General features: G+C 43.1%; 15 protein-coding genes, 1 long non-coding RNA gene, 3 other non-coding genes and 3 pseudogenes across 31 annotated transcripts; 11 read left to right on the forward strand and 11 right to left on the reverse strand.

Annotated features, from left to right (window-relative positions):
• Positions 1-4493, reverse strand: part of LOC133895205 (phytochrome a-like) — a 5686-nt pseudogene extending 1193 nt beyond the window's left edge.
• A 54007-nt stretch (positions 4494-58500) lies between these two features.
• On the forward strand, positions 58501-58574 carry TRNAV-AAC (transfer RNA valine (anticodon AAC)). Its single transcript has one exon. It is a non-coding gene; the product is annotated as a tRNA-Val (tRNA).
• Positions 58575-60465: 1891 nt separating this feature from the next.
• On the forward strand, positions 60466-60539 carry TRNAV-AAC (transfer RNA valine (anticodon AAC)). The gene has a single exon. It is a non-coding gene; the product is annotated as a tRNA-Val (tRNA).
• An 8833-nt stretch (positions 60540-69372) lies between these two features.
• Positions 69373-71401, reverse strand: LOC133895823 (basic helix-loop-helix protein 80-like). 2 transcript variants are annotated; one of them, XM_062336341.1, is made up of 8 exons: positions 71026-71401; positions 70760-70909; positions 70578-70643; positions 70421-70489; positions 70243-70326; positions 70011-70154; positions 69775-69911; positions 69373-69625 (listed from the first exon to the last, which is right to left on the reverse strand). In XM_062336341.1, exons 1-7 carry the CDS (start codon positions 71311-71313, stop codon positions 69819-69821), a joined length of 894 nt encoding a protein of 297 aa, XP_062192325.1. In that variant the 5' UTR covers positions 71314-71401; the 3' UTR covers positions 69373-69625; positions 69775-69818. The 2 variants fall into 2 exon arrangements, with proteins under 2 accessions (XP_062192325.1, XP_062192324.1); XM_062336340.1 differs by having other exon boundaries at positions 69377-69625; positions 70011-70157.
• Positions 71402-87668: 16267 nt separating this feature from the next.
• Positions 87669-88607, reverse strand: LOC133896292 (protein VACUOLELESS GAMETOPHYTES-like). Its single transcript, XM_062336867.1, has one exon. It carries the CDS (start codon positions 88528-88530, stop codon positions 87796-87798), a length of 735 nt encoding a protein of 244 aa, XP_062192851.1. The 5' UTR covers positions 88531-88607; the 3' UTR covers positions 87669-87795.
• A 12926-nt stretch (positions 88608-101533) lies between these two features.
• LOC133895206 (uncharacterized) lies at positions 101534-102283 on the reverse strand. Its single transcript, XM_062335367.1, has one exon. It carries the CDS (start codon positions 102281-102283, stop codon positions 101534-101536), a length of 750 nt encoding a protein of 249 aa, XP_062191351.1.
• A 7061-nt stretch (positions 102284-109344) lies between these two features.
• Positions 109345-110082, reverse strand: LOC133895207 (uncharacterized). The gene has a single exon (XM_062335368.1). It carries the CDS (start codon positions 110080-110082, stop codon positions 109345-109347), a length of 738 nt encoding a protein of 245 aa, XP_062191352.1.
• Positions 110083-117514: 7432 nt separating this feature from the next.
• Positions 117515-139308, reverse strand: LOC133894882 (ADP-ribosylation factor GTPase-activating protein AGD3-like). Of its 2 annotated transcripts, none has more exons than XM_062335067.1 (19): positions 139169-139308; positions 132886-132962; positions 130967-131067; positions 130568-130638; positions 128708-128770; positions 128572-128616; positions 128141-128206; positions 128013-128060; positions 127826-127921; positions 127702-127743; positions 126615-126830; positions 126401-126532; positions 126058-126279; positions 125878-125964; positions 125478-125801; positions 124133-124275; positions 123941-124034; positions 121576-122072; positions 117515-118062 (listed from the first exon to the last, which is right to left on the reverse strand). In XM_062335067.1, exons 4-19 carry the CDS (start codon positions 130628-130630, stop codon positions 117948-117950), a joined length of 2253 nt encoding a protein of 750 aa, XP_062191051.1. In that variant the 5' UTR covers positions 130631-130638; positions 130967-131067; positions 132886-132962; positions 139169-139308; the 3' UTR covers positions 117515-117947. The 2 variants fall into 2 exon arrangements, with proteins under 2 accessions (XP_062191051.1, XP_062191050.1); XM_062335066.1 differs by lacking the exon at positions 139169-139308 and adding an exon at positions 133894-134256.
• Positions 139309-143025: 3717 nt separating this feature from the next.
• On the forward strand, positions 143026-151229 carry LOC133895476 (O-fucosyltransferase 13-like; annotated as a pseudogene).
• Positions 149885-153966, forward strand: LOC133895477 (ethylene-responsive transcription factor ERF113-like). The gene is made up of 2 exons (XM_062335809.1): positions 149885-150288; positions 152825-153966. Exon 2 carries the CDS (start codon positions 152827-152829, stop codon positions 153403-153405), a length of 579 nt encoding a protein of 192 aa, XP_062191793.1. The 5' UTR covers positions 149885-150288; positions 152825-152826; the 3' UTR covers positions 153406-153966.
• On the forward strand, positions 153927-162283 carry LOC133895208 (glycine--tRNA ligase, mitochondrial 1-like; annotated as a pseudogene).
• Positions 162284-166645: 4362 nt separating this feature from the next.
• On the forward strand, positions 166646-173371 carry LOC133894943 (chitin elicitor receptor kinase 1-like). Of its 2 annotated transcripts, none has more exons than XM_062335143.1 (11): positions 166646-167622; positions 168349-168381; positions 168624-168779; positions 169803-170002; positions 170372-170461; positions 171409-171502; positions 171584-171735; positions 171807-171901; positions 171987-172125; positions 172728-172826; positions 172933-173371. In XM_062335143.1, the coding sequence occupies exons 1-11, from the start codon at positions 166974-166976 to the stop codon at positions 173095-173097; spliced, it is 1872 nt and encodes a 623-aa protein (XP_062191127.1). In that variant the 5' UTR covers positions 166646-166973; the 3' UTR covers positions 173098-173371. The 2 variants fall into 2 exon arrangements, with proteins under 2 accessions (XP_062191127.1, XP_062191128.1); XM_062335144.1 differs by lacking the exon at positions 169803-170002 and adding an exon at positions 169273-169463 and having other exon boundaries at positions 166647-167622.
• Positions 173372-174033: 662 nt separating this feature from the next.
• On the forward strand, positions 174034-174114 carry TRNAL-AAG (transfer RNA leucine (anticodon AAG)). Its single transcript has one exon. It is a non-coding gene; the product is annotated as a tRNA-Leu (tRNA).
• Positions 174115-177361: 3247 nt separating this feature from the next.
• LOC133895312 (uncharacterized) lies at positions 177362-180452 on the forward strand. 3 transcript variants are annotated; one of them, XM_062335537.1, is made up of 5 exons: positions 177362-177500; positions 178322-179155; positions 179291-179449; positions 179637-179892; positions 180009-180452. In XM_062335537.1, the coding sequence occupies exons 2-5, from the start codon at positions 178340-178342 to the stop codon at positions 180041-180043; spliced, it is 1266 nt and encodes a 421-aa protein (XP_062191521.1). In that variant the 5' UTR covers positions 177362-177500; positions 178322-178339; the 3' UTR covers positions 180044-180452. The 3 variants fall into 3 exon arrangements, with proteins under 3 accessions (XP_062191521.1, XP_062191520.1, XP_062191522.1); XM_062335536.1 differs by lacking the exon at positions 177362-177500 and adding an exon at positions 177725-177769; XM_062335538.1 differs by lacking the exon at positions 177362-177500 and adding an exon at positions 177819-178131.
• A 3028-nt stretch (positions 180453-183480) lies between these two features.
• On the forward strand, positions 183481-185835 carry LOC133895892 (uncharacterized). 2 transcript variants are annotated; one of them, XM_062336415.1, is made up of 5 exons: positions 183481-183582; positions 183844-184683; positions 184806-184964; positions 185152-185407; positions 185524-185835. In XM_062336415.1, the coding sequence occupies exons 2-5, from the start codon at positions 183868-183870 to the stop codon at positions 185556-185558; spliced, it is 1266 nt and encodes a 421-aa protein (XP_062192399.1). In that variant the 5' UTR covers positions 183481-183582; positions 183844-183867; the 3' UTR covers positions 185559-185835. The 2 variants fall into 2 exon arrangements, with proteins under 2 accessions (XP_062192399.1, XP_062192400.1); XM_062336416.1 differs by having other exon boundaries at positions 183582-183713.
• A 3367-nt stretch (positions 185836-189202) lies between these two features.
• LOC133895703 (retinoblastoma-related protein 3) lies at positions 189203-195742 on the reverse strand. 2 transcript variants are annotated; one of them, XM_062336190.1, is made up of 18 exons: positions 195453-195742; positions 194571-194675; positions 194329-194456; positions 194146-194242; positions 193980-194026; positions 192983-193178; positions 192795-192861; positions 192503-192685; positions 192203-192393; positions 191243-192119; positions 190983-191118; positions 190822-190894; positions 190565-190741; positions 190353-190472; positions 190114-190249; positions 189912-190024; positions 189683-189798; positions 189203-189591 (listed from the first exon to the last, which is right to left on the reverse strand). In XM_062336190.1, exons 1-18 carry the CDS (start codon positions 195555-195557, stop codon positions 189441-189443), a joined length of 3018 nt encoding a protein of 1005 aa, XP_062192174.1. In that variant the 5' UTR covers positions 195558-195742; the 3' UTR covers positions 189203-189440. The 2 variants fall into 2 exon arrangements, with proteins under 2 accessions (XP_062192174.1, XP_062192173.1); XM_062336189.1 differs by having other exon boundaries at positions 192203-192396.
• Positions 195743-196593: 851 nt separating this feature from the next.
• On the reverse strand, positions 196594-202610 carry LOC133895840 (DNA polymerase zeta processivity subunit-like). 5 transcript variants are annotated; one of them, XM_062336362.1, is made up of 6 exons: positions 199769-199837; positions 198782-198843; positions 198599-198679; positions 198398-198510; positions 197697-197886; positions 196594-197575 (listed from the first exon to the last, which is right to left on the reverse strand). In XM_062336362.1, the coding sequence occupies exons 2-6, from the start codon at positions 198807-198809 to the stop codon at positions 197364-197366; spliced, it is 624 nt and encodes a 207-aa protein (XP_062192346.1). In that variant the 5' UTR covers positions 198810-198843; positions 199769-199837; the 3' UTR covers positions 196594-197363. The 5 variants fall into 5 exon arrangements, with proteins under 5 accessions (XP_062192346.1, XP_062192347.1, XP_062192345.1 ...); XM_062336363.1 differs by lacking the exon at positions 199769-199837 and adding an exon at positions 199495-199743; XM_062336361.1 differs by lacking the exon at positions 199769-199837 and adding an exon at positions 202345-202605 and having other exon boundaries at positions 196595-197575.
• A 1008-nt stretch (positions 202611-203618) lies between these two features.
• LOC133895841 (uncharacterized) lies at positions 203619-204164 on the reverse strand. Its single transcript, XR_009905662.1, has 2 exons — positions 204065-204164; positions 203619-203915 (listed from the first exon to the last, which is right to left on the reverse strand). It is a non-coding gene; the product is annotated as an uncharacterized LOC133895841 (long non-coding RNA).
• A 1426-nt stretch (positions 204165-205590) lies between these two features.
• LOC133895209 (pentatricopeptide repeat-containing protein At2g20540-like) lies at positions 205591-206415 on the reverse strand. The gene has a single exon (XM_062335369.1). The coding sequence runs from the start codon at positions 206413-206415 to the stop codon at positions 205591-205593; it is 825 nt and encodes a 274-aa protein (XP_062191353.1).
• Positions 206416-214617: 8202 nt separating this feature from the next.
• LOC133895591 (purple acid phosphatase 23-like) lies at positions 214618-218051 on the forward strand. 2 transcript variants are annotated; one of them, XM_062336021.1, is made up of 7 exons: positions 214618-215572; positions 215723-215946; positions 216108-216298; positions 217032-217313; positions 217514-217656; positions 217760-217803; positions 217912-218051. In XM_062336021.1, exons 1-7 carry the CDS (start codon positions 214698-214700, stop codon positions 217929-217931), a joined length of 1779 nt encoding a protein of 592 aa, XP_062192005.1. In that variant the 5' UTR covers positions 214618-214697; the 3' UTR covers positions 217932-218051. The 2 variants fall into 2 exon arrangements, with proteins under 2 accessions (XP_062192005.1, XP_062192004.1); XM_062336020.1 differs by having other exon boundaries at positions 217760-218051.
• Positions 218052-219066: 1015 nt separating this feature from the next.
• Positions 219067-222477, reverse strand: LOC133895592 (probable protein S-acyltransferase 7). The gene is made up of 5 exons (XM_062336022.1): positions 221970-222477; positions 221182-221364; positions 220561-220866; positions 219997-220230; positions 219067-219904 (listed from the first exon to the last, which is right to left on the reverse strand). The coding sequence occupies exons 1-5, from the start codon at positions 222075-222077 to the stop codon at positions 219461-219463; spliced, it is 1275 nt and encodes a 424-aa protein (XP_062192006.1). The 5' UTR covers positions 222078-222477; the 3' UTR covers positions 219067-219460.
• A 3600-nt stretch (positions 222478-226077) lies between these two features.
• On the forward strand, positions 226078-226922 carry LOC133896278 (uncharacterized). Its single transcript, XM_062336852.1, has one exon. It carries the CDS (start codon positions 226159-226161, stop codon positions 226699-226701), a length of 543 nt encoding a protein of 180 aa, XP_062192836.1. The 5' UTR covers positions 226078-226158; the 3' UTR covers positions 226702-226922.
• Positions 226923-230681: the final 3759 nt, after the last annotated feature.

Raw genomic sequence — 230681 nt, forward strand, 5'->3', positions numbered from 1 at the left:
GACAATATCTCTGCTGGGACTCATATGCCCCTGGTGCTTGATCCTGAAAACCCATGAACACAAGAGTGACTTTAGTTTAAGCATTCATACTCTATGACTTCCTTGTCAAAAACAAGCACATGCATGCAAATATGTATGGCTAGGGTATCTAAGTTCCATGTCGATGAGATGAAGGTTTCCCCCAATGCTCTTAGTTTTGAAGAGATCTCAACAGAACCTCCAACAGGAGAGAACTTAACTGAAATGAACAGGAAGTTAGAATTTGCTGTAGTCGAATACCGCCCCCATAAAATTTTTTTGCTTCATAAATCTCTCCGGCAGGTTGTAAGAGACTCTGGTCCCTTTTCCTTGGCAAACTATCAGTCCGTGACTCGCAGCAGCCATCACCGCGTCTTGCAACAGAAATTCAACCATCCCCAAATCCAAGCAACTTGACCTGTGGACACAATGATAGATAATTATTAAGTTGATAGCAACTCATAAATGTAAGCTTGAGTAATAAGTGAAATTGAAACACAGAGCAACATAATCGACCTACTATGTCTGAGAACTGTCAAATGACAAAGCTAGATGTAAGTAAATGCAAGAAACTAATAGAACAACTTAGAAGATTTGGTAAGAATAAGACTTCTCGGTAATGTTATCTTGATCTAAGTCGGCAAGTATCTTGTTTAGCTGGTGATGACAATTGTCTGCGACACGGACCTGCCTCATCTGCTCTTCATCCAAACCTGTGTTCTTCAGTGCGTCCATAGAGTAAATCATACCAGAGAGAGGTTTGTTGATGGCATGTCGCATGTAGGAGAAAGCCTTCAACTTTTTTAGCGTTGTCTGCTCCGAGGCTTGCTGCACATGTAGTGCATGCTGCAGCTCATCACTAGGAACATGAATGAAACTGAATATGCCAGCGACGACACCATCTACATTTACTTTTCTGTTCACTGACAGAAGACACTCGATGCACTTCCCATTTCGGTCCAAGAAGCCAAATGGGGCCTTTCCTGCTTCTTCACTGGCTAACGCATTGTTGATAATGCAAAGATGTACAAATGCATCTTTATTCTTCAAAAGGCAGGAAGCATTGCTACTGTCAAAAACTTCAGCAAGGAGCATCTTATCGATCACCTCATCTCTGTGCCACCCAGTAAGCTTGGCCATGGCTGCATTCCACTCAGTGACTCAGCCAAATACAGGAGGAATGAGTGGGTTTGGGTTGCGAGGCATTCACAACCAAGATAACAGGACCATTATCCCTTTTGGGACCATGAGTTTTCACCTAAAACCGAACTTCTCTTCTCTGCCTGCTCAATTGATGAATTTATATCTAGAAAGCAATGCACAATACTGCCAAATTATTGACTTTTTGTTTGTGAGGGGTTGAGTATTAATTGTAAGCATGAGGATCAAATGTAGCAGATAACAAGCCAGGTGCTAAACACGGTTTTTGTGGAAAATAATGATAGATAGCGATATTGAATAAGCATAGACTAACAAACACTAGGAAAATAGACTAAGGCAGCTAGAACGAATCCACACACCCTGCAGAGCTAAGTATAGCATCCTCTGGACAATTGATACAGAAGATTCTTCCACAAGCATAAGTATGTGTCTTCCTATAGCCTCATCAACCCTCAACCCTGTCAATTCTGCTGTCTTTTGGTTCCATCCATTGACCAATCCATTGCCATCTACTGCCAATATCGGAACAGTTGCTGTTTCCATCAGGCGGGCCATTTCACTTGTCACCACCTGCAATTCAGCAAGCCCATCGAGTTTGAGATCACCAATCTGGTTATCCAAACCAGATGCCTTGGCCGGCTTGATGGCATCATTCAGAGTACCCCCTCAGGATAAGTTGCAGCGAGTGAATAGCATCCATCTCGTAGTCATTCCAGGGCAAACTCTTCAGCTTGACAACCTCAAGGAATGCCTTGAAGGACAACCTAGGGTTCATCCTCCTGTTGTCATCCTTATCAGATGGATCATGCTTCGCACCTCCCCATTTTATTTCAGCAGCTGTGTGTGATCTGAACCACAAAAGAATATCCTTGGAAGTGATCTTAGCCACTGCCATTCCACAAATCATGTCTCCAAGGGAAGCAGCTTCTGGATATCCAGCATCATGGAGGCTATCAGTACTCAAGCCAGTGGAATCCCTATGAACTTCTGAAAGCCACATGGCGATTTCACGTATCTGAGACTCCGTTGGAGCAGTACTCAGCCGCCATACTTTGTCTCCATACATCAGAGCAGCACCATCACGCCTAACTAGGTCCATGATATTTGGACTCCCAGATATAATACTCAGAGGAGACGCCTCCCTAAACAGCATGTCAGAGAGCATAGTTTGCATAGGCAGAATGCTTTTCTCTTGTATCTGCTTTTCCAATTCAAACTCCTTGTTTACGTTGACAGCAAACACTTGCGCTAAAAATTCACAGGCTTACCGCAGTGGAAAGGGGACATATCTGGGGCTCTAATGGTGGCAAACAATGAGACCCCACAGTTTCTTCTTCTGCTTCATCATCCTCTTCATTTTCATTAACCACAACAGCCATGACAAGGGATGCAATCGAGTTCATGTTCTCCATATACTGAAGGTGACAACTATGTGGTGCTCTAAGAGTTGAACCACACAAGCTGAGATCAATGGAGAGTGCCTCATCTTCAATAATCTTCACGGATTTCGCATGACAATCACAGATCATTCGGACTTTGTTCTTCATGAAAAGAAACCTGGCAGCTTGAGGGATATCAGTGGCCGGATAGTGCAGGACAAGATAAGGGAGGCTCAATACCAAGTTTCGTGATCTCAGCAAAGACCTCTCCATGCTCATCTTCATGGAACTTGTAAAGCCATAACCCTGTAGTAACCTGTAAGGTCGAAGACTTCCTTAACCACGGTATTGCATAAGACCTCCATGCTTCCACCTGGCAGTGACTGGATCTTGGATATTGCCTTGGCGCTTTGGCGGCAAGCTTGTAAGACTGCAAAGCCCCAGCAGCAGTGGCAGGAAATTCTGTAGGCTTCACAGGTTCAAAATCTACCACCAGACAACCAGTTGCCCTATGAACAATGGCATAGAATGGCTTGCCTGAGGTCTTGCATTGAACCAGGACAGGATTCAGCAAAGAAACATCAGCAAATCTTACTGCCGTCTGCAGTGCTGTGGCACCAGGGTCAGTGAAAAGGGAGCTCACATTGGTGCCAATTCCTAGCTTTGGAGGATCATCAACATTCGGCACTGCATGGTTGACCGTTATAAGCATTTCTGGTGCATTCTCACTGAATGCAATGTCCTTGAAGCTCTTCTCATCAAGAGCCAACAAGCAACCGAAGGTTTGTATTAGCTTTCCTCTCTGAATATGCTGCAAATAGGCTATGACCTTCTCCGAACGGCCTTGTTGCTCAGGTGGAGTGGCCCGCTGCGCTTCAACCAACTTGGAGTAATCAAAGGAATCACCAGATTCTTCATACTCTGCATTGAGATCAGCATCAAGGATTGTTTGCGTTAATATCCTTGCCTGGGAGCTCTGTCGAGTCCCGCTCTGTTTTTGTGGTTCACTCTCCTAGCTTCCTCTCGGATTAGGCCCCACTTGTAACACAGCAATTGGATTCGATCATTTGGAGGTCCCACAAAATTCATGCATTCTAAACGGACTGTACATATCTACCTATTGTAAATAATTCACGAAAACATCGATATTGTAGGTTCATTATGGCCCAACAAGTTGAAAACTCGAACCACTTCTCGAATTGCCTTTTTTCTGCCAAAGAGAGAAACAAAAGGAATCAAAGATGATTTGCTATTAATTACTGATAGATTTCACGAGCAAATTGATACTATGTTAAGGTACCATACTAATTGCCTAATTAAACTCTCATGTTCATCTCGACCGAAACGCATGAGCAGTAATTCGGAAAATTCAGACCAAGTGCACTGATGAAAGCGGCGGTCGACTGACTGGAGGCAGCGTGCCGCTAGTCCGGTAAGATGCATAGGTGCTTCTTTGACCCACATAGAGTGATCAAGACCAAACATATCAAAATAGCTCTCGCATATGCTCTTCCACAATTTAGGATTATCCCCATCAAATTTCGAAAAATTAAGCTTCGACAACTTGGTGAAATGGTGAAACGAACTAGCTGATCGAGGTGTGAATTCAGAACTTGGAATGTAAGGGAAGGGTTGGGCTGGATGTGGATCACTGGTATCTTTGACCTAGAGATGCGAAAGGGTAGTCACCAACCCAAACACATTCTCCCAGTGGTCTTGTCGCACGCGGTGACCATGAGGGTTGTTGGTTGGTTCTTCGGCAGGTGGCCGCGCGACAACCATCTCCGGGTGAAGGAAGATGCCCAGTGACGCATGCACCGAATCGAGCACCATCCAATCCATGTGCTTGCGGAGGATGCTGATCTCAAGTCGCAGATTCTCCACGACGGTGTCGATCTGGGGCTTCCACACATCAAATCGTGGTGGAGATGTCATCGATCTTCCACAGCTTGTCGCCCAACAAAGTCTCGACGCCGTTGAACCGTTGTTCGACGGCCTTGAATCGATCGTGAAGTGCATCGAGGATGCGCTTTGTCTGCCGATCCATGGCGCCGAGCAATTTCTGGTAGCAGTGAAATGGTGGTGGGAATCTAAAGTGGCGAAGACGAGGTCTCTGATACCTGGTTGTTAAGGTACCATACTGATAGCATAGAGGATAATTGGAGGTAGTTTGGAGGAGGAAGAATTGATCAAGAAGAACAGTTCAGAGGTTCAGGATTTAGCAGTTTAGAGAGAGGAACAGAAGCACATCCATCTACAAACTTGCCTCTCCTCTCTGTCTTGCCCTCTCATATACGCCACAAGCCGAATTGGGCCTCAACTAGCCCAGCTAGGATCCGAAACATTGGGATTGGGCCTGGGCTGTCTGTTGGACCTTCTGGGCCCAACCACGGTTGTCTTCTTCCTTTTGCTGGCGTCGTCTAGTCAGCATCGCTAACATACTACGCCGAGACCATCACGCCCGCCGCTCCTCCTCCGGTCATCTCCTATTCCGCACGCGACCATCCTCTCCGGGCTAGCCTCCCATTCCATCCCCGCGAGCGCCGCATGCATGAATATGATAGCCCATGGCACCGGTCGCTACACCTTCCCGCTCGCCCTCAAGGACAAGGCCCAGGCCGAGCCCCCCGCGTCCAGGTTGCGGCTGCAGCTCAACGCGGCCGCCGCCAAGCGCGACCTTGCGCGCCACCCCTTCACCGAGAGCGCGCTGATCAGCGGCTACGCGAAGAGCGGTGACCTGGGCGCCACTCGCAGGGTGTTTGACGAAAACCGCACCTGGGCCTCGGTTCGCAGCATGCCGGCCATAGATTTCTACTGCTCGATCAGTTGACAAGGTTCAAGGCGGTGATGGAAAAGATCGTGTGATGATCACGTTTGATGGGAAATCTGAACATATGATGTCAGGGCCTTTTCACACCTGCAGAAATCTCAACATATGGAGCCACCGTGTAGCAATGTATTGTCTTATACTCCTTCAACCGTTCAGAAATAGTAAGCGATTTTTTCTGAAAAAATCAAATATTCTATACTTTGACTAATATTTAATAAATTATAACAATATCTAGTATATAACATTATATAACTAGATTCAAAATTTAAAATAATTTCACACTATAGATTTTATAATTATAAATGATATATTTTATGAGAAAATTTTAATTAATATCTAACTAAAAGAAATAGATTACTATTTGTGAGGGGAGTACATTTTTGGGCTTGGAAAAGGACCTAGCATGCCTTTTCCTAGTCCGAATAACTGTATTGGCCGCTAAAAGCTGGTTCCACCCTTTCTAGCTTTACAGGGTAGATCGACAATAAACACATGATTGTTGGACTGTATTTGATAGTGGTGGAATAATAAATAATAAAAAGGTAGTTTGCTTATTGTGTCCTCCAATTGTACGGAAACCTGGTAACCTTTCGACATGTAACTAGAAAATAGCGCGCCGTACCACGGTCGCCGAGGCAGCAATGTGCAATAATTCTATAATATTTTGAATAAAATATTTTATATTGGAATTGTTTGATAAAGATACTCCATGATGTATATTCTCTAAATTGATATTTGCTGTAGATTATGATTAAATCCGTACCATTAGTCACAATCAGACCATAGAAATGTGACCTCTAGATTGGCTTCCAGGTTTTCAGCAAACCGAATAAGCACTGTGCTTTAAATCATGTACAGTGTGTATTGTAAATCGTGCACATCAGAGCTTGCATACTTCTAATATGATTCAGGAACAACATTAGGGACAGTGCCTTGTGGAGAAAAACTGGAAACACAACAAGCATAGCAATATATTTAACACTGTCATGACACAGCTAAATATTATACAGAAAACCAAGAAAAAGACCAGTGAAAGATAATAATTAACAATATAGCAAAATGTACAGTTTTTATCGCTAGGAAAGCAAAAGGTACATAACTACTTGTGTTGATTGCTCGATCAAGAAAAAAGGAACCACATGTGCTTGAAAACGGCAAAGTTGAAAAAGAATCTTATTTTGAATTGAAAGAAGCATGGTATAAAATAACTACATGCTCTTGGCGGCTTAGCACGCCTCGTGGCCCTTTCTTTTCGAGATTGTACCTTTCTTTTGGAGACTGTGTACCAGGGAGTTCAAAAAATGTTATCAGATTTCAGCTATCCCGTTGTACACAAATCTTTTGGTGCATGTGTTTTGCACCAAGGACAGATGCACATGCTGCTGATCTGATATGGAGAAAACATAATTTGTTTCAATACATGAGTAAGCATAATGTATAACTATGTTTCGTATTCAACACAAACCTCCTGCTGCTAATTTGTTTGCACAATTGTCTAAAAGCTTAATACTGTTTTTCTTCTTCATTATTTAACGGGGAGAGCTTCAAGTCATCCTTAGTGGCGCCACTCTGTCAGAAGGCTGACCTGTAAAATGCCCTCACTGAGTTATAAATAGAAAAGCTCTGGCAATGAGAAATAGGGAAAACAGGAACCGAATAGATAAATCCATATTTAGTAATATTAAGGTCAATTGTTAACCTATGTGATCGAAGTGGTTTGCAACTATAACCAAACTAACAATGTCAAATATGACATTCAGATAGTTACATTAGTAGGATGTTACTTGACAAAACTGCTTCGGTATCAATAAATTTTGCCCATTATAAAAGAAGATAAAGCAAAACATTGGGTGTATCATTACTGTAATTCTTTCCACATTCTCAATGATTGATTATCATTGGAAGGATGGGTTTATAGGATTAATACCATACCGTTTCAAGATGCTGATCAATATTCAGAAGATCTGATACAGGTATAGAACAAGCTTCTGTGCTTTTTGAAGCTTCCCCAAAATAATCATGGTCATTGCCCAGGTCAATCAGCATAGCCTGTTTATGGAAAGTAGAAGATGAATATACATGTCAGATGTATATATGCCTCTTGATGGTGGGAAGTCTCATGAGACCCTGATGTATTCTCAACAGGTGCTTCAAAAAACTACATGCTCATTGGACACATGTCATCAGGAGAGAATTCGCTTAGCAATTGGCTTCTTACATTATGCAAGTCCGCCTGCAAAAATAGAGAAATCTTCAGCAGCTGCATGGAACTCGGTTCAAAAATCGAATATAAAAGACAATTGAGAAGGTGTTCATTGCATCCAGCAAATTTGTAATGATGTTCATGATTGTGGAGACTATGCATTCTCGCAATTGACTTTCTGATAGTTCTATTTTTGAAAGGGACTTCAGTGCATTAGCATTGCTCTCTGGTGATCCATATATTTTTGATGGTTCATCTGAGGAATCTTGAACAGCCTAAAGTTTGCTCTCATCCACCAAATGAAGGAACGGGTCAGCCTGAGTAAAGTAGCAAAGAAATGTTAATTGTAAGGTTAACACGACACATGAAAAGTGCATATGGGTCAAAATGCAACAAAAGTGCTTCCAATACAGATACCCAAATCTGCATATATGGAATCGAGAAAAATATGCATAGATAACCTAAGATGTGCATTCACATCATTGAAAAGTGCAAGGAAAAAATAAACAGGTAGGTTTTTGAAATGGTAAACGGCAAGTTCAAAGACATAACAAGTTTGTGTCATGAAACATTACACTGATGAAATTCTTCCCCAAAGTTTCTGAAACAAATGGCATTACTTTTATGCAACTCTTGATGTAATCCTTAGAGCTACAGAAAATGCCTGCTACAACTTTACAACAACGGACAAACTATAGATAGGTATATACTGTCCCCTCCATCCAAACTATAGTTGGTTTATGCAACAGCAATAGGAAACAGGAAACCCAGAACATAAATCCAACTAAAACAACACACTTTTGACTTGCAATTGGGAATTGCTTGGTAATTTAATTTTAGTCAAGGGAAAACCCAGCAACCCCAAGCCTGCTCGGTGGTCACAGAGGCATTTCCGCAAACAACTGATGACAACAGCGATCAGCACGCGCAGGAACCAATTAAGACTGGCGTCACCAGACATTTCAGAAAGAGTGGCACTGCAGCTAGCAGTGAAAGGAGAATTAAAGGCTAAAGCATTAATCTTTGCAATGAGAAGGCGTGGGGGTGAGGAGACAGGTAAGCCACTCTGAAACCATAGTCTAATCCTCCACACAATCTCTAAAAATCCTAGTTGCGCGTATGGTGCTAGCATATTGGCGCACGGCGATCCTATCTAGTACGCGTGGATATTGTAGAGGCGTTGCAACTATTGCGATGTTCATCTCCTCGGCGTGAAGATCGTGACGTTGCTGCTCGGCTGGTCAATGACTTGTTCGGCTGGTCGACATACCTGCTCGGAACTAGTCGAGGAACACGATGCGACCACTCAGAATTGGTCGAGGAACACGATGCGACCATTTAGTACTGGTCGAGAACTTGACACACCTACTCAGAGCTAGTCGAGGAGCAAAACCATCTGCGCGGAGCTGGTTGTGGAGCTAATCAAGGAGCTGGTCGAGCAGCATGACGCGCACGGCGTTGGATCGATCTACTCTAACTTTTTTCGCTACGCTGTGCATCTAGTGGTAACGATCTAGGATCTCCTACTAATATGGTTTCCTGGGTGAATGTGGTAGATATTTTTTGTTTTAGGCTAGCATAGCCTACGCATTCCCTAACGCCACACATGCAACACACGTCCGCGTGAAGCCACCTGTCCCCATGGCCCACGCGTCGACCCCACACATGACCATGCCTGTGCCCGCTCGCACCGCCCACACACCATGTGTCCCTGCACCCGTGCCTGCTCGCTCGCGCGCGCGTCACGCATCCATGCGCACCCTGCTCATCTAATAGTTTAGTAGTCTATTAGCGTTCAGTAGTTCAGTAGCAGCCTTGTAATGCTTAGTAGTCCAGTAGTTTAGTAGTCCAGTGGTTCTCATTAGCGAATTTTACTATGATTCGGATGCTTTTTTAGTACCTGTTAGTAGTTTTGTTTAGTAGTTATATCAATAACTGTTCACTAGTTTCAAGTCATAGAAAAAATGTTCAGTAGTGTCAGTAGTCATCAGTAGTTCAATATTCAGTAGTTCTAAGTTATAGTAATTTTGTTCAGTAGTTTATGTCAATAGAGTTAGTAGTTATCAGTAGTTACTAGTAGTTTATTCAGTAGTGTCAGTACTATGAATTTAGAACTACTGAACACTAAACTACTATAAATACTGGAACAATAAGGTGCAGAATAGCTTTGTAGTGCTCAGTATTATTCAATAGTTCAGTAGTGCTTAGTAGTGTTTAGTAGTTTGTTCAGTAGTGTCAGTAGTATTAAAAATTACCGATACTTACTGGGCGGACGGGCGCGCTGCATGTCACACGTAGGCACGCCACGTGGTGCACGATAGCGTGGCGTGGCTACGGGGACACATGGCACGCTCTGATGCGCACGGGCGTGCTGGGCTGGTGGACTGCTGTGGCGCTGGTGGGCTGGGCTAGGTGGGGTGCAGAATAGTACTACCATGTGTGTATATGTGTATATATATACATGTATATACATATATATACATACATATATAATTCACTATGTTTTGACTGCGCATGGGCCTGTGCTTGGGCTTTGGCTTGTTTAGAACACGGGCCACACTTTCGGCAGGAAGCTGATGGCTCGTGTGTAGTGGAGTTTTTTTTATATTTTTTTATTAAAAATTTAAATAAATAGATTCCCGGCAGAAGAATTTGCAAAACTAGACGCCTGCAGTCCTTTGAGAGGGCGGTTAGGGGTCCTAACCGCCCCCTGAGAGGGTGGTAGGCCTAACCGCCCCCTTAGAGGGCGGGTACGACCCGCCCGCCCGACCCGAGTTCTTACCGCCCCCTGAGGGGGCGGGTAGAGGTCCTTATCGTCCTCTCAGGGGGCGGTAAAGGGACCTCCCCGCCCGCCGCACCGTGGGGCCCACCCGGCCGCCCTCTCCTATAAAAAAGGCCGAAAAATGGCCAAAAATTCATAAAAATCCGAAAAAAGGAAAAGTTGAGAAGAGAGAGGAGAAGAGAGGAGAGGAGAGGGGAGGAAGAGAGGTTGGCGAAGCCCTGCTGCATTTGGACCGCGGATTTGAAGGGAAATTTTGGGTAAGTCTTTTTTTCCTTTTTATTGTTGTTAATTAGTGCAGTAGTAGTATATGACATAGGTTTTAGACATTTATGACCTAGGGTTTATAAAATTGTCAAATTTATTTAGAAAATGGTACGATAGCAGTGCAATGTAGAATATTATTTTTAGTATATTATTTGTACCTGTGGACGTAGGAGGTAACAGTAGATGATAATTTACGAACCTAGGATAGCATTTAGAAATTATTTTATCCGATAATTAGAAATATAGTTTGTTGTCTTAACATGGGTTATGTTTGCGGGTGTTTTCAGGGATGACAGATAAATTAATTTTTCAGATATATTATGGTGAGGGTGAAATTAGGTACTGTCCTAACGGTGTAGATTTGTCTTAATTTCGTCATGTCATGAAGGGGCTTAGTAAAGCTAATGAGAGGACCATTGTGGGTGTGTGCAAAAAGCTCATGCGGTTTTTCCAACTGGATCCGCAGCAATATGAGCTGAAGTTGAAAGCTGTCCTGAGCCGTGCTAGTCATGGATACTTTGGTGAGCTTGTTCCCATCGAAGCCACATCAACTTGGAGGCAGTATGTGTGAACGTGGCGTGCCGCTTGTTTTGTTAGCTGAGGCGTACCTGAAAGATCAAAATGAGGTGAACTCTGCGGAAGCAGTAGCAGGACCAAGTGAGGCAGTGGAAGATGAATCAGAGGCGGCTAATGTAGGGTCCAGGGAGGAAGTTGGTGATGTTCCAGAGCTGCAACCGATGGGTGTAGCTGATGAAGGGGAGCACATCCCTAGCATCATTGAAGATATGGATTTGGAGGATGAAGAGTTGGAGGAAGGCCTTGCCGATGGGGATTCGTCTGATGAGGAGGGTAATGCTCCAGTTCCTGCAGAGTGGCGGGATTATGAATTTTCGAAGTTGGTGGTTAGCGAGGCTGACCGGACACCATGGCAGTACCATGAGAATGAGGTGTCACAGGGTGCTATATACCCTACAAAAGAGGCAGTTGTTGATGCAGTGAAATTCTGGTCGTTGTCTCTTCGTAGGTAATTCAAGGTTGTTAAATCAAGTAAAAGAGAGTACGATGTGAAGTGCTTGGTGCCTCAGTGCCCTTGGCGGGTGCACGCATTCAGAGGGAAATGGGTAGACTACTGGCAATGCTTAATAGTTAAGGAACATAATTGTCACATTGAGGAAATAGAGTTCGCCCACCGGAACCTGTCTTCTGCTTTCATTGCAAATGTTATGTACGAAGAGATTGTGGACAACCTAAGGTATGAGCCACGATCAATAATCCGTGCTATTGAGCAAAGGTTCCAGTACACAATAAACCATGCGAAGGCATGGAGGGTGAAACAAAAGGCTATTGAGATGAGGTTCGGTACATATGAAGATTCATATCACAATCTACCTCATCAATTAGCCACAATTTGTGCAAGAAATCTAGGCAGCTACTATGATATCAAGCATTACCCCTCTACTGATGTGGAGTACAGCGGAAAAAGAGTGTTGCAACGTGCTTTCTTTGCATTCGCTGCAACTATCAAAGCATTTAGATATTGCCGACCCATCATATGCCTAGATGGAACATTCCTGACTGGGAAGTACAAAGGGCAGATTTTGTCTGCAATTGGGGTCGACGGTAACAACCAAGTCCTGCTACTAGGGTTTGCTTTCGTGGAGAGTGAGAACGGGGACAGCTGGTATTGGTTCCTAGAGCGGGTTAAACATGCAAGAACGGGGACAGCTGGTATTGGTTCCTAGAGCGGGTTAAACATGCAATTGTTCTTGACCGACCAGATGTGTGTCTCATTCATGATAGACATGCATAATTGTTGCAGGCTTTGCTGGATATGCAACATGGTAGCGTGCGACGGGGTGTAGCAGCACAGTGGCTCGATCTCAAAAGCAGGTGGTGCATGCACCTTATGGGTGCGAACTTCTACAGATAGTTTAAAAACAAAGAGTTAATAAAGCTCTTCAAGAAGTTGTGCAGTCAGAAACAGCAACGTAAGTTCAATGCATTATGGGCATGACTTGATGAACTGACTCTAAAACAAACTATGGAGGCTGCACCTAACGGTGATGAACCAATAGCTCTCGGTCCTCTCCCAACCGATACTCCGCAGATTGTAAGGAGATCAGGCTCATCTATTAGGAGCTTCTCACAGTGGATACGCAATGAGCCAAATGAAAAATGGGCTCTGTTGTACGACAGTGGTGGTGCAAGATATGGAGTAATGACTACAAATCTTGCAGAGGTTTATAACTAGGTCATGCGAGGAATGAGGTCCCTACCACTAGTTGGAATTGTAGAAGGCATTTTTCATGGGACCTGTAAGTACTTTATTGATCGGTATGCAGCTGCTAAGGTTGTAATGGAGGACAATCGTATGCTTTACGGATGGATGCTATGTAAGTATATGGAGAAGGCTAATAAGAAGGCCCACATGCATCATGCAAATCAAGAGGGCACTGCAGAGCACAGGTTCAGTGTCTTGTATCGGGATAAGGGTCGGAGGGGGGTAGACGTGAGCGGCATGTTCAAGAGTGTGTGCTAAGGAGTGGGACATGCATATGTAGTTGTCAGAAGCCACAATTACTCTACAAACCTTGTACACACGTCATAGCTGCGTGTGCAGAGCACCATATGCTTCTCAGGCAATATGTGTCAAAGTATTTTATGAAAGATCAAATACTCAACACCTGTAACCAGGAGCTGTATGGTTACGGTATTGTTGACACTTTTACAAGTAATTCAGGGCCTGCAAGAATATATGTGCCTGATTTGGGAAAGATGAAGAACGCACCGAGCCAAAGACAAACTCGTCGGATTCGCAACGATATGGATGAATCCGAGGCTGGCCCTAGGATGAAGCGATACAGTCAGTGCAATAAAGTAGGTCACACTTACAAATATTGTCCCAAAAATGCACCCAGTGATGCACCTGTTGTCTAGGTGAGTTTTTATGTGCGTTGTGCTCGTTTTGTACCAATTTAATATTCGTTAATTTTGCATATAGTGATATAGTTAATTTGCATTGAAAGTTTATTGTTACTGTATTTATTTAAAAATGTATTAATATACATGTCTTTCAAATGCAGATATGGCTGACTCTGCGACCCCCGAGCTTTTAGACCCTGCCGTGGACAAGAAGCATCGCAGCTTCTTATCCGCCGAGCACCAGACGGAGCTAGGAGTGTTTTGACCACGGGGCCCTGGAGAGCTGCTGACGATAGACGAGCGATGGATGCACAAGTACTTCAAAAATTTGATACGAAATTGCCATATCACTGCTGTTGTTCCATATTATTGATATACTGCAACACTTATAGGTTGGCAGCGGCCGGACTCCTACCGCTTTGCCGGTTGGTCGAGGCCCGATCGACGGAGAACCCCGAGGTTGCGGCCCGTCGTTTCTACTTTGATCGGTCGCTAATAGCAGCACTGGTCGACCGTTGGAGGCCGGAGACACATACGTTCCATCTCCCGTGTGGTGAGATGACCCCGACCCTACAGGACGTAGCCTACCTCTTAGGCCTTCCTTGCGCGGGAGCTGCGGTTGGGGTCATCGATATGCAGGCTGACTGGATGAACGACATGCATCAACGCTTTGGCCCGGTGGAGCGAAAGGCGGACGCACCCCCCTACGTGCCTGAGTTCTTGTCTGATGCACGAGGGCTAACGAAGAAGTGGATCCTACAGTTCCAGGTACGGTAACATACAACCTATCGAATACTAATATAGTATGTCGTAATGATCATTTCTGACACCAGTCATATGTGCAGTCGGTGTACATACACCCACACGCCAACGCATACGCGGTCTCGAGGCATTTGGAGGCCTTCTTGTTTTGGTTGTTTGGGTGTGTAATGTTCACTAGTGGCCAAGGCCACCTGGTTACCAGGACGCTTGTGCCGTACGCCCGGTCGATAGCGGACGCTGATGCGGAGGACGTACCACAGTTCAGCTGGGCATCCGCTGTTCTTGCTGCGACGTATCGAGCGCTCTACGACGCATGCACGAAGAAGGAGCCACTAGCCACTTTCGCCGGGTGTCCACTTCTTCTGCAGCTGTGGTCGTACGAGCATTTCTCCATAGGCAAGCCGGTGATGGACCGCTCCCCGTACCCAAAGGAATGGTACGGCGAGCCGGACGAGGACGCGCCTACTATGGCCTCGATGTGGTGTCGTCGTCGGGTACATATTTTACATTAACATTTTCCTTCGTATTCTTTTTGTCTCTAAATATTTGTATTGATGTTTATCACGCAGCCACACTGGACGCACGAGCAGCCTCGCAGCACGTACGAGCATTTTCGTACCTAGTTTGACAGGCTACGTCCTGACGACGTGGTATGGGAGCCATACAGCATCTTGGTCGTGCAGGGTTGAGTTTGTCACCCTTTGCACCTGCGACGAGTACTGGCTCATGAAGGAGCCCCTTGTCTTTGACATCTACGTCGAAGAGTACTCACCGCACCGCGTCATACGGCAGTTTGGCCGTCACCAGGCATTCCCGCTCGTCCACATCCGTAGCGTCCCTGTGTAAGTCCACAGGTACATATGCAAAATTATAGTTTTAGCAACATTCGTTTCACTGTGACTTACATTTACCGTGGTTCGAATGCAGGTACACGTGGAAAGGCCAGCCAGCTGGCAACCTCTGGGCAGAGCGCTTGGCCCCTTACGTGGCAACATGGGCCCAAGCGCTACAGGACGTCATGGAGGAGGCTCGTCCCCACAGCGAGTGGAACTTCAGGGAGTACCTACGGTGGTATGTTCCACGTACGCGGACCCGTGTCACCTACACCCCTGAGGGTGTTCGGCCCCACATCGGGTCGACAACGGAGGCATACCCGGTGCATTGGGACGAGGACGCTGCATTAGCAGTAAGTTACTTTTTGAAGTTCGTAGTCCATATTGAACGAACATAATCGTATACTGTAATTGTTTACTTCTGTTCGTATCCGCAGGCAGATATCATTTATGATGTACATAGGGATGCAGCTGCTGCCATGGACCGCGTCCGGCAAGGGCACCACCTAAGTGCGTCGGATGTTGCGAGCTTTATTAAACGGGTTTTCGACAAGACGGCGCGCGCCTTGAAGCTTACCTCCTGCCGATCTACCACAGATGTAGCAGGGGCGCCTCCCAGGTCCAGTGGTGTCCACGCCGACTCGTCTCAGCCCTCAGACGTGCACCGATGTTCTTCCGTGTTGGCACCCACACGACCCCTTCTACCACGTCATGGAGGCTCAGAGCAACTTGGTACGAATTATACTTTTGAATAATATTGAACAATATCCTTTACTTATTATTATTAAACATTCATTAGGTCCGCCTGCACAAGTCTCGACGCAGCCTCGCAGATCGAGCCCTGTGCGTCCACCCTCAGGTACTGCCGGCACCCTTCATCCTAGTTTGTAATACTTTCTGCAAAATAAGTTAATATTGTGCTCAGGTTACTTCGGTGATGAGGCCGGTCCATCTTCGGCGGCCCCACGCCCGACCCCGCCCGCCACGTACGAGCCATACTACGGCACGTCAGCGTAGCCTTCTTCTGCTGCACCGTCGTAACACGCAGGTACAATTATACAATTTTTACTACTACTTTCAATACCATATTGTTCGTATCTAACGTGATTATTTGTTCGTAGGCCCCTCCAGCCAGTACACATGGATGCTTGCGGAGCCTTCACAGTCCTCTTACCCTAGTCAGGAGGATGAGGCTGGCCCCGACGCCGCATACGACATCGTCCGTGACTTCTTCGGGGGCACACCTGACTACGACGTCCTCCAGCGGTCCCAGGTTTCCAGTGCTCCCCTTTGGACACAGCCCACGCAGGACGAGCCCTCGACATCGGTGGTCCCTACTAGGCCTACCAGACACGTCAGTCCACCCGACCCCCTCACCTACTCCAGGGGTCACGTGAGGGTTAACCAGCGGCATCGGGACCACGATGGGGCGCACGGGCGACGGCAACGAGGGAGGCAGCAGTAGCATTTTACATTTTATGTAACTTACATATGCATATTCGCTTCGTGATGTACTCCTATGTATTAAGACACGTTTACTTTATATGGTCGACTTAGCATTTCGTAAATGCATTTCGTATTCAGACACGTTCATTGAAGAAGTGACCACACCACTAAACTTTAACGATGACTTGACAACACATGCCTCCTGGCGCAGGCTTTAAACAAGATGTGACAACACTACCCAGCTTTTTCCAAACAATAAATGACAACACGGGTACCAATAAATGTGGAATCTCTGACCATGAGCAATGACACAACTTTCCCATTCTTCAAGATGGAATCCGATGCTCCTGCCACCAGCTACGCCCCTGCCCTCACTCCTTTTTTTTCACAAGCGAATCCAATGCTCCTGCCTCCCCCAACTATAAATAGCCGAACCTCCTTACGTTGAAGCATCGCTCATTTCTCATATCTCTGAAGTGCAATGTCTTCCTCAGCTCCATCAAACCCACCAAAAAAAACATTGGGGGACTACCATGCCTGAAGGTCTCGAACCACCAATGTGCTTCTGTGGTGACCTTTGTAAGCTCCGCGAGTCGCAGGACATCTCATACACCTATGGGCTGCGCTTCTTCATGTGTGCCAACTACGAGTATGACAAGCCTCGACATGCAACAACTGGTTATCGACCGGTACGGTAACAGATATCTGCCTCATCTCTTCCGATTTTGCACCCTCTTTTACTAACCGCTCATCTTATTCCATTTGTTCAGTCCCCTCCACCGCTCTGTGATTTTATTCAGTGGCTCGACAATGAGCAAAATGACTCACAGAAGCAGTGGGTCGACATGAACATGAGGTGGAGAAGAGAAGCGTACGCACGCCGGGAGTACGAGCAATAGCAAGAGGAACTTCGCCTCAAGCGGGAGGAAGAAGAGCGCATGAGGAAGGCGGCGCACGACCGTACCGTGGCTCAGGCTCGGGAGGCTGAGAGGGAAAGGAAGCGGGAGAGAGCCCGCCGTGCTAAGGCGGCAGGTCCCGATGCCCTCCGAAAGGGAAAGTATCCTAGATGCACTCAGTAGAGAATACCTAATATAACCCGACATACTTTCCCTCCCTAAAGCATGTTATGATTAGGATCGGCGCACTAATAAGTAGGTCTTAGTGCGAACCGTACATGCCACATTTGTGTTCTCATCGTGTCGTCGCGGTTACAGTGTATTGTAATGTTTTCACCATATGTTTAATACTATGTTTGTCCTCGTTCGCACTCCATACCCACGTAAAATGCTGCGACTACTAATTACTGATTTTTTATTCTCCAACTATTACATAACCTACTTCAAATTTAAATTCTTAACTTCCTTACACCCCTTCCTTTTTATTTCTTTAATTACATAAAAAATTACATTTTTAGAGGAAAAAATGGCCCTAACCGTCCCCTCAGGGGGCGGCAAGAGGGGCTAACCGCCCTCTCAGGGGGTGCTAACCGCCTTCTCAGAGGGCTGCAGGCGTCTAGTTTTACAAATTCTTCTACAAGGAATCTATTTATTTAAATTTTTAATTAAAAAATAAAAAAATAAAAAAAAACTCTGTGTAGTGTACTAGAAAGCCCATTAATCTGGGGCCCAACAAGGAATAAAATTTCCGGAGAGAGAGAGATCTATAGAGAGAGAGAGAGAGCTAGAGAGAGAACCCTTTTGCGCTTTATTGTTGGGTTGACATTATCTGGAATATATTCTCTCCAAAAAGGATTGCGATGAAAGATTCCATATGGATACATGCATAAAGAAATTAAAGAGATGAGCCCTCCTGCTTACAAGCTGGCTATAAATAGCTCTGGAAGCAAGCACTGCATGCCACACCGAACAACGCAACGAGCTAAGCTAGCCATGCCCACATAAAATTAGAGAAGAAGAAGACGACGACGATCGAGAAGAGAGCAAGGTTTACATGGCGATAAGGGTGCTGTGGCTCTGGTAGCCAAGGATGACTTGCCTGTGTCCGTCCTCACCTTAAGGATCATCAGCACGATGAGCCTTATTTGTGTGGTCTCATGGGCAGTCTCCTTGGCTAGCCTGACTCGCTCTTATCGCTCATGCTAGTCTTGCATCTCTTGATTTCACACCATCTGCATGCATCCATGCATGCAGCGTGTCTGCTTGCTAGCGAGGTTAGACACTTGACATATTTTGAGAAAACTAGCAAGGTTGGATACCGCACAAGCTGCTCGCTCTTCATATATATTCGATCTGCTGCCTGCGCCCTAGCTGTGCCAGATATTCTGTGCTACTGAATACTTGATGCTTCAGTACGGCAATGGCGAGGAGATCTACTAGCAAGCTTCCTCGTTGATCTCTATATATTGTTCAGGCGTAAAATTACGTATACGCCAAAGCTGAATCATCAATCAATTCTATGTATTTAACTGGAGTGTGTGTGCAGGAATGCATCTTGTTATCAGAATAAGCACGCGCGGGCGTGATCAATGATCCATCTAATGTCGCAGTGCTGTTGTTTAATTTATTCCTCACGCAGTTATATGCTGGACAGTTCTCTGGGGGATATGATCTTGCAGAAAAGAAGGGCAATATGCACTGCATGAGCAGTGAAGGCGCGTGAGGTTACTCCGTGCGGCAGGTAGCCAGCGACGCCTTTGATCCAGAGAAAGAATATAATGAGCTCCGGCTAATCGATCTCTTTGATCCAAAGATGGAATTTCCTGCTTCGTTGTGTTTTGCCATTGTCCGAGAGAGGTCGAGGCTCTTTTATAGAGTACTGTACTTTTGATTTTTTTTTTTTGGTTTCTGTATGAGAAATCAGCAGCAGCAGGGATCACCCTCCTGATTAATCAATTTTATTTTGAGAGGAATAACCTATTGATTAGTACTTGACGTCTCGTAGATGTAGACGTTGAGGCGGACGTGGCTAATTTATGGACGCGTGTTGGGAAGCCAACTAATAACTTTTCTCTGTTGGAAAATCCTCTCCTTGTGCAATTTTTCGTTTTTTTAAAGTTATCTAAAAAAATTTTAAGCAAAAGTTATCGCGATAAGTTATCGGAAAAAGTTATAAAAAAATGTTAGTGAGAAAAGTTATAAGGAAAAATTAGCGAGAAAAAGGTTTCAGCATAAACTTTAAGTCATTCGCGCCTGATCGCGAGGCTCTTTTATAGAGTACTGTACTTTTATATTATTAAAAAAATTAGTTCTACATAAACAATTTGGGATGTGCTTTCCTTCAACTCTAATTAATTTAATAATGAAGCGTACTAATATACTTATATGAATCACCACAAGAGGCTGTCCTCGATTGTGTTTCTTGCATGATGCATGCAGCAGCTGACCAGCTTCCAGGCTGATATATATATATATATATATATATATATATATATATATATAGGAGGATTCTGTCCGGTGAATACTTATAATCTTAAGAGAAGTTTGTTTAGTTATCTGTATGTATTATTTCAGTCTGATTTGATAGATGTAAATGTACGTCCGCAGTCTGATCTAACAAATGTAGGCTCCTATATCTGCTCATACAAGCGGGTTCAGTTGTTAGTGTCACAAAATCACCTTCGTGCAACCAACCAATCATAATCTCAACTCTTGCATCCGCTTATATAGTCTCAGATTCGGTCAATTAAACAAAAACTCAGTTCAGTCAATTTAGACAAATACAAACAAGTAAACACTATTCTTTTTAACAAATATGAGACTCCGTTCGGTCTACTTTCCCTCATCTTACATATATAATCCTTACAAATAAGACCCTATCCGGACAATCAATCACACCCCTAAGGCAGAGAATTGCAAGTTCACATGCCTTTGTGCACACCTACATAATCTCATCCGTTCATTCCTTCTACCTAATATTCATCCATCTATTGATTTTCTCACATACATATGATTTTGTTCATCTACGTACCTCTCCAGTACAAATCTCGTTAAAGATCTTGATAAGCTATATGTGCGCAAGCACTAAGTAGAAATTTCCTGCTCACCTAGGGAATGTGATTTCTGTCTGAAACACCGTATGTGATGCATGGACGTACATGCATGCTCATGGTACTGTTTCTTCACAAGAAAAAATGGAAATGGAAGAAGTACTACTATTGACATGCATGCAAGCATGTCTTGTGCACATATATATAATGTAACTTATATACTAAACGTCCGCGAGCTCTTAGGCCTCTTGCTCCTGTAGTTTCCTGTAGCTCCTCTATGACAGGCGAGCTCCGGTCGGCGCCAGCTCCTGCCTCGCATAAAGCCCAGAAAAATCCAACGCTTGCCTTCGTGAACTCCAGACGCCGGTCCAAAAATCCTCACGCTCTCTTTTTTTTTTTCACGTTTCGCATGTCAACAGCTCTCACCTTCGTCTCCTCACGCGTCGCTGCCACCCGAATCGATGCTGCCACCACCATATCCGAGCCACCACCACTCGGATCCACCTCCTCCGCCGCAAGCCGCCGCTGCCAGAGCCATGTCCCACCGGATTCAAGCCATTGCCGCCCAAATCAACGCTGACCTGAGCCAACATCAACATCGTCTCCTCCCCGCTGCTCGAGAAGGAGGCTACCGCTGGTGAGAAGATGCGCTTTGGTGGCGTCGGCCCCAAGCTTAGAGGTGGTGCCGCAGCAAATCGCCCTCCCCCCGTGTGTCTGCCGCTCTGTGCCGTCTCTCCCTTCCCCGACAGCCGTGAAAGAAGGAGGAGCCCAGGAGAATCGCCGGATCCACCATGGGTTCCTCTTCTCTGTCCTGGTTGGATTGGATCCGCTAGGCTAGAGCTAGGAATAATCTCACCATCGCAAAATCCATCGCCGCCGGCCACTTTCGCCCCTGCAGATCAGGCGTCCTCAGGCAAAAGCGAAGCCTCCCCCTCTCTCTTTGATGTGGTAGAGCAGTAGATTTAGATTGAAATCTTCCCTCTGTTTCGTCTTTTTTTTTGCAACACCTGCCTCCGCTGTGATAGGTCTCCCCTTGCCGAGTCGTCGCATAGTGCCCACCTTGCTACGTTGCGTGGCGCACTGTGACGATGATTCATCAGTTGCTGCCGTCGTCGGAGGTGCGCATGAGCTGGTCGTTTGAGACGTGGTTCTAGATGACAGCTTGGTCGGTACCGCGCTGGTCAGGCTTACGCGGGTTCAGGCGATTGGGGAACGCGCAACAAGTGTTCGACAAAGTGGGTGTGTGCTACATCATCGTCTGGTGCCTCATGCTTCACATGTAACACGTTGTGACTTTTCTATAAGAACAACGTGCAGATTGAATGTAGTGATTGACTTTTCTGTAAGAACAACATGCAGATTGAATGTAGTGATTGTGCAGGGGACTCCATGCGCATAATTGTTATGCTTCTTGTTGATTCTTCAATGAATAGATGGTTGAAATGCTAGTATCCATGAGCTTTCTATTTCCAGAAATATATAGCTCAAGACGCTTGATTAACTCATATCTTTTAATACATTTGCATATGTTCAAGAAAGTACACAATTAAAATTATTTAGGGGCAACAAGTTCAGATACTATCATTTAAAAATTAGATTGGCCTTGACTGCTGATTTTATGGTCATTTTGTTAGTCTCCTACAGTTTGGAAGTTCCATGCAAATGTTGCACAAAAGATTTCTAATATAGTCTTTTGGCAATGATTTACTGTTCCCTCATATTGTAATGGTGTTCCTAGAATTAATCCTATCTTTATCCCAGTACAAATATGCTGTTGTATTTTGCGCTTGGTTGCTAGAATTTAGTCAAGTACTACTATGGTTTAAAAGGACACCGTTGGCAAAATGGTTAGTATATATATTTTTCAATAATGCAAAATCAAAGTTCACAAATTAATTGAAATATTTCCAAAACAGACAATTGACAACACTAAAAGATAGCAAACACCATTTTCTACAGGGAGATTTTTCTGACGGCAGTAAAATTTCAAGGTTACTGCATTTTGTCAAATTCAATTAAATATTGCTTACTTTCATTATTACCTCAGCCTTTGATCTTTTATGATAGTTTTCTGCCTTCCTTAAAAAAAAGGATAAAACGTTCTTAGCATCAATGTAGTTTCTCGAAGGAAAAAACATTTTGTTACACATTAGTGAACTTTCCACTAGACAGTTTGAATATAGAGTACATGCTTTTCAGATTATACCTAATGCACAGTGATTAAGAAAGGTATATCTATATCTGTATATATGGCATTTGTATTCTATCTTCTTTAGCATATTCATGCATTAATTTTTCATGCTTACAATACTGAATATAGGTGCTTTTTTTCATTAAAAAATAAGACTCTAGAGTAGTTTAGTCTTAATCACTATCATGTTACCTTCTTTTATTCAAATGTTTAGTCTAATATATGGATGCCAAAAACTGAAACCAACATCATCTCTTGAAAATAATATCTGCCATTAAGCTCCCGCATGATCACATTATGTAATTTCTAAACCCGAGACTAATATCTAGTCTGCATGTTCAACTACTCTACATTTGCAATTTCTTTTTTTACTTAGAATAAGCTGTTAATTTGCAAGGTATTGGTTCCCCCTTTCTCCTAAACAGCAAAGCCCTAGCGTCATTACCATGTGCGGTTGGGGATAGAGAGATTCTACCCTTCAGATCGCTCTCATTTAATTTGATTCACAATTTCCTTGATCCTACTCTCCACAAATCAAATCTACACAACAATAAAAAGGTGTTGATCTACTTTCTCCACCTATATTATGCTTCTCTTCTTATACAAACTACTCTCTAATGTTTTTTTCCTCGATCATGCAGATCTCCATCACCACCTGTAGATACTCGACTACTTGAGCATTTGAGTTCTTGATCTTCACAACCAGTACAAGGTAAGTGCCACTCTGCTGCAATGTTCATTACTCATTCGCACTTAGCTTTGTAGTTTCTTCTATTTTCAACAATAGTTAGCCATGCAACATTCTGATCTTGGTGCCGTGCTGTGCTTAATAGCATCAGACCATGAATCATGCATATATAATGGGCATTTTATATGTAGAGAAAAGATACTATGAGACTCCTGTCAAATTTTATCTTACATTTAACGAGTCTGGGATCGGTGGCCTCTTAGACCCCTGCTATTATTTCAGCATTGCATTTGTTCGAGGTGGGCGCAGCAAAGCGCATCATTCTGTCTAGTTATTCCAACGGAGATATGAAAAAGTAGCAGGGGAACAATATATATCCAGAGAAGATAAGTATTCCATTGCCATGAAAAGCTTGAGAACATGCGTGAACATGAGCCGCAAAGCAGTAGATAAAGATAATCTGTATTTCTTCCCGGGATGATAAAGGGTAGCTAGCTAGATATATAGATTATATTCCCCTTCTTTATTCTGTGTGTATTGTAGGCGCCGGTGCATGCTGCTGTACATCCAACGGATATCAACACGGCCCTTGCGATCCTAGGGCTATATATATACACGTTGTAAACTCTCTTCTTTGTTAATGAAATAGGCATTGCCTGTTCGTTAAAAAAACGGATATAAAACTAAGAGCCGCACCCTTTTTGCCAAGTCTCTTTTTACATTCACATCATGAATGATAATCCTAGCTAATAATGCGGCGATCGAAATGAAGAAAAAGGTCATGCATGCATGTTAGCTGCCCATAACTTTCAGTGTGTTTCAGACTTTGGATCAGCAGATGCATGCATGTACTTGTGTGCAATGTAACCAGCTCTTGCAGAAGCTAGTAGCTTAGTTTAGGCTTGCTGTTGGGTACAGAACTGGCATCTTAGTTGCTGATTCACACAGCAGATCATGCATAATCAACAGCAGGCTGTACAAGACTTGAAGATCAGGCCAACTTGACATGACATGCAGTTCTTAAAATGAAGGTTAAAATAACAGCTAAACTAAAGAATAAGTTATTTTAATAATAATTAAAAAATTAGAATAAGTTATATATTATTAATTATAAATGTATTTTTAATAATAGTTGCTATAACAAATATATTTATGAGGCACATAAGTGGTGGTGGAAGTGGTGGTTCTTCATTGGTGATGGTGAGACCTACGAAATCATTGTTTTCATCATCACTTGAGTCTTTGATTGAGCTTTCGCCGGAGACCCATTCACTAACAATATATGTCTTGCGGCCTTCATCCTTCTGGTTGAAGAACTTCTTCTTTGTGTGCTTGCCTTGGCACTTCTTCTTGTGCTCGTCATCATTCTCATTTGCTTTAATCTTCTCGTCTTTGTTCTTTCTCTTCTTGTTGGGATGAGGGCAATTAGATGTTATGTTACCAAGTTCACCATAATTGTAGCACATCTTCTTCTCTCCGCTACTGAACTTGTCAAATTTCTTTGGAAGAAATTTATTTTTCTTTAGGTTATAGTCGTAGCCCTTCTTGTTGAATTTGGAGATCATTCTTCAAGTTCTTCTCATGAGAAGAGCAAGCTCGATGTCGGAGTCGGAATCATCATCTTCATCACTTTCACTTGATAATAAAAGCTTGATCTTCTTCTTCTTGTTGTCACTCTTTGCCTTGAGAGCTAGGTTCTTTTTGGTTGAGGATTCTTCTTGATCACCAAATAAAAACATCTCATGGACTCTTATCTTCCCAACGACATGTGACGATTATGTCATTGTTTTCCCGCTCGTGAAGAAGAGAGATGACAATATTGTATTGTGACTTAGGAATCACTATCAATATCCTGTGAATAATATCTCCTTAAGACAATTGAGTTAGTTCAAGAGAATTGATTTCTTTCACAAGTATATTCATGCGAGAGAACATATCATTGAATAGCCCATTAAGAAGCATTTTGAATTGATTGAGAGTATTCATTAGCACATGATATCTCCCCTCCCGGATTTTCTTAGACCCTTCATGAATTTAAGTCCGATCTAAATATCATGAGCTTCTTACTCCTCACTCTTGAAAAGACATCTTCACTAATTTTCTCAAATATGATATTTTTAGCTTTTGCATTTCACCTAACTTGTTGCTCGAAAAATGGTTGATGAAACCCAATAGAGGTGGCAAGCCAAACTTCGAGGAAAATCGCCTTAAGATAGCTTGTCATGTGAACCTTCCGATAGGCAAAGTTCTTTCCCTCGAATTTTGACATGCTACAGCCATTCCCTGGGGTCATTGCTCTAGGATTTTAAGTCTATCAAGAGCACGAGTCTCTGATACCAATTGAAAGGATCTAATGACCTTAGAGGAGGGTGAATAGAGCTCTAATCAAATTTTAACTTCTATTGATTTCTAGAATAAATAGCAACCTTAACCTAGATGAAGGAAAAACAACTACTCGAGTAAGCAAGCTAAAACAAATCAAACAAACATGCAAGCAAAGAACTCAAAAGTAAATGCAGAATTTAAACTTGCATAAAAGTAAATGCTTGAAGTAAATTGCGGGAAAGTGAGTAGGGAAGGAGGACACCGATTTTTTCCTGAGGTATCGAAGAGTTGGTACTCTCCCCTAATACTCATTAGAGCATCCACACAAGGATATCGCTCCCTCTTGAGTCACTAAGACTCAAGTGATCACTAGCGATTACCACTTCTCCATCTCCGGATTGACGGGCATCAAACCAAGTACAAGCTCTTCTGGGGGCTCCCACAAGAACTCCAAGATCTCACCGAAAACATATCCAATCACCAAGACCGGCTAGGTGTTGCTAACCACCAAGAGTAACAAGCTAATTGCTTCACTTGATCCCTATCAAGCCTAGATAACAGCTAAATGCACACTCGCTACTCTGAAAGCACTAATGACATCCTTAATCTTGCATTAAAGAACTTGAAAATTAACTCAAGTGCTTTCCCTTGCTTCTAGATGACACACACAATGTATGAACTCCTCTGGGTTGCAAGAGAGACGAATGGAACCGAGTAAGGGGGTATATATAGGCTAGAGGTCCAAATCTAGCTGTTGCCTAACCACCCAAACTTTCTGTAAAAACCGGATGGTCCAATGCACACAATTTTGTACACACTAGACAATCCGATGTGTTACCTTTTGCAAAAGCTGGCTCTGCCAGCTGTTAGTAGACGTTGCCTAAATTGTTCCGGTGATCTTCAAATCACTACACCGGATCATCCGGTGAGTTTATATCTTCATGCACCGAGATACCTAGTCAGAATAATGATCCGGTGTGTCAAAGTCCTCAACACAGGACCATCTGGTGCCTCGAACCTCTTCTTCTCTGAAAAATCCAATGTTATGTTAAATGCACTGGAGTTTTTTTCCTCTATCATCGGACCATCCGGTGAGGTCTACTCATTTCTTTATAGAACATTAAATTGCTCCAGTGTGTATAATCTGTCCAACATCGGACCATCTGATGAGAACAATTTTTCTGAGTCTCATCCAATTCAATCAAGTTTGAGCTCTAACTTCTTGACTTCTCACCCATGGGCTTCTTTGAGCTACCTAGTGGTAGAATTTCACAAGTATGCATCTAACTAAGTCTAGACTCAACTAAGTTAAGCTACAACACTTAGCCCCATTTATAGTACGATCAAAAAACTAAAAAAGAAACCTTTAACTACTCTAAGTATCATTTATAACATTATGATACTTAGAACTAGAAGATCATTAATCTTGATACAAATGTCCTTTGATCGTCCAATACTATTCCGCAAGGGACCAAGAATACCCATATGATCATTGTGAACTTAGTTTTTTATTCCCTTCAAAACATACACGTTAGTCACAATGATATAATTATCATTTATCACCGAAAGACCACTTACCTAGGGGCCTAGATGCTACAGCAGGACCTGGAGCTGGAAACAGGTATCCTCATACCGTAGAGAATTAACGCAATTCAGGAACAACTCTGTGGGTTCATCAATGACCAAGTCATTTCAGAGTTCAGGTGGTACCATGTTATCAAATGGTGTTGTTTGGATACTGTCTCTTCACCTAGACCATGGAGTTTGTTACCTGATTCTTCAAAAGGCAAAAGGCGTAGTTCAGGGTCTTCGATCAACAAGAAAAATTGAATGACATCTCTTCTTACCCTCTTGCATACTTTTGTTACTTATGAACTTTTGGTGCAAACTTGTATTAGTTATGATCTCTAGTAAATGACGTGTCAAAATAGCATGCTTACGTAACCATGAATGAGATGAGATGTGAATGAAATGTGTATGTGTGTGATATTATATGTGCATGTGAAACTTGAATGTATATTTGTCTTGTTGTATGTGTTGTATATCTTATTTGTACTGTTGTCGGCAATGACTAGATTCCGTATAGGGGAGGGGCCATCAGTGCCGGTTCATGACAAAAAACTGCACTGATACGGAGACTAAGTGCCGACTTGTACCAAAAACTGGCACTGATAGTTAAGTATCAGTGTCGGTTGCTTGTTATGAACCGGTACTGATAGTCTCCGTATCAGTACTGGCTTTTTTTTTCATGAGCCGGCACTGATACTCATTATCAGTGCTGGTTCAATAACTGGTACTGATAATCTGTGACTATCAGTGACAAGTAATCAATGCTGGTTCAAAAACCGTTATTGATGGTGTTTTTGAACCGATATGGATGATCATTTCTTGGGCAGTGACTGCTAGTACTTTGGTTTTGAGGGTTTCCTAACTTGATTTCTAAGGTGGGTAGTTCCATTGTGACTATATGATTTTTGTCAGTTAGAAGAAAGATGCGTTAGGTGAAAATTAGATAAGTCCATCCAAACTCCTATTCAGTATTCACCTCCCGGCCTCCATCTAGCCATTTTTTTCAGTCCTTCACGTTCTAACTAATATCACCAACAAATTACAATTAGCCATCCCTTTAGAGTAGATATTCCAGCATAAAATCTTCATTTTCAAGTAAACGCATGCACGTCCGCATTTCTAAAGATGGAAGGTGGGCGCCGCCCATCCAGTGCCACAGCTTTTCATGGATGCCATGGATGCGTGTATATATTACATTGCCTTGATTTCATGGTATATATATATCCTAGTGTTGTTTATCTTTACAGCTGTGGAGATATTGTATTATCCTGCAGCGTGTGCTACTAGCAACACATATGCTGTGCATGGTGCTGAAATTGGCAAGCTAGAGAGAATATATTCTTCATGGGAAGAAATATAGTGAAAGATATTCTTGATAGGCATATGACCACAGAGAATATCGGACCCCTTACTTTTGCTTGCTATAAATAAGAGTAAGGGAAGGAAGCACAGAACAAATAAAGAAGAAGAGATAGAGAGATAGCAAGCCTTACACGGTGACAAGAGTTTAGCTTTGGTGCCGGTACGTAGCCAAGGATGACTTGCCTATGTCCTCCCTGAAGGATCAGCAAATAATGAGGCTTTGAGTAATCTCATTGGCAGTAGTCTCCTTGGCTAGCCTGAGTGACTCTTACTGTTCATGCTAGACTCGCATCTTTTGTATGTAACTTCTGAAAAATACTGCTTGAGCTAGCTGACTGGGGGTACATATATATAGATAAACGAAGTACATAAAACCTGTTCATTTGTAGATTCTAATTATACATGCATGTATTGTAGATGTCCGAGTTATATGAGCAGTGTACATGCAGTACAACAGGAATCAACTCTTCTTCTTTATTTAGTTAGCTATATATATGTTGCATGTATGTGTGTGACGCCTTTATCATGAGTTAATCACTAATGCAGAAATTTTTATACAGACGGTTCGAAAACTTCGTGCGAAATCTTTTTTAACCGTTTGTAGCAAAGTATCTGTACAAATTTGTACAGACGGTTCTATATCGTCTGTACATGTTTAAATAGTACAAACACTTCTAGTATGTGAACGTCTATACTGATTATTTCTATAGTATATACAAATAATCAGTACAAACCGTCTGTACATGTTCAAATAGTACAAACAGTTCTAGTATGTGAATATCTATACTGATTATTTCTACAGTATAGAACAATGCATGTACATTCTGATTTTGCCATATTTCATATGATTCCATTCCAAGATGCCATTCTAATTTGGAAAAGACATAAAGATGCATAAGTTCGCATAAGTTCACAATGGTAACACACAAACTGCAGCATCACGAAAGCATTTAGCATTGTTCAGTGAACAGCATTACAGGACAGCCAACATAGTTCTCTTCTTTTGGCCTCACACAAGTCCATCTAGATCCTACTACCAAAAGGACAACAAAATGCAGAAGTATACCACTGCCGTATTATTTCTGGCACCATCGTTGCTGCTGATGTTTGCGCCATCCATGTCAGCACCATCCATGAGAAGGAATTTCGAAAAGTTCCACTATTCGATGAACTTATACCTACATGTATGATTAATGTTCAGACGGTCTCTCAGATTCAAACTTTCCAGCTTTCACAATCACCTGCATATAATGCAGAAACACAGTATGTAGTGAACATGTCCTTAAAAAGATTATAGAGGAACATCTTAGGACATGTTTATGATTTTAGTGATTAATGATAATATAGTTAATATGACTGATATGTTTGTCGAGTATATTCTTTAGTGGGGTTCATGGATGCAACAAAAGAGAAGTTACCAAAGTCGGAACAAAGAGAGGAATAAATTAGATTTGTTCTATAAATTTTGATGTGACCAAATAGGATGGATTTCTATATAATAATGTAGAGCTCTTCACAAGCTTTCCATAGAGTCCAAGATTATCAAAATTGGAGTTCGGAGCGAAAAGTTATGCTTAAAATACACAACGTTGTTTTGCTAAAAATTGTCTGACCGGATAATCTGGTGCTCATATCAAATTTAGTCTGGTGTTACACTAGATAATCTGGTGAGAAAAAAATGAAAAACAGTTCGGTGTTCACAGAAAGTTTAAAGCGGAGTCTTTTGCCTCACCGGATGATCCGGTGTTCACAAAATGAACACACCGGACTAATTTTTGCAAAGAGCTCCAAAATGAACATATGCACATAGGATAATTTGATGTATTTGTCCGGTGTTCAGTGAGTCATCACATGATAATCTGGTGCTCACAAATGAGTTTGAGTGGGTTTCAACGGCTATTTTTTTCTATTATACTCACCGGATGATCCAGTGATAACAGTAGTACAAGCACCGGCTAATTGGCGGGTTGAGACAACGGCTAATTGGTGGGTTTGAGGCTATAAATATCTCTCCACTCAGTCATGTGAATGTGTGATTGTCCAAAGAATCTCATAGACACTTAAGAAGATATTCAAGCCACCATAGTGCTTAAAGTGATCATCTAATGCAATTAAGCACAAGATTAGAGAGTGATTAATGCTTATAGGCCTAAAGAGAGTTGTAGCTAGGTGTTGCGGTTTTGAGAGAGGATCAAGGAGTGATCCTAGCTGTGTACCGAGAGATACGCCGGCGCCTTAGAGTCTTGGTGACTCGTCGACACCTTGTTGACTCTCCGACTTTGTGTGGAGCGGTGACAAGACACGTGTACGAGGACGTGGAGACCCTTACTTTGGTGGCTCAAGCTCCGAAGTGATCATGACGGCAAGCGACTAGAAGATAGGTTTGTGGTGAGACCTTACTTTGGTGACTTGGTGACTCATCCGGCTTGATGCCTTAATGGCTCAAGGGCCGTGACCGGATGCCGACCTCCAACATGGACTAAGGGTGACATTAATGCCATCGATACCACTTGATAAAAATCTCTTTGCCGAGTTTTCTCTCTCTACCCGCTTTCGCATTTACATTCTTGCAATATACCTTCCCAGATAGGTTACGATCTCTTGTGAACAGTAGAGTAGACACACTAGATAAATCTATAGCACATTTAGAAAGAAATTGATATAGATTTATCTTGTGTAGTTTTTAGAGACAGTTTAGTTTTAAAGTGTCATAATTCATCTCGTATTAGAACGTAACCGATCCTTATACAGTAAAAATAAGGACCATATACTTTAAGCACTGGAACAATGTGATTAAAGGAATATACAATAAATTCATTGTATACTGATTACTGAAATATAGAGAAAAAAGTGCATATGTACCAGCTTAGCAAAAGTTTGATCAGCTAAGCACAAACGAATTCGTTATGACGGCATATCCTTCGAGAGCAAGTAACTTATGCGATATGCATACAACATGAATTGTACTTCTGACATTCTATTTCTTTAGTAAACTATGGTTAACCAAACACACATCCATGTAATTTTTTTTCATTTCTCTATCTCTAAAATAAATGCGTTAGAGCATATACCAGTAGCTCAAAACCAGTTAGGACAACCACTCTCTTTATAACTGAGGAGACCCATAGATGGACATCACCCTGAAACAGAGGTTTGATCAACTTGTATCCACGTTCATGGCATAAGTCATGTCAAATTATCAGTTTGCTACTTGCATTGCTATAAAGTAAAGAAATTTAGAAATGCTCTGAAGAACATACATCTTGCTCAATTCGGTCCAACTAGTTGCATTGTTCGCACTTTCTAAACTGAAGCTTTACTCGTGTCTTCTTATTCTTGCTCCTGCTATCATCACTCGGAGTCATGTTTCCATCCCCAGAATAGGCAGTGGAAGACCCAAAAAAAAATCTTCTCATCTTTTAGGGGCGTGTGTAGTACTGAAATTGGCAACTATATATAGAGAGAGAGGATGAACAGGCATCTCACTAAATTCTTTTGAATCGGATGACATTCTTCTTTGTTTTACCCAACGTACGTTAAAACTCAAACGGAAACAAATAGAGAGAAACACAGAAAAAACCAATAATATGTGACTCCATAGATGAGATATGAACATAAGATTCTATTTAAAATTATTTTATGACCCTCGTTATAAAAAGCTCGTAACTTAGAAAGAAACTCAAGAAGATAGTCACTGGGTGAAGAAAATCTCTAAATTGATGATTTAGAGGCAAGAGAATATGAAACCCAAATTTGTAATATTGTACGTTCATTTCATACCCCTTGCAACAAAGAAATCAACTTCACAAGGGTGTAAAACTGCAACTCAAAAAGGAAAACAAAAATAATACCCCTTGCAACAAAGAAATCAACTTCACAAGGGTGTAAAACTGCAACTCAAAAAGGAAAACAAAAATAACAACCGAAGAGAAAAAACTTGAAAAAAAGCAAGGGAACAAAAAGGAGACTAGAAGGATATGAACACAAACTCATACGAGAAAATTAATTTCATTAAGCACAGAGGTTAGCCCTATTTTAGATAGATTATAAAGTATTTTTCGCTCACAAAAGCTCTAACATATTACAAAGGCTAAGCCTATCATTTTCTCTCCTCCAAAACCTATCACTAGGCTCTCAAATAGCTAGCTCAAGGGGCTCAAGTGGCTAGTTCAATCTCTTCCATAGCCCCACCCCTCTATTTATATGCCTAAGTTCTTTGACTTCTATATTTTCTAGCTTTTTCCTAAAATACCTCCTCTTATAGTACACTCTTACCTACTACCGAGGGTATTTTAGTCCATTTTCTCCTCCATTCATCGGACGGCCATGACGTCTTTAGGACCTAGATTCGCTTTGACGCAAGCTTCGTGATAATGCCATGTGTATTCCACTCTTACACAGTTTTGAGGTTAAACCGCGAAACCGCCTCACATGCTTCTCAAAGCGTGACTCATTACTGCTTGTATAGATCCCAAGCAAGCATCCCGATGTTGACACGTGTACTCCATCTTGCGATCTTAACCGCTGGCAAGTCTCTCCCGCTCCTGTTCCCTCGGGCTACCATGTCACTTGCACCGGTATCCCCTTCACTTGATTTGTCAACACACCGTCTTCATCCTTCCTTTCAAGCTTTGCTTGAATTCCATGTGCACAGCTAGGACCACCCTTGACTCTGCCCGTCCTCCTCGATCTTCTGGTACCAAGCACCCCACTTGGCCCCAAACATCCTACCGTCGGTCGCTAAGTTGCATCCATCACTTTCATAACTTTAAACAAGCAAACACATATCTCCAATTCCATTATAGATTAGTTCATAATCAAAATCCTTAGTTAAATTACATCTTAGAGAAATCGTGAATGCCGGATGGTCCGATGCTCATAAAGTGTTGCCAAACCATCTGACATGTGCAAACCATCGAGCTAGCAACTTCTGCAACCTCTATGTACTAAATGTTTCAGTGTATTCTCCGGCGTGCCCACTTCCAATCGTTGGACCATCCGACATATGTAAATCCTTCGGATCAGCTATCTTTCAAGCTCTCTGCAAAAATTACTCTGATGAAGCATCTAGCATTCAATACTTCTATAGTTGGATCATCCGGTGTTCAAAGCTTGATTTCCTTCAAAAATTTCTTCTCTGCTAGAATTAGTCCAGCATTAAAAAGGGTATATCGTCGGACCATCCGGTGTACTGATATTCTGAGCTCCACCTCCTAGAACAATCCAACGTGTTTAATGCCTCGTCGCCGGACCATCCGACATGCATAACCTTTTCGTACGGGACCTTCCGGCGTGTGTAAATTTCCTGGGATAGAGACAAAACTTCAACTCCATTTATTTCCAACTTTGGATAATCAAGCAGTTCAAAAATCACCGAACTAAATTCCCACAAACTTATCAATCACTCATCACATATAAACCAAGACACAATTGCACTTGGTTTCTCAGCGTGGAACATCCATAGATTCCCCACAAATGAGTACCTGTATGGATCAGATCTTGCTTACACAAGAATTAACCATGAAATAAATCAGTTAGCAAGTTGTATTGCTGAAAAAGACTACTTGACCCACAAGTAAAATCTTGAATAAGACAAATAACACACCAAACTGGGAATAACTCAACACGAGAATTGGGGAACAAAGATAAAAAGGAAAATCTACACAAAATTTCCAAGCAATTCCATGCATCTTCCGCAAGAAATTCTACCACTTCCTATCTCCTGAACTGACATACAAGCAAAGGGTAGAAAAGAGGAAGGTATACCAGATCCGACAGAGAGGACGAGGTCATTAATGCTACGCTTCTCCATGAGCTTGGCAAAGAGCCCGGGCCAGAACAACTTGAGGTCGTGGAGGATGAGGGCGGCGTGCGACTTCCTCTCACCGAACAGATCTGTGGTCTTTGCAAAGAACAATGCGAGCACGAAGTCAGTCTCCGACGCGGCGGCGAGCGATAAAGGGAGTGAATCAAACGAGGAGGCACGCATAGCAGAGGGAGAGAGAGGAGGCAACGAAGGGTGGAGGCACGGGAGACAGGGGGATTTCGAGGGTGTTGCGTGCTAGGGTTTCGCTCGCGGTAAGAGTTTGGGCTGAACCGGGCCAGACATCGACTTTAGCGATATTAACTATGATGACCAGTGCGTCTGTATGAGGGAAGTTTACTCCCATAGCATCGTCGTGGGAGAAGGTTACAGGGGCTTCGATCCATCTAGGGACTTGGTGGTGAATGCTGGTGGCTTTGATGTGGTTGACTCCACATGCATAGTCTCGTCGCTGCCACTTCGAGGAGCCACCGAAGGGTCCTCCCCCTGTTATGGTCGTGGCCCATTGCTGGCCCTGTCTCCTGTTGCACGTGCTACCTGCGTCTCAAGGTACTCCTCTTGAAATGTGACGAGCGTCTGATAATCTTAGGTGTTGTGGGAACATATTGTCCCATGCAACATGCACCAGTATCCTTCATCTGACTACCGGCTTAGGGTGTGCTGCTGCTCATGGAAGGCTCCGGAGTGCCCCCAACCACGCCCCCTAGAGCGGAGTGAGCTCGGAGTGCCTCGTGTATGAGCAATGTTTTGCACATCGCACTGTTTTTTTTGTCGGACCTGGCACCTCGATGTCCTCAACCTCCTTGGAGCCCTTTTTGTTGATGGAAGTGGTAGGACGTACGAGGACCCCACTTGGGAGGTAGGGTTCGCAGGCTCATAGCAGGATGTCGTGGTGACAGGCATGATCTCCTGATGGAGCCGCTCCTCCTTTGCACGTGCGTACTCCTCGGACCTGCACATGAGGGTGCTCACTAAGCGCATCGGGCGTTGATGTAGTCGATCGAAGAGAGGCACAAAGGCCAGACCTTAGGTGGTGGCATCGATGATCGATGACTTTGAAATGCCCTTCACCTAGGCCTTGGTTTGGGTGAACCTCCGGAAGTACTACCGGAGGGTCTGTTTGGGTTGTTGCTTAATGGCATATAACCTCTCGAAGGTTACTAGCTCAATGAATGTACCCTGTTAGTTGTTGTAGAAGGTGTCCCTGAGTTGTGCCCATGCATAGATATTCCTGGGCTCCAGCACCCAAAACCATCGGAGGGCCCTCCAGAGCGAGAGGAAAGTACTTGGCCATGGTGGTTCACCCGCCTCCATTGGCTTCGATGGCGAGGGCGTATTCGTGACTGAACTCCTCTGGGTTCGAATCGCCTTTGGATTTAGGCAGCTTGGGGTCCGGAATCCATCCGAGAAGGGCATGGCATATAGGTCCGCCTGAAGGGGGAGTCAGAGTTGACGAGTGGGGCCTCGCGCTATAGCGAAAATGACCCTATTAGGCCATGGTTGTGATTTTGGTGATTGATGATAACATAGCCAATGAGACTAATATGTTTATCAAGAATATATATTAGTAGGTCTCATAGATGCAATACATCAAGAAGCCATCGCAGCCAGGACAAAGTTTGATGAATTGGAAAAGTCCCAGGAAGATTTGCCCCACCGGAAGGTCCGGTGCAGAGGAGTTTGCACTCAGTGGAGCATTGTGTCCAGAGGCTGACAGCCTCATCGGATAGTCTAGTGAATAGAACATGAGACCAACAGAGTGTTTTCGATAAAGGTGGAGAAGGCTGAGGACCTCACCAGATAGTCTGTGATTTGCACTAGGTGACACCAGAGTATTTCTTGCAAAGAAGAATGCAAGTGCAGAAGACAAAAGATCAACCCACCGGATGGTCCAATGTTTGGTTTGTGCACATCGGATTATAGCTAGAGCATTTCTTGCAGAGGCGACTGCAAGTGTTGAAGAATGAAGAACAACCCACCGGAAGGTCCGGTGCTCTGAAGATGAATGCACAGTAGCATTTTACACAGAGAGACTGTAAAGGCTCGGATGGCTCAAGATAACTCACCGAAAGGTCCGGTTGATGTATTTGAAGATACATCAGAGTGTCCGGTGTTCACAGAGGCATTGAGTGAAGTCCCAACGGCTACTTTCTGAAGTTGTACTCACCGGATGATCCAGTGTTAGTACTACTGTTCTCACCGGATTATTCGATGTTAACAGTTTTTCTGAGCCGTTTGGAAAACAGCTAGTTGGTGGGTTTGAGTCTATAAATACCACTTTCACTCAGTCATTTGAAGGTGTGGCATGCGGCCGGAGTCTAGGGAATCTCGTAGTCACTTGAGAAGACATCCAAGCCACCAAAGTGCTTAAAGTGATCATCTAAGGAGATTAAGCACTAGATTAGAGAGTGTTTAGTACTTATAGGCCTAAAGTGAGTTGTAGCTAGGTGCTGCAGCTTGAAGAAGGGACCAAGGAGTGATCCTACCTTGTACCAAGTGGTACACCGGTGTCTTGGGACTTAGTGGCTCAAGTTTGTTGACCCTCTAATTTGTTGTGGAGCGACAACAAGACATGTGTACGGGGACCTAGAGACCCTTGTCTTGGTGACTCAAGCTCCGAAGTGATCACAGCGGTAAGTAATAGGAAGAGAATCTAGTGATGAGACATTGCCTTGGTGGCTCAATCATCCGGCTTGAGGCCTTGTCTTGGTGGTTTAGTGGCTCAAGTGTTATGATCGGGTGCTGACCGGGAGTATATCCTTGGTGGATCTCCAATGTGGACTAGAGGTGGCATTCATACCATCGATGTCACGAGATAAAAATTCCTTGTGCCGAGTTTGTCTCTTTACCTTATTTACCTTGCTAGAGTTGGTTGTCCACATGAGCGGTAGAGTAGACACACTAGATAAACCTAGAGCATATTTAGATAGAAATTAAGATAGGTTTATCTTATGAAGTTTTTTGAGTTATTAATTTTTAAGTGTCCTAATTCACCCCCCTTCTTAGGACGTCACTGATCCTCACAGTTAGTATCAGAGTCTCGTGCTCTTGATAGGCTTAACATTCTAGAGTTGTGATGTCCGGGGTTGGGATGGATACTCATAGAGCTCTACATTTCGACGTCACTAATTTTCCCCGATGAAAACTTCTAATGACTTGTTATTTGTAAGCTAAAGGTTTAGATATTTGGAGAGTCACCGAAGAGGGAATGAGACATCGTCTCACAACAAAGAAGAGGCAATCCGAGGCCTTGGCGAAGAGTATCTTTTTATCATCTTTAAATGTTGATGCATTTAATTTGTTTATTCTCTCACCAATGCACATAACATTTGGAATAGTCTAATTGAAATATATGAAGACACAAAGGATATGCGCAGTGAGAAATATCATGTACTTGTTACTAAGCTTAATAGCATCAAACAATTTACCCATGAAAGTGCTAATGACATGTACTCATATTTAAATATTTTTGTCAATGAGATCAATGGGTTAGGTTTGATGCAAATTGATAATGATCAAGTGGTGAGAAGAATATATCAAGCTCTTCTTCTGAAGTACAAGTTGATAGTCTCAAGCATCTACGACAACAACGACATCACAAAGATGACTCCAAGTCAAGTGCTCGACAAGATCATCGTCAATAAGATGACCATAAACATGGGGGTTGAAGCTTCTATCTCATCCAACGCTAAGAACCTTGCCCTCACAAGCAAGCAAGCTCAATGCCCACACATGAAGGTGAAGATGAGGATGCAGGAGCAAGAGTCAAGCTCAAGAGAAGATAATGGAGATGAAGATGAAAATTAAGAGAGCAATGAAAATGATGAGCAAATCATATAAAGTGATGAAGAAATAGACCCTAAAGTCATCAAGATCATCTCTCAAGTGGAGAAAAACATCAAAAAGATCAATTCCAATATTGATCATGGAATCCCCATGAAAGATTTGGTCAAAATTATTGATCACATCAAGAAAGAGAAAAAGACCAAGAGTAAGAGGGAGATAAAGGAAAGAGCTAAGGTATTTGTAAGCATGGGTAGATGGGTGAGTGAAGATAAAGATTCAAGCTCAAATGATAAGAGCTTCGTCACTCACTCCTCCAAAAGAAACTCTTCCTCAAAATCATCATCACACAAGTCATCATCGTACAAGTTATCATATAAGTGCTTTATGGTCAAAGGTATGGATAGCGATGTAAGTGATGATGAATCTGATGAGGATTCTACCTCCTATAATGAACTCCTTCATTTGATCAATGAGTAATAAATGGCTCTTAAAAAAATCTAAGAAACTTAAGGAATTAAATATCGTCAATGACATTCATGCTACCTTTGTTTCTAATTATGAGCAATTATTGAGCAAATTCAATTTGCTAAACAAGGTGCATGAAGAGCTTAAGGTAAAATTTGAGTGCATTGAATATCAATCTAAGACCCCTTTAGAGCAATCTACCTCTCTATTTAATTTCAATCATGAGATAGATGTTTGCATTTCTTGTGATGATTTAATTGATCTATCTAGCTCATCCCTTTGCGAAGAGATATGTGTTAAGAATGTTGTTGTAGAAACATGTGATGGTATCATTACACTAGAAAATGATGAGCTCAAGCAAGAAGTGAAAAATCTCAAGAAGGACTTGACAAGATTAAAGGGCAAGAACCATATCCAACCTCCTCAAGATAACCATGCTACTATGGTGAAGAAGCTTGCGGAAGGGTTCACCGTGAAATGCTTCAAATGTTATAAAAAATGTCACAAGTCCTTTCAATGCAAGCAAGTCAAGAAGTAGATCAAGGAGAATAAGAAGAAGAAGAAGATCATGCACCTCTCCAACAAGACATCCAACTTCTACACCAAGCCCAGCTACAAGATCAAGACTAAAAGCAACCACTACAAGCTCAAGAAGAAGAACAATGGTAAGGTGATTGTACACATGATTGGGAGAAATAATTGGGGGTGGAACCAACCCATTTGGATACCCAAGGAAGTCATTATCAACATGAAGGGGCCCCAATCGGTTTGGGTTCCAAAGAAGACTTGAAGCCTCGATGCGGCTATGGGGATTTGGAGACTTGGGTCAAAAGATGAAGTGAAGATTTAATCAAAGAAGCCAAGTACATAAGATTGGGTGTATTGATAAAGATCATGATCATCATATACCCAAATCTCTATTCAAAGGTAAAAAATGTAATAGAGTTAGATGCAAAATATTTCAATTGTTGTAGCTCATTTGCCTCGTCTACGATTACATGTGCATATTTCAATTTATTGTAATGCCCAGTGTAGGTTTTTATATAGTAGGTTGCTTGTGTTTCTCTGTTTCTTATGAGAAACCTACATGATTTATTAGTTAAAAGTTTTTTTCGTGGCACTAGTTTCATAATTGGTATCTTTTATGTGCCACGAACCAATCTATAGGGTATCCTTTTCATTGTTATTAATAACAAGTGCATATGTCTCACAAGTATTCAATACTTATATGCACATATTTAGAAGTAATATATCCTATAAGTTGTGATTTTGAGACTAACATGTGTTTCTAGATGTATATTTTATAGTCTCATGAAGAAATCAACACTTCCCTAGAGGTATGTAATGCTTAAAGACTTCAATTGATATCATTATCAATTCATTTCTACATTTAAGCTACCTCCATGCATAATATAACTTAAATCTCCTACCTCTACTTATTGTCTAGATGTGCATATATTACTACATTCCTACAAGTAGTATTTACAAGTAGGTATCATTATATGTATGCACACATAAAGGAGGAGTTTAGATTATATAATGTGAGTTTCATGAATTATGATCCTTTTTTGTTTTTTTCAATTGATATCAATACCTCATATCCTTACAATTGGTATATCTTTTCAATTAGTATTATTTTATTGGATCATGATTTATGAAGCTCTCTCTCATGTGCTCTAACACTTATCCTCGAGCTCAACTTGTGTTTGTATCCCTTTTTGAGATTGTTGATAAAGGAGAAGAAATTTAATAACTAAAGCAAGAAGTAAGATACAAGATGTCTAGAAATACCAAAGTTAACAAAGGGGGAGAAGAAGAAGAAGATACAAGAAGCAACATGAGGCACCTAGGTTGACAAAGGGGAGAAGTTCTTGTATGGGTCGATCAAGGGAGATAGCGGCAATGGAGAAAGGGGGAGTCACAACAAAGGGGACTAAATGGTAAGAACATGCATCCAGGTAATGGTAAGACTTTGTGCTCTTTACCATTGGTATCATTTTTTATTTGCCACTTGCTTTAGTTGTGTTGTCATCGATCACCAAAAAGGGGGAGATTATAGCGAAAATGGTCCTATTAAGCTATGATTGTTATTTTGGTGATTGATGGCAACATAGTCATTAGGATTAATATGTTTATCAAGAATATATATTAGTAGGTCTCATGGATGAAATACATCAAGAAGCCACCGTAGCCGGGACAAAGTTTGACTGAATTGAAAAAGTCACAGGAAGATTTGCCCACTGAAAGGTCAGGTGTAGAGGAATTAGCACTCATCGGAGCATTGTGTCTAGAGGCTGATAGCCTCACCGGATAGTCCGGTGAATAGGACAGGAGACCACCGGAGTGTTTCTGATAAAGGGGGGAAAGGCTGAGGACCTCACCGGATAGTCTGGTGATCTGCACTGGGCAACACCTGAGTATTTCCTGCAGAGAAGAATACAAGTGCAGAAGACCGAAGATCAACCCACCGGACGGTCCGGTGCTTGGTTTGTGCACACCGGAGCATTTCTTGCAAAGACGACTGTAAGTATTGAAGAATGAAGAACAACCCACCGGAAGGTTTGCTTCTCTAAAGATGAATGCACCAGAGCATTTTACACAGAGAGACTGTAAAGGCTCGGATGGCTCAAGATAATTCACTGAAAGGTCCGATGATGGATTCGAAGGTACATCAGAGTGTCTGGTGTTCATAGAGGCATTGAATGGAGTTTCAATGGCTAGTTTCTAAGGTTGTACTCACCAGATGATTCGGTGTTAGTACTAGTATTCTCATCAGATCATCTGGTGTTAATAGCTTTTCTGAGCTATTAGGAAAATGGCTAGTTGGTGAGTTTGAGGCTATAAATACTTCTATACTCAGTCACTTGAAGGTGTGGCATGCTGCTAGAGTCTAAGCAATCTCATAGACACTTAAGAAGACATAAAAGCCACCAAAGTGCTTAAAGTGATCATCTAAGGCGATTAACCAAAAGATTAGAGAGTGTTTAGTGCTTATAGGCCTAGAGTGAGTTGTAGTTAGGTGTTGCATCTTGAAGAAGGGATCAAAGAGTGATCCTAGCTTGTACCAAGTGGTATGCTGGCGTCTTGGAGTCTTGGTGACTCGCCGGCATCTTAGGCCTTGATGGCTCAAGCTTGTTGACCCTCCGACTTAGTGTGGAGCGGCGGCGAGACACATATATAGGGACACAGAGACCCTTGCCTTAGTGGCTTAAACTCTGAAGTGATCATGGCGGCAAGTGATCGAAAGAGAGGTTAGTGATGAGACCTTGCCTTGGTGGCTCATCCGACTTGAGTCCTTGCCTCGGTGGCTCAAGAGTCATGATCGGGTGCTGACCGGGAGCATATTCTTGGTGGAGCTCCAACGTGGACTAGGGGTGGTATTCGTACTATCGATATCACGGGATAAAAATCACTTGTGTCGAGTTTGTCTCTCTACCTTTTTTATATTTCCGTATTTACATTCTTACAATTTGAGTAGGTTGCAATTCTCTTGAGCGGTAGAGTAGATACACTAGATAAACCTAGAGTACATTTAGATAGAAATTGAGATGAGTTTATTTTGTGAAGTTTTTGGAGCTATTAGTTTTTAAATGTCCTAATTCAACCCCTCTTAGGACATCACTGATCCTCACACGCGCCGATGGGCCCGAGGCTCCGCCGCTAGTTGGTCAGCCGCAGATGGCGCGCGGTGATGATATGTCGTGATGATGAAGCCCTCGCTGGCCCCCGACGCCTGGGCCAGCACAACATTGCCTGTTACAGTCGCTACCACAGTCATGTTGGTAGGTGGCTGTGCGGCCCGCAGGGCCGCTTGCAGCTTCTCTAGCTGAGTCTGGAGGGCCACCACATGCACCTGCTGGTTGACCATGGCAGCCTGTGTGGCTGTGGCCTCAGCTGCAACCCCTTGGGATGCAGCGAGGTTCACACCTTGCTATTGTTGAAGGGCCCCCAGAATGGCGGTGCCCCTAACACCAGCCCCTAATATGGTCGTGGCTGGATCGCTGGTGGCCGCGAGGCCGTCATTTCAGCCGGCTGAAGGGCTGGCGTCGGCGTAGCATGAGCTTGGTCACAACGGTCATGTGGACTTTCGCATTGGTGTGGCCAGGGAGTCAGCCGCCAGGGCCGTCGCCCTGGCAGTTTTCTTCTTTAGCGGCATCCCATCTCTCCCAGTGCTTCTACACTTATTCTCTCCTTATGGATGGCGCGAGTTGTTGGTGAAAGAAAATGTCTTCCACGAACAAAGTGCGGTGAGAACCAACTTATTTGAGTGGGTCAAGCTTGGAGGAGAAGTAGAAAGGGTAAGAGTGCCTAGAGTTCTTAGGAAAAATCCATCCCCTTGGTTGGGTGGCCAAGGGTCAGTATTTATACTGATATTCTGAGTGAATGTACAAACGTGACTATATGAGGCTAGTAGACATGAAAGTTCCTTTCTTGTATAACATGCCATAGGGACAACCCTGTAAATCATCGCTACGGTTAGTGAGGCAGTTGTCCCAGCGGCTGGTCATTTATCCTAGTGTCACACTGCACCAGCGTGTCAGACGTCCACCACTTGATGGGTATTAAATGTCGGTCACTTCACTGCAAGTGGGGGGCATGCGGGCCCCCTCTTGGTTGATCTTTCTGAAGGTTTGGTGGCCTCAGGAGTTATTAGGCCTTGGAGGGATCCGAAGCCATTGGGCCTCGGAGGGATCCTCATCCTGATGGTCCTCGGGCTTAGACCGATGGAGCCCAAAAGCGTCGGGTATCCTTGATGGCGACCCTCCTATAGTAAAAGTGTAATAGAAGTCTTATTTCAACGTCTTGAACTGACTGCAAATCAAGTTGCCCATGGGTTGTGGTTGTAAAACCGGTTGTTCTGAGCATTTGATTTCCTTCTTAATGTGAAAATGTGCTCTCCCGCGTCTTCTCCATAAAAAAAATGTTGCGCATCGGGTTTTGAAAGTCATCCAACAAAAGAGGCTTGCTTATGTTGAAGCTGAGAAAGGGGGCTAGCAGTGTGTTTTGCCAGATTAGCTACAGTGCATTTCAGTCTATTAGTAAGTACTTCACAGCACTTACGTTATTCTGTAGAACTCTGTAAGATCAAACTTATGTAAGTTTCTTATCTACTTTAAAGCACCAGAGGAGCTTCTACTTTCCCGTTAAAAGAGGACAAAAACACATGAAGGTTCTACTACCTCAAACAACTCCGAATTCTTGTATCAATGTTCTTCAGTCCCCTTACACGTAATAACAGAGCGATGAGGCTTTGCAGCAGGAAGCGTGGAACGATTTATACTATTAACATTTCTGCTTCAGATTTGCATCAATTCGATCTACAAGATTAGACACAAAAAATTTCTGTCAAACGCAAAGAAAAGGTTAACCGATGTTCAGACAAATTAAGTAGCATCCAGAAATGACAGCATTTAACTTAGCTCCTTGAACAACCCTACTGTCAATGGTTACATCATAGATCCAGTTTAAACAATCCTGTGTGTACAGAACCTTTTCTTTCCAGTATATAATTGAAGTGCAGCGCACCTGCCATTTTTCAAAGGTCAGCGTTGCCACCTTTTGGCAAGATAAGAAGGAACTATTCTCATTTCCAAAACTAGCACGCATATCCAGCCTACAGGATATACTCACCCCATTCAAAAATAATAGATTTATTTCTTTTGAGTTTGATCTTCAAAGTTAGATTTTGATTAAGATTTTCTCACAAAATATATTAGTTATAGCTATAAAATCTATATAGTGCGAAATTATTTTAAATTATGAAGCTATTGTATATTTTTTATACATTAAATATTCTTATAATTTGATTCAATGTTACTCAAAGTATACGAAGTTTGATTTTTTCAAAATAAAATATGTCTATTATTTTTGAACGAAGAGAGTATTTGGTAGGACTGCGAAATCATATCTGATAACCAGATTCTCTCTATTTGATTTCAGGCCAATGAACTATCAATAAAACATTACTTGACAGTTGACAATAACATGTACTCCATGCATATTCATCCATCAATTGATCAAGATATAAAAAAAAAATTCGGTAAGTATATCTACTAAGTAACTGAGTCTAGCTTAGGTGGTTGAGAGTGTAGATATATGTCTAGACTGCTCCGATTTGAGTCATTTGGACGTGAATTTTAGTACCTATCTAAAAACAATGAGTGCACATAACTTGGAGATCTTATTGGTACAGAGATCAAAAGTATATTTCTATTATTAAAAAAGTATATATGCTATACATGTGTCAATCTGTTGATCAAATACATGTAGCTAGGTTCTGTGGCCAAGGTCAAAGTACGTGTCGTCGTTGCACTCCCTATGATAAGTATAAAAAATATTCCCAGGTAGCTACCACAAATGGCGGCGAAAAGGTGGGCCATGAGTGATCCCAATCACTTACAGGAACATATCCTGTGTGTATATATTTTTCTGACATATATAGCGGTGTCAACTGTGAAAGTGAAACAAAAATCTAGCTTTTGCTTTCTTCTTGTCCACTGCAGATGGCATCAGGCTATAAATAAGCATGCAGTGTCATGCACAGCCGTAGCAGAACAAAAGCTTGAGCTAGCAAGCCAAGTGCCTTTATAGATAGAGGTTTAGATCTCAAGCCAAGATAGAGGAAGAAGAGGAGAAGGCCTTGCATGGTGATAAGAGTCGATCCTGATAGCCAAGGATGACTTGCCTGTGGCCTCGCTCGCCTCGCTTGCAGTTTGTCAGGCAGGCAGGTGATTCATCATAGGCAGTCTCCTTGGCTAGCCCGGGTGGCTCTTCTCCTTCATGCTAGGCGTTTCCCTCTACCTTGGATCCTTGGATCATCTTGTAGCACACATGATTTGGAGCTCGACTCAATCTCCATGTTCAGAGTCGCGCATACTCACATTTCTGAGAGGCAGTTTTAGTTTGCTGGACCACGTACATCGTCAATTAATTAACTTATTTAGCTTGCTTCTCTCAGAGGCAAAAATATGAAAATGGAAGAAATTATGAGTATTTTAAATTCTGTTTGCTAATTGAACTTGTGCATAATTTTTGTTCGAGTGTTGCATACATATCATTTGTCCATTTGACAGCGGTACTGTTCTTGATGTGGGGTCGTCGTTTTCTTCAGGGGTAATGCGCACCTCACAACATATGCCCATCTTGCATTGCTTTAAGGAGAGAAAAAAAATTCGGCGTCCATCATCTGACGTGTGCTTGCAGGCTTGCAGCTGATTCTTGTCAGTCGCTCAAAAGCGATCCCCGTCCGAATAAAGCAAATTCTATAGGATTTGGTCCTATAAGATTCTATTTTCTGTGATAATACGTGTTTATTTCTTCTCTCTTCTCTTTAGTTCAACTATTAAATCATGAGATAAATAATATAGATAATATTATAGTATAGATAATATTTTATAAAAATCTATCTAAACAGGTCCTATAACATTTACTTCTCCGTCCAAACGACACAACCTCTTTACCTCCTCTGCAAATAAGGGGAAGCTACCAGTGCTCAGTGCTGCCAGCAGCTGTCGACCTCTGTTTCCTCTGTCAGTTCAAGCAGGTGGCGTCCTGATTGGAGGCTCCAGGAGGGAGGGGAGGGAAGCGGATCCGCCTCCGGAACGCGGCGGCGCGTCAGCGAACCACGGCGTGCAGCGGAGGGTGGTCGGTATTGTATATCACGGCCGTTCGATCCAACCCCTACGGCCCAGATCGGACGTGGGTTGCACTCGGGGCTCGTCGTCCTTGACAGGCAGACAAGGGAGCTGGACGACGCCACGGCGGAGGCCCGAGGCCCAGGTCGGCTGGACCGCGGGAGCGTGATGCGGCGGAGCACGGGGCTCGGCGGTGAGCCCGCCGGTCGAGGGCGCGGGAAACCCCGTCGCCGCTTCCTTCAAGAACAGGGCGCTCTGGTCTGGGCAAAGCGTCCGTTGGGAGACGCGCGGGGGCGTCGACTCGTACCTCGCAGCCCTCTTCGTCGTCGGCACCGCCGGCGTTGCCTGTATCCTGATGCAAGTTTGCAACGCAGGATTGAAGTGGACGATGGGTCAGAGAGCACGACAACAGCAACAGCCGAGTATTTCGCAGGTTCAGACTCGTCATGGATGAAGCATCAGGTAGTGAGCCAGACACTTATCTACATTGAGCAATTCATAGCATACAATGGTGTATGTGCTAACGTAGTAACGTTAAGGCATCGAGAAGTGATTTTTCCATTTATTGAAATCAAGTAATGTTGTACTGAACTTCTGCCTGTCCAGGTTGGCTGCTGATGATGCTAACGGTGAGGTCTCATTTTAGCTGGATCGATGGTGAATCGTCAGGCAGGCTCTCGCATCCGCGGTCTTTCCCGCGGCTTCCCTCTACCTTGGATCCTTGGATCATCTTGTAGCACACATGGTTTCGAGCTCGACTTCTTCTCCATGTTTAGAGTCGCATATTCACATTTCTGAGAGGCTTTGCTGGACCACGTAGATCTTCAATTAACTTGCTTCTCAGAGGCAAAATATGAAAATGGAAGAAATTATGAATATTTTAAATTCTGTTTGCTAATTGAACTTGTGCATAATTTTTGTTCGAGTGTTTCATACATAACATTTGTCCATTTGACAGCGGTACTGTTCAGTCTGTTCTTGCTGTTGGGTCGTCGTTTTCTCCGAGGGTAACGTGCAGGGTTTCAAAATGCGTCGGCCGCTCGATATTTATGGTTACCGACTAATTCGCTGCGGTTTGCATTCAGAAATCGATCAGTTTTCGGTTAAATTCAAATTCAAAATTTTTTAAAAAAATTACGAAATTAGATCGATTTCTACTGAATTTTATCGAATTATTGTCGAAAACCGCGAATATCGAATAAACCGTCAGGGCTTTGAAACCTTGGTAACGCGCACATGCACATCACAACATATGCCCACTTGCATTGCTTGAAGGAGAATTTTTTTTTTTGCCGTTCATCATCTGATGTGTGCTTGCACGAGAAAAAAAATTACCGCCCATCATCTGATGTGCCCTTGCGGGCTTGCAGCTGATTCTAGCCAGTCACTCAAAGGTGAGGCCCGTCCGAACGGCACAACAAATCCATCCGCACAGGTGGTGCCTAATTAAGGACGCTTGGTGATAGTAGTTTTTTAAGAAGCACCAATACAACACGTAGACCTATATACTCACATCACTTCACATATCTATTCACATAGCGTAAGATCTCATTCTTGAGATTTCTTATGTCTCATATATTAATTTCTAGATCAAATAGCTAATACACATAATACACTAAGCGTGATATCATAGTCATATATTATATATAAAAGTCTTAAGGTTTACAACAATACAAAGGTCTTTAAACTATATAGTATATTACAAATCTGACTTACCAGCCATCAAAAACACAACGGAACAACTACTCAAAGTCATAGACAGTTAGGGTGCGAACGTGATCGCTAATCTGCTCCTCATCTGCGCATTCGTCTCCAGCAAAGTTGGCATCCATTTTCTCATCTAAATGATAGCAAGAGTGAATATGCAAGGTACTTAGCAAGCTCTATACTATTTAAAGGTGTTGATAGATGCATAAAGGACAGCTCAAGGATAATGCTTTATGATTTAGTTTTAAGCGTAAAGCAGTTTCATGCAGATATTCAGTTGTAATCTCTACTGTTAACTTTGAAACAATTTAAACAATGTAACAAGATAGATCTAGGGGTTTCGGTTAGGATTATACCTCACACCGTAGTCTCTATCATTGTATCTGGTGTACCTCAATTACCACACAGCTCCTGGCACATCAAGCCACCAACCTCATATGAACATCTAGTCAACACACTCACTCATCAAGATACACACACTCCCTGAGTCTTACCAAGTGAGGTCATTGCTTTGCATGTCTATGACAGTGAACTTGACTATTCGAATACATTTATATTATATAGATATTGTATACTGTACCTACATGATATGCTCAGCCTGCGTTACAAGTGGAGGAGCGAGTCATACCAAGACACTTCATTCACCTTTCTTTGCCGGATAACTACTTCGAGGCCCACCAAGTACCAGAGCCCTTGAACCCGATACTAGATCCCTTTAGGCTTTATCGGTCCTGCAACACCCAAGTAGAGAGCCAGAGAATTACTTCCGTCCTCGTTGCTCACTGCCCTCCTAGTAGGATGTCCAGCTCGGTTGGGAGAAATAACAGTCAAGTCCTACTCATACAGGAGCATGGTTGCACTGGGGTGGCTTAGCATGACAGTGTAATGATTCGGTATTTATACAGGTGGGGCAGACATTTTCAACTAGCAATGAATATCATAGATGTAGCTCAAGCCCCCAAGAGCATCCTCTATGAAGGACTACTGTACTTGCCCCCGTCAAAACGGTTTTTACCCATTTTACACACCACTCATCATATCCCAAACGACATCAAGGATTCCACAATCATCAAAGATTTATGACATATGAGTTGAATTGATTACTCACTGAAGCGATATCTCTGAAGAGATGTATTTCACTAGCGATATCTCCAAAGAGGTGTATTCCATCCTAAGCATGCTAGATATCAGGGCGTCATAGAATGTTAATATAGTTCACGACAAGTAAATACTAGGGTGATATGTATTCTGGATAATGATATTTAAGGCATGACAACTAAAGAACTTGTTGAAGAATAGGGAATGCTTTGAGTAGACTAATCGTAAGGTGAACACACATGGGTTTTTAGACAGATTCAAACCTTCTTGAGGATAATAACTCTATATTATGTTTGCTTGTATTGATCATAGCCTTTTACAAGGGGGTGTGGCTAGCATAGATGGATCTAAAGCTAGTTGCCGACTTCTTCCTTTGCTTTTGTTGGTTTGTATGGGCTTCTATGAGGATAGTTTCTTTTTTTTCAGGGATCCCCTTCCTAAAGATAAAGGTATGCTTCGAGAATTACGGGACACCCTGGGTACCTGGATTCATCATCAAGCCCCCCCCCCCTCCCCATCAGCATGTGAAGTGAGGCTTCGATGGCTCAAGTATATAGTCAGCAAAGATAAGATTTTTGTCTGATCATATAATCAATTAGACTCGGATTTTCGATTAGGATGAAACATCTAACAAGGTTTCCTAGATTCTATGATCACCTACTTGGGAAAAAGCCTCCGAGTTCTCAAGAGAGTGTTGGATTCTTTGTGACATCCAGGTAGGTTTTCTAATCAGCCTAAAAATTATCCTATCCTTGCCAAATACAAGGGAGATAAGGCTCGTTGTTGGTTAGGTTTGGAAGTTGAACCGTGGCAACAGAATGTTTACATGGTGGTGAAAAAGGTTCTTCGTCATGAATGCGAAGGAATCGCTGCTCCATCCTTTCGACTGCTCCTATGCCCTGGAAAAACCCAACAGGTAAATAACTGCACCGAAGTTCGCCTCTTTGTCCACGTTGGTTAGCTGAAATGATGTAGCTTTGATGATCGAGTGTCGCATGGGTGCCCGTGACTCATAATGTAGTAGCGTCCGGAATTAAAGCTCGATAGGTGAGGCGTCTCGTCTCCTGACCCGTTGGTTTATATAAACTTTCGGGCCTTGGATCATAGTTGCACTAAACTCAAGTCTGATCATTGATTATCCTCCTTCTCCTAAGTACACGCCCTCTTCTCCAGACTACTCACCTTCTTACCCCAAGTACACACCCCTCACCCCTCCATCGTCTCCCACATAATCTGGTTCAGTTGTGAAGGTCATCAACGTCTCCTCCGATGAGAAGGTTGAAGAAAGGACTATGACTCACGGCATCCTAGTTAAAGATGGCAAGCCCCCAACATCCTATGTCCAAGATGAGGTGGACTGGAATATTTTGGAGGCGGAAATAGAGGAGGAAGAACCAGCGGTTGAGGCAGAGAAGAAGGAGGTGTCCGATGGCGTCTCCATTAAAGACAGAAAGACACTTGTCACTTCATCCTCTCCGTCCTCGTGTTATTCCGGTGAGGGTGGTTGAAAGGAGTAGCCAAGGCGGTGAATCCGGCGGTGATGGTTGGGAGCCAATCTCTCCCTGAACTGTTGTTGTAGAGCAGCAACCGGTGGTGGAGAGTCCAAATCGTCGTCGCCGGAGATGTCGATGATATCAGGCTACGACACCATCGAGTTTAGCTGGGAGTTGGGGCACTACTGACCTTGACCTCTCATTGGACAAGAGAGCCAGGGTAGTCTCTCCTTCCTCTTCGTCGGGTAGCTCTTTTACGACTTTTTTAATCATCTCTCCATTCCCTTACGTATAAAAGAGCTAAAAAATCTTGTTAAATAGAAGATATTACTTCTACTATAATACCTGTGTATGACTATAATCCTTCTTTTGAATACAAGAAAGTTTTAACAAGTATCCATCATCTCATTCAGATAGTTTTGAGGTTTGCAAAATTTCTTATCGGGACATTTGTCGCGATGACCCTAAGCTCGACTCCAAGCGTAAAATGTCTGAGTTTTCCAGCATTCAGGGATCCGATAAGGTCCTTCACAATTCCTAAAAGAAAATTTCTTCCATTCTTAATAGAAAGAGATATGCACGAAAAGTTTTGTACTCCTAATGTACACGAAACCCCCGACTGGCTATCGGGGAAGGAGTTTTGGATGGGCAGTCAAAAAACCGATTGTGCATGTAAGTATAAGTTTCAAATTGTGGCTTATGTTAGTTTTTTAAAGGTATTCGTTAGAGGATAGGCGAAAAGATGTATACTAATATTATGATAATGAACATTACAAAATATACGCTAAGTACTTACACATAGAACGTATGAAGTTGGTCGATATTTTAAGAATTTTTAAGGACTAATCATCTTCCATAGCTATCATGTAAGCCGTAATTACATAATTAAGGCTAATCATGCTTCATAAGCATTAGGTGTAATTTTGTTTTGTTTCGGAGCATTAGAGCACTTGGTTTTAAGTCAATTGGAAGAGAGAAACAAATTTGGGAGAGAAGAAATGATTCACAATTGAAACGAGCTTCTTTCTCTACATGTGGAGCCCAAAGGGTGGCTAACCACCACATCTCCTCTTGGGGTAGTAGCCCCCACCAAGTCCCTCTCTCTCCCTCACTCCCTCCCGTTTCCAACCGGCCAAGGAGGAAGCAGCCCCCTCCCTCTCAATCCCTCTCTCTTTCTCCCTTGATTCCTCCCTTTAGAAGCTAAATCGAGGTATGCATGTGGTACGCGATCACTACCTCCTAAGATCCTCATCTATCCAATTCATTTTCGTTTTCTCGAAAGATTCGAGCCGTTCTTGGTGTTCTTGCTTGAAGCACAAGGAACCGCAGTTGGACTCCTCTTCGCAGGCGATTTCTTCGTTTCCTTCATCACCCGATAGTCACCAACCTCCACAAGCACCGTGGGTAAGTCCCTTAGGCTTCCCTCAGCAAGAATTCATGAATTGGTGGGTCGATTTCGAGTTTGGAGCTAAGTTTGCAGAGTTCTTGATTCTTGAGTTTTGGAGCAAAAAGAGAGGTTTCGGATGAGATTTGTGTTAGGAATCGTGTTTCTAGGTTGGTGAGTGAGTTCTAGACTCTATGAATTATCTCAAACATGATTCCCTTTGGTTTGGAGAGGCTCACAAATCAAATCGGCCGAGTTTCCCCTTGAAAGCAGCCTCTCTGGACAACCCGGATAGTCCGAGTAGAACAGTGAAAACCATGATGATTTGTGCTCTAAAATTGTTAGGGTTTAGGGTGCAAGTTGAGTCTAAAACACTTTGTATAATGTATATATATGTTCCTGTAGGATAGATTTAACATGCGAGTCGAATCGGCTGAGGAAGATCATCGAGAAGTACATGTTTGTCTAACTTGGATAGTTCAGGTTAAACCCAGAGGGTCCAGGTAATTCGCGGTGCTTTTAACCCAGCACCCTTGCTCGGAGCCTCACCCAGATAATCCGTCCAACCTGGAGGGTCCGGGTTAATTCAATTTAGATTTAGCAGAGAATCCTCGCTCGAAGCCTCACCCGGACATTCCAGCCTAACCCAGAGGTTCCGGACTCAGCCCGGACCTTCTGAGTTAATTCATAAATGGCTAACCGAGAACCCCCGTCCGGAGTACAATCCGGAGGTTCCGGAACTCGGAAGTTCCGAGTTCGACCTAGAGTCTCCGGCCCCATGTTATCTTTCCGAAGTAGTTTAGATCGCAAAGTTTACCATTATTTTGCATGTCTTTCACTTTTAGCTTGTTGTTATGCATATTGTAGCATACATTATTGCACCTCATTCATGCTCATTATTGCATGCATTTTTCTTTAGTGATCGAGGATCTGGAGCATGAAGCGGGTGTGGTTGAAGGTGATACCGAGCCACACGGGTTTATTGAATTCTGTGTGGGTAGCATCAGATAGCTGCCTAAGTATCAAGACAAGCATCTAAGTATGATTCTCCTATTAATTTGGATCATATGTGTCTAATGTGATAAAATATGCTTTATGTACATTATGCATGTTGTTGAGTCAACATCAGGTCTTGTATGGGTAGAACCTATGTTGATGCATTAGACCCAGTCTTGAGTTATTGGTGATCCATCTCCTTGTAACCGCGGTTTAACTTGATGATGGTCTAGTTTAAAAGTTAACCAAAATGCTTAGTGCATAGATTCTTTGATAGAAGTCGAGTGGTGGTTCAACCCCATTCACGAGCTATAGGCTTTAATTACTGTCATATTGATAACAGTGTTGGGTTGATGTTGTTGGTTGGTTGAGTAGTGAGGATGAAGCGAGATGTGAGTAGTGTTAGGGGTGTTTCTCCTGCTCTGATGTGGAGTTCCCTGAGGTAGGTCAGGAGGGAAACCTGGACACCGTAGATCGCTTGTGTCGCTTAAGCATCGATCATTGTTGCAGTTAGCTCTAGCACTTACCGTACTTACCACATGTCTATCTAATGGTAAGATAAGCTGAATACCTCTGTAGATGTAATCATTTGAGCTTGTACATTGATGGTGTGAGTAGGCGGGCTTGTAAGTGACACTTGAGGTTGCTCCGGGAGCTAACCTAAGTGGGCTCCGCACTGAGCGATGCCTGATTCAAATGGTTGGGACTTATTAGGAAAGGTTGACATGAGTACGCCTTGGGTGGACCTGTGTGGTCACTCAAGCCTATGGTCCTCGAGTCTTGTAGGTAAAGTTATACCCCCCTGCAGGGTGTAAAAATATCTTGAAATACCACGCTTTAGGTCATGAGCATGATTTTGTCCATTTGCAACAATCGTAGAGTTACGAGTTTGGTTTGAAGTGGTTGTTGGGTTGAGATGGTTCTTTACAGATATTATTACTATAGTTCCTTTTACATATATATTCAGTTGATGGTTATGTGTTAGATAATTGTGTGGGTTAAGTCTAGATGCTCACACATGCTTTTGTTAAATTTTACTTTTGCATATAAATTTATTTAACCATGTGGCCGTATTCTTGCTAACATCCCAATTCATAATCCTTGGAGTTGGGTTATCTATAAGTATTCAATATAGATTAAGTCTTACGAGTACTTTTGTACCATGCTGCTCTTTCAGGTGCTACCAGCCAGGAGGAGCTGGTCTTTGGCTACTTCACGCCCGCTGAGGGTTGTGGCGGGCATGAATAGGCAACTATACGGAGGTTGTGCTTTTGTGATGGAGCCTAAGGGTATAAGGCTCCATTATCCTTTTTTTTATATATTTTTAGCTTCCGCTACATAGCTCTCTTTTATCTAGGAGTTGATTAGTTTCAGTCTCCTCCTGACTCTCTTTTGCTGTAAATTGTAAGAAATTGTAGATGTTTGAGAACTTATAATATAATTAAATTACTCGCTCTTTGTTAAGCTTTGTTGTGATGTGATATGTTAGAAAGGCATGTGTTCCGGGCAGAAAACATGTGCCGGGACTACCGAAGCGATATTCTGATTAATCATTGAAGTCATGATTAAATAAATGATCAATTTAATGATTAACTAAAATACTGTTTGGACGGCTCCTTACAATAGCTAACCTACATGACCCGGTTGATTGGATTCGATCACCTTATAATGGCCTTCCTACTTCGCAGATAGTTTGTAGCTTTTTTTTTTTTTTTTGCTTTGCATGAGTCGTAGAACAAGATCTCCAGGTTCAAAACTTCTTTCACGAATGTTCTGGTCATGTTAGTGTAGGAGAGCTTGCTGGTACCGTGTTGATCTTATCAACACTTTTGTCCTTTTCTCCTCAAGAATATTGGGGTCATCATGTATTCTCGGGATTTCATCCCTATCGGCGTTTAGTTCGATTCAAGGAGATTTGATATTTAGTTCACAATGCAGCATTTCTTTGGCCCATAAACTAAGAAGAAAGACATTTCACCCATTGCCCCGTTGGATATCGTTCGAAGTGCCCAGAGTACATTCGAAGTGCCCAGATTTTTGCTCCAATTCGGTCGGTTTTCGTTAAAATCGAACGGTTTTTGATGTCATCGAATTTCAACAAATTCGATCGCCTACTAAAGAAATCGGGCAATTAATGGGTGAAATCAGCCGGTTACTAAATCCACAATTCGGTTGCTTTTTGCCGTGGTCAAACCATTTTGACCGAGTGAATTTTGCTAAATTATTATCGAATTTTGACCGATTTTTACGAATACCGGGAAATCGGTCACCTCCGCATTTCATGGTTCAAACGCATTTTTAACCTTGCTTGTCAGTTGATTCCTCGTTCATGCATTATGAAAAATCTACATCATGTACACACATTAATGCATTAGTGTGGAGGATATGAACAAAGGTTGATGCATGCTAAGCTTCTCCCCTATGCCTATTTATTTCCACCAAAAAGAAATACGAAGCGGAAGATCAGAGCCAAACATTTTCGTCATTAGCATCCAGCAAGATATCCTCATCATCAGAATGATTGGTATCCCAATTTGTCAACCATGCATGAAAGCTACTAGCGTAGCCAATAATCAAAAGGAAATCGAACTTTTTGTTGTTCTATGCCGATCAGGCTAGCTTTAGGCATATTTCAGCATCAGAAAATCTATTTCAGAGGGTCAAAATTAACGTGCTTAGGCATATTTCAGCATCAGAAAATCTCTTTCAGAGGATCAAAATTAAAGTTCTTAGGCATATTTCAGCATCAGAAATCTCTTTCAGAGGGTCAAAATTAATGTTTTTAGGCATATTTCAGCATCAGAAAATCTCTTTCGTAGGGTCAAAATTAATGTGCTCATCTCACAAGATCCAAGAAAGTCTTTGTTTCTTCTATATGTAGATAAAAGCTGAATCTCCATTTCGAAAAAGTAAATAAAAACTGAATGGATGGTGGTCAGGTCAGGATGTGCACACTGTCTTTGACATCTACTCGCGTCTCCAGCAAAGCCAGATAAGCTTGGCATATATGGCAAAGCTCGAATATATTCTGGTCGAGACGGCACCATCCAAAGATCAAATTTGCTATTCTCTACGAGGAATATATACAAATATATGTTGAAAGGAAGAAGCAATACTTCAAGTTTGTATGTCAGATCTGCACATCACCATCTCATATGTAGCTGCGTTTCAGTGGGTACAATAGCTCCATTGACAATATGGAATGGCATTTGCTTTTTATAGAACAGTCAGTATAAAATCCTCTGACCTTATTCCTCAACATACGATCGATCAATTCTCATTTAGCAGCAGTGCAATACAACAATGGGAACAACTGCAATTGTGCTCAGAAATCATCACGCACATTTGCCACTGGATCTCCTAACCTTGCAACAATTTGCATCCGTTTTTATCAATCGTTATCCTTTTGTTCTCGGTGCAAGCTTTATATATTTTGGGATTCAAGCGACCATGTCCTATGAAAACTACTAATTAAGGCCTCAGGCCTCTAAAAGACAGCAAATTAAAGGTAATCCAACGATCAAAGCTTAGAGCCAGAATTTACATTATATATATTTACATTAGAAAAGAGATTCCTCCACTGTAAGTCTATAATACTACATAACACTTAAACCGCGACTGGTTGTTACTATTGATTTCACAATAAAGTATCACTATCAGTTCCTAACTTCCAACAACCCATCAATCTTTGAGTCCTATGAACCGGATTGATACCCCATATCATTACCGGTTCATGACATAAACTAGTAGTGATATCCTCCTTATCACTGTATATTTCTATTACAAACCGATAGTAAGAGTTACTGCTGGTTTATAATATGAACCGACAGTGATAATACCTTATTACTAACAGTTTTTGTCCCAGACTAGCAATGATGAAGTATTATCACTGGCAATTTTTGTCTCAAACTACAATATATATTGGTCGATCTCTCCTGCCTCAAGCTCGAGCAAAATAGAGATGAGTTCTGGTTTTGCTTGGTGTCAGCCATTTGTGGCAACTTGGTGCTTGGAGGCTTCAAAATTTAGAGGAATTTACATGTCTTAGGTGCTTTAAGGTTAGTACCTTGATCTATATTTTATTTGTAGTTAGCTTTATTTGCTAGATTTTTCTAGGTTTTGAAAATAAATTATTGTTTCGTGGTGATAAATTTTTAAGGAGTTAAAGCTCCAATTGAGCTCTAATTTAGAAAATATATTGCAATTACCTCATTGTAAATATATGGAGATTACTTAGATCAAGATATAGCTCCAATTTAAGTTCAATTATAGTTTATGGCAGATGATCTCATATCGGGGATTGGTTTTTTTAGTTTAGATTGTTCATATTGTTAATAATAGAGTTAGGTTAATAGCTATCTACATAGATGAGTTACCCAGATCGTTATACTAATTTACATTAGCTTGGTATGAGCGAATTTTAATTCTAATAAAGTAGCATTACATAATTAATTATCACTAATCAATTTAGTGGATTTAAGATCACTTACAAAACATTGTGTGATTAAGTATTAATTATTACACTTAGTTCTTTAATTGTGAATGTTCTTATGAAATTTAGATAGATTAGTTACATTGATCTTTTAAATGCATTTACCCCTTAGTATATTAATTTTAATTATTTAGTATTATGTTCTTATTTGATGTTTATTAATTTAATGGATTTTTAAATAATGAACAAAGCATTATGTGATTGTTTATTCGGAGAGATTTATTCATTGCCTCAAATGAGATTTGTGAATAAAGTGATGTAGATAGGACAGAGGACAGTCAATGACAGCTTGTGTGCAGTGCCACCTTAGCTTTGGCCGGAGAAGGTGTCGCCTCCTCACTCTTGTACTGCTAAAACCGTCGCCATTCCTCTCCACCGCAACTGGCCGTAGCCGCCAAATGATTCCACGAGCAGGGCCGCCCAGGGAACGACGCGAGGAAGGATGAGGCTTCGCGCGGCCGCCGGCGACGATAACGAAATCCATGAATAAGGGCTGGGCCGGTGAGCCTGCAGAGGAGGAGGAGAGGGAAGGGGGTGTGCGGGGCAGGACGGCCTCCGGCGGCGAGCCGGGAGGAAAATGGATCCATTTCAAGTAATATGCGGAGCAAGGATAATGACAACGGGATTAGTGCAGCACAAAATTCCTCTGTTCTGGCTTCTGTTCTTTCTTCTCAAGTTTATCCAGTTGTGTTTGTGTGCAGGGAGCAAAGCTAACATATATGCTTGATCAAAATATAAAGTTTTTCTGCCCTAAAAAAGGAAGAAAATAATGGGGTTTTGTTATGCATGCTTTGAAGTTTGAACTAACATCTCGGCTTCATTTTATCTGGAGTAGCACCGGATCAGAGAACGCTTGCCGTGCTCCTTAACATGCCTGGTCTCTGTTGTCGGTGCGTCTGTATCAGTATAAGAGTTGAATACAGAGCACCGCATTCAGAAGGGTTTCGTGGTGTAGTTGGTTATCACGTCAGTCTAACACACTGAAGGTCCCCGGTTCGAGCCCGGGCGAAACCATTCGTTTTTTTTTAGTCTTCCGATTTGGACCGCGGCCAGGGGTTGGCAGGCCGCAACTAACGGTGAGTCGGTGACAAGGTCCGTCCCAGGCCCGACCATCGGTCCGGCGATCACTACCCTACCCGGTGGAAGTGGTCGTCTGCAGCAACGGCCGGCCGCCGGTCCGGCTCTGGCACCGCCTTCCTGCGGGCATAGATTCTGTGATCTGCATTTGTTTTAAAGGACTGCAGAAGAGCTGTCGAATATATTAGACTATCCTCAACTATATTAGGGAATCGCGAAGGGAACAGAGCCGCGAACGGAGAGAGAATCCTGTCCTGAAGGGAATGATCATGAAAATCCCGTCGTGAAGGGAATCGTGAAGGAAAACTGTTGGAGCGCTGAAGGGAACGGGAATCCCTTCACGACAGGAATCTCCCCCGCAAAAGGAATCCATTGGGTTTCAGTCTTATAGAGTAGAAGAAAAGAAAAATTAAAGAGTTCAATTGGTCTTATATAGACAAGAAATTAGACGTAGCAATCGTACCACAATGGAAAAGGAAAAACGCCTAAATCAGGTGTTATACATGATTTCTTTGGTAAATATCCTCTTTTATTTTCGAAGTAACTAAGACGCCATCCAAACTTTAGCTGAAAAACACGATGATTCCTCTCTTTCCAAATATTTCACAAAAATACATAACTCCACCATTAAAATCCCTTCGATCCTCCTTGTTTATTTTGTTTCAAGCTTTCGCCACCATGATTGAATATTGGAGTATTCCTGTGATCTGCATCTTGGTGTTGCATGTGTTGATTTCGTGCAAAATTGTGTGGATCTGGTTGGCGGCTCTTTTAACAGAGTCGATTGATTAGGTGGTGTGATGTGTTAATCCTACTGGAGTATATCTTAACGAAAGCTCCTGTGATTTGCCCTAAAAAATACTTTTAATTATTGTGTTTCAGGCCAGTGCATATTAGGGTTTTTAGTTATTCGTTTACTTCAGCAGAATTACATTGTCTTAGATTGCACCTGTAAACGCATTGATCCAACTTAATCATCCTACGTATGCCGGCTTAATTATAAAGTCCATATCGTGTTACATCTGTCTGAATGTGAAAGACAAATTAATCAATACCGTGTTACATACCGTATTCCAGTTGGCTGGGAGATTTGGATGGTGTTCACCATTTTACATAGGATTAAGGAGGAGGCAGATCTCTGGACTCTTGCGGGTGTGTGGCATTTAGGCCGCCTCTTTCGTGGAGAGTAGGCTTGCTTCTTTGGTCTAGTCGCCTCGTGAGTCGTTCACCATTTTACATAGTATTGTTTTGAACACCTCTTTTTATCAATGTAACAGTCAACTCTCCTGCCAGTTAGTTTCTTTTTTATTATTTTGTATATCCTCCATACAGTTATGTGGTACGGTGGTAGCAACTTTTTGATGTGAATTGCACAATACAGAGATATATACTGTTGTGTAAAGCTAAAACAGCCATTGATTCAACGATTTGGTACTTCTTCGTAATTTTTTGGCCATTCCTTTTGCTCATTTGTGTAGCTTATGATCAATCTGTAGATTCTATTGTACTTCAAATTCTACCTGTAAATGTCACTTGGTCTTTTGTTTAGGGGTAGCTTAAGTAATCCAGGTGGAGGATGCAAAGGTTTTTCATATTTTATACAAGCTTCAGGCGCCGGATAATTGGAAGAACACCATGATTATTTCCTTTTGTCTTGAGGAGTACCTATAAGAGAACACTTTTTCATGATCGTTAGTCAGCTTATTATGCCTTTTTACCCGTGACTGTTAGCTTCTGTTGTCTCAGTATTTTCGCATCAGTTATGACATGTGTGCAGGTCCTTGTAATATAATGTTAAGTAAAAGCATCGAGCGTCAACCCTCAACAAGGTTTCGTGGTGTAGTTGGTTATCACGTCAGTCTAACACACTGAAGGTCTCCGGTTCGAACCCGGGCGAAGCCATTACCTTATTTTGCTTTTGTTTTGTTTTGTACTTTTATGTTCACATGTCGTTAGATGCTGTTCTCTGCAGTTTTTGTTTTCTCAAGCCTTGATTAATATTAAGTAGAGATCATACTATTAGTTTAGCTGTCATCAGGGAAAAATTGTTTAAATTTATCGGTATTTGTTTGAATTTTGTTTAAATTTTATTTGAATTTAATTTGATATATCTGATATATCATGTTTACTAGTGATCTTCGATAAATTTTGTTTACCGGTAAACAAAACCCTAATTGTCATATTGATTAGTTGAACATCATGAAAATCATGTGTGGGAGAGCTCGCCCGTTAACCACCCCAACGGGCAAGCACGGCATGCCGCCGATTTGCCATCCTTGGCCGTGGGTTTGCCAAGGCCCAACGGTGGCTAGCCTCCGAACCTAGACTAGATCACACGTCCCTTGGAACTGCCCCTTCCCATCGACGAGTTTGCACACCCACAACGCTAACAACCCCCTCCAGCGCGCCACCATTGCACAGACCAAATGTTCCAAGCATGAATATCAAGTATCCAAGCATAAAGTTCATTTGTTCCAGGCACAAAATTGGATTGTTCCAGGCCCAGAGCCGGATTATTGTTCCAGGAAGCACAGAGCCTCGGAGGCGGCGGCGCATAGCCAAGAGCACAAGGAGCAATGGAGACAGGGAGTGGGAAGGAACAACGCAAGGGCATCGGGAAGCTTAATGTCACCACAGTTAAGCATTTTAGAGGTGTGTTTGGTTGGTCGGATTGGGCGAGAAACTAAGTGGAAATGTGTTTTGGTTAATATGTGATGAATGATTGACAAGTTTATATGAATTTGGTTCGATGATTTTTAGATTGCTTGATCATATATATGTATTGCAATGATAATCATTACTAATCAAAGTTCGAAAGAAATAGAGTTAGGAGTTTTTTCTCTGTCTCAGAAAAATTACATATGCCGAAAGGTCCGGTGCAGAAAAGGGTATGCACGCCGGATGGTCCGACGGTGAGGCATTAAGCACGCTGGATTATTCTAGGAGGTGGAGCTCATCACCGGATGGTCCTGCGATGTAACTTTGTGAAAGCCGGACTAATTCTTGTAGAGAAGAAGTTTTCGAAGGAAATCAAGCTTTGAACAACAGATGATTCGACGATGAAAGTATTGAACGTCGGAGCAATTCTTGCAGAGAGGTTGCAAGATTACTGGTCTGGAGGAGTTACATAAGTCGGATGGTCTAGCGATTGGAAGTGTGCATGTCGGAGAATACACCAGAGCATTTAGTACAGAGAGGTTGTAGAAGTTGCTGGCTTGATGGTTTGCACACGCCGGATGGTCTGGCGCTCATGAGGTATACACGTCGGACCATCCAGCTTTCACGTTTTCTCTGGACTGTGCTTTTAACTGAGGATCTTGATTATGGACTAATATATAATGGAATTGGAGATATGTGTTTGCTTGTATAAGGTTATGCAGGTGATGGATGCAACTTGACGACCGACGGTGGGATGATCAGGGCCAAGCAAGGTGCTTTGTGCTAGACAATCGAGGAGGTCGGACGGAGTCAAGGGTGGTCCTAGCTGTGCACATGGAAGTCAAGCAAAGCTTGGAAGAAAGGATGAAGACGACGTGTTGATAAAGTTAAGTAAAAGAGATGCAGGTACAAGTGACAAGGCAGCTCGAGGGATGAGAGCGGGAGAGACTTGCCGACAGTCAAGATCGTAAGACGCAGTACACGTGTCGACATCGGGATGCTTGCTTAGATTCAAAGTAACCAGCAGTGGGTCACTCTTTGAGAAGTGTGCAAGATAGTTTCGCGGTTTGGCCTCAAAACCGTGGAAGGGTGGAGTGCACGCGGCATCGCCATGAAGCTTGCGTCGAGACGAAGTTAAGTTATGAAGGCACCACAACCGTCTGATGGATGAAGGAGAAAATAGACCAAAATATACTCGGTGGTTGTAGAAGTGTACTACAAAATAGGGATATTTTAGGAAAAAGTTAAATACCTAGGAGTGAAAGAACTCATGCCTATAAATAGAGGGGTTGGGCTATGAGAGAGGTTGAACCAGCCACTTGTGACCCTTGAGCTATCCATATAAAAATCTCATGTTAGTGTTTTAGAGGAGATGAAGAGAAGTATTTAGCCTAAGTATTATGTGAGAGATTTGTGAGGAAAAGTCTTTGTAATCTATCTAAAATAGGGTTGACCTTTAGAAGTAGTGGATTTTTATTTTTCTTCTCATGCTTTTATCACATCATTCTAGTTTCTCTCTATTGGTTCTCTTACAAGTTTGCAAGTTTTTCGGTTTTCAATTGTGATTTTCGTTTTTGCGCTTATACTGAAATTTTCCATCTAGTTTGAGTCGTTCTTCTCGTTGCTAGAGACATAAAATTCATGTACTAAGGTACAAAATTGGGTTTGAATTATCTTGCCTCTAAATCATCAACTTAGAGAGTTTCTTCTCCCGATATCTATCCTTTTATATCAAAGTGTTTCTTTCTTCAAGTTGTAATCTTTTGTGGCTATGACTCGTGAAATTAATTTCAATGGAACCTAGGGTTATATACAACCATCAGAGCCATGATTTCATTTACATTCTTGCTCTTTTGTGACTATGACTCATGAAATTAATTTCAATGGAACCTAGAGTTATATACAACCATCAGAGCCATGATTTTATTTACATTCTTGATTGCTACTTGATTCTTTTTAGATTTTGCTTCCGCTTAGAGTTTTGACATGTGTTAGGTGAAACAAAGGAGAAGGTCATCCGATTCGAAAGAATCTGATAAGACGTATATTCACCCCCCTCTAGTCATCATTCTTGGTACTACAATTGGTATCAGAGCCGATTTGATCACTTGTTGGTCTTAACCGGCTTTATGATCCATATGCGACAATGAAGAGACATGAGAAGATTCCTCTTTTTGATGGCAGAGATTTCTCGTACTGGAAGGTGCATATGGAACCTTATCTTCTAAACTAAGGAAATGTAATATGGTCTTCTAAGCTAAGGAAGTGTAATATGGGAGATTGTGAACTCTTGTTATAAGATTCTTATCGCTCGCACCACTCAGACTCAAATTGAACAATACGAAGCCAACAATAAAATTAGAAACATCCTGTTCATAAGCCTAAGTTGCAATGAATTTGACAGAGTTCAATACATTCGTATTCTCTATAAAATTTAGACTACTCTAATTGTTTTTTATAAAGATACTAATCAAATCAAGACAACGTCAAAACATATATAAATCAAGGCATAGTCTTGTATCTATCACTCTAGCCCTACACTCCTGGTGCTGCTGGCTAGGAGCTGAGTGGCATCTCTTTTCTCCCATTGAATTGCCACATCTGAGTATCTGACTCAACCCCTCTGTCTCTCTGGACTACTCTAGTCTCTGATCTCGAGGTGAGATGGCGATTACAGCTTTGCATAAATGCCACTCGATCCATTCAGTTTACTGTGCTACTGCAGGCCAAAGCCATGCAACTTCAGTACGAGTGTTCAAAAGCAGCAGGCCAAGCCATGCCAAGCCTTGGTTCTTGAAGCTGTCAGTGAATGAGCATGGCTGCATGGTATGGGAGTAGATTTGTAAGTTGAACAGCGTTTTCGCTGGTGACCTTGGGAAGAATGCAGGTGGCCAAAGGATGAGGCTCTGCAGGAAAAACAAGAGCTGGTCTCGTCTGGATGAAAATGATTGATGGAGAGGGCGTGCATTTGCCAGAAAGATGAGACTTGGCCTTATTTAAAGACATGCATACACAAGGAGCAGTGGCCAATGCATGCGAAAAGATGGTATCAGACATGACCTCCTAGCTACCTGCAATATGGTATAGACTTCAGATTAGTTGAAAAGTTGCCATAATTTCTGGTCATTACACCAAAAGGGAAGTGTTAAAAACAAGTTACAGCAGATGGTTGAACTAATGAAGACACATAAAACCAGCTAGTAATACAAAATCATAAATAGATGCTCTAAAATAGTGAAATGTATTCAGCCCCTAGCTTGACGCTGAATGTTTTTTACGGTCCTTAGAAAGGTACAGAGATATTCTAAGGACACAGAGATACCGAAATTAGTATTGATGTACCAAATTTTGATACCTCCCAAGTTATAATTAGTGGTACAAGCGGTACCTCTCCGAGGATGGTAAAAGGCTCTTAGACTATTACAACAAAAACTAACTAAGCATGGTCCCCTTGTCGACCTTGCTCTAAAGTCCGGGCAATTCATTCATGAGGGAGAGGGTCCAAGAGAACTAAACACCATATTTAATTTATTGTATATTTCACTGTGAAATAACTAAACCATATTCTCATCGATCCATATCTGTCCACCCATTCAGTCGTTCAATCATTCACGAGCAGGGAGGCCATGCTGCAGCAACAAGGCAAGACACCAGCAGCTACACACATGTGGGCAACACATGACCAGGCTCAGAGAGAGAGAGAGAGAGCTTGTTTTTAGGTAAGAGAGAGAGAGAGCTGATGGAGATTGGAGGAAGATGGAGAGAGAGCGAGCAATTAAAGGCAGCATCCACTTACCACTGTTCCAGTGATCCATTGGACAGCGTTAAACACAAAACACTGACACCATTTGCTCAATTGCCGAGCCTGCAGCCCCACTGTTGTTAAGGCCCCTTTCCTTGTGTCGTCAACCCCATGCAGCCCATGCCCCTCCGCCGCCGGGCCCGGCTCCGGCGCTTGGTCGGCCGGCCGGCCGGCCCTAAACCACCCGAATGCCGCCATCCACGTCATTCACGGTCAACCACCGTCCAATGGCAACCTAGACAGTACATGACAGGGAGCGCTACGCGTACAACCTATCTTCAGTTACTGTAGGGATGTAAACGAGAGTATAGAAATCGAATAGTCATTTTTTATATTGTTATCTATATTTTAATGTAAATATAAATACAAATTTGAATGATCTCGAATGCAAATGCAAATACGAATCGAATTATTCTAATATGAATCTACATTCGAATACGTGCTAGATTCAATTGCGTGTGAATATTCTATAGCTTTAACGATAAATTATAATATAATAAATTTATTTGACACAAGCATGATTACATTTTAACATAAAGAACTTCATTTTTAGTAAACTTTAGATGATTTTAAACCATTGGATAAGAGATAAATGGATTATATTTATCGCTATAGTATATATGGTATAGTACTAACTAATAAAATAATAAGTAGGATCAAAAGAATTAAGTAAAAGAATAAACTTTATATTAACTCGAATTTATATTTTATAGACGTATTTCTAGATATTCGGATACGGATATTATCCATATCCATATTTATTTCTAGAAAAATATATTCATATTCATATCTGGAAAAAGAATTCAGATATGTTCATATTTATATCTGTGTGTCAATCGAATACAGATTTACCATATTTATATTTGATCAAATATAAATATCAAATAATGTCTGCTCTCTATTTTCCACCAAAGTTATGGGGTCGCTGGCATGTAGTTCCCGGTGTGAACTACACACGTCAGTGGGGCCCGGATGGCGGTGAGTGTTCGTGGCGATCTCGTGGAACGGACTGGCGAGGGGTACAAGGTACGTCTCCGTCAAAGGCAAGCCGTGTCTGCCGGCCGGGAGCTCGATCATATCGCTCCTGGCGCCTTGATGGCGCCTTGATGGTTCTGTCGGTTATCTGACGAAGTGACGATGACTGATTGCTCATCGTTCGATCGATCGCCCGCCTAAATTCATTGCGATGAGCTGCGGAGCTTACACGGTTTCCTTAACGCATTGTTTTGAATACTGGCCAATTTACGGTTAGTGTTCTATGCTTATTTCTGAAGCAGCCATGGGCTAACATCTCAATATGTGGATCCATCGTTGTTGTAAATAAGACGACAAAACTTATCACTATAATTAATGTTGTATTTGTATCGAATATGTATATATGGTCGGTTATAGATATATTTAAGTTGTAATTTAGTGAGACTAGAGATAAAGTTATAGTCGGATTTTAAATACAAAGCATTTAGACGTAACCGCAGATTGACGAAAACATAATATGAAGAGGAGTGCATGTGTAGTCATACCCCAATGATATGAGTGTTGTGAGCTAGAAATCTAATCTTTTATCGAAATTACAGAGGTAGAAGATTGTTAGAAGCTTTCAGAACAATGACAACGGTGGGAACCTCTGTATGTGTACTCCTTGTACTACTAGATACTGAATGATCAGGTCCCAGAAGCAACGTTGTTTCCTAGATCACGGCAATGCTCAACAAGGCACATGGTGGTTATAAGTAGCTTGAATCTAGAAGGAACGCCTAACATGCATGCATCATCTTATCATCGCCAAGGACCGCAGACGTATGTAGCAAGATCGAAACAGTTATAGCTTAGGTCCTCAGTTCGTCCCCACGAACTTCAATTCATGCATGTCATGTTCATGGTCGATCTTTCACAATAATGCATGATCAGTGAATTAATTAGCTATAGCTAGCTAGATTAGTTAATTAGATGGTACTGTATATGATGCATCTTCCTCGGTCGTCTTTAATTTCTTTGAAAGGCTAACCGAAAAATGTAGTGTATGATTGTATCGGTCGCAGGTGCACGCTCCACCGTCTAAGTTTAAGTCCTGGTCGACTTGAATTTCAAGTGTATTTTCATCTTAACACAAAATACCTAGTTCCTCCTTGGTGTATTGAAAAGAAAAATAGTATCTTGTTAATTTAAAGTCTCATATTTTGGGCAATAGCTGGACATCTTTGCATATGGTTCCTCAAGTACAGTTTGTCAATTGGCAGGTGTAACCAACATGATGGTTTGTGGTGTGTTCAGTTTTGCGGCCAATCACATTCCATGGCACCAATGCAAGAACCATCCGATTGCTAAATCAAGTTCCTGTCTTGGCATTTAGGGAGAAATAAGTTGGTTCCATGGTACAAAACAAATCTGAAGATGGATCGTGGCCTGCCTAATGTTCAGAGTCCACTGTCTAATATCATAGAGTTTTAATCAGTTTTCATTTGTTCATGGTAATTGTGACCCCCTTTGATTTCACTGTATCTGATTAGTGAGGAGAAGGAAAAATATCTAAAGCTCTTTGTTATGTAGAAGCTATAATCTTTAAACCTGTTGTCATAAAGCACTTTGGTTGAACAACGAAGATGCGGCGCATTCTGTATGTTTTGATACATGACATACGAAAGAATTTGCATCAAGAAGTTGTACTACAGATTCTTGTGCTTCAGTTACCAACTACAAATTATTTCTTTCCTTTCTTAGAAAACTCGATCAACCTAGAAAAAACTAAATGTCATTGTATATAAGAAGAAATAGACACCGAAATACGAGTAAGAGAGAACTGAAACCTAGGTGGTAGTGGTGTACGTCTAAAATAGTACAAAGACAGTTTCCAACTATGTTAGAGTTAAACTTGTTTTATGGTAGGTTTAGTTCTGATATGCATAAGAGTCTAGCCAAAGTCGAACTGGTGTCCTAATAGGAGTCTAATACGTATAGAGTCGGGCTAGGTGTAAGAGTTTTGTAAGAATAAGATTACATCGGAGTAGGATTCATAGTCTAGTATTTGATCCATATATAATGAAGTAGGGGGCACCCCACAATGTGCCGTTGAGAAAAGAGTCGTGTTCGTGAGTTGTAACATGTGCGTGTGTGAGAAATAAAGTAGCAGTACGTGTTGAGAAAAATTGTCATTATTTTGTGTGTTTGTATTCTTCGTGGTTGTTCGATCCTGGTGAAAAAACAACAATTGATACCAGAGCTGGTTAAAGATGTAGAAGCTGATGAGATCCAGAGGTCGGTGCTACATCATGGAGCGATGATACTAGCGACATGGTGTTATTATGGTCAATGGCGGGAGACTGCGACAACATCGACGGTGTGGTGTGGTACAAGTGATTAATATGGCGCGATTGGTGTGCGTAGTGTGGAGCATATAGCACCATGTTGAGATGGTGACGACGAGATGTCGTAGTGTGTTATGGTAGTGTATGTAGTTAAGCTCATGCATGTCTGAGAAGTGTGTATGAGTGTAGGATGATGAAGTAGTGTTCGTCATCCTAAATCAAATAAATGTATGGTGGAAGAGGTGTGTTCGTCGTCCTCAAGTGAGAGTAAGTGCATGCGGGATGATGAAGAAATGTTCATCATCCTAAATCAAGTGTGAGATCAAGTCGTAGATGAGCCCTGCGTCGGCAAGTACAAGATTAGTCAGAAGATTAAAGTGCGAAGAAAAAAAGATTAAGGGGTGATTATTAGATTTAATCTTATTTTATAGTAGGTTTAGTTTTCATATGTATAAGAATCGATGCTAAAGTCAAAGTGGTGTCCTAATACGAGTTTAATATGTATAGAGTTGGAGTAGGAGTAAGAGTCTTAGTAGGAATATGATTGCATCGGAATCGAATTCAGAATCTAATATTTGACCTATATATAAGAAAGTGTGAAGGACACCCCACAATATGCCGTAGAGAAAAGAGTCATATTCGTGACTTGATTTGTAACGTCTGAGTGCGTGAGAAATAAAGTAACAGCATGGATTTAGAAAAATTCTATCATTCTTTTACTGTTTGTGTTCTTTATGGTTGTTGGATTCCCGTGAAAAGCCAATAAACTAGTCAAAGAGAGCGAAGGACACGAAGTCAATTGCAATTCTGCCTATAACTGATGCAGGAGAGCATGGGAACAAACTGATCATCCGTCACTCTTTGCATCTGAAATGATTGAACTACAGCTGTAAGAACTACCGTGCTCACGTTGCAAAGATTTGCAAATGTTGTCACTGAACTAAACAATTAATCATTGTTTGGAAAAAGTACAAAAATAGCTCTCTTATGTATTAACAACTGATTGCTCAAGGTTGACTACAATGGTGATGACAGGTGCAGCTGCTGAGAAAATCCTCATGGACAATGCCTCATTAAGGAGCTGCAAATATTACAAGTCTCTGAAAATGTGTAAACAGCAATCACTACTTGCTGCTCACCTCTCCAAATCCAGACAAGGGGATGGACTAGATCCGACATCTCAAGCTCATCTGGTGCTCCTACAAATCTTGCAGCATCATTTCCTCCTGTTCAGAGGAAATAGTAATATTAATTTAATGTGGCAAAATTGTTTAATTAAATCAAAGTAGGTGAAGTGCAATTTTCAGACATGAGGTTAGAAAAGCAAGTGGCAACTTGAGGCCTCTCAATCAATGAACTTAGCTTGCAGCAGTACCTATTGTCAATGTGGGGTCCTTGCTTTCTCTCTCACTCCTCCCCCTACTGGAAAGAGCACATGTTGCTGAACACCAGCTGATTGAGCAGCTCCTGCCTTGGCTCCCCCACTGCTTGCATCAGGTAGCTGCCATTGTCCTGAAAAGAGTGACCTCAGGTTGGTAAAAATGCTGGATGCTATTTTGGGGATTTGCATGTAGTGTATATGATTCAACAAGGAGAGGAGAACATGCCAACCTGAGAGAAAGAGATGTCACCCTGGCCCTGCAGTGAGTAGGGTGTGGTGGAGGTGGCGTCCATGATGGCTTGAGATGGAGCTGGGCTAGCTTGGCTCAGCACTGGACCTGGCATTGCAAGGGCTTCTTGGAACATGCCTCCCATCTTCTGAAACAACCATTTTTTTTTACATTTCATCTTAAGATCAAGTTAGTCGTATATACTTACTCAAAATGATTTGGTTATTTCATACTTGTGCCTGCCCATGGAGGTCATCACTGTCCAGTCCAAACCCATACAATACTGGGCTCATGGAGGCAATCCTCATGGAAAGGAACTGAAAAACCAGGTAGAACAAAGAACTTGCCATTATTGCCTAGAACTCTTAAGTACCACGTTTTAGCACTAATACTTCTTGACTTGTGGTTTACCTCTACTTGGTTCTGCAATGACTGCACATAATTGATTATCTCATCCAAAATGAGGGCCTTTCCAGTAACCTGCACAAAAAGCACATTTTTTAATTAGACATATGCATTAAGCAGATGTTACAGTTTAGCCAAGCATTAGCCAAGTAATTTGACTGACCTTGTCACAACCAGGGACCAGTGCTTGTAGCATCCTCATCCTCTCACTTATCCTTTCTCTCCTCACCTAAGGAAAAAAAAAACGATGCCATCAAGAAGGGATGAGGAGAAAGGGTGCAGATGCCGAAACCAAACTACACATGATCAAGTGGCAAGTGCTACAAGGATTAGAGTGGTTTGTACCCTCTCTGCAAGGCTGTGGCTATCTGTGGCCTGCCCTCTCCTTGCCCTCACATGGATGTACCCCTTGGGGGCCTCATCTTCAGTGGCGCTCTTCTCCTCAGCCTCCTTGTTGGGCCTCTTACCTCTCTTGCTCTTGCCCTCCTTGGAGCCCTAGTAACCAAAATACAAATTTTTAAGAAAATTTCACTTCAAAAACATTGCACAACATACATGAAACAACGTTACAAAGAAAATGGCAATGCTGGTTGTGTTATGCTAGATACTACCTTGGAGTGAGCAGAACTAAGTGTGGCAGTGTCTTCTGTGGCCTTCCTCTTCCTGTCCAGTGAAGATGCACTGCCCTGTGGAGAGGTATCAAGAACAGCAGATGAGCTCTCCAGTGAGGCATCCTCTGCCATGGCTACTCCTCCTGATGCTGTATTTGCATTTGCTGGTGCTGCTTGGCCAAGGCTTTGGTTGTATAACAGAAGGCCTGAGGGGTTGGGGGTGTGGCCATTGGTCAAGGCTGCAGGCATCTTTAGGAGGAGAGTGTGGTGTGGTGAGAAGTCTGCCATTGAAAATGTCTGTGCCTGCAACTTTCTTTGATGTGTTTGGTTTCTTTGGAGGAGAGGACTTGTTGGCAGAGAGTGGAGGAAAGAAAGCTGGCTGCTCATTTTTGCTGCTCATGTGGTTTATATAAAAGCTGGGAAGACAGTGAGAGAGAGAGAGAGAGAGAGAGAGAGAGAGAGAGAGAGAGAGAGAGAGAGAGAGAGAGAGATGATAAGAGCAAATCATTCATCTCCATTGATGGATAAGTTGGCAGTGAACAGTGTTAAGAGAGGGACCCTGTGTCGACTATCGAGGGCCAGCTAGTAGTCATTATTTTTAGTTTCAGTTTTATTTTATAAAAAAATCACGCAAAAGCTTTGTGCGCTTTCCTTTGACGAGAGATGAAAAAAAACGCCACAATAAAAAAACCCAACAGTTTGTTTGATTTTTTTACATTATCACAGCGTCTTATGGACACCTTCAACGATGTAAAAAAGATATATTAGTGTTAGAAATTTATAAAGAAAATTAACCATCATGCCCGGATCTTAGACAAGTACATCACCAGGTACACACTACAACATGGATATATCACGGCAGGAGCAAACGCTAACATACCCTTAGTCAACAAGGGCTTAATATTGTTCACTGTGTACCACGGCCATCGCAACTCGCAAAGTCTTTTGCCAACTCAATGTTGCAAGGGTAACTTTTGACATGCATAACTTCACTGAAATAAATGTTTTTCCCCCCTTACAGCGCTGTAAATTGTAATACTCTGCATGAACTGAAGTACTTTACTGAACCCTGAAGAGCAGGAGGCAAAATTTCTTTGTGGGGAGCACCAGGACACTGGGGAAAATGGCGCTGCTACAGTCATTCCCTTGCGAGACCGTTCGTTCATTTCGCAGCAAGTATACCATGTGGAGCAGTTAAGCGAGCACTGAATCGCAGCACAGGGGCCGTTGGAAGTTTCTGAAGGATAGCTGCATGCATCAATGCGAACTCTGAATCCGATTCCAGTGGCTTGAATATGATGACTCAGTAGCTTTAATTTTCTCAGAGAAGCAGCTGGAAAATTAACCCTTTAGTTAACACTGTTATATATATGTACAAACATTGGATTTACGACATAGTTACGACGGGCGTAGGTGCCCGGCCAAATACCGTGTGGAATTCGGTTGTGGATTTAATTTGCTCGCCAGCGAAATTTTGGTAGGGAAGTCTATATATAAATAGATTTATTACGAGGTATTTCTTAGTCCTGTCTAAAAGAGCATATGAAACATTACAATGTATGGAGAAACATGACCGGCCCGGTCAACACGCTGCATAATTTTTTTCAACAAAACGGGAGAAGCTTCTGAACTCTGCATCATGAGATGCACACGACCAAGCACGCTGCAGACATCTTCTGAGGCATTTTACCTTACGGCCTGCTCGCAAATAACAGCAAATTTAGGCCCTTCGGGCTCCGTTAGTTTATAGAACTAATCACTGGCAGTGCATTTATCCAAGTGCTAACAAATTTACTGTCAGTGATCACCAGGGGGAGGGCCGGCCTTCTGAGATGTACTGCAGTGCAGTTGCAGTCAGGGCAGACATGCCAGTCTGTGGGACGGTTTCCGTTGCAATGTGGTAGGGCGAAGGCTGATGATGATATGATTTGATTAGACAACTGCATTTCTTCTTCTTTTTCTCTGAAGAGCATGCAAGTGAGTAACTGTATGAGTAAGTGATTGAGCTTGGTTAGTAATGATCAGTGTGGTAGAGTGAAGTAGTGAACCAAACAGATGCCAAGATTCCCAAGAGCCTAGCTTCTCAAGTCTGAAGATTCTGAACCATGCATGAATACATGTGTAATCATGTGTAATTCCGTTCTTTGCAGACTAATTCATTGCTTGTGTTGCTCTACCATTCCTGGATCACTGATCAAATGAAACATGTTTCTACCAAACAAAATGTACACAAAAGTTAAATTAGTACATAAAATAAATTAAAGCTGAAAATTTTAAACGGGGAAATGCTGAGCTGCTGCTGATTGCTGAAGCAGTACACTACAGAGTGCAAGACTTCGAGACACTGGAAACTGCAAATGTACCACGATGCGGTAGGCTGCTGGTAGCCAGTGTGCTCACCTAATCAATAACTTCTCCCCACCACCAAGCCACCAACCAACCATGGAGGCTGGAGCTAGCTAAGATCAAACTGGACACAATTTTGTAGGATTAAAAGAGGAGGCGCTGGTCGATGGTTATCCAAAAAATGAATGCTATACTTGGTCTAATATTGTTAGTCACGACATGATTGATCAATTTCTTACAAGTATGAAATGAACAGCTGAACTAGGGCCTTTTCCAATACAAGAATTTCAAAGTAGAATTGCATGAACTCCACATGAATGAGGAAAATTTCCCATGTTCCAAATGGGGCCTAAATTGGCCGTAGAAGATTAATCAATTTACTGTAATTTGCTCTGCCAAGTTGAATGAACTGAGGAGCTAGCTAAACTGAAACCAGAGAAAGAAAGGCTAACCCTCCCTGTCGAACAACATGCTTCGGGAACTTATCTACGGAGACCATGAACAGTAAGAATAGCTCACGGAATTCTAAAAGCAGATGCATGAGTTCAAGCTAGAGTTATATACAGATATAATGAGCACCAATATTAATTGACACAACTAACCAGAAGTTGGCTAGATTGAGATTGAAGTTGGCTAGTTTCTTTAGTTCATTTAACGCTTGCTTTGCCTAGTGAAGGAGTAATTGTGCATATGGTGACAACTTTTATCGCGGTTATCTTATGGGAATCTATATGAGCCAACTAATATTCTGCGTAGATTGTCCAGCTCTTTGCATTTGTGCCATTGCCTCTGTTATAGCATATGTATGAATGTGAGCTATTTCTTTTACACTCCTAGGCTCTATGGTCAAATTTAGCAAGATAAAATGCCTTTTGTTCTGCCTCATGAAGCTCTTTTAGGATTGCATTCTTATGCATTGTATTTTTTGCTCTCTTGTGTCTTGATGAGTTCATTGTTAAATTGGGGAGAAGCTTCTAGGGGAGTAATGCACAAATGGGGAGAAAATGTCAACATGAGTTGAAAAATGAGAAAATCCCTAAAATTCAGCAAAAATGACCCTGATAGAGAGTAGCTTTTCCATTGCATGAGATGAATAAATAAGCATAATGCGAGAGGGAGCATTTCATTACATATCTGCATTTCTTTTTCATTCTCTTGATTCTCTTTGGTTATCTTGTGAGTTTTTGTGATGAAACGGTCAGTATGAACAAATTTTCCTAGCTTATGGACCGTGAACATTTCTTTGCCATCTCTTAGGCTATTCTGATCCTTCTTATGCTAGGTGACCATTTTCTACCTGTCTTTCATTTTGGGTCACTTAGATATTTTTATTTGGTCTTGCATTTCAAATCAATTCTTTTGTGTTTTCAGTGTTGTCAATGTACTCATCAGGGTGTGTGTGTTTGAGAAGCCATGTTGAGATGTGACATGGCTTAGCATTTGTGATGAGTAATTGATATTGTGTTGTTTAGAGTTTGAGTTGAAATGCGCGTGGGTTTTGGGGATTGTATGAACATATCTATTTATTGCAATACATATTTTTGTATGAAATGGCATATGACGCATGTAGGTACATGTAGGTGCACGTAATGGAGATGATTATGTGACTAACCAGAGTTGATGAAATGTAGTGGATGTTATATCGTGGAATTAAAGAAATATGTTATCTTATCTTATGATGTGTTGGTCAATGAAGTTAACATGGCGGTCAACAGCGAGGAGGATCAGGACTAACTATGGATACTTAGGTTCGGACGATCGGGATGCTGGGTAAAGTCATGAGTGATCCACACCATATACTTGGAGAGGTCAAGAAGCACTGGATAGTTGATCAAGATGGTGGTTTGACCAAGTCAAATATGATCAGGATCGGTGCAAGTGATGAGGTTGTCCATGGGAGTGGAAGCAAGCAGGAAGTCATACTTTGAGAAGCATGTAGGGTTGTTTTATATCAAAACTACTGGGGATGAATAGTGGTGCATGTGGCACCATCATGAAGTTTGTGTCAAGGTGAAGCTTTGTTGTGAAGGTCCCAACGGTGTTCGGGCGAAGGAAAGAGTTGGATGAAAGTACCCTTATGGAAGGGTATGTGTGTATGTTAATGTAGAGGCATTTTGGAGATATCAAAATGAAGGTGAGGTGGCCGGTTGTTCTTCCCTTTTGAGGCCTCCATTTGTGTTGCGGAGTTAGGATTTGAGATAGGTGAGGAAGAAGAGAAAGAGAGGAGATGGCTCTTGGTGCTTGAGCTTGTTTACATCCTAGGATTGGAGCGTGTCAAGGGGTGGTTGTAATCAACATCTATCCAAGTGCGATACATAGTCAAATTTGTCCATCCAATTGCCTCCATGTATTGCTTGTTCATCTTTGTATGTATGAGTTGATCTCTTGCCTTTTTGCCTCCCTCTTCTTATGGTTCACCGATACCTTAAGAATTTTATGATGTACGAGGTGGTATATCTTCTCTATGCTCAGATCCATCCATCCATCCTCACAAGTTTGGATCTTATTGAAAGATTTCCTAGGTTTGCTCAGTTTTGCCTCTTTTGGTGATTTTATTTTCCCCCTTTTGTGCTACGATTTTGGATGGATTCTTGTGAGTCTCCAAGGTTCTAGGACATGTGAGAACACCACTTAATGATTTTGGATCAGTCCATCACACAAGCACCATAAATTTGGAGTTCTTGCACTTGTTCATCCCTCACCTTGATTTCTCCAAAAATCATGAATTTTGTGATGATTTCTTGTGGGATGGATCTTTTTGCTGGTGATTCTCCATGCCTAGATGTACATCTAGTTTAAATTTCATTGGATTCGAAGGTCGTTTGATTGGATTTCACTTTTTGAATCTCGTTAGCCCAAGATGGTTTTGTTCTATTGTCTGCGAGAAGTCTATGTGGTCAGACCGCCAAGTTAGGATGAGAGGGTTTTGTCTACTAGAAGTCCTAGTGGTGAGACCATCAGATTTTTGCAGTCAAATCGCTAGAGCACAGTGTTTCCGATTGGATTGTTTCTCTTGTGTTCTTGCTTCCGCTTTGCATCAAGACTTTCCTAGTTTAGTTGCAAGGTTTAGTAGCTCCACTGTGATTATGTGAACGTGGCTTTGCTAGAAGAGAGGATGAAAAGTACGAAATAAAGGCCAACCAATTTTGGAAAATTTGAAAAAAAAAAAGGGCTCATATTCACCCCCGTACTACATTTGTTTCCGAATTGGATTGTTTCTCCTGTGTTTAGAGATGGCAACAGGTAAAATACCTGCGGGTAGATGATGTCTAGACCCGTACCCGTGAGTGCATTTCTAAACCCGTGCCCGCGTACCCGTGCCCGCCACCCACGAGCATCTCATACCCGCGGGTGCACCCATATACCCGCCTGCTAGGATAATTGGAGCGGGTTTGTGAGTAATTGGAGCAGGTTTATGGGTAATTAGAGCGGATTTATATACCTAGTGATGACTTAGGTCTACATGTAAGATGATTAGAGCGGGTTTATAAGCACGGATATGTATTTTTCTTGCCTATGATCTTTTGCCCATCAGGTTTATGATCAAACCCGTACTCGTACCTGTACCCGTGAGCAAATGTTGAAACCCAAACCCGTACCTGTCGGGTTTCTTATCCGCGGGCACGCGGGTAATCCTTACCCGTTGCCATCCCTACTTGTGTTCTTGCTTCCGCTTTGCATCAAGGCTTTCCTAGTTTAGTTCCTAGTTTCAGTAGCTCCACTGTGATTACCGGACCGTGGCTTGGCTAGAAGAGAGGGTGAAAAGTAGAAAATAAAGGCCAGCCAATTTCGAAAAGATTGAAAAAAAGGCTCCTATTCACCCTGTACCGACTTGCTCGGTCCTTCAAAGTTTCGTATTTCTTTAAAAAACAAAAGAATCGTCTATCGACCCCGGTACTTTCACAAATTTATTTACATGTTTCCTCAACACTGAAATAACACTAGCACTCGAATCATTTTGAGACGACTTGCACCTAAAATCACCAAATTAAACCGGCAGCATTTCAAATCTAGAATTCACTGAGGTTCCAGTGACCGGTGATAGCCGATCGACTGATTCTTTGTTACAGTCAAGATCTGGGAGCTAGCTAGCTGGCTGGTCGACTTATACAGCAGTAAAAATTAACCACACGTGATCTGAATCCCTCGGTTAAATTTAATTTGCACGAGGTCGACGATGTTCCATTGATCAAATCAGCTCACTTTCCCTCTCCCTCTCTCTGTCTGTCTCACATGGATGCTTGCATGTATGGACGAGATCAGTGTAAGGTCTTGTCGTACTACGTACGTTGGGCTCTGATGATCTGATCGACGATGCAGACCAGGCCTTTTTCTCTTTCTAGCTAGCTATTAGCTGCTGCCGCTTCCGACCAAAAGCTACATGTGTGTGTAGCTAGTGAGTCCAGGCCAGGCCAGAGGTGTAGAAGCAACAAGTGCATATACATGGAGCAAGCTGGCCAAGCTGAAAGCAAATATATATGCCTGCTGCTTTTTGTTGCTGGTTGCTGCTCTTGTAGCATGGATCGCATGTATATATAGGCCGAAGCATGCATGCATGCTGCGTGTAATAAGTATTGCGCCATGGAGTTGGCAGATCGATCGAGCTATATGCATGTCTCAGTCGGAGGGGGGCAAACATGCATGCACGTGGTTGGCCGATGGATGGATGGATTGATCGATCGATTGGGGTGATGAAAAAGTTGGAGCAGCAATCTCGTCTATATAGCTAGGCAGCTAGGGATTCGGCAAAGCAAAGGAACAACGCTATAGAAGTATAGCCAGTTAGGTAGGGGATCGTCTACGTGCATGCATTATGGGCGCTCCATCTTATAAGGATCCGTTTGGCATTGTGGCGGATGCAGTACAAACGTTGCATGTAATCTGCTAGCTGTGTGTGTCTCCATACATACGAGTATAATGTCGTCGCTAGCAAGCCGCTAGCCAGTTGACCTTGTCGATTGAAATAGTACTGTCAATAGCAAAGAGATTGCCTTTCTTGATGCTTTTGTAATACTTGTGGTACATATGATATCATAGTAGCGAACAGTAACGTATGCAGAATGAAAACTTAGGGGTTGCACTTGCACCCCAAACGACAAGGTCAACATGTACAGGATCAATAATAAATCTCATATATACGAATAACCTCTTCTCCACCCTGAAAATAGAAGTCGATGCTAGGAATACCCTAGGGTACGTCTGGCCGTTGACGACAGCCGATGCTCGATCGTGCCCCGGCTCAACCCCCCACCCACAAGAAAATCCAAACCATCACTCGTCTTCTAATCTTTTGCTTTGTCCTTGCACAGATATACCGCAACGCCAAACAGATCCCTATTTAACTATAGTGTCATATATGCTCGCAGCCGAACTAGCTGTCCCAAATACGCGGTAAACAGTACGTAGTACATGTACTTTTGATCCTCTATATGTATCTTAAGCGCAGTTATTGCATGGAGTATTGGACTGTTTTGTATGCATGGACGTACATGTACTCGCATTTGACAGGGATGCATGGTTTCGTACAGTACGTCCCAGTGATCACGCGCAGAGGTACGTAGCTAGCTAGATAGTGTACGTAGAAGGGTTCAATCAGGGTCGCTTATGCTTTCTCCGGCGATCATTATGGTGACAAAGATGCACTCCTCCGATCATAAACACTTGTCGCTTTGAATAAAATCTGATCAAACTTTAAAATTTTAATTATCAATAGTTTTTAAAATATTTAGTTTGAAAATATAAAAAATACATATGTAGATTTGTTTAAAAAAATACTTTCATAATATTATATTTTTATTAGATATTATAACTATATTTTAATAAAAATAATAATTAAAATTATATGTTGAAGATGTAAAAAAGCAAAAGCGATAAATATTTACGACTGAAGAGAGTATATAGATGAAGGGCGAGTATACTATTACTATTGACTACTGAATCGTCGGAGAAGAGGGATCGAGGAGCTGCAGAAGCTGCAGCAAAAAAAGTAGCCACTCAGCCACCCGTTCGATGCAACCAAGACCAATGTAAAGCGGTGCGCGTCTTGTCATTGATGATCAGTGGCAGAGTAAAACGGAGAGAGAGAGAGCGGTATGAGCCTATGACAGCTCAAATAGCCAGAGTATGTCACCTTTCTTCTCGAACAGTCGGTATCATAGTATATGGAGTGATATATACATCTCGTCGAATACGGGCACGGTCGATTGCGTCTTAATCAGTTGTAGCTGCATCGACGATACTCGTGTGCCAAATTCTCATCCGATGTACACTTTTGTCGATCGGTCTCGTGGAGAATTGATCTTCGGCGCAGTCTGATCCGAACTCGTGGGCCGCTCGATCCGCTTGTACAGCCCACATCGAGAAGGGCCTGAGAGTTTAGGCATAGGAACAAGTCCAATCCACCTCCTCAACTTGTCGCCCGGTCTCATCTTCACTCTAAAACTACAATACAGGAATCGTGCACCCCACAACTTTCGATACCGGACAAATTACCCCTCTAACATATTTTTAGGAGAAAATTGACTATTTGACATGGCAAAAGTGGGTTTCGATTATTTGCCACTCAAAACTTTGACTTTAACAATTTGTTACTAAAAAAATTATGTCCACATTGATTCTTTATCATTTTACCCAAATTAATTGGTTTTTATTTTCGTTTATCCATTCAAACCATGTCAAATGACTATTGTGCCCATTATCCAATTTCTCTCCACCACCGATCGGTCTCTGCCCGTCTCCCAAATCAGACCGAGACCGAATATTTAATTTTTTATCACTCTATCGGAGTGTCAATTCCCCGTTGGGATTGACAAATAGAGCCTCTGAGTCTATGAATTATGAACCAGATGGCAAATTTATCACTCTATCAAATAGTAGAGTTGCAAAAAATCAAGTGCCCTATCCGAGACCGCTGAAAAGCTCACGGACGATGGAGCTCGACGCCCTAAAAAACCGGAGCTACCTGGGATGGAGGTCGACGACACCCTCAGACAGACACCGTCATGCGCAAGATTCCACTGACACAGGTCCCGCCGGCTCCAACTTCCGGCGGCTCGGATCCGCAGGCGGGCGGCCAGAGAAGGAGGGGCCAGCGTCCTATGCGAGAGGAGGCTGGCTGCTGACGGTCTGATGAGGAAGAACTACGGTGGCAGAATACATCTGCTCGGATCCTGCCACATACTGAACCGATATCTGGAGAGTACCCACATGCTGAAATCAAAGCTTCAACACAGACACACATCAAGATATATATGCTAGGTATCTGCCCAGCACAAAATCAAAGATCCTTGTTCTCTACAAACTGCAAGGCATTCTCAACATATCCAGAACAGCAAACATGAGCTAACTAAAATAAGCTCAACCTCTTGTATCCTATTGCAGCTCTAGCTTGGAAATAATAAGCAACAACACTTGCAAATAATAAGCAACAACACTTGCAAGTAATAAGTATATCTTAAACCATCACAATGGGCAATCAAACACATATTGTTCAAAGCCACATAATTGAGTTTTCACATCTCAAACATCATAAATAAACCAAAAAAACTGAGTTTTCACATCTCAGACAACACAAATGGACCTCACCTTGGTACCTCTTAATGAAATTCTGCATAAGATGTCTAAAGCATTCCCTCTGTTCAACTCGAGAGAATACACTCTTAACACCATTCTCTAGCCCCTTGCAGGCATCTGTACAAATATCTAGAATAGGAGGATCTCCAATAGCCTTCTTCAGTTGATTGATAAACCATATCCAGTTATCCCTTGTATCTGAATCAATGAAGTCAAATGCAAGTGGAAACATCCAATTGTGCGCATCTAGAGCGGTGGCTGCAGCTAATTGCTCATTCCACTTTCCATTCAATGCAGTGAAATCTATGCTAATATATGGTCGACACCTATTAAAAATCCATCAATGCATGGCTTGAAAGAACAAAAGAATATGTAAAAGTACACCCTGCCATCCACAACCTTGGTATCTATCTCTACAATACTTCCATGTGATCTTAACTCTACCTCAGCCTTGAAATTATGAAGTTATTGGAAGCTTTCTTCCCAACTTGCATACAACTCATTAGCAGTCATTTCCTTCCACTTCCAAACTAATAGTGACATTATGGTCATCCTGCAATTGTGCCTAAAGCTCCTTGGCGCCCATGTTAGGCTTCATCCTAAGAATGGAGAGAGATTTGTTTACCACCCGAGCCTGAGAAGCCATACTAGTCTTAATTCTACTACTAGATGTACAAGTGTGTTCATCAACTATTTTGGTAACCTGCAATTTAAATAAAATATATGAATTAAAATATAAACATGAATTGAAATATACACATTAATTAAAATATAAAAAAAGGTTAGTACCCTTGTGGTTCTGTTATCTGGCATTATGCGACCCACAATTCTCCAAGGACAACCATCAGCTCTGCAAAATCCTCTAAATTTGGTCTTGTCAGATTTTTCAGTTCCCATGTCAAACTCGTTATTGATTGCATATTGTCTCAGAGCCATTCTGAAGTCATTCATTGTGGGATATCTAGCATGAAGATAGAACTGAGGGTTATCCCTATCATACACAATGTATTGCTCCTTTGGTATGGAATCATCTACTAGAATTGCTACCCCTTCGAACCCATCAGCACCTACAACAATGTTTGTTGTTGTTCCAGCCCTATTTGTTTCAGCATCATTACCAGCCCGCCTTTGCTTCTCCCTTTGCTCGTCCTCCTCCCTCAAGCCTAGCATGACATACATGACATCATCACTCATTGGAACTACCCTGCCTTCCTCATCATGGACTAGCTTAATCTCCAGATTAGACTAGTCAGTCATAGCTTGTGGTGGGCAAACTTCAACTGCTATTGCATTACTAGCTGGCTGCACTGAACTGCTAGCAACCTCTGTCACACTAGATTGGCTAATACAAATGTCTACAATTTCAACAAAAAAAACATACCCATTTAACAGCCCAATGGCCCTGGAACACTGCTCAAGATCAAAGATATGGTAAACCCTCTCTTGCTCCTTAGTGTTTGTCGGAGAGTGAACTCCTATCGCAGGGATCCCGAGAGACCCCTCTTTAGAGATTCGGCCGGGGGGATGATCCTGGGAAAGCTTGTTTGGGAAATAAGCAGGAACGGAAATAAATGCGATGGCTAGTGGGAGGCGATCACCCTAATGCAAGAAAGAGTGGGTACGCCGGGTGTTAGACAGGTTCGGGCCGCACGGAGGCGTAACACCCTACTCCTGTATGAGTGCTATATTTATCCTTGAAGGGGATTCTTCAAGGAGGTATCTGGTTCTAAGGGGAAAACTGTTTACAAAGAGCTTGAGGCTCTTATGTTCTAGCTTAACTTGAGCTGGTTCGAGTGTCCGTCGATCTATCTTTGGCCTGGTTCGTCGGAGATTGTTGGTTGTCTGGTGGTCGGGGGCTGTCGTTCTTCCTCTTTTTCACCACCCCTTCATGTTCTCCATCCTTTCCTTTTATAGGTGCGCCGACCTCAACATATTCTGAATGGGAAATGGGGGACGCGAATGCCAAAGTCCCACGGAGAAAGGCGCAATCATTTCATCTTGGTGAAGTGACAGGGGCGGTGGAGAAATGCGGCGCGCATTCGACCACCAGCAGCTGCGGAAGCCTCGGGGCGCCATGAAAGGGGCCCACCGGGCAGCCTCAGAGGTGCCCGGTGCGCCCACCCTGTCTTGTTCTTCTGCCAGGGCAGGGTGGCAGGCCGAGCGCTTCGATTCTGGCAACGTTATCCCGAGGCACCTGGATGAAACGGGACGGGACCCGTGCATTTAATGGACCCACGCCCCCCTGCCAGTGCATGGCAGGGTCTGACACTGGGGCGTGGGCAGCCGAGAATGTCAGGATGTCAGAATGTCAGACCGCGCGTGCCTATTAAATGCGGCATTGGGCCTTTGACTGGATGACACCCTGACGACGGGACCCTTCGGGTCTTTGAATGATCTTGCGCGAACCTTCGGGGAACCGAGTCCTCGGGGGCTGCCACGTGCAGCCCCGAGCACTCTCTCCCGAGCACTTCGGTGGGGTCTTCGGGGCACCGAGTCCTCGGGGGCTGCCACGTGCAGCCCCGAGCACTCTCTCCCGAGCACTTCGGTGGGGCCTTCGGGGCACCGAGTCCTCGGGGGCTGCCACGTGCAGCCCCGAGCACTCTCTCCCGAGCACTTCGGTGGGGCCTTCGGGGCACCGAGTCCTCGGGGGCTGCCACGTGCAGCCCCGAGCACTCTCTCCCGAGCACTTCGGTGGGGCCTTCGGGGCACCGAGTCCTCGGGGGCTGCCACGTGCAGCCCCGAGCACTCTCTCCCGAGCACTTCGGCGGGACCTTCGGGGCACCGAGTCCTCGGGGGCTGCTACGTGCAGCCCCGAGCACTCTCTCCCGAGCACTTCGGCGGGACCTTCGGGGCACCGAGTCCTCAGGGGCTGCTACGTGCAGCCCCGAGCACTCTCTCCCGAGTACTTCGTTCTTACTATTTGGACCCTGCAGATCATCGGGGAACTAGGGTGCTCGGGAACCAGAGGCGGCGGCCCCGAGCACCTTCTCCTGGGACTTAGCTTTTTCTTACCTCGCAGGGTGGTGACATGTGGTGGATGGCCGGCCTGGCCTCGGGACTTAGGGACCCCTGGTTCCGAATACACCGACAGTGTTCATGTCAGTACACCAAATATATGATTGCTGCATATGACCGCAGATAGTCCTCAACCGCAAGTCAGCAACAAACATGTCAAATGTGTACCCAAACAAGCCAACATCCCATTTCAGATCTTGGCGCCCCATTTCCAAAACACCATCATCAAATTTTGCAGTATATGGAGGGATTACGACAGCTACTTTAAAACCGCGTTCATGTTCGTTCCTACTCGACAAACAGAATGACCAAGAAGAAAAAAAATTGTTAGGGTTTAGTCCCAATGAGTTTCTACGCAGATCGCGGTTAAATGGAACTAGCAAATGCAAGTAATCGAAATTCTATACCCCTTGGAGACGTTGTCCATGGTCATAGTGGCCGCAACCAAACTCCTCAGCCACACCTCTCAACCATCCAAACTCCAGGGTTCCATAAACCGAACCGACTTCTCAAAAATTGAGGAAATTGGGAGACAAATACACTACAAATTAGTAGGGGATCAATCTGTACCTTCGGTGAAGACAGTCGTTGGAATCGCCCGCTTCCATGGTTGGCTCCCCTCCGACGAGCGCCAAATCGTGGGGAAACCCGCTCCTCAACGCTGCGGTGACCCCCAATTCCGGCTAGCTTGAAGCTCCAAGGCTTGCTCGTCGCTCCCTCGCGCCTCGTCCTTGTGCTCGAACTCGTTGGGGGTCGGTCTGGTCTTGGGCCCAGTCTCGGACGAGATGGGTCTCGGTCTAGTCTAAAGACGGGCAGAGATCGACGGGTGGTAGAGAGAAATTGAATAAGGGGCACAATAGCCATTTGACATGGTTCGAATGAATAAACGAAAATGAAAACCAATTAATTTATGTTAAATGGCAAAGAATCAATATGGACACAATTTTTATTAGTGGTAAATTATTGAAATCAGAGTTTTAGGTGGCAAATAATTGAAGGCCGCATTTTACTTGTCAAATAGTCAATTTTCTCTATTTTTATCCCGTTTTTATGCCATGACACCTGGTTTTACGCCTCTCTCTCTCTCTCTCCATGGCCGCCGCCGCTGTGAGGCCCTTCCTAGATCCGCCACCTGAGAGCCCTTCTTCTTCAAGTTCGGCAGGGGCACCAGTGCCGTTATGGAGCTGCAGGATGTGATGCAGCGGCAAATCTCCTTCTCTAACCGTATCCAGGGCCTTCAAATCGGTTGCCTATGCTCAGCATCCCCTCCTTTGGTTATATGGCGAGAACACCCACCAAAGCTTGCTCCTCTTTGCAGTAAAAAAAAAAAAAAAAAAAAATCGATATATGTCAAGCATGAGCTAGTGCTTGGGCTTTGTTGATTGGCTGATTTGGGGATCTTGTTGCTCTTCTTTCTAATTTCAATTTCTTGGTTGATGAGGGGAACGCCCAGGTTGGCTAGCAAGGGCTCTACCATTAGCTTGATTTGGAGAAGACCGCTTGCAGGCGCTCCATCGTGACCTCGATTTGCAGAAAAGGAAAAGCAGCGCTATGTTTTTTTTTTAAGGACGGCAAGGGAGATACTGAAATATATTATAGGAGAGGAAAAAAAAATAAAAGATAAGTAGTTCGACTCGTCCATAAAAAAAGCACGTCAATCAGAATTAAAATGACAGGAGCTCCGAATACTACTGGAAGGCTAAAACCTTCAAGAACAGAGGAAAAAAAACTAGACAATGCCTGCACCGCAAGCAAAAACCGTGTCTCCCTCCACAACCTACCGAGGACCTAAAAAAGAAACTAAATCAGCTTAGATAAAAGCCACGCCCGATTCCTTTGATCAATGTCCTCTTTTATTTTCCTTGCAATGTTGTGAGCTTTATTTGTACTTTCGCTCTGTCGTGCCACTGCCTCTGGATCTACTTGGCTTGTCACCTCACACCAACGTTGGCTTTCTGATCAACCGCCTTCACTCATCATCTACCCCCATCTTCTCCGCCATTGTAGCAGCCTCCGATCCGCACTCTCGTCGTTGCCGCCATCGTCAGGAACGAGGATGTGTGGTCGAGGCCTTCCTCGACGTGGCATGTGGCTCCGTCCATCGATGATTCCTCCGCGTAGGTGGAGGTAGAGCACCGAAGGAGGAAGAAATGAGCAAGAAGAGGGAGTGGTGTGGAATATGACATATATGACTCATTACCACATGGAAGCCAAGCCAGAAGGAAATTCTATAGGGCTTTTATAGAAAGGCTAAGTCAGAAGGAAATTCTATAGGTCTTTTATAAAAAGACTCTTACGGAACCGATCTATGTCGTCTTTTTTCTAATTCAACCGTTAACACATATAGAAAAGAGAAAGGGAGGACATGTGTCGTGCTTAAATTTTTTTCTAAATTTTTCAGTATTGCAATTCAGGAATGAAAATCAGACTAGATGACAAGCTAGGGGGATAATTAGACTGGTTCCTTACATATATTTAGGCCTCTACTTTGGAATGTGTCTGTGGCCCACATGCATGGTAAGGTGATCCGGCCGTTCGATGCCCGTCCCTCCAATGACTTCAATAATTCAATGGCGTGAAAGCGTGGAGTGAGAAAAAATAGAGAAGAGCGGAGGTGGAGCTGATGCCTGATCGATGACGATGACGTCGACGGAATTCACGCACGTACGCCTCCTTCGCACATGTACACATCGTCGTCCTCGCAAGTACTTATCAGTAAGTACATGATCTGGCATGACAAGATGATATGTGTGAACATGAGAGATATAAGTGTAAGATGATAAAAAATAAATATGTAAGTATTATTAGATAATATAGAGCAGAGTCGTGCTTGAATCACCGTGACACGATGAGGACCGTACTGAGGTTTTTTTAAATTGACTCGTGTCACATGTCAGTACGGTACATACAATAAATTGATTGTGCCGTATGAGCATAGTCCGATATAGCACGAGGGCACGACAGAACGGGACCGTGCCGGCACAAGTCCCAACACTTTGCCTGATTGACGACGATGACGCCAACGGAATTCACACACGTACGCCTCCTCCGCACACGTACGCATCGTCGTCCTCGCACGTACTTACCGGTAAGTACGTGCGGCGCGCTCCTAGCTACCAGCACACGTGCGTGCACTACCGCTATGTACGTTCTTCTCTGTGCGTGTGTTCACTATCTACCGCTATGCACACACCTATTGCTCGGTGAAAAATTCTAACACTTCCATTTCCATAGCACACAGTAGTAAAACAACCCTCGGTTTTGTTGAAGAGTGGCCAGACCAGCCCCAAACTTGAACCTAGCTAAGAGCAGTGTTAAGGCTATTGTTTGGCTGGAAAAAAAAATCCCAGGACCAGCAATATTTCCGATACAGCCGATTATCGATCGGAGGCTAATGGAAATTTTTAGGCCAGAATCCTTTTGAAAAGTTTTGAGATTTTGAAATTTTTTTGGCTGAAATTCGGCCAGTAAAAAATTAACCAAATTTATCGAAACCACATACTGGTATTGATACAATTATAAACCACCTCATACAGATATTGATACAATTATAATTCACCGTAGGTCACCGATAAACATCGGTTATTGGCGGATAGCAGGAAACCTGCCTAAAAGTCGTACTGGTATACAAGCAATAATGGACATTATGCAAAGTCTTGTACTATAAAACATTGGGTAATAATTAATACACCACTTGTCCATTGCATTTTTCCCCCAAAGGTCAAATGTTTCGCATGGTTATTAATTAGCCACATGAATTTAAGATAACACACCTTTCGTAATCTACACCCAGCCAATATTCCAATTGTTTTTGCAGCTCAGTTTGCTAGTTTTCGATCACTTTTGGTATCTCGTAATTTCCATGTCGCCGGGGTACGACTGAATTGTGAAACCAGGGCATCCCATACCTGACACGAACCCACAGAATAACGCCCCCGCCACACGCCCTAGATAGTGCACGGCTACAAGGACGACGTCGCGGCCGTCTTTGCCGAGCAGGCACGCGAGGCAGAGCTCCACGTCGTCGCACTTGGGGCACTGGTACGACCACGCCGCTGTCCGCCCGGTCGTGGTCTTCCGGCACTTGACGCAACTGCGTGGATGTTGCTGCCCGTTGCTGTTGTTCCCACCCGACGGCGGGCGCAGGACGAGGCGCCTGTGCGAGTGCAGCGGCGTGCTGATGTCCCGCGGGAGGTTGCAGCAGCGCGGGTGCGCGCGGAAGCCGCCGGCGACACACCCGCGGTCGGTGCAGCTGTACGCGAAGGCCGGCGCGTCGAGCCCCTGGGCACAGAGGCTGCACGGCCGCCGGTCGCTCCGGGAGGTGGGGGTGAGGCCGAGGGCGAGGCGGTGCTGCGGGTGCCCAAAGTGGCGCCTGATCGTCACCGGGCGTCGGTAGCACGCGTCGTGGAGGAGGAATGGGCACCCGGGCTCCGAGCAGCGGTAGGCTGCCGCGCCGAACACGAATTTGAGCTGGCACATCCCACACCGGGAATTTGTGAAGTCGTCGTGCACGCGCTTGAAGGGCGCGTGGTGGTCGGGGTGGGAGAAGTGGCCGGACATGGCGGCCCCCATGGCTGGCGATCGAGCAAAGCAACGACGACGAACAAAATTTAACCGATCGGTGGAATAGCGAAGCCTCAGCAAACTCAGACAGTCCAAAGATGTCTGTACTCATGTACACCATACGATGCGCATATATATACACTCACTGAATCACACTTACGAGTTGTTCGCTACCGGCCATGATGACTTGGTCTTTGTTCCCATGCATGCACCACGATCCATCTGCTATAGTCGACCCGTACGTTTACCGAGACCAGCTTAACCGAAGCAGAGAGGAGCTACAGGAGCCTCAAGCTGACCGATTCTCCCTCTACTGCACCCAACTTGGTGCAAAGAGCAATAAAACAATTTTGCTATTATTCAATCAGGATATTGGTGTTTGTGTAATCTAGATTTTTTTTATAATCAGGATCTTATATAATTTTATAATCGATTAGATCTTATCTATTAGTGTAATCATATATTTGTTAGGGCAATCAAAAACTTATTTTTGAGTTACCTTCTTAGTATAAATTTTACAGCTATCAAACTTTGTGTCTTATTTTGCGCTGTCGGCTCATGATATTAACCGACAGTGATAAAGTGTATATCTTTACCGTTTTAACCACTAGCCAGTAGTGATGTACTATTACCGGTTCGTGTTAAAACCGATAGCGATAGACACTATCATTGCTTGTTCCAATGAAATCATCATTTTTTTGCTTTTGATGGTTATGAACCATCAGTGATTGCTGGTACTAGCAAGATCGACAATAATAGTCGGTCGCCGTATGGGGTTTCTGTGGAAGTGGTACGAGGTGTAGCAGTAACATTTGCTATATGTGTTACTGCTATATGCTTTTGTGCTGAGTTGGATGGATATGTATTTTGGCCTTTTGGGCAATATGTACCGGCAGTGTATTATTAGCATGCCAGCTAGGTTGGATGGATTGAAGCGTGGCTGACTATTATATTAACCATTTAAATTGTCCTATGGAAAATAATTTATAGCAGTGACAATATATGTGATGGACTACAATAGCATAGAATATCTCCCAATGTCGACCTTATTAGGTACAGAAAAAACAGCAGTACAATTCAGAATTAATCATATCGCGGAAAGAACAGCATCGCTGCAGTTATTTCGAGGTACCAAAAGCGCGTACCATTGCTAAAGAGCAATGGACTAAGAAAAATGCAAAGGAAAATTTCAATGCGCACATAAACTAACTTCTAGATGAGAGCTCGAGCAAGCTTCAAGCACAGCAAATAATTATACCAATATATATAAACTCTTAACAATTTGCATATATAATTTAAAAAAATGAACGAAATAAAAATGCAGTTTGAGTACGTGCCTTGTGGTGGTGAGCTAGCTCGTCTCATATAAAAAAAACGTGAGAAGTAAATTGACGATGGGAGCTATTTTTCTCTTTTTGGAACAATTGGCATTTTTCTGCATGCCCAGTTGGCACAGTTGCTATACGGCAAGTTGACCAGGTCAAACACATCTATTTCAATGGTTGGTGCTCCATAATTATAGACATCTCCCTAGACTGACTAATTAATAACCGCTTGGTGCACAGAAATACTACCCAATTGATCATTTCCCCAACAACTTACTTTGGTTTATCTAGCACAGCCGATCAACTTTCAAGGGCCAAATTGTCCGAATTTTGTAATGGCATTCATTGATTTAGTAGTACGTATACTTCATACGGGTGTTTTTTGTTTTAAATAGAATAGAACGGTAGAACGAGAATGAAACTCAGTGTCGATATATATAGGCGAGTTCATGCCCGTTTGAAAGTCATCCTTTCCGAACGGGTAACTCCCTGAAGGGACACGAGCGCAACTACCCGTGGCAGTTGCATGCCAGCGGTTGATCATATTTGTGCGTAACACTCCCTTGATCAATCCCGTTATATGTATAGATCAAATTGAAGAATCCTCCAAAAATCCTATGAGAAAATATGAGAAAAAAATATAATTGTAAGATACCCTTGAAAACTCTTTAAAAGCCTAGTGAAAAAAATTAGGAGAAAATTATGTCCATATTGATTCTTTATCATTTTACCCAAATTAATTGGTTTTTATTTTCGTTTATCCATTCAGACCATATCAAATGACTATTGTGCCCCTTATCCAATTTCTCTCCACCACCGGTCGGTCTCTACCCGTCTTCCATATCAAACTGAGACGGAATATTTAACTTTTTACCACTCTACTGGAGTGATAACACCCTTAACATTATTCTATAGCCTCTTGCAGGCATCTGTACAAATATCTAGAATAGGACGATCTCCAATAGCCTTCTTTAGTTGATTCATAAACTATGTTCACTTATCCTCTGTCTCTGAATCAATGAAGCCAAATGCAAGTGAAAACATCCAATTGTGTCCATCTAGAGCGGTGGTCACAACTAATTGTCCATTCCACTTTCCATTCAATGCAGTGGAATCTATGCTAATGTATGGTCGACACCTATTCAAAAATCCATCAATGCATGGCTTGAAAGAACAAAAGAATCTGTAACAGTACACTCTGCCATCCACAACCTTGGTGTCTATCTCTACAACACTTCTGGGTGACCTTAACTCTACCTCAGCCTTGAAATTATGAAGTTGTTGGAAGCTTTCTTCCCAACCTGCATACAACTCATTGGCAGTCATTTCCTTCCCCTTCCAAACAGTGTCATAATCAATAGTGACATTGTGGTCATCCTGCAACTGTGTCTGAGGCTCCTTGGCACCCATGTTAGGCTTCGTCCTAAGAATCGAGAGAGCTTTGTTTGCCACCCGAGCCTGAGAAGACATACTAGTCTTAATCCTGTTGCTAGATGTACAAGTGTGTTCATCAACTATTTTCGTAACCTGCAATTTAAATAAAATATAAACATGAATTGAAATATACACATTAATTAAAATATAAAAAAAGGTTACTACCTTGTGGTTCTGTTATTTGGCATTATGTGACCCACAAGTCTCCAAGGACAACCATCAGCTCTACAAAATCCTCTAAATCTGGTCTTGTCAGATTTTTCAGTTCTCATGTCAAACTCGTTATTGATTGCATATTGTCTCAGGGCCATTCTGAAGTCATTCATTGTGGGACATCTAGCATCAAGATAGAACTGAGGGTTATCCCTATCATACACAATGTATTGCTCCTCTGGTATGGAATCATCTACTGGAATTGTTGCCCCTTCGAACCCATCATTACCTACAATAGTGTTTGTTGTTGTTCCAGCCCCATTTGTTTGAGCATCATTACCATCCTGCCTTTGCTTGTCCCTTTGCTCGTCCTCCTCCCTCAAGCCTAGCATAACATACATGGCATCATCACTCATTGGAACTACCCTGCCTTCCTCATCATGGATTGACTCAATCTCCAGATTAGACTGGTCAGCCATAGCTTGTGGTGGGCAAACTTTAATTGCTATTGCATTACTAGCTGGTTGCACTGATTGCTAGCAACCTCTGTCACACTAGATTGGCTAACACAAATGTCTACAATTTCAACAAAAAACATACCCATTTAATAGTCCAACGGTCCTGGAAACACTGCTCAAGATCAAAGATGTGGTAAACCCTCTCTTGCTCCTTAGTGTTCATGTCAGTACACCAAATATATGGTTGCTGCATACGACTGTAGATAGTCCTCAACCGCAAGTCAGCAACAAGCATGTCAAATGTGTACCCAGACAAGCCAACATCCCATTTAAGATCTTGACACCCCATTTCCAAAACACCTGTACGATGCCATTTGTCGTGTATTTGCACCCGAGTACATGCACATATACATAAGAAAAAAAAGAAAAAAAGAGAAAGGAAGGGGGCCTCGGCCGGCCCAGCCCGGCTCCCTCTCCTTATCCTCTCCCCTAGACGCTGCCTTAGGGCGTCGGGCCGCCTTTTCAATCCTCCCACTGGTTTGCTCTGCCGCCTCTCGCGCCTCGTGCGCGCCACCGCCTCCATGCGCGCCTGGCCAAGCCAGCTCACTCTCTCCTCCGCCCACTCTCCCCTTTCCCCTCTCTGCTCCCTGGGTCTCGCGCCCGAGCCACGCCACCCAAGCCACGCCGCCTTCCTCTCTCCCTATCCTCCTCGGTTTGGACTCATCTCTATACCTACCTCCCCCGACTCGATTTGGATGAAATCCATCCCAAATCCTTACAACCCTAGCCTTTATCTCCTACGGAGGGAGCCCTGGCCGCTCCTATAAAGGAGGAGGGAGGGGGTGCCCCGAGGGGGGATCGATGCTGCTCTGGCCGAAGCCTTGCCACATCGAGCTCTTGCGGCCACCACCACCGAGGAAAGAGAAATTTTTGGGAGGGAGAGAGCCGTGGAAGCCCCTGCCTCGCCACATAGCCACCGCCCCGTGAGCTCGCAGCCCAACTAAAGTTCGCCGCCGCTGATCCGTCGCCATCGTCGCCATGGTTTCAACCCGAGGTGAGGCCCAGATGTAGTCTCCTCCCCCCTTCTGTTCCATGTGGTTTCCGGCCATCGTGCCGTGCCGATTGGGATGCCTACTTTGGGCCGGTGCATTGTGTTCTGCCGCCTCTAATGCTATGTGCTATGGAAGCCGGCCGGCGCCGCACCATGCTCAGCTGACCCTTGGTTATGGCCAGGTCAGTGAGCCTCTAACAATGACGGCGTCGTGCCGTGGATCTCGTGCTGTGCTTCGGCCGGTCGCCGTGCTATTTCTCTGACTGCATGTGCCTTTGTGCCGCTTGTGCTTGCCATTGTGCCTCTCATGTGGGAGCCCGGCTATTTCTGCTGATCTGATCGCTTATACTGGCGTGCTGTGGGCGTCGAGATGAGTTTGTTCTTTTGGTCCATGCATACCCCGGTAGATGACTGCCGTCAGTTGGGAGGGTTGTGCCGCTGGCAAGGCGAATGTGCCGTCAGCAGGGAGAGTCGCGCCATCGACGGACGGAGCCAGCGTGCGTGTCTCCTTAAGCTCGTATGCAGGTGTGCGCATCTTCTAACCTGTCACCGATGATGGGAAAACTTGAGGCATTCTTTGTGTGCCCGGTTGTTCCTAAGATGGTTGATCTAGTGGTGCCCCTTCTGTCGTTGTCTTCTGATCTGTCATCAATGGTGAGGTGCTGGGGCTTGATCCTGCTTGACCATGCTGGCCATCTGATGATGTTTCTCTTTGATTATTTAGCGCTTAGCGACCTGATTATACTACCCCTTTGTTTGCCTGTGGCTATTTCCTATTGCCATATGACACGCACAATTTTGCTATTATTCAATCAGGATATTGGTGTTTGTGTAATCTAGATTTTTTTTATAATAAGGATCTTATATAATTTTATAATCGATCAGATCTTATCTATTAGTGTAATCATACATTTGTTAGGGCAATCAAAAACTTATTTTTTAGTTACCTTACTAGTATAAATTTTACAACTACCAAATTTTGTGTCTTATTTTGCGCTGTCGGCTCATGACATTAACCGGCAGTGATAAAGTGTATATCTCTACCGTTTTAGCCACTAGCCAGTAGTGATGTACTATTACCGGTTCGTGTTAAAACCGATAGCGATAGATGCTGTCACTGCTTGTTCCAATGGAATCATCACTTTTTGTTTTTGTTTTTGATGGTTATGAACCATCCGTGATCGCTGGTACTAGCAAGATCGATAATAATAGTCGGTCGCTGTATAGGGTTTCTGTGGAAGTGGTACGAGGTGTAGCAGTAACATTTGCTATATGTGTTACTGCTATATGCTTTTGTGCTGAGTTGGATGGATATGTATTTTGGTCTTTTGGGCAATATGTACCGGCAGTGTATTATTAGCATGCTAGCTAGGTTGGATGGATTGAAGCGTGGCTGACTATTATATTAACCATTTAAATTGTCCTATGGAAAATAATTTATAGCAGTGACAATATATGTGATGAACTACAATAGCATAGAATATCTCCCAATGTTGACCTTATTAGGTACAGAAAAAACAGCAGTACAATTCAGAATTAATCATATCGCGGAAAGAACAGCATCGCTGCAGTTATTTCGAGGTACCAAAAGAGCGTACCATTGCTAAAGACTAAGAAAAATGCAAAGGAAAATTTCAATGCGCACATAAACTAACTTCTAGATGGGAGCTCGAGCAAGCTTCAAGCACAGCAAATAATTATACCAATATATATAAACTCTTAACAATTTGCATATATAATTTAAAAAAATGAACGCAATAAAAATGCAGTTTGAGTACGTGCCTTGTGGTGGTGAGCTAGTTCGTCTCATATCAAAAAAAATGTGAGAAGTAAATTGACGATGGGAGCTGTTTTTCTCTTTTTGGAACAATTGGCTTTTTTCTGCATGCCCAGTTGGCACAGTTGCTATACGGCATGTTGACCAGGTCAAACACATCTATTTCAATGGTTGGTGCTCCATAATCAAACGCACATTGTTTATGGCAAATGAAGTGATTTAGCTGGAGATTAATAATTATAGACATCTCCCTTGACTGACTAATTAATAACCGCTTGGTGCACAGAAATACTACCCAATTGATCATTTCCCCAACAACTTACTTTGGTTTATCTAGCACAGCCGATCAACTTTCAAGGGCCAAATTGTCCGAATTTTGTAATGGAATTCATTGATTTAGTAGTACGAATACTTCATACGGGTGTTTTTTTTGTTTTAAATAGAATAGAACGGTAGAACGAGAATGAAACTCAGTGTCGATATATATAGGCGAGTTCATGCCCGTTTGAAAGGCATCCTTTCCGAACCGGCAACTCCCCGAAAGGGCACGAGCGCAACTACCCGTGGCAGTTACGTACCAGCACACTACTGCAGAATCTATTTAGTGAGGTGCCCATATACAGATTGATCTAGAGCCGTCTGTACAAAGTATGATCACAGCTCCAAATTAGAACCGTCTAAGAAAATAGCAACGAACAGTTGCAACAAAATGGGACGTTACAATACAGACGATTACAAACTACAAACGTCTATACTAATAGTACATACGATTCTAGTTTAGAACTGTCAGTACTGTTCCTTTTTTACAGACGGTTCCAAATTAGAACCATCTATTAGCAGTAATTATACAGACAATTCTAAATTACAACTGTCTGTAAAAAAGGAACAGTACAGACGGTTCTAAACTAGAACCGTCTATACTAATAGTATAGACGATTCTAAGTTCGTCTGCACTAATAGTGTCCCACTCGTTCTGAGTGTATATCTTGTATAGATTATTTTCATACAACGATCAGCAATGAACGACAGGTGAGACGGTAAGGAAGGTTCGCGTGAGGTTAGAGATTGCGGGTTCGACTCCTAGAAAACGCACTCGTGGTATTTCGCGTGAAAAATCATGTGACGTGCGACCGCGCCTACGTAATAATATAGGGGCTGGTGTGGGTAGGAAATTTTTTTTTAGCTCCAGAAAACTTAGTACAAACGGTTTCAATAACGAGTCGTCTATAGAAATCATTTGTACATACTCTTTTCCACAGACGGTTAAAAAAGTGTTTCGCGCGGGGTTTCTGAACCATCTGTACAAATTATTTTTCTACTAGTGGCGGTTGATCATATTTGTGCGTAACACTCCCCTTGATCAATCCCGTTATATGTATAGATCAAATTGAAGAATTCTCTAAAAATCCCATGAGAAAATATGAGAAAAAATATATTTAATTGTAAGATGCTATTGAAAACTCTATAAAAACCCAGTGAAAAAAAGTAGAAGAAAATGATATAGCATATATATGCTTTGTATTGATATTGCTATATATATGATGATCATTAACATGTTATATATTAGAAGTTTCCTCCCTCTGAGCTTTACAAATCTCGCAGTCTTCACATAACAATTTCATTTACATATTTTTGGAATTAGACTTCGGTAGAGACTTTATGAATAACATGTTTGTATTTGTGCAATACAATCTGCATTATCTTCAAAGATAATAGTTGGTGATTCTAATACACCAATACCACATGACTGTTGTATATGGTTAATCATTCTACGAAGATATACGCATGCATGTTATACTTCATATAATACAATTATTTCAGAATAATTAGTGAATATTGCTACAAGGGTCTGTTTAGATGACTTCCACGAAAAAGTTGTTCCATCATATCGGAATATGAATTATGTCTGACATCAGGCATTATGGGGATCTAATAGATAGTCAGCATCTATGTATCCAATCATAATTATATCTTAATTTTTCTGATAGAATAAACTAAGATCTTTAGTACCATTGAGATATCTGAGGATATCTTTAACTCCTGTCATATGGCGTTTTGTTGGAGTTATGTTGTGTCTAGCTAGTAAATTCACTGCAAATGTAATATCAAGTATGATGCAATTTACAAGATACTTCAGCGCTCTAATGATTCTGAGATATGAGACTTCAGGTCCCAATATCTCTTCATCGTCATCCCTACGTTTGAATAGATCTAAATCCATATCAAGAGTTCTAACGACTATAAGTGTCCTTGATAGATATGCCTTATCCATATTGAATTTTTCCAATATATCAAGAGTTACTACTGTTGTATCTGAATTGACTAATAAGCTGACCTTAAATTCATTTTAATTTTCATTTCGAAGGATAGACCAAAATGCAGCAAGTGTGTGTGGCAACGCTGCTGTTGGAATTAATCTTGTCACACCACTTGTATATACCTGAGCGTGTTGGGATACATATGCAAATATGGTAAGTAGGAATCAGATCGTGAAGAGACGTGGCACGAATGTAAGTTTCCTATTGTATAGATGATAAGTTCTTTAGTTTTGGTTTTGATATGTCTCCTTTGCTAGGCTTTCAATATTTAGTTGTGATTAGTTTCCATGAGGAGTTAGTAAGAGCTTAGTTATGCAATGTGACATGTGAGAATAAAAAGAGTGAGGAACAAAGGAAAATAATAAGGGCAAAAGGAAGTTACGTGTGATGGACTATTATATTAGTTTCCATGAGGAATTAGTAAGCTTAGTTTGGGCTGTATGCACTGAACATGCAAAAAAAGGGGAATTTATTTCCTTTATCTAAAAGAAATTAGTAAGCTTAGGATTTGCGTGGCTGACTATTATATTAACCATTTAAATTGTCCTATGGAAAATAATGTATAGCAGTGACAATATATGTGATGGACTACAAGAGCATAGAATATTTCCCAATGTCATCCTTCGGTAGAACAATAACAGCATTAGCAGCAGCATCAACGGCAGGGCCGGCGCTGCTGGCAACGGCCCGAGGCATGAAGCCAACAGGGGCAGCAGAGCCGGTAGGGGCGGCGCGACCTGCACGAAGCCGATGCCCAACGGGCAGCGGAGAAGAGTCCATAGCCAACAAAAAATCAAGATTAGTGGGTGATGATGAGGCAACCAAATCAACAAACGGGAATGAGTTCTCATCAAACGTGACGTGCCATGACACAATGATCCGATTGAACACCAAATCAAGACACCAGTAACCATTGTGTTCCGAAGGATAGACAAAAAAAACACATAATGTGGACCGAGGTGAAAGCTTGTGTGCAGCGGAGGAGGAAAGATTGGGATAACATCGACAACCAAAGACATGAAGATAAGAGTATGTAGGTGAAATGCCGTACAAAGCAAAGTAAGGTATGGAAAAATTCAGTGTTTTGGTGGGTGTCGATTAAGGAGATATGTGGCTGCATGGAGAGCTTCAACCCAATACTGTGGAGGGAGGCTAGCCTGGAACATCAGGATACGCATTATGTTGTTGGTGGAGCGGATGACATGTTTGGCTTTGCCATTTAGCTAAGAAGTATATGGGCACGACATGCGGAGTGCAACGTCGTGAGTAAGAAAGAATGTGCGGGCGGAGGAGTTGTCAAACTCGTGGCTGCTATCGCACTACACACTCTTGATGATGGAGCCAAACTGTGTATGAACAAAGGAGAAGAAATGAGAGATAGCTGGAAAGGCGTCAGACTTGAAAGGCGTAAGGAAAATGTCCAAAGAAAGTGTGAGCTCATCAAGAATAACCAAATAATACTTTTAATCAGAGACACTAGATACAGGTGAGATCCAAAGATCACAGAGTATTAAATCAAAATTCTTAATAGCACGGGAAGTAGAAGTGGCAAATGGCAAACGAATGTGATGACCGAGTTGATAGGCATGGCAGACAGACTCGGATGCACCATTATTACATGAAATTGCAGACGTGCTAGCTAATTTGGACAAAGCCTCAGCACCAAGATGACCAAGATGACGATGCCAGAGAGTTGGAGACGTGTTGGCGACAAAAGCATGTGGGCTGGGTGGAATGACTGCAGTGGGTATAGGGGAACGGTGCTATTGCACCTGGTCGCTTTGGGTTCGCAGGTCCTTCACAGAGAGGTTAGATGCGTCAAATTCAATAAAACAATTATTGTCAATGGTAAACTGGTGAATAGAAATCAGATTTTTAATAATTTGTGGAGTGACAAGAACGTTTCGAAGATGAAAAGGACCGCATGCGGCTGCAATAGTAGTGGAACCTATGGGCGTAAATGGGAGCATAGAGCCATTGCCAACGATGATATTAGACGGTGTAGGAAAAGATGGAGGACAAGAAACATTGAGGTTACCGGAGTCCGTATCATGTGGGAGGTGGCACCGGAGGCCATATACCAGTTCGTAGTGGGCAGAGGTGTCTGCGTGTTGAAGGCATTGTGAGGGCCGCTTGATCCCCGTGGTCAACCCAAGACATAGGGTTCCAAGGGCATGCGTGGCACGGCTATAGGCCACACATGGAGCATGCCTGTCCATGGCTTGAAGAAGGAGGGGGGCCACCCACCCTGCACGCCTGAGGGAACGCCGCCATTACCACTATCATCGCTGTTGTTATTGCGGTTGTTGCGGCAACGACAGTTGTTGGGGGCGCGAGAGACAAGAGGAGCGTCGGCGACGAGGACCGTGGAGGTTGTGCCTGCCTTGGTGGTCATCGTGATCTCCTCCAGAAGAAGACCGTTACAGACGTCAACAAAGGACATGAACGACTTTTGCCATTTCAGCAGCTCCACCATGTGAGAAAACTTGTCATTAAGTCCGCGCAGGACGGACAATATAAGAGTGCGGTCCTGAACGGGTTTTCCCAAATCACCGAGTAGGTCGGCCACTCCCTTTAGTTTACGGCAGTAGTCGGAGATTGTGAGGTTGCCCTGCACGAAGTTACAGAACTCTGCGTCGAGATGCAATGCACGGGTCTCCTTGTTGCTGATGAATTGCTCCTCGAGAGCAAGCCAGACTCGGTGGGCTGTGGTGATGGGGGTCATCATGATGTTGAGGAGGTTGGCAGAGATGGTGTCATACAACCACGAGATGACGATGCAGTCCATACGTTTCCACGGTGCGATGTGGGGGTAGGCATCGTCGTAGAGTACATGATCGGTGAGCTCGTACTTCCCAAGAGTGATGAGGTGAAGGCCGCGCCACTTGGAGTAGCTCGGAGAGTCGAGGACCAGGACGGTGGGGATGAGGGACCGGATGTTGAGGACGGAGACGGCCTGAGCATGGAGGTTGGCGACAATGATGGTGTCGGCCACCTCCCCTTGGCGCTGGCGCTCGACGTCTGCAGCTCGACGATGCTCGGCCTCCATCTCACAGAGATGAGCCTCCTCCACCTGGCGGCACTCGGCCCCTGGCGCAAGCGTTCATCCTCAGCAAGAGATAGCTGGCGGCTAGGGTTACGTGAGATGCGGAAGTGGTAGAGGGAGGTCACAGGAAGCGACCGTCTCTGATACCATGAAGGCGGAAATAATCACGCGATAGATTGATTAACAGCCCAAAGGGTTACATATATAGATCCAACTCTTCCATATCTCAAGACCGGTTTATGGAAACAAATACCCGGGATATTAGAAAGCGTGGAACACAAAAGGATATGCGTGATCCGTGGCATAACTATCATATAATCTAACACTAAGCAGTTGGCACAGTGGTAGTACTAGCCAGTTGGTCCGAGTCAAACACATCTAGCTTAATGGTTGGTGCTCCTTAATCAAACACGCACATTGTTTAATAACCGCTTGGTGCAAGGAAATACTACCCTATTGATCATTTCCCCAACAACTTACTTCGGTTTTTCTAGCACAGCCGATCAACTTTCAAGGGCCAAATCGTCAGAATTTGTAATGGCATTCATTGATTTAGTAGTACGAATACTTCATACTGGTGTTTTTTATTCTTAATGCGTTGCATTTGCATCCATGTATTACCCCGGTATTCAGCCATTCAGGTACCTCGGTTGAAACCCGCTTATCATCAGGTACACCAGCTTCCTTCTCGAGAACATATATGCTAAGCTTCCTTCTCGAAAAAAATTCTAGCTCTTCCATTTCCATAGCACACAGAAGAAAAACAACCGTCGGTTTTGTTGAAGAGTGACCTGACCAGCCCCCAACTTGAACCTAGCTAAGAGCAGTAGTGCATGTTAAGGCTCTTGTTTGGCTGAAAAAAAAAATACTAGGACCCGCAATAAAGCCAATACAGCCAGTTATAGATCGGCAGCTACTGGAAAATTTCAGGCCAAAATCCTTTTGAAAAGTTTTGAGATTTTGGAAGAAATTTGATCGAAATTTGGCCACAAAAAATTGACCAAATTAAATTTATCAAAACCACATATTGGTATTGGTACAATTATAAACCACCGTATAGGAAACCGTGTGTAATTGGCTGATAGCATGTAGCAAGAACCCTTCCTAAGTGTCGTACTCATGTACAAGCAATAATGGAAATTATGCAAAGTCTTGTACTACAAAAAAATTGGACAATAATATACCACTTGTCCATTGCATTTACAAATGGTAACCGAAGGTTAAATGTTTTGTATGGTTATTAATTAGCCAGTTGAATTAATTTAAGATAACACAACTTTCGTTCCCATGTCATATACTCCGTAACTTCCAATACACCGTGTCTCCCGCGGTGTAACCCACACCCAACCAATATCCATTCTTTTTACAGCTTAATTTGCTATTTTTCGATCACTTTTTGTATCTCGTAACTTCCATGTCGCCGGGGCATCTCGTAATATTCCAATTGTTTCTACTGCTTAATTTGCTGAGTGGTGAAACCAGGGCATCCCATGCCTGACACGAACCCACAGAATAACGCCCCCGCCACACGCCCTAGACAGTGCACGGCTTCAAGGTCGACGTCGCAGCACTGAACGCCGCAGCACCGCACAGCGTCGTCGTTGCCGAGCAGGCACGAGAGGCAGTACTCCACGTTTTTGCAACTGGGGCACTGGTACGACCACGCCGCTGTCCGCCCGGTCGTGGTCTTCCGGCAATTGACGCAACTGCGTGGCTGTTGCTGCCCGTTGCTGTTGTTCCCACCCGACGGCGCGCGCAGGACGAGGCGCCTGTGAGAGTGCAGCGGCGTGCTGATGTCCGGCGGGAGGTCGCAGCAGCGCGGGTGCGCGCGGAAGCCGCCGGCAACACACTTGCGGTCGTTGGTGCAGCTGTACGCGAAGGCCGGCGCGTCGAGCCCCTGGGCGCAGAGGCTGCACAGCCGGCGGTCGCCCCGGGAGGTGGGGGTGGGGGTGGAGCCGAGGGTGAGACGGTGCTGCTGGTGCGCAAAGTGGCGCCTGATCGTCTCCGGGCGTCGGTAGCACGCGTCGTGGAGGATGAAGGGGCACTCGTCCTTCGAGTTCGAGCAGCGGTAGGCTGCCGCGCCGACCTCGACGTTGAGCTGGCACATCCCGCACCGGGAACCTGCTGATTTGTTTTTCACGCGCTTGAAGCGCGCGTGGTGGTCGGGGTGGGAGAAGTGGCCGGACATGGCGGCCCCCATGGCTGACGATCGAGCAAAGCAACGACGGCGAACAAAATTTAATCGATCGATGGAATAGCGAAGCCTCAGCAAATTCAGACAGTCCAAATTTGTGTGTACTCATGCATACCATATGATGCATATATATATACACTCACTCACACGTACGAGTTGTTCGTTCCCGTGGCCATGATGACTTGGTAGTTGTTCCCATGCAGTCACCACGATCCCTCGGCTATATTAAGTCGACGCGTACGTTTACCGAGACAGAGAGGAGCCTCAGTCGACGCACAGTCTAAGCGGCGTCGACCGAGCTAACCAAGCTATAGCTTAATCACTCCTAGAGTATTTACTAGTTATTATTTCCCTAATATGTATTGGCAAAAATTAATAAAAATGTTTTGCTATTTTTGAGTATGTGAAGCAAACTTATTTTCCAATCACCTTCTAGCCCATCCAACTACTTATAGATTGAGGTGGTGGTTAGTGTCGATCCAAGACTATAATAGCGATTGAAAATTAAGTTGATTTCAGACCCTTCAAAATAGTAACACACATAATTGAATAACAAATAGTCTTGATTGATGAATCTATTGATACACTATCGTGCCACAAATCTAAATACTCTAGAGCCGGTTTTTAGAAACTGGATGTATTAGCCCATTAGATTATCCCATTTTCTACGGTAGTATCTAAAACAGTATATATGCTAGTGGTAAACATCATTTTTTGGTGAGAGTTATATAGCAGTTAATAAATTTCTTCTTGCTTTAACTAAAACTTGTAAGAAACGTGTTCAGACTTTGAAGTTTCTGTCAGTGGCAACACCACACGCGTACTCGGGTATATAGACTTTCTAGCGATGGAGACGCCTCTACCTCCATCAATGTCAGTTACTGGCTGAACTGACCTGGTCTCTGATTCGAAGAAGACCACTCGACGAGGTCTAGATATTGGAATTGGAATAGTCCTCGCGGTTGACAGCTCCACAATGAAATTAATTTCCATGTATATAAAAACTTCTTGAGGAGCTGCTGGTGGAACTTGCCAACTTGGCATGGAAGAACTGTTCATGTAATTTCAAGCAAGTCAACGAATCAAAGAGGCACATCGCGCGACTAAATAGCGGACGAAAACTCTATCGAATTGAGAGGAATCAACAAGGCACGTGTGTTACATCAATCAATTATAATTACTCTTATTTAGCCAAAATATATTGCAAAAAACTACTGGTGGAAAATCTCGCTACTGCAAAACGCACATATTTGATGAACTAACTGATACGGTTCCTTGCCAACAACCTCTAGGGACAACATTTCCCTAGACAGCTTGTCAGTGTAATAGAAAATAGGATGCCCCACATGGTAGATCTCACGCTGCCAAATGTTAGCCGACAGTTGATATCCTAAAGACCACATAGCCTTACCTTGCGACCAGCATAGAGCTCCATCGACCATCCTCCTGATCGAGGTCCAAACCCTGCAACCAGCTCATGCTAGTCACAGGACAGGTACTCACCAAACTAGCCGAATCACATTTACTATCATCAACTCAAGTTAATTTTTTTTCCTTCCGCGGGCACTTTCTTTCGATGAGCAAAGTCGTGGGCAGGCGTGGTGTGCAATGACCCGCCCTGTAGCATTTAATTCTACGGGATGGCCTCACAGGCGAGCGTGATGATGTTCGATGGATGGGACAAGGCCTACAGGATGACCAGAGCATGATGGTCATGCCTAACCCCCATCATGATGAGTTAGGAGTAGTTGGTTTCGTCAGGTATAGGTCAGTCATAGAGTTTGACATGGTCCGTTTGTATGCACATATCTTTCCATGTTATATAAAGGGGGAGGACCTGGTTTGTAATGAACATGGAACAAGTTCATCCAATCTATAAGAAAATATACAGGATGTATGACTATTATCCCACAAGAGGTCTGAACCTAGATAAAATCCCCGTGTTCTTGAGTCCATTCGATCCAACCCTAAGAAACACCGATCAACGAGTCCGTCATCCGGTACACCCCGGATTAATTATCAGGGATCATCCCCAGACAGTTGGCGCGCCAGGTAGGACGCGTTTTCTTCAAGTTTTGATATTATAGTTGGGCTATCCATGTCCGGATCTATGACAGCCGCGGAGTCCTGTTTCGAGGACCTTGGCCGTCGTGAGGTTTTCATCATGGAGTACAATGCAGATGAGCCCAGTGTGCTCCGAGCATGGGACACCGTGACGGAGTCCAAAGATTGGATGAACTTGTGCCAATACGCTCAGCACGCGGAGGTTGTCCAAGGAGTTGTCTACCACGAGGTAGAACCACTCCTCCCTCCAGCCTGACCACGAAAACTTGAGACCCACCTCGATGTAGGAGTCTGTAGCACCATCACAGAGACGGAACCCGCAGCTTCTGGTGGCCGGCTCGATCACCGACTGGCATGTGTAGAAGAACCGGAAGAAGTCTAGCCACGGTTCGACCCCGACGAAGTTCTCAACAAATGAGCAAAAAAAACTCAGCATGAGAATGGAATTGGGGTTAAGATGGAGGTGGCAGATGTTATAGAAGGACAAGATGGTGGTGAAGAACTCAGAGAAGGGCAGCATGAGTGAGAGGAACTATCCAGATAATATGCTAGTTAATCATTAGGACATTCATATTTCCATAATCACACCCATAATTATTAACCGGAATACCATCCCGGAAGTCCCAACATGTGTTTACTTTTAGGATCGGAACACACACCTTTATAACAAGCATATCATCACAAGATATAATAAAGAGTGAGTAATTAAATTGAGTTACAAGTCTTTATGTAGATTAAAATTTACATCAAAATACATAACTCGAATATTGCTATAGTAGCTACGCAGCGAAATAAGTTACATAATAACAAAACATGGGTAGGACCATTGCCCTAAGGCGACACCCCAAAATCTCCACATATGAGTAGTTGGCACTACTCCTGCCCATCGCCGACATCGGCGGGCATAAAGTAGCCAAAAACTAAATCTTCCTCACCTAAAAAGCAAACAAAGCATGTGAGTACGAAGGTACTCGCAAGACTTAATTTATAATATGCACTTATAAATAGCACACCTCCAAAGAGAATGCAATTAGATAAATTAGCAAGGACTCAGCCAAAACGGTTAAATGAATTGATAATGCAAACGCTATTTGGACTCAAGTGTAAGCATCTACACCTAACCATCAACATATCTTAACTGTAACTTGTACCATATCAACTCTTCATCAGCATCACCATCTATGTCCTAACATTTCATCATAACATCTCAATAACGAAACTCTACGATTGATGTAAATGGACAGAAGCATTCTTATAATTGAGAGCGTGAAAATTTGAATTATTTTTACACCATGCAGGGGGTACATCTTTACCAACACGATACGAGGACCATTCGTCTTGTATCACCCGCTAAAGTGTACACAAGAGGGTATCCGTGTCAACCTTTTTCAATTGAGCTCTGACTGTTTGAACATGCACCTATAGGTGTGGATGTCCACTAGGGGTACTCCTAGAGCACCATAGTTACGCCTAAAGGTGTGGAGATAGCTAGAACTACTCCTCGAGCAAACTAGATACCTCTACAAGCCTATGATACCCACAACACCTTTACGACGTTACCTCTACAAACCTATTATGCCCACGACACCATAGGCCAACAAGCCAAAAGATCATAGCCACAAAAGGTATTTAGCTTATCTTACCATTATATCGATATGTGGTAAGTACGGAAAGTGCCAAAGCCAACACGGTCCTTAAATGATTCAAGCAGGCCTATAGCATCTGAGACTCTTTTCTTGGGCCATCCCTATTGCCCGCCCGAACCTCGCCTCATCTGAGACTCTGTTCTCAAGCCATCTCTATTGCCCGCCCGAACCTCACCTCATCCCTATTAACTTACACATCCCTCCATCATCATTGCCTTTGTGAATAAAAGTAAGCCCTAAACTTGCGAACGATGGTCAAACCACTGCTCGACTTCTACTGATGACCTAAGCCTTACTAAACATAACATATTAATTTTAAATTAGACCATTAAGTTCTATTCCCCACGGTTACAATGGATCAAAGGATAACAATACCAGAGAAGGGTAATGCAACAATTAGGATCTACTCTTAAAAACCCAACCTTGACTAACTATCATGTGTGACATACATATAGCATACTTTATCGAATTAAAGACAATGTATGATCCAAAGTAATGGGTGCAACATGCTTAGATGCTTGTCTTGCTCAAGTGCTTCACACGCAATATCATAATCCGGTTCCACCTCAATAATACCCCCGTCGCTCTCCGGTTCGTCGATCGCTAAAATAAAGAATGGTGCATCACAATTAACGTGACGAAATGCTATGATACATGCATCAAATGGCATGAAAATTGAATGGGATATGAGGTACTTAGTAAAGATGAGGTAACAAGAATCGTATGAATTGAAGTGTGAAAGCTCATGCTATAAAAGATTATTTAAGGTCTGTTAAAAAATGATTGTAATTATGCTAGCTATCAAGATTAAATAAGCTTCAAAATTTAAACAGTAATTTTATACCAAAGTATAACTTTTTTCTAGATATCACTGATCATAACATGATTTTCCAAGTGCTTTCATAAATTTAGGACATGGTATTAATTAATTGTGATTTAATTAAGATGAAACACATTTAATTAATTAATTAATTGTTAAAAAGTATTTTATTGAGTTACAACATTTTTCACATATAGTTCATACTCATACAAAGCTAACACAACTAGTTTCATGATTTTTAAAGTTCGTATGAATTAACTACAAAATATATAAGCTATCAGTAAAGTTAAAGAAAAACCTCTGATAAACAGTAAATCAAGAACCTTTGATGAACAGTAAACATCCAGGTATCGGAACCTCCAGGTGAGATTCCGTGTTACGGTTATCTATTAGAAATTGCTTGAATTAACCTGGAACCTCCGTGTTATAGCTGAACGCGAGTTTTTCGATGATTCGTCGGTCGATTCAACTTGTATGTAAAAACCTATCCCACCTAAACATGTATAAACACTAATATAAGGATTATAAACCCAACTTACATGCTAAACAGCACAAAATCTCAAGTACATTTGAAATTAGCTCACTCGGAACTTCCAAGTTTAACCCGGAACCTCCGGGTTGCTGTAGAATACGTGTTCGCACCGATTCTTCGATCGATTCGACTTGTATGTTGAAATCTAAATCACATAAATATGCAATGTAACTAATACATTGGTTCTAAACCTAATACACTCACTCTACAACATGCTACACTTGTTCTTGCTCATTCAAACATCTCTTCTAGCTCTACACCTCAGGAACACGACGTGCTTCATCATTTCTCAATTGTAGCCCACAAATCTATCTAAAACCAAGCTAAAATGTGCATTGCTACTAAGGAACGCTAGAGAGTTACCCCATGTCCTTTGCCAAGGGTTGTGACCATTGATTTGGGGAAGAAACGAAGGGAAACACTTGGGGAAGGGAAGAAGACTTGCTGCTCCAATTTTCAAAACAAGGTGGTGATGAAGGGGTTGCAATCCTTTAAACCTTCATGCATGTGACTGACACTTGGATGGATTGGAAGCTAAGGAGGATGCGAATGCAGTAGTATAACATGCATACATTGTTTTAGCTTCCTTAGGATAGATTCTTGAGAAGAAAAGAGAGAGTTTGAGAGGGGAAGAGGGGGAGCTGTTGTGTTCTCTTGCATGGCCGGTTGAGAGAGAGCACAAGAGGGTGAGTGTGAGTGTGTGAGAGAGGTGGGGCTGCTGGTGGGGATGGTGCAGCCATGTGGGAGAAGAGAGGAGGGGTGGGGACAGCCTAAGGTGGGTCCCACTAGCTAGAGATAGTAGCTAATTTCAGCTGTGAAACTATTATAGAAACAAGTGCAGCAATTATAACTTCTAAGCGAGACTCAAACTAACAAAAATTATCACCACAATTATTTTTAAAACGCATAGCAATTATCAAACCACCAAATAAGATAACAACCAATCAACCATGCTTAACGATTAAACATGATGCTAATGATGCATAAGATGTATGGTTATACTTAATGACATGATTAAGGAATTGGGACGTGACAACAAGGCCAGCCAAGAAAAAAGAAATAAACATCACAATCCCCCCTGGCGGGGAGCTAGTGCACTCTCCCCGGAGCGGTATCTAGAGAACATGTGGCAAGTGAGCAGGCTTGTGTCGTGCATATGCTTCAGCCACACTGCATTGCAATTGGATTTGGGAAAGGTGGGCTCGCTTCCGGAGTAGGTCATCAGACGACGGAGGAAGATGCTTTGGTGGCAAGAGCAGAGGTGGAGATGAAGGGCTCTGGGCGCGGAAGCTTGGAGGCTAAGGGAGACGACGAAAAGATTTGTGAGGGACCTCGCGCTCCAATTTAATGGGTCACCACAGTATCTCAACTGCCATGGGATCTGGTCCTTTTGAATTTTGAAAGGCCACGCTTAGGGAATCAAAATTCCCTCAAGTCTGATGCTGTTTCGTTCCTCCCTCCCACGTTCTCTCTCTCTCTCTCTCTCTCTCTCTCTCTCTCTCTCTCTCTCTGTGTGTGTGTGTGTGGATATTTAACCTCCCCTGGGGATGTGTTTTCCTAAGTTGACCACTAAGGCGGTCCGAGTAGATGACCACCCCCTAGGGCGGACATGCGCACACCTGGGGCCCAAGTGGCATGACCGGACCCGACCACGACCACATGTCACACAGCGACCACATGCCATCACAGCGAACCACTCAATCCACTACATCTGTGATTGAGCTTGGAGCCTACTGTCGGTGTAATAGGAAATGGGGTGCCTCACATGGCAGGCCCTATGCCCCCAAATATTAGCTAGTAGTTGATGTCCTCAAGACCATGGCCTTACCTTGCGACCAGCACAGGGCTCCATCGATTAGCTCCCTGGTCAACGTCCAAACCCTGTGACCAGCCCTGCTGGTAGTAGGGTAGATACTCATCTAGCTATTTTTCGATCACTTTTTGTATCTCGTAATCAACTTCCATCCGCCGGGGTATCTCGTAATATTCCAATTGTTTTTACAGCTTAATTTGCCTGAGTTGTGAAACCAGGACATCCCACGAACCCACAGAAGAACGCCCCCACCACATGCCCTAGACAATGCACGGCTGCAAGGTCGACGTCGCAGCACTGAACGCCGCAGCACCGCACAGCGTCGCCATTGCCGAGCAGGCACGAGAGGCAGTACTCCACTTCGTTGCAATTGGGGCACTGGTACGACCACGCCGCGGGTGTCCGCAGCTGGCTCCTCTTGCACTTGAGGCATGTGCGGCGTGGATGCTGCTGCCCGTTGCTGTTGTTCCCACCCGACGGCGCGCGCAGGACGAGGCGCCTGTGAGAGTGCAGCGGCGTGCTGATGTCCGGCGGGAGGTCGCAGCAGCGCGGGTGCGCGCGGAAGCCGCCGGCAACACACTTGCGGTCGTTGGTGCAGCTGTACGCGAAGGCCGGCGCGTCGAGCCCCTGGGCGCAGAGGCTGCACAGCCGGCGGTCGCCCCGGGAGGTGGGGGTGGGGGTGGAGCCGAGGGTGAGACGGTGCTGCTGGTGCGCAAAGTGGCGCCTGATCGTCTCCGGGCGTCGGTAGCACGCGTCGTGGAGGATGAAGGGGCACTCGTCCTTCGAGTTCGAGCAGCGGTAGGCTGCCGCGCCGACCTCGACGTTGAGCTGGCACATCCCGCACCGGGAACCTGCTGATTTGTTTTTCACGCGCTTGAAGCGCGCGTGGTGGTCGGGGTGGGAGAAGTGGCCGGACATGGCGGCCCCCATGGCTGACGATCGAGCAAAGCAACGACGGCGAACAAAATTTAATCGATCGATGGAATAGCGAAGCCTCAGCAAATTCAGACAGTCCAAATTTGTGTGTACTCATGCATACCATATGATGCATATATATATACACTCACTCACACGTACGAGTTGTTCGTTCCCGTGGCCATGATGACTTGGTAGTTGTTCCCATGCAGTCACCACGATCCCTCGGCTATATTAAGTCGACGCGTACGTTTACCGAGACAGAGAGGAGCCTCAGTCGACGCACAGTCTAAGCGGCGTCGACCGAGCTAACCAAGCTATAGCTTAATCACTCCTAGAGTATTTACTAGTTATTATTTCCCTAATATGTATTGGCAAAAATTAATAAAAATGTTTTGCTATTTTTGAGTATGTGAAGCAAACTTATTTTCCAATCACCTTCTAGCCCATCCAACTACTTATAGATTGAGGTGGTGGTTAGTGTCGATCCAAGACTATAATAGCGATTGAAAATTAAGTTGATTTCAGACCCTTCAAAATAGTAACACACATAATTGAATAACAAATAGTCTTGATTGATGAATCTATTGATACACTATCGTGCCACAAATCTAAATACTCTAGAGCCGGTTTTTAGAAACTGGATGTATTAGCCCATTAGATTATCCCATTTTCTACGGTAGTATCTAAAACAGTATATATGCTAGTGGTAAACATCATTTTTTGGTGAGAGTTATATAGCAGTTAATAAATTTCTTCTTGCTTTAACTAAAACTTGTAAGAAACGTGTTCAGACTTTGAAGTTTCTGTCAGTGGCAACACCACACGCGTACTCGGGTATATAGACTTTCTAGCGATGGAGACGCCTCTACCTCCATCAATGTCAGTTACTGGCTGAACTGACCTGGTCTCTGATTCGAAGAAGACCACTCGACGAGGTCTAGATATTGGAATTGGAATAGTCCTCGCGGTTGACAGCTCCACAATGAAATTAATTTCCATGTATATAAAAACTTCTTGAGGAGCTGCTGGTGGAACTTGCCAACTTGGCATGGAAGAACTGTTCATGTAATTTCAAGCAAGTCAACGAATCAAAGAGGCACATCGCGCGACTAAATAGCGGACGAAAACTCTATCGAATTGAGAGGAATCAACAAGGCACGTGTGTTACATCAATCAATTATAATTACTCTTATTTAGCCAAAATATATTGCAAAAAACTACTGGTGGAAAATCTCGCTACTGCAAAACGCACATATTTGATGAACTAACTGATACGGTTCCTTGCCAACAACCTCTAGGGACAACATTTCCCTAGACAGCTTGTCAGTGTAATAGAAAATAGGATGCCCCACATGGTAGATCTCACGCTGCCAAATGTTAGCCGACAGTTGATATCCTAAAGACCACATAGCCTTACCTTGCGACCAGCATAGAGCTCCATCGACCATCCTCCTGATCGAGGTCCAAACCCTGCAACCAGCTCATGCTAGTCACAGGACAGGTACTCACCAAACTAGCCGAATCACATTTACTATCATCAACTCAAGTTAATTTTTTTTCCTTCCGCGGGCACTTTCTTTCGATGAGCAAAGTCGTGGGCAGGCGTGGTGTGCAATGACCCGCCCTGTAGCATTTAATTCTACGGGATGGCCTCACAGGCGAGCGTGATGATGTTCGATGGATGGGACAAGGCCTACAGGATGACCAGAGCATGATGGTTATGCCTAACCCCCATCATGATGAGTTAGGAGTAGTTGGTTTCGTCAGGTATAGGTCAGTCATAGAGTTTGACATGGTCCGTTTGTATGCACATATCTTTCCATGTTATATAAAGGGGGAGGACCTGGTTTGTAATGAACATGGAACAAGTTCATCCAATCTATAAGAAAATATACAGGATGTATGACTATTATCCCACAAGAGGTCTGAACCTAGATAAAATCCCCGTGTTCTTGAGTCCATTCGATCCAACCCTAAGAAACACCGATCAACGAGTCCGTCATCCGGTACACCCCGGATTAATTATCAGGGATCATCCCCAGACAGTTGGCGCGCCAGGTAGGACGCGTTTTCTTCAAGTTTTGATATTATAGTTGGGCTATCCATGTCCGGATCTATGACAGCCGCGGAGTCCTGTTTCGAGGACCTTGGCCGTCGTGAGGTTTTCATCATGGAGTACAATCCAGATGAGCCCAGTGTGCTCCGAGCATGGGACACCGTGACGGAGTCCAAAGATTGGATGAACTTGTGCCAATACGCTCAGCACGCGGAGGTTGTCCAAGGAGTTGTCTACCACGAGGTAGAACCACTCCTCCCTCCAGCCTGACCACGAAAACTTGAGACCCACCTCGATGTAGGAGTCTGTAGCACCATCACAGAGACGGAACCCGCAGCTTCTGGTGGCCGGCTCGATCACCGACTGGCATGTGTAGAAGAACCGGAAGAAGTCTAGCCACGGTTCGACCCCGACGAAGTTCTCAACAAATGAGCAAAAAAACTCAGCATGAGAATGGAATTGGGGTTAAGATGGAGGTGGCAGATGTTATAGAAGGACAAGATGGTGGTGAAGAACTCAGAGAAGGGCAGCATGAGTGAGAGGAACTATCCAGATAATATGCTAGTTAATCATTAGGACATTCATATTTCCATAATCACACCCATAATGATTAACCGGAATACCATCCCGGAAGTCCCAACATGTGTTTACTTTTAGGATCGGAACACACACCTTTATAACAAGCATATCATCACAAGATATAATAAAGAGTGAGTAATTAAATTGAGTTACAAGTCTTTATGTAGATTAAAATTTACATCAAAATACATAACTCGAATATTGCTATAGTAGCTACGCAGCGAAATAAGTTACATAATAACAAAACATGGGTAGGACCATTGCCCTAAGGTGACACCCCAAAATCTCCACATATGAGTAGTTGGCACTACTCCTGCCCATCACCGACATCGGCGGGCATAAAGTAGCCAAAAACTAAATCTTCCTCACCTAAAAAGCAAACAAAGCATGTGAGTACGAAGGTACTCGCAAGACTTAATTTATAATATGCACTTATAAATAGCACAACTCCAAAGAGAATGCAATTAGATAAATTAGCAAGGACTCAGCCAAAACGGTTAAATGAATTGATAATGCAAACGCTATTTGGACTCAAGTGTAAGCATCTACACCTAACCATCAACATATCTTAACTGTAACTTGTACCATATCAACTCTTCATCAGCATCACCATCTATGTCCTAACATTTCATCATAACATCTCAATAACGAAACTCTACGATTGATGTAAATGGACAGAAGCATTCTTATAATTGAGAGCGTGAAAATTTGAATTATTTTTACACCATGCAGGGGGTACATCTTTACCAACACGATACGAGGACCATTCGTCTTGTATCACCTGCTAAAGTGTACACAAGAGGGTATCCGTGTCAACCTTTTTCAATTGAGCTCTAACTGTTTGAACATGCACCTATAGGTGTGGAGGTCCACTAGGGCTACTCCTAGAGCACCATAGTTACGCCTAAAGGTGTGGAGATAGCTAGAACTACTTCTCGAGCAAACTAGATACCTCTACAAGCCTATGATACCCACAACACCTTTACGACGTTACCTCTACAAACCTATTATGCCCACGACACCATAGGCCAACAAGCCAAAAGATCATAGCCACAAAAGGTATTTAGCTTATCTTACCATTATATCGATATGTGGTAAGTACGGAAAGTGCCAAAGCCAACACGGTCCTTAAACGATTCAAGCTGGCCTATAGCATCTGAGACTCTTTTCTTGGGCCATCCCTATTGCCCGCCCGAACCTTGCCTCATCTGAGACTCTCTTCTCAAGCCATCTCTATTGTCCGCCCGAACCTCACCTCATCCCTATTAACTTACACATCCCTCCATCATCAAAATTCCCTCAAGTCTGATGCTGTTTCGTTCCTCCCTCCCACGTCTCTCTCTCTCTCTCTCTCTCTCTCTCTCTCTCTCTCTCTCTCTCTCTCTCTCTCTCTGTGTGTGTGTGTGTGTGTGTGTGTGTGTGTGTGTGTGTGTGTGTGTGTGGATATTTAACCTCCCCTGGGGACGTGTTTTCCTAAGTTGACCACTAAGGCGGTCCGAGTCGATGACCACCCCCTAGGGCGGACATGCGCACACCTGGGGCCCAAGTGGCATGACCGGACCTGACCACGACCACATGTCACACAGCGACCACATGCCATCACAGCGAACCACTCAATCCACTACATCTGTGATGGAGCTTGGAGCCTACTGTCGGTGTAATAGGAAATGGGGTGCCTCACACGGCAGGCCCTATGCCCCCAAATGTTAGCTAGTAGTTGATGTCCTCAAGACCATGGCCTTACCTTGCGACCAGCACAGGGCTCCATCGATTAGCTCCCTGGTCAACGTCCAAACCCTGTGACCAGCCCCTGCTGGTAGTAGGGTAGATACTCATCTAACTAGTCAAATCATATTTAATGTCATCCACTCAAGTTTTTTCCTTCCCCAAGCACTTCCTTTCGGCAAGCAAAGTTGTGGGCAGGCGTGGTCTGCAGTGACCCATTCCGTAGAATTTAATGCTACAGAATGGTCTCGTAGGCGAGTGTGACGGCGTTCGGTGGATGGGGCAGGGCTTGCAGGATTACTAGAGCAGGACAGGCGTGTCTATCCCCCATCATGATGAGCTATGAGTAGTTGCCTTCGTCAGGTATAGGTCTGCCACAGAGTTTGGCACGGTCTGTTTGTATGTACATATTTTCTCCTATTATATAAAGGGGGGAGGACCGGGCTTGTAAGGAACACCGAACAAGTCCATCCAATCCATAAGAAAATACACAGGGTATAGGGCTTTTATCTCACGTGAGGCATGAACCTGGATATAATCCTCGTGTTCTTGAGTCCATTCGATTCGACCCCAAGAAACACCAATCAACGTGCTTGTCATCCAGTACACCCCAGATTCATTATCAGGGATCATCCCCCAACACGGCTCGTAACTTGAAACTGTTTGAAACAAGGCGCATTGGAGCCAAACATTGAAAATTGTCAATGATATTAAGTCAATTTAGATTTGTCCTAAGCCAAACATTTTTAACATTGACCATCATTAGATAAAAAAAGTATATAGATTGATCATGTCCCGTAGGGATGCTTCTCCAATGTCACTAAAATAAGTGGCAAACTATCTTTCCCTAGACTGATCCTAGATTTAAATATCGATCCCACTGGCAAACTATCTTTCCCTAGACTGACCCTAGATTTAAATATCGAACCCACCGAGAGTCATTAACACCAAGTTGCAGTGATATCTATCCTACAAAATCTCTCTAGCCGTGTTGTAATAGGGATGAATTGATTGTATTGATTGGAATAATATAAAATGCATATATTAAATGACAATTAATTTAAAGAACAATAAAAGAAACACTAATACATTTCAATGGGGTTTGTCAAGATGAGGAGAAAAAATCACAGGTGGATGATGTTAAGGGTTTTGTGATGGATTGTGGTGCGGGATTGTGATGGCGATGGTTTACTTTGTGGGTAATTAAAAAGCCCACCAAGTGAGAAAATGAGAAGTATTCTATTAACACTAATATAGGAACCCTATTCTGTGACCGGCTATCACTGTCGGTTTGGCTATAACTAATGGTGATAAAGTAGCACTACATGTTTGCAACCTCCAATAACCAATTAATCCTTGAAGTTGCATGAACCGGCAATGATACCTCATATCATTGTCAGTTTGTGGCACGAACCAGTAGTGATAATATCTTAACGCTATCGGTTTTTTGTCCCCAACTAGTAGTGATAAGTGTATAGTATATATTGGTCCATCGCCCTTGCCCCAAGCCCAAGCAAAACAGAGATGAGCTCTGTTTTTGCTTGCCTCCAACCATTTGTGCCGACTCGGTGCTTACAGGCTTCAAAATTCGAAACAATCCACATGCCCTAGGTGCTCAAGGACACTAACTTGTTCTACCTTTCACTTTTACTTATCTTTACTTTCTAGATTGCTAAAAGTTTTGAAAGGTGTTTTTTCCATGGTGATGCATATTAGAGGAGGTAGAGCTCTAATTGAGAAAATAGATTGAAATTGTCTTATTGTAGATGTATGGAGATTGCTTTAATTACATAGAAATATGCATTTTCATTTGTATTTGTATATTGTAAATAAGAAAATTGTAAATAAGCTTTTGAAAAATGTACTAGTAACAAGAAAAATACTAAAACAATATCATTGTCGGTTCAAAACTATAAATTTAGTAGAATGTGGTGTCAAAAATATTAAGGATGATTTAATTTGTCTTATATTGTATTAATATACTCATGTAAATTAGATAAGAACATGCATTATTCATTTGTATTAATATATTGTAAATAATATACAATAAATAAGCTTTAGTACTATAACAATGTAAATATTATGCTTTAATATATTGTATTAATATACTTAAATGATGTTTTAATATATTGTTTTAATACATTGCAAACAATATATACATTAAAAAATAAATACAACAAAAAATAATATAAATACATCACTGTTGATTCACACCTAAAACCAGTGACAAATTACCACTGTCAGGTGGTAATAATGGTAATAAGAATCCTGGTGTCAAAGAACTGTTTATGTTATTTCGACCAAGTCAACAAATTAAGAGGCACATTGACTAAATAGGTGAGAGAACTAAATTAGTTGGTTATGGTCCTAGTGTGGGATCCTGCTCACACAGGTTCGATTCCCAGACTTGACATGAGTACTTAGAAATTAATTGACATGGGTACTTAGAAAATAGTACATGCATACGTAGATACTTTCAGCGGTAAAGTATGTGCCCGCACTACGTGAGGATAATATATCCCTTTTTTCATGAATGCTAGAATTTCCTAGCGTCTTTTGCCAAACATCAACATCAGTTTTCGAACTGTGATTTTCCTTGTGTGCAACAGCCGGTCCTTGTATCAACCTACACCATGCTGTGTATTTCTCGTGCATGGAACACTTTTTCTAGGCAAAATTTCAAAACCAACACTTTTGCTAGGCAAATCTTCTAAACCAAAGCTCTAAAAGAACCAATTGGCCAAGATTTGGAGCTTGTGTCTGCCCGTGCATTTGACACTCCATGTAGACAAAGATTAGCATGCATCTTCATGAGTATATATACGTGAGTACAGTTTCTTTCTTACATGCATGTGCCTGTGTAATTCCAGTTCTAATACTCCTCAACTATGTATATGAATTAAATATTGGAAGTAATGCATCTTGAATCGAAGCGTTTCGAGGATTGGATCGATCACCAAGCCATGATCGGATTCTGACTACTACCAGTAAGTATATAATGTCAATATGTACCAGTGTCATATAGAGTAGATCCCCATCATCCGAATAATAGATGCAATTATTATACAAAGAGGACAACGACAGTAAGGGGCCGAGACAACAGTTACATATATACCATCCACACCACGCTAATATTTCATAGATCACAACGACACATCTCGATATGTACAATCATCTTTCATCAGAAGGGCAGCTACTTCTCGATGGAAGATGACGAGAATAAATAGAAGCAACTCGATTTACAAATTTACTATGCATCTGCAAACAGAACAAAACTGTTTTGCGAGATGAATAAATAAGGACCACTAACCCTATAAAAAGCAAAAAGAGAAAGGAAAAAAAATCGGGCGCATCATGTCGCAGAAGCTCTAAAAGGACATATACATATGTTGCTTTCAGGCCTCAAACTTGGATTATCAGCAGGACAACCTGGGCCCGGGAGGGCCTGGAGCCATGTTAGTTGAGTCGACCGCCCCAAGAGGGGGGGCTTTGATTTACTGAAGGTGTGATTGCAAGATTACCTACTGTGGTCCTCTAACAAAACAAGAATCTCTTCGTCGCTTGTTCCACCATCGATTGCATACTGTAATGCTGTCCTACCATCTCGGTCGGTGGCTTGTGGATCAGCCCCCCTGCATAAAACATTAAAAGAAAGTGAGACATACATTTTTGCATTTCTGCAGCTTGCTAGATCATTCCCAATGTTGTACGCATGCAGAAGAGCATAAAGCAGACTATTCGCTAAGAAAAAAGGGCTCCGATAATATTGATTGGCAAACTGGCATTTGAATTTTGAAAAGATATGTTCGCATGTTCTGCAAACTCGCAGAAACAAAGGGTGAAGGAACCAGCTTTTCAGAGTATCCATTCAAAATACACTAGAGATTCTGCACACATTCTTACAAAACAGGTAGCCTTCAAAAATAGAAACAAAAATATGTTCGCAGAAACAGAACTCTAGAGGGGCCTGTGTTTGATTTTGCATTTTCAATGAGCCTCAGGCCTTGTGTCCATAGGAAAACCAGCCCGGCACCAGCATCGGCACCGAACAGGAAGGCACTCCGATACAGCCCCAGCAACTACAGCGCCGTCCAGAGGAACTCCCGCATAGGGCGCAGTATGTAACGGCATCGTCACCTAGGTCGTCACACCATGTGGGCGCTAGGGGCTCCCCTCCTCGCAATATGTTGCCGCTCCGCACTCGGCAGCTTGACTACGAGGTCATGACACCCGCACAAAATCTGCAGACCATGTGAATGCTTCTTAACCACCCGCCGATAGCAATACCTGAGGGTTCGCCAGTAGCCCCCTGGCTGCGTGACCTCGCCCTCCAGGTTGAAATCGCTCGACACCAAACTATGGCGGCAAACGCCACATCCATCGCAAGGGCTGATGAAGGTCGCGATCACCAAGACTCGCAGTAGGCCTCGCAATAGGAAAGATCTCGTCCTCCCTTCACGACAGGAAATGCTCGGAGATCCCCGTCATGTTAAGACAGCCAACCCACCAACCTGCGCGACCCTCTTCACCAACGCGACCTACGCAGCGTGATCCAAGGTCAGAGGGTTGACCGAGAGCAGGGAGATCGCGCTCGGCGTGAGCTGAAAAAGGACAAGCAACCCTACCACTCACCTTCCCCTCGCAGGGAGGCGTCGGATTCCTCCAACCCGTCGCTCGGGCTGCGAAACCGTCATCTCTCTCGCTGAGCACGTGTCGCCGCCCATCAGCGAGCGACCCCCCGTTATGGGACGGGTTGCAACGCCCTATCCTCCCGGCTCCAAGAGTGCGCTGGTCGAACAAGTTCCGGCCGGTCCTAGCCGAAAAACATGACGACTCAACCAATCCCGAGGAGTTCCTACAGATCTATACCATGATTCAGGTTGTGAGAGGCCATGGGAAAATCATAGCCAACTCTTTCTCAACTGCCTTGACCGGATCAGCCCGATCCTAGCTTATGAAGCTCCCTCCAGCCTGACCACGACGACTTGAGGCACATCTTGAGGTAGGAGCCCACAACGACATCTCGGAGTCGAAACCTGCAGCTCCCGGTAGCCAGCTCGATCTGTAACCTGGCCGTATAAAAGAATCTAAAAAGATCAAGGCACGACTTGACCCCTATGAAATTCTCGCACATGTGAGCGAAAACGCTCAGCATGATGATGGAATTAGGGTTAAGGTGGAGGTGAAAGATGTCGTAGAAGGTGATAATAGTGTTGAAAAATTCAGAGAAGTATGGCATGAGGCCAGCTAGGAAGGAGACGAACATAGCGATCTCCCCCTGGTAGGGAGCAGGCGCATCTTCCCCAGGACGGTAACCTAAAGATAGGCGACAGGGGAGCAGATGGTTCTCGCGCATCTGCCTCATCTTCGCCGCAGTGCACGAGCGGCAACAGAGAAGAGGGGCTCTGAGCACAAGGGCTGGGGGCCTGTAGAATGACAAAATAATCTGTGGAGAGCCATCAACGCCCCCATTTATAGGATGGTTGCGGTATCTCAACCACCGTAAGGCCTGGTCAGTACGAAATTCGAAAAGCCACGCAGGAGAAGCAAAAATTCCCTTAGGTCCAACGGCCATCATTGTCTCTCTCCCACATTTCCCTTTTTTCTCTCCCACGATCTCTCTCCCTACTTTTAACCTCCCCTCGGGATGGTTTCCTAGACCCACCACGAGGGAAGACTGTGTTGATGACCACTCTCGGGGTAAACTCTTGTTCAACTGGGGCTCAAGTGAGGCGGCAAGATCCGACCACGGCCACGTGGCGAACTGCACAACCGACCACATCTGTGGGAGAGCTTGGAGTATACTGTCGATGTATAAAATAAGAGGGTCCACAGACTGTGTTGATGACCACTCTCGAGGTAAACTCTTGTTCAACTGGGGCTTAAGTGGGGCGGCAAGATCCGACCACGGCCACGTGGCGAACTACACAACCGACCACATCTGTGGGAGAGCTTGGAGGATACTGTTGATGTATAAAATAAGAGGGTCCACTGCCAGAGGGAGTCCACACAAGGGAGTGTCAATTGGCGGTAGATATTTTTTCAAAGACCGTAACCCTATCACGCGACCAGGCAAGGCTCTCGTGATCAACCCCCTGGTCGCGGAGGTAAGCCCTACGACCAGCGATATTTCATCTTAACCTGTCAAGTCGTATTAAATGCTATCTACTCAATTGTTTTCCTTCCCCAGACACCTCCTCCAGCGAACAAAATCTTGACCAGCGCAGATGACCAGTGTCTCATCCCGTAGCATTAAATGCTACAAGATGGTGTTACAAGCAGGCGTGATGCCACACGGCAGTGGGACGACGTCGCAGGCGGGCATGCGGCGTGGGGCGACGGGGCCGAACAAGCCGATCGATCAGTGTAGGGTCTGCATACCTACCCTAGCTAGGGATAATTGGTTTCGTCAAGGTTAGACCAGTCACATTGTTGGCACGATATGTTTATATGTACACCACTTCTGCTATATAAATAGGAAAGGACCGGGCATGTAAGAAGGGAGGAACACGTCTGTAAACAGTTTCATATTATCCATAAAAGAATACACAGAATGTAGGACTGTTATCCCATTGAAGGCCTGAACCTGGATAACCCTGATGTTCTTGAGTTCATACACACGCGCACCGAACACGTCGATCACATACCCATCGTCAGGTATACCCTAGAAGTATTGTTAAGGATTAACTCTCGACACCCAGTCATGCCCACAACATATTAAATACTACCCAAAAGGTCCTTTCAATGTGTACTGTGTAATAAAAACATTTTTAAAATGTATTTTGTTATGTTGATTATTCTTGAAAAATCCACAAAACTGTTATGAAGTCATTTTCTGTACGGAAAGTTCAGTGTCACTAGTGTCTATATATGGAATATTAGTTCACCATCCCTACAATTGGTAAAATTGCCCAGGAATCAGTAAGAATTGGTCTCAATTTAACTCTATGCTTTACCCATTTATTCTATGAAATTTACAGCACTCCTTTCATTTTCTTAAAAAGAGAATGTTGATGCATATCACTGTAAACTCGGTTCAGATAAGCTGTTATATCCCAGCCCTCACCAAGAAACCAGGAGGCTCTCCAACCCTGTTGAAACATATAGTGCAAGATAAAATGGATGTGTTATAGGCTCTTCGATACCTGGAGAGGAGAAGCTTGGCATGCAGATGTCTTCCTTTCAAAATGCAGTGATGAAGGGATGTCCGACCCCTAGAATCAGTCATATTTACACTAGCGCCATACTGCAAAAGTAATTCAACCATCCCAACATCTGCAACACGGCATGCAAGATGAAGCAGGGAGAAACCTTCACAACTGTCCTCCACATCATCAACGTGTGAACTCGTGCTAGCGGGAGAAAGGGGCTCAATAGGAGAAATCTTGTCATGCGAACTACAATCGAAAAATCTAGGACTTCCATCAGATGGTGAAGCTGGATGCTTTTGCAGAAGTGCTTTTCCAAGAGTCAAACACAAGCTAGAAGGCATCTCTCCATAAACTAAATTTACATTGGCATGTGATCTCACAATGAGGCTGTATGCAGCTTTCTTGTCATTTGTCATTACACTATTCCACATCTGCTGAGATAGCTGAATCTCATCCGTGCTATGGCTCCGTACAAATTCTTTGTCTACATACTGGAATATTCACACCATAAAGGGGGGGAAACTCAGCATACTACATTAGGATATATGACACTAAAAGATATGTTGAAATTGAAGATCTTCAAATAGGGCTACAATATACACATTCAACCATGTGAAAACTATACAGATTCTGGTTCATGCAGTACGATTTTCAGATAGTTTCATGGGCATGCGATCATTGATGAGCACTGGATAGTGCATCAAGAAATCTATTACATATTAAAGGGCCAAGAATTGGAGAAATCATAGGGTTCAAGTTACTGTAGCTAGCTATTGTTTATGTGGGTCCCCCAATATGTGCACGTATATACAGGTGTGCGTGTATGTATATGTGTTGTACGTATATACACATACATAGATGTACTCATATATATACGTGCTCATAGTTTTTTCAAAATTCCAGAAAAAATAGTGAAAGGAATAATAGTTATATTGATAAATCACCTGAAATAATCTAAAATGAATAGGTTATCTAAAACTCAAAAAAAATATGAAACAAATTTAGTTAGGTTCGTATTACTGTCGTCTACATGTTAAAATTATGTGCATGCATGAAAGTACCACTTTTTTCTCCATAATTAAATGAATGTGTTAAATATTGATGCATTCATAAATAAATATTGAGATGTCCAAAAATGGTGAATCCATTTTTTTAGTTTCTTTTGTCATGCTCTATACAACAAAAAAAACAGGTACGCCGTAGGTGTGCCAATCCGCCTAGTTTATTATAAAATTGCAAGCTCCTTGCTAAGCATATACTGCCTCCGGTCACTGTTAAGTGTCATTTTGGACTACATCATTTCCAAATACAACTTTGATCGCCAATTTCTATTGTAATATATTTTTGAAAAATAAAAGACATTAATGAAAGTTATCTTTGGGACAAGCTTATTTGTATTATTTCCACATGGCCAATCTAATATTAATAATATATCATTGGCCAGAGTTAGAATAGTTTGATTGAACACATTCTTGGACGACACTTGCGACACTTGCATTTTGACTGGAGAGAGTATTGATCAAAATACCCAGAAAAATGTGGATATGAGTACACAAGTGCAAGTAGTTTGCAGGATGAGCTATTGTTTTCCTTTCCTCTTCAACATTAATTTTTGCTTTTTATAACAAGAAAAATAACTAAGGCAGTTCATATACAGCGTATGTAATGTAAAAGATGTCCATGAAGTGGGTCTACAATTACTAGAGATGCAGTATATAGGCCAAGAAAACTAAATAAAATCATCTGATCAACTTTACGAGTGGTTCCAAGCCAGTAATCCATAGGAGATTTTAAGAACTAGCTAATAGCGGCATGTTGTCTCTACAACAGTCTACGTTGGCCACAACATTAACATCCTTGATTCATCTTCGTGAGTTTCAAAATCCACTTTTGAAGATCATGGAGTAGGCTCTTGCGCAAAACACTAACAAAAAAAACAGCATGTAGTAGGCCGTGGGGTGAGATTTTCTTATGATACGTGGCAAGGTGCTGTAAGCAGTGAGTTTCCTCACTTGATAATCTTCATGCAATTCAAGATACTTGTGTGATCTGAGAAACAGAACCTTTTTTAGAAGAAAAAAAAATACATGTGGATGCAGCTGAAGTCTTCTAGTAATATGCAAAGGACTAAAGTTCATGTTCAGACTAATGGCAATATTCATGTTCAGAACTGGCAGCACATCCTAATGGCCATATTCATGTTCAGACTAAAGTTCTCTAGGTAGTAAACCATAATGAATCATGTTTATTCAATCATTCTTCGCATGGAGATTCTTAGAGAGTGGAGACCACTTGGTTCTCAACATCCATTTGCTAATAGAACAAAAGAATACAAGCAATTGCAAAATGTAGCAAGTACCTTGGCATGAATAAATTTCTCTTTGGCAGAGAAAGTATCTTTGTGCTTAGGCTTGCTAACAGCAAGGTATTGTGCTGAGTCTGATCCATCAGCACTGCAAAACAAGCAAGGTTGCAAGTTTGTTACCTGGAGAGCAATAGAGAAAGACAGTTGAATACTTTATAAAGAGATTCAAAACAGCCGTAATGTTACCTTAAACTATCATCAGATTGACCATTATTTGATGAAGGTAACCTCTCTTCCCAAATATTATTGACAAACATGTTGCCTAATGACTGAAAGAGATTGATTACAGATGGCTCCCAAACTCTGACATCAAGTGTCAGAGACCTTACCTGCCAATATAACATTTAAGTTATTTACAGTACATAAGTCAATACACATGCTATTTATACCATTGAATATAAATCCAAACATGCAACCAAATTATACTGCAGTATATTCATTGAGCTAGGTAGAACTGCTGAATTCTAGTTGGTAACATAAGCACATAACTGGATGCCAGCAAGAAAAAGCTACTTTTATCATCCGAGGGACAATCTATAGTTTTATACACCGTAAGGCAATTAGACGGCGGTATATCCACTGAACTAGTAGACACTGCTATAGTTCCAGTTCGTACTATATACACATGAATGGTTGCCCGCAAAAAGAAACATCTGTGAGGACAATCAATGCACCATAAGGTTCTCTCATCAAGTTTCCAACAAAGGATGATATAGACAACACATTGTGGTAATGTTTTAAAACATGGTTGCTCCGGCAGTAGCCTAGAAAAAAATTTATGGCGGGTCTTCGAAGCCAACCAAACCTGCCACTCAATTATTATTAATTTTAAAAAAGAGGATTCGACTTCCTCTGATTCAAATATAAGGCCATTTTATTGAGTACTCACTCCAATCATAAGTGGCACCCAAGAAAAACAACATGAGTAACCTTTTTCTTAAAAAATTACTCTCATAATATTACCTTTTTATCAAATTATATAAATGTTTACAGTAGAAATTGTGGGTGGAATTATGTTTTGGAGCTCCTACTAATATCCAAAATGCATTTATAACTTATTATTGACTAGAGGTAAAAATATATCAGTATCAGAATGGTAAGCTACAGCTTTGACTAAATCAAAATTGCAATTATTCAGCATAACAATAAATATATAGTTATCCTAAATTAGCTATAGGAAAATGATACTCAGCTATAAGATTGTCCACCTTAAGTATTTATAGACTTTACAAGTTTTGGGCATAATTGTTTCGGATTTCAGGTTTGTATTTTAGAGTTTTTATCATATAAAGTTTTAACCCTTTTTTGTGAGCCAAACATACAATCATGCCCAGCTCTGAATAGCAAAACGTGTGTCGCACCTGTAGGTGTAACGGCACCAGAGCACCCGAATTGTGTAATATCATGCACAGGCTGAAACTTTCTGCTAGACTTTAAGAGCTTAAATGCATGCGGCAATCAATCTATGTGCATGTCCCATCAAGAGAAGGCCTTCTATAATAATGAATTACAGATAAAGTTTCTTAGTTACCTTCGATATATGCACTCCAAGATTTCTGTGTACCCCAGAGCACTCTATGCACAGAAGAGCACCAAGGTTTAACGATGCCCAATCAGGCTCTGAAGCACCACAATCAGCACACATATTATTGCCATCAACCTTCCTAAGCAGGTCAATTGGTTTTTCAGGTTTCATGCTGGTTCTGTGATGACCTCTGACATCATGATGCCCATTTCCAGAGTCCAGTACTAAATCATCACTTATGGAAGGTTCGAAGTCCACTGAACTAGTAAAGGAGCTACTCTCACTGGTACTCCGGTCATGGCCACTGCCTTTAGGGCTTGACATAAAACACTGAAACAGAACACCACAGTTTTGATAATCGAATTCAAATATATAAGCAATCCAACTGAAGTCATTCATTACTAACCTGTTCTGGGGATTGTGAGCTCAGCAAAGAGGCAATAACACCAGTTATCTTTTCAATCCAATCCATCTGATCTACTGCACTCTCTGCCTACATAAATACCCTATTGTGTTCATGAACAAGTAGGAAATATGTAATTATATTCAACAAGAAGACAGTCTTATCCACAACCTTGTGCCATACCTGCAGTGTGTAAACCTTTGTGGGTGAAATAATTCTGAAGCAGAACCTCAAATCTGATTGTTCTGCATCGACTTTAATGGTCGATGTCAACAAATTTACAGTATGCCGTGCAACAGATTTCTCATCATGTACAATACCATGGTAATGAGAAGAGAACAATCTGCTCAACAACCCAGAACCATGTTCAGGGGGGTTAACGCTTCTTTGGATGGAACAACCACCCTATAAGATCAAAGGTGAATGGTTCAGGAAAGGATGGGAACTAAAACGTCATACATGAGTGAAAAAAAATCATGCAAATTTAATGAGTATTTCAACACCAAATGTTATGACAGGGACCTACAGGTGGCCTACTAATTTGTTTGCGATAGTAGTACAACATTCCTCGACTATCAAGTACGAAGAACCTTCTTTTCCAGTCGCCTCTTAAGTTTGAAGATCTCTTTGAGAGGTAACCTTGACGAATGGTCTGAACCTGAAAATAGTACATCGCAATATAAACTTTGTTTCGAATCATAGTATCTGCTTTCCATTTCCAGTGGAAAAAACTGCCGTACCTTGCCTTTTGAGGATGACTGCATCACTGCATTGATCATTTTATGTGAACTTCTACCAATCGTTTGTATTCTGTCAGCATTATGAGAATCATTCAAACCATTTGCAGAAGACCGACTTTCCCGGTCTATCTGCCTTTTGTACTCATGCATCCTCTCTACAAGAGAAGCTTGTTCCTTGTTTGCCCTTTCTCTTGATTGCTGTGCATAAGCAAGAACCTGCAGAAGAATGCAAAAGCAGGTTCAAGGTAAAGTTATTTGTCAACTTCACATTATGAGTAGTTTAAGTACAATTAACCTTGAAGAAACAAGTAAGAAACTATGCTGCATCTTAATGAAACAAAGCGTAAATAAACAAATTTCTGTTAGAACGAAATTCCCAGTCAGCATGGCAGAATGACATAATAAAGTTTTGGTTATAGTGCAGGTAAATAATTGTGGTAAATATATCCGATCAAGTAGGCGGTGATCAATAAGCCATTACAAATCCCAGTTAGCATGACTGATTGGCATAACAAAAATTTGGTTATAATGCCAGTAAACAACAAGGAAATGCAACATAAAGTGAAAGAGTTATCAATTAGGTAGGCACTAGTCAATAAGCCTCCTAGATAATAAATCAGAAGCCCAAACCAACACAGCCTTTTGTTATAAACTTGGTCCATGTAAAACAAAATCTCTTTCTACTGTTCCAAGTAATTTTTTCTTCAAGAAAAGTGGCAATTTTTAGCTACTTGCGAACGACTTAGATCCAATAATTTGATCATATCAATGTGTTTTCACATAATCAAGATCAACGTCAGTATAAATAAGTGACTGAAAAAGTGCACCAAGCACTGAAGAACTGGACTGATGTGACGGTAACCTGTGCTCCCCTCAGAGCATAAGGACAGTGAATGACACATCAGCCTCAGAACTCCTTGGCACACTGGTAAACTACTAAACAAGTCAAGTCTCTACTAGTGACTTGATAGCAGAAATGTTAGAATGTGATATTTACATGTTAGGATTATGTAACTATTCGAACAAAGCATTCAGATACACACTAAGCTAGTAATATTATATTATAAAGGGAAATAGTTTGAGTTACCTGATTAATATATGGCTCCATTTGATGCAACAGTTCATATCCCTGATGAATAGCAATTGATAGGATTAATCTCATTTCGTGCATAATATAGCTACACCATGAGGTAAAATATACAAGGTGGTACTTGTTTGAAATATCGAAGATGCGAGTCCATCGTCGCACTAACAGCCTCCAAAAATTCAAATCTCTTCTTTGCCTCGACATGAGAAAGTGCAGTGACCTGAGAAATTAACATGGATATGGCAAACAATGGCATGATAAGGACAGAGTGAGAAACTAAGGAGCAAAGTTAGAGCCAATGCTGCTCGTACCAGGTTGAAACGAGCTTGCTCAAATGAAGATCTAGCACTGTGGAGCTCCTGGTTATTACCAAATGTAAGTCAGTTAGGGGAAAAACTGCCTGTAACATTGTAAAATGTTGCATAAGAAAGGTTTTTACATCTTCGATCGCAGTTGTTATGTCTGGTCGTGTACCTTTCTTCAATGACAGGTACTTCTCACGAACCTACAAGCAAACCAAACAGTTTGCAAGTCAATAGCACACTACCTCTTAAAAATTAAATAGGTAGCATAATGCTGCAATTCTGGGATCCAAAATTTCAAGGAAAGAATAGCAAATCAGCAGAAAATAAAAAAGAAGTACTGAGAACATCCTATAGAACCATTCTAAACTTATCAGCTGACTCGATATCAATCAACAAAGAGATAAATAGAAATAGAATGCACATATTATTGCCTGGAGGAAATTTGTCACATCTCACAAATATTGATTTCTGATGGGTGAAAAAGGAAAGTATTCGTCATTATTTATGACAAGATACAAAAAAAAAAGGCATTACAAATATGGAACAACGTAATAAGATAACTTGCCTGGTCATATGAGAGGCTAGCCTTGTCAAAACGCTTATGAGCATCCTGAAAATATATTAAGCAGAAAACTATGTCATTCAATTATTCTCAGTGTAAAGTTTCAAGATTTTGTGTCAATAACAAATAATACTGGTACCTTAACATCATGCAAATCAATATCCACAAAATTCAGCAACCTGTCATTTAGCATATGCTCAACCTGCCAGAAAACCAAACCAGAAATTATACCGCCTAAATTACTAAAAATATATACCATAAAATGTAAGAAATTGTATATTCGATGAAGGAAGCATCGAATATAATATATTCATATTGCATTCTAAACATAGGACTGTTTAGTTTCAACCTGAAATGACGCTAGGGAGACCAAGTTCTTCCATGAGGCGCATGCAAGACAAAGGGAATAAGAAACTTAAAGTAACATAGTATTTCTTCCCTATTAATATCATCTGGTAACTCGCAATTGGCACATCAATAGTTCAGTAACACTGTAGGGAAATATGACAACAAGGTGGAAATTATAGGCCTACATTGTGGCAATAACATCCAACCAGAATACCATAAGTGAAGGTCAGGATCAAAAATGTATTTTCGAGATGTTCACACAATACCATAAGTATTGGAGACAATTCCTTGTGTGCCACTGAAAAAGATCAAAATCTCCTATTTGCCACCGGAAAACTTGTGATGCCTTCCTCGCCATTGGTTGAAATTTTCACTCCCTTAAGTGCCATTTCCGTCCTTTGTCTGTGAGATGCCAGTTAAATGGGACCCAAAAAGACCTTTTTGTTCTCACCTTCTCTAACTTGCCTATGGGACCCACCTATCATCACTTTAGTTTGTCCTTTCCTCCCCATCTTTCTGCCCCAAATCTCCTGGCCACTCTCCTCTTGCCTTCATCCCCAACTTCCCCGATGTCCGACGGCCAACTTTCCAACTCGCACCACATCTCCCTCGGCCTCCACCACCAAAAACTCGCCTGCTACGCCCTTTCGCACTGCTACGCAAGGAGTCCTTGACATGTCCCTAGCCATCTTCTATGGTTTTTCCATGCTGGAGCCCATCCCCATCTCTGTGCTGGAGAGGCTGAGTCATGCGCCGCTCATGCTGCCAGTGGATGATGAGGCGTCACCATGGAGATAGGAGGGACAGAGGCGAGCCCGAGGATTGGCGGAGGAACAACAGCGATTTGTACTGTTGCAAGCTTTGGGAGGCCATCTGCCCATACCCCTAGCCTCATCCTTGGGCCAACGCTCGGGTCAGCCTGACGGCAAGAGGGGGTGAGGACCAGGTTGGGAGTGGGTGGAGGGAGATGGTGGGGACCTTCCATGGTCCGTCAGGGGTGTCAGCAAGCGGTAGGATGTCGAGGAGGGAGGCGCTGATGATGTTGGTGGACCCGACGATGATGGCGACACTCTGGTAGGAGGGCTCAGTCGCGGAGACCTGCTCTTCCTGATGCTTCTTGACCGCGCTGATCGCTCCCGCCCACCACCAGCTCAGCGCGGCTGGCTGGAGGACTCTTTACCCGATCAGTGGCGGTGATGGAAGGGCAAGGGAGAGAGGGGATCGATTGGGAGGAGCAGGCGAGGAGCGCTAATGAAAGATGAAGTGAGAGGAGGGATAGAGAGAGTGGACCCGGCAGGGATACTAATGTCATTTTTGCAAAAAATTGACATGCAACGGAGACTTTAACTCCCAGAGTTAACGGCAGTGACATAGAAAGGAGGCAAAAATTCATCCAGTGGTAGGGAAGGGATTACAAGTTTTTCAGTGGCAGATAGGAGATTTTGATCTTTTTCAATGGCACACAAGGAATTGTCTCTAAGTATTGAATAAGAACACAAAAGGTAAGAACTACAGCAATGCTCCAACAAAGCAAAAAAAAACAATCAATGAAAAAATCAAAGTCAATTTGATTAGCACCTCGTGAAGAGAGAACGTAAGAATTTGACTGAAGCAATGCATATAATCACATTGTAAACTGGAGCTGCACTACCTGGGAGCGCAGTACTTCCTTGTATGTTCCAATTTCTCTCAAGGCAATAGTAAATTTGGTCATGACAGGTCCTGGAAAGGACAAAAATTCAGTATGCTTAGTGAAGAAACTGACCAGATTAAGCTCCACTCCAATCCTATGTGAGGGAAAGTGTAATAAAGGAATGAGCAACAAGGACAATAACCCAGTTGAAAAATGAAGGAACTCAAAAAAAAGAAAAAAAAAAGAAGGATTAGCGAAAAATACTAAAATAATGAAAACATTATTTTCTTCATGCACATGGTTTCCAGAACAATTGAGCAAATATGAAAAGAATGAAAAGATCCTCCTGCATACTCATGATAAATTTATACATAAATGCTGTTCGGAAAATCAGTTAAAAGAAATAACATGACTAACCACCAAAAGCAACACTAATTGGATCATTGTGGCCTCCTCCAAATGTTTCAAGTGAGCTTGCAAATGCAATATCTCCATCATATGCTTCCCCTAGTCCTTCACTGAAACAAAAGTTCAAGTAGGTGCATGAATTACTGTATCCAAAATAGCAGGAAGCAGCTATATTAAAGGAATAAGTCCATTTTACTCCCTCGAACTATCACGTTTGTCCGAATAACCCCCTCAACTTTTAAACCGTTCATTTTACTCCCCCGAACTATCAATACCGTCCATTTTACCCCCTGAAGTGGTTTTTCTCGGTGGTTTTAATGACGTGGTGGCGGTTTCGCCACATGGCAGTCCTAGTCAGCGTGCTGACATCAGCGTTGCACAATAATTCGATTTTTCTTTAGAAAAATAATTCATAAAAATAGATTATTCCGAAAAAATATGTTTTATGTTTAAAAAAATCCAAAAAAATACAAAATGATTTAGATAAATGTTTCTATGTTTTTAGCTCTATTTTTATTTCTGTAAATAATATTTAATGTTTTCTAGTGTAAAAATTATTCCAAAAATGTTAGAATAAATGTTTTAATTTGGATTTTTTTTTAGAAAATATAGATTAATTTTGATAAAGTTTAAAAATATTTTCTTTGATAAAATAAATGCTTTTAATATGTTTTGTTGCATATAAATTAGTTTTAATTCTAGAAAAATTAGGTTTAAATCCAGAAAAATAGTTTTTGTCGTTTTTAGTTGTAGTTCGGGTCGTTTTTAGCCGTTTAAAATTCGTTTAGCCGTACTTTTGTGCATATTTTGGGCATATTTGAGCACATTTTTGGTAAATTTTGGGCACATTTAAGCATATTTATGCATATTTATCACATTTTGGTCCCATTTGGTCACATTTTGATCATATTTGGTCATATTTGGACACATTTTGATCATATTTAGGCATATTTTTAGCACATTTGGATATATTTTGGTCACATTTTGTCATATTTGGGCATATTTTTAGCAAAAAAGTATCAAAAATGTTCTCAAAATGTGTTTAAAATAGGCCCAAATGTGACCAAAATGTGGCTAAAATGTGTCAAAATGTGGCCAAATGTGCCCCAAATATGGCTAAAATATGCCAAATGTGTCCAAATGTGCCAAAATGTGCTCAAAATGTGCTCAAATATGCCCAAAATATGTCCAAAAAGTACGGCTAAACTAATTTTAAATGGCTAGAAATGACGCGAAAACTACGACTAAAAATGATAAAAATATTTTTCTAGAATTAAACCTAAGTTTTCTAGAATTAAAACTAATTTTATATACAACAAAACATATAAAATCATTTATTTTATCAAAGAAAATATTTTTAAATTTTATCAGAATTAATCTATATTTTCTAAAACTATTTTCCAAATTAAAACATTTATTCTAACTTTTTTGGAATAATTTTTACACTAGAAAACATAAAATAATATTTGCAAAAATAAAAACATAGTAAAACATTTATCTAAATCATTTTATATTTTTTGGATTTTTTTTCTGAACATAAAACCTATTTTTCAGAATAATCTATTTTCATGAATTATTTTTCTAAAGAAAAATCGAATTAATGCGCAACGCTGATGTCATCACGCTGACTAGGACTGCCACGTGGCGAAACCGCCACCACGTCATCAAAACCACCGAGAAAAACCACTCTGGGGGGTAAAATAGACGGTATTGATAGTTTGGGGGAGTAAAATGGACGGTTTAAAAGTTTAGGGGGTTATCCGGACAAACGTGATAGTTCGCGGGACTAAAATGGACTTATTCCTATATTAAAAAACAGCAAGTAGGTGCTTCTAAGAAACTAAATGGAATAATGTAAGGGAGCGAATTACAGATCAACCATATTTCATATAAGAAAATACATAAATGAGCTTCAAATGATCACTTACGTATACTTGCGACAACCTTTATGGAACTTCAAACATCTCTCTCTCAGCAACTCAGCACTCTCCTCAAGTAATTGTATCTGTTTTCAAAAGACCAAAAAAATGCAAACAGTTATTTGCCGATCAAAGAAGCAAACTTTTTGACTTTTATGTTAAACGATATATTTAAAAGTGGTTTGCAAGTTCATTAATCTAAACACTAAATGTGAAACCAGTTGTTAAATAAAACGGCCTCAGAGCTCTTACTGTTAACGGCAGTTAACACTTCAAATCAAACTAGAGCCATATATAAAAGTCTGCAACGGGCACAGATGCACCTACAGTCACGGCAATATGCAACAATAGTTCGCGATGCCCCTTCATAAAACAAAAAAACCTTTTTCTCTAGAAATCAAACTAATTTAGGACCACTCATTGCGCTGCCATGAAAAAAACGCTCAACAATTCCGAAGAGAAACCAACACACACGCCAATCTGAAAAGGTAACAATTGAACAACATGCTAATATGCAGATACACAAAATAAACCACACACAGCAGCATGTAGTAAAAACAGGAACATACGACAACACAGAGACGAATAATAAAATGAACCACATGCTACAATGCAGACCTACGGATCCACGGAAGCCGAATCACAACGAACGAATTAAGCTTTCCACGTGCATGCGAGAGAACAAATAAAGGGGAAACTCTGGGCACGCGCTGCGCATCAGCCATCCGAAGAAGAAAACCGGCGTCAGCTTAACAACGCAATCCCACTCCCCAACCGCGCGCAGCAGCGCCAACGAAGCAACAAAAAGAAAGGTCCCTAAGAGACACGCGCCTCAAACCCACCCACCGTGACAAGATGCCAAAATCCAGAAGCCGCTGCGAGTTTCGCACTGCACCCCAAAAACCACACGCACTCGCCCCGAGCGCTACCGCCTCGCGCCACCGACCGCGGCCATGGCGCTCGCACAGGCACCCCTACCCCGAACCCTAGAAACGGGATCCACCGGGCTCGTCTCACCTGCGTCCGGAACATGGGCGAGTCATCGAGCTTGGAGAAATACATGGCTCCCGCCGCGACCGCTGCCGCACTCCCGCCACCTCCTACCACCCCATCCGCACCGCCAACGCCGCCTCGCGCTCCACCGCCACCACGCGGCGCTCCGCCGCGCGCCTCACCGCCGCCTGTGAGACTTCCTCCGGCCGCCACCCGAGCCGGGAGCCGGGAGCCGTGCTGTGCGACGCCGCGCCGCGCAGGGAGGGAGGGGGCAGAGTGCGGCGATCTGGGCGAGGGGAAGGGGGAGGGGAATTGGTCGGGTGGCTCGGCGAGAAGAGAGGAAGGGTGGGAGGAGGGAGTGGAGAGCGAGGTGGAAATGGAAAATAACGGTGCGCTTCTCTCTCCCCCCCCTTCAGGGAGGAGACAGAAAGGGCGAGGTGCCAAGCTGGCAACTAGCGAGTGTGTGGGGCCCGGATGCAGTGACACGGTTGCAAAGCCGATTTTATGTTCGTTTATTAATTTCTTTTTGCACCTATCGTCAGTTTTGTTTCTTTAAGCAGCAGGCAGTGCAGGAGTTTTCTTCTCTTTTTTTCCTTTTTGTCAGAATTATGTTTTCATCGTGAATTTTAATCAGCCATTTTTCTCTTTATTTTATTGTTTTCTGTCACCATCGTTGGTTTTTCTTTCAGGAGCAACCAGGAAAGTTTTTTTTTTGTCAGGTTTTTTTTCTCAACTTGAATATATATTAACTGGGCGTGTCCAGGGGGTGAATCCAGGTGGTGCTGAGCACCCGATGCCAGCATACAGTTTCTTTAAACTATCTCCAATTATATTTCCTTCATTTCGTTTCCTTTTCTATTTTTATTTTCTTTATTTTCTCTCATATCTAACAGTTTCTCTTTGTGCGGAATCGCGAAGTGAAATGAGAGATAATTCGGAAACTATAGGAGCGTTAAAGGAAACGAAAATCCCTTCATGACGGGAATCTGACCTTTGAAGAAAATACCTTAGAGTTAGTCTTATGAAGAGAATGTGGTGTACGAGGAGAGAAAAAAAAAAGAAGAGAAAAAAGAATAAAGGAGATTGATGCCCCTAGGCATGTCGCTATTAAGTGATAGGTAAGTGGCAACATGATAAATAAATAAACTCGGTTGGTGATATGCCAATTTGGTTAGTGGCAGCATGTCATTGTGTCAGGAGTTGAACGATTTAGCTCTTATGCGACCGAAGCAAATATCTCTCAGCACCCAGCAAAAACTGATTGTTGTATGGAAACGAATCATGTGTCATAGGTCTTTAAAAAAAAAGAACTGTTACACTTGAGTACTTATAAATATCGATGAAGATATTAGCCTAGTGTATTAGTGCTCCATGTCTCGTCTTCTTTGCGTTTTTATGTTGCGCTTGCATTGCACTGGATAAAGCTTCAGGGAATCTTCGGTGAAAAATCAGCATATTTTTTCTGATACCAGCCATGTCTTTTTTTCCAAGCATGATTATATTATTGAAGGGGAAATAGAAAATGTGTAGTGTTAAGTAACTTGAGATCATTTTTTTTAAACAATTTGCTATTATCTACAAATGATAGGGGCAACCACTATTAGGTTTAGACGAGATCTTTTAGGTGAAGATATTCTGAAGATGAGCTGCTAAAAGATACACACTGTCGACTGTCATGATGCATTGCAATCGCCACTTGCATAACGGGGGAAGAGAAAAGGGCTGCAGGCTACTCATCTCACCAGATAAGATTATGCCCACTAATGTGACAGTGATTATGACACCGCCACTCCAATCTACTATCTCTGTTTCTCCTTATGTTATTAACTTGAGCAGTCAGTGAATTCCTTCCAAAAATATTTATTTCCTTGTGGTCATACTTGTCTTGAAACATAAAGTTTGTTTTCTTAAAGGCTTGTTCGAATGCAGAAATTTCACAGAAAAATGGTTCAATTTCTACCAGACTCTTGCATTCCAAACTGGGTATAAGTATTTCGATGGAGAAGAAACTAGATGCAAAAAAAAAGATCAGAAAATTTCTTCAGAGTTTACAGCAATAAAAGGGAAATTTTGATTGTTTGGAGGGCGCGCAGTTGGCCCAGAAATGCTCCCCCTTGAGACTTGCCTTTCTCCGGGTACCGCTTCGTGGCCCCCCCCCCCCCCCAGCCCGTTCAAAGATTCTGCGGCCTGCTATGCGCATGATGATGGCCCGTCCGTCCATTCCCGCCAGCCCCATCTCACTTCACCTCCATCCACCGGACTGGCCCTCCTGACACTAACATCTCGTCAAACGCTGTTCATGATTTTTTTTAAAAAAAAATACGTATGTACAACTCGCAGACACTAGTATACATTTATTTCTTCATCATCATCATCATCATATATATATATATATATATATATATATATATGACACCTATTCTATACTCCTAGGAGTATGTACTCCCACATGCAATATACCACCTAAACAAACACTTTATACTCTTTTATCATTTTTAGTATACTCTAATACTAATTCTAAGATACTCCAATATGAGTTGTAAGAAAAAAAATTCAATGTTAGCCTTTCATTTTTGCTATATACTCTTTTTTATACATAAAAAAAGTATATACGCAAATTATGATAAAAATCATGGAATTTCATAAAAATTTTCGTGGGATTTGTATTGTAGTATCTTATAATTACTAATGAAGTATATTTAAAGTGATAAAGAAGTATAACACACGTGTAAAAGTGGTATATGAGAGGTGGGAGTACATACACCCAGGAGTACATACTAGTTTTCCTATATATATATATATATATTCACGTAACGTCTACTGAAGATGATAGATATAGAGGTTGGAGATCTGATATTGACACTTCGTCAAATGTTGTTCATGATTTGCTAATTGCAACAACAAAATCCTCTCAAAAGAAAATTGCAGCAACAAAATCCTGGCAAAAACAGAACTCAGCAACAAAATATGGAGGCTTAGAGCTCATGATCTGTCTTGCACTACGTGATCTCTGGAAGTAAGTTTACAAGGAACACACCTTCTTTCCGGAGGATTGATTCCTTCTCTTTCGTGAAAAAAGAACGCATTATCTGATCCGAAAATGCCTCTTGTTTTGTCTTCCTCACACATGAATATATGGTTGTCTTCTTGTCGTGTGTTAGATGACACGACACACCAAAGTGTCGTGTGTTAGATGACACGACACATGGCAAAGAAACAATTGCAACCACCCCGGGCATAAGAACAAAAAGATGGACCACCAAATGGGTTCGTTCTTGTCTCTCGCCGCAGTGGACTCTCCCGCTTGGCAATTGGCGAAGGATTGTGACGTTCGTTCAGGACGCCATGTTCATGCACAACAATGGAGAAGCGAGATACTCCAGAATCCAAATATTCACCTGCATATGCCTATCATGTAAGTTAAGGGTCTGTTTCGAATGCATGAATTTCAGAGAAATTTCTTAGGAGACTGTTAGATTCCTGAACAAATTACTGGTTGATTTAGCTCCGTTCACATAGAACATAAACAAGGCTCGCTTGTGGCATCGAAAAGGGAAGGGGTAATAGGGGCTTGCTTTTAAAGTGGAGTAGTTAGGTCTGATCATACCACTTAGCTCTAACTTTTCTTTAGAGGACAAAAATATAATAGGGGAAATATATGTTCGCAGAAACAGAACACTAGAGGGGCCTGTGTTTGATTTTGCATTTTCAATGAGCCTCAGGCCTTGTGTCCACAGGAAAAGTCGCAAATTGTATCTATCTCATCATTCCAAACATCAAGCACCTTCATGATTAGGAATGCAACGAGAGAATTTGGCACTGGTGTATAAAACCAGGTATACAGATCACATCATAGACCGAGGAAACATGCAATACCAGTACTTCACTGTAACACGTCCCAAAAACACTCATAGCCAGAACATTAAGTGACATACAGTACTAGTACTTTACTGTATTACGGTCCAAACGCTCATAGCCAGAATACAAAGTGCGGCCCAAAAGAAACCACAGCAAGCCTCCCACTCCATTAGATCCTTCTGGTTACTCCTAGTACATCATCCACCCCTTGTAACTTCGTCCATTTGACCCCTTCAGATAAATTACCATGAAATCATATCAGGCATAAATAAACCCCAATGATTATGAAGGAAGAGAGAATTACACCAACTTCAAATAGCACCAAGCATTTTGTAATCAGAAGCATATAATCTTGCACTCTTATGACCATGAAAAGAAAAGACGAAAGTTTAGAAAAACTAGAACTTCTTTGCCATATAAAGGCATGTTTTTTAAAAAACTAAACATTTAAGGTCACTTTGTAAATCAAAGTTGGGAGTGTAAATTAAACCACAACTTTTGTGGCATTTGTATAAAAAAACTACATATTTAAGGCAACCTTATTTAAAAAACCTACACATTTAAGGGCATGTTTCAACACAAGGTGACCTTAAATGTGTAGTTTTTTCAAAACATGCCACAAAATGTGTAGTTTTCAGATACAAAGGAAAACGAAGTTGTAGTTTTTTAAAATTCACTCAAAAGAAATGGAATGAACACAAGTTCACACCATCTAGCATGATCAACTGAAGAAATGAGCAAGATACTGATCGCATACGACCAAGGATAGGACTGCGCCAATGTCTCAGGTTTGCCAAAGACAATCAGCATTTTCGTAACTGGTACTCAGTCCATTTCTAAACATAAGGCACTATGCAAGACTTAATTTGAAATATTCTCATCTGCCTCTCCACTAACCTTCGGTAGCTCAGATGTCTGCAGAGGCTTTCCCTTCAAGGCCCCTGTCCTTGGTAATTGTCAAGCTGAGCTTCAACAACCAAACAGTGCATGCTAGTGAGGACTTCCGTTCACACAGTGTTCATTCACGTCTTCTTTCACAATGTTCATTGAAGATGTAAGTAAACAAAAGCTAATGATGCAGTCTTCTTTCACACTTCGACCTTGGCCTCATTTCCATTCTTCTTCAACCTCCTCTTCTCCAACTTCCTCTCCTCCTCCTCCAGCTTCCTCTTCTCCTTGTTCAACTTTCTCTTCAACTTCTTCTTCTCTGCCTGCTTGTTCGAGTTCTTGTTTGTCCTCTTCTTCCCCTTAGTGTTATTGTCCTTTACACAGTGTTCATTCACGTCCTTTTTAGAGTTCTCCATTGAGTCAGATTCTTCACAACTCAGATATCTAACAGCACTGACCCTAGCGATGGTAGAGAACAATCAAATGTCACTAACCTGATGCAACAATTTTCGCAACAAGAAAAATAAATATTGATTTATTATTCAAACCATACCCAATAGGCTTCTCTGATTTGTCACTAGTAGGAGTGCCACCAGCAGTTTCACGAGCAAATTCTTTCTCAAGCATGGTCAAAACTTTTGCTGCATTGTGCCGAATATCACAAGGTATATACCCCAGATATATGTCTTGGTCGTCTTGACTCAGCAGGTCACAAAGGTTCTTAGCCTCCTTTGTGATACCCTTCAAAACATAGTTTTGAAATCAGTGGCAACAAACTTGTCAGGATAAAAAGAATATATACTACAAGTTAGGAAAGTGGCAGTTTGTTTTGGTAGGGGAAGGCGCATACCACCATGGCAGCGGTGGCAGCTACAGCATCGGATTCAGTCCCTTCATAGAGCATAAGATTTAAGGCAGATCGCCGGATCTTATTGCTCAAGGCGAGCATTTTGGTGGCCTCAAACGGACACTTCACCAACATGCACATCAACTCAGCCTCCTTCGTGATACACTTAAAACCATCGTTTGCAATCGGTGCAAAAAATTAGGCAAACATCAAATAACAATTACTAGAATTAGGTAGGCCACAGTTTGGTCTAGTTTGTAGCAGGCATACAACCAAGCCCGCAGCTGCAACAGAAGATTTACCCTCTGACTTGATCATACGCCCCGCATGGTTCTTGATATCACGGCTCAGCTTGATATCTTCAAAAGTGATATCGTCAAGACAGCTCCTAAGAAACTTGTCCTCGATCTCGAGACACTGGAAAGGATTGATTGTTTTGCAACGGTGCAAGGAAGTTAATTAGCAACTGAATCAATAAAAACAAGTTGTAGGGAGTTTGGTTTTGCAGAGGCAGGAGGACTTTACCAGGTTGGCTGCAGCATGCAGGACATTATACTCAGCAGCAACACCTTGTCCAATTGGCTCAGGCTTGTGCTGGGCACAAAGAGCGGCAACTTGGCCAGCATTGTGGCTGTAATAGCCCTCAAGGTATGTCTTGTATTCGGACCACTTAACAGAATGACAAACATGGGAAAAAATTACAAATAGGAAGGGAAATAGAGCATCGGCACTTGATATCTATCTCTGTCAACAAATTAACCTTAAAGCAGCAAATAAACTAACGAAGAAGCCTCTTCTCTAGATGGGTTGAATCCAGAACACAAGGCAGCATACCAAGCATGCATAATAAATAAAATGATTCCGAAAGAAAGAAGAAAACATCAAGGAGATTCGTACCTGGGTACGCGACTATAGAGTATGGCGGTATATCGGTGAAACCGTGGTCGTCCTCCTCCAGATCTGAAAGCCACCCCAACACATTGGATCTACGCAAGTCGGAATAATCATCCTCCGAGATGTCGCTCTCCTCTGACGCGGAGGCCTCAACGACGCTCTCATCTGCCCTAGGATTAGGTTTGGCTCCCATCTTCCATTCCTAGGGTTTCCCGGATTAATGGATGCGGCGGCAGCGGCGGCGCGGTCAGTTTCGAAATCTTGACGAGGGGTGGGGAGGGGAGATGCCGGGCAAGGGAAGAGACATGTAGAGTGAGAAGCCCAGAGCGCGCGGCCCGCCTCGGAAGCCCACCAGCGGGACAGGTTTGTTGCCACGTTGCCCGGAAAGAGACAGGTGGGGGGCAACGTGGTGCGCGACGGAGCGAGCGAGCGAGCCAAGTTTCTATCACACAGCCACGTGTCGCGTTATGAGGTGGGTAAAAATATTTTTGATTTCTAAACTTCAAACGCATTTTCTCTCAAACCGTAAGTCCATTTTTAATCGCGTTGTTTATAATTAATAAAAAAATAAGATCTAATATATTTTTTAAGTTCAACATTTTTTGTGTACTGTTTCAACATTTTCGATATACTGTTTCAACATTTTTACGTAAAATGTTGAACTAGATTATTTCAAATGTTGAACTAGTTTGATAAAATGTTGAATGTTTTGTTTTTCATTTAATTTTTAAACCAAATTTTTGAATCTTGAGTAAATCAACATTTCTTAGTAACAATTTGAACAATTTTGTTGTATTCCGTGCCAACCATGCAAACTCATTACGGCCGTACCGTATGACGCGTGTCTTTGCCTCGGTGTCTCCCACAACTTGGGCCGCGCTGATCAGAACGCACGGGCTGTTGGTGGGCCCACCTAACAGAAGGTATACATCGGTTAACAGATGCATAGGTGGTCCCAGCTTTTTTCTTTTAGGACCGAGCCACGGCTCGGTTGGCGAAATTTGCCGTCCGGTGAGAATGGAAATTGGAACGTGCACGGGGTCTCCAGGCGCTGATTTTTCCTTCACGGGTGAGAAATCGAAATTCGTCAGATTTTACTAAAATTATGGTTATTTTTTGTCATATGCTACCACTGGGTCTCACATGCTACCGATTTTTTTAAAAAAAATAGATATTTCGTTTCTCTCTAAAATTTACAAAATTTTATCAAAATTTAAGCGAAATTTTAATGCAGACCATCGCAGGCTGCAAATAAATGACATGGGGACCCATTCTATATATAAATTTAAAATAAATTGATGATTTATTATAGAAAAATTGACTTTTTAATTATGATTATAATACTATTTATAGTAATGGAATGTAGAATAGTCAATAATCGCAGGACATAGCGATACTTTTTGAGTGGGGACAAAAATCAATTGGCTCTAAAGTCGACTGCCCTCTCCTCAGAGTTCGAAACCCGATCTAGAATGTAGTATCGCTATGATATTGTCGCTGATAGGTAGAGTCACTTTGTCAGCGACCATATTACGGATGATTAAAGTTGACTGCCTCCTTCTCGAGTTCGAAACACGATCTTAGAATGTAATATCTCTGTGATATTGTCGCTAATAGGTAGAGCCACTTTGTCAGCGACCATATTATGGATAATTTATATAGTGTTTGATTAGAGAGTGGAATAAGATGAGATGATTCTATTTATATATATATATAGATAGATATTTATTTAGTGAGTAGAATGTAACAAGCTCATTTTAATATCTTGTGTTCATAGTTAGTATCGGGTTCAATGTATTTCATCATTTTATTTTATAACACCTTTATCTTAATTTTAAATCTAAAATATTCTATCGTCAAAAACAGGATGCGTCCCGCAAAACATACACTAGTTTATTACTTTTTTACCTTTCTCCGGAATGGCACATTTTGAAATACCACCCTACCGAATGTGCTCCCCTATTTAACACCGGGCTCACGCAAATACACTGTTACGGTATGAACAGTATCTGAGAGCTAAAAAAAAATATACCAAAAAATATGTCGATTTTTGTATATGCTCTATAATTCATAAGCAACCCATTTTAATTTGATTCACTAAATATCTTGTGTAGAATTCAAACTAAAATTTCCTAAAAGATGCTACTTTTGCAAATTTTAGCAATTTATAGGCCTCACAAATTTTTTCAAAAAATCTGAAAAAATCACTAATAATCCTCTAATATGGTGTACTAATTTATAAAATTATTTCTCACCCTAGTTTATAAGTGAAAAAAATAAGTTCCTTTATAATACCCATTTATCAATAACCTAGGATGGGAAGTCACTTTTTCACTTATAACCTAGGGTGAGAAATAATTTTATAAATTAGTAAACCATATTAGAGGATTATTAGTGATTTTTTCAGATTTTTTGAAAATTTTTGTGAGGCCTACAAATTGCTAGAATTTACAAAAGTAGCATATTTTAGGGAATTTTAGTTTGAATTTTACACAAAAATTTTAGGTGAATCAAGTTAAAATGGATTGCTTATGAATTATAGAGCATATACAAAAATCGACACATTTTTTGATATATTTTTTTAGCTTTCGGATACTATTTATACCGTAATTTATTTTAGAGTGTGCTATCGGGAAGAGTGGTAAAAAAGTAATTGCCCCCTAGTTTAAAGTCAGAGGAAACTCTCCCTCCGGTCCGGTGTCGATCAGATCCAGTGGTTCGCCCAGCTCGCGGCGGCGAGTCGGCGGCCATGTCTTCGGCGGCAGCCTGGTGGGCCCATCACCGCCTTCGCGTACTCCTCCCGGTCCTCTTCCCGGCGCTCGCGCTCTTCCTCCTCCTCTCGCCCCCTGCCTCCCCACCTTTCTTCACACTCCCCGCCTCCAGGTACGAGCCCTGGCCCACCTGTCCTCCCCGGTTGCTCCAGAATGTTCCAGAACCTTACAGATCCCCGGTTTTCGTTCTCTTGCAGGGGGGATTCGCGGGTCATATGGTCGCAGCGGCGGTTGGTGGAGTGGCGGCCTTGCGGGTGGTGGCGGACGGCAATGCCCGGTGAGGGTTCGCGCGGTTTGGGGTTAGGTTTAGGGTGTTGGACCTTTGCTTGAGGCATGGACGCGGTGATTATTGCTGTTTATTCCCTTTCTTCTGCAGCTCCATCGAGGAGGAACGGGTACATCAGGATAGATTGCTACGGCGGGCTCAACCAGCTGAGACGTGATGTACGTTAAGCGATTTCGGTTAGAGTTTCCTCCTTCCTGTAGTGAAATACCATTCACTTTCTGTATTGTGCTGTCAGATCATTTGGTTGGTCATACACCACCAGTAGGCTATAGTGTTAGAAAGAGGAGTCGCATAATTTAGCTGAAACATGCTTTAGTTGCCAGTGTCATGAAATCACATTGCATGGTATGGTGATTCTCTGAGGCTCTGACAGTGCTAAACATTCAGAAGTTGCGTGATGTTTTATAAAGCAAACGTGGTTTCTGTTGTTCATATTATGTGCTTCTGAGTACTAGAGTTGGCATCAAATGATACGAGTGTGATATATTCTGCAGCTATGTGACGGGATTGGGGTTGCACGCCTTCTGAATGCAACAATGGTTCTTCCCAAGTTTGAGGTTGCTGCCTATTGGAACGAGTCCAGGTATGAGCCAGTCTAGGAAATGAAGGGTTGTTCTAATTGTAGCTCTGTAGTTCAGTTCTGCTCAAAAATTCTTATTGGAATGTTCTGTCAATGGCTTTGCAGATGCTTTTGATGTTGATTACTTCATTGAGCAGACTAGAGGATATGTGGAAGCTGTGAAGGACATGCCTCCTGAGATAGCATCCAAAGAGCCATTTAAGGTTGACTGCAGTAAACAGAAAGGGCATTTTGACTATGTGGAGGCAGTGCTTCCAGCTCTCTTGGACCACCGCTATATTTCACTGACACCTGCCATGAGTCAAAGGAGAGATAGGTATTGCTCAATCATCTTGTAGATCCTGACATGTGCTTTCCATTTTCATAATACCAGTGCCCTTAGTCATACTTACAAGTATTTTGTTTCCCAAGTTATGTTGTTCACCACTACGCAGACATCTTGAATCATAACTGCTATTGATGCTCTTAGTATGTGGTAAATGATCCTAGAATAATAAGGGTAACAATTAGGTGCTATAGGACTAATAGTTGGGCGCCTTTGGAAGGAGCATATTATAGTTTATAAGAGGTGGATATATCGTACTGATGGGAGGTCAATATATGTAGCAGATATATCTTACTAATATAAAGCAGTCTTGAAAAAATCATACATATCGGTATTGTCCCTATTATGTATTCTTAGATGTTGTTATCCGATATGACCATGCAACTAATTATTGCTGCCTCTCATGGAAAAGGGGTTCTTACTGATTTCATTGCTTGAAACATAAATGTCCAACTACTAGCAACTGTTAGCATTGAGCGTATTTACAAACCTCTTATGTTGGTTTGATTTCCTCAATTTCAGAAGGTGATGTCAAAACAAATATTGGTCTCCATTTCTTTGCAATTTTCTCCATTCTCTTGCTGTGAAGTGAACCCGATCTTTATTAATTGGAGTATACACACTATATTCTGGCAAGATAGCTTTTCAAGATGCCTGTCAATATATAATGCTAGAATTTGTGTATCCTTTATTCAGTTTGTTATGTGACTAGTTAACAATTGGTAAAACAGCAACTATGTCAATTGGCATAATCTTCTAAGATTGTCATCTCCCCAGTAAAAAAAAAAAATCGCAACTGTAGCGTCTGAGATGTAGGACGAGTGAGACAAGGTATTAAGATAACTAGTAAACTTGTATGCTTGCCGCTTTCATCCGTCATAATTGTGATAATGATCATATAGTTATGTATTCCCTAAAACATATATAGTTAACTATTATTCACATTTGAATCAGTGTTCCTATTGCAGACTCTTTTGGTATCTTAAAAGGTTTCAAAATGGTTTATATGCTAGTTATTCATCTTGGAGTTGACTCTGAGCCATACTGATGTATATGCCTGTATTTTCAGATACCCTTCGTATGCAAAAGCTTCTTACTGCCAAGGTTGCTACAATGCACTCAAATCGAATAAAAATGTGGAATCTAAGGCTATTGAGCTTCTCCAAGCTATACCAAAGCCCTTCTTATCCCTTCATCTGAGATTTGAACCAGATATGGTTGCCTACAGTCGGTGTGTATACACCGGTCTTTCTTCCAAATCACTGGACTCCATTGAAGCTGCACGTGGGGAGGGTAGGAATCTATTGACTGGTGATGCTGCCCTTATGTGGAGGAACCGTGGCAAGTGCCCTCTGACACCAAGTGAAACAGCATTTATGCTCCAAGCGTTGGGCATTCCTACAAACACAAATATTTATTTAGCTGCTGGTGATAGGCTAATTGAACTTGAGGGTTTTACGTCGGTTTACAAAAATATATACACTAAATCATCACTTCTGACTCATGAAGATTTTGAGAGGATGCATGGCAACACGAAAGCTGCTCTTGACTATTATGTTTCAGTTAACAGCGATGCATATGTTGCAACATTCTTTGGAAATATGGATAAGATGGTAACTGCAATGAGAACAATGCAAGGGCTCCAGAAGACACTGTCTTGAGTAGGAGGGCTTTTGCAAACTACACCACTGCTGGACTAGCAGGGGAGCAACTGGCTGAGGCTATGTGGGATGCTCATCGAGAAGAATATATCAGGGGGAGGGGATCGGCTCTGCCTGAGCACTGCTTTTGTGAGTTCAAATTGGAGCACCAGTGGCACAAGGGTTACTCTAGACTGCCACCTGTTGGCTAAAAGCTACTAATATATCACCACGGTTGATTTTGTAAATATGAATGGAATGTTACTGTGACAAGAAACAGTTTTCTATCAGATGGGCATTCACAAAATGCGCAGCAGCTCGGTTCGGAGGAGGGTAGGCATTCATGCAGATTCTGCTTCTCCTGCGTAATGTTTTTTTTTTTTTGGGTGAGTTCAGAGCCTAGCACAGGCATGTACATGCTCACTTACTTTCAAATTACTCTCATTGCTTACTTTGAGGATCATGTTGAAATTAGAGTGACCCAGAGAATCATACTAAATAGTCACTGGTGTACAGTACTCAGCATTCAGGAAGTAGCTCCTGGGCTCCTGGCGAGTGGTGAAGTACTGACTAATGAGTCGTGAATGACCTCATGTGTACACGTCTATGTGCTTGTTTAATCTAAACGTTATCTCTTGACCAGGGAGTTGTTTTGTTCTTGATGCCCACCGATTCATTCTGGGTTCTAGAAGGAGCATCAGGTTCCAACAGCTGTGTCAAATCAAAGAGAACAACGTCTAATGAGAAGTCAAGAAACTCCCAGACTAGTAAAGTGAGTGTACATCAATCATCCATGGAATTTGAATACATTAATCAAGACTGCCGGTGGCATGGGTTTATAGTCATCATTACTCCGCTGATGCAAGGTAACTAATCTGTTGGGCTAGTGGCTCTCTCCTGTTTTCTAACATAAGCAGTACTCTCTACCTTATTTTTACAGGGTACTCATGTATTTTGATATAGAATTCCCAGTTTTTGACCAATAGTGAATAATCTGTCCATCATTAGTTAGACACAGTGTGATACAGTCAGGTTCGCATTTGAATACTTTGATATGTTCACGGTTTTTTAGATATTAACAATGTGTTGTAAAAGAAACTAAAAATCAACAGGGCAAGTATGGTAGATTGATGGAAGATTGGTCGACAGCTGAGTATGTGGGCTTTGTATTAACCACACAAATGAGAAGGGTAGATGACTACAAACTGCCTTTATAAAACCAAAAAAAAGGCCATTCTGTGAAGACATAGAAGCAATAGGTAATAGGTAGTTATGCACATTACTTGAATCATTTCCCTTTTTGAGTGGAGCACCAGTGAAACCATTTGAGGCATTATCTGATCTGGCTTTCAAGAAAAGTTTGTCATTAAATATTTTTTCTTTGCAAAACAAAACTGTCATTAAATATTTTTCTTTCAAAAAAAGTTTGTCATTAAATATTTTCCTTTCCAAAAAAGTTTGTCATTAAATATTTTTTTCTTTGCAAAACAAAACTGTCTTTAAATATTTTTCTTTCAAAAAAGTTTGTCATTAAATATTCTTCTTTCCAAAAAAAGTTTGCCATTAAATATTTTGACTCTGTGTGAACAACAAAGACGTAAAGTCCATGACTTGACCTGAGATGCCGTGCTGAACCTTCCTCGTAGCTCTTCTGAGTTTCTTTTACATGTACAGGATCCAAAGATGTTCGTATGGTCTAGTGTGAGACCTGATATTGGCTCCAACCAGGAGATATTAACAGGGAAACAAGTTGGTTTATTAAACGAAAATCGAACAAATTGCAAATATCATTTTGAAGGAAATCAAGTGGTCATCTTGGGTACGTTAGCTGTGGCCCAAGCCAGTTAGTAGTATATGTGTACAAACATGTCAAACAAAGTCAGTGTGTGTATATATATATATACACTCTTGTGCTGAGTATTGTTGATGGTTTGGCATGATTGCACTCAAATATGGGCAAATACTAGATATTTCCCATGTCCCTTGAGTACACACTTGCACATATAATTATGTGTTCCAGATGGCGCCAAACCCGTCGCCATGGAACGTCTAAACACATTGCATCAACACAAACCGACTAGGCGTATTTAGGACTATTTTGCTATAGGACACTTTATTTATGTGATATTAGCTATGGGATATTAAGAAAAAAAATTATGGATACTATATATGAATGGTAGATTACAAAATATTTTTGTCATAGGACATTAAGTATCCTACAATAAAAAAACACATACAAGCAGTGTCCTATAGCAAAATTCCCAGCCTATTTGTAGGCTTGGGTACAATATTGGAGTGCTCCATGACAATCAATGGGATCCGATCCATGCACCATTTTCAGAGGGGTTAAGTTACTGTGCATGAGGTATATAGTGTTCCCTGGATATTTGTATTCAATTTTTTTTTGTCAAATCGGATATTTTGAATTCCAATCGGATTACACTTATGTCCGTGTTAAGTAATACTGACAGGCTAACCAACGAAAAGTGGTACAGATGGTCCGAAAAAATTTGTAGCGTTGACAGTCACACAAATCAAACACAAAAATTCCAATCCGAGACTCCGTTTACTTGTCGGTAACAAAAGAGGCAGATGTATTTTTTGTCTTTTGTGTTTCTCCTGGTACATGCCATATTTTAAGCTGAGATTCACCTATATATTTTCTCATATAGAGAAAATATCTTATTCATCATCAAAAGATAAGGTGATGTACTATTTGCCATTGAAAATTTTGAACTTCCTAATTTGTCATGGCTCCTAATTTTCATCTCTTCCCCGTCACTGTCGTCGGTTCCGTCAACAGCCGTCATCTTTTTTGACGTTATCTTCCGTCACCGTGCAGCAACACTCAGTCGAGCTCAACCGAAGCAGCAGCACCAGCTTTCTCCCCATCCTCTCCCTTGGCGCCCACACTCTCGCCCAAGGAGTATCCATGCCGTAGCTCCTCCACGCATGCGGAGGACAACGCGCGCAGCCAAGGCTAGCACCTTCTTTCCCGAGCCAGCGCCGCAGCGAGGCTCCGCCGCCGCCGCCGAGCGAAATCCGTCGTCGCCTAATCACTACGGCCCTGCAAGAGCTTGGAGCAGCCTCATTGCGACCTCCTCCGCCTCTCTTCGGTCCGACCCCATCGTTTTCCCCACCGGACTGAGCTCCCTGGGGCGTTCTTCCCCAACTCCAGCGGATTCGCTTCGGCCACACCGATGAGTCGTCGTTGCAAAGCTTCTTTGGACCAACCCAGTGCACGATGAGTTTCCCCTGGTACTTTCTCATATGTGGCCCGCGCCTTTTAGACCTCAGCCCGACGCCGGCGCGAACTTTCCCATACGCCGAGCACCGCCGCCCTTCCTTGCTCGCCATCGTCCATGTCTCAGCCAGGCCTGCTGAGCAAGCACCCAGTAGATGAGTTCCCCATGGCGCACCTGACCTCCCGCTAACCTTTGTTGACCGAGCCGCCGCCTTTCCCATTGACGTCGGCATGCAACCGCCGCTGCCATGACCACCGCCTGCTGCCCGTCGCTGACCACCCTTCACCGGCCGACTAATCCTCCTGTTGTGCCTCTCAACCCGGCTGCACGTGTTGTGTCGCCGACGAGTGCGCCCGACACCGGCGCCATGACTACCCAGGTAGTGCCTCCCAACACAGCACGGTGACGGAAGATAACGGAAAAAACGATAACGGCTGTTGATAGAACTGGCGGAAGTGACGGGAATGGATGGAAATTAGGAAGAATAGCAAATTAGAAAGTTCAAATTTTTTAATGGTATAAATAGAGTCTCACTTCAGATGATAAATAAAGAATTTTCTAGTATATTTTCGAGGTTACCGTCTTCTTTTTAGCTGCAGAAGCTAACTCTGGTAGCTAACAGAAACACGTTGCCCTGAGGTGGATGGCTATAAAGCCAGACTTGTTGAAGTGGCCACTAACTTGCAGTATTTCTTTCAGTACTCCCATCCTTATCACCTCCCTGCTAATGCTGCTGCTCTTCTACCTCTGCAACGTCAGGCAGATGGGTGCTAGCTAGCTAGCTAGCTTTGTCTTGCCACAGCTCACGAGAGAGGTAAGCGTGGATCGTCCCAGAGACACCACTCCTGCTGGTGGTGGTGGTCAGAGCGCTCGTCTCGAGAGGGCTCCTCCTCCGTCATCTGCCCCGCGCCATGGCGAGCCGGAGCCGGCAGCAGGAAGCGGCAGCGTGTGGTGGCCCCCGGAGGAGGCGGAGCACGGCGTCATCGTCGCGGCCCTCGCGCACGTCATCGGCTCGGGTCCGCGGCGCGCGGCGGCGCACGTCGTCGGCTCGGCGGCGCCGGCGCCGGCCCTGCTCGGTCAGCAAGGTACGTGCGTGTGCGTGCACGCTTCCTCTCCTGCCATGTAACGTTTGTTATCTTCTGGATCGTTCGGGTTATCGGCTGTCTAGCGCGGAGGTAAAATAAAAAATCGAAAGAGAATTTATCAGGAAAAAAATCGAACGACAGTTTTTCTGAGGAAATCAGTCATTAGTACGCCTGCAAAAATTATTGACAGTCGATTTATAGTATATACTGCCGGGTAACAGGGAAAAGAAACGGGACATATCTAAAAATTACGTTACGTGGGTATGCTTTAGACTTATAGCATGGTCCATCTATTTTAGAAAATAAAAAGCTTGAATCCGAGCACTTTATTCTATTTTTGAATTTTCTTATATTTGGACTTGTAACACTTATATGTGATCACTTTAATACGTACTTAAAAAATAGAGGAAATATTTGATAAAAAAAATATTTGTTTGTCTGCATTTTAAATATAGTTATGTAAGTAACTTTATGAAAAATCAGAAGCAAATTAGAATGAATTTATGATCAATTTAAGAAACATGTTAAGATTATTTAGATAGGTGTTCAACAAATTTTGTAAACAAATTAGAATAATTCAAATGCAATATCAAATCTAACTGTTACATATTTTTCTATAAAAAATTAGAATAATTTTGGTACAAGAGAATTTTATAAAAGTAAATTAGATCAAATTCACAAGCAATTTTGTATATTTTTAAGAATAAAGCATGTACCAGTACATATAGTTTTAAGATTTTACCAAATAAACAAGCTAATAAACCAGTAAGGGCATTTTTGTGTTCGAAAATTTCACTGGAATTTCAATTCTCGTGTCGACAGTTGTTCATTGTTAAATGAGACGTATCTGCACGGACTACCGCTATATGCATCACCTGAAACAGAGGCTGGATATATTTTTTATTTCATCATTATAAAAGAACGTGCGTGTACGGTCTCTACTCTGGCTGTTACTACTATCTACTTGTCGTGTCGTCGACGTGGCATTCTGACGCTTCTTGCTCTGATCGACTCGACGCGGTCATCGCACTACAAGGAAAAAAAATTATATGCAGTGGTACTGCATATAGATCACTTTAGAGCATCATCTGTATTGTCGCCATGTGTCCTCAAGCAACTATCTCAAAGATCACAACGTTGGGTCCTAGCGATCGAGTCAAGCGAGCGATGGAGCCAAGCCTGCCAGGTCCAAGCGAGCGTCCACGATGAGTGATCGAGCTGAGCCTTGCGCAGCTATTCATGGCGTGGGGGCACTTGAGGGGTCGGAATGGAGGCATCGTGCCACCTCCTCGTTGTGCCGGTGCTCTGCGCAGAGGAGAGAGTACATAGGAGCTCGGGGAAGCTTAGCTGGACTCTCCTCCGTCGATTCCCCATTCGGTCCTGCCGTTTCCCCGCCCCAATCAAGCTTGCCCGAAGCGTCTTCCCCAACTCCGGTCGTCGCTCCCTCAACTCCACCTATTGCGCAGCTTATCCAACCCAAACGAGCTCTTGCCCCCGGCGCCCCAGAGTGCAACCTCGCACTCGATCTTGGTCTGCCCCATGATTGGGCAACAGTGGCCAGCGAACACCGCCACGGCTCTGGCGCGGGCACCGACACTACCCTGTACAGGGTCCCGCATGCCTCCAGCATGTCTCGTGGGGCTAAGTCGCTCTCCATCATGTGCGGACGGCTTGCTCGCTCGCTTGGACCTGGCGCGAGTGGGAATTGTCGCTCGCTCGTCCCTCACTTTGAGATCGGCATATATATATTTTTTTTCTCCAAAGGGCTCAAGGCTCGTTCGTGTTTGTCTCTGGCTCTCTGTAGCTCAGGGTGAACTCGGCTTCATCAAAATCTTCACTTTTTTCCTTTACAAATCCACCTCCAACCTTGATTCTTCCATAAAATTGGTCCGAGTATCGTATCTCTCTCGTCTTTGCAGTCCCGTAGGTGCCCTTCACCTCATCGAACTCCCGTCGTGGCTATTGGAATCGCTGGCCACGTCTCGCTTTGTCCCGCTCAGCAACCGAACATGCCTTGCCGTTGATCTCGTTACACCAGCCGTTGTTGTCCAAGCCGCCATGCTAGTAGCTACACCACGTTGTCTTGAGCCTCCCCAACCTATTCTTGTTCCGCCTGTCTCGTCGATAAGCCACGACGGCAAGCTGCTTGTCCGCTACTCTGCCGCACCACCGTCGGCCGCCTCATGCAGTCCACGCCGTCCATGAATCCCACAAATGAGTTCCCAGTGGTCAGGGGACCCTTCTCGCAACCTGCTTGCCACCGTAGGTGCCACTGGCGTCAGAGCCCCTCCTCCTCGCAGCTATGCCTGCGTCTGTGGCTCTGTGCTCAAGCTCGGTTGGATCGCTCGCTCGACTCCATTGCAGACCTCGCGCTGTGAGCTTTGAGATCAATGCACGAGGATAGGTGGCAGCAATCTGGATGGTGCTCTCAAGGGATCCGTCTGCAGCACAGCTGCATATAATTTTTTTCCCCCACTATAAAGGAGATACGCAGCTAAATTTCTGACTTGATCGCACTACTGTACTGTGGGTTCAGTGATGCTGACGCACCGAGCGGCACCTCCCGCGACGACGCCATCGCGCGAAGCGGACGCGGCGGAGCAGCCACGGACGCGGTACCGCGGCGTGCGGCAGCGGCCGTGGGGCAAGTGGGCAGCGGAGATCCGCGACCCGGTGAAGGCGGCCCGCGTGTGGCTCGGCACCTTCGAGACGGCCGAGGACGCCGCGCGCGCCTACGACGACGCCGCTCTCCGCTTCAAGGGCGCCAAGGCCAAGCTCAACTTCCCTGCCGTCGCGGCCCCGCACCACCATGCCGCCGTCCAACTCCTCCATCGCCAGCAGTCGGTCGCGGCCTCGCCGTCGACGCCGCGGCCCGCACATCCGCCTCGCGCCACGCCGGCGGGCACAGCTGCTCGTGGTCAGGAGGAGTTCCCAGACCTCTATCGGTACGCGCACATACTGCAGAGCGGCGACGTGGACCTGCAGGCCATCTCCAGTCGACTGACACCGGCACAGTCGTCAACGACGACGGCGTCGTCATCATCGGCGGTGGCGCGCGATGACAAGGGGCCGTCGGCACCATCTACGGATCGGCCGCCATGGCGAGCACCTAGCTAACCAGCTAGAGCACTGATCACCACCAAAACCGTTCTTCCCCATTCCCCAATGCACATGCTAAAGAAGAGCAGCTAGATAGCATTAGCAAATTAGTTCGGTAGGAAAGTCGACACGTTGAGGATGTTACTTTACATGTGAATGAAAAATCCTAGTTTGTATATATATATATATATATAATATACGCAGACAGGGGAATCAAAATTTCAGTAGCAATATGTTTATTTTGACCATATTTATACACTTTTGGCTAAACTTTTCCACTATATTGTACCACCATTGTTTCGGTTGTAACTTCGCTCGGTACTTCAAAGATGTTTCGAATTCATGAGAATCATCAGGTATGTCAATCGGAATGAAACGACACAGCGGAGAGCTGCTGAGACAGGGTTTGATGCATGGGATGATATATACTACGTACCTAGCTTAAGCAGTAGTGTAGTCGTAGACATGTATAATCATGAAGTGTATAGTAGTATATATACTATAGTTAGTACGGTCAGCACGAAAGTAAACTTGGTCAAATGCGTGATGCAATGGAATCGGGATCTTCTGATTTCAGAGGAATTGGAGTCACGGTAACTTCAAAACATTTTAAGATGTGATATCTTAAATGTACGAATAATATTTGATGTTACAATACTTATAATAGAGTTGTTGTCGTATTCATATGGACTACAGAATTAGTACAGTATCCAACTGCAAATTACTATATCACCCCATAAATCACTGTGCGCTTTGACCTCACAGGATCCGGATCGCTGCAATGTGGTACCGATCGATCCGTACGTAAATATTGTACGGGCTAGTTGGGGAACAATGTCAGCGCCCGCGGATCGATCCAGTTAGTCAGCACGTACGAATGCTAGCTTCATGCTTATCTGATAATTTTGGATAATTTTCATGTTTATCTGATGGCACGCAAAGTCCTGTAGAGGATTAATTACTGACAAGATTGAGGTCTATGTCTATCCTAAAGGCAGCCAAGTGGCCACCAGATTGTTTCCAAGTAGCTACCTAGATTTGTACGAGCGAATTGACCGACTCGGCTAAGCACTTTTATTAATTCGTCTCCCTTGGCACTTACGATTAGTCAAAGGATAGGTTTGGTAGAGTTTTTCATAATCTAATTTTTTTAAAGTAATTATTTTAAAGATGAGTGTATGGTTGAAAGTGATTCTTTAATTATTTTTAATTAATTTTATGGAGAAAAATATTTTATGAGAGAAGTAAATCAGGTTAAGTTGGTTTTTTCAGCCTCTAGCATCTAATTATTTCCTGGAATCACTTTAATAAAATTACTATAGTAATTAAAAATTGCAAAATATTATTTAGCAGAGCTCGTATTGCATTTTTTTTCTTTCTTGCTGTGAATCGGCTCTTTTTGATATAGTTTTGGGACTAAAATCACTAGCGGTCCTTAAACTAATACGAATGTGTCATCTCAGTTTCTAAACTTTGAAATTGCAAAATGGAGTCCTTAAATTTGTTAGGCCATCTTCAACAGAGGTAGCGTCTGTACTTTTTGCTTCATGTTATAGTAAAATGCCACACCTTTTCGTACCGTATCCCTCTTCAACGGAGGCAGTATCGAATAAAAAGTGATACGGGAGGCAGCTGCTCGACGGCATTTTTGCGGCACGATACGGCTGCCTCTATTACTGTTCACAGCTTATGCACGTGGGTTCGAGAGGAGAAGAAGAGTAATGAAAGGTAGGAAATAAAGTACCTGTTGGAGATGGAAGAAATAAGGGATGCTGTAATAGTGTTAAGGGGTGCTGTAATAGTATAATATGGGATAAATTTTTAGAGTTTCTGTTGGAGATGGGCTTAACTTTTCACCGCAGGTCCAAACTTATAAGGCTATATCAGCATTTGTTCATGTGCATGGCATGTTGACATTATGCCAACATGGACTCATGAGGTGGTTGATAGCCCGGCCCGCATGGCAGTGGCACATTGTAATGCTCCGGGTAATTAGATTAAATAAAACTCCGTGTTTCCACTGTACTTGTCCCATGATCAGTAGCAAGTACACACGGTTACAACAGTGATATCACATCCATACATTTTACAAGGTGAATATATTTAATTGGATTAAATTTACAACATTATGACCAACCGATCTACAATATAAAAGGATATACAGCGGAAAAATACATAGAATCAAATATCCATCGGGTGTGCTACAATCCCGACTGTGAGTTGAATCCTAGAAAGACCCGGTGTCGACATTCTCATGATTTCCTGACATTATTTCTGAATAACCAACTTCAAGAGGCAAGCTATATGTATTGCAATGATACAATAGATGAAGGTTGAATTGAAGGATGCTCAACATGTATAGTTTTGCATAAATGCAGTGATAATTTGGAAAGTACACATAATAATATATTCGCAACGTAATTTAAAGAGTATAAAATAAATAACAAAGCAAATAAATGAACAACAAAAGCATCATATCTATCACAGACCATGAAGATTGTTTCTCCATCTAGACATACACAAAACTCACACTAGTGCCTACAAGTGAAACCCGACATCCCAAAACAAATAATCTAAACCATGCAACCTTTTCTAAGGGGCTCTTGACCGCGAGCTCAGCTATTCGAATAGATTTATTACTCTGCAGAGTTTGTATACTTTACCCACATGACATGAACTTTTCTTTGGTGGTACCCGTCGATACCGTACACTCTACACATTGGGTGTACATAGGGTGTCATGACAAAGCCATTACACCATTTAATCCTAACCCTTGCTCTTCTCGATTAATATTAATCCCTCCTTTACTTTTTAAACTAAGTACCCCAGAAGCGGTCCCACTAGTCAAGAGGGTATTAATCGTTGTGGCGGCAAACTTTGGTCCCACGCATATAGCCATGGGAGTCTCTTCGGATACACCCACCTCGTGGATACTCGCACATACACACCAAACTTTCAAAAAGTAAGGGTAGAATTATCGGGTTAATAAGCTAGAGCCTTCATCCATACCGGCACATGTGGTTGTACTGATCCCTTAGTTTCGGGTACAAGGTACTGGTCCTCATACAACACGAGTAGGCCTCCACCTATACATTCTTCTGTGAGACGACGCTCATCTTCTGACACACATTGACATAAACCTGTCTGAATCTGAACAACAACTCAAGTTTCTCAAAACAACCACTTAACTATTTTTAACAAATCTTTTCATATCCCAAGTGATAGTGTGACAACCAAATAAATTACCGTAGACAGTAGAGCTAAGCATTTCTATCACACCTTAGTCCAGTTCTACCCAAGTGACATTATCATGTCAACCAACATCCTAGGGTAACAATGGTAAGGTTAACAAGTTTAAGGGGAGTTGACATATTGATTCAATTAGGTCATGACTACTATCCCAATCATCAGTTTTATAAAACATCTACACATGCATAATAAATTTTCATAATAAATACATAAAATAAATCTGAACACTGAGTCCAAAATGATCAAGGGATTGCTTGCCTCTCACCTTTGTGGTATTTCTGCTCTCTATCATTCATCGCTGATCGCAATCACGTTACATGCCAAATACTCAATCGATAAATACCAAAAGCACACATAAATTTGTCCAATAAAATCGACAGCAATGAACACAAAATATTTCTACATGAAAATAAAGAACATGGTTTTAGATGAGTTTTGCAATAAGAATCATGTTAATCAGAGTACGAGTGAAATATATTTTTCTTGTGTAAGGTTACACCAACAAAGATTGTTAGAAGTTAACAATGTGAGACAAAAACATGTGCTAAAATAATGACCAAACTCATCTAACATGCTGGACATCAATTTTCCTATAAAATACTCTATTTATAGATATCATTAGAATTGGATTCACAAATTTTAGACATTCCAAAATTTAAATGATGAATTAAACAAGATTGAGCACATTTAAATCATCACAAAACTTAATTTGAATTTTTCACGAGCACTTGCATTTTTATACTTTAGTTCTTGACATGATAAAGCTAATAAAAGTGGTTTAGGATATTGTATTAATTATCTGTGATTAAGTAAGCTGAAATATAATTAATTAATTAATTAATTGTTAGAAAGTATGGCATGGGTTATAACATTTTTAACATGTAGAATACGACAAAATGAAAACTCACCTGGTACAGCAGGTGAGAAGGAGAAGTGGTGAAACCAACTGGTGGGTCCCATTTGTTAGTGTCTTAAGCCTATTTTAGCTGAAAATTTTATTTTTTTCTCTCTTTTTATCAACTCAAAGGGTGGTGCTCTCTATCTCAAAAATACAAATTTTGGCGCTACGATTACAGGACAAAATGAACCCATTTTAAATAGATTCATCTATAACATCTAAGCAAAACTTAAAAACTAACCGAAAACTCTATCGCCGAGTATTTCAATAACTCATAGCAACTTTCAAAATTCATAACTCATAACAATAATAAATATGAATAACTAAACATACTTATTTTCAAAATTCCGTGCATCCGCTCGGATGCAGGAACCAAACACACCCAATGGAATCGGATGCGATCCCACCCACATCTGCCGCACCACTCGCGTCCATTTTTTTTTTTTTTTGAGGCAACTCGCTTCCATTTTATTATTCCCAGCGAAGGCGACCGCCTCCCTCTTCCGGCCCTTCCGTGGCCTCCCGGTCCACACCATCCAGGCCCACGGACCAAACAGCCCCCAGCATCCTGGCAATGTTTCAGATGCACCCTCAATTACATGAGCCCTTACATGCCACTCCAACCGCAGGCATGCACTTCAGATTTTTTTGCACAAATCAAGGCAGGTTCCAAAATTCCTTGGAAAGTTGTTGTCAATAAGCCAAAGGGTATAAATGCACCCCCTCGATCTTTTTACATGCTCGTACGGGAAAAAATATAAAAAATTAGACGTAGTAATATAAGTGTAAACTAAAGGTAGAGGATGTGAATATGTCATAAAAGCGTCGCTAAACGAATACGTTGAGAGTAATTCTATAGTTTAATTTCAGATAAGATCCGAAAAAGAAATCCACTAATTTTTTTAATTTTTAATTTATTTTTCAGAGAACTGTTTCTGATGATGTCTTTTCTGCATTTGTTTTTCTATGATTGCAATTACCACAATACCTCATTTCTTTGCAGCACTTTGTTTTGGAAGAGAACATGTTGGAAGTTGACTGTCCCTGTGTGACGCCTGAGATTGTCTTGAAGGCATCAGGCCATGTCGAGAAGTTTACTGACCTCATGGTTAAAGATGAGAAAACAGGCACATGCTACCGCGCTAACCATTTGTTAAAAGATTTTTGCAAAGAGAAGCTTGAGAAAGACCTTACCTTACCCCAAGAGAAGGCTGACGAGTTTAAACGTGTTCTTGCCATTTTGGATGACCTCTCAGCATAGGAACTTGGTGCAAAGATTAAGGAATATGGTATTGTTGCCCCTGATACAAAGAACCCAGTCTCTGATCCCTACCCATTCAATCTTATGTTCCAGACATCTATTGGCCCCACTGGTCTTAGCGTGGGGTAAGAATTTTAGCATTGACTGAGTAATTATGTTCCTTTGTGTTGATTGGCTGACCATGTTCAATTTCGGGTGTACAAATAGGTATATGCGACCAGAGACTGCACAGGGTATTTTTGTGAACTTCAAGGACCTGTACTATTACAATGGCCAAAAGCTCCCTTTTGCAGCAGCTCAAATCGGGCAAGCTTTTAGAAATGAGGTATGTCTTTTCTTCACTTTTTCTTTGACATTCATTGTATGTAAATGCCTAGTCTTAGTTATCGATGTATTATGTGCCACTTCACTTATAACTTCACACTAATCATGGTGTGTCAATCACTGATCATGCTTTACATTGTGGTTCAGTGCATAGTATTTGGCACTTACTGTAGAGTTAGCGACACTTCACACTTTCCAAGAGCAGTTAATTGGCCATGTAACAGTTGCTTGATAACTCTTTTGCTTTTTTTCATCTACTCACTATATCTGCTACTTGACAATCAGATCTCGCCATGACAAGGTCTTCTACGAGTGCGTGAATTCACATTGGCTGAGATTGAGCATTTTGTAGACCCAGAGGATAAATCACACCCGAAATTTGCTGATGTTGCTGATTTGGAGTTCTTGATGTTCCCAAGAGAGCTGCAACTCTCAGGGGATTCAGCCAAGTTAACGAAGATTGGGGAAGCAGTTTCAAAGGTTTGTATTTTCTGGCAATTTTTCTCTCTTGTAAATTAGTCCCTTATTCTCTTCTTTTGGTTATATCTTGTTCTTACCTCCGATGTCATTTCTAAGCTTTTACCTTATTGTTCTTTACAGGGAACTGTTAGTAATGAGACACTTGGTTACTTCATCGGAAGGGTCTATCTTTTCCTGACACGTTTGGGAATCGATAAGGATCGACTGCGGTTTAGGCAGCATCTACCTAATGAGATGGCCCACTATGCTGCTGACTGTTGGGATGCAGAGATAGAGTGCTCTATGGGTGGATAGAATGCGTGGGTATTGCTGATAGATCTGCATATGATTTGAAAGCTCACTCTGTAAGTTGCTCATTTCAAATGCTAAAATGAATTTTATATCAGTGTTCACTGTGTAGTTTACAAGTCTCCTATTAGTGCTGATCATGCTTGTCTGCTTCCTATTTCACAGGAGAAAAGCGGTGTCCCACTTGTTGCTCATGAAAAATTCTCCAAACCTAGAGAGGTTGAGGTGAGTTAAATCATCCGGTTCTCCAGTTTTCTTCTGTAGCTATTTCTTGTTTTCCATGGTTTACTGCAAGGTCTCTAAGACACCATTTTCTTGTCCGCTGAAATACATGGTCCATTTTCTTGTCTTTGTACCTTAAAATGAAGTCATTATTGCTGGCATTAACATGTGCTTATAATATTCTCGCAACAAAACAACATGTGCTTAGAATCTTATATGCTTTCTGATGTCTGTTACCGCAGAAAATTGTTATAGTACCCTCCAAGAAAGACCTGGGGCTTGCTTTTAAGGGCAATCAAAAGATGGTCGTTGAAGCATTGGAGGTAACACATCTTATCCCTGTCATTTTTATATGTGTCTGCTAGTTTTATATCGTCTCCCTGAGTGAGAAGGAAGCATTAGAGATGAAAAAGATGGTCATTGAAACTTTATTTTGAAACTTGGTGACAGGCTATGAGTGAGAAGGAATCATTAGAGATGAAAGCTGCACTAGAATCCAAGGGGGAGACAAATTTTAAAGTCTGCACACTTGGAAAGGATGTGGTGATTACCAAGAAGATGGTATCAATTAGTATGGAGGAGAAGATGGAACATCAGCGAGTTTTCGCCCCTTCGGTCATCGAGCCGTCATTTGGCATAGGCAGGATCATCTACTGTTTGTTTGAACATTCATTTTACACAAGGCCTAGCAAATCAGAAGAAGAACAGCTGAATGTCTTCCGGTTCCCTCCTCTTGTGGCTCCTATCAAGTGCACCGTGTTTCCCCTTGTAAAGAATCAAGAGTTTGATGCTGCTGCCAAAGTGATTGCCAAAGCATTAACAAATGCTGGTATCTCACACGTCATTGACACTACTGGTACGTGTTACACATCTAAAAATAATGTGACGGCATTATTTTTACGTGATTGGGTCATAATAACATCTTAAAAGGAATTAGTGTTTTTGTGAAGTATGTGAGGCAGTATCATGATGGATGTTGCCCTCTATATTAGAACATGTACAGTTTAGTACCATGTGATAATATAGGCTGCAGGAACTGTATACGAGCTTATGTTTTTCCTTGGTCTCTTGCAGCTATTTCTATTGGGAGGAGGTATGCAAGGACAGATGAGATTGGTGTTCCTTTCGCGGTAACAGTTGATTCTGCCACAAGCCTGACAATCCGAGAGAGGGACAGTAAAGAGCAGATCCGAGTGGGCATCGACGAGGTGGCATCTGTGGTGAAGCAGCTGGCAGAAGGTCAAAGCACCTGGGCCGATGTTTCTGCAACTTATCCTGCCCATGTTGGTCTCCAAGGTGATCAGGAGTGAAAAATCTGGCTACCACTCCAATCTTCACTAGACATCTCTCCAAAAAGCAGCAATACCATCTCGATCCTCCAATTGCCCGGAAATTTTCAGTTGGTAAACATAGGTCTTGCTGATGCAATCCGGCAATGCAGTTTTTTCCATACACACATGATGCATGCTATAGCGATTGGACGCCCTTACATCCCCAGGTTTTCCTCTGTTTCCCACCTTTTTAAGTGTCGTCCTGTCAGCATCTCACCCGTAACGGCATTCTTCGTTTCATTGTTCCCTTAACGGACAGCACGCAACATGTGGGCGTTCTATCTGAAACTGATGGTCTCTGTGTCACTAATGGAACTAGTGTAATTTCATCGAGGCATAACTTTCTACAGGGCCACATCTTCATGGTGTCGCGGCAGCCTGAGGAGGAAAATAGTACTACTCTTCTAGCTTCCCATCGGCGAAACTCGTTGATCTCCAGCTTGTAGGGTGGATGAGAATTGTTCACTTTGTGCACAAGCAGAGCATTGTGCTTGAAATAGTTGAACCGGCGTGCCATCTCACCGTGGTCACGCTCCCGGTTGAAATGCTTGCACCGGCGCTCATACAAGGTCCACAGGGCTTTCATCTGGCTCGAGGTCGTCCTCTGCCACAGAGGCCTCATCCTTACCTAGTGGACAGATCGGGCGGCGGCGACATGCGTCGGCGAAGCCACATCGGGCCGCGAGATGCGCCGGCGGCCGCTGAACGGGCTGATGCAGCGGTTGCGACGCGAACAGCCGGCAAGAGCTTGGACGCCGTGGCAAAAGATCACAGGAGATGGAGATGGATTGTTCGTCGGTGATCTGGGTGTTGTTTGCCCTTGGGTCTCTTGGGCCTGGACCTGACGTATATATAGCCCAATACTCCCTCTAAACATAGGCGGTAGATATCTAGTTATCTACCATTACCCGAAGCTACTTGCTCTAGACTTTTTGTTGAACAACTGCTACTTGCTCACCCGAAGCTACATAATTCAGTCCGAGTGTTCCATCATCCAATGGCTCTTTGGTCAAGAAGTGATCAATGTCAACATGCTTGGTCCTGCCATGTTAAACAGGGTTATTAGAAACGTTGATCACTGACATACTGTCACACCAGGAGTTTCAAAGGGCCTTCTCTTAGCTTCTAACTTGGTTAATAAATTTATTCCCGGAAATTTTCACTTAGACAAACACAGGCATGGCCATATACAATACTAACCCCCCTCGCTGCAGTGGACCGAGACATCATTAATTGCTTCTTGCTCCCCCATGATACTAAGGTGTTGTTTGGTTACAACAGTGGTAATGCAAACGGTAATGATATTAGGTTATAGGGGATTGGTGGTGGGATCAGTGATTCTTTGCTTTGTTTGGTTTAGCATGGTAATACAAACGGTAATGACTAGTCAAAATCGCTAACCACGATCAACACCAAACAGAGGAGCGGCGACAGCAGCACTAGAGGGCTCGCTGGCAGCGATTCCGACGATGGGTTGGCTGAAAGAGGGTAGCAATAGCACCAGTGTGACATGGGGATATATTTGAGGCAGTTGAGCTAGTCTACGGTGGTCGGAGTGGCTTGGTATTGGCGATTTCTATGGGTGGCAACTCTTCGCGGTAGCGCCCGGATGCGGAGAAGATGAGCTCACTAGTAACCTACAAAGGAAGGGAGGGGGAGCAGAGGGCCGATCAACTGAGCTGGGTCGTGTACACGCTGCACCCATGAGGAATTGATGAAGGGGCTCACCATTCCATCATTAATGGGCTCGGGTTGCCAGCCGCGAGGAAGAAGGCATGTGCATAAGCCATCGCAAGCCCACCATGTCCAATCCATCCCAGCCGCGCCAGATCTCATAGGAGCTCTGCAGGTGCCTCCTCTGCCGATCTTCCAATCGGATCTCGTCTGCCTGATCTCCTATGCAGATCTCCTATGCTGGATCTCGTCTATTCTCTAGTGGAGAGCCCAGGCCCGAGATTTTCTTTCCTAAACCCGACCACCTCCTCTTCAACCTCGTCGATGAATCCTCTGCTCTAGCTCATCTCCAACCTGAGCAAACCCACCACAAACTGAGGGAGAGGAGATCTGAGCGAGAGGAAGAGGAGTGGACCCCTCCTCTTCCTGCGCAGATCCGACAGCAAGAGAGCGGCGGACCCGTTAGTGATGTAGCATGGCGGTCGGCATTGAGTAAGAAAGGCGGGCACGAACATAGGCTCAGATGACACGGGGGACACGGCAAGATTGTCTGGGGAATCAACGGGGAAGTCCACTATCCAACACCTCGAAGCGTCGGGTGGCTGGTCGACATCAGCGGAGCAGCTCGCATGGCGAGGGAGTGGTGGCGAGTTGAGGCTGAGGAGCGATATCGCGATGCATTACCGGCCAGGGAAGGGGAATCGAGTCTGAATAGGTTGGGATCCCATTACCCAATAACGAGTCATGAACCAGGTTGAAACAAACACCCATACTGGTATGGATTACCCCTACGCAATCTGCTTACGTTACAATACCCGAACCAAACAACAGCTAAATTTCCTCCAACAAAGGTACAATAGCAAGAGGTTGACCTTCTGGCATCTAGATAACTCGCTCAATCCCATAACAATAGCCTTCCATATTTAGGTGATTATTTCTTTTGAACCACAATCTCTTCTCAGGACTACTCTTTAAATACCACAAGATTTTGTAGATTGCCTCAATTGTTGCAATCAGGGAAGTTCACCTCTGACCCTTGTACTCTCCAATTTTAAAGTTAATATATACTTCAATCCTAAAAAAACCACTACTAGGGTCATGGCATTGTGTTACACACATAAATCAAATGTCCCACGAGTCTTTAATATTTCTCTTTATCTACTAGACCTCCAAATTGAGCACATCTTGGGCTTCTGCTCAATTGATGTAGAATCTAGATGACATCCATGCATATGATCCGTCTCACTAAGAAAATCTAATATTATAACACCATAGAGTCCAAACTGGCTTAGGCCTACTCGCACACCAGGCAAACCACACACGCACACCAACCCACTTATATTTTTATCACCACTTTGTGTAAAAGGATTAACCTGGATGGGTGACATAGACTTTAGTGGCATTATATATTGGTGTATCTCACCTTAGGCTAATGTGAGACTAAACTCCTAAACTCACATGCACACATGCACATGGGACACTATGGGGCCTATTTCAAATTGGGCCGAGATGTCACCCCCTCCCCGGTAAAGGGTTCGACATCCTCACTGGCTCAACATACCCACAACTAGGGCAAACAACCATGAATGTTCTATCTTGGCACACGTTCATACGTCCAATGCCGGCACATGTACCATTCTGTGCGACCACTTAGGGCCCGCACACACCATGCGCCACATGTCTGCACCCCTACAACAAAGTGACAACAGGGGTAGCAGGGCCAAGTAGGGCAAAGTTCATGATGGCGTCCGTTGATGTATCACGCTCGTGCCTACCGTTGAACTACGCCCATTTCCCGCCTCTAGACTCATTGGAGCTTAGCTGTCCCCAGCTCTAGTACTTTGCATGTTGCCCTCTATCCAACATCGACTCCGGTCGGCACCGCAACCGTCGTTAAACCACGGTCGTGCCCTGTAGCATCACCGACCTCTCGCTCCATGGAAGGTAGCACCTGATATTGGGATCATGTCGGCCTCTATCGTCCTCTGGGCGTCGGGGCACCAAGTTTGGGCGGTATGGCATCGTGGCTGTCACTAGGGTTTGGTGGCATCCCAAACATACCTGATCATGGGTAGCCTGGATCGGCATACCGACTCGACCTGGCCCGAAAAAGCCCGACCAGGCCCGACCCGACCAGTGTACGGGTTGGGCTCGAGCTTCAAAACCAGGCATGTGGTTCCTTTTGGGTCGGGCTCAAGCTTTAAAAATATACTCGAAACCCGAAAAAACCTAAATCTGGCCCCAAAAACCCGAGAAAACCCCAAAAAACATCAAGCTCGGCCCGGGCTCAAGCTTGTGGTTTTCCAGTCGGGCTTTTCAAAGCCCGACCTAAAACCCAGCTTGACCCAATGTTTGAACAGGTCTAATCCCAAACATCAAGCGAGTCATGGAGTCAGTGAACAGGGAGGGGTGCAGTCAAGCAGAGTCACAAACAAAAGACGAATCATACCAAGTAAACGGAGCATGGAGGGGATTCTACAATTGGGTCATCGAGGGTTAGGGCGTTGTCACATTAGGTCAATAGGCCACGACTGATCCATGTCCACATGGACCACAACCTCACATTCACAGGCCCATACATCCATACCTATTCGGTTGGTTGCTTCTTCCTTGTCTAGACACGACACCAATGTGATTTCCTACCTGCTCGACTCTGGCAACCTAGGGGCTCAGCTGGGGTGCAAGATGTCGGTTGTTGTGCCACCGGGTCGCTACCTCATATTGTCGTAGGGGGCGATCTACCTTTGCTTCAAGGTTGGAACTCAAGAGAGTGTAACAAAGTAAACAAGTGCTTAGCTATGTCAGACTCCATGAGAATTCGATGAAAATGGTGTGGAGAGCTACTTCCTCGTACCCATCCATTAGGACATCAATAGGGTCTCTAGCAATGTCCATAAAAATATATTATTTCAAGTAGAAAGAGTAATATATTAAAAAACTAGTATTTATGATGAATCAAGTAACATCAAACTTATACTTTCTCTGTTTTTCAATACTTGTCACTTTTGATCATTTTATTTGTTTTTAAATACTTGTCATTTCACATTTTTAGGTGTAGTTTCCAATTTTATCCCTACAAAATATCTCTTATTCACTTATTTACGTAGTTCCTAGAATATTTTAGCTAGTTTCTAAGGGTATTTTTGTCATTTCACATTTAAAATTTGTACTATAAACATGTATAATTTTTTAATGTTGATAATCAAACTTTAAAAGATTTTGAACAACAACAATTCTAAGTGTACATATATTTGGGATCAGATGTAGTAGCAAAGAGGCCAGTGGCAATCCGACCGAGTGAGGAAGACTACCCAACCAATCCGTGTCTCCATTAGATGCTTCACTCACTATTTGTCTTAGCTGTAATGAAGTAGCAGATGCTGACAACCAATCTGACAAATTAATCTTTTCTGATCCCTAGTGCCCAAAACACTAATCCGGGTTTAACTATCTGCCTAATCACAAACAGACGAACGGGTTAGCTCCCAAATGACGCAGGAGCAGGACCCAAGCATTCCCGAATCAGACGCCATCCCGTGGTCCGTGGCCGACTCCCGAATTCCGAACGCTCCCGGCCGCCGCCGCCGCCGCCGTCTCTGACGCCTTCACCATGGCGCCTCCCACGTGGTGGGCCCGTCCAGCCATCCCGCCACGTTTCCCTCTCCCATTGGCTACAATGCATCATACCCCACCTGCCAGCGTCATGACTTAACCCACCGCCTGGGAGCGCGGCACGGGTCAAACTCCCGCTGCGTCGTCGTCGTCTCCTTCCCCCCAACTCCCCGCGGCAGCGCCTCCCCCGCCTCGGGCTCTAATGGCTCTCGGCTCCGGCAGCTAGGGTTTCTTCCTCGCCGTCCCCATGGCGCCTCCTCTCCTCCTGCGCCTGCTCCTCCTCGCCGCGGCCGCGTCGGCCGCGGCGGCGGCGGGGGACGGCTGCAGCTCCGGCTGCGACCTCGCGCTGGGCTCCTACTACATCTCGCGGAACCAGAACCTCACCTACATCTCGAGCCTCTTCGACATCAGCGACTACCACACGCTCGGGCCCTACAACCTCAAGTACCCCAACCTGAACTTCATCCCTGCCGGCGAGCGCGTCAACGTCTACTTCCGCTGCAGCTGCCTCGCGCTCCCGAGGGCGCCCTTCTCTACCTACCTGGCTGCCTCCCTCCCCCACAAGGTCTCCACCGGCAATACCTACACCAGCATCGCCGCCAATTTCAACAACCTCACCACCATCGACTGGCTGAAGGCCACCAACAGCTACCCGGAAAACAATATCCCCAATACCGGCACGGTGAACGTCACCGTCAACTGCTCCTGCGGGAACCCGGCGGTGTCGGAGGTCTACGGGCTGTTCCTGACCTACCCGCTCAGGGGCAACGAAACTCTCGCCTCCGTCGCGGCGAACAACAACTTCTCGTCGCCGTCACAGATGGACCTGCTCAGGAAGTATAACCCTGGCATGGACGGCGTGACGGGAAGCGGGCTCGTCTATATCCCCGTCAAAGGTGAGGATTTGTAGCTCTTTGTTGATGCTGCTGCTGTTGTGTGATGTGAATTGTGGAGAATTCAGTACAATTTTACCTTGGTTTTGCCAGAAATGGAGGATTTTTTGGGATTGTTACTGTAGGGAATTGGGTTTCTCTGCCAAATTGTATGGTAATCTACGCTTGTAGCTAGGAATGGAGGTGTTTTGTGCGTACTGTCGTCAGGTGTTTAATAGGGTGCGCGAAATTGATTTAGGTTTGCTTTTTGAAGGAAGGATCACTTGCATTAGCTAATATTCCTATTTACAGTTACTTTGATTGTGTTTGCAACTAGACAAATATCTGACTGATTTGGTTATGGCACTGAGACACATATTGCTTGACATACATTTGCTACCACAAATTGGTTGATGTTTGATGTATGTTACCAATTCCATGTGTTGGTTGGTTCATGGCAGCATTTCTGCATGCACAGGTACTCAATAAGCAAACGTTTCCTGGTCTATTTGGGAGGCTAAAACTATCTTAATACAAATTCGATAGACAAATTACAGTGAAGTCCGCGACGCATTTGCTGATCCCTGATAGTGTGCAGTTACAGGGGTGTGTTTTGCTTGCTTGATTCAATTAATTGCAGTTATTTCGCTCCATCTTTTTCCTTGACAATGCTGTTAGCATCAACTGCATAATCTGTTGAATTGATCTTGTCTTGCTAAAATGGTTTACTCTGTTTTTTTGGTTCTCCAGATCCCACTGGAAGTTACCGTCCTTTAAAATCATCAGGGTAAGTGCTGCTGTGGTGCTGCCTGCTATATTGTCTTGCAATAATATTCACTTGAATATTATTAACTCTTGTGCACCCATGTTGATAAGTATCCTCATCTTGTGCAGTACAGGAAGCTCTGCCCCTTTGCGAGCTAATTATGCTTTCGCATTAAGGTTTTTGCAAGAAAAACTGGATGCCAGTGATTCTTGTAAGAAATTATGATTTTTTACTCATTGTCAATGTCATCCACTCGGGCCAGGAAATGGAGCTTCTGTAGGAGCTATAGCAGGAGGAGTTGTGGGTGGTGTTGTTGCACTGCTCCTGGGTGTCTTTTTATACATCATGTTCTATAGGCGAAGAAAGACGAAAAAGGGTGCCCTGCTTCCATCATCTGAAGGTTCTACCCAACTTGGTAATGATATTGTGGGATTCTCTTTCTGTTTATATGACCATGTAACGGAAAGTTATTCTTTTAACATCTTTTGTAGAAAAGCATTTGTAATTCTGATTTCACTGTTGTGAGTTATTTTTTGTCCTTTGTTCATATCAGTAATGTTCCTACAAGGATAGATGTTGGTTTTGGTGGTTTGAGGTTCTGATGCTTTCGATGCTTAGATAATTACCTTGTGAAGCAATTATTTGTGTGTCCAAAAACCTGGAAATCTTGATGAGTAAAATAGTAAATAGAGTTTATGACCTATATGTATTTTCGATGTACCAAGAAGTCTTTGGTACGTCCGAAGTACACATAAGTGTACTTTTGAGCACACAGAGAGTTAGTCAACCTTGAATACTGTATCCTCTATCCCTTTTTTTCTTTTTTTGTTTAGTTATCTTTTTTATTGACAATTAAAATGGAATGGAGCTTCTACAATTTCTAAACTACTACTATTTTATTTCTCCAGCATCCATGGATAAAGTTTCACAGTCAACTAGTCAAGCTGATAGAGCCTCACAAGTTCCAGGAATCACAGTTGACAAATCAGTAGAGTTCTCGTATGAAGAACTTTTTAATGCCACAGAGGGATTTAGCATGAGTAATAAAATCGGGCAAGGTGGTTTTGGCGCTGTCTATTATGCTGAGCTCAGAGGCGAGGTTAGTTCAAACTTTCCCAGTTGCATGGATCGTAAACATATGAAAGTGCATTTCACAAACCCGCGAACATGTTCCCGCCTTCCTGTGGGGGTTTGCACATGCAAATGATAAAAGAATATAAATCTGTGATGGTCCATCATTCTTAAAAAAAACTCGATCATGGTGAGAAGATGTCCCCTTGGCTTTGTCTTAAGAGAGGGAAGTACCAAACGCTTTAGGGAGGTACTCACACGACCTGCGAACACCTGGGTTCAAGCCCGGGTGGGCGGCCTCTCAACTGGAGGCTCCACCAACCAAGCTATCGTTCTGGTCATGCAAACATTACAACCTCTTCTTCAGCTACTACAGCATCAATGGATAAAGTTTCACAGTCAACTAGTCAAGCTGATAGAGCCTCACAAGTTCCAGGAATCACAGTTGACAAATCAGTAGAGTTCTCGTATGAAGAACTTTTTAATGCCACAGAGGGATTTCGCATGAGTAATAAAATCGGGCAAGGTGGTTTTGGCGCTGTCTATTATGCTGAGCTCAGAGGCGAGGTTAGTTCAAACTTTCCCAATTGCATGGATCATAAACATATGAAAGTGCATTTCACAAACCTGCGAACATGTTCCCGCCTTCCTGTGGGGGTTTGCACATGCAAATGATAAAAGAATATAAATCTGTGATGGTCCATCATTCTTAAAAAAAAAACTCGATCAATGGGAGAAGACGTCCCCTTGGCTTTATCTTAAGAGAGGGGAGTACCAAACCCTTTAGGGAGGTACTCACACGATCTGTGAGCACCTAAGTTCGAGTCCATGTGGGCGTCCTCTCAACTGGAGGCTCCACCAACCAAGCTATCATTGTGATCATGCAAACATTACAGCCTGTTCTTCATTTGAAATGACTTGCTTTGGTGTCTCCAGAAAGCTGCCATAAAGAAAATGGATATGCAGGCTACTCATGAGTTCCTTGCTGAGTTAAAGGTTTTGACACATGTTCATCATCTGAATCTGGTTAGTGATTCCTTCATAACCCCCCTCCCACCCCCCTTGCGCACACATTTATGTTTGGAGAAGTCACTATTGGGAAATTTTAAATGTAAAATACTTCTTATTCTGATGTAGTACACATCAACTTACTCGTGCATTTATTCTATTACTTTTATATTTGTTTATATTGCCTGGATTTCAATACTCTCCTTTGAATTCTGTTTGCTCCGGAGCAGAAAAAGTTCCGCGATGGAATTAACAACTTTATGTACATTCTAGGTGGGGTTACTATAAAATTCACATCCTAGTGATAAAATATTACTTTTAGCTGAATGTCAGGTAGCACTAATTGCAGGTTTTCATCAGAACTCTCAAGAGCACAATGGTGAGGGTTGTATATGCCTAGATGAACTGCTTTTCTGTATTGGTACCTTTTACAAGTCACAGCTTCACTGGGAAAGAGTGCCACGAGTATCAATATCATTTCTGGATGAAATTATGTGTTATTCACTCATTGATGATGGATGACATCACCCTTGTACATGAAGATTGTGCATATCAATCTTTCACATCACTTAAAAAAACTCGACCAACCTAGGAGGAATTAGGTGGCATCGTAAATAAGAAGAAATAGGCACCTAAATTCGCGTCGAAGGGGACCCGAACTTGGGTAGTCTAGGTATACATCCACAACCTCAGCCAACTGAGCTAGGCTCAATTCCTCTTTCACATCACTTAAATTGAAATGGTTGTCACTCAGTATGACTAAGTGTAGTTCCTTAATGTCTTCCATTGTGAGTTGAGGAAATATATGGGTTTGGCCTTTTTTATCCTTGTATTCCAGTCTTACCGAAATGGTATCATTTTTTTTCTGTAGGTAGGAACAATCATGTACTTTCCCTGTTATCTTCATTCAGGTTAATCCTTATATTTTTCTTTTTGCTGCCATTCTCAATGTTTATTTCACACAGGTGCGCTTGATTGGTTATTGCACTGAGAGTTCTTTGTTCCTTGTCTATGAGTATATCGAGAATGGAAACTTAAGCCAGCATTTACGTGGAACTGGTAATCTGTCGCCTCTTAGATCAGCTGGCTGTGCCTATTCTTATGCTTCCTGCAAATTAATCTCAATACACATTTATATAGGTTATGAGCATCTGTCGTGGACTGCCAGGGTTCAAATTGCACTAGATTCAGCAAGAGGTCTTGAGTACATTCATGAACATACGGTTCCAGTATACATACATCGGGATATCAAATCAGCAAACATTTTGATAGACAAGAACTACCGAGCAAAGGTTGGAATAGTTCATGGGTGTTTTAAAATGTTTTCCCCATTCTTCATGTAATAATTATGTCTAGAATGCAGGTTGCAGATTTTGGTTTAGCAAAACTTACAGAAGTTGGTAATACATCACTGCCCACACGTGGAATTGTTGGTACATTTGGTTACATGCCTCCAGAGTACGTGTCATTGCGTATTTGTGCAAACTGCAGAGTACCACCATCTGTGATAAATGCTGATATCTATGGGATATGACATTTGCAGATATGCTCGATATGGTGATGTTTCTCCTAAGGTTGATGTCTATGCCTTTGGCGTTGTTCTCTATGAACTTATTTCAGCTAAAGAAGCTATTGTCAGATCAACTGAGTCTTCTAGTGATTCAAAGGGATTGGTTTATCTGGTAATTGGCCTTCTAAACCAACCTTTTTTACTTTCTGCTTCTAGGGGACTCACCAGCGGTCTGGTTACACATGGGTTCTAGTTCTAGTATTGGCCCGGCTGCCATTCTCATTTAGTATTGGCTCACCAGCGGTCTGGTTACACACGGGTTCTAGTTCTAGTATTGGCTTGGCTGCCATTCTCATTTAGTAAAAAATGCCAGAGGTACTGGCCAGTTTCTCAAGGAAAGAAAAAATTTCTGCTCTTGTGCTTCATTACCACGAGGGTAGTTGTTAATTCCCAGTGTAAAATCTGTGTGCATTAGCTCTTAGTACATCCAGCTCTGAATAATTGTTTTGATCTCATCATCTGTTATTCCTTTGACTTCCATGTTTATAAATGAGGCATACATTTGATCTTGCATTTCTCATTTGTTGTCATGTGTTCGTGGATGTTTAGGCAATAGACAATAGAGCAGATTTTTTTATTGCAAGCATATTCGTAACACTTCATTTCAAAGCAATTGTACAGGCTTTGGATGCTTGCTGTAGTTCAATCATTACCTGCTTAAAGCAATAATACAGGCTTTTGATGACTCACCAACCACCATACTGAAAACTGCAGTTTGAGGAGGCTCTCAACATACCTGATCCAAAGGAAGGCCTTCAGAATCTGATTGATCCGGTGCTAGGCAAGGATTATCCCATCGACTCCATTCTCAAGGTTAGAACCACGCACTGGATGACCGATGTTGCTGCAAAATTACCTTTATCCTCTTTGCTATGTCTCACAAAATATGCAGGCTTAACACGTCGTTCGCCTTTTGTAGATGACAGCCCTCGCAAGGGCATGCACACAGGAAGACCCCAAGTTGAGACCCACGATGAGATCCGTGGTCGTCGCGCTGATGACACTCTCATCCACGAGCGAGTTCTGGGACATGAACACTATCCAGGAGAACCAAGGTCTGGTGAACCTCATGTCCGGGAGATAACTCTCTTGCATTTGTAGCTTGCCCCTGGGAGTTGTACATTAGGGCACATTTTGAACTGTCCGAAGCCGTCCAGTAAGGAGGACAGAATGACAGCATCCTTTTAGCTATCCACATGTAATTTTCTTGTCGGTCTAGGATTTCGTCTCGTCGTGTTTTCTTTCTTTTTGTTCTTGGACAGCAGTGTGAGCTCATTGTACGTCCTCAGCACGTGTAATTTACCTGTAAGATGCTCGATTTTGCGTCCAAATGGAAATAAATGATATCCTGTTACGTAGCTATCTCGTGTTGCCTGTTTTTGGTGTTGTCACTAGAGCTGATAGAAACGTGCGATTGCAACACTGAAAATGGAGTCGTCTATCTCTCTATATGTGTATATTTATGTGTGGCTGTGTGCATGTCAAGTAATACAGAGATTGAAAATAAACTCATGTACGGTTTTATTAGCTTGATATAAGGACGAGAGTTAATAAAGTTTTAATTTTCAAAAAATGTATATTTATGTGGACCGAGAAGTGTTTATCTCGATTTGGAACAGCAGTAACAATGTGGCCGATGCCATGAGGCAGTAGCCAAGCGTGGACATGTCGCTGGGATATGCTACAGCAGCGTACCAAGCGATGAAGCGTCAAAGTCCCTGTTGCCGTGGGGGCTATCAGACTCTTCCTGTTCTTCTTCTTTCTTGGAAAACCGGACTCTTCCTGTTTTGTGGTGACCGAAACTTTTATTGCCATGATGATGTAAAACACCTAAACATGTTATGGATCAACTAGTGAAGTATCATACTTTGTACATAAAATAAATTTTAGACACGTGACACGTCAATCAAAATATGTTAGGTATAGTCTTATGCATCAAGCAAAAAAAAAAAAAAAAAAAAGATAAGCATTTCTAGAACAAATTTAAGTTACTATGTGTAGGTTGAGCAAGAATCAGCAAGTTGAGATGGCCGAGTTGGTCTAAGGCGCCAGATTAAGGTTCTGGTCCGAAAGGGCGTGGGTTCAAATCCCACTCTCAACAGAATCTTTTTACTTTTTTTCTTCACTTCACTGTTTTCTCTCTCTTGTTTTCTTGTTGCCGCACATCTTCGAAAGGAACAAAACTTGACCTTTTGTTTTCGAAAATTAGAACATGAATGAATTCAATTAAGCAGGAAAAGAGAGTTTTACGAACACAAACATTCGAGACCGATATACATGAACATAACTTTGCCTCCACGCTTACGTTTAAGCATCCGATGATGTATCTCGAGAATTTTTACAATTTGACCCTTTTTAGAAAAACGTTTTATAAATGGACTTTTGGAGAAACAATTTTTAAAAATGCATTTTTTTTGCATGTCCAGCACATAAGGTCATGCATGTCCAGCACATAGGTTATTTTCAAATTGAATTAAAAAATGAATATCACATAAAATTATAAAAATACACATAAATAGAGCATTACAAAGGAAGTCACTTCTTTACCAAATAACCTAAGGTTAGAAATATTATTATAAATTAATACATCACATGAAAAGAATATTAGTATTATTGTCAGATTTTTGAGAATTTATTTGAGCATTAAAAATTGTTGAAATTTATAAAAGTTAGCTTATTTGGAGAATTTTAATTAAATATTGGTTAAATCTTTTTGGATCAAATTAATTAAGACAGGTTACTAGAGAGCTCTAGTTTTCTCGTGAAAACGTTTAAAAATTTTAAATTATTTTTGTGCTCTCAAATAAAACCATGAGTTAAATAAAAAAATTAAACTTTTATACGCCTTCTTACTTCCTAGCTTATCTTTCTAGCTTCCTTCTTCTCGTGAGCGTGGTGCATAACACATGTTATTTGAGGTGCTGAATATAGCACTGTGTATCATATTTGGTATCTCATATATCGAATACAGTTGTTTTCGACACATTATATACTGAATACAGTGTAACAGTACCGTATTCAACATCTAAGATATCAAAATCACGTTTTTAGTAAATAAAGAGTCAAATACATATGTTAAATTTATAAATACGATAATATATTATCTATTTTTATAATATACGGTGTCTATGTTGTTTATTTTTGGATTTTGAGCGAAGATTTGCTGGTTTGGTGTCCTTGCTGCATTTTCTTTTTCCCCCACAGTCGTCTCCATTGCTCTGTTAGGCACAAAGAAATGTGGTGTTGCCGCAGGTACAATACGGACGCCAACAACAATTTGTTCCCGGGTTCTTCCGGGCGTATTTCTTCGTCCGCCATCGGCATCTGGCAACCAAGATAATAAAGGAGGGAGGACAAAACTTATCCGAAAGAAGAAGAAAGAAGACGATTTTTTTTTAACGCGGAAACACCCTATTTCTATTATCAAGTAACGGAACCACATAACATTATACTATTTTACATCAATCGCAGAAAGGACAGATCAAGAAACAGAAAACGTTAAGGAGGTGCAACACTAAGCGAGACAGTTACCGGAGCTTCAAATAGAGTTTACCAAAAGTACTATAAAATAAACTAGTTTTCGGACAGAGTATCTTCATTCGTCAGGATAATTGGTACTAGTAGAACAGAAGATAAAATAATTCAGTGGATCTCTTCTTCATCATCAGAAAGGTTCTGCTCCTCCTCACTGTCATGATCGTCAGAGATTGACAACCAGTGCTAGGGAGAGCCCTAGAGCAGGAAGACTGTTGCTGTTGAGCAGCGAAGCGCATTCATCACTGTCCGAAAGAAGATGAAGAAGAAACCATTTCCTTCTTTTCGACACAAGGAAGGAGAAGATAATCTGGTGACACTATCAATGGAGGCGTCCTCAGTTGCCACTCCAGTCCACGCCACTGCAGTGTTTTTTTTAAATAAAGGAATAATACTTATTCCGGCCTCTGCACAGAGTTATATACGCAGCCGTTCATTGTTACAAGGTTTAACAAAATATCCAGTATTCCGGATAGATTAAGCAAAGATAGGAGTGAACTAATAAAGCCCGAACCAAGTCAAGAAGAAAGTCTATTACTAAACATCCAACCATATCAGACGTAAATTTCCATCGTTATCGATTTCATTTTTTGACATACGTCCTTTATAAGAGACCGATCCTCCATCTTTTATAGCAAAAATCAAAAACGAATCTAGTAAATACCCTGAAAAGAACCTGTATAGAAGAGTGAACTTTTGACTCTGTCAAAAACACCACTGCAGTGTACAGTACAGCTACAGCAGCGTACCACACAGCCGAGCTCACGTTTCTCTCGTGGGCGTCTCCATTGTCCCCATGCACTTTTCATGCCTGGAATGGACACAGGACGCGTCGCGTCGCGTGTACTATTTCGTCCGTGCAAAATCCTTGCTGGCCTTGTTTGGTTCACACCAGGGGTGGGAAACCAAAAAATATCAGGAAACCGAACAGAAATGAAGGATTTGTGCGGCTTATCTGCTTGATTTTCGGTTTGCAACTCGGTTTTCAACTTCTAAAAACTGAACTAACCTAATAAAACAGACTAATAAAACTAAGTTGATGTACACATAATAAAAATTACTCTTTTAGTCAGCACATTAAACCGAACAAAATAAACTATATACTAATGCTCTCACCATTTTCACTACTCAACCACTATAGTATGTAGCGTACTGTCTCTAACCCACAGTAGGTGTAGTCTCACCTATCTCACGCGTCCTATGACACCTACCATCTTCCCTTTCACGTACGCAACCATGACAACACCCTCTTGTCCTTCACACTGCTCCTCATCCTATGTGGCGAACTCATTGCACCTTCACCGACAGATTATGTTAAAAACCAAATTCAAACTGATTATGTTCGGTTTTTTATATCTCTTAGGGTAATCCGTTTCTGATTCTCCAAAAACAATTTTTTTACCAAAAAACCCAAAGTACATCTATTAACCGAATACCCGCTCCTATTCCCCACCTCACCGGAGTTTTCTTTAAGAGGATCTATACATCACCTGAATGTTTCAGGGCTCCTAACACCTGATTTTTTAGGCATCCAATTTATCGAGCTTAGTGCTCCGATTGCGTTTGAAGACTAGGACTTATATGTAAATGCCCCTTGCTCAACCAATGAAGGTGCGTAGGGCTTTCCTTTCTTTCTTTTTTTTGATAGATTCCTTTCTTTTGTTTAGGATTGACAAGAGATGGCTGCCTCCGCTTCAAAGCTGAGATCTATGACTTACATTACATCTAATTTTGTAAAAAAAAAAATCAGGTGTTCTCGAAGCTCTAACATCTGTAGCAATATGTTTTTTTAAAGACCAAAACAGCCGTGTGAATTCCCAATACGCAAGCACTGACGAAGGCACCGCCACGTGGCGCTAGTGGGCCCCGTCGTCATCCTATATAGGACGCGGCAGGGGGCTGTGCTCTGAACCACGGCTTCCGGCTGCCGCCTCTGCGCTTCAGCTTGCTTTGGTACGTCCCGTCGTCGTCCTCTCCGCTCCTCGGTTTCTCCTCTGCTTCCCTTCCATGTCTTCGCTCGAGAGCTCCAAAAAATTCGCCTCCTCTTAGGCTGTGCGCCTCAAGTGTTCTCTGCCTGATCGATTGGTTCTGATATCTCTTGCGAGGTTGGGTTCAGAAAAAAAAAGGACTGCCTTTTGGAGATCAGTTCTTATCCTGATTCGCCTTTGCTCCGATGTCTTCTTCTTTTCGCTATGGCTTTCTTGTTCGTTGCGATCTGCAGGGTACGGTTGTCTGCCTTCCTGGCAACGGGAACACTAAGAGCATGTATAAGGAGTGCTTAAAGGAGGTGTTTATAGAAAAAACATATTTTTTTACTGTAGTTGCACATGTGTTTAGTGGAAAGGAAGGTGTTTACTTAAGCACGTGTTTGTAGATTTAGTGATACAGTGATGATACAGTACTGCTCTACAGTAAATCTAGTACCGATCATGGTTACTGTAGCGCGCCTCATAAAAGCCTGTTCCTCACTGCCTTTACCCCTTAAAGGTAGAGGAACCGGATCCCTGGTGACAGTCCCCTGAGCTATTAAAGGCACTAACCAATTGATCTACTACTCAGTTCGCAAAGCAATTCTAGGCAGAGGGTAAGTAGATTAGTAGAAAGTAATTCTGTAAAGCAGTATCACCATAAGGTTCTGTGATCCATAATGGTAAAAGGATGATCTTCCAATCCCAATCCAATCTAACAAACCGAAAAGTTCTAAAGTCCATTTGGTTGTTCTTATCGGTTTTGCCTCATTTGGTTAATCACTGATAAATGGCCAACTTTTGCAGGTGGTGAGTGGCGTCAGGATGAAAATGTCTTCGATCCTCGTGCTGCTCATCGCATTCTTATCTGCAGCTGCCACCCTTCCATCGGAAGCACTCAACGTGAGAGGCCCCCTGCTGAAATCCAAGACGTTCCTCTCCACACCCTTCTCCCTGCGCCCCGGCTCGGTCTCAAACAAATGGAACTACGACATCGAGTTCCCCAGAGGCCACCTCGCGCTCAAGAGCTTCAGAGGCGAGCTCGTCGACGAGCACGGCGTCCCTGTGCCTCTCTACGAGACCTACCTTCACCACTGGGTTGTGGAACCATACTACGCCGCCAAGAACGATCGCGTCGCCGATGAGCAGAAGCTCCCGAAGATGATCCTGGCAAGGAACTCCGGCGTGTGCAAGCACACGGTGGGACAGTACTTCGGCCTCGGCTCCGAGACCCGGCACACCGCGACATGGGTGCCTGATCCTTATGGAATCGAGATTGGCAACCCGGAGAAGCCCCCTGAGGGGTACGAGGAGAAATGGCTGCTCAATGTGCACGCCATCGACACGAGGGGCGTGGCCGACAAGCTGGGGTGCACCGAGTGCAGGTGTGATCTGTACAACGTGACGGTCGATGAGTATGGCGGCGCCATTGGGAAGGACTACATCGGCGGCCGGCGCTGCTGCCCTGATCAGAGCCAGTGCAAGGTGAAGGAAGGGTTCAATGGCGAGGCGAGGAAGCTGTTCTTGCAGTACACGGTCACGTGGCTTGACTGGAGCGATGCGGTTGTGCCGGTCAAGATTTACATATTTGATGTCACTGACAGGGCTCTGCTTGAGGGAAAATCTGAACCTGCTTGCAAGGTATGCAACAAGCAGAAGTTTCATGCATCTGTGGATCGTCGGAGCTGTTTCAGATGCTGACAACTTCCATGCTTGAAATGCGCGCACAATCTGGAGCATTTCAATAGGTTAAACTCGAGATTTTCTTTTGTGCAGGTGGAGTATCAGGTGGAGGAATGCAGGTCAGAAAACCGGGCCAAGAACGATTGCGTCGATGTCGCGGTGGCCAAACAAGTCCTACCGCGTGGAGGCGACATCGTGTTCGGCGTCGCGCACCAGCATTCAGGGGGCATCGGTGCTTCTTTGCACGGCGAGGTAGCCGACGAACTCTAATCCCCTCCCCATTTTGCTAACGCACAGCTCAGTATTGTCATCCGAAACTTTGCGCAACCCAAGCAGCAAGCAATGACCATTGACCTGAAATAGTTGCATCGCAACATGTTGTTGCATGGCAAACGGAACCGAACTGCTGAACCTGAACTGCACACTCGATCTATCGCAGGACGGACGTCTGCTTTGCGCGTCGATGGCGACCTACGGCGACGGGCAGGAGGCCGGGAACGAGGCGGGGTACGTCGTCGGCATGTCGTCGTGCTACCCGAAGCCGGGGACGGTGAAGGTGCGCGACGGCGAGGTGCTGACCGTCGTGTCCAACTACAGCAGCGAGCGGCAGCACACGGGGGTGATGGGCCTGTTCTACATCCTCGTGGCCGAGCAGGAGCAGCAGCCGGCACTGTGCTTCAGTTTCCCTGTCTCATGTGAGCTGCTCTGAACCTCACATTCTCATGTTCTTTTCTCTCGCCTTGCAATCTGAAAAATTTCAATTTTGCGTGTCTTTTTGACCTGATCTTGTTCGTTATTCGAAATATTGCAGGGTGCCTACCGGCATGGCTGTCGAGTAACATGTGAAGGATCCTAGATATCAGTATGTATTTACGCCGACAGGGGCGAAGCTACAGTGGCCCATCCCGAGTACACCGGCACCAGAGAAAAATAAAATCTTAGTTTTCTGCAATTCAATTTTGTTGGTAACACTAGTCCCGTTCACTAGTCGTGTCAGGGTCTGTTAGTTTGCTTTCCAATAAAAGAGCTCGTGTTGAGCGCGTCCTTAGGGCCAGACGCATGCGCGTTCATGCAACGGCTGAGTCTTCGAGTCCGTAGAGCACGGCATGCCACTCCGTCGTGGGATGGCGCGACAAGATCGGGAGGCATGGCGTGCATGGTTTCGTGGTGTTAGCGGGCCACGATCGTTTCTTGTTTTCATCTACATATATGCAATACAAGGGTCAGAAATCGCTGCCACTTGCAGCACCAAAAACTCCAGTGAGTTGGCTGTGTTCGTGTGAGTTGCGTACGTGCGTTCTTCATCGTTTCCGGCGAGCTCACGCCTGCTGTGGAGACTTCAAATTTTACCACTCGTGTACTACGTAATCCTAAACATGCGCGCACCATCTAAATCTATATATGTTAAAGTATATACTCGGATCTTAGAGCTCTAGCTTCGCCCCTCTATGCCGGCAATGTTCCGAGTCTTTGAAAAAAGAAAAAGTAATATATCATTCTTTTCAGAGTGCAGGAGTGATGTTGAAGAAGCAGAAATAGTGATGATGAGATGCTGTGGAACTTTGTTCTAGATATGTGAATGCAGGTCATTGTACCCTTCTTGGAATGTGAAATCAAGGTCACAATAATGTCACAATTGGCAAGATATCAGTCATGTCTTGTTAAAGATCCCCCTAAAGGTTATACTAGAAGCAATTTTTCCCCTTTCCATTCAAGAGTAATAAGGAGAAACGACATCGAGAAATAGCATTCAAGAAAGTACAATACCCAGCAAAAGAAATGAATGACTAGCACTCCTTGACATGGGGTTGTAATACCATACCTTTCCTTTTTCTATAGAGAAATTTCATTATTTGCTATAGAAAGGTAAGATAATTCTTTATTTGTCACCTCATGATATGAACTTTCTTATTTAACACCGTTTTTAATTTTCATTCATTCCTCCTCACTGTCGTCCATTTAATTCATAGAAAAGACATATTTATCCTTAGAAAGGAGAAAACCGTACTTATATAAAGAAACATTATTTAATATACCGTATTTTCTAGTTATAAAGTACTGTGAATATTGAACTAAATTGTATTGCAAAAACAGCCACAACACCACTAAAATTATCTACACCTTTTGTATTCACCACAAAAATTAATTCTAGCTTTTGCTATGTCTAATCATAGTCACAATGTAACCATGAAGCTCCCCTAATGATCTGCAAACAATACGACTTCAGAGATTCATATCTCCTAATCTATTTATCTAAATTCAGCGTTCAAAAACCCTATAAAAATATAAAGAAATTGTCTACAACTCTATAGTACATCTTATTATAATATTAGGCCTCTAAGGGTCTCTAAACTTCGATTAGCTGCTAGCGGCCACATCTGAGACCACCGTCCTCCTCTCTAAAGACAAATATATTTTTTATGAGTTCCCCGATGATTCCGTGGATCATCGGGGAACTGGGATACTCGGGGGCCACCGACCGTGGCCCCGAGCACCTTCTCCCGGGACTTGACCTTTTCTCATCCTACAGGAGGGACCTCGCGGGATGGCGTCACGTGGCGGATGGCTGGCCTGGCCTCGGGATTCGGGGACCCCTGGTTCCTGATTCACTGACAAAACTGATTATGTCCGGTTTTTTATATTTATTAGGGTAATCTGTTTCTGATTCTCCAAAAACATTTTTTTTCAAACCAAAAAACCAACCGAAGTACGTCTATTAACCGAATACCCGCTCCTATTCCCCACCTCACCGGAGTTTTCTTTAAGAGGGTCTATACATCACCTGAGTGTTTCAGGGGCTCCTAACCAGGGTTCACGTTACCGACCGTAGGTCGGTTACCGACCTCCGGCGGTAACCGCGATTACCGGTCAAAAATTCAAAATAATTCGGAGAAAATTCATTCAGCAAATTTTGAATTTTTGCGAAAAAATCGTGTTTTTCCCCTCTCGGTAACCGCTCGGTTTGGGTCGGTTACCGAGCGATTTTCTCACATTTTTGATTTGGTCGGTTACCGAGCGGTTTGGGTCGGTAACCGCTCGGTTTTCTCGATTTATCGAGCGGTTTTATCGAATTTCAGCGCATTTCAACAAAAAACCTAAAAATGGGTTCAATCTTGTAAAATCAATAACTAATTCATCTGAGCTTAAAATTAAGTGAAACAAATTTTGTTGGCTTCCTTGTAACATGATATACATGATAAAAATATTTATACTCATAAAAAAGTTCAAAAGTTTCTGTGAGAAATTTTATTTTTTAAACCAAGTTAAATGCATAATTTACTCTTTACTAATCCAAAAATCTTGAAACTAATTTTTTTAGTCTTCTTACATGATCCTATATCTTTTAAAAATATATGAACTCATGAATTAGTTATTGTAACATGCATGATTGTGTAAATGTGTTGCGACTAGATTACTTCATAACTGACCCATCACACCTCAAAAATTAGTGAAACCACTTTCATTAGCTTATTTATATTATGATTTACGTAGAAAAAATAATAGTAGATATGAAAAAGTTAATTACAGTGCTGTTTCTTAACATATTCACTTTATGCTTGTGAACTTTGTAAAAATCATAGAGAATTTAATAAAACTCTAAATAAAGTGAAATCAATTTTAAAGATTCTCTTAAAATACGTTTTATACAAGAAAAATATGTGTTTGCATGTTACACTTTTCCTTAACGTGAGTTAATAGTTGAGCCGCACGCTTCAATTTTTTTCATTTTTTTCAAACTTTCTCCCTATAGAATATGATGCAAACGACATTATTTTTGAAAAGTTTTTTCACAGAAGGTCTTAGAATTGTGTCTAGTTTTTTTAAAGATTTTTTTGAATTATTTTTATTTTTTTGAATTTTTTGAATTCAAATTTTAGTTACCGTTCGGTTTTTGAAACCGGACCGGACCGGGAAGGTCGGTAACCGCGATTTTTGAGCGGTCACCGACGGTTTTTTAACCCTGCTCCTAACACCTGATTTTTTAGGCATCCAATTTATCGGGCTTAGTGCTCCGATCGCATTTTTTAAGACTAGGACTTATATATAAATGCCCCTTGGTCAACCAATGAAGGTGCGTAGGGCTTTCCTTTCTTTTGTTTAGGATTGACAAGAGATGCCTGCCTCCGGTTCAAAGCTGAGATCTATGACTTAGATTACATCTAATTTTGTAAAAAAAAAACAGGTGTTCTCGAAGCTCTAACATCTGTAGCAATGCGTTTTTTTAAGACCAGAACAGCCGTGTGAATTCCCAATACGCAAGCACTGACGAAGGCACCGCCACGTGGCGCTAGTGAGCCCCGTCGCCATCCTATATAGGACGCGGCAGGGGGCTGTGCTCTGAACCACGGCTTCCGGCTGCCGCCTCTGCACTTCAGCTTGCTTTGGTACGTCCCGTCGTCGTCCTCTCTGCTCCTCGGTTTCTCCTCTGCTTCCCTTGCCATGTCTTCGCTCGAGAGCTCCAAAAAATTTGCCTCCTCTTAGGCTGTGCGCCTCAAGGGTTCTGTGATCCATAACGGTAAAAGGATGATCTTCCAATCCCAATCCAATCTAACAAATCCAAAAGTTCTTCTTCTTCAGTCCATTTTGTTGTTCTTATCGGTTTTGCCTCATTTGGTTAATCACTGATAAATGGCCAACTTTTGCAGGTGGTGAGTGGCGTCAGGGTGAAAATGTCTTCGTTCCTCGTGCTGCTCATCGCATTCTTATCTGCAGCTGCCACCCTTCCATCAGAAGCACTCAACGTGAGAGGCAGAGGCCCCCTGCTGAAATCCAAGACGTTCCTCTCCACACCCTTCTCCCTGCGCCCCGGCTCGGTCTCAAACAAATGGAACTACGGCATCGAGTTCCCCAGAGGCCACCTCGCGCTCAAGAGCTTCAGAGGCGAGCTCGTCGACAAGCACGGCGTCCCTGTGCCTCTCCACGAGACCTACCTTCACCACTGGGTTGTGGTACCATACTACGCCGCCAAGAACGATCGCGTCGCCGATGAGCAGAAGCTCCCGAAGATGATCTTGGCAAGGAACTCCGGCGTGTGCAAGCACACGCTGGGACAGTACTACGGCCTCGGCTCCGAGATCCGGCACACCGCGACATGGGTGCCTGATCCTTATGGAATTGAGATCGGCAACCCGGAGAAGCCCCCTGAGGGGTACGAGGAGAAATGGCTGCTCAATGTGCACGCCATCGACACGAGGGGCGTGGCCGACAAGCTGGGGTGCACCGAGTGCAGGTGTGATCTGTACAACGTGACGGTCGATGAGGATGGCGGCGCCATTGAGAAGGACTACATCGGAGGCCTGCGCTGCTGCTCTGATCAGAGCCAGTGCAAGGTGAAGGAAGGGTTCAGTGGCGAGGCGAGGAAGCTGTTCTTGCAGTACACGGTCAAGTGGCTTGACTGGAGCGATGCGGTTGTGCCGGTCAAGATTTACATATTTGATGTCACTGACAGGGCTCTGCTTGAGGGGAAATCTGAACCTGCTTGCAAGGTATGCAACAAGCAGAAGTTCCATCCATCTGTGGATCGTCGGAGCTGCTTCAGATGCTGAGAACTTCCATGCTTGAAATGAGGCATTTCAATAGGTTAAACTCGAGATTTTCTTTTGTGCAGGTGGAGTATCAGGTGGAGGAATGCAGGTCAGAGAACCGGGCCAAGAACGATTGCGTCGATGTCGCGGTGGCCAAACAAGTCCTACCGCGTGGAGGCGACATCGTGTTCGGCGTCGCGCACCAGCATTCAGGGGGCATCGGTGCTTCTTTGCACGGCGAGGTAGCCGACGAACTCTAATCCCCTCCCCATTTTGCTAACGCACAGCTCAGTATTGTCATCCGAAACTTTGCGCAACCCAAGCAGCAAGCAATGACCATTGACCTGAAATAGTTGCATCGCAACATGTTCTTGCATGGCAAACGGAACCGAACTGCTGAACCTGAACTGCACACTCGATCTATCGCAGGACGGACGTCTGCTTTGCGCGTCGATGGCGACCTACGGCGACGGGCAGGAGGCCGGGAACGAGGCCGGGTACGTCGTCGGCATGTCGTCGTGCTACCCGAAGCCGGGGACGGTGAAGGTGCGCGACGGCGAGGTGCTGACCGTCGTGTCCAACTACAGCAGCGAGCGGCAGCACACGGGGGTGATGGGCCTGTTCTACATCCTCGTGGCCGAGCAGGAGCAGCAGCCGGCACTGTGCTTCAGTTTCCCTGTCTCATGTGAGCTGCTCTGAACCTCACATTCTCATGTTCTTTTCTCTCGCCTTGCAATCTGAAAAATTTCAATTTTGCGTGTCTTTCTGACCTGATCTTGTTCGTTATTTGAAATATTGCAGGGTGCCTACCGGCATGGCTGTCGAGTAACCCGTGAAGGAGCCTAGATATCAGTATGTATTTACGGCGACAGGGGCGAAGCTACAGTGGCCCATCCCGAGTACACCGGCACCAGAGAAAAATAAAATCTTAGTTTTTTGCAATTCAATTTTACCACTCGTGTACTACGTAATCCTAAACATGCGCACCATCTAAATCTATATATGTTAAAGTATATACTCGGATCTTAGAGCTCTAGCTTCGCTCCTCTAGGCCGGCAATGTTCCTAGTCTTTGAAAAAAGAAAAAGTAATATATCCTTCTTTTCAGAGTGCAGGAGTGATGTTGAAGAAGCAGAAATTGTGATGATGAGATGCTGTGGAACTTTGTTCTAGATATGTGAATGCAGGTCATTGTACCCTTCTTGGAATGTGAAATCAAGGTCACAATAATGTCACAATTGGCAATATATCAGTCATGTCTAGTGAAAGATCCCCCTAAAGGTTATACTAGAAGCAATTTTTTCCCTTTCCATTCAAGAGTAATAAGGAGAAACGACATCCAGAAATAGCATTCAAGAAAGTACAATACCCAGCAAAAGAAATGAATGACTAGCACTCATTGACATGGGGATGTAATGCCATACCTTTCCTTTTTCTATAGAGAAAATTCATTATTTGCTATAGAAGAATAAGATAATTCTTTATTTGTCACATCATGATATGAACTTTCTTATTTAACACCGTTTTTAATTTTCATTCCTTCCTCTCCACTGCCGGCCATTTAATCCATAGAAAAGACATATTTATCTTTAGAAAGAGGAAACCGTACTTATATAAAGAAACAATATTTAATATACCGTATTTTCTAGTTATAAAGTACTTGAATATTAAACTAAATTGTATTGTAAAAATAGCCACAACACTAATACACCCACTGCAGTATAGTTACCTTATTATTTTAATATCTATTTTTCTACAACAGAAAACCTAACAAATAATCACACTAAAATATTTACACCTTTTGTATTCACCATAAAAATTAATTCTAACTTTTGCTATGCCTAATCATAGTCACAATGTAACCATGCAGCTCACTTAATAGTCTGCAAACAACACGACTTCAGAAATTCATATCTCCTAATCTATTCATCTAAATTTAACGTTAAAAAATCCTATAAAAATATAAAGAAATTGTCTACAACTCTATAGTACATCTTACTCTAATATTAGACCTCTAAGGGGCTCTAAACTTCGATTAGCTGCTGTCGGCTGCGCCTGAGGCCGCCGTCCTACTCTCTAAAGACAAATGTGTTTTTTTATGAGTCAAACGAACGGTAGTGCCAATGAAAGAATAAAAATTAGAAGCAATAAAAAATAAATAAGTTTATTTCGTAGAATGATAAATAAAAAATTATCTTATCTTCTGATGATAAATAAAAAAAAATCTCTTTTCTATACTGGGTCATATCAGCAATGCAATATCCGTCTCAAGTTACGGACTACAGGCACAACAGAGTTAAGTCTCAAGAAAATGTCAAGTAGAAACTGCACCGAATTTTGAGGAACGCAAGCCGGCGAGTATTAGTAGTATATAGTCTGCCATTCCCTTGAGGTTGCATCTCTGTAAGCACATATAGCCTAAAATCATAAGTTGTTGTTTGTTCGTTTCTTTAATTTATAATTTTTCATATGCATGGGATCATATATTCAATTATTTGAAATGATACATTTTGTGCGATTTTGGATGTTTGTAGATGACTAGATTTGTGAGGTTGAACCATGGAGGTACTATGCGGAGGATAGATAATGAAGTGTCGTATTTGTGAATATGCGAGAGAAGACATTGTTTTTTAGAGAAATTCCGTCTTCGTCGAGTTTGTGTGCCCGAGTGAAAAACCAGTTGGAATGGATGGTAAAACAAGTTGATGTTGGATTTAAAGGGAGAATTGATGTGAGTTCGTCGAATGGACCACATACAAAGATGATGGCCTCAACCGGTAGCAAGGGTGAATGTGATGTTTATATTAAAATCGTGATAGACTCCGAAATAAGAGTTTTAGATTTTGTGGTCCGAAAGTTGATGAGAGATCATTCGCAGCAAAGTGAAGTTGAAGTAAATCTATCATCACAACCAAATGCAGATGACTGGCCCGTAGATTTTACAGATGATGGTGATGAACTCAATTTAGATATCGAGCCGTTGGCACATAAGGTTTCAGATGCCACAGAAGTTCCTCATGGTGACACAATGGAACTATTAATTGGTGATGATGTTGCCCTGTGGTTCGTGATGATTCAGTTATAGTTGGCATCGCAACCGACTACGTGGATGTAGATGTTTTTGGTGATAACCAGACATACAAGGATCAGAGAGCTGTACACTCGGATTACGAACGATTGGTGCCGCAATTGTCCCCTAGCATATGTCATATGTGTGTACGTATGCATGATCTAATACTGTTGCTCTTGCGAGCGACAAAAGAAATCAAACCAAAAACAACTTGACAATGGGTAGTATAAAACTACCATATCTAGATACAATAGAGTTTTTTACATTCTCGAGGTATATCTCTATTAATGGGAAGAGAATCCCTAGATGTATGGGAACTACTCGTAGATGCCTAAGATATCTCGTAAATATAGAAGTTTATCTCTAAAAATGATAATAAATGACTCTGAGAGCCGTACGACGACTCCCATATATATATAAAGCCAGGAGACACTGCAGAGACACAAGCCAATTAAAGTCCATACAAACCATTTAAAGCTACATGAGCTTTGAACCTTCAAGCATTTTGTACTTCAGATCTACATCAATCATCCTCTAGGACTGCACACAATGAGTCCTTTAAATAGTTTTAGATTTATTTAGACCAACCAGTAACCCCTTTTAAAAGACAAATATGACAGTAAAATTACTATCTTAAAAGAAATCTGAACCTATATAAACCTCTGTGTGTGCTGTGTGATTTGTCTATATAAATTATCTCATACTTCTTGTACAAAATTATAAGATCGGTGGTTTATAAATTGTCCACACAACCAGTTTGAAATCTTTAATAATTTTTAAAACTGTTCTCGGGCGTTGCAGTCAATCGCCGCGTTGACACGAACTGGTGCTGCGACATTAATTCTTGGAAGCTAGCTTATCCTTCACACGGAGTCTAGGTATTATGGAATAATCTTCACGGTAAAAAAATAATGGAGATGCTGTGGATAGCATAACCTTTTGTAACAGGATGGCGTATAGGGAATTATTTATTTTGTAATGGCAGATAAGGACTCGGAAAAAAATGCAATGGCAACTAAAAAGTAACCTGTATATTTACGGCTCACGACGCGTTCCTGAATCCGATGACATTGCAGAGTCAGTATGCCACACGGTATCTGTGATTCTTGCAACACAAGGCAATGACATGTACACCAATAACAATACTACATATGACCTTTTACTTCCAAAATAATATTTCATAGCTCTTGACCCTGCAAGTAACCAACACATGGAAGTCATACAACTGTTTTGGAACAAATTCGTCAAAGTTCATCCCGTTAAGGCTTCAATTTTCCACTGTAATGCGCAATAGCACATAGATGCTGATGGCCACAAGATCACGATACAAGAGTAAAAAAACAAGGTAGGAACAAGCAATGCATAGATGTGCCCGGCACTGACAATAGCTTTCATTTACAAAACTGTCAAGTTACCAAAATTACATCACTATAGCACTAAATCTTACAAAATTCAAATGAGGCAGGTTAGGGGGAGCTCTCAGGGCAGCCTTTCTTATATTTGACAGCAGGTAGAGCCGCTCACAGAGGAGTTTCCCATGTCAAGAAACACAAACGACGGGCTTCTAACTATCAAACTTGAGATCAACTTGACACCTAATGATTTAGCACAGGTTGTGTTGGATTGATGATGTAGCATTGCAGAAGCAACTAAGATTCAGACGGCTCGCATTTCACTGGCGTCTTGATGGGGACTACTTCCATGGATGCAGGCCTGGCGTTTTGATCGCCGCTGAGGCTACTGGCGACAACCAGATCGCTGACAACATCGAAGTTCAGTCTTCCGCTAACTTTCTTACCACTGTACAAATTGCAAGTAATCTGCACATCAGTATTCTGTTCTCGTTGATACTGAATGAGAAAACCTTTTGCTGACTTGTTTGTAAGTTTACCTGTTTAGTCGGTTATTGATAGCCTTCAGGTCCTTAGAAGGGCTCTGAAATGCATAAGTGCTCTCACCAACACATGCATAGTAGCTCTTGGAGCTTGGGGAAAGCAAAGTATCCATCTGGAATGTTCAATTATAAAGTTGTCAGTGTTGATAGAGGATTACCATAGTAGTTCAGTCAGGTGATCAGAAACCGGACACAAAATAACTACATGATATTTTTCTATGTATACCTTCGATGACCGTAGCGGTGAGACATATACGTTGTGAGTAGCAGAAACTTTCTTTGGAGACATATCAGGAAGGTTTGGAAACCGAGCTAGCCGAGGAGATTCTGGAAATTGACCTATCGGTATGAAACAAGCACTTCAGCAAAGCTTTTATGGATTTAGCACTAGAGCAATGTTTACTTAAGTTCTGTATATGAATGCATACCATCGACAGAACTTTTTTCCTCATCTTTCTTGTTTGGACTAGCACCAGGTCCTACCTCCACCAACAAAGGCTTGACAGCAGGAATAAACACTTCATTGTAGAAAGTGATAATATCAACATGTTCCGCTCCTGTTTTCTGGCATGGTAAAAGTTTTGTCAGATAGTCCTGAATAGCTGAGTTGAGCAACTAAAAGAAATCCTTAAAAACATGAAAACAAGATGGATATATGGAATTTTACCCCATTGCGGCTTCTTGGGGGCCAATGAACATAAACACTACGGAAAACCTGTGGCTTGCATTGAGGTTGTTTCCTATAGCCAAAAATAATCTCCTTGAACGAAAGTTCCAATTGAGATATCTGCAAACAATTATCAACAAAAAATCTAAAGATTGTAATGGGGAAGCATTTCTATCTGTAGATTTTGAAAGTTTGACAATTGTTACTCATACCTTAGAAACTCCATATATGCTACACAATATGATCTGGTCAATGTGCCTATTGAAAAAAAGAGCAGTTTGTTGGCTAAGGATTTGCTGGACAAGGGAATACACTCTCTCCAGGACTTGCTGAGAAAGTTGCAATCTTTCACAGAGACTTCTGATTCTAATGGCAGCGAGTTTTGCTATCTGCAGAGGATAAGAGATATAAAGTGAACAGCAAGCATTATAGCTCATCACATTATGATGCATCAAAAAGGAACACTCACCTTGCTAAAGAACACACCTATTCCCGTCTCTGCACATGTTTCGCCTCCTGCTGCAGGATTAGGTCTTGTTGGACTGCAATCAAGAATAAGAAAAGGAAAATTACCACTTAAGCATCTAGCTGACATAGGAATTCACAGAGAAATCAGGAAGGAATATTAACCTTGCAAAGGCTGATTGAAGAGGTGGTAACTTTGATTTAAGGATATCCTTGACTGGTGATCTAAATGAATTGTTGTCCACCAGCACATTTCTCCTCTCAGTGCATGCTCTTTTGGGAGATCTGACTTCATCTTTATCTAAGGGAAACATCATTAACAGGAAGGGAGTTCAATCAGTGGACTGAAATACTGCTCATTTAGTAACACTTCAGAAACATGAAGTAACAGGAATATGCTGAAGATGCCTTGGTAAAAATGCTACCTGGAGAACGTTCCATCTTTTGAAAGGGGAGAGGTGGCAGGCCCCCCAATGAGATATTATGATGTGCTGCAATGGCATCAAGTGATGGCATTGGCTCAGCCAGTAAACCTAACCGGTTTATTTCTGCAGACAGTGCTGGCCTAGCAACAATTAAGGAATTGTACATTGATGAGCCTTTCTCCCATGCCATGCTTTCAAGAAGCCGTTCCTCAAGTGAATTCAGATGACGCTTTAACTCTCTTGGAAGTGTGTCTTCATGCCTAACAAAACCCTCTATGACTTTACTCAAGTCAAAAGCTGTTATGCCAGTTTTCTCCAACACAGCTGGGAACATCATAGTGACAGTCTTGTGAGTTGCAAGAACTAACTCAGCAGAACAGGCGATCATACATCGATGAAATCGCTCATTAGACAGAAGTGATGTAAGATTATTCCCACTCAAGATTTGTGACTCTGATCTACACATCGATTCCAGAACCCTGTAATATAGCTTAAGGGCTTCCATTTTTCTTTGCTCTGTCCAGATAGCATCCATTCTATTTGTGCTTCGCACATTGGCACACATGCGTTCACCAAAAGAACTGCTTGTGAATATGGCCCCAAGTATAATGCCAGCTCTGCGTGTAATATCATCTGTTAGATCCTTATCACACGCTGAGAAGAAGCGCAATAATTCCCCAGAAGGTTTTGAAGGAAGGGGAGATATTGTACTCCGAAGCCATTTGGCAGTTGTCATGGCTGTGCTCACTGGAGTGATAGGAGCCATCTTTGAGTTGCAAAAGCTATTTCCATTTGGTGATAAACAAAAACGTGGAGGAGACATTGGACTTGGGCTTGTTATTGACTTTGCAGGTGAGGCCATAACATCATACTTTCTCTGCAATACCACGGAATACAGAAAATTTTAAAAAATATCAAAACTTTCAAGTTGTGAAGATGAATATGCTCGCTAGTTATTACCTTTGTGCCTGGTAAATTAATGGCACCTCCTGACAGACTTCCACTGCCAAGCAAGCTGTCCTCATCATTAGCAAACATGCGCTCATCTAGCTCTCCTTTTGTGTTAATTGCATTCTCATATTCCTTTTCCAGGATTAGCAGACTTGATTTCAACGAGTCTTCCTGAAGCAAATCCTTAAAAACAGTCAAGCCTTCTGCATCAAAGAAGAAATATTATGAGACTAGGCAGCATAAAAACTCATGAAACAAAAAAGATTGATTACCAAACATTAAATTTCTGTTTGCGTAGAAGATTCTTACCTGGATCAATAAAAGATAAATTATCCTGTTGACATTCTGAAGCAGCTGAGCATGGTTTCTTTTTCAGAATATCCATAATGAGATTGTTTGTCTTCTCCAGTGCTTTGCTCAACTCATCTTCTGAGGTATGATATTTTTCACACAGAGAAGCAATAAGGTTAACTCCCCTATCAGACTTCTTACCTGATTCAAATCAATAAACATAATGCATCAGTTTAAAGCCATAACTGTCATAATCAGCGGATCTTGATTATCTAACACTATCTGACAATAAAGAGTTGGTTGTCATTACCAAAGTAGGATGAATCCTTTATATTGAAGTTCCTTTGACGCACAGGAATGTGCATAATAAGTACAGCCTGCAGGCATGCAAAATAAGCAGTATTCATTACTTTTAAGTTGAATAACATTATGCATCAATTATCCTGCTGCATGAGGAGAGAAAGCACTTGCGAAATTGATTGTGCCAGATGTCCTTACCAACACAGAAACCAGTCCGTTTGTGGATGTCACAAGATCCTTGAACCTGCTGAATGTTTGGATTCTTAGAACTAAAAAGAGTAACCATCCAAAGCGATAATAATCCGAAGCCTGCTGGGTGTTTGCTCCTGAAGAATTTTCTGAAGACTTGGCATCATTTGACAAAAATAGCTCCTGGTATGCACGTTTGTAGTACCTGAACCAAACACACATTACGGTAATTTATCCAACACTAGTTCATAAGTTCCCCTTATAAAGGAAACTATCAGTAAAAAACAAATAGAAAAGCGGATAGCAGAACTAAGTTATGGTACAGCAACATGAAGCTTGAAACCAATTAGATATTGCCAACTAGCTACACTGTGGTATAATTAACACTTCCAAATAAAATATTTAAGCATGACCCTACACAAAGATTTATAAAATATCATAATATAGTTGGCCTACTTAAATGGAATCACAGTTCTTGATCAGCCATAGATACACAATGCTTCAGCAAATGGGGCTGATTTTAAAATATTCAAGTTGAACAATGAAAATTTAGCCGACAGTTTCAAGGTTGCAACGCAACTTCAAAATGGGCAAAAGAGAAGAAACTTCTGGGATCACACAGAAGTAGTCCAACCTTGGCTATCTCAACATTTGTGATATCAGGCTTTACAGGGGCATACGAACACTAAAATATGTTCAGACAATGCTTAAGTAAATTTTAGTACCCGCAAAAACTCAATACTACATTTACCATAGCAGTAAGCTGCAAGCTGATTTAAGTTAGAAACAATGCTAGTGACTATGTAACTCACAGTGCAATGTGCATTGTGCCAACTTCAGCTTAGAGATTGAAACTATGATCCAACATGGTTGAATTTAAGTTCAATAATGCTACTACTGAATCAACATTCTAGTTCAGCATGATGAAAAAACAAAAGCTAGCGCTACGACTAGCCACAAGTGAAGTAGCCATACAGACAAAAGAAGCAATAGAAGTATAATTTACCTGCTAAGCAAGCTTAAATGGACAACATTTGCTTGCAGTTCCTTCAACTGAGTAAAGCAAGGAAAGCATCAGTCAGTGATAAGATTGACACCTAAAACATGTTTGATTCTGAAATCAGTTCTAAAACAGGGGAGATTGGAGAACACTAAAATAATTGCGAAGATACCTCAAGCCTCTTCTCCCAATCTGAACCATACAGACCACTTAGAACGTGTGCAACCTTTATGCAGAACTGTGGCATCTCCTTAAAAAAATCCACAATGCTACAGGGAATCAAAAGAATCAATACATATTAGCTCAACTGAGCAAGTGATTGTTCCTCAGACAAACAAAATTGCACGTTTCTTACTTCAGCTTAGATGCCCTCAAGATCTGGCACAGTGAGACTACACCATCTTCCTTCGACCTCCCTGCTTTGCTAAGCCTTGACACACAATAAAGAACACAAGCAAACCAGAACCTCTCGATCACCTCGGGCTGCGCAGAAATAATAGGTACCGTAAAACATAAATTTTAGCTATACGTCATGGTCCCAAAATTGGATGGAAGAAGGTATTAACTAAACCGGACATGAAGAAAATGCAATCTTACCGATCCACCGCCCAAGGACGACATGCTGGTCATGAGGGCGTTCTTGGTCTCCTTAAGGAGCTGGAGTGCCTGCCTCGTCATGCTCTCGTCGAGTCCTAGCTTGCTCTGCTCACCAGTAAACAGCAGCAAAGTTCAAAGATAATATCATAAATTTGGAAGAAATATATCACAAAACAAACAGCAGGGATAAAAATGAACACCAAAATTCCTCCTAAAAAAGCACAAACATAACACAAGCTCACAGGTACAAAACAAAAATCGCTCGTGTTAAGCCAAATGAAATAGCAGGGCCCAAATTGTAAGTGTAGGCAACAAAACAAACCTTCAAACACCAGTCTTTTATACGATTTGAAAGACGCAGCCGCAGCTCACAACAATTATCCCCAGCAGAACACAAAAACGTCTATTAAAAGGGGGAAATCACATATTTTCAAACATCACACCAAAACCGGAAAAAGGGATCGGAAGGGTTCCTATCTGAAAAATAAATCGGAAGAATTCAAGAGCCCAATTTTTTTGCCGAGATAACCTAAATCAATGAGACGGGAGCACAGAGCCCCAAATTTCAGCGTTCGCAAAGAAAGAACCCCAAAGACCGGACAGAAGCTCAAAAAGTTTAAGTATTTCCCCAAAATAAAAGATGGCAAACCTCAGCCGAGCACCAGATCTAGCACAAAATCGATTCCAAACCAAATAAAATCTGCACAAATCGTCAACCCCCCATAATTTCTTCACTGGGAAACCCACACTAAGAAGCTTGAACACATCACCAGGGGAGGAAAAAAATAGCAGGGCCTGCACAGAAAAATAAATTTCCGCACCCAACCAAAGCCCCTACCCAACCCCGCAGGCACAAACGCCGCACCAGATGATGGCCCGTACCTTGCATAGATCAGCGAATCTCTCCTCCATGGAGGCGCCGCCGCCGCCGGAGCCCCCATCCGTGAACCCCGACCCCGAGCTCGACGGCTTCGCGATTCCCTCCATGCCCCCTCCGAAAGATGCCAAATCCACCCCCGAGACCCCCTACCGCGGCCAGACTCCCCGGCGGAGGGAGGCGAGGAGGAGCCCGCTAGGGTTGCTGCGTCGCGCGGCGGAGGTGGACAAGGGACGCGAAACGGCGGCGGACGGCTGGGATGCGCGCCAAAAGAATTTCGGTTCCGCGCGGCGCGCTCGGACTTTTAGTATCTGGCGGGAGTGGCGGGGTAGCCTGACCGGCGAAGGAGAGCCCCTCGTCTCGCTGCAGAGTGGGTCCGGGTGCGCGCGCGAGGGGAAGGCGGTGACACGTGGCGCGGCGGGGTCGGCTGGTTTTGGCGGGAGGGGTGTGGAGATGGCGGGAGATTTGGGTGGGAAGGGATGGGACGTGGGGAGGGTCAGAGCTTGGGGGCCCACATGCAAGTTGGGTGGGTGGCAGGGTGGGCGTGTCGGGATGCGCAGCCACGTGCGCCAGGGGCAGATGCGTCCGAGCGAAAAGGTTTCCGTGACGGATGGCGCCTGAAACGGAGAGCTTGCACGGCAAGAGTCGCCACAAAGATGCCAATTGCAGTCGTACTCTTTCTGCTCTTGGCTGACTGGCTGATCAACACCAACGAACGCACGTCATTTCGGCGTAGCCTTCCTATTCAGCACGTCATTTCAGTATGTATTGAGAGTCTGTTTTAAAGCTTTTAGAGTAGCTTTTTAAGATAAAATTTTGTTAAATAGTAGTTTTTAGTTTTTATTTATTAAATAAAATTTGTGAGAATGATTCTTTAAAATAAATTACAAGCTAAGAAATTGAAAAAAACAACTTCCACTTATTCATTTCACACGTAGAAACAACTCCTCTATATAGTTTATTATAGAGAATTATTTTCCTTCATAGAATTATTTTCCTAAAGAATTACTCCGCAAAGTATTTAAATCAGTAAAAACTCTACCAAACAGACACTAACACATATTCCGAGTCTAGAATTCAAACTTGATTAGACATATTTCACCATACGGACCTTAAACAAGTCTTAAAAATGCGGGCAGAAGGCAAAGCATCGAAAATTCCAAGATGCCGACCGGAGCACGTAGGCAGTAATGCTTCGTGTTAACACGAGTGTAATGCTTCGTTTAAGCACGTAGGCCGTCAAGCATCGTAGATTAGTTAGGGTCGTACATTTTCCGAGTATCTCCGGCCACAGCCACACGACGTGCAGAGATCAGGCTGACAATACCAAGGACGTGCAGTACAGCAAGACGACGAACCACCTCGGATTCCGCTTTGGGTTCTCTGACTCACCCTGAAAAATGTTTCGAATCCTTCCTTTCGTCTTGCTTCTTGCCTGTCTACATCAGTACCTCAGGACAGAAAAAAAATTGCGTTTTTTTCTTTTTCTTTTTGTGGGAAACGATTGCATGTCACCGCTTAGTTGTACCATATCATCCATGCCATGCATTTGACCGCTATGTGATACACTAATACAGGTTTAACGACCCGCCAGATGGATTTACAAGATTAGGGACTGAAGAACGATTCGAGTTTACAAGACATCTTAACCGAAACTTTGAAGCAAAAGTTCAGAAGCATTACCACTTGCAGGAGAGAATACCAGACTTTGATATCATCAGAAGAACAGAGGATGACAGCGAAACATATAACAAGCTTCGCATATCATCTTTACGCTTCGATCAGCTCAAAACAATCAGAAACGCAGTTTGTCAGCCACCCCATCTCACACCGGCATCTGACGACCAAAAATTTTCTCCATTTCTCCAGCCACCGGTGCGTTAAACTCATGCGTGCCGCATGGGCGCGGGCTTGTGTTACGCTGATGGATCTTTGGGTTCCGTGGGGCTAGGGTGCTCCAAGTAGAGCTGCATCTTCAAAGGGTCACAGCTCAGAGACTTGATGGGGGTTATCTGCGGAGGCTGCATCCATAGCTTGGTGTCTGTAGGGATCCACAGCTGAGCTTCTCTGTCACCATCGCCATCGGCAGGAAGGGATCGGAAGTAGGCAGTGATCTCCCAGCTGCCATCTACCAGAATTCACAAGATAACCAACCATGTTACTTGAGTGCTCTTTTACTAACCATGTTGGCCTTTATAGCAAACCCAGAGACAGTTAAAAACTTAAAATAACATGATGAAACTGAGAACCTGGTGGAAGGGCTTTAGTAACAGGTTCAGCAACAGTCAGTTTGATCAAGAAAGCTCGCAGAGCAAATTCCAGGTTGGCCTCCTCTAACTTGGAACCATATGATTGGTTCACTGCAAGCTTGAAGACAAACTTCTCGATTGGTGCATGCTCTTTGTCATAGAAGATGACTACAACCCTCTCAATCAATCCCTGGATTGTAAAAAAGAAATTATGGATATTGTTGGCTGTAAAGGTAGAGCCGAAATAGTACTTTATTACGACACTAAGGGATTATCAACACTGAGCTTCAAATAAGAAAAGCATGGAACAATCAGCTTAAGAAAGGGTACGGAATAAGTAATAATCCTAAGACAAGCCATTTTAGTTCAAAACGAATTGTGAGCTATCAGCTATCCACTATGAAAACACTCTGCCACTACACTCCTACACAATGGCGGAGGTTAGTTGAGGCCAAAGTGGGACATGCCCCCTCCTCTCAAATTGAAACTACACAGTAAAATGTTTCTTGTTGTTACTTTTACACTGATAAAGTAATAAGTTAACTATTGACTATTAGGATTTGAAGCACAATTCATTAGATTAGCCACCTCTTAGTTTTTGTTCAAGCTCCGCTACTGCTCTCGCTACGAGCTATTTAAAACACTGGTACACTTAATTGCAGCAGGACGAACAATCAGTTAAAAAAGAGGACAGAACACACCTTCTGTATGAAAGGGAGAAGGGCATAAGTCGCAGAGTGAATGTAGCTAGCAAGCTCAGGATGCAACGCTTTCTGGACCACTACATTCATGTACCTTCTCCTTTCAAATGCACCTACACATGCATTTATTTAGTCTAACAAAACCTTTGCAGATGCAAAGTTGCCAAACCAGCTTAAACGCAAAGGGAGACGAATTCTTACGAGGAGGATAGAAGCCTTTGAGGAAGACAATGCAGCTGACAGCTACCTCTAGAAATTCCACAATCACTTGTCCTATTTGACCTATTTAAGTGAACTCAAGATTTAGCAGAGAGGAGAATAAGTAACTTTTAAATCAGCTGCCCCAGCTTTAGGAAGAACAGACAATAACTAATCATAAGCAACCTTGAGGAGTTTGATTCTTCCGATCCATGGCTCCGTTCAGGTGAATTCTTCAATATGGGAACCTGTCAAAAAAATTCTGTTGATCAGAGACTCCTGCTTGTTAATATTCGAATGATTAGCACAGTCCTACAAGCCAGTGGGCAAATGATAAACTGCCAAGCCATCAGATGGTTGTAACGCTGACAAGCAAGAGTACAAGAGCACAAGAAAAGGAAAAGGAAAGCAATGCAATGGACAGCTAGACGCCTGACACAGCAGCATAGTTTGGATTTTGGGGTTTAATCGCAGTGAATTGCAATCCTACAGTAATTCTTGCAATGTCTAGTTTCATGAGCGATATGACCTGCATTCATACACAGTGATGGGTGAAACCATTGACCATGTTGCAAGGATTCAGAAATCTAATATAAGACTAAGAGTGAGGAACAACTACCAAGAAGAGCTTACTATAACTAACTGCCATGGCTCCCTCAGGAGTATAAACCTCTAATTCTCACTTTTCAATAAGACACATAAGGAGATTTAAGTTGGTCATAGTAAACTTTAAAACAGAAAACAAAGTGAATAAAATAGTTGACACTTTTGGATATTGCGGCGAATAAATAATTAGGGTATTAGTGAACACTGCAAATTCATTTGCATGCTAGCTCTTTTAGACCTAGGCTACCGCTCTATTTTTCCTTTTGCTATATGCTTAGAGAATTGATCCCTACTTTTGTTTTCCCCCCTATGCTGGGAACACATCCCGATTTCTCCGGCATTGTCAGGGACTCGAGCGCCGCCCATCAAGCGCACTAGTTGCTAAACAGCTTGAAAAAGGTAACTTTCTACCTCCCGGAGAAACACAAAAAAATGTAGGCATTCTTTCGATTCCATCGATTCATAAATTGAAGATTTACAAAATCACAGCATGGTACATTAAATCTGTGTATTTAGTTCCCACAAAAGTATCTTAGCTTTCACACAAGTAAGGACTCTGCTACTAACAGCTCATTGATCCCCAAAAGAATGTTGTATATAGCTTCTGTCTCAAAGTGTGATTCATCTCCTGCAAAGAACTCATGCACACATCCATCCACTTCAATGAAAGAGCAACCTGGTTGCTTACTCATCCTACTACCATCCATAGATGTCCGCACCTTATTCACATCAATCCACCTTGATGTGGTAGCATAGACATTAGAAAGTAAAACATGCCCTCCACATATTTTTGGCTCCAATTCTTGGATCCTTTCTGCTACATACTCTGCAAGTCCCACCTCTCCACAAGCTCTGCAAGCAAACAACAATGACCGCCATACTACCACATCAGGAGCAATAGGCATCTCCTGAATAAATTGTTCTGCCTCTGCCAATAGCTTTGCACGGCCCAATAGATCAACCATGCATCCATAGTGTTCAATCCTCGGTGCAAGATTGTAGATCATCGACATACGATGAAAGTGATGGTACCCTTGTTCGACTAACCCTCCATGGCTGCAAGAAGTAAGGACACCCAAGAAAGTGACCTCATTCGGCATTACCTTACCCTCTCCTTCCATCTGAGAAAACAAATCTAGCGCTTCACCACAGAAGCCATTAACAGCAAAGCCCATTATCATTGCCGTCCAAGAAAACACATCTCGCTTGGTCAATCCACAGAATATCTCATACGCCATTTTGATATCCCCGCACTTTGAGTACATGTCAATCAGCGAATTTTTCACAGCAAGCTCTGTCCCTAAACCATTAACATCACAGTAAGCATGAACATAACGTCCCAAATCAAGTGCTCCCATTTGGGCGCATGAAGATACAACAGTAGCAATTGTCGCGTCATCAGCCTTTATTCCTGCAATTTGCATGTCCCTAAAAAGTTTAACAGCCTCTTTAAACTTACCCAACTGTGTGTATCCAGAAATCATTGAGGTCCAGCAAACCACGTTTCTCTCATGCATTCCATCAAACACCTTGCGGGCATCTTCAACTAGTCCACACTTTGCATACATACTAATCAGAGAGGATCCCATATAACAATTAATTCCAACCCCATACACCACAACTAGAGCATGACATAGCCTCCCGGATTTCATTGAGGCCGTCCTGGCGCAAGCAACGAGAGCATTCAGCAATGTGACATCATCCAGCATAACCTGCTCCTTGGCCATTTGGCCAAAAGCCTGCAAAGCCTTATTAGGCATCCCACCTCGTACATATCCAGCAATTATTGTATTCCAAGAAACTGCATCACAAGCTCCTTGGGGAGCCGAATCAAGAACTAGCCTTGCAGCATCTGGATAGCTACACGATGTGTACATGTTGATAAGAGAATTAAGGACGAAGGTATCAGAAACCAAGCCGAGTTTCACAGAAAGGGAATGAAGCTGGACACCAACAGCAACAGATGGTAGGCGGGCAGTGGCTGAGAGAGCAATGTTAAGGGAGTAGTTATCGAGGTTCACGTATCCAGGGCGACGGAGCAGGGAGAGGAAGGAGAGGGAGAGAGATGGGACAGGCCCCAAGGAGAGGGATCGGAGGACAGAGTGGACAAGGGGTAGCTTGAGAAAAAGACCCGAAACGATCACACGAGATAGGAGGAGGGGAATATGGCAGTGGGAGAGGCGTGGGATTGATACTGAAAGGATACATTTGTTTTCAGGGCAAGAGCTTCTGGCAATGTAGAAGGGTTTTGCTTTCCCATCAAATATTTGTGAAGTTAAAGTCATCACGATTCAATGGAGTTGACAAGCGAGAAATGAGACAGAGTGGAGCTGTCACTGGAGACAAGCCATTGGACAATACGGGAAATTGTCGTCCGACACTGAAACCTACATTGCAAACGAACCTGATATGAGAAATCATGTCTTCTTTAGTGTCACATTATTGGCTATGTATCTATGTGTCAGGGTAGCGCACTTCAGGCTGAATGCACAAGAATTCTGCAACTTCAAAACTCAGTAATAATTATCCACAGCAATAGTTTGTGTTGGTTTAGTAGTCACAAAGCTCATGGTGTAACCAGAAATTTGAGAAACCCATAGCAGATTTGAATGTTAAACTATTCAGGGACGATGGATACTATGTTGACAATAACAAATCACTGAAAACAAGCTCAAGTTTGCAAGTTTTATCATGATGCAGTCACACATACATAGAATACAACATAAAAAATTCAAAGAGACCACAGACTCTTGCTCTTGGGTTGAAAAATGCAAGCCATCCATCCAACAGTCACACACATGCAAACATAGCAAAAAAAAGTATGAATTTGCATTTGGCTCACGTAAATGTAATGCATTTCACTAAATGGGTCTCTGGGATCTAGAAAGCTATTCCAATAGCCGTATTTAACACTAAATCAACCATGCGTTTCAACAGCCATGCCGCAGGTCTAGAACAGGCCAATATCGATTCCATTCTTCTTGTGAAATACCAAGTTCCTCAAATCATCATAAATTGACAAAATCAAAACGCAGGGTCTAGGGCTCACTAGCTTAACAGGCAAAAACTAAAATCGCTTTCTGCATTTCATCAACCTTCAATAGCTATCTGCGTTGAGATTGAATTGACGTATCCAGGCAAACCTGTTTGCTGCTGTAGACAGCCGACGTCGCCGCGTGCCTTGCACGCTCGCTGGCCGGGTACGCGCCCGCCCCGCCGTCGCGCCCTGAGCACGCTGGAGCGGCAGCGCACGCAGCAACGGCCTGAACCCCCCTAGCCTCGCTAGTAGGTCTGAGCACACGGCCAGACGCCCCGCACAGCCGTCCGCTCGCCTGCGCCGCCGCCTGGTGGTCTCGACTCCGCCGGACTCTCACGGTCTCTCTCTCCACTCAGAAAGCAATTGCCAAGGATGGCTTGGGTATTACGTGTGGTGGGCCGTCCCGTTGTGGCCCATTGGGCTTATGTGCTTAGCCTCTAACCCACAAAACTAGCCCATCTTGACATACACGATCCAAATGTTGTTTATTTATATATTATTTATATCCAAAAATTGCAAATACGACAAGAACATATCGCTCGTTCAATAGACAATATGTCCACGTGACATGGCACAGTCATGACATCATCGTTGGTGGGATCTTCTGGACAGGGCGATAGTGCGTAGGGCGACGACGCGAGCGATAGCGATAAGACTGCTGAGCTCCACGCCCAGTGAGCAAGTTTCGACGCGGTCTCAAGTAGATCTGGGCGATAGCGTGCGACAAGCTGAGCAACTCTAGGCACAGTCTCGAGCAGATCCAAGGCGATGGCGCTGTCTGCCGAAGAAGACACCCCAGCGGCGACACGATGCGGGCACATGCACAGAGGAAGCCGAGCAGAGGCGACAACAACGGCGGTCCCAAGAAGCTATGAGAGCGGCGACCGATGAATTTTGGCACACGGACAGAGGATCAGGTGGCGACTGGACCTATCACCTATTGAATGGGTGACATGTTCTCATTACTTGTCCAACAGGTGACATATTTTTGTCGTCTATCTAACATCTAACGGGTAACAGGAGTATAGATCTGTTATTTTTCAAAATAGATGCACATATTTGCAATTTCGGAAATAAAAAATATATTAATAAAAAATCCGATCCAAATAGCCTAATACCTCTCTCTCGTTGGACGGCAATATCAGCTAAGAGGTGTTGTCTAAAAAAAAAATCAGCTCAGAGGTGAAAAAGTATGAGCATGCCACGGATAAAATTTATGGAGATAAATAAGCCAAAAGAAAGTCAAGAGCGAAATCGACAATTTTTTGGCAACATCTTAGCTAGTTTTGCATTCATCTATCACTAAATTGTGATGCCTCTACTAGTACGTGACCTTTTCCTTTTGGAGGGACTAATATTCGTACTTATGTATAAAACTGATTTTAAAAGAAAAAGATGTCATAGATAATCATCTAGTAAATACCTACATAGTGGCATTTTGCCCAACATCTTCAGTTGTACTTGAATGTTTCCTAAGGAGAAAAGAATTGCACATTCAGAATCCATCCTCCAAAATGAAAATACCACAAATCCATTCCAAAGTCAGGATCTCTTTAACTGTGTTAGTGACATCCGTACATATCACATGCTTCGGTTGTGCTGCTTGATTTGCGATGTGCATCGCACGAAGTTCTCGGCGTTAAGAACTCATCCCCTATTTAGTTGCAACATTCATCCCTACAGATTTAAAAAGCAACACCATTTTCCAGAAATTTTAAGTACGATTGCTAGACCGATTGAAGAGCACCTTGCAGTACATACAGGACTCGTCCAAATGGCAGGGCCTGCTGATGATATAAGAGCAATTAGAAATTTAATCGACAAACCTCAAAACACATCACATTCTTTGCATCCTTTGCGGTCAATAGCAGAGAAAAATCTTTGGTAATAGAAGGAGATGTTCTCTCCTTCTGCCTCAGAGTCCTCCACTTGGACATAGAGGAAATTAACAGAAACCCCAAATCAGGTGAGTCATCTTCAGAAATTGAAGAGGTGTTTAGATTCTTACATATCTTTTTCCTAGTTGCATCAACAGCTGGGTCGTTTACTTTAGGAGCTTGGACTTTGGACAACACCAAGGAACACCACCATATCTTGTCGAGCGCAATTAGTGGACATGGAATTAGTGCCAGCGTCTCAGTGATCTGAAATGTGATGTTGAATGCTTCACCATTTCTTTCCAGTAACCTGTAAATCATGAAAGCTTATGTGTTATGTACCACATAGTATAGAGAGTGCAAGATGATAGTTTGTGTATAACGTTTAACAACTAGTAAATTTTTTTTACATGGATGCTGACAAAAAAAAAAAACACTGCATGGTAGCATAAAAGGCGGACCCCCCCCCCCCCCCCAAAAAAAAATAAAATAAAATAAATAAATAAATAAAATTCGTTAGATAGTATCTTGAAAGTAAGTACAGAAGATTTGGATAAGATAGCTTTCGGGTAGCTGCTGTATGAGGCATCCAAAAAGGTTGTAACCTGTTATTGCTTTTGGAGATTCTGCCAAAGCTTCAGGCTGGTTGCTGTCACACAGTTGGCCTTGACCCAGGCAAGGTGCAAGAGCCAACAGAATACAAGATGAAGCAAATGGCACACACAAAAGGTCATGAACCGAGCCTTATTTGACATTCTTCCGCACACTTGCCTACTGAACGTGTCCAACAATAGCCACATGGCTTCAAGAATATATGATACGATATCATGAGAATTCTTTCTCATCAGATCTTGCAGTTCTGCTTTCAAAATTGAAAGATCAGCCTCCCAGTGTGGAATTTCTCTGCAGAGTTACTTATGATTATTGACTATCAAATGCAATGAGCCAATGTAGGCACTAGGCAGCAAATAAGGCGAAAAATTTCCCGGTGACGACAAGATTGTGGACCACTCATGCAGGCTAAGATAGCTATGACCCCATAAGCCAAGAAATGAGTGTAATTAAAATTTGATATCCAGATGCTTGTTTCTATATGTTGAAAGAAGAATTTGGACAGCATATTAGTTTTTTGTTATGCAGCAGCCTGAAGGGGCTAGGGAGTCCAATATGGAGATGTGGAGTCTCGACCCACCAGTCTTGATTTTCATGTTTTTTCCACATTCAGAAATGATCGATGTTGATGGCACGAATGATCCAACTAAGAACAATATCATTGAGCATGAAAAACGGGCATTTTTTTATTCTTCATTCAACCTCTATGATTGGGGTGTAACCATGATCCTTGAGTTCCCAATTCAGTAGCTCCAAGACCACCTCTAACACACTGTCATGAAGCTCACCAGTGATAAACTCTTTATGACTTCCTTCATCATCAACTTGGCTCCACCCAGGCGGCTTCCTAATCCCTTGTCTCCTCATGAGGGCTCGAACCTTTTGGACTCCGTCCCATTTCCTCTCATTTGCATATATGTTTGATAGCAAGACATATTCCCCATGTTATCTGGTTCCAACTTGAATAGGTGCTTTGCTGCCACCTCCGCAATCTCTGCATTTGAGTAAGTCATGCGTGCGCTTAACAGAGCTCCCCAAATGCCAGCGTGTATTTGCATTTCCGTTGGCATCTTATGCGTGATCGTTTGGTAAGCCTCATCTATGCATCCTGCACGACCAAGCAAGTCCACCATGCACAAGTAGTGTTCCACAGTTGGAATAATGTGGTACTCATCCTTCATCATCTGGAAGTATCGACACCCCTCATGCAACAGACCTGTATGACTGCAAGCTGCAAGGATTGACATAAAACAAATGCGATCAGGGTCTATGCCCTTGTCACACAGCTCATTAAAAACTGCAATTGCGTAATTCCCACGACCATGCATGCCGAATGAAGAAACTATAGCACTATAACAGATCAGATCTCTTTGATTCCACCTGCAGAACAAGGCATGAGCCCTTTCTATATCACCACATTTTGAGTGCATGTCAATGAGAGCAGCCTCAGTATGGTTGTTCAAAAACCTCGTGATGTGATGATCCACATAATCTTGTATCCAGCTAGCTTGAGTCAGCATCCCACATTGCGCGCAAGCAGCAGCCACAGTGAATATTGTAGTGTGGCGTGGCTCCAACTTCGGTCTTGCTCTACTCTCCGGCATAACCTTGAAGAGATCCACTGCCTTTGCAGCCATACCAGCGCCAGCATACATGCCAATCATCACATCCCATGTTTGTGACACCATCTCGCCGGGCCCACCTGTCAACGCCCTCTCCTTCGCCGTGCCACATCATGTTGAATCCGTTTCGAGCTCGTGCGCCGCCGCCCCGAACCCGAATCCAAACCGATCTCCAACCGAATCCGTCCTCTTCGCGCTTATCCATCCCCGCCGCTATATATGTGCGTGTTTCCCCCTCGGTTTCTCATCTGTTCTGCTGCCCTAGCCGCCGCCCAGCGCCATTGCTGCACACCCCCGAGCTCCTGCCACCACCGCTCTGGTGCCGCGCTCCGCCCTCGCCGACCGGTTCGCCAACACCACAGGCTTGAGAGAAAGGTCATCAGCTCCTCCCTGCCGCCTTTCGGCCACCGGAGCGCCTCCGCGTCATCAACCCAAGCGCCTTCGTCGCCTTCACCGCCGTCGACCACCTTCCCATGCTCCGCCCCGAAGGTATGCACCAAAACGGGTTCGCCTTCGACGACGAGGTTTTCGTCGTTTTCTGGCAAAGTCCGAGGCGGCACTGCCGTGTTCCCGAAAGTCCTTGATGTTGACTAGAGGGGGCGAATAGTCGTTTCTGAAAATTAAAAATCAGCAGTGGATTAAATAGGGTCCGGAGACTCCGGACAGTTCCGGATTGACTCGGATTATCTAGACTATACAGAACCTTCGAAAACTAAGTAAGTTTAAGAGATTCTACTAGAGATTATGAGCTATCACAGTGACTCTAAGATGGATATATTCTACTGAACAATAGAGGCACAATTAAATACTCGCAATCAATAAATTTGAGGCAAATCCTCAAATAACAATATGAATAAATAACTTGCAAAAATATAAATGAAGACAAGATTTAAATCCAAAGTTCGGCCACCTCACAAAGAAGTGCCTACGTCTCTGTTGAGGAGCTCACAAAGAGCCGGGTCTTTTCCAACCCTTTCCTCTCCCAAGCGACCACAAAGATCAAGCAAGGGCTCTTACTCAAATTGAGGGTAATACAAACTCCCCGTGGCACTCCACAACGATTGGGTACTCTACGGGTGACCTCTTCCCGTCTAGAAGCACAAAGCTTCAAGAGAAAAGATTTCTTTTTGCAGCTAGGCAAAAACTCAAATGCTCAAAGGGTTTCTTTTGCTCACTTGCTCAAGATCTCACTCCCCAAATCAAACTCTCAAAACTTTGCAAAGATTAAGCACTAGAGAGTTGGGAAGGCTATTGAATGCACTAGAGAGAGTAAATGAGCTGGTGGTTCAGCAAGCCTTCAATGAGATGGGGTGAAGAGGTATTTATACTCTTCCTCCAAAAACTAGCTGTTACTATGCAAACCAGACAGACTCGGAGTCTCTGGGTTGCACAAAAAACCACGCACCTAACCTGTTAGAACTAGCCATTACACTGACCCGGAGTATCCGGGTTCATACGGAGTCTTCGGGTAACACTTAGAGAAAAACCAGCTAGAACTCAAGTTCGGAGGATGCCTAGGAGATCCGGAAGCATCAGACCTCGGAGACTCCAGACTAGCTCAGAGACTCCGAGTAAAAACCTTCGCTAACCGAGAGCCTGTCTTGGAGTCTCACTTGGATACTCTGGGACTTCAACATCATCCGGAGTATCCGAACAAACTCGGAGACTCCGAAAATTAAAATTAAATCTTAACCGAGAGCTCTTCATGGAGACTCACTCGGAGTATCCAGGACAAATGAACTGTCCGGAGTATCCAGACCATCCCAGAGACTCTAGGCACAGAAAAAATGTCTAACCGAGAGTCACTCGGAGACTCCGGAACACCTACCGAGTACGGAGTATCCGAATCAGTCCGGAGACTCTGGAACCAGACAAAATAGCCCTTTGATCCCAGTGTTCGTGAGTGATGGTGTCTCTCAAAAAATGGTTTTCATAAAGCATTTTGAGCATTAAGACACTACCAAAACTAAAAAAGTAACCTTCTTAATAGTACGGCATTTCTAAGACTCAAGATTCAAATTTAAAAATAGTTGGAATCTAAGAGTCTCTTCATGTCACTTCTTTCTTTTTGAGGGGCATAGACATCTTTTATCCCTTTTCAACGGGACTAACACATGTTCATACACTTAATAAAACCATTAGTCCCTTTAATCGCTTATCATCAATTATCCAAAACCCACAAAAGGCCTAGATGCACTTTCAGTTCTCACTGCCGTCAGTCGCCCGTTTCTCCCCTTTTGTTGTCGATCGTCCGATGTAGCGCGTGCGGTCAAGATTAGAAGTCCGGATACCCCTTCGCGTTTTAAATTGTAGCCGTCCAATCTAGATTGTGCGCCCCAGATTTAAATGCTCTTACCCAGTCAGTGCCAGTGCCCAATCAGCGTCCACCTCAGCCAGCCACCTCAGTGCCCATACCCATGTGTCATGCCACTTCAGCACACCCGAGGCGAATCAGCCCGCTGATGCAATAATTAGGATTTTCAATAAAAAATATTTTTTATGCTCTGAAATTAGGTAATTTTACATTTAGGCTCGCAAACTTTTCTGTTTTCACAAGTATGCCCCTAATTAGTATTGTATTTTACTTTTAGACCCTAAACTTCTGTATAATTACAAATAGGTTCCTAAATTTTACAAATAAGTCCCTAGAACTTTTTATTTTTACAATTTATCCCTTGTATTTTTTTTAGAAAAGCCCGTGTAGCTTAGAATCCTCACAACTTTTTCATACGAGCTCTGGTTTAGACGATTCTTATGCTCCCGCGATCGTAACAGCGAGTGCTATCCGTTGGTAAACTTTTTTATAGTGCATTGCTACTATTTTGTGTACTGTTCTTAGATTTTTGTGTTTATTTGTTTTCGGTGTGCGTGATTGCTATAGGAGACGAGCAGTGTGTGAACTTGCAGGGCCAGACGTTCAAGGAATTTGAACAACCCGCGATTGAAAGCAAGTGTCCTTGAACATCTTGCACCTATTTTAGGACTTTTATAATAATTGTTTATCCTTCTTACATGCTTGTCTAATTTGGAATCCCATTATTAGGGTTTACTAGATTTTGTATGATTATCCTTGTCGCTGTTGATGAATCATAGGAAATGAATGCTAGTGCTGTCATGGTTGGGGTAAATGTTAATTTTTACTAATATTTATGCAACAAGAATTGGGTATGATAATCTTGTAGTAACATGGTAAGGGATCCTAACTGGATGGTTGGTTTGAGGTGATGCTGCACAATAGGTTTGTGATTGTTCCTGTGTGGGATCCTAAGAACCGGTTTATGAAGCCTGCAACCTGGCATAACAGCGCAACCACTAGGCTTATATGGGTACGGCCTGACCAATTAATTAGGTGTCCTCCTTATTCTATACGCACCAGTGGACGATTGAGTGGCACAAGAGGTGGTCTCTGCAGTGGATGGAATCCGTCTTAGTGGCGAAACCTTAGTGGATGCATATGAATTTAGAGGCGCTTTGTAAATGCCTTGTAGTGATACCCCAGTTCTACACCCTCGAAGTGTAAAGTAAAACGGGAATCACAACTACAACTCGTGGGTAAAGTGTGCAAACTCTACAGAGTATAAAATTGATCGATCAGCCGTGCTCATAGTTAAAAGCGGACTTGGACTTCTTTATAATTAGTAGGGAACTTGGATGGTTGGTTTTGGGTAGTCGGGTGGTGGAACCCCGATGAGTTAGTAGCCGGATATGGAATATCTGGTGAGTCTGGTAGTCGGATGGAATCCGATGAGTTGCCCCTTTAATGTTGATGTCATCACATATAGTAAATAGGTTGTTATGTCTTTTGAATCCTAGATTAGATTGGCATAGTTGCAGTCAACCTGAGTCAAACTTTTTCTTGTCTTAAGCCTACATGTCATATTTTACCACACTTGCTGAGTACTTCATGTACTCACGCTTGCTTTCTCCCAACTCTTTATTGCTGCTCAAAAGGCGAAGATTTTGAAGACCTCCCGGATGATGGAGCCAAGTTCTAGGCGAAGGAAGATTTCAACCTGAAGACCATGTTCTAGGCTAGTGCTCCTCCGGACAACGCTTGTGGATGGATGGAAGACCTTCTATCGTTGGAAGTTATCTTAGTGTTTTTTTTAATACCTACGGGTCCTTTTGTAATGGATCTTATCATTATATTTTGACACTGTTATGTTATCGCTTATGAAGTCACTGCATATATGGAAACTTGATTCTGGCATACATGTGGAATGCATCTGGTTTGTTCTCTTGAAAACTGGGTGTGACAATGTTGCAACATCCGGCTCTTTCATTCCATCAAACATAGCCCTAACATCATCCAAATTGTCATTTTTGGCATAACCAGAGATCATGGCGGTGGACACGGTAGTGTCTGCTGCTCCGCTCACCGCTGCCATTTCAAAGATGCTCTTCGCAGAGTCCATATCACCATGTGCAGTGTACCCGCCAATCATCTCCACTAGTGTGAATGTATTCCTCTCAAGCATTGCCTCAAACAACTCCTTTGCGTGATCCACCTTGCCGACCGCCATATACCCTGCAATCATCATGTTCCATAGCTGAGCAGAAACATTCTGTCAAACACCTTCTGTGCATCCTCCAGTATGTCGCATTTCGCGTACAAATCCACTAATGTCGTCGCGATGCGCTCGTCGGTCTGGAAACCGTTCTTGAACACATGCTGAAAGGATCGAATGGCCCAAGAGGGGGGGGGGTGAATTGGGCGCTAATTAAAACTTCTACCGCTTTCTAAAATAAATAACAACCTTAGCCTAGATAAAAGAGAATGCAACTACGTGATTTAAACTAGGACAAGGCAACTGAACAAGCAAGATAACTAAGAGAGAGAAAGGTAAAAGGAAAGACTTGTAAGAACCAAGATACTCAAAGTAAAATACGGGAATGTAAATAGTTGGAGAAGAGAACACCAATTTTTTCCCGAGATTTCGAGAAGTTGGCACTTCCCCCTAGTCCTCGTTGGAGCATCCACCAAGGATGTAGCTCCCCCTTGAGTCATCAAGACTCAAGTGCTTCCTCTTGATTGCCCCTTCTCCATCTCCGGATTGACGGGCATCAAACCAAGTACATCATCTCTTCCCGGGGTTCCCACAAGTCCTCCAAGAGCTCACCGAGAACACCTTCGATCACCCAGACCGTCTAGGTGTTGCCAACCACCAAGAGTAACAAGCTTCAAGCTTCACTTGACAAAGACAAAGCCTAGACAACAGCTAGATGCACACTTGTTACTCTCCAAGCACTAAAGATGTCCTTAATCTTCAACTAAGAACTTGAAATTAAACACAAGTGCTCTCTCTTGCTTCTAAACGACACACCAAGTGTATGAGCTGCTACAGGGTCGCAAGAGCAACTAAGGAGTCCAAATGAGTGGGTATTTATAGGTTAAGGATCAAGAATTAGCCGTTGCCTAACAACCCAGAATTTTTCTTAACGCTGGAAGGTCCGGTGTGAATAACTCACTCCACATCAGAATATCCGGTGCTAATACCCCTGACAGAATAGCCGTTAACTGTTTCATTAGCCGTTAAAGCTCCGGCGTTTCATCCGAACTAACGGCGGATCATCCGGCGCATTGAAACTGGCCAGATGATAGTTTGCAACCTCTCTGTATAAAATCATCCGGCGATTACTCTTCACTACGCCGGACCATCTGGCGTGTAGAATCAAGCCGAGACTGCACTGCAAATATTGCTCCGGTGATCTCACCACTCGAACGCCGGACCATCCGGCGTGGACTTCAACAATTTTTTAACTCAGAACTCTTAGGAAAATGCTCCGGTGCTGACAACAATTTTGGCGCCGGACCATCCTGACCAAGCTAAAGAACTCTGCTGACCTCGATCAAAATAAACTCCGGTGAGAACACTCTTCATACATAGGATCATCCGGGAGTTGAATTTTCGCTGAATTTATCTAATTCAAACAATCTTGAGTTCTAACTTCTTGGACACTGAACCAGAAGCTTGTATGACCAACCTAGCTCTAGAAATTCACAAGTGTGCATCAACTATGTCTAGACTCACCTAGGTCAAGCTACAACTCTTAACCCATCTTTATAGTACGGTCAAAAGACTAAAAAGAAAAATAACCTATACTACTCTAAGTGTTCTTCATCTCCTTGTGACACTTAGAACTAGAAGATCCTTAATCTTCATGCACCGGTCATTTGATCGTCCATATAAGCGCTTAAAGGGTCAAGAGTATCAAAGCATCAATATGAACTAAGTTTTTCTTTTTTTTTTGATACTGTTCAACACACATACGTTAGTCATAATGATACAGTTGTCATTAATCACCGAAACTCTTACCACTTACCTAGGGATCTAGATGCTACACATGCACATGAACTGGCTTCCTTCTCGCAGCATCTTGCGGCGAGCCGCGGCCTTCAGCACAGCAGAGACGGTGAAGGTGAGCAGCGCGACCCTGGGCAGCTCCTGTGCATCTGGGCATAGAGCACCACGGCGTCGCGCGCGACGACGTCGGACTTGGAGTGCATGCGCACTAGCGCGGTCCAGACGACAGCGTTGGCAGCGGCGCCGAGCACCGCGGCCACTGCGCGGGTGCGATGAAGGCTACCAAGGCTCGTGAAGGTGCGGACGAGCTTGGTGGCGATGGAGTTGCTGCGGGCATGGTCGAGGAGGACGGCGTGAGCGTGGAGTTGGTCGAGCTGGTGCGCGGACGTGCACGACGCGGTGAGGCGATTCTCCTCCTCGACTCGGGACACGTCGTGGCCTTCAACCTGCACCTCCATATTAGTACATTGGCTGCAATTTTTCAGAGCAAGATTAACCTCTACAATTTGAACACATTTGAAAACACCAAATTAAGGATGTTGTAGGTGAAAAAAAATTGAAAACGCTATTCGACAGATTATGATCCAAAATTCTTCAGATTTGAACTAAATCCAAAAAAATTCTAGAAGCAATTCCCATCTTCTGAAGAGGGCCTTAGTAGTGTTTCAGTAGTGATCGTAACTCGAATATCATGCACTAATTTCCAAAACAAGATTAGCCTATACAATTTGAACAAATTTGAAAACACCAAGTTAAGGATGTTGTAGGTGAAAACAAATTTGAAAACGCTATTCGGCATATTAGGATCCAAAATTCTTCGGATTTGAACTAAATCCTAAAAATTCCAGAGCAATTCCCATCTTCCGAAGAGAGTCTTAGTAGTGTTTCAGTAGTGATCGTAACTTGAGTATCATGCACTAATTTTCTTCAAAAATTGTGCTTTCCTCCTTTTCAAGTTGCACCTAAGTATTTTCCAATATACAATGAATCAAGACATTACAAAAGCCCATCTGTATTTTTATCCTCTATGAGATTGGCAAAAGGAAGTGAATATAAGAAAATTGATCGATAAAATGGCACTAGCCAGATTAATGTTACAAGTTACGGCTTTAACAAAATCAGTAGCAACACTGCCACACCCACACATGCAATATAACATATGGACTAAGAGTACATAAAAACTAGCAGTAAAAAAGTCCAAACCAAAATCACGATAGTGAAACCATTTGAATTCGTCATGTCTATTTTGTTACTCACTTAATCTACAAACAACATCTATTACTTCTTACTGAAGTTCTAGCTGAAAATTTCAGCCAAAATAACGAGTACTTGTTGATTCTGTTCTACCATGTGTCCCACTTTGTTTCTTCTTCCCAGCTTTTGCTGTCTAAGTTGAGGGATTGAATGAAGGTTGAAGACGGGAAACTTCCTATGAATCATCATTTAAACTCAATTTTTTTCCTCTTGCCGAAACGATTTTCCATGTTAAACTCTTCTGCAAATATCTCTATACTAGATGTTATTTTAGAGCAGTTCTTCTGGTCAACAAAATATGAGGATTTTGTTGTCGCTTCTCTCCAGCCCTATAGCACTATCGATCTGACCATATAAATTAGATCATCCTATTAAGAAAAAGATAATTTTATCTCATCTAATCTTATTCGTCAACTAAACACATCTTTATACTATATCTGTTTACGATGCACTTTAACCAAACACACTCTTAAATAACACTATCTTATTCAATCTTACTTTTTAACTAAATACATCTTTAAATAATGACGTCATTCAAAGGATAGTGACCTCAATTTTTTTTTCGCTAGAAGGTGCCTCAAATGATGGCCACTTGAGACCCAACCCAACGTCGCGGCCACAGCTGGTAGACCAGCGCAATGTTGCCGCCACGTAGCCTTCAGTTCTCCGTTTCTTTTCTAAAAAAAAATCGAGCAAATGATTTAGAAGGAATATCCACCGTAATATTCCTTTCCTAATGAGCTCCCGCCTCCCAGTACCTGGCGCGAGCGTGCTGTGCTGCCCACGTCCATGGCGTCGGCCACAACCACCGCCACCGTCGCAGCAGCCGGCCACAGCCGCCACCACCGCCATTGGCATTGTCTCCTCCTCCCACTGCTCCTTCTACAATGCCTCGCGCTCCTCGTCGATGGTGGGGGCATTCCGACGACACTGGACGGGCCGTTCTCGCCGGCGACGCTCGCGTTCGACCGCTCGCTCCGGCAGGGCAGCGACGACGTCCCGCTCTCCGACCCGCGCCTCGCGCCCCGCGCGCGCCCGCCGGCTCCCGAGCAGATCGCGCTCGCGGCCTCCGCCGAAGCTGACTCGCTCTGGGTCTCCTGGGTCACGGGCCACGCGCAGGTGGGGTCTGACCTAGCCCCGCTCGACCCCGCCGCCGTCCGCAGCGAGGTCTGGTACGGCGACCGCAGCGTCCCCGCCGCCGCCTCCTCCGCCACCTCCTACCCGCACGTCGCCACGGGGTTCGCGGAGGTGTACAGCCAGCTGTACCCGTACCCGGGCTTGCTCAACTACACCTCCGGCGCCATCCACCACGTCCGCCTCCGCGGCCTGCGGCCGGCCACGCGCTACTACTTCCGCTGCGGCGACAGCGCCCTCCCCGGCGGCCTCTGCGACGAGCGGTCCTTCACCACGCTGCCCGCGCCAGGGGCCGGGTACTACCCGCGCCGCGTCGCGGTGCTCGGGGACCTGGGCCTCACCGGCAACTCCACCACCACCGTCGAACACCTCGCCAAGAACGACCCCTCCCTGATCCTCATGGTCGGGGACATGACCTACGCCAACCAGTATCTCACCACCGGCGGCAAAGGGGTCTCCTGCTTCTCCTGCTCCTTTCCCAATGCTCCGATTCGGGAGTCCTATCAGCCAAGATGGGACGGATGGGGAAGGTAACTACATTTCTTCCGTTCCCAAATCAATTCTCTGCTCCTAGCTGCTTCAATTCTTGGATCAGCTGCAATAGTTAATCAATTAGTTTCCTTTCTGCGTACATGTGGCTATTTTTTGTGCCTGCGTTGTTTATGTCTGCATGGATTTAGATTCATGGAGCCAATTACATCGAGGATCCCGATGATGGTGATAGAGGGGAACCACGAGATCGAGCCGCAGGGGCATGGTGGCGCGGTGACCTTCGCGTCATACTTGGCACGCTTCGCTGTTCCATCAGAGGAGTCTGGATCCAACACCAAATTCTACTACTCCTTCAACGCCGGTGGCATCCATTTTATCATGCTCGGTGCGTACGTCGACTACAACCGCACAGGTAAAAATTCTTTCACCACTGTTTCATCTTGATGGCCTACTTGATTGTTGCTCAATGCTAACTTATCGGATACAAGCAATGTACTATCAGAACTTATAGAATTAAATTCCCATTTTGTCCACAGCTGACAGGGTAATATTTGGTCTGTGCATTGTCTGTAGGAGCTCAGTACTCGTGGTTAGAGAAGGATTTGCAAAGAGTTGATCGAGGAGTCACCCCTTGGGTTGTGGCTGCTTGGCATCCACCTTGGTATAACAGCTATTCCTCGCACTACCAGGAATTCGAGTGCATGAGGCAAGAAATGGAAGAACTCTTGTACCAACATCGTGTTGACATTGTCTTCTCAGGCCATGTAAGCATTCGCAACTGGTAAAGGTTTGGTTCAAATTTCATTCCTACAATCTGTTTACATTGTGTTTCAAAGGATGCCAGTGCAACTTTCTGTCTCACTGGACAGTGGATGTTTATCTGTGCATTTAAAATATCTTTCATGCCTGGTTTCATGTACCATTTGCTATTAAATACATAGTCCACTGTGGCCATGGTTACCAATAAAACTCTTTTATGGTGGTCCATACTACCTGTAGGCAAGAGGTAATATAAATTTAATCTAACCGTCAACGTGATTAGACATTTCTGTAATTGCGACAGTAGTGTTAATATTTACCCACCATACCATTGAAGTGCATTGCAATATTTTTTTATACCTAATCCCCAAATAATCGTTCAACCAAATAATCAGTATTCAGGCCAGTCTAAATATTAAACCTACGAATTTGCACGATATAACTACCATACTATTTTTTTCTTCCAAAAATACTCTTATACTACATATACTATTCATACTACCTCTAAATAATGGGTAGTATTCTAACCAATTTAGATCATCCGATTAAAAAATAGATGGCTCGAGTTCCTCCGAGACCACCGTAAAATTTTTCTACCAATAACCCAAATACATATCGTGAAATGCGCCCGTGCTAAGTGCTAACAGTAATGTTACCCCTAAGATTTGTTTGAACACTTAAATTATTCTAGATTTGATTCAGGTCACTGATATTTGATTCTGCATTTGGATGCTAAAGGTACATGCATATGAAAGGATGAACCGAGTATTCAACTACACATTGGACCCCTGTGGACCGGTTTACATCACCATCGGAGATGGCGGGAACATTGAGAAAATCGACATTGATCATGCAGATGACCCTGGAAAATGTCCCTCACCAGGTGATAACCATCCTGAATTTGGTGGAGTCTGCCATCAGAACTTCACTTCTGGCCCTGCCAAGGGCAAATTTTGCTGGGACCGACAGCCGGAATGGAGTGCATTCAGGGAGAGCAGTTTTGGTCATGGGATCCTAGAGGTTACTTATTCACTTAAAATTTCTATGTCAGCTCTCTATTTTGTCCATGATGCAACTTCAGTCATGCCGCACTTACTAGCATATACAATTATACGTTGCTTTATCATGAGTTGATGAGAACAATGCGACTTCAGTTATTGTATTTTATGGTGTGGTTTTGTAATCTTTGAGTTCTCAGATGTACTTGTATATGGATACAGGTTGTGAATTCAACATATGCCTTGTGGACATGGCACCGTAACCAGGACACGTATGGAGAGAACAGTGTGGGAGATCAAATCTACATAGTACGGCAGCCTGACAAATGCTTACTGCAGACTATGAGTGCGTCATCGCGCAATTGGTGAGTCGATTTGATGATCAAGTTGTAGTTGTTATGCCTTATTATCTATTCATATCCATGGGATTCTCAGTTGTTCATTTTCTTGGGTATTTGTTCCGGACAGTCCCCCTGCAGGATGCTCTTCTCCGATGAGTAGCGGCAGCTCAGGTGCGTATCGGGCTGTTACAAGTGACCAGCTCCATTGGATCATCTTTGTAATTACATGTATAGTTCTGATCAGTACAGTTGAAGGAACATATACATTACAATCTGTAGGTTTGATTTGGCAGTGGTAGAGCGGCAGGATGCAAGAATTATGGAAGGTGATAGATTCTGTTTCTGTTTGTTGTGTTGGGGTGTAACAATCGTTGTTTTATTCTTATATAATGAAATGTGATTGAACACCAATTGGTGCACACATGAGCTCAAATCCAATGTTGATGCATGCTCCAGCTGCCCCAGATTAGTTTCCTTCATTCACAATTAGTAAACTTCTGGTCGGTCTCGTGGAGGCCTACATACACGCCGTGGGCGTCTTGCGTGTCAACATGTTGTTGCCGGGCTCGCCTCTGCCGTGCTGTGCGTTTGTGGCTACCGAGGCCGAGGAAGCCGGAAGACATGCCGCAAAAGCGCGCACCGGGAGGTGCTCCGCCTCCGCATGGTCCGCAGATTGCTGCAAGCCGCGGCCTTCAGCGCGGCGGAGGCGGTGAAGGTGAGCGGCGCGACCCCGGGGCAGCTCCTGTGCATCTGGGCGTAGAGCACCACGGCGTCGGACTTGGAGTGCGCGCGCACCAGCGCGGTCCAGACGAAGGCGTTGGCAGCGGCGCCGAGCGCCACGGCCACCGCGCGCGCGCGGCGGAGGCTACCGAGGCCCGCGAAGGCGTGGACGAGCTTGGCGGCGACAAAGCTGCTGCGGGCGTGGCCGAGGAGGACGGCGCGAGCGTGGAGCTGGTCGAGCTGGCGCGCGGACGCGCACCGCACGGCGAGGCGCACGAGGCGGTTCTCCTCCTCGGCTTCTCTCTGGAATTCACACGTCGTGGGCTGCTACCTGCACCTCCGTATTAGTACATTGGCTGCAATTTTTCAGAACAAGATTAACCTCTATAATTTGAACAAATTTGAAAACACCAAATTAAGGATGTTGTAGGTGATTTTTTTTAAAAAAAAAACACTATTTCGCAGATTGGGATCCAAAATTCTTTGTATTTGAACTAAATCCTAAAAATTCCAGGAGCAATTACCATCTTCTGAAGAGGGCCTTAGTAGTGTTGTAGTAGTGATCGCAACTCAAATATCATGCCCTAATTTTCTTAAAAAATTGTGCTTTCCTCCTTTTCAAGCTGCACCGAAGTATATTCCAGTATGCAATGAATCAAGACATTATGAAAACCCATCTGTGTTTTTATCCTCCATGAGATTGGCAAAAGGAAGTGAATATAAAAAAAATGATCGATAAAATGGCACTAGCCAGGTTGATGTTACAAGTTACAACTTCAACAAAATCAGTAGCAACTGACACACCCACACATACAATACAACATATGGACTAAGAGTACATAAAACTAGCGGTACAAAAAAGTCCAAAACAAAATCACGGTAGTGAAACCATTCGAATTCGTCAGGTCTGTTTTGTTAGTCACTTGATCTACAAACAACATCTATTACTTCTTACTGAAGTTCTGGCTGCAAATTTCAGCCAAAATAACGAACACTTGTTGGTTCTGTTCTACCATTTGTCCTACTTTCTTTCTTCTTCCCAGCTTTTGCTACCTAAGTTGAGGGATTGAATGAAGGCTGAAGACGGGGCTTGTGACAAGGAAACTTCCTATGAACCATCGTTTGTATGTCGCTCAATTTTTTTCCTCTCACCGAAACCATTTTCCATGCCAAACTCTCCCGCGAATGCCTCTATGTCAGATGCAATTTCAGAGCAGCCCTTTCGGGCAACAAAATGTGGGGGTTCGGTGCCGCATCTCTCCAGCCCCATAGCACTGCCGATCTGGCTGTGTAAGTCTTCCAATTCCTCTCTAGCCACAGCTTGCCTTTTCATGCCCATCTCAAGGTCCACACTCATCTTGGCTGGACTTATTACGTGTCCCATACTGAGAGATGATGTGAAGGTTGCAGAATCCTCCTTAACTTTTGCTCTGAAATTATTTTTTGAGCTGGGAACCCTTGAAAATAAGATCTCTATGAAATTCTGTCCTAGTCCACGGTTGTAAGGATTTGTTTTCCGATCGTAGTGGTACCGGAAGTTCTCATAAGTAGTCTGCAAAAAAAAAAATGCATGAGATTTAAATATGCCCACGTAAATTGCAAATCAAATTAAATGCTACTACAGCTGCCGTAGAATAGCTTGACCTGATTTATCGAAATCAAGTAGAGGTGGAATGATGTCAACCCTCCCACAAACCACACAGCAAAAAATGTGTATAAGATGAGAAGGCCGGAGATAGGAGACTTCAGAAAAGCTCTTCCAAGTTTGCATTCATGCACGTCCATTATTTTCTTGAGGTTGACCCAGCAGAATGCAAACACGTATACACATAGCATAGTCGTTGAAGACACGAACATAAAGAAGAATCGATAATTCCGCTGCAAGAAAAAAGAATTAGAATTCAAGGCGTGATGAATAAAATCCATAGTTACTTTTAATAAAGAACTGATCTATATCGCCCTCAACATTTGGAGAAAACATATATATATCAACTGCATAAATTCCCACTATTCTTCCCCCCTTTCTCCTTCCCCTTACATCATTCAGATTTTAGCATGGCTGGCATGTGAACTGCTGCCTCAATAATCTTATCAACAAAAAAACCTCCAGTATCATGAACATATGAATGAGAACTTACCACCTTGTTTCTCATTTGTTCAAAAAAACTTCTTTCCTTTCATGATCTTATAATCACAAATAATACATACCTTACCAATGCACTGGCCTACCCAAGGACAGTGGTGATCAAAACGTTCAACACAGTTGTTGCAGATTGAGCAGTGGGAACACCTTGGTGGACGATACAACATACATGTATGGCAATATTTGACTTTAACTAAAACACCATTAACAAGAACATCCCTGGTGAGTGGTAAACTTGTCGAACCATGTTGACCACCTGGCCAATCTGATAAGTTGGAGGATTCACCAATGTCTTCAGGCTCTGGGGGATGAGCATTTCGAGGAACAATTCCAGGATCACGGCCAGATGTGAGAAGTAGAATAGCAAGAATCTGCAGAACAAGAACAACAGTAGATTAGTCATCTTTGTCAAGCTGCAGTTACCAAGTTGCAGACACAACAGTCATTCTACCTCAATATACATAAATGCAATGGTTATGAATATTCTCCCTGACACAAATATGGTATCTACTACTACTTAAAAAGTACCAAAAGAGTCCCACGCGGGACCAATGCAGAGGATTGCTAAAATAGATTTCCAGAACATAATTTAACATTAAAAAAATCACCAAAACAGAGCAGAAAAAGATATAAAAAGATATAAATTGTTGTGTAGTTAATTGTGTGTGCATGGCTCATAAACTTACGTATGCTGAAAAGACGATAGCTACAGATGCTACCCAACCTCCAACTTGGCTGTGGTACTCATGACCAAGCTGTGGACAAACAGCAGCAGCAAAGAAGATCACAGGGATTACAATTAAACATACTGTGAGCACTAGTGACCTCACATCTGGCCCAAAAATAAGTCTCCCTCCAAGCAAAAAAATCTGCAAGAACACACAAAAAAGAAAAGGCATGAGTTTTTTCCAAGATGCCTTAAGAAGAAATTAGCACCCGCTAATGTTGTTGAATTTGAAAATTAAAGAATATAAGCTGGTGAAATGAGAACACAAACACCCCGTTTCCACTATTCAATTAGTAGATGGTGCATTTCTACTCATGGTGAAGTTGTACATAGCAGATTACAAAATAAACTAAGCCTATGCTGATGAACTCCAGAATCTTTTTCTGCAAGGAAACTACTTGTTGATACATGGATAAAACCATGAACATATGAGTGCATTCCCCCCAAAAGAAAACATATGAAATGTGAAACTGAGTAACAAACAGCCAGTAATCTGAATTACAAATTATGTTCAAATCAAACTGCACATTACATATTTTCAAACCTCCTCTGAACTACAAATTGTGTCTTCTGCAGCTTTAGGGAACCTACTGCAGCCACAATGACTGCTCAAATAATATTAGGATCCACAACTCATGGCACTATGTAGTACCACTATTGAACGGAAATCATGGATTTTGTTCCTAATTTCCTGGTCATACTAAAATTGCAGAATCACAAACGAAACAAAGAGCAAGAAACCCTTACATTGCTGCCCTTCCAGGTCTGGTACACACGCCGCGGCGGCGCGTCAACCTCCATGATCCGCCGGTTGGAATCTGAAAACTGTGCCTTCGCCTGCATCCTCCCTTCCATTCCACCCACCCACCCGCACAAAATCCCAAAAGCTCCGCCGTTCACGCAAGCACCCCCATTGCACTCACCAACCCCCAAATCTTTAGCGTCGCAAGCCAAAGAAGCCTCAAAGATTCCAACGCCAACCCTAATGAGCAACTCCCCCTGCAAGAACACGCAGAGCAGGCGATTCTCGCGGATCCCAGCACAAGAAGTGAGCAGGCTTGGATCAAACGAGCCGGCGAGAGACGGTGACTCCGCACCTCGCGGGAGGAGGTTCGGCGGCGGGAGGAGAGAGCAAGGAGGTGACCACGAGGTGGTGAGAGGATCGGTGGTGATGTCACCTTGGGATCCCAAGAAACCAAGCAGCGCTCGCTGAGATGAAGAGTGGAATAATTTTGGGAGAGCTCTGACGTGAAGACTGAAGAGTACTTTCGTAAATTAACCCCTAACAATATTAGCTTTGCATAAGACCCCTTTCTTAGGACCTATTTCCGAAAATTATACGATGTAAATTTTTTTATTGAAAATATGGTGCAATCATGGTATCAACTTTATAGTTCAATTTTTCTTTTTGCAACTATGCTCAATTTCTTATAATAAAAAAATAAGAACACAGTGTTTCGTTCAGTTGAGTGTGATTCGGCTAGGTAACTTCCTTGCTCCCCAACTCAATTTCTCATAATCTCATGCACCAATTCGTTGACCATCAAACATCAACAATAACATCTTTCTTATTAGTGAGATTGTTATCTATCACTTCTGTTTGCATTGATAGATTCAATATTAATCCTAATGCTTCTTAGAACTGATTCATCCTTGCAGGTGTGCAACGAAAGGTAAAGCGAAAAGGCTGCAAACTTGCCTGCCTTCCTGAAGACACGAGCTCAAAGCAGCATAAACAAAGATGTATGCACTGTATTTTGAGATGAAAAGACAAAACGAAGAAGCTCTGGTACTGTGCACGTTGGACCTATGCACTTGACACCATCATCCATTTCAGTTTGAAACTACTCCATCCACTGCTACTTAAATCCTACTCTGCAGTAGGAGATATTACTGAACATTTTTGTTGCACCGCCTAATTTATTTTTTTGGAGGGCAGACACACTTTAATTCAAAGTTCTGAAGAACGAAAGGAAAGCAAAACAAAAAGAAAGAAAGAGAAAAGAACAGAAAAGAGAAACAGAGAGTCAAAAGTGTCATGGGTCCAAAGTGCTCTTTCTTGCAACAAGTGCCGTGGTTATCGGCTAGTGGACTTGTGTTTTTATAATGCTTGGAATGAAAAGGACAAAAGCAAGATCTCTGTCGATTTATGGTGCGTTTTCCAAGTCTTGTAGCTTGTTTTCTGGGGTTGGACTAAGGTTTGTGCAACATATACTTGCTATTGCAATCCTGAATTGAGACACTGTTGCACCCTAAAAAAAATGGAAATCCAGTTGAAAGTATGAATTCAGGATTATTTTGTTCATAATTAATCAATCTTTACGGGAACAATAATGTAAAGCTAGAGCTGTTGTACAGTTGGACACTTTAAGTTCAGTATTTATATATCCATGTACTCCAAACCCTTTTAGGTGAAAAAGAATAACTTCAAATACCTTTTTTTCCGAATGAATATCTTCAAATACCTATGCCTACAGGAGCAATAAACAAATAAAAAAGAACTAGGTTTACTTATAGCTTTTTTTCCGAATGAATAACTTCAAATACCTTTTTTTCCGAATGCTTTTTATCAGTAAAAGTCGGGGCTAGCAGATTACCATTACCAGGCGGCACTCCCTTCTGCCCTTTTTGCCCTTTGCAAAGAAAAGCACCTGATCTCAAGTGACAGACGTACACATTGCTTCTTAGTTACAAGCATCAATAATCTTGACAACTCTTGGATCCCTTTCCCTGCATCATCCTCTCTGTATGCATTGCGACAACCTAGCCAGGTAGCGAAGTGAAAGATACATTATCACCAATGCAATCTAGCTAGCTAATCCGAAAGAGATAATTCTTCATGAGCCATTGAATGTTAACGAAATCTTCCATCTACCACTAGAAAGTTTTTGATCTCTTATATGCTACTACTTGAAATATTCCCTTTCTTCTGTGCCACTTTCATCCATATGATGTTACATTGCTATTAAATGAGGTGTAAAAGGACCCTGCTACCCTTGCCTTTCTCTTCTTCTCCAACCACCATGCCTACATCTTTCAGCGATCTGATGAGCATCCCGGGACCAAGATTTGTTTCCTTTGTATAAAGGATAGCATCCACTATCTGCTCAGCTCAACCCACCCACCCCGACTCACCCAGCCGCCGCCACCACGCACTTCGCTCCCCGCCACCGGTAAGCACCCCCGCTTGTCACCACCGCCAGGCCGATGACCTCCCACGGCCTCCCTCTAGAGCCGGAGGTCACAAAATACCCAGAACCCAAGCCACAACCGTTATCCCCACAACCTTAATCCGAACAAAACTCCCCGAAGTTGGAGGTCTCACCGGAGAAGATGACTGTGTCACCAGAGAAGATGAGGTGCGGGTCCTCTGCGACAGTGTCGCAGAGGCAGCAGCACACGCACGTGTAGGCCAGTAGCTCCCACAACCGCATGTGGCCTAACGCCAGGAGTAGTGTGGCGTGTGGCTTGCTACTAGTAGTGTCTACCATCAGCGGCGTGGAGGTGGCAGGTGGAGGCTGTCCTTGGAATCGGCTATCGGTGGCCTCCTCGGGTTGTGGGCACCTCGTCCTAATATGCCATAACAGCTCGCGATCGTGAGACCTGTGGGTTGTTGCTTCTTGCATGAGGCATCAACAATGTGAGGCGAAGATGGGTGCTCGTTTTCTCGATGCGTTGATTTGATGCTCAATTGGATCGGGGGAGTATTGCATAGCGTTGGTGCTGGATTTGATAGGGATGGAGGGCAACGAGTGAAGGGATAGAGGTTGTGCACGCCACCAGCCGAACGGCCGTTTGCCTTGATGTGCTGGGGTAGAGAGAGATCTGGATAGGGGAGAGATGTGAAGAACGGGAGGGAGAGAGGTGTCTGTTGGCTAAGCCTTACACGTGAGGGCCAATTGTAAGTAGGAGCACTTCACTCATTTTCTTAAAAAGCTAACATCTAACGGTACGGTGTGTAAAACACACAAAAGCTAACGGGAGTGGTACGAGAGGAACTAAAAATTAAAAGTAATGGCACCGGTGGGACCGTCATTTTTTAAATGGCAAATTGAGGATTTCTCTAACATTCAATGCTCACAGAGAATTATCTCAATCTAAAACCAAAAGGCATTTAATCACCAATTGTTTAGTCAAGCAAGCAACTTAGAAAAGCAGAATTATTAACCGGTTCACGATTGCACGCAAGGTATGTACAAGTACGCGGGGATCATATCGACGAAGCAGATAAGATAAGCAAAGCAGCAGCTGTTAGGCACGCGATCGAGATTGAAACGTAAGCATGCATGCGATATCGACGCAACAGGCCATGCCTGATGGTCGATGACGCTACGTATAGCATGCAGCAGATCGATGCATTATTGACATGCGTGTGCAGGCAGGCGATCGACTAACCTGTACAACGCAAAGCAAAAGGAAACCCTACGGTTTTGAGGTTCTTGTTTTGGCACGCATGAATCACAAGGAAACACGCCACTAAGTGGGCTAGCTTGCTGCCTGATCTGTGTACTTTGGATTCGAGTCGATCACAATAGAGCGACACGCGTAGATCGAGCATAGCCGACTGTCAGTGCAAAGCTAACTGAGATATCGATCGCGAACATGGAGACATGTGTCCTAGCTGGCTAGCTGCTAAGCTTTTGCATATCTATTTCCATGGAGTGCTTAATATTGTCTTGCCCTTGGAGCCCGTCGCTTCATCTCTATCTCTCAAGTCTTTCTTAGTACCTAATCCATATACGTTTTCCTTCAGCTTTGATCGAACCAATTGCGTACATGCGCACTTATCTAGCTCTTTCTTTCATCATCTATAAAAGGACTCCAGCTGGGCACGTATCAGGTCAAGGTCCATGCATTCAACTCTTCCTGGCTTCTTGATTTCTCCTCTCTCTTCTTTGCATTTTGATCACAATCCGAATCAAGTCATCAACCAGCCATGAAGAGCATTAGCAAGGCGGCCGATCTCCTGAGGAAGGCGGCGGCGGCGCTGCGGGGCAAGGCCGGCGTCCTCAGGGCCCGCCTCCTCTTCCTCGCCTCGCTCCGCCGGAGGACGGCGATAGTCGCTGGGATATCCCGCCACATCCGCGCGCTCGCGCCGGGTCAGCAGGGCCAGGAGAAGGCGGTGCACTGCCGCGGCATGGACGTCGCCCCTGAGGAGCACGCGGACGCGGACGACGACAACCACCACGTCTTTGGCCTCCCCAATTGGACACTCACACTACACTCTCTGTTCGACGAGGAGGAAATCCATGGCGGCGGTGCCGACGAGAACCGCTATGGCGACGTGTACTCCGTGGAGGGGATCGACGACGAGGACGAGCAGTCGGTGATCGACGTCATCAGGAGCCGCCGGGAGGGTGACGGGCAGGAGTTCAGAATCGAAGACGAGATCGACCAGGCCGCCGACATGTTCATCACGAGGGTCCGCCGCCGGATGAGCGCGCAACCGGGTCTTTTAGCTAGTGGCGGTCTCCATTAGCTAGTCTTTGTACCAGAGTAAATTAATTAAATTGCCTGAGTCTGATTAGCTGATAGGATCTGTTTGGACCGAGAGATTCTTTTCAAAATTCTTGGATTTATTTACGAGCTAATTAAATCCCAGATTTCAAAAGAAATCTTCACATACAAATGCCCTGTTAGTAGTATGTGTGAAGTCTTGCAGCACATTTTCTTTCATCTCTACACCGGATTAAGTTAATGCAGAACATACTTAACTTTGCTTATACTATAACGGTATTGCTATAATCTATTCAGGCATTTGTGCCACCTCCATCACCCGATTTTTTTCTCTCCCCCTCCTCTTCACCCCCTTCTCCTATTCTGGTGAGATCCGACCACGGCTTTTCCATCTCCGCGAGATCCGACCCGATCTGCTCCAACCCGATGAGCTCCAGTGAGGGGAGGGGTTAGGATTTTAGGGTAAGATTTTCACCAAAGATCGGCGGACTTAGAGGGAAGACTAGCCGGCTAGGAGTGGTAGGCTAGTCCAGTGGTGGTGGCGGACACGAGGGTGGGGCGACAAGGACGTTGCCTGTCGCATAAGGTAAGGCTAGCAAGGGGGCGAGGCGGAGCGGGTGCCCGCGGGTTTTAGATCCAGCGGGGGTAGGGGCGGGTGCAAAATTTGATCCGCAGGCGTCGCGGGTCGAAGACCTAATAAGTTTTCGCGTCAGGCGTGGGGGTAGTTTTTCGCCCGCGAGCGTCCGATAACGGGTGCACAATACTGGCCCAGCCACCATCCTCACTTAACTGGCTAACCCTAGCCTGCTCCCGCCCGCCCACCTCCCGCCCACTGGGTGGCCGAGTCGCTGCCCTCGCTCGCACGCCAAGCCACCGCTCACTCTAGCCTTGGCGCCGCACCGCTGTCTGCACCCGTGCCCAGCACGACGCCGCGTCGTATCCCGCTCTTGCCTCGCGTCATGCCATCACCCGCGCCTGCGCCCAGTTCCCACCCACGAGGTCCCGGTCGGGTTTTGGGGCCGGGGGTACATTTTCACCCGTTAGTAGTTTCGACCTTGGGTCAGGTTTTGGGTTTTGTAATTCGGGTTTCGTAATTCGGGTTTTGGGCCGGGTGTGTTCTTGCTGCACCCGACCCCGACTCACTTCGTTGCTAGGCCTGGAGGGAGGTGGAGGATCGCCGGTTAGTCGGTGCCGAGGCAGGGGCATCACGACGATAACCTGAGGTGGAGGATCGGGCGGCGTGAACCACCGAGTGGGGCGGGGGCAAACAGGGTGGAGCTCACTAGCAAGGAAGGAGAGATCGTGTAACACCCTGCATTTTAGTATTTAGAAAATAGCCAAAATCCACTCCTATTTAAAAAAAAATCTTAAATAATTAAACCAACTTAAAATCCATGTGTGTATGTATATATTCGTATGTGCATGTATTCATGTATATTATTATTGGACTATGAATTTCAAAATTCACCATATGTCAATTTCTAAATTCAAACTTTGCACTAACTCGAGCAATTGCATTTTTTGTTTCTCGAAGTCTTTGTTTCTTGTGTGGCGATTCGAATTTTTGAATCTCTCAAATTTGAATCCATTTTAGTTCTTTTCGGCTATTTCCTAAGCCAAATCATCGTCTAAATCAAACCCCAGTTCAACGCTTCACAAATTCAATTCAATTCATTTCAAATCTTGGTTCAAATTCAAATCCCATAATTTGAATCCTTGTTTCAAATTCAAATTCATTTTATTCAAATTGAATAATTACAAATCCAGTTTCAAATTCAATTACATTCATTTGAATTGACATTCAAATCCTTCTATCCCCTCCTCTCAGATTATTCACTCTCTCTGCTCTCTATACAACCATGTCGGTACTGTACCTTGGTAGATACTGTTCATCGCCTGAAAGTCGCAGGTATTGTTCATTCGTTCAGAGAGTTGCCGCCACTCTTCTCTCCCGTTCACACTGCCTCACTCTGATCTTTTCACTGTCAGCAAAAGCCAACTTCCTCTCCTCTTTCTTCACCTGCACACACACAAGCATACATAACACCGAGCATACATCACACAGCAGCAGCACTAGCGCCATCCTCTGCTCCTCTTCGCACCCTTGCATACACACTAGAAGCTTAGTCGCGTCCTCCCACCGCTGTGTGCAAGCAGCCATCCACACGTCCTCCTGCCATTGCTATGCGGGCAGTCGTGTGCGCCACGCTACCGTTGCCGTCCTCCCCCTCCTCTACTCCCTTCTTCCCCCTCGGTTCAGCAGCACCACCGCCGTTTAACCGCCTGCCTACGCCGCCCCTTCCCCGCTGAGCCACCATCCCGACAGCCCGAGGCCGTGCTATCCTGCGAGCGACGTCGGCCCATGCCATGGCATTGCACCGCGCCACCGCTCACATGCGCGCTATTTCGCACGCCATCGCTTCCTTGCACGTCGGCTCGCGCCTTGAGCCGCCGCCCGCCGCTCGGCCGAGAAGCCTGGCCAGCCATCTCCTTCCTCCCCAGTCTCACTTCCTCCTGTTGCCGCCGTGGAGCCCGCCGCTCTGCTCCTCTCACCCGAGCCGGCCTCCCTTTGCTTCGTCGTGCTGTCCCGACCAAGTCGCTCAACTGACCCAGCTATGGCCCTGCCCGTGCCGCCACGGAGTCACCGTTAGCATGCTGCCACTGAGCCTTAGCTCGCGCCTCAAGCCACCTCCCACGCGTGCGCCGTCCCGGCCTCTCCCCTTCGTGCAAGATGCCGCTCGGCCCTGCTGGTCCAACGAGTTGTCACCGGCCCCCTTCCTCCCCGGCTGGCGAGGTCTCCCTGCCGCCCTGTCTCTCTTTGCCCCCACACCATCTGCGTCGTTGACTCCGTCACGCGTCGTCATGCGCGCTTGCAGTAGGCCAGCTTTGTGTGCACGTGCAAAGATGCTGCCGCTGGCCGCTCGACCTGAGGCCACCGTTGCCGGGAGCCCTCTTCCTCCTCGTCCGGCGAGATCTTCCCCTCCGCCTCGGCCAGTCTCCCTTTCCCTCTCTCCTGCGTTCGCACGAAGAATCCTACCGGTGAGCTCCCCACTGTCCGCCTGTCCACCTTCCCTCTGCGGCCGCCGTTGTTCCCCCAGCCGGCCACTTCTCCCAGTCGCTCCTCCCTCTCCTTCTGGTCCCTCTTTCTCCCTCCCTCAGTGATCCACCAGCACACACAAAAATCCCCCACCCTTATCTCTTCGACCTCACGTTGACATGTGGGCCCCACCGGCCGAAACTCCATCCATAGTCCACCAGCTAGGTCCACGGTGGATCGGCCACCGAGCCCCCCTGGGTCCACAATCCGTGCACCGTGTCCATCACATAGCACACGCTCCAGTCCACCGAGCCCGGTTCATGGTGGACTCCCATCTGAAAGTGTATCTAGGCCCTCTATGTAGATTTTGGATAATTGATAACAAATAATTAAAGGACTAATGAGTTTACTGAGTATTATGAACATAATTTAGTCTCATTGGAGAAGTTAAACGACGTTGGCGTCCCTCAAAAATGAAAGATAAGTGGCATGTAGTTACTCAATACTTTTAATTAATTTTATTTTTTTATTAAGTTTATCTTTTATTGAGTTTAGGTATGTCGTACTATCAAAAGGGATGCGTATAGATGATTTTGATGGTGTCTCAGTGCTCAAAGTACCTTTGTTAACCTAAAAGTTGAGAGACACGATCACCCATGAACACTGGGGAGGTTCAAGTGTTGTCTGAACTCAGAGACTTCGGGTTGACCCGGACACTCCGAATTCTGGTGTTTAGGTCGGAGTCTCTGAGTTAGGCTTCATGCCAGGCTCTTGGTTAAGGGTTATGTGTTTTAGCCCGGAGTCTCCAGGTTGATCCGGATACTCTAGACTCTAGTGTGCCATCCGGAGCCTCTGAGTTAGGCTTCGAACCAAGTGCTCGGTTAAGGCCTTTTGTGTTTTACCCGGAGTCTCCTATTTGACCCAGTGGCGGACCTAGGATTTGGCGATTGGGTATTCAGTATTAA

Source organism: Phragmites australis, chromosome 16, assembly GCF_958298935.1.
Source record: "Phragmites australis chromosome 16, lpPhrAust1.1, whole genome shotgun sequence".
Lineage (NCBI taxonomy): Eukaryota > Viridiplantae > Streptophyta > Magnoliopsida > Poales > Poaceae > Phragmites > Phragmites australis.

Excerpts from the sequence above, each read along its gene's own strand:
- LOC133895823 (XM_062336340.1), bottom strand. The coding sequence starts at position 71,313 with ATGGCAGACTTCTCACCACACCACACTCTCCTCCTAAAGATGCCTGCA. Across the intron at positions 70,644-70,759 it reads GCCACAGCCTTGCAGAGAGG|GTGAGGAGAGAAAGGATAAG; the intron begins GTACAAACCACT and ends TTTTTTCCTTAG. Across the intron at positions 70,158-70,242 it reads ACCTCCATGGGCAGGCACAA|AAGATGGGAGGCATGTTCCA; the intron begins GTATGAAATAAC and ends TGGTTGTTTCAG.
- LOC133896292 (XM_062336867.1), bottom strand. The coding sequence starts at position 88,530 with ATGGGGGCCGCCATGTCCGGCCACTTCTCCCACCCCGACCACCACGCG.
- LOC133895206 (XM_062335367.1), bottom strand. The coding sequence starts at position 102,283 with ATGGGGGCCGCCATGTCCGGCCACTTCTCCCACCCCGACCACCACGCG.
- LOC133895207 (XM_062335368.1), bottom strand. The coding sequence starts at position 110,082 with ATGGGGGCCGCCATGTCCGGCCACTTCTCCCACCCCGACCACCACGCG.
- LOC133894882 (XM_062335066.1), bottom strand. The coding sequence starts at position 133,938 with ATGTATTTCTCCAAGCTCGATGACTCGCCCATGTTCCGGACGCAG. Across the intron at positions 128,207-128,571 it reads CTAGCCTCTCATATGACCAG|GTTCGTGAGAAGTACCTGTC; the intron begins GCAAGTTATCTT and ends GTTTGCTTGTAG. Across the intron at positions 127,922-128,012 it reads AGCAAGCTCGTTTCAACCTG|GTCACTGCACTTTCTCATGT; the intron begins GTACGAGCAGCA and ends TTAATTTCTCAG.
- LOC133895477 (XM_062335809.1), top strand. The coding sequence starts at position 152,827 with ATGCTGACGCACCGAGCGGCACCTCCCGCGACGACGCCATCGCGCGAA.
- LOC133894943 (XM_062335143.1), top strand. The coding sequence starts at position 166,974 with ATGGCGCCTCCTCTCCTCCTGCGCCTGCTCCTCCTCGCCGCGGCCGCG. Across the intron at positions 172,126-172,727 it reads CAAAGGGATTGGTTTATCTG|TTTGAGGAGGCTCTCAACAT; the intron begins GTAATTGGCCTT and ends TGAAAACTGCAG. Across the intron at positions 172,827-172,932 it reads CCATCGACTCCATTCTCAAG|ATGACAGCCCTCGCAAGGGC; the intron begins GTTAGAACCACG and ends CGCCTTTTGTAG.
- LOC133895312 (XM_062335536.1), top strand. The coding sequence starts at position 177,740 with ATGGCTTTCTTGTTCGTTGCGATCTGCAGG. Across the intron at positions 179,156-179,290 it reads AATCTGAACCTGCTTGCAAG|GTGGAGTATCAGGTGGAGGA; the intron begins GTATGCAACAAG and ends TCTTTTGTGCAG. Across the intron at positions 179,450-179,636 it reads GTGCTTCTTTGCACGGCGAG|GACGGACGTCTGCTTTGCGC; the intron begins GTAGCCGACGAA and ends GATCTATCGCAG.
- LOC133895892 (XM_062336415.1), top strand. The coding sequence starts at position 183,868 with ATGTCTTCGTTCCTCGTGCTGCTCATCGCATTCTTATCTGCAGCTGCC. Across the intron at positions 184,965-185,151 it reads GTGCTTCTTTGCACGGCGAG|GACGGACGTCTGCTTTGCGC; the intron begins GTAGCCGACGAA and ends GATCTATCGCAG. Across the intron at positions 185,408-185,523 it reads CTTCAGTTTCCCTGTCTCAT|GGTGCCTACCGGCATGGCTG; the intron begins GTGAGCTGCTCT and ends GAAATATTGCAG.
- LOC133895703 (XM_062336189.1), bottom strand. The coding sequence starts at position 195,557 with ATGGAGGGAATCGCGAAGCCGTCGAGCTCGGGGTCGGGGTTCACGGAT. Across the intron at positions 190,473-190,564 it reads GCATATATGGAGTTTCTAAG|ATATCTCAATTGGAACTTTC; the intron begins GTATGAGTAACA and ends AATTGTTTGCAG. Across the intron at positions 189,799-189,911 it reads CACCGCTACGGTCATCGAAG|ATGGATACTTTGCTTTCCCC; the intron begins GTATACATAGAA and ends TGAACATTCCAG.
- LOC133895840 (XM_062336359.1), bottom strand. The coding sequence starts at position 201,486 with ATGACTTTAACTTCACAAATATTTGATGGGAAAGCAAAACCCTTCTAC.
- LOC133895209 (XM_062335369.1), bottom strand. The coding sequence starts at position 206,415 with ATGGTGTCACAAACATGGGATGTGATGATTGGCATGTATGCTGGCGCT.
- LOC133895591 (XM_062336020.1), top strand. The coding sequence starts at position 214,698 with ATGGCGTCGGCCACAACCACCGCCACCGTCGCAGCAGCCGGCCACAGC. Across the intron at positions 216,299-217,031 it reads ACATTGTCTTCTCAGGCCAT|GTACATGCATATGAAAGGAT; the intron begins GTAAGCATTCGC and ends TGGATGCTAAAG. Across the intron at positions 217,657-217,759 it reads AGTGCGTCATCGCGCAATTG|TCCCCCTGCAGGATGCTCTT; the intron begins GTGAGTCGATTT and ends TGTTCCGGACAG.
- LOC133895592 (XM_062336022.1), bottom strand. The coding sequence starts at position 222,077 with ATGGAAGGGAGGATGCAGGCGAAGGCACAGTTTTCAGATTCCAACCGG. Across the intron at positions 221,365-221,969 it reads AGACCTGGAAGGGCAGCAAT|ATTTTTTTGCTTGGAGGGAG; the intron begins GTAAGGGTTTCT and ends GTGTTCTTGCAG. Across the intron at positions 220,867-221,181 it reads CTATCGTCTTTTCAGCATAC|ATTCTTGCTATTCTACTTCT; the intron begins GTAAGTTTATGA and ends CTTGTTCTGCAG.
- LOC133896278 (XM_062336852.1), top strand. The coding sequence starts at position 226,159 with ATGAAGAGCATTAGCAAGGCGGCCGATCTCCTGAGGAAGGCGGCGGCG.